The 288358-nt window shown below is 40.7% G+C and overlaps 11 protein-coding genes and 2 long non-coding RNA genes across 24 annotated transcripts in view; 6 read left to right on the top strand and 7 right to left on the bottom strand.

The window, feature by feature from the left end:
- Positions 1-15735, bottom strand: part of nrbp2b (nuclear receptor binding protein 2b) — a 34785-nt gene extending 19050 nt beyond the window's left edge. For both annotated transcript variants that reach the window (XM_038730620.1, XM_038730622.1), the window contains exon 1: positions 15118-15735. In XM_038730620.1, the coding sequence (XP_038586548.1) occupies positions 15118-15237 (120 nt within the window). In that variant the 5' untranslated portion in view covers positions 15238-15735. The remainder of the gene's footprint in view (positions 1-15117) is intronic.
- A 201-nt stretch (positions 15736-15936) lies between these two features.
- LOC119911719 lies at positions 15937-20616 on the top strand. Its single transcript, XR_005446004.1, has 3 exons — positions 15937-16958; positions 17090-17208; positions 20462-20616. It is a non-coding gene; the product is annotated as an uncharacterized LOC119911719 (long non-coding RNA).
- A 3997-nt stretch (positions 20617-24613) lies between these two features.
- On the bottom strand, positions 24614-25864 carry LOC119911641 (mannose-specific lectin-like). Its single transcript, XM_038730591.1, has 3 exons — positions 25747-25864; positions 25126-25219; positions 24614-24994 (listed from the first exon to the last, which is right to left on the bottom strand). The coding sequence occupies exons 2-3, from the start codon at positions 25213-25215 to the stop codon at positions 24734-24736; spliced, it is 351 nt and encodes a 116-aa protein (XP_038586519.1). The 5' UTR covers positions 25216-25219; positions 25747-25864; the 3' UTR covers positions 24614-24733.
- Positions 25865-44180: 18316 nt separating this feature from the next.
- On the bottom strand, positions 44181-90987 carry slc4a2b (solute carrier family 4 member 2b). Of its 2 annotated transcripts, XM_038730548.1 has the most exons (24): positions 90960-90987; positions 81658-81736; positions 76007-76178; positions 65704-65857; positions 65318-65547; positions 63371-63495; positions 62154-62374; positions 59454-59590; positions 57382-57562; positions 57150-57285; positions 56651-56852; positions 56447-56555; positions 56126-56310; positions 55078-55294; positions 54783-54989; positions 54518-54666; positions 52988-53182; positions 51723-51941; positions 51003-51092; positions 50614-50780; positions 48510-48763; positions 48237-48406; positions 47037-47210; positions 44181-46364 (listed from the first exon to the last, which is right to left on the bottom strand). In XM_038730548.1, the coding sequence occupies exons 3-24, from the start codon at positions 76064-76066 to the stop codon at positions 46284-46286; spliced, it is 3663 nt and encodes a 1220-aa protein (XP_038586476.1). In that variant the 5' UTR covers positions 76067-76178; positions 81658-81736; positions 90960-90987; the 3' UTR covers positions 44181-46283. The 2 variants fall into 2 exon arrangements, with proteins under 2 accessions (XP_038586476.1, XP_038586486.1); XM_038730558.1 differs by lacking the exons at positions 76007-76178; positions 81658-81736; positions 90960-90987 and adding an exon at positions 72654-72910.
- Positions 90988-96771: 5784 nt separating this feature from the next.
- si:ch73-173p19.1 lies at positions 96772-105230 on the top strand. Its single transcript, XM_038730511.1, has 17 exons — positions 96772-96929; positions 97880-97986; positions 98112-98251; positions 98742-98902; positions 98994-99152; positions 99253-99703; positions 100542-100643; positions 101357-101447; positions 102122-102345; positions 102447-102689; positions 102815-102913; positions 103136-103329; positions 103426-103600; positions 103681-103837; positions 103978-104131; positions 104302-104413; positions 104533-105230. Exons 1-17 carry the CDS (start codon positions 96909-96911, stop codon positions 104706-104708), a joined length of 2766 nt encoding a protein of 921 aa, XP_038586439.1. The 5' UTR covers positions 96772-96908; the 3' UTR covers positions 104709-105230.
- Positions 105231-106366: 1136 nt separating this feature from the next.
- abcf2b (ATP-binding cassette, sub-family F (GCN20), member 2b) lies at positions 106367-113309 on the bottom strand. Its single transcript, XM_038730536.1, has 15 exons — positions 113177-113309; positions 112194-112335; positions 111777-111989; positions 111423-111605; positions 111062-111233; positions 110661-110756; positions 110476-110578; positions 110163-110258; positions 109073-109192; positions 108848-108937; positions 108651-108761; positions 108499-108561; positions 107371-107499; positions 107064-107267; positions 106367-106984 (listed from the first exon to the last, which is right to left on the bottom strand). The coding sequence occupies exons 2-15, from the start codon at positions 112321-112323 to the stop codon at positions 106868-106870; spliced, it is 1827 nt and encodes a 608-aa protein (XP_038586464.1). The 5' UTR covers positions 112324-112335; positions 113177-113309; the 3' UTR covers positions 106367-106867.
- A 76-nt stretch (positions 113310-113385) lies between these two features.
- chpf2 (chondroitin polymerizing factor 2) lies at positions 113386-118978 on the top strand. The gene is made up of 5 exons (XM_038730524.1): positions 113386-113484; positions 113602-114896; positions 115771-116335; positions 116480-116662; positions 117114-118978. Exons 2-5 carry the CDS (start codon positions 114628-114630, stop codon positions 118386-118388), a joined length of 2292 nt encoding a protein of 763 aa, XP_038586452.1. The 5' UTR covers positions 113386-113484; positions 113602-114627; the 3' UTR covers positions 118389-118978.
- Positions 118979-120866: 1888 nt separating this feature from the next.
- LOC119899817 lies at positions 120867-122409 on the top strand. The gene is made up of 2 exons (XR_005443920.1): positions 120867-121555; positions 121947-122409. It is a non-coding gene; the product is annotated as an uncharacterized LOC119899817 (long non-coding RNA).
- A 3568-nt stretch (positions 122410-125977) lies between these two features.
- Positions 125978-174055, bottom strand: smarcd3b (SWI/SNF related, matrix associated, actin dependent regulator of chromatin, subfamily d, member 3b). Of its 7 annotated transcripts, none has more exons than XM_038730470.1 (14): positions 173858-174055; positions 150314-150525; positions 146557-146646; positions 140318-140360; positions 138080-138202; positions 137632-137757; positions 136865-136960; positions 133454-133555; positions 133018-133179; positions 132705-132802; positions 131851-131986; positions 129731-129853; positions 128768-128869; positions 125978-128655 (listed from the first exon to the last, which is right to left on the bottom strand). In XM_038730470.1, exons 1-14 carry the CDS (start codon positions 173867-173869, stop codon positions 128602-128604), a joined length of 1479 nt encoding a protein of 492 aa, XP_038586398.1. In that variant the 5' UTR covers positions 173870-174055; the 3' UTR covers positions 125978-128601. The 7 variants fall into 7 exon arrangements, with proteins under 7 accessions (XP_038586398.1, XP_038586391.1, XP_038586383.1 ...); XM_038730463.1 differs by lacking the exon at positions 173858-174055 and adding an exon at positions 160286-160837 and having other exon boundaries at positions 137632-137754; XM_038730455.1 differs by lacking the exon at positions 173858-174055 and adding an exon at positions 160286-160836.
- Positions 174056-174847: 792 nt separating this feature from the next.
- On the bottom strand, positions 174848-188048 carry nfx1 (nuclear transcription factor, X-box binding 1). 2 transcript variants are annotated; one of them, XM_038730440.1, is made up of 24 exons: positions 187984-188048; positions 187776-187854; positions 186015-186932; positions 185500-185661; positions 185112-185189; positions 184820-184925; positions 183521-183592; positions 183267-183406; positions 183059-183158; positions 182733-182950; positions 181844-181941; positions 181730-181760; positions 181546-181628; positions 180776-180884; positions 180458-180577; positions 180301-180380; positions 179975-180205; positions 179393-179466; positions 179207-179308; positions 178727-178864; positions 178483-178549; positions 176516-176661; positions 176306-176410; positions 174848-176116 (listed from the first exon to the last, which is right to left on the bottom strand). In XM_038730440.1, the coding sequence occupies exons 2-24, from the start codon at positions 187792-187794 to the stop codon at positions 176041-176043; spliced, it is 3273 nt and encodes a 1090-aa protein (XP_038586368.1). In that variant the 5' UTR covers positions 187795-187854; positions 187984-188048; the 3' UTR covers positions 174848-176040. The 2 variants fall into 2 exon arrangements, with proteins under 2 accessions (XP_038586368.1, XP_038586374.1); XM_038730446.1 differs by having other exon boundaries at positions 187950-187996.
- Positions 188049-190288: 2240 nt separating this feature from the next.
- asap1b (ArfGAP with SH3 domain, ankyrin repeat and PH domain 1b) lies at positions 190289-250303 on the top strand. 3 transcript variants are annotated; one of them, XM_038730423.1, is made up of 29 exons: positions 190289-191002; positions 211405-211477; positions 215058-215203; positions 217760-217834; positions 218287-218336; positions 218496-218625; positions 223151-223236; positions 225337-225412; positions 226509-226595; positions 227254-227262; positions 227548-227648; positions 227803-227872; positions 230598-230685; positions 230951-230999; positions 233394-233560; positions 235862-235995; positions 236245-236336; positions 236420-236606; positions 238704-238789; positions 239552-239667; positions 239749-239816; positions 240378-240485; positions 241852-242080; positions 244295-244363; positions 246871-246949; positions 247049-247113; positions 247192-247739; positions 248717-248839; positions 248970-250303. In XM_038730423.1, the coding sequence occupies exons 1-29, from the start codon at positions 190877-190879 to the stop codon at positions 249042-249044; spliced, it is 3312 nt and encodes a 1103-aa protein (XP_038586351.1). In that variant the 5' UTR covers positions 190289-190876; the 3' UTR covers positions 249045-250303. The 3 variants fall into 3 exon arrangements, with proteins under 3 accessions (XP_038586351.1, XP_038586336.1, XP_038586343.1); XM_038730408.1 differs by lacking the exon at positions 244295-244363 and adding an exon at positions 244985-245146 and having other exon boundaries at positions 190290-191002; XM_038730415.1 differs by lacking the exons at positions 227254-227262; positions 244295-244363 and adding an exon at positions 244985-245146 and having other exon boundaries at positions 190290-191002.
- Positions 250304-251203: 900 nt separating this feature from the next.
- On the bottom strand, positions 251204-253439 carry si:dkey-37o8.1 (uncharacterized protein LOC407641 homolog). Its single transcript, XM_038730435.1, has 7 exons — positions 253222-253439; positions 252956-253135; positions 252588-252884; positions 252364-252514; positions 251905-252161; positions 251587-251821; positions 251204-251500 (listed from the first exon to the last, which is right to left on the bottom strand). The coding sequence occupies exons 1-7, from the start codon at positions 253363-253365 to the stop codon at positions 251391-251393; spliced, it is 1374 nt and encodes a 457-aa protein (XP_038586363.1). The 5' UTR covers positions 253366-253439; the 3' UTR covers positions 251204-251390.
- A 3293-nt stretch (positions 253440-256732) lies between these two features.
- On the top strand, positions 256733-288067 carry fam49bb (family with sequence similarity 49 member Bb). The gene is made up of 12 exons (XM_038730399.1): positions 256733-257054; positions 264955-265042; positions 274425-274507; positions 275617-275738; positions 276585-276690; positions 280580-280719; positions 282212-282289; positions 285114-285230; positions 285316-285395; positions 285491-285617; positions 285697-285767; positions 287284-288067. The coding sequence occupies exons 3-12, from the start codon at positions 274435-274437 to the stop codon at positions 287345-287347; spliced, it is 978 nt and encodes a 325-aa protein (XP_038586327.1). The 5' UTR covers positions 256733-257054; positions 264955-265042; positions 274425-274434; the 3' UTR covers positions 287348-288067.
- Positions 288068-288358: the final 291 nt, after the last annotated feature.

Here is a 288358-nt window from a genome sequence, read left to right as displayed (position 1 = left end):
TGTTGATGTGACTAATATTCCTAACACAAACCACTTGTTTAAAAACATTTTGTCTACTTCCGAGTTAATACCGGAGTGATCAGATGTGCTGCAACAGTCTGACCCTCACAGTAAGATTTTTTTCTCACCATTTTACCTACAGCAGCATCAACATGCAGGAAAATTCATTCACCAACATCCTTACCTAACCTTGCAGCAATTACCCTGATGCACTAATGTTACAGCTCCGGTAGAGGTGGATTCATGCCGAGTCATAATTGTAGAAATGAATCATGAACAGCTCTCCACTCCTCACGGACTGATGTATTGTACAGCTGTTTACCATACTCACAATTCATGTCACATTCACAGTGAGGTAAAACTGCCTTTTTCCTCCCTGACTGGCTTATAAAACCACTTACAAACTTCTGAATGGCGTCTCCTTTCCAGCTGTTTTGAACAGAAAGATGCTCTTTAAATGTTGGCCCAGTCACAGTAATGGGCCTTGCAGACTCACTGACTCTGACTCAAGCCCAGGATGGATCCGGATTTTCGCACGTTGAAAACAGCAAGCTATTGAGGGCTCTGCTGTGGATTTAGTCAGCTCTTCAAGCAAGTCTGTGGTCAGTGGTGAAAAGTAACTGAGCGCATTTACTCAAGTACTACACAATACAATGAGAATAATTTTGAGGTGCTTATACAGTACTTCAGTAAGTTCCCAGCAACTTTATACTTGTACTCTACTTTATTTCAGGAGGTAAATATTGTAACAAATTAATCTAACAGTAACAGCTACCACTTACTTACATAACTAGTACCTTTTATATACTACTGTACGTTTGACCACTTGGGGGCAGAGATGCAGGCTATATGCACAACATTGACATTTCACCACCTTACACAAAGTTGCTTTGGTGAATGTGTTAGCAAAGAGTTGTTTGTTTTGTGTTTCTGGACACTTCTAACCTCAGTATTGACTGTCCTTCAAGCTACAAACTCCTGAGAGAACTACATAATTTTTAGCTGATAAATGTCCCGCTTTGTTTAAAATACAAAAGTTGATAACTTTTGTATGTCTGCGGTTTGGTGCGGGCAGTTAGTGTACAGTTGGTTCATCAGAGCTTTTTGGTTGAAAACAGCTGCATGTTGCATTGGAAAACCCTGGTGAGAGCATTAAGAGTGAACCAAAACTGCAGAAATTGCAGGCTGTCAGACCAAAATAACGAGCTTGAAAGATACTGAAACACTTCATGGTGTTCAGGAAGAACTGCAAAGTCGGGTGATAATTATCTGCAAGTTCATCACTACTTGTAACCTCTTTCATGTTACACAGTAATTTGATCCATTGTTAATATAAAAAACTAAATATTGATTATAGTAGCTTACAGTAAGATTTGGAATTCAGGACTTTAACTTGAGTTGAGAATTTTTACATTGTAGTACTAGGCCTACTACTTTTGCTTAAACGAAGTATCTGAATACTTTTTCCACCACTGCAAGCAACACTGACAGGGGAAGTCCAAAATGGTCCAAAAACAATCTTCTTAATTCAAACACCGTCACAACACTGGCACCAACAACTTACAAAGAGAAGAGAAGGTTTACAAAACTAGGATGTATTTTGCAATTGTTCATTTTTTTCACGTAAGGTCCACTTCTTGGAATAGTAGCAGCGGATCTAAATAGACTGCCAAAAAGGGGTGTGTGTGTGTGTGTGTGTGTGTGTGTGTTTGCTTGCTTTGACATGAAACTGCTCCCCTTCCTGTTTCTTTAAAAACATGTGCAATCGACGGAGTTCTTGGAAAAGCTTAACTGGGTCTGTGAGTATTTAAGTTCTCCATAAAGTGGGCTAATTTCTGCCCACTGGATTACCCAATTCATGCTTGTAAATTCACACACACTGCTTGCTTCATTGCTACTACAAAGCAAATATGTTATGTGAGCTCCACCGACCACACCCCCTCCTCTTCTGCATCTCCAGCAGTGGTTACTGCAGTACAGCTTTCCAGCGAGCAAAAGGGGTGACTCAGGGTAAAACTCGAAAGACCTGCCAAACAGTGCAAAGGCTTATTCAGTATTTGCCACAGTAGCTAACAGCAGTTAAAAGCTTGGTTTGAGCGCAGAAGCAATATACATGTTGGGACTGACATTTGCTCGTAACACTCCCATTACTGGAGGTAGGAGGAAGAAAACAACATTGTCAAGCAGAAGAAACCACTTAAGATGGGTGTGAGAATGCAGTAAAGTAGAAGTTTCTCCCTTGCAGCTGTTGTTGCATTTATGGGCCTCAATTAGTCAAGTTGACGATATTGAGCCTGTTAAGAAGGCCCCATGTGGAGAAACAGTCGTGGCTAAGGGAAAGTAGATATGAATATGATGACGGGGCGCAAAGAGTTGTGTTTATCATGTGGCGTTTATCTTCCAGTGGATTAACCCGAGCTGGCTCCTCAGCACGTGTTCAAACAAAAACCCATTGGCAAGCCCAACAGGAGTGTCTCTGAAAGCAACACCGGGGGGGTGGGGGGGTGGGGGGGGGGGGGGGGGGGGGTTATGTAAGCCTCACCTTTCTGTTCACAGTTTCTGCACAACACATCAAGCGCTACAATGTGTGCTGTCATCACCAGACAGGCTTTTACAAACGCAGTAGTCTTAAGCTGGCCATCAGACGAAATATTTTTTACTTTGGATGTTTCTTCACTCATTCAACTGTTCTATTACACGCCATTTTCAGTTTTGAATTAATTTAAAAACAGCTGTATGCTCCTACATTTTCCTATGTAATGAATTATAAGAGGCTTCCTCCACTCCTATGATGTAATACTGGTGGCAACAGTTGCTAGTTTGTTTTCATTAGAAAACATTCAGAGTTTTGAAGGTGGGACTAAAAGTGGGAATGTCATCTTGCCAGAAACAATGGCAAAAAGTAAAATAACCACAAAATTGACAACCAGCTTGCATAAGAGTGACATAGCTGCACAGGTTGTTTTAAGTAGACTTATAGAAATAACTTACCATTTCTTTGATCAACATGATTAACATAAACTGCATAAACACAACAGCGCTGATCATCACTGTGCAGTGCAGGGTGGGGGCTTTTATTCACTGGCTCCATATTTAATTCATCAGGCATCTTCCTGATTGATGGCTGCTGGGATGCACTTCTAATTCAACTGCGCCTCCTGCATCAGAGTAACCTACTTTACTTTCAGCCACCTGAGCTGCATCAACAATACAGACACATTCAAATTCTGAATGCAAATTAGATCGAGTGTGCTACACAGGGACAATAGCAGATTTATGAGAAAGTGGAAGTCTGATTTCCACCTCTGAAGCACAATATGTTAATTCAGCTCAGGAGAAGAGCTGTTGATTCCGCATCTTCATTTTCATCAATTGACAGATTACCACCCAAACTGAGTGCCGCATTTTGTTTAAACAAGTGTAGAAGTTGCTGCAGTTTCCTTACAGTCATCTTCTTTTTAGGGACTGTACAAAAATTATTAGGAGGGAGGGAGTTTCAGAAAAGAGGCAAGGTTATGATTTTTTTTTCTTTTTGCTGAAGGAAGAGAAGTCAAACCTTTGTGGAAAGTGAGAAAGAGTCTTTAGTTTATTCCTCTATTCTACAGCAGCTGAAGTAAAATGTGTCAACAAATGTAAATGTGCCATATGAAGTGACAGTGTCAGCTCTTTGTACAAAAGAAAATAATGGCTGGAGTAGCCAATATAATTTTGTTATGTTTACTATATTTTTGGCACTTGCCAATTCCACTTCTATTGTGCAATTTAGGGGCTATATAAAAATTATTATTCACAGGCACACACAAACATTAAGGTTTAAATTGCAGTACACCATCTTAAATTCTTTGTACGCTTTAACTTATTAATGGAAAAAACCTGAATCAATTCAATGTTGTTATATTACTTTTTGATATTGTGGGTGCTATCAGGGGGGCTACTTTCCCAACCTAACAATGTTTGAACAGTCCCTTAGTGTACGGATCTAGAGTAGGAGGAGGTCATGACTTACAAATAAAAAGAGCAAAGATAGAAATAGAGATATCACATAATACAATGAATGAATCAAGATTGTTTTTAAATAAAATCAATATTCAATTTTTACAAGAAAGAGATGAGATTACAAGTGCAGCTGCAAAACATCATGCCAAGAACTTACAAACAGCCATGAGATACATTTAAGTGCTTAGCTTGACTATATAACAAATAAATAAATGCCAGACTCTTATAATAATATGTTCCCTACACATTTAAAGCTTAAATATAAATCTATGCAATCTTCCTCCTCAAGGCACATTCCGTCCTTTTTTTATATATATTTGACATACACAAAGATATTCATTTTTTTATTACAAAGGTCAGGATACTGGCAGTTGGTGTTGAAGATCAGAGGAATGAATCAACACTTTGAAACCTGCACACACAGAGTTTTCATATCAGCCGGTCAACAAAGTGAAGAAAGCTCCCTTTGAAGCTGTGAAAAGCATGTGCATATGAAACTTCAAGTAGTTTCACTCCTTTATTGAAAGCTAAAACACAGAGGTGTGGTTGTGAATAGGCTTTACACATGTTTTTTGGTCAAAGTCACATTTAAAGCTGGGGCAGATGTGAGGCGCTGTAGGACCTTGGCCTTAGAGCAGGGGGAGGGTGAAACAATGACATTCAATAACAACAGCAACCCGACCATAACTGCACCTGTCTTAACAGTCTCTTTGCTCTGAACAACAACCCTTTTAAATCAGGAGGCCTTTAGACATTACGGGAATCAGTCAGCACTTAGTGTGGACAGTGGATGAAGAGCTTTTATATAAGGCTTCACATTACAATACCTGAAAGGAACAAGACTGTGAATTTATTATTATAACCTAATGTCTGTGCACCAGAATCACATGCAAAGTTCTGCATGAGCACAGGAATAATCCCTTGGTTTTGTTTCCACTGTTACACGTGAGAGATTGATTTATATTTTGATATTACAGGGCACTTATGGAAAAACAGACTGAAATGATAAAACTGTACATAAAAGATATATATCATTTTATACAGTCTGTTGTTGAAACTATTAAGCTTGTTGCACCTGTGGCCAAATCTTATTGGGATGTGGATGTGGGAAGAAGGGTTTTTTGGAGGTTGGGATGAAACGTGGTACGACATACAAAGCAACTGTGTTATCCAGGGGATTTTCTTTCAAAAAATTTCAGTGTATTTCCATCACAATAACAAAATCACACTTTTTTTAAAAAATACCTTACTTTGAGAAAAATAAAGCAGGAAATTCTACAAAAACAATTTTTCCATTTCACAAAAGAAGTTCTGTTATTTTAACACAAGCAGCCAAAAGAAAATAATGATTTAAATCAGGACAATCAAATTTTGATGTCAGCTTTCAGGGTTTGTGATGGATTGACAACTTTCCGAAATACGATTTTCTTTGTATCTGGCAAAGAAAACCAGTTGTTAGGTATTTCTGCTGAAACCAAATTACTCGGTTATATAAGTATATATTTTACACTTTTCTCTTAGCCTACTTCATTATTATGTTTTTTTAATAATAATATCCATCACTTCCCAGAATGTGTTTCCATCTTGGGTACGCTCCCTCATCACCCTGCTGTGGTTTCGATTCTGGATCATGGACTGTTGATGCTACGGTCTGTTTATTTTTATTTTTTCTACAATGGATTTCATTCTCTGGGACTTTCTGTACAATCGTCAGTTTATGTGATCAAGCTCCACTGTTGCTGTTCTGGAAATATCTTGATGCCACGTCACACTGTTAACATTTGGCCAGTTACCCAAAGAATGGGCAAGAAATTCACCAACACACCACAAAAGAAAAGATTTGTTAAATGCAGCAGGAGTCTTTTTAAGTGTAATGTTTATCCAGCAGTGTATTTCATTTAACTGCTAATAAATGTTTTCACACTAGACACCGATAAATGAACTACTAACACTATGCAGTTTGAATTATGCATATCCAAAAGGTGCGGTTAAGACTTGTCCTTCTGTTTGATGAATGCCAAAATCATCTCTTCTCATAAACAATGAAGTTTGTTCTACATTTAAACAATCATTTCCAAAGGAAGACTCTAGGACGCTGCTGTCTTTCAAAGATCTTGCAGACATGCTTGAGTAGGTGCAAGGCATTCCTCAGAGACGTAGATGTCATGTGACGTGAACTGCTATGACAGCTCCGTGAAAGCCTGCAGCCATTCCTAGAGGATTCCTTTTCATGCCAGTTTCTTCGTCGAACTGGCAGAAAATCCAGGGTAGCTCCATTTCACACAGCTGGAGTAGCAAACGCTGACAACTACCTCTCTGTATATCCCATCAGATCTGATGACCCCAAGAGACCTCACTGGCCAACCCGCCCACATTTCCTAACTACGTGAGAGGATCCCTGAAGATCACTGACCCAGCAACTTCTTTAGCTACAGATCACAACATGAAAACGTTCTGAGGCCAAAAAGCTGAGGTATAAATGCATTAACAGAGCTTGATGTGAGGCCTGTTCATGCTGGAGCCTAATAGGTTCAACGCCATCTGTTCTGTTGTTTACTGTGATGCAGCTCACACTGCAGCTCACACTGCAGCTCAGAGCGCATATGGGCACAATGTGTTGTAGTGGACCTGACACACAGCAGACCTATTCTTAGGGAAGATTTTTTTGAATTTTGCATGTTCATGCAGGGCCAGTCAACAGCAGCTTAAAGAAAAATCAAAACAATCTGAACATACTCTACTGGCTTTGTAACTATTTCACAACATGACTAGTTCTTCAGTGTTCTTGTCTTAACTGTCCAAACATGACATTTTAAGCACAGCAACAATGGAGTTATAGCAAAAAAGTCATATCAGATATGGAACATGGGTAAATGTCAGGATCTGATGTCCTAAAAGCAAGAGCTTCTTTCAAGAATGACAAGATAAAGATACAAGATAAAGAGGGAGGTAGACAACATTCTCCACTGACAATAGCGGCAATAAAAGAAATAATACATTTTATTTAATGGCGCCTTTCACAGCACTCAGTTACCTGATATCATACGTTGAATGTATTTTCTTTGTCATGAAACATTTGCAAAGCCAATTTCTTTTTTAAATAACTTGAACTCTGAATTGTACATTGTTTACAACAGTGCCTGCTAGTTTTCTTCTTTGTCACTGAACTGCCACCACAGCTATTTGGGCAGCACTTTGTTGAAACTTTTGCTATTCTTTGTGCCAAGTGGGAGATAAATTCCTAATCTCACCAACTGGACCGCATCTGGTCCATACAACTCAGCTGTTTGTATTTATGATCTGTCTAATATGATGTAAGGAACGAGGGAGCAAATTAAGTATTTCGAGGACACAAATGACTACATTGAGGGAATGCAATAAGCATGTGACGCACATAATTTAAAGGGCCATAAACTAATAATCTGTGGGAATGATTGATCTTTTTGGCTCTGCAGACAGAGGACACATTGTCTTGAGAAAGAGGAACTACACAGGTTTTCTCAATTTACTAATCTTGCTAATACAAGATTCTGCCTACAGCCTACTCCTTCCACCCCCACCCGCTCCCCTGTTCACCTGCAACAACATTTAGATGTCAGCTGTAGCTACAGCACTTGAAATTAACTGCAGGAATGCACTCAATATCACAAGCTGATGATAGCAGTGTATGTATATCTGAGGGTGGACATTTTTTTTAAGATATTAGCGGGCTGGAGGTTAGTAATACCTTCCTTATCTAGATGCAGACCAATGAGTAAACAGCACCTAAATTCCTCATGCAGGTGCTATGCAAGTGCCGATAGATGCTGTGAACTGGTGACATAGCTGTATGTTTACTTCAGAAAGTGTTCAGCCTTTCGCGAGCATAAAAAGCAGTATCTCTGTTCTTTGCTCAAAAGCACAGAAGGAAGCAATTAGCTCATGTGAACATCAGTGTGACACCATTAATTTTACACACCCCCGCTGACTGAGAGCTGTGTGGTGAAACTTAATGACAGCTGTAAAGTGCACAGGAAAAAATCTGGTTAGAAAAAGTATCTGATCAACTGCGTCAGAGATACCCCAGGCTATAAAATACAGTGTGTCATCACAAAGAAGGTAAATTACACAGTGTCATTAAACCGTACATTGTTTACCTCATTGCGGAGCTGCAGGTTTATCCCCACACATACGTGCAAGTTCAACTGGATTAACCTACAATAGCAGCCCTCAAAGATGAAATTATACTTCACTCTCAGTCTGTACTGCTACAAACATGCAGATATGCCCTTATATTACAAGCTAGACTTATAATTTAACACAGGGTTGTATAACAAGATGATTTTGTCAGATGATGCTATTGCGATGCTGTTTGTGGTTTATAATTCATTTTAGGAGAACACATTTTTTAAATTTCATACTTCAGTAATGGCAATTCTTTTAGTGAGTCAATTTTTGGAGCAGGATCTCGATCTACAGCAGCAGCTAAGTAGTGTTAAATGCTAACATCTGCATGCTAACGGTGACAATGCTGATGTTTAGCAGGAATAATATTAACCAAGTTTAGCATCTTAATTTAGAATGTTGCTAATTAGCACTAAACACAAAGTACAGCTGAGGATGAAGCTGTACATTTTGCAGATATTTGGTCACAAACTAAATATTGGATAAAAACAATTCTAGCCCACTGATGGTGCTTAGTGAGTCAGGTGAGTTATTACAAGTCATCCCATGGGGTGCATTAATGTGTGAATACAATTTAATAGCGATCCATCCAGTAGTTATTGACATTTCAATCAAAATATCATTAGGATTCATCCTCTGGGAATCTTGAATTACAGAGCGACATTGCTATCCCTAGAGACAAACCGCTAGCATGGCTACAAATAACCAAAAATCAATGGACTCATCAGCACAATTCATCATTTCTGTATTCTAGGAATGAATGTGTGTCTTAGTAAAGCCTTAAGCCAGGAGTAAAAGGCAGGGAGGCTTGCTGTTGGCAGAGCGGCCGTGTCAACAGGTGGATCAAAGCTGACTCTCCCTGCTCTGTGGTTCCCCTCTAGCGAAATCTGAGTGGATGTCATTCCTCATACGGCAGCTGTCAAACCAGCAAACATGCATGTACAGCTGTATTGCTGCGGGACTGGACTGTCATTAGGGGGATCCCCTCAGGACAGGCAGCGCTTACTTCAAGCCGCAACTTGTCATGGGCTTATGAGGGACAATGCTCTGTGCCGAGGGTTTGTTTGCTCAGTTTAATGGCTCATCTTTACGGCCTCAAGCATGGAAGACATCCAAAAGCTACTGGAGGTTTACTGCACGACATACATCACGGACATTGTGAAGTGATGATTTTTGGTCGTCTTTCATTTGAATGTAATAAAATGATCCCAACATGTGTGGCTGGCCTTTTTGTAATTTTAATACCTTTTGGTTTTAGAGTTTTACACAGACAAAACTTATAAATAAAGACATCACTTTGGGTTTTGGTAACCTTAAATGGATATTCTCCACTAGTTTTCATCACTTTATAGCCTAAACAAGTGTCAAAAAATAATCTATAGATTTATCAGTTATGAAAATAGTCATTAGTTGCAGCATTAACACTCCACAAAATATACTTGCAACATAACTATATCTGACTTTTTGGTTACACTGCTGTGGTTGGTTCAAATTAAATTTCTTACATTTGTCCAATAAGATCAAATTTCATTCTGGCGATAAGATACAGCACTTCAAAGAAAACAAGCTAACTTGCACACTTGTTAAAAGGAGTTAGAGTAACACATAATGTGCCTTTGTGCCTTTGCCTATAGTTTCTCAATCCTGACACATGAACGTGAGCACTAACACATGTACAGGATTTCGGTTAACACACAAATGCAGAAAACAGCATCTGCCCATCACGTCTTGCCCCGACCCAGGCTGCCTCATTTTCATCTCTCTGTGAGCAGATGGGAGGCAGGTCTTTGAAATAGAAGATGGAGCAAATACTGGGATGCTGCTGGTGCACCACAGTGTGGGGGTGGATTCACTTCAGGAGGTCTGCCATGCTGCAATATTAAGCCAAGATCACAGGAGTGCCGGTGATAATCTTCTGTCCTGTGATAAAAAGAGCCCAGTGTGACAGGTCAACGTGGATTGTGTCCATGTTGGAGGTAACGCCCACTGAGCTGTCATGACTGAAAACTCCTGATTTCAGACACTGTGGGCTGTAGTCAGTAGCTGTGGGCCACAACTTGAGCCTCCTTTTTTACAAAATATATATATATATATATATATATATATATATATATATATATATATATATATATATATATATATATATATATATATATATATATATATATATATATATATATATATATATATATATCTCATAATATTTGTTCACATTTTGGTAAATTGGCACCATAAAAAGTCACAACTCTCCAAATCCACAATCGATTTGATTTTCAACTTTAAGATCTTTTCAAATTTAAGCTTTTTATTTTTTTTTTAGCACTGACGGCTATGCCATTGTTAGACTATCGAGTCTTGATTTGTAAAGAACAACAGATCATTTGTTTTATGCCCCGACAACTGTTTGTTCTGTTATTTCTAATCCTGCCAAGATGTCCTGCCATATTTGTAGTGTTGCCTCAGGTGGCGTATGTTACCTGTGTGTGGCCTAGCCTACAAACTGTAGTTCGACATAACTCAGGGGGAAGGGAAAATGCTGCAATACCGTGGACTTTAGGGAAGAAGGAGGATTTTCCTCCTCTGTTGCTCATTTCAAATCGATAAACAATCTATAATCGAAACTGTGACTCGACTACAAATTTGCTTTGAGCAGGTCCTGGTTGCAGTGTACACATGAATGTACAGACAACTACCACTGGTCTACTTTGATACTGAAGACAACTTCTCAGGCAAGTTCTGGCGTTATAAGAGCGTTGTTTTCTATGATTTCTAAGCGGATATATGGATGTTTATTCGCGATGGACACAAGAAATAAGAACATCCTCAGAAAGTGTGCATCACAGTGAATGTAAAAATATGTCCACCATGTAAGTGTTTTCAGATTTGACGGCTCTGAGAAGGAGTATGAATTTTGATGCAAATTTGGTGAATTGGGCGCTAAGCGTTTTAAAGCACCATAAAGGCATCCATGAGTTTTGTGTTACAGCCACTGCTGCAGCTCAAACTGCTGATGATGTTAATAAGTGGGCCAAATCAGCAGGTCAAACTCCAATAACTAACTTCCCAACATGCACCTGTCCCTTTCACCTCGCACAGTATCCAGTGTCTGACCTCTGCACATGGTGTGCAATATTTCTTCATGGAACGATTAGTACAATTTCCCCACTCTGGAGAGGCAGAGATGACTCAATCAGACGTTACGTGCCACCAGTCACAAAGCATGAACTTGTAAATCATGTGGCTGCTGACATGAAGACTTCCTAGTTAGTAATGTTGACAAAGACAGCAGCAGGATTATCTTTCAACACTACATCATCCACTAATTTTAATTTATTGGAAATAAAATAACGTGTTAGACCACCAACTTCAGTTTTCAGAATAAATTTCTTGTGTCCTCTCGTGGTGTAACTTTTCGCATAAATATCTGAGCCAGGAAAGTTTTTCACCAACAAGCTACAAGCCTTTACAGTTGTTGTTCCCCAGCTCACACAGTTTTGCACACCGCTCGGCCCCTCAGAAAAATCAATACTCTGTGTGTTGAGTCAAGAGGGATGGACTGACTTTGAAGGCAATACGTTCATCCAGTTTAAAAACAAAAAAACATTCCTGACTGCGGTTCTGCTGAGAAAACAAGGCAACAATACCATGTGCTGACAATGTCACTGTGTTTATTTGAATGCCTGAGCTGAATAACAGATATGAATGCGTGCATTCTCAACTTTCACCCACTGACACATTTACTGAGTGTTGATGTGCGTTTTAAGCCTGACGCTCAGACACACCCATGCCTGATGGAGAGAGCAGGGAGCCAGCAAACACAGACGAATCATAACAAACAGGTTTGCATAGAAATATCTCAACGTTTTCATTTAGCTACTGTACTTCAACAAGGCTATGATTTTTTACCTGTTGGAGCACTAACAGCCAACAGTTACTGGCTCCGCTGGTCCCCGCAGAGATAACGTCACATGGTTTCATTTTGTCTATGATATTCCGGATCAAACCTGTATCAACACTGAAACTTGGCAACTGAAGCAAAATGTTTTGCTTCTTTGTTCCATCATTAAAAAAACAAACAATAACAATAAAAATACTCCTACTCAATCACATGTGCACAATCACCAGGTGAGCTACGCCGTGGTGAGCATTTAAGTAAAAGCATGAGGCATTATGCTTGGAAATGATGGGCTTTAAGTGGTGTGACTAAGTGCAGTTCTGAAAGCATCATCAAAATCATGGTGATATAGACACAACGTTATCATTAATCAGCTTTTGATGCACTTTTATGATGATGATGATGATGATGATAAGCTCACATTGCTATGATTAATTTATGAATCAATGTCAATCAGCCAAAGATCAACCTACAATAATTATAGAATTAATAACAGCTGATGAATTGTCATTTATGTCAGAACAATGCTAAAACATTTTCTGGTTGCAGCTTCTCAATTGTGAGAGATTGCAGCCTTTCTTAGTTTTATGTTACTGTAAAATTAGTATTTTGGGGGTTTTGGACTGTTCTTCAATTCGATAACTTCACACTGGGTCTTTATGACAGACATTTTTCACAGTTTTCTGACATTTTATAGACTTACAAATATTTTCTTTAATTTATAAGGCAGAAATGCTAACATTTTGCTAGTTACAGGTTCACAGATGTCCGGATTTGGTGCTTTTTTTCTGCTTTATGTCATAAAGGGCATACCCTAGATTTCTAGATGGACAAAATTTAAAGAAGCAACCTTGTGGTTCGGGGGCCATCTGTGGCACTTTTCTGACATTTAGCGGGCAAACAGTTACCCAAATGACAGGCGCCCTACATATCTGTTATGTATTTTACTTCCCATATTCAAGCTTCCAAGCATTTTGTGATTCAAAACAAACAAACTTAGTTTTTAAAGTGTCTGTAAAATGAGTTTAAATCAGAAATTTGCTGATTACCATACATTTTTTTTTCATTACATATGCTGATATCTATAGCTATTGATATTCTGATATGGATTTTTACTACTGTTATTTCATTTTATATACCGGCTCTAACTGATGCTCTCAGTGGAAGGGAAAGAGGCAGCCCAGAAAACACACTGATAATCAATGGGTGGAAAAACCCCAGGGTGGGGTAATGTGTGTGTGTATGTGTGTGTGTGTGTCATTTCCAACATGAATGATACTCAATGGCACATAAAGTGCAGTGTGGTGAGGTGGTCGCGGCGTCAGAGGAGGCAACATGTGTTCGAGAGATAACTTTCAAGTTAAATTCTCAGTCTTATCTGCAGGACACGAGGCAACGCCCGCTTTTTTACAATTGCTGAAATATTTAGATAATCCTAACTGAAGTTTTTAGGGGAGATTTTTTGTAAATGCCTTCTATTCCTCACATGGAGCATGTGGACAGGCTTCAGCCACTACTGGTGAAGTGAACACACCAGCTGGAAAAGTCACTGTGCTGCGTTTTATGTCTTTGAACAAACATGTGATGATTTATGGGAGGGAAAGCTTCGAACAAGGCCACTGGGTTCTTTACTGTGATGCTAATGTATTCTGGATAATCCAACTACTGCTGATCCTCACATGATAAAGTGGCAAAGTCATAAATAAAGCTGCAGATCTGGATAAACAGGGGGCGTGTAGCACTCAATAATATTAAAAGCAGAATGAATTACTACAAACTTATTGAAGTTTATAAATAACAGTTAACAATAATATTCTGCAAATCAGCCCCTTGCCAAGTAATCTGAACCTGCTCCTGACACAGACAGAAGAATTTGCAATTTTTCGTGGCATGTCCGCCTCAGAATCGACGATAGAGGGGATCATATGTTGTACAGATTGTCAAATGTCTCTGCTATATAAATAAAATTAGAGCTGAAACTATTTGTTGATAATAGGCCACATTAGTCATTTAATTTAATTTAGTCATTTAAGTAATTTAAGTCAAGTAATCTTTAACTCAAAAATACCAAACATTCCTGGGTTCCAGCTTCTAAATTGTGAGGATTTGCTGCTTTTCTTTGTCTTAAGTGGTAATAAACTGAATAATTTGGAGGTTTTGGGCTATTAGTCAGATGAAAAACTATTTTAAAGAAGTCGCCTTCATCTTGCTGATAATGCTTCTGCATTTTTACTGACATTTTATACCAAATGATTAATAAAATAATAAAGAAACAAACAGGGAGAATATCAATAATTAAAAGGATTAATAGTTGATTTGTTACAACTATTAATTGTTTTTTTATTAACAATTAATGTGTTGCTTGTTTTCTTGATTAACTGATCATCAGATCTTTTTCGACATCCGGAAAAGTGACTCAATCGATTATCAAAATGGTTGCCGATTACTAATTGTTTCAGCTCTTTGGTTCCATAAATAAAATTGACTTTATATTTGATGAATGTTAATGATTGTCCTTTATATTTAATTACGCAACAATTCTCATGCTTGCTCGCTCTCTCTGTCTCACACATACACACGTATGCATTAATGATACAACATAAAATATAAGCTTCAATCTCGGATATAAAGAGAAGGAGGCAGACTTGTTATACACGCTCACATGTGTTAGTGTGATTTGCAACCCTGGATTAAAAGTCAGAGAGTGCAGCCTATCATAAGCTCCAGGGTCCCGGGTTCATTGTGCAGATCCTGAGCAGAAATCCTCCAGTCAGAGACCTGAGAATAAAGTGGTGGGGTGAAAACTACGCTATTCCTTTTACTGAAACCCTCTGAAACAGACTTCTACGCAGATCAGGATCATGTCACTGTGTTAGATTTATGGCGGGATGGTGCAAAACACCATGGGGGCAATAACAGGCTGCCTCGGCCTGGATCTAGAATTGCATAACAGAGGATGCAATATGATCAGATAGGGCACACAGACTGATTTATTTCCTGATCAAAGAGCAGACTGCTAGCAATTTAAGGAAAAGCGCCCACACACAGACAAACAGACCAACCTGCTCTTTCCGTTTCTGCCAGCGGCCGCACGGGCTCTCCTCCAAGATTTCACTCTCATCCTCGCTCTCCTCTTCCTTCCCCTCCGAGCCTGATTTCCTCTCCGGGACGGACATCGTCATTTTAACGCTGTATATTTCCAGATTTCCAGCCCGAAGACCTTCTCCAGCTCCCCGCCTCCTTCCTCCTGAACTGTCTTTTGTGTTGTGGAGGAGACGTGCGGTAGCGCAGAGACGCTCCGCCGCTTGTCTGCGCAGTGAAGAAACCCCCTGACGACACCAGCCGCTCTCAGACCCCTAGAAGCTCAAAACATCTTGCAGGGGAAAAAATGTTATTGCTTAAGCCAGGCACTCCTTGGTCCTTTACATAAAAACCAGCAGTGCACGCACTGCACGGTCGCTGGACGAACTGAACAGGGTGGGAAAATATCTCCCAGACTTCATGCGCCCTGTTGGCTGCATGCAAAACAGCTTGCGAAATTCTGTTTATCCCTCTATTCACAGTGAAGCATCGCGGATCGGTGGAGAGCAATCATTCCACTGCGTTCATTGCTCGGGTCAGATATCTGTTTTTAGCTGCAGAGAGTCCATTTTTGGGCAATCTTCCATACGCGTCGTTGTAGGTGTTGCTGGATCTGAAGCCGTGAGCTCCTACAAGGCACGGTGCGCAGAGGGAGTGTATTACCGTAAAGTCAATAGAATGCGCGCACAATAGGCTATATTTATGTAGGCACAGCTTGTCTGGAAGCTGTAGCTAGCACAAAAGTGTGCGGAACCTGAAAAGGACGACGACCCCCTCAATCTGGAGAAGTCAAACGGTTAAATGGAGCACAGCTTTAAAGAAGAGGGGCACATTTGTAAAATTACTCTAATAGATTCAGATTTAAAGTTTACTTGGTTCTAACATCTTTCTAGTCGGTGCAGGGTTATTTTTGCATTAGTTTTATAGGTATTTGAGTGCATTGGCAAAATATATTTTTCACATAAGGGCATAGAATTTAGTAAGGACAGCATGTCCCTACCAATATCAAGCAACTACTGTCAATTATTTTGATCAACAAATGTAAATATGTTGTCAGTCAGTGTCTAGTCAATGTATTTGGTACACAAACAGTTAACAGCCAGCCGCAAATTAATGAGAGAAAAACATAAACCAAAAGGCAGAAGTGTAGTTCAGAGTTAAAGGGGGAAAAAATTGTAATGGGAGATTTAGAGAATTAAGACTTAGATTAGAAAAATCTGAAAAAAGTAGAGCAATAACGTAGGCTAATGCACAGCAGAGTGTGGGGCAGGCAGAGTTTGTTAAAATATTATGACTGTTCACGACATGTGAGAGAACATAGATATGTGGGACATATTTAGAATATGCAGAAAACCTGTTGAAATACAGGAGCTATTAAAGGCTATATAAATGAATGCATTTTATTGTTGACATAAATAGGTGCCACATGCACATTTAAAGAGGTTACTTACTGAGAGCTTTACTGCATTATATTTTTATATCTTGAATTGCCACCTGCTGCTTGAATTATGTGTTTCTCTTTACATAAATAAAGACATTTCCACCATAGACTGATACAGAAAAGGCAGAAACAGGTGCAGAACAATTCAACAGAATTCAAGAAATGAAGTGATTAATGCTGGAAATGTTCTGAGACCACCAGCTAAAGGGTCCTCTCCAATGTTGAAACCAAACCTACACCCTTGTTTGTATAGAAATGTTAATATAATCCACTCTGCAGTGATGTGTTTTTCTATGTGTCTGCAGGAAATATATCTTTAATATGGGGGGGGAACAACCACCATGACCACCAATATTGTCATATCACATCTTGTGAGAAAAGGTTGCCTTGTTTACTCCTTACAGAATAAAACAACATGCTGTAGCAGTACAGTACAGATTTATTGGTAGCCACACTGAATTTGACAAATGATCTAATTTATTGCTTTTCATTTTTTTAAATGGTTAAAACAGGAGTCCTACTGAGGGGCTTGCGGGAGATGTGATTATTGATGCAGGAAGAAGTGGACTTTGAGACCACTCAGGCCATTAAATCTACACCATGCCCTCTTTCCACGAAACACTCCCTGCAGGTGACACAAAGTATTGGCTAATTCTGTCTCTTAGCTTCAACAGAAGGGTTTCTTGATCTACTCACTGGTGCAAGCTATAGTGCACCCTCTCTCCTCCAGCATAAGATCTTCTTTCTTGTAAAAAGTTGTGCAGGCACAAACATGCAATATGCTCACTGCCTTGTCTGGATGCAGGCAGATAGTTGTTCTAAAAACCCTGAAGTGATTTGCAAATATTCAAAAGGCGTTTTCCACTTGGCGTTGCTGTGGAAAGTTGGTAACTGTAGAGTCTTTGACTCATGTTCAGATTTCGATAGGGATAAGGCTTCATGGGGGAGATGAGTGAATAGGCTTTGTCACAAATGAGTATAGGACATCATAACATCAGTGCTGGATGGTGTGTCATCAAGGAGGACATTAGAGTACACACCGACTTTCAGGTCTGATTGTGTAAATACGCCAGCATCTGACACTCTGCCCTGGGGTCCTGTATTTGCATATACAAAATTATTACTTGCGTCAACCACAACCATATGTACGAAGGGAAACCTGCTTTTGAAATTCCTTTTGCACTTAATAAATGCTTTTACTCTTGGCAGGAGGTTGAATGAAAATGTGTTTCCTGTGAAAGTTTGAAAACTGCCACCTGTCAACAAAGCAGTGATCTTCCAGTCAGGCTCAGCCATTTGGTGTCTGTGAACCACAAGTGAGCTAAAGACATGGAAAACAATGCCTTATATACTGCATTTATTTCAACATTAAGATGAATAAACATGCAGCTAAAAATTATTTCATGATGAAGAAATGTGTTTTCTCATGCTGCATAAACTGCTATGTTGAGATAAAGTGATTCCAAGGCTGAGAATGGACGAAACTGTAACGTGTAATGAGACAAATCAAGATTGTATTTAGTATTAAAAAAGCACAAAGTGAGGAGTTCAATGGACACAAGATGTAGTGTGCACTCATAACCACAATCATGTCACCTTCTTCCTAACCATTTTGTGTACACTATTCACTTTGTTTTTGTGATTACACATTTTATACCTTATTGGAAAAGTTGTCCGTAATGATAAAACATATTTTACAATAATTAGTTATGCCAACAAATATGTAATGCCTTAAGGCAGAATATATACAACAGAATAAAACAGAATAAATTCAAACAGTCATGTAATATTAGGTGGGATGTCATTGTTGGCCTGACTAGTAGACATTTGTCCATGATGTAATTCAAATCTTCAGTGAAGTCAAAAAAGGTGCAATTACACGAATTTAATCCAATTGTAAGCATAATTCTTATTTAGGCCTGTTGTGCTTCCAAAAATGTTCATATACAATGTGACATATACAATAAATAGAGTACTATTATTTATATATATATTTGACCATTAATGCAATATAGGACATTCAGCCCCACAATATGTCGTACTAGCACCAGAATCTCAGACCAAAACAAACATGCGCCTCGTTTAACCATTTTAGATGACACATAAAAGACATCTAAAATATTCACAAAAATTTTGGTTACTTCAGAATCAGAATCAGATTTATTGCCAGGTACATTTTCACATACGAGGAATTTGCCTTGGTATACTTGTGCTTAACAGTACACATAAATATAAATATAGAAATAGAAAAATAGAAAAAGTAAAGAGATCAAAAATGTACTGTCTCCTTGGACTGGATTATACGTCATCATATTTCTCCTAGTAACATAGCACCCCTTCTTTCCAATAATACTGTTATGCATGGGCTTTTTCCCCAAAAAATAATCCACTCTCATTGGGTTTCCACCACAAACTCTTTATTACTGCCTCAATGTGTTATTTCATGATTAGTGAATCAATTGGAAATGTCATAATACTGTCTCATTATTTCTAGGATCTGTACACCCTATATATTATTGCATATCTCCAGGCCCTACTTCCAAGTGTGATTAAAATCCCACCCCCTGAAGCTAAAACCGGCAACAGTACTGCCTGTCTATAGCTTCCTTTTGATAGTATAATTCTCGTCTGCCATCTAGTGGTTCTGGTTCTGGAGCAAAAGCTGTAACACAAGACATGTAGGAAGACAATTTGTAGATCGAAATGTCTTTACTTCATAATATTTGCATTTGATGCTTGTTTGAGATGGATATCAGTCTGGGTTTTCTATATATTTCATACTCAACTCCATCATCCGCATGTTTTATGCCTCTTCATTCACATACCCTCACAATCAGCACCTCAGTGGAAATAGTGTCAGATCTGCACTGGTTTACAGTTCACTTGTAATCACAGATCTATACAATAATCCCCCTCTTGTTCTATGTTTAGCTCACAGTGCTCACAGAGAGGCTGTGAGTGAGATCCTGTTCTGCCAATTCCACTCACTGTTAATGAGATTTACTCTTGGCACAGTGAGCAGAGCAAACAATGGCGCTGTCTAGACAAGCAACGTCTAGGGCACAAAATTTCAGCTTCAGAAATGCCGGCCATAACAAGGGCAGGGAGAGCACCACCATACTAATGAGTAGTCAACATCAAAAACAACTGCTGCCCCTTTCACAAGCACAGTTTTAGCACAATGTGTGCAAATAAGGAGCAGATCTGACACAAACGATTGATTGATCACGTTTTATTATGGCAGTTTTGTCTCTCCATACCAGGAAGGAAAAAAATATTTCACATAGGTGAACACTAAGATGGTCTTTTTTCTAGCTTTCTTGATGCAATAATTATAAAGCCTGATGCAGTTTTTTAGGCCAGTAGGTCATCATATGTTGCAATCCTCCTCCGAGAGTAGATTAGACATAAAAAGAAGAGGTATTAGAATCTTATTGAAAATCAATTTTGAATCCTTTATTTGGGTTAATATAGTTAAAGTTCACATGATGGCAGGCATGCTAAAAAATTACAACAGAATTTAGATTATGGGCTCTTTGTGATGTGGAGGAAAATTACACTGATATTGGCTTTTAAATCAGAAAATGTATATACATTTTGAAATTTTGCTAGCAGAATTTCAGCATGGAGGGAAGCATAGTTAAATATTTAAAGAAAAAGATTTTACATCTGTGACCATGTGACAGGTATGTGCATTCAAGGTGAAGCGACAACAGTAGGATTAGTCTGACATCTTGTGGTCTCTTGGTGCAGTTGCACCAATTTCTTTCATTTCAACTCCTTGGCACAATAAATGGTAAATCAATTAATTTAGACTGGTAGACTTGAAATTATATCCTGGTTGTTTTATAATATACACAGACAAACTTTTGAATAACTTTCAGAGACAGAAGACCAGGAAGGCACCAGGACCAGACGGAGTGTCAGCCTCCTGCTTGAAACTCTGTAGTGACCAGCTGGCCCCCTATCTTCACACAGATCTCCAATAGATCACTGGAGGTGTGTGAAGTTCCCTCCTGCTTCAAACGCTCCACAATCATCCTGGTCTCCAAGAAACCCTCCATCATATGCAAGGATCCTGTTCGTGGACTTCACCTAGGCGTTCAACACCATCAATCCGGACATCCTCCACTGCTGCCCCAGTTAGCACTCCTGCCCCTCAGGGGTGTGTGCTCTCCCCACTGCTCTTCTCTCTCTACACCAACGACTGCAGCTCAAGAGACCCATATGTCAATCTCCTGAGCTTCATAGATGACACACTGGTCATCAGCCCAGTCCGGGATGTTGTTGATCAGCTGGCTCTCTGGTGTGGTCACAACAACCTGGGGCTTAACACGCTCAAAACTGTGGAGATGACCGTGGACTTTATGAGGAGCCCCTCATCTCTATCCTCCATCACCATACTCAACAGCCCCGTGTCTCCTGTGGAAACCTTCAGGTTTCTGGGATCCACAATCTCCCAGGATGTAAAGTGGGTGCACAACACAGACACCATCACCAAAAAGGCCCAGCAGAGAATGTACTTCCGACCTACTTCTACACAGCCAGTATTCAGTCTGTTCTCTGCATGCCCATCACTGTCTGGTTTGGATCTGCCACCAAACAGGAGAGGAACAGACTACAACGGACAGTCAGGACTACAGAAAAGATCATCGTGCCAACCTGCCCTCTGTTCAGGACTTGTCCAGAGCCAGCAAACAGGCAGGAAACTCCACTGCAGATCCGTCCCACCCTGGACACAACCTGTCCCAGCTTCTGCCCTCTGGTACAGAGCAAAATAACCAGACACTCTAATTAACAGTTGACTCCAGACACACAGTGTCAGCAACAATCCCTGTCTAATAATCCTGTGACTTTAACATCTACATGCATATTTACTACTTACTATTTATTCCTAGTTGTAGAAATGAAGTAGCTATCTATTTTATAGTACTGTATCATAATAATAATAATATAATAATCTTTATTTGTAGAGTTCAAAAAAGTGTAAAGACAATAATACCCAAAAGACAATAATACAAAAACAATAAAAGATAAAAGCAAGAAAACATTGAAAAGACTAAAACACACGTTTAAGATAAATATAAAATTAGTAAAATAGAATAAAATAAAAGGGATAAAATAAAGTCAAATAAGATCGGGAAAAGCTCTCCTATAAAAGTATGTTTTAAGAAGGGACTTACAAGAGTTCACTGACTCAGCTGACCTGATTTCCTCAGGCAGGCTGTTCCAGAGCCTTGGGGCCCTGACAGCAAACGCTCTGTCCCCTTTAGTTTTCAGTCGAGACTCTGGAACAGACAACAGACCTCTGCCCGAGGATCTCAAGGTACGTGCTGGTGCGTATGGGACTAAAAGGTCTGAAATGTAACAAGGCGAGAGGCCATGAAGAGCTTTAAAAGTGATCAATAGAATTTTAAAGTCAATTCTAAAACATACTGTGAGCCAGTGTAATGAAGCTAAAATAGGAGTAATGTGGTCATATTTCTTCGTTCTGGTTAAAAGCCTGGCAGCTGAGTTCTGGACGGTCTGGAGTCGATCAGTAGATTTTTGGGTTAAACCGGTGAAAAGGCTGTTGCAATAATCCAGGCGTGATGAGATGAAGGCGTGTAAAATGGTCTCGGTGTCCCTAAAAGTTAACATAGATCGAATTTTTGCTATATTTCTAAGTTGATAAAAACATGATTGAACAAGCTTTGTGGTGTGCTGCTCGAAATTTAAATTACTATCAAACCAAACACCAAGGTTCTTTGCCACAGGCTTAATGTGATTTACTAGGGAACCAGCAGATGGCAGTATTTGATTTGCCATCTGCTGGGACCCAATGACCAAGATTTGAGTTTTGTCTGAGTTCAGCTGGAGGAAATTATTTGACATCCATTTTTTAACTTCACAAAGGCAGTCGGTAAGTGAACTCAGCATTCCAGGGTCTGTGGATCTGACGGGCAAGTATATTTGTGTGTCATCAGCATAAATATGAAAAGAAATACGTTATGTTTATGGATAATATGTCGAAGGGGAAGCTGATACAAGGAAAACAAAATGGGTCCTAAGACCGACCCCTGAGGCACACCATATTTAACTGGACAGAACAAAGAGACATAGTTGTTTACAGACACGCAAAACTTCCTATTTGACAGGTAGGATGAAAACCATTCTAGGGCAGTACCAGAGATCCCCACCCAGTGCCTCAGTCTGTCTAACACGATTCATATCCTCCTACCTCATGTACATTATATTACCTGTCTCTACAAATATTTATTTATTCCAGCATCCTTTGCACTCTGCTCCATTACACTATTGTCTCTACAAATATTGTTGTTTTGTTTATGTGTATGTGTGTAATGTACACTGCAGTTTGTGTGTTCTCGTTTAGCTTGTTGTCCTGTTTGTTTATGCTTGTTCTGTATGTACACTGAGAGCTAATATATGTAAGAATGGAGTCATATTCCTCTTATGTGTACACATACCTGGCCATTAAAAGTGATTCTGATTCTGAACACCAGAAATGTCCATACTCTTCAAACATCCATAGATTGTTACGCTACTTCTAGATGCATGCAGAGTATTAACCTTCATTCTCAAGTCCATTAGTCTCTCAGAGTGTCAGCAATTCTTTATTTGATAAAGCAGTTAATTTACAAGCTGACTGATTCAACCCAATACAAATCAAACAGTACGTAACAATGAATATATTATTTAACCATTGAAAAATCACTTTATAATTTGAAGTTAGTTTGAAAACTGTAAAGAGCCTTCCTTGGATGACCTGCTGAGAGATGAACATGAGTGTTTATAACATTGAGATGGTTGGAGATCAGTGTATTCAGATAAAGCAGGCACACTGCAGAGGCAGGTAAAACATTTCCACTGTGTACGTCTGGGTCTGGCTGTAAAAATGTAAATATGCTGCAGATACAGTAAGTAGCCTAAATTGCACAGCAAAGACTTGATTATAAATTTGATAAGCAAACAAATTTAGTTAAATTTTCTAATCTGCTCGGTGTACATGTTAGTTCAAATGACGAGAAGAAGAACACCTATGTATGTGACTGTATGTTTCTTTTGCATAAAGAATAAATGAATGTCTGTCTCTACAGCAGCAACACCGACACTAAACTTCTGACCCGAAGAGAAACTCACCAAACCCTTTCCAGCAATCCGGTCAGCTAAAATGTCTAACGGAGGCTCTGCCAAAACAGTTTTTCTGTTTAAAAAGTATCTTTGTTTATCAGAAAGTTTCTAAGTTCATATTGTTTGTTAAGGAGCTAAGAGTAAGAGCTATATTTAAGCATAAAATCACTAAAGTCACTTTACTTATTTATTCTTTTTGTATTTCCACCTCTGCACATAGTTAGTCTCACATACCTTCATTTAGAAACTTCATATAACTTTGAAATTACATGTTTGGGTTTTTTTTGAACATGTGGGTTTTAAGACACAAAATACAATTTTGAAACTGATTTCAGTCTCCCAGTTATCAGTTTTCACAAACAAATTATACATCAAAGTGTTTCCACAAACATTTTTACTATCAAAATATTGATATACAAGAGAGAGTTACACTTTTGATCCTTTACTGACTAGGAGTGTCCTTCACTTTTAACTTTTGACAAAATTTCTTTAAACACTTTGTTCAGCTACTCCTCTTCCACTCACACTGTAAAAATCTTAATGGCAGTTGCTACTATACTGTGCTAAGCTAGGCTAGTTAACCATTTAGCCAAACTAGAGAGTGCCTGGGGGAAAAGTATATTTAGCTTTAGCTAGTGCAAGCAGTAGCTACCTAGCTTCACTTGATATACAGTAGGTGTCTTGTTTTAGCCTTGTAGTTGATTCACATGAAGAACTGCAGTTTGATTTTAGCCTTGTTTTGTTGTAACTGTATTATAGCCTAAATGCTGTACTAATTAAAATTATACATTTCTACTTCACATATCATTTTATAGGCTATATGGCAAATTAGATGTCAAAAAGTTCTGGTTTCAACTAAATACTGACTGAAAATGTTTTTACAGTACAATAAGAGGAAAAACACATACTATTAAATTGGCTTTTATTTGATTCCAGATTACACAGCAGGCAGGTTTACTGTAATTCACTCTTACATCCAAAGATGACTTGAACTTTCATTGCATTCAATTTTAAAAGACTTGTCATCATTTAATGCCGTGGTTCATAGCAGAGCTCCAAAGTTCGTCAGAGCCCTTGTACACCAGCAGTTTGCCGTCATCGCTCAGGTGAAGACGGCAGGGGTTGTCACCACCGACATGTGAGTTTGTCTGCCACCTGGGTTGGTTATTCTTGTTGTACATGACCAGGTTGCAGTCATCCTGCATGCACAGGCGGGAAACATCTGATCCGTAAGTGTCTGAAGCCCACACAGGCTTCCAGCCATAGATGACAAAGTTACCATCATCCTGCAGGAACAAACAGAGACATTTGGCTGTTATCAAAAATGTTTCCAAAAAAATTAACCTCTTTTAAAAAGGTAAAACACTTTAATTTTTTTTTTAAAAACTCTGGAATGCAAAATATCAGGTTTACTCACCTGGAAGATAGCCTTCCACTGCTTGTTGTTGGATATCAGGTAGTCTCCCTTGTGGAGCTCATTGTTTTTGGACAAGTAGTTTTTGCTCATGATTCTGAAATGAACATGCAAACAGCAGGCTAAAATCCCCAAAATACATTGACACCACATGTTTTTAACATTTCTCTTGTGCTCCATCAGTAATCTGTTAATCTCGGGGGTACCAAACATGCAATCTGAGCGCAACGCCAAAGGGACAGGGTCGTTCGGCATGACACTCACAGCGCATACTCAACCGTGGTGACGGTGGTCCGTCACGGCCACCTATTTATTTTTCATTTTACTGGCCTATTTAAAATAGGTAATATATGATATTATTGTGGAATCGCAGCCCATCTTTGCCCTGCTCCTGCTCCCTCTCTCTCTTACTCTCTCAAACACATCGGATTGAACACAGTGACCCGTCTGTGAATAGCAGATATTCATTCATAGGAGAAATGGGTTGTGTTCTAGCAAAATGATTCAGCTGTGTATTTGTTAAAATGTAACTGCAATTATTTAAAGTTTGGTTAAATCCTGCAAATTAAACTACCCTTGCACAGTAATGCATGATTTAAGAATACAGAAGAGTAGAGCACTTACAGGCTTGAATGTCTCACTCCAGTCAGTCTGGGAGCAGAAGTGAAGGAGGTGATGTTCAGACCTCTTCACTCCGTCTTTATATCATCTGAGGAAGGAGTGGCAAAGGAATTACCAATGAGATGTCTTAGAAAGCAGTCGGAGTTTACTGTTGATATTTGACAGCCTGGCAGTTTTTCAACCTCACTAATCACATATTCAGTGCCAGATTGGTGTCTCATGGACCAAAAGGGTTTTGTAGTACACTATAGTTTCTAGTTATCTTTAGTTTTTGTGATTTTGTTCCTCATGTTGATTCCTAGCCTGTAACTAACTGTCTTTCCCATTTGCTTGAGTATCATCCCTCATCTCATATTCCCTTGTCTGCCTGATAATGCCCAAGGTAACTCCAGCCTGCCCACGCCACACACCCTCAACAGTCTTTCCAGCCTTTGCCTTTCCACCATTGCCACTCTGTTCCTGCCATCTAACTTCTCCTCATCTCTCCACCTCCATTAACCCACAATAAATCTTCCACCTTATAAGAGTAAGTAATAGAAGTATTCATTTAACTTTATTTTATCATTGAGCCTGTAGTTTGCAGTGGTGTTGAACTGGACTACATTATATTAAAATGTGCTTCTGATATTTTGCTTCCCTCACTTTTATAAATGGGAGGGCAAAAACTAATTTTAATATAATGTAGTCCAGTACAACACCACCACTATTATGACCCCAGTAAGTAGTGTTTTAGCTTGTATCAGCTAATTTGTAGAGTGTACAGCCTGTGACTTTAGTGTTGTGGTTCAATCTGCTTCTCTCTCCTGTTTGTCCCGCGTAGTCTCCGGGTTGTTCAACGCTATAGTGGAGAACCTTTGGTTACTGTGGGAAACACTGCTGTCTCCTTTGTTCTGTGGTTATATAGGGACTTTGGGTGTGTTTGTGTTTAGGGGTATGTTGGGGAGAGGGTGTCTCACCTCGGCTCTCTATGACCATTTTCAGGGTTTTTTGTTGTTGTTATTTAAATGGTCATGATTTACGTAGGATTAATGCAATTGTTTCCACTCCAACAGTACCTGTGCCTAATCCATATACTGCAATGTCTGTTCTGTCACCACAACACCAGTGGTTTACATGTATGGACTTGGCCAACGCATTCTTCTGTCTGCCACTGGCTGACCATCTTAGAGATATTTTCTCTTTTACCTTCCAGGGTACTCAGCCACAGGGTTTCATACTTTCTCCTGGTCTATTTAACCAGTTTTTGAAACAGCAGCTATCAGATCTTGAGCTCCCTGGCGGAGTAGTTTTGATACAGTATGTAGGTGACATATTATTGACTGCTCCAGACTCTGATTCCTGCCTGACTGCGACTCATTCTGTGCTCTCTAGGCTCTACGCTTGTGGTTTTAAAGTCTCCAGATCCAAATTGCAGTATTGTAGACAGCAAGTTTCATTTCTGGGAAGAATTATTTCCTGACAAGGTACAGGGATGTCACCCTCATACCTGTCATCTATTTTTCACCATCCCTAACCCCTCATTGTGAAAGACATGTTGTCTTTCCTAGGCTTGACAGGGTACAGCAGGCAGTTTGTGGCATCATATGGTGAATTAACTTACCCTCTTAGGGCCCTTGTTAATGAGCAAGGCATGAGAAATCTCTCTGCCCGGTTGAATTGGACCACTGAAGTCAAAGCCAGCTTTATTGCTTTGAAACAGGCCCTAACGAGTACTGCTGCCCTGGCAATACCTGACTACCAGTTACCATTTTTCTTGGATGTTTCTGAAAAATCACACAGTAAATGGGGTGCTTTTTCAGAAAAAAGGGGGAGGTAGACAGGTGCTGAAGTATGCCAGCATAACTCTAGATCCTACTGAAGACAGGCATTCTCCGTGCACAAGACATGCAGCAGGAGTGGCAAAAATTTTGCAGAAAACAACACACACAGTGATGGGTCATCCAGTGACAGTACTTACAACACACAGCATTGCAGCATTTGTTAGTTCAACAGCATTCACCATGACGTCACTCAGGCAAATTAGGCTGGAGAAGATTTTAACAGCACCCAACATAACATTTACACATGAAGGCATCAACATGACAAACAACATGGGAGTGGGAGAACCACACAGATGTGAGGAAAGAGTGCAGAAAGATGTGAAGGTCAGAGAAGATTTGCAAGCAACTCCGTTGAAAGACCCAGAGGAAACACTGTTCACAGACGGGTGTTGCTACAGGCATCCTACAGAGGAACTGAAAGCAGCGTATGCAGTGCGAGACAGAGCAATTCAGGTGGAGTTGAGTCAGTGGATCAGATCAGGGTTCTTAACAGGAGCTAAAACATCCATCAAACATGAGAAGGATGTTAAGAGACTTGCGGAAGTGCTAATGAAGCCGACAGCACTAGCCGTCATGAAGTGTAAAGGTCATGATAGGACAGATAGCACCATAGCCAAGGGAAATCAGGCAGCAGATGAGGCAGCTAAAAGAACAGCAGGCTATACTACCAGTTACATGATGATGCAAGCAGAGAAAACTGTGTACGACTTGCTACCTTCGTGTGATGTAAATATGTTAATAATTGAACAGCAGAAAGCGTCTCCACAGGAATGGACCGTGTGGAAGGCGCAGTGATTGGTGAGAATGGGATGTGGAGGTTTCCGGATGGGAGACCAGTGTTACCGCCAGGACTGATAGCTTCTATGCTACAGGAAGCACACGGGTTGACGCATTGTGGAAAAGCACCAATGCAAAGACATTTAACCAACTGGTGGCACCCATTTCTACCAGCTATGATTGAGAACCATATCAGAGAGTGTCACATATGTACTGGATACAATGTTCTACCAACAATAAAACCGCTTGAGGGTAAATTTCCCTTACCAAAAATGCCAGGGAAAGAAATTATTATTGACTACACAGGGTGGAAAGGGTGAATGGGTACAGGTATCTGTTGGTAGCAGTGGATGCATACACTGGCTGGCCAGAAGCAGTACCTGCAAACTCCCAGGTCTCTCTTGTAAAAGAGATTCTGAATCTCAATGGGACTTCCTGGTTAAATAAAGATTAAAAACAAAAAAATAAAAAATAACAAAATAAGTCAGAGGATGTAAGAACAGTGGTGAATTAATCAGTACATTCCAATGCATGGATTTCCAAAGACAGTAAGGTCAGACAATGGCACACATTTCAAAAACAAAGACCTGCAGGCTGTGGAGAAAGCATTAGGCCTGAAACATGCATTTGGTACAGTGTATCATCCTCAATCCCAAGGGAAAGTGGAAAGGATGAATCAAAACATCAAAGCAAAAATTGGTAAAGTGTGTGCACAAACTAAACTGAGCTGGGTAGAAGCTCTTCCAATGGTCCTAATGTCCATCTGCACAATTAACTCAATGACAGGGTTTACTCCTTATGAGTTTACGACAGGACAACAGTTCCCGGGACCGGGAGCTGGACTGCTCACTGAGGAAGCAGGTGAAAGCCCAGTAAGGTATAAACCTTGTTATGATCAACTAACAGCATTGGTGTCAGCTTTCTCCAGCAGCAAATCGTGTGTCGGACGAAGGGACATCGCCATCCACGGAGTGGGTTTTACTGAAGGTGATCAAGCAGAAGTGGTCTGAGCCAAGGTGGACAGGACCCTACAAGGTGACAGAGAGGCCTTTGCATGCAGTGAAGCTGCATGGGAAAGGAGAAACCTGGTACCATTGGAGCCAGTGTGCAGAAACAGATCCTCCCGCTAGGACCCTCGAACAAATAAGAGAGACTCAATGAACTTAGAGACATATTGAACTCACTTTTATTCATTTCCTTTGATTCATTTTTTGATTTATTACCTTTAACGCAGCGGAAGAGGTTCTGGTGAGTAGGTGAGCGAGGTATAAGTACTCTCCTGGAAAAAGTTTTGCCAGGATACATATGAGAGGACAGTCCCCGAACTCTTGAAGGATTTAGCTTGCTTTTACTTATACCTTTGATTCATTTATTTTGTGTACCTGTTTTTATTTTTATTATAATCTTGTGTGATATTGTTTTTCAGAATGATGTACATCCCAGACAACGGGCTCTTCCAAAGGGGATGGTTTTTGTGTATTGTTTTATTAATTGTATGTATGATTGTGGTACCAATATTCTGGTGAGAGGACGGTCTGAGAGGCAGGGGTACCAAACAACCAGCAGACCATGTGAGTATGATTGCGTGTGTGGGATTGTGTGGTTGTTGTTGTATTCCTTGCATCAGGTCCCTCTGTGAGCGAACAATTGTTGCAGCTGTGGAGAAAGAGAATGCTCCTCTCCCTAACAAGTGGTCCAGGCAAAGGTGATGGCATGGCTGGGAGAGGGAAACGAAGAAGAGGAGTCCCCAGTGTAACTATGGGCTGACAGTTGTTGATTGGTCTCATTTTCATGAGACTAAAAGGGGGACTTGAGAGATTATGATTGTTTGATTTTTGTATTACTCAGGGTAACCACTAGTATTGTTTTCTTATATTTATCTCTGATGTATTTTATAGGTAGATGTTTATATGTTGGTTTATCATTTATTAAACTAGACCTGATGTGTGTGTGTTTTTGAAGAGGTGCAGAAACAGGGGGTCTCTGCATGGACAAGCAAGGAGACTTGAACAATGGGTGAGGGGTGGTTTGGAATGTGGTACAAAAGATCTTTTCTCCAAGATATCTCATTTCAGGAACTACGCTCGTAATCTGCCCAGCAACAGCATGGTGATTCGTGGAGTCAGATGACAAACATTGGGGTCAGAGGACGTGGGCCAATCATGGACTGACCTACACTTTGAAAGAACATGCAGGACCAAGGACTACACATAGTTTAAAAAGGGTAATTTAAAGTCACAGTCCAACAGTTCACACTGAAGTCAATGCGAAGATGCAAATTCCTATGAATTAGCTCCTTGGTCCTGCGTGTTCTTTAATGAAGCAATAGGAGAATGCGTTTTTGGTCAAAGTTAATCAGTTTTATTACAAGTAAATGAATAAAGCTTACAGAGCTCTGGGTTTTGAGTCTTCCTTTCCCTGACAACCAACAAGCTGGGTCAGTTCATGAAGTCTGACTCTCTATCTCTCCCTGACCCAGTATACATCGTCAAGTCATAAAACAAAAGTGTAGGTCAGTGCATGATTGTGTGACCCCAGTGTTTTGTCATTAAACTCCACGAATCACCATGCTGTTGCTGGGCAGATTACGAGCATAGTCCCTAATTTCCCCTCTATACCTTCAGAACAGGGGTGGGAAACCATGCTTTCATTTGTTCCTTATCACAGAGGAATAATTTCAAAGCTGTGTGACATTATCTTAGCTTTTAGCAACCGCTCTAATGGTAAACTTAAGTGTATATGAAAACGGAACTGGGAATACAAATACATGAGGACTCCTGGGAACAAGCCATAGAGAGGATACGATCTACCACCTCTTGTGCTCGTCTTGGAATTATTCAATTTAAGGTCTTATATAGGGTACATTTCTCCAAGTCTAGACTATCTGAATTGTATCCGGATGTGGACAATAAATGTGATAAATGCCATGGCTCTCCCTGTCACCTTAGCCACATGTTTTTTCTTTGCCCTGATCTGAAAAGTTTCTGGGCAGATTATTTTACTATTATGTCCTCTGTTTTCCCTTCTGATTGCTATATTTGGGATCTTTGACCCCTCACTTGTACTTAAACCTACACAAAAGGAAATTATAGCTTTCACATCCTAACTAGCAAGACATCCCTTATTGCTACATTGGAAGTCGGCCAAATATCCTTATATCTCCCGGTGGCTCAAAGATGTCATTTTCTGGAACTTGAGAAAATTAAATATGCGTTAATGTACAGTCAAATTTTTCCACAAATGGCAACCCTTTATTTCCTATTTCACTAACTTAGAGGTACTACCCAATTGAATGTGTGCCTGTTATTGTTTTAGCAGGGGTTCTTGTGTCTGTTGTGTGTCCAGAAGTGATTTTTAAATTTTTTTTTTATCCAAGTCAGTTTTGGTATGAATAAAATCCTACATGATGAACAGGAAACTCCTGGAGTGTGAACCCTCTATTTTTGCGATATATAACTGGTTGGGGGACTATCTGGATCTGTTAAACACGGAGAGCTGCAGCCCTTCTTGAAGACTTCGATAAAGGCCTGAGTGGCTACTAGATCCAGTAAGTAACTACTACATATGAGCCCAGCTGCAAAATACCAAGATTATGTACCTGTTATGGAACTTAAATTAAAACAGATAGAGCCAACTTTCACATCCTTCTGGCCTCAACAAAATTTGTGATAAAACTTTTCCTCTCATCAGAGTACAAGATGCAACTCTGCTCCCTCCCAAGTAGAATACAGTAGTTTATGAAGAATGTTGGTCTTTAACAAGTCTAAACACAACCCAATGGATGACTCTCAATGCACTTTGGCAGAGATTTCAGCATATACAAAGGTTAGATACACCCCTGAAACTGACACTTTTTTCACCACAGCAATTATCAGATCTGATGGTGCAAACATCCCAGCATCTGACACTCTTGGTTACTATACTGTATGTGCGTACACAAACTGTTTTGCGATAAGTATGATTGAAAACCTGTTTTTGTAAATTAAAACTGCCGACTTGTCAACAAAGTCTTGGAAGTGGTCTTATATAACTTATATATACATAGCAACAATGTTTAAAAGTGTTAACAAAATGTCATGTTCCTAATATAGAACTGAAAATATTTGTTTTCACATGCTGCATAAACTACCATGCTAATATATGTGATTCCCAGGCTGAGAATGGACAAAACTGGAACGTGTAATGAGAAAAATCAATATTGTGTTTTGCATTAAAAAAGGGAGGAGTTCAATAGTTACAAGATTTAGTGTCCACTCATAACCACAAGCGTGCCACCTTATTCCTAACGACACAATTCATTTTATTTTTGTGAATTATATACCTTATTGGAAAAACTGACCGTAATGAAAACATATTTTACAATAATCAGTTACAACAAACATTTAATGCCTTAAGGCAGAATAAATACAACAGATGAAATTCAGACCATCACGTAATATCAGGAGTAATGTCACGTATATACACCAGTTAGCCACATCATCCTGTGTGCACAGACAACATCTGCTCCGTAAGTCTCTGAAGCCCACACAGACTTCCAGTCAGAGATGACAAAGTTACCATCATCCTACAGGAAGAAATGGAGACATTTTGCTTTTATCAAAATTGTTTCCCAATAAAGGCTCTCTCAAAAAAGCTGGTAAATAATGTATGCATTTTTGGGCTTCTTGAATGCAGAAAATAAGGGTGGACGATATAGCCAAAAATTTTATCACGACAAAAAGTTTCATATCTTTTGATATCAATAATTATCAAGTATCAAATCATTATTTCTTTCAAGTGAAAGTTGAAGAAACCTGATTTGGTTTAAACTCTTCTTTATGATCAACACTTGAGGCCAAACAGTGAATCACTTCACAAATCTGAGGTAGAGCATTCACAACAATTAAAATATTATATATTTAAAATATTTTTCAGTAAAATTAAGCAAAAGCTTTATTCAGTTTTTTTTACTCAACAAAATAAAAATCTCAATAAAAAAATAAATCCCAATTGGTTTATCACTCAAGTGAATAAAATCAAAAATTTATTGAATATTTATTGATTATTTGTTATATTGTTATTGAAAAAAGTATATCGCGATAATTATTGTTATTGTTTTATTGTCCAGCCCTAGCAGAAAATCAGGTTTACTCACCTGGAAGATAGCCTTCCACTGCTTGTTGTAGGATATCAGGTAGTCTCCTCTGTGGACCTCATTGTAGTCTTCTGGTAGTCTTGTGCTTTCTCGTCCCTCTCCTCTCTCCTCCTATCACTTCCTGCAGGTTTTCTGGCTCTGGAGCTGTGGAGTCTGGATCTGTGGCTGCGGGTCACATGCTGCCCTGTATTCCTGCTCGACACCCTCTGCTGCAACTACTATTGTTACTAGTCCTATTGTTATTATAATCATTAACATTACGACTGTTACCATTAACACTACTATAAATATCTGTACCATTTTTCATTTAGTCTATAGCAACATCACCTTTACTGTCTGTACCTCTGTGTGTATATTGTGTAGGCTGCCTTCTCTCTCTCTCTCTCTCTCTCTCACCCCAACCGGTCGAGGCAGATGGCCGCCCACCCTGAGCCATGGTTCAGCTCAAGGTTTCTGCCTCTTAAAAGGAAGTTTTTCCTTGCCTCTGTCGTCTAGTGCTTGCTCTTGGTGGGAACTGTTGGGCTTCTGTAAATAGCATCACAGAGTACGGTCTAGACCTGCTCTTTTATGAAAAGCGCTGTGAGATAACTGTTGTTGTGATTTGGCGCTATATAAATAAAATTGAATTGAATTGAATTGTTTTTGGATGATTTGCCAAAAAAATTTGGCCAGCACCACAGAAACTTTGCTGGCCAGTTCCCCAGAGATTTATTGAATTACCCTCCCAGGGACTCAACTGATTAGAGCTCCAGAGACTTTGCTATCCATCTAACCAGAGATTCAGCTGATTAACACCCAAAGACTATGTTATTCTGTACCACCAGTCCTGACTGGTTCTCATCAGCGGCCTGACCAACACTCGTTCCTGGTTTTCCATTGGCAGTCCAGCCAAATCCTGCTCCTTGTATACAGGCAGCAGCCCAACATTTCCTTTCCCTGCTGAGATGCAAATAACTTCAAAATCACTTGAGCCAGAACTCCATCAGTCCAGTGGACATTGACTACATCTGGCTTCGCCCTTCTCCCAATAGCGACAGCTCTTAGAGGGCGAAGCCTATACGAAGTAGAACTTTGGTTACTTATTGTAACCCCAGATTCTATGAGTATAGGCATAGCCCTCTAAGCTGCGGGCCCGACCGGTCCCACCATTGTTGGTTGAAGAAAAAAAGCTGACCTTTGGGGGCCGATTTCTGGTCTCGCCAGTATTATATACCCAATTTGCAGACCTGATAGAGGCCCGTTTTTTAACCTGAATATGAGCATAATACTACCTCTTTAAAAGTGAGATACACCCCCGAAACTGACAGTTACTTTTCTCACCATATCAACTTTCAGATCTGATTGTGTAAACATTCCAGCAACTGACACTGGGTTCCTGGATGTGCATACACAAACTTACTGTTTGCTTAAACCTCAGTCATTAAGTAAGATGGAAAACCTGTTTTTTTGGTTGCAATACATGCTTCCACTCTTGGCAGGAAGTTAAATTAAAATATTTAATTAGTTTCCTGTCCACTGCACCCAGGCTATATGGAATCTGCCTCTTGTCAACAAAGTCTTTGGGATTGGTTTTCCACTGCAGCAACATTCTGTCCCTGCTAATATGGCACTGGTAAATGTGTTTTTTTTGTGTGTGTAATACAAGCCAGTTATTCTAATTTAACATGTTGTTTAATAGTCTAGTATACTGAAATGTTCAATTATGTTTCTTAGCATTGCCAGTAGGGGCAGGATAAGCTGTGACATATGTCAGAAAGCCACATTAGAAGAAGCTGCAGTCGTTAGATGTAGCCATGGTCGGATTTAAGTGTGTGTTCTCGGTGCCGCATTACGAACAGCTTGTGTATGTTTTGCCAGTACTGCCGGTGAAGAAATAAAAATGAACGTTCAAAGGTCAAAGTCACCGTCATCCTGCAGGCAGAAAAAGAGGAAGAATGTGCATTTCCACAAAAACACTTGTGCTTTTACTTTTGCATTTACTTTTACACAGATAGATGTATCATACATCCTGATATGTGTCTTAAGAGCAGAATTGTTATGAGTAATTCACCTGGAAAACAGCTGTCCACTCCCCGTTGTTGGACATCAGGTAGTCGCCCCTGCGGAGCTCATCATTTCTGGATAAGTAGTTTCTGCTCATAATTCTGCGACAAGAATAAAGTATGTGATGTATCCATCTAATTAGATCACGGACCCCCATTTGATAAGGTTTTGTCCTAGTGCTCCGATCTGATAGAAATTTTACTTTTAGAATCACGATCAGCTTTATTGCCAAGCAGGTTAACTATGAATTTTCTTTGGTGACATATATATATAAAGTAAAATAGTAATTGCGTTGTTAATGAATGCAATTATAGTGAAAATAAACAATTCCTCTTTTTGCTGGGGACCCCCTGGAACCCCCTGAAGGACCCCTGGTCCTGGTCCTATCACTTTGATAACCACTGCTATACAGGCCACATTTACATAGCACAGAAATGAACGCTGCTTACATTGTGCAGAGAACTACAAAGTAATGAGCTAATGAGGCAACACCTCCATTAATATACGGCATTATACAGTGATTAAACATTTAAAACACACAGGGATATGAGACAGGCATTAACAAACGTTTGGCAACTAGGCCTACTATGCTTCGTCATTGAAGAAACTACAACACACGAGCAGCAGTGTCGGATGAGATTACCATACAAAATGTAAACTAACAACAAATAACAGCTTTACTTAGTACTGGTTGTTTTCACGCACACAGTCTTGAAACGAGAGGGAAAGAAATGGTGCACAGCAAACACTATTTAAATATGTATGATGGCTCATTAGCCTCCCTTTATCCACAAGCACTCCCTTCTAGGCAGGTTATTTAAATCTTATTACTGCAAACTTTCAGTTTTATCCTTTTATCCCATCAGTGACCAGCCTTTCAGGGAGATGTGATTGGACACAGAGTCATCACCAAAAGGGAAACAATGTTCTAGTAGCATCGGTTTAAATAAAATAAAAATAAAAATCACAGTTACAAGACACAAAATTACACAAATCACTCATGAAGTAGGCTATAATTAACTATAACTCTATAATTACCTATTCATTCAAACTAAATAGCCTACATAAATAGAAGTAAGAAATTCAGCCTATGTCTCTCCAACTATATCTGTGCAAATGGGTGTATTTTAATTGCAGTGGGAATAACTTCCTGTAGGATTTTATCACTGATGTTTATCAGTCTCTGACTGAAGACTTTTTTTTTATAAAGTAAAAAGTATCTCACAGGCTCTCACACCCCTGTGTCTAACCAAATAGATATTCGAAGAAGACATCAGTCATGAGAATATTACAGTAATAACTGCAACTTAACCAATTTTAACCGATGGATTTGTGTGATGCTAAATAGTATTTTTTGGTTTTATTATTGTTGGTTGCATATCCGTGTACTGAAATCCCCACCGCACATATACTGTCAACACGCCCACCCATCCCATGCAGAAGGTAAACACTGAATGAAAGTGAAAGGGTTTGTCGGGTGTAGAATCTGGTTCTCTAACAAGTCTAAACACAACACAGATACATGCTAACATGTTTTTTTCTTTCTTTATTACACAGTATTACATCTGGAATGCAGTGACTTTACGAGCAAAGAAGGAACAAATTTCTCACAGCAGATACAAGCTTAAAGTGAGGTTGAATCACCAGCATCTGATGAGATCAATATTGTAGGCAAACAACAGACAGACACTTTGAATGTGGAGATTTGCTGTTTTTGTATTTTCATACAATAAGTGACGCCTGGACGAGAAACTGTTGGCATATCAAAGTTACCTTGCTCTAGTGAAATACAAATGCTACAGGTTAAATACTGATTCTTTGGCTACATGTTATGAATCGTGTTATTTTTGCTACACATTTTTATTTTGTTTTAGCCAGTAGACACAGCCAACAGTGTAGGAGCTCCACTATTGTAACTCATTTTCTTGCAGTGGTCCGTCCTGATTATGCTCATTTCCTGAAAAAAGAGTAAACAGGCATCATTTGTGTACAGGAAGCAACACAGACTACACAGATGTTCCCATAATTTCTAATAGATCTGACTCATCTCCAGTAGATCAGGCTTCATTCACCTCACCAAACTGCAGTTTTACCTTCATCAGGGTGGAGGTTGTTTTAGGTTTCCAAGTGAGTGATTTCATGAACCTCAAAGGGTGTCAATTATTTGTTCCATATGGTAAAGCATATGTTGAGAGATGTTAGACAAAGAACGGCAGAAACATAAAAGTAAAGATCTACCCAGTTGCATTAGGGAAAATAAATAATCCAGACTCCTTCCTTAAATATGTAAGAATTGAGAAATTATGTTTGTGAAAGAAAGGAGAGGTTTTAGAGAATCTGCTCCTTATGAGGCATTTCTACATTGGGTTTCTAAACTTTAAACCTGAGATGGTTAAAGAAAGGAAAAATAAAAAAAAGGACAACTGGAAGTTTAGATAAGGGAAGGATGTGTTAAAAGACTACTAATTTGAGTACCAATTTGACACTGTCGGGCTCTTGTTGCAGAATTTAAATCATAGGATCCAAATTGATGCAGAAATATTTTCTTTTTCATTCTTCCTTGTCAAAAGCTAGTGGGATTCGGGTGTGTTATGCCTGTAGCTAAAGTAGCCTCGAATCATTAACCTCAAGCAGAGTGGAGCAGCAGCTACAGAGGTCTGGTAAGCTGCATTCTTTCTAACTCCACACCCAGATTACTTTCATTTTCAAACTTGTAGCCTTAAGCCACAAGCTCCTGGAGACTCCCTAAGAGCTGTAAACAGACTTTGATGTGCAGAATGATTCTGAAACAGTTATAGGCTAATTTGTACATATTAAAAGGTGCAAAAGATTTGAGTATAGAAAAACTTATTTTTTAAAGTATTTGAAAAATGTGGTTGAAAGCACATGGGACAGAATCTCAGACGACCCCACCCTGATGAAGGCAAGATAGCCACAAACATTTTGGCGAGGGAATAAAGCATGGTACACTGGAGAAGAGTTATATGTTGTATGTATTATATGATGTTTTAATTTAGATTTTCTAACAAACACAGCATGACATTAGAACATTTAGAAAGATTTAACACACACAAAAAACAACTCATAGGGGGCTATGGTATATATCCTAAAAGCTGAAAAGCTCCAGTGTTTAGTGCAGAAATATTCTCCCTACACAGGCAGGCAATAACAAGACAGGACATGAGCAAGAATACCTGTGTGAGTCTTGGTTTCTGGATACAGTGAACGTATGGCTTGGGACTTGATTCTATCTGGTCACCTGCTGTTTTGTAGCAAACTGCACAGTCCATCAGTGGCTGTGAAAACATAAAAAAACATGAGGAGGCTGTTGATTTTTTGAATACTGTACATATGTATTTGAAATGAATGCTTCTCCTTTTGAGATTTTCTCACTCTGTCGTTCCTGAAAGGGCATCTCTGAGGGTCTGACTCGTTTGTTCCTTTGGGACACTTGGTGGGTTTTAGGTAAAAGTGGTGGTAGAGGTATCTCACACCAAATCCAGACTGCAACAGAGCAAATGCAGTATATGAGACACAAAGCACTCCTCCTTTCTAGTCAGCACTGATTCATTTTCAAATGTTTAAGCTAAATTAAAGTAAGTAAGTAAAAGTAGCAACATTACTGTGTAAAAATACACTCTTACAAGTGCAAATCATACAAATAGCAGATTTTGGTGGACTGTTGCGGTGAAATAAGTGAAAGTTTGCTTAGCCTACTTATTACAACAGATCCCACTTCTCATGCTCAATCCCCATTGGCTCACAGAACTAGGGCCTCAGGAGGGAGGTCTGCAGTTAGATCCATCTCAAAATATCAGACCTTATACTTGACAAAGTACAGTGGAAAGCCACTCAAAGCCAGAGATCCTACTTGTAACCTTGGGGCAAATCCATGTACCTTGACTTCATGAGGAAGCAATTTGTTTTTAATCCTCAGCTCCCACAATATTATATTATCTGTTATCAGACAAATATGAGCTGATATCTAAAGAAACTACTTCAACAATGGAAACCAGGCTTCACGCCAGACAAGATAAACTCTTATAGGAAGAAACATTGTGACTTATTATTGTTGGATATCTGCAATATATCAATATATAATCGTTAATATAATCACGTGAGAGCTGAGGAGTAAAAACATATTGCTGATTTGCTGCCAATTTACACAAGTTTGATTGGAGGACGGTGGGACTCTTTTTCTCTGACCTGAACACTGATTTTAACATTCCAGCAAAGACAAAGAAAAATGGTGAAATTTGAAGATTAAAAGTGCACTTGATTCAAAGCAGATGTGGAAACAAGTACGAGCCAGAAGTCCATGAAGGCAGAGTGAGAGTGCCAAATTCTTAATGCAGATCCAGATGAAAACAGGGCGAATCTAAAGCAGAACTTCAGTCATTTTTTTTACTTATTACAAAACATTTGCTTAAAATCTGCTATGTCATTACTCTCCATATTCACTGTAGCTGCTACGAATGTTTCTCATGAACAATGCAATTATAAACCAAACAAGCCTGATATAGAAGTGTAATAAACAGAGATATCCAACTTTGTTATTGAGGCCAAGATAAGATAACTTAAATATAAAACCATAAACTCCAGGTTTACCTCGATTTCTGACTTCTGCAGACTTTTCAGGAAGAGAAAATGGTGGTGCACCCCGGCATGGGAGTTGAGATTCTGTAACGCCAGATCCACTCCCTTCTTGTAGTTATCGGGCAGCTCATTGTAAGGGTCCTGAGCCTCGGTAGAGCACAGCACAGCTCCAGCAAAAACCAGCAACAGCAACCCAGCAGCCATCTTCCTCAGAGTGTGTTAGGATATCAGCTTGACTCAGAGGGTGAACACGCTCTTCCCCCTACGGGATCAATACTCACATCCAAAACAAGTCCTATTATGGCTGTATGAGTAAGGAAGGAAACTAAGCACACTCACCATCAACAAGCTTCCAGCACCGGCTGTTTACTTATTATCCCCAAGTTCCCAAAAGACCCAGCTATCTTAACAAACACATTCCCAATGGGGAGTTTCCTCAGAAGAGACTGCTTGCCAGAAGTGGAATTACTGTCATATCCCTAAACATTATTAAAGCGAAGCCCTTGGATTAGTAATCCAAGTCCTGGAAATGGGCCCAGCATGCCATGAAATACCTTTGGCCGCACTACAAATAAAAAAGGTCAGCAGTGATTAGTAGGTGAATGAACTCTTTTGGCTTCATTAGCTCTGTTGTTGTTGCATTAACAGGAAACTGGGTCACTTACAGGAAATGGGTGGTTTCTTTCAATACAGCTGATAGGGTCGGTTAAAAAACTCTTAACTCCCAAATGAAACTGACTGCACATTAATTCACACACAATCAGGGTTCTTTTGACCACCAAACCAAACAACTTCAACACTTGTTTATCCATATAAGCCAGTGGAAGTATTAAGATAAGATAAACAAAAGCATCAATACTACAGTGTTAAAATACAGTACTCCACTACAAGTAAAAGTCCTGCATTCAGAATCCTATGTAAAAGTACACAAGTATTATGAGCAAAATGCACTTTGAGTATTAAAAGTAAATGTACCCTATGCGATGACGTGATATACTGTATAAAATACATTATTAGATTGTTAAATGATTTGTTTTTTTACTGTTGATGTCTGTCAGTGGAGCTAGTTTTACCTACTTTGTATACAGTTTAGTAGTTTACCAGTAAAGAGTTAAAGTTTACCAGTGATTCCCAGCTTAAGGGTTGGATCCCCCACAAAGGATCACAGGATGGATCTGAGGTGTCATGAGATGATTACTTGGGAAAGACAAAAAAGGTTGGGAAGCACCAGTTTAATCTATTACAATGATTTTAGAAGTGTATCATAGTTTTTTGATGGAAAAACCTAATCTGAAAAGTAGCTAATGATTGTATCTGTTCACTGTGTATCTACTAGTTTGAGGCAGTTGTGCTTAAACACAACTTGATATAGGAATGCAGCAAGTTCAGGACACACCACAAAATCACCACAACACCACAGCTCTCAGGATCTTTCTTTAGTGAATTTGTCTGCAATGATACACATGTGACAGGGACTCATCACAGGGTGACACAATTACAATGGTTATGTATGAGCGCGCGCGCACACACACACACACACACACACACACACACACACACACACACATCCTTAGAGAAGTAACAAAATAGCACAAATTCGTTCTCTGTAAAAACCATAAAGAAAACTACATCTCCCATAATGCCACGGGTCGTGCTGCGCGACTCCATTGAGGTGGTGGGACCTCGAATATAACGTTGTCACGCTAAGTTAAAATACTTCAAAACGCATTATAGTACAAACTTTTTCTTATAACACTATAAGACACTGCTCTTCCAGAACATAGTTGTAGTACCACATATTAGCAACTGGATTTGCTTTTATTAGCAAAACGATCTGTTAACATACAATGTCTCTTTCAGCTTTAAACGCAGACTGAAAGGGAGCCTCTCGTGCGCATACATAACCACATAACAACAGGGGGGGGCATCACCGATCACATAGTCAAAATGTTGACAGGAAAAATAAAATATACAGTGAATATACCCTCTGAACACAACTGCAAACAATCCCACAACATGTTAAGATTGATTCAATGTAATCATTGAAAACACTGAACACAATTATACCACTTTTACAAATGTGACTCTTCTTTGCATTCTCCCAAGATTCTTATGTTAGGGCTGAAATAAATAACGTTTGCTGAAATAACAATTTACAACATTACTGGAATATTCACCATGTGACTGCATTACAAACTTAAACTATAAGTTAACAAAGGGCCCCTCTATAAGAAGGGCTAAAATATATTTTTATTATGCTCACATTGGTTGATATTGTACTTTAGTGGTGCAAAGCTCAAAACAAATTTGCAATTAGTCTAATTAATCTTATCAACTGAAACCTGGACCTGTTTTTTAGGGCCTGAGGCCCCAGGAGAGCTACCCACTTTGCCTGGTTGGTAATCCAGCCTTAGTGCTACGTTTAAGTCCAAAAGCCAGAGTGATTGTGGCTTTTTTAAACTCATGTTTATCATTCATGTTATGTGGAGAAAGCATTTTTTTGCTTTTCTTGGAAGAGTGAAAAGATGAGGTCATTGCCTTGGAAATGGGAAGTTGTAAAGTAATGAGAGACGCATTGTTGGTTCTGGACTTTTTACGGGATTCATTAACAATCCCAAGCCTTATCCTTTTAAATACTGACCTTAGACAAATTAGGACCAAGTAGCCCATTCATACCAATTGCATACTCACTCTGGGAAAACAAAGAAACTTTTGATTGTTAACAAATTAAACTTTATTGATCATTTTGCATAAATTACTGAAGATTTGACTAAAATTTCTCACTCAAATGTAATAAAAACATATGAGGTTGTGTACACATTAACAACAATGTAGGAGTCTGCTTTTAGTTAAAAAAAACAACAGAAACTAAATCAATCACCCAAGTATTCACTCTGTTCCTCTTGATGCCAGAAGAGTTGGAGCTCCGCTACTGTAACCCATGGTGTTGCAGTGCTCTACTCTCCCCGCCTTCATCTCCTGTTATTCAGAAAGAAGAAGTTAAATGGAGTGCAGTGTGTTTTTTGTTTTTCTGGATGAAATCATTAACAAACGTAAAACCTTCCAGTAAACAGACTAACCTCTGTAAGAGCTGGTTTGTGGACACAGTTAACATACGGTTTGGGCTCCTGTTCAATTTCTCCTCGAAATGTTTTGTAACAGACTGCACAGTCTATCAGCGGCTGCATGAATGCACACAAACAAAACAGCACAGACAAGTTAGAACAGGCATTCGCCCTGGCGTTCAACATTTGAGTTCAGTAACTTGAAAACAGCCTAAACTTACTCTGTCATTTCTGAACTGACACGCTGTGGAGTCAACGGTTCCTTTTTGACACTTGGTGGCTTTAACGTAGAAGCGGTGGTAGAAGAAGCTCACATCAAAGCCAGCCTGAAGAGAAAGAGAAGTAGTTAGCTCTGACCCTATAGGAGTTTTCCTACCACATTCTTTGCTGATTAAAGCTTTTCCTGACATTTTGACTCACACAGAAAACCACTCAATGAGCCACAGCACAACAAAAGATAAACACTGACTGTAAAGAGCAGACTTACTGTACATTACCTCAATGTCTGACTTTATGATACTTCTGAGGAAGAGAAAGTGGTGCTGGAGCCCATCATGAGAGTTGAGCTTCTCCAGGGTTAGATCAACTCCTTTTTTGTAGCTTTCAGGGAGATTTTTGTAAGCCTGCTGTGCATTAGAGGAAAAGAACAAGGCTCCAACGCTGAATAGCAATACTAATAAAGCAGCCATCTTTCTCTTTGTGTCTGCAACAATGCGGGTGTGGGGATAGAGCAACGTACCACCCACTGTGTTGTTTTCCTCACTCAGAAAAGAACATCCAGCCCTCTTTTTCCTGGGAGAACAGAGTCTGGAAACACACCCCATCACTTCACATGCAGATTTCAACATAAGTTCAGTGCACCGCAACTTAGAAAACACTTTCACCAGTTAGTTTACAGAAGTTTAGTCCAGGCATGTTCATCCCTTGACATTTTATTCATTTCCTTTTGTCTTTTTGCATGCGTTGTCTCTTACATTCATAGAAAACACGACGGAACAGCAGTCAGGATAAATAGAAAATAACTTTTATTCGTCATCAATATTTCAACCATTAATGTACAAGGGGACATCAGCAATTGCCTCTAGGACTTTGTATTGCATTTGAAATGGAACAATATATCATGTCAGCATTTCACGACTTTGACAGATACTTTGGCATACACAGTCTACCTTCATCCACAGCCACAATGAGCAAACATAAAACTGACGCTACTGCCTACTTCTCATTGACATCCCCTTTATTGTCCATGGCCGTGACGCAGCTAAATGTGTGTGTGATGTTACAAAACAAAAAAGATTCTGTGACATACTCCAAATAAGTTTTTAACAGCAGCAATAATGCCTCATATTGCAACAGATAAATAATGGAGAGATGTTTGATTTATGAGCGTCTCCAAAGTGCAAACTATTGTAACACGTGTCGGCCATACACAACACAACAGACACTTCATGGTCCCACAGGCACTTGAGATTTTGTGCGCCTTTGTGACATCAAACAGGCACAATATCCCAACTACAGTCAGGCTGAGATGGGACAGTTCAGACGGAAAAGTAGTGTCTGAAATACACACTTGAGAGTAACAGAGGACTGAAAATTTAAGTTATTTGACACAGTCAAAGCTTTGACCAATCCATGTCACACTGATACAACATGACACAAAACAAAAAGAAAATACATTAATATATATTTTTAAAAGCCTTCCCTCTCAGTAATGCATGAATATTGAGATTGTCTACACAGTTTGTGTGGAAATTTGGTCAACCGAGTTCATATGAGAATGAACGAAATGTTTAAACAATTAGTCGCTGCTAAAAAAAAAAGAAGCAAAATTATGATAAAACAAGGAATGATATACTTTGAAATTATGTTAATTTAGACTGAAACTTACTTCAAGGAACAACAACAATGTTAGGAGACGTGAGATGACTAAACTGCAGCTTATTTGTTCTGATCATAAAACTATTTACACGAGACATTTGGCACTTCCAATCCAATAAATTACAGTGATCCCCATAAATCAACCAGAGACATCAAAACAAACTCAACATTAGTGCATTAGTGCCCTAAACATGTGCATTAGAGTATATTTATTACACCACTGTGCTAATTTTCTACTAAAAAAATGTGTTATGGTAACAAGCAAGATGTCATGGCATTAGTGTAATGAGAAATTGCATTTTCATTTACTGTTTTTTCTTTTGGTGAATCATCAAAGTCCTGCGAGATCTCCCTCTGCTGGTGATCTTAATCCATTGCAGGTACAGAATTTGACATAAAAGCCTAACTGGCATCAGCGTTTACGTAGCGAGTACCAAAAAAAAAGTATGGTAAAAGATCAATCACAGATAGTTATTAAAGAAGCAAACTAAAGCATACACTGATATTTAAGGGATTTAAGGGGAGGCTCAGGAGATAAAATGATTACATAAAATATAGTCATTGGTATCTAAAAAAAGTGCTACGAGCTTCGGGAGGCGGGTAAAGTGATCATCTGTCTAAAATAAGACAGAATGAGGTAAAAAAAAAAAAAAAAAAACACCTCTCAGTATAACTTTATTTCTTTCATAAGGCGCTTGGTGAACTTAAAACTAACTAGAAAAGCAATAACTCAGCATGTTAATATAAAATAATAAATCCCATGTATCCTCCACATATTCAATGTGAATCAGAGCAACCTTTCAGTCTTGCAAATCTATCTACTGAAATCGTGTTTAATTTTGAGCTCGAGATCGCATCATTTGATTTGGAATCTCTCGTCCCCTGAAACATACATATATATATATATGTTTTTAAAAGTGTTTTATCTGTGAACACAAGCTACCGACTGGTTGATCTCCTCAGTTGGACTTCATTCTTTGTGCCACAAAGCGCTGTTAACGGACAGAAAAGCCCACAGCAATCTTATAAAAAGCTACTTAAATAGTTAAAATTTGACCAAAGTGACAACAAACCAGACCCCCGACATACTGTACGTTTATATCTCAGTGATAATAAACAATGCTGCGGCATCAACTTGTTTGAAGAACTCATTGGTTGGTAGAGTGACTGACAGATTTTGGTGTCTGCTATGAGGAGTTACGTGGCAACACAAAGACTTGTTGCAGGTTACACCGGCATCTGCATCTCAGAGTACTCATCATGACACTCGCGCTCGTCAAACTTCGGCTCTACGTCGTCCGCATCCAGCTGGAGGAGGGAGAAGAGATTTATTGGATTTTATTTTGGAACATTTATTAATTTAATTTAACATGGTAGTAGCATTAGAAATATTTAAATATGTTCACATGTTTTTTATATATAAATAAATAAGTACACAAATAAAATGAATAATTATCAAACTGGGGTTTGCAACATAAACTAATAAAATAACAATCAAATAATCTCATTTATCTCTTTATTCCTTTGCTATAACCTATATCACCTAAATATTCCTCTAACTCTTATTAGACTTTATAATATAAAAGTAAAGAAAAGGGGTGGTGATGGCGCAGTGGATAAGACACATGCCTTTGGTGAGAGAGACCCGTGTCAAATCCACTGTGAAACACCAATGTGTCCCTGAGCAAGACATTTAACCCCGAGTTGCTCCAGAGATGTGTGACCTCTGACATCTATAGCAATAGTAAGTTTAAATTTATACATTTTAAAAAAGGATTAATTTTTGTTGCAAATGTACAACAATTTAAAAGTCAGTCAGTCACGCGGGTACAGATTTTGTGAAGCAAATTAGTAATTCAGAATTTAAAGAATATTGCCTTTTATAGTAATCTTCTGTTTCCTAAATACATTTATGACATGATGTTGGTAAGGATGCAGGTGTGGAAAGCAGCACATTGCACCCTCCAGTGGTTAACTTACACATGCAATCTCTCTGACATTAAAGATGCGGCGCAGCAGGAAAATCTTCACAGGGATGGTGAGGAGGAGGACGAAGGGGAAAGCCAGCGACGCCTGAGTCGACATGACAGCCCACAGGACTGCCAAACACACTAGCTGGATGCAGGTGAACAGATGCATACGCAGCGTACGGACCTGGAGGAAACAGAGATTGTTTACAAAAACTCTCACCAGCACTAGTGTGAGAGCGGATAAAACTCAATGATAAAAGCATCACTGTGGACATCTTGTAGTGCCGTTTTGTGGTTCACATTATATACAGTTAAGACTGCTTAAAGGTCCAATGTGTGGTATTCAGGAGGATCTACTGACATAAATGCAATATAATGTACAACTATGTGGTGTATAAAGACCTTACATATTGAACTGTTATGTTTTTATTACCTTAGAATGAGTCATTTCTATCTACATACACCGCGGGTCCTCTTACATGGAAGTCGCCATGTTTCTACAGTAGCCCAAAAGGACAAACTGCTCTACAGAGCGCGTTTCATCATTATGTTGAATGCATACGAAGTAGTAGTAGTAGTCTGGTTTATTAGAAGTAAGAAGAGAAGTGGAATTTGGACAAATGGGGGATGTATTACTTAGCACAAGAGCCGACAGAGTGTGTCGGCCACCGTAGCTTCTCCTGTGCGCTTGCAAAGGGAGGGGTGAGCGGTGACTGGGTCGTTGGGTACAATTTGCAACCCTCACCACTAGATGCCACTAAAACTTACATACAGGACCTTCTAGCACTGAAACGAGTAAACAATTAGTCATTCAATAATCGTTCAAGTCACTTATATTCCAAACATTTACAGGTTCCTGGTTTTTCTCAATATTTTAAAACATTTTTCATAACATTTTATTGACTAAACATTTGACAGATGAATCAATCCTTAAAATATTAGTTGCATCATTATTCTTTCATATGTTTTATTCCTAAATGTGAAAATTATTATTTTTGTACTTTAAACATAATTTAATATATATTTTATCTAAAAATGGTGAAAAGAGCCCCTGCAACCCTTTATCTTATAATTTATCATGTAAATAGAAGAATTATCTAAAGTGATTTTTATCATCATGCCATTATTATTTCTTGAACCTGAAACTTCATCATTTTATGTAAAAACACGTGTCTTCTCAGCCTAAAGGACAAAATAGCACTCCTCTTACCTTGCGTACGTAGGAGTGATCGGGGTGATACTTTGGTGGCATAAGCAGCAGCATCATCCGCTCTGTCAGCTGGATGCCATTCAGGGACATCACACCCATGTAGAGGAAGATACCAAACAGCACTGCCAGGGGGATCTGACGCAGCAGGTCACCTATCACGATGGACATACCTGGGGAGAGGAAGTAATGCAAAAATATATGCTAAATATTTTTACAGGAGGTTAAAAGTTAGGACAAAGGTGACACACTCAGATTTCAATGTCTGAGACTCACCAACCAAGACGGCCACCAGGAGCCCGGTGACCCTCTGCTCCTTCACCTCCTGGATGCGAGGCTTGTCTCCGGGGGCGACGGCTTTGCTCATGACAGTTAGGGCGTTGACGTGGGTCACCGAGCGAACGGTCGCGGCGGCCATCCACGGCAGGCCGAACAGAGCCGAGCTGCCGCCCAGCACCACAATCAGCAGCAGGTCCAGATGGAAACCAGAACCTTTCACCAGCATCCGCTCCTTCTTACTCACAATGAGCCTGCAGGGAGACGTAAACGACAGGGTTTGGATCGTCAGCTTCTAATTCACAGGATAAGTTTGTTGATGTGTTCATAGCAGGCGGCTGCGTTGCAATTGTGTTTTTTTCTTTTACTTTGATTTATTCAGTGTCTTCTGACGGAGCATAAACACTGTTTTACAATCATCATTTCTTTAATACGGAAGCCCTAAGCTGCCATCCATTCAAATATTTTTTTACTCCGTTTTCCCGTGATAACAGGATAATGTTCTCGTGATCTCGAGATAACAAAACAGTAGTTTAACACAGTGGTTTAATGGTAATTTCAGTCCGATTGTCTGTGTGAGTGTTTAGCTTAGTTGGTAGAGCACAGCGCTCATACTCTTGGAGTTTTCATAATCCTCTTCAACAAAGTTCTTATGAAGAGACTGTTTCACATGCCCACAATAAATCACATGCTGAACTATGTGCATCCCTGCAATTGGTCCAAATCCATCAGCCTTTTCATTTCCCCATCATTCCCAGGCAGAGGAAATTCCTGTGCTTCTCATTCAGGGGAATCCATTTAATATTACACATTTCCTGAGGTCTATAAGGGAACCTTTGAGATAGCCGTCGGGAAATGTGTGATTTGATTCCCCTGAATCTCTTAATAACAACTTTGCTAAAGAGGATAATAACAAAAAAAACACACAAAAGAAGAAAAAAAAAAAGTCACTGAGAGCTGGAGTCAAACACACAATCCTTGGGTTATGAGTCCTGTGCTCTACCAACTGAACTAACCAGTCCCACTTTGAGTAGTCTGAAATTATCCAAAAGAAACGCACCAGCCGACCCCTGTATTCAGCTATGGTTTGTTGTCTCGAGATCACGAGAAAATTTTCCCGTTATCACAGGAAAACAATGTTTGAATGGATGTCCGCTCAGGGCTTCTGTACTTTAACAGTCTTCTTCTACATTAATATTGTATACAATGCAATTTAGAAATATAAATACTGCAGTCTAGTGGCCCACCGATATGGGTTTTTCAGTGGCTGATACTGATATTTAGAGAGCAGGGCCGATATAAAATGCTGATATCAAAACAAAGACAATGAATATATAATTCCATTTTTCAATGCAGAATACAATCTAAATATGTTATCTTAGCCAAAAACATGTTGTTTAAGATTTTTTATGAATTTATGAAATAGAAAAATACATTGGGTTAGATTTCAGAACGTTACTGGTGAGTGGGGCTCAGTTTGTCAGAAGTGGAGTCATTCAACTGCATTATTCTCCATAGTATAACAACATATATATACACAACATATATATTTAATGCTATACCGATTTACCGGCTGACCAATTAATTGGTCTTATCACTACTGCAGTTGTGAGCAATACTGAAGCAGATATTTATACATATTTTTGCAATGGCAATAATTTGATTATAATTTATTTACTTCATTTACTTCAACATCATACAGAGGTGGGTGACATGGGGCTGTGGATATGATGCCGACCATTGTTTTCTTTACAATAAAAATGTTATGTAGTTCAGAAACTGTAACGTTAATTAATTAAATGTCCTTTAATGCATTCACTATTTTACTGCCTGTTTTTGTATGAGAGGTGCTGTATAAACAAAGTGTACTTTAATTACTATTTTTAAATTATTTGGAAACTGCAACATTATCATGTGTAAAACTATAAATACAACTTTAAGATCCTGTTATCAGTTTCATGTTGTTCAGCAGAGATTAGCTACGTTTGACGAATGATATTTTAGCATAAATCAAAACAAACTGACTCTTCAAATGTCGTCATGGGACACAACTATTTTATAATGTGGAGAAATTCTGAGGACATTCCTGCTTGTTGCGACTCACGTGGTGATTTGAGTCTCCATGAAGATGAGGATGAAAACCAGCAGAGCGGGAAAACAGCAGGCAAACATCATCCAGATGGGGAAGTCACCCTTCGTACCCAGTGGACTGATTATCCAGCCACGTTTGTCAGGATTCGTCACAGAGAAACCATTAGGAACACTCAGTTTCTGGAAAGAGGACAAAGACAGGAATGAGCATGGCAGCAAAGAGGAAGAATATCATGATCGTCTGTTTTATAAATATTTGCCATTAATTCAAACAAGAACATTAAGCAATAAAGGCGACGGACATGTAATGTCTGTATGTTGCGTGTACAGAATAGATCCACAACAGAAAATCACATTTACATAAGATGGAGAGCAAGATAAGTGTTGGTATTTGAGACTTACCTGCGTGTATGTGTCCTTTATACTGTAATCCACCAGGACCATGATGAGGATGGCAATCGGTACGCCAAAATCTCCTATAATCCTGCGAAACTGAACCCCACAAGATGTAAAAGTTTGAGCACAACTAGCAATTTATGTTGAATCCAAGAATGATAAGCAGTGTAGTCTGTATTACAGATTATATTCTGGCTGGACATGGATATTGTCTTTTTCTTATTTTATGAAAACAAATGAGAGTATTTCAAGACTGAAAGCTCATTCTTGGTCTTGAAAATAGTACACAAGCGTCCATTTAGTGGCCAAAAATCTCAGTCAGTCTCACCACATCCAATGTTTCCGATTCCCAGTCTTTAAAGGAACAGTTTAACATTTTGGAAAATATGAAACTACTCTATCTACTCTATAGCAGCTGTTTAGCTTAGCTTAGCACAAAGACCGGAAACAGAAGCTCTCTCAATCTGTAACAAAATCTGCATAACATCTCATTGAAAGCTCAGTATTTAAACGCCTTATATGTTGTTTTTACTTTGTTCTTTAGACTGCAAGGTGTAATGGCTCAACTGAGTTTGTCCTCATATTTCATTGTACTTTGACACTTAAGAGGTTTGGATGCAACAATTCACTGATCTATGATACATGATGATAGAGGCTTAAATCAATATGGGGTTAACATTTATGGGCTTAATGTCGCAGGACTGATTTTTTTTTAAAGCTCCTCACCCTTCCAGGGAAGAACGCACTGTTCTTGAACTTGCGCAGGTAGAAAGCAATGAAAAATGTTCCGGCCATTAGAACCAGAGAGAGCAGTGCAGTGTTGGGCTGGCCTTGGACCGTCACTGTCACAGGCTGGGTGCTGTTGCTTGGCACGAGGGTGTTATTTTCCGGTGAGGCAGTGCTGTTGTCGAGGGAGCAACTTTTCAGTGGGTGCTCCTTGAAAATCTGCCCGATGACACAGAGGGTTCAAATTAATGTAATATTTCACTTCAGAACATACAGACAGACAGACAGACAGACAGGAACCAATTAAATGAAAATGCTGAATAAACAAGTAGAGAAACATATCTAATGCAGATGCTTCCGTGCACCTGGACTTTTGATCAACATGTAAGACATTGCTCTTCACCACCATCTCCACGAGACCAAATGATATAATATAAAATCTATTTAGTGATGTCTGTTGACTGTCTCTGATACTGCATGACCTTTTGTTATCTCTGTTGTTCTCAGGTCTCTCTTGCAAAAGAGACCTCAATCTCAATGAGATGACCTGATTAAATAAAGGTTGTATATTTAAATGAGGGAATATCTTGTTGGCATGGAGCGTTGAAGCTGTACTGAAGGCTCGTGGAGGTCTGACTCCATACTGACTTGGGGTGGTGATGGTGCATAGATAAGACGGTTGCCTTTGGTGTGGGAGACCTGGGTTCGATTCCCACTGTGAGACATCCACCATCGTGTCCCTGAGCAAGACACTTAACCCCTAGTTGCTCCAGAGGTGTGCGACCTCTGACATGTATAGCAATTGTAAGTCACTTTGGATAAAAGCGTCAGCTAAAATGAATAAATGTACTGAGACACTTCATGTTGGTTTTTCCTAATTTGTCACCCATCTGTATGTATGCACACACATACACCCACCTTCCTAAGAGGGATTATCATTTAGCACTCTTTTAGGTAGCACAACCACACTTTCTGGAAAATTAGATTTTCCTGAAGTCAGACGCCTTTCAAGTCTGTGCCATAAAACTCATAAAAATAGCAAACTTTCCAAAATAAGCCTGGAGAAAAGTTAAACTTTTAATCCATTTAACTTTCAAGGCCAATCAATCAGAAAAGATTTCATGTACACTCGCACTTGCTTCAACTGAGGTTTGAATACAGTCCAAGCATTAGTCTGTTCAGTTTAGTGTCTGCAACGTGAACCCCCAGCATGCCAACAAAAACTTTTTGTAAGCAGGACTTGTTATTTCAGGTCTCGGACGTACTCTGATGAGCTTGATGAAGGTCTCGCAGATGAAGATGAGGGAGATGAGGAAGGAGAAGATCTCCTGGGTGAAGCGGGAGACGAAGCGGACCAGGAAGCTTCCCTCGAAGGCCACTGTGACGATCACGATGATGATGAGCCAAAACCCGATCCAGACGCGGCCCGTCAGGTACTCCATGTCGTTTGCTTTGCAGAACTGTGAGGACACAGAGCCAAGAAACCACTGAGACACTTTCACACTGGATGCAACATTTGCGTGTATACCCCTTTAAGACCAGGTTTGCTTGCTTCTCCCATTGATGGGACGATATCGTTTTCAAGACACATGGTTGATGAAATGCATTGCGATTTGCTGAAATACATGAATTCAAGGTGAAATTGCAAAACAAAAAAAGTTTCTAAAGCTTCAGACAGTGACAATGGCTGACGACTTGAGCGAGGGGAGCGATATTGATGTTGAGGATGAAAACAACAATGAATTAAGACGATTCAGACCCAGATTATGAATTGACTGCGGACACACTAACGTCAGCCAAGGCTCAGTGGGCAAGAGACATGTGAGGAGGAGGAGGAGGAGGACCTTTCTGTAGGTAAGTAGGATGATAATAATAAACTTTATTTAATAGAAATTTTCTTATAGTTATTAAGTGCTTTGCAGAAAGAAAAAGGAGGCAATGACAAAAAAGAATAAGGTCAAATACATGGGAATAAAAACAGTAAAAACATATCAAACATTTCCAAAGACAAATGACTGGCTGGTAAACAACAAGCACATTTACCAACATTTTCAGGATGACGGCATCCAGTGACTGTACACAGAAGCTGTGTATACAGTGCCCAATGCTCTACCAAAGTTTGAACAGTTTCAATTATTTTATGAGAGATTTCTGTAGTTTTTGTTTTGTGTGTGCTCTGCTTACTGGTTTGAAGAGGGAGGTCTCAGTTGAAAATCAGGATTTAGCTATGTTCGAATCATAATGTAGTTGGGGTCTAACAGTGGAGTTGTTTGCTCTTGTCGGCAGGTCACCGTCAATCAAATCTGATCAAAACACATCTGCATATTTGAGTGTTGACTTCATTTTTGGAATAAAAACTAATCACCTAACTTGGCAAAAAAAACAAATAAGTGTTGTGTTGAACTATTACATTACATAAGTCATAACAACATAAACGTTGATTGTTGGTTAGTCTGATGGGCATATTTATGTGGTGAAGCTCAGGAGGGACTTGTCACGGGTATTGATTGGTGTTCCAAGTAGCCATTAGTGGTGAAACCCCCCCAAACAAACTCAATACCTTTCAGAATACCTAAAAATCAACTATGTCATGTTGCTCTTGTTACTGGTGTAAATGGGACAAATACTGTAAGACATTTATAAAACACTTAAACATGATTTTTATTTCATAGTGACTTAAACAACGTTCATAAAATTAGAACCTCTAAAGTATTGATAAACTACAATTTTAAATTGTAGTCATTGTCCAGAGACACTTGTCAGTAGTTAGTGAGTTGGTTTACTATTTAACTTACACTGTAAAAGGCTTCTTCAAATACCAGAATGGGTCCAGAGAAGCCCACAACGAGTAGCGGCTGTGCTCCGAGCAAGCAGAAGATCACACCCTGCACTGATGTCGACACAATCAGCTCAGAAACACCAATCAGACCGTCCGTCTTCTCACCTAGCAACAGGCAGACACAACAAATTAACCAACAAGATTTAAGGATTCGTCAATAGATTCTCGTCACATGTGTCAAATGTTGTTACTCGACTCTTGCTTTGCCATGTGCAACTCACCCAGTAGACCACCGAATGTTATGGCTGGAGAGAGAGCAGCAAAGTAGATAAAGATGACGGCAGCCATGCACTGACTGTTCAGGGCATCCTTGAAGTCACTGAGGTACTTTGGGTAACGGCGCCGGACGTCTCGAATCAGCCCACCAAAGGGGCGTCCGGTGCGCTCTAAAGGGTCGTCTGACTTTTTCAAGGGTGTGAGGAGGGCCTCTGTGTGAAGGGAGGGAGCAGGTTATTAATCACAATAACAGTAAGTCATGACAGCAACTGAAAGACTACAGATATTAGAGATGTTCACCTTTTTCTTCAAAGCTCTTAGGCTCACTGGTCAACAGTTTGATCCCTTGCTCCTCTCTCTTACGCAGCATCTCCCTCTGAAAACGAGCGACAGAGCGCAGCAGCTCATCCCCTCCCATCTCTGAAGGTGGCAGCACAATGCTGCAGTCCAGGAAGCTATTGATGGCGTTCAGCAGGTCCTGCCTGTCGTCTGCCAGGTAGGCTGCCTCGTGGAATTGCTGGATTAATGATATAAAAATTCTTTTTTTTATTATTATTAATTTTGGGGCTATTTGGGGCTGTTTTTTTTAGATCAGCTGAAGAGAGATAGTAAAGGGGGGAGAGACAGAGCAGATGACATGCAGAAAAGGGCTCAATAAAATAAACAATGGACCTGCTCTATATTTCTCCTCTTAAATATACACAGTTTGTTTGCCAGTTTGCCAGTTTATGTGGCAAGCATTCATTTTATTTCTTATCTGGTCACAAACTGTCCGATCAAAGGACATTTGATACTTCCAGGAGAACAGAAAGGGAACGTGAAAAAAGGACAGAAATTGTTGGAGCAGTGAGACTCTCCTTCATATTTCATGGGAATGCTCTGAGATCAAGTTTTATGGGAAAATATACTGAATTATATGCATGAAACATAAGCAATATATAACATATATAACAATTAGACTGAGTTATAATATGCCATAATTTAAACATCGGTTAACTTTGTTCTTTGTCATACTAATATCATATGAGTTAACAACAACCAGTAAAACTGAAAATGATAAGGGAATATGCAAAAATACATCTGAATGAAACATATTTAATTTATTTAATCTACATAGTTAACTCCATTATTTTGTGTTGGTTTTAGGATTGTATGCATAAAATTACAGCTGTAGAATGATGAATTGTAATCCAGTTACATTACGGAAAAATAAATATTACTGCTTATTCTCAACAATAGGGTGTGTTAGCTTGATTATTTAATTTGATTATTATGTAGGTTAAATCTTGTAACCATGATATGCGATTTGGGTTTTTTACTTAAATAATGACGTTTACACCTTGCTCACCTTGTCAGACATGAGTGTGGAGATGGAGCGTCCTATCTGATGATAGTCCATGCTGGTGGTGGGGGGTCCCAGCAGAACGAAGAGAAACCTGACTGGCACGGGGACCTCGAGCACGGACTCCAGCTCCACCGCCTCCTGCAACCGCACAAACGCCATGGTGGGCTGCTCCAGGAAGTCCACACAGCCTGGAAGACAGCGGGACAAAACAGTCAACATACAGACAGCACTACACACAAAGTGAGTTTTAATTAATATTAGGATAATTTCATATTTTAGGTTAAGTGCGTGTGCTTTTCAAGGCTTTAGTAGGAGATAACTTACCCACAAGGACAACAGTGGCCTCAGCATTTTCAGGGATCTTCTCCAACAGCTTGAGCTCGTGTTTGGATTTGGACCGATGCATACCGGACACAACGGTCAGCTCCTTCTGCTGCAAATGGAAAGCAAGACAAGAAGCAAAATCAGGATAATGAAGAGCCCTTGCCACTGGGACTTTTCTGCCAAACACTTCATCATCCGACTTACCTGTACATCATTCTTCTCCATGTCGATGTGTGCGTCTACGTCCACCGTGGTGTGGATGGAGCCCATGAGCGGGTCAGTCACTGATGGTTCTGGCTGATGGGTGTGGTTGGCACTGTGGTGATGCGTTATCAGGCTGCCCAGGCTGGCTGCGGAGATGTTCCTGGGGAAAGGGCTACTGTGCTCCTTCTCATCGCTCGGGTGACTAGGGGAGGCAGGGAGAGGCAGAGAGAGGGTGAGCAGGAGGAAGAGAGGCAGTGACCAGGCATGAAGCCACCTAAGTAGCAGGATACGTGCAGCAGCAGTGAGCGAAAAGACACTTTCATAGCAGATCATGCTTATACCAGAAGGTAATATCATGGTAAAACTTTGCCTCATAAACTTAAAGGGGACCCTGGCAGATTCTTGTATCTATCAATGTAGCTCAGATTCTCTCAATAGGTGACTTAATATCCTCTTAAAGAGAAACGCTCGTTTGTTTCAGTCTGGTGCTGCAAGTCACCTGTGTTTCAGCAGCAAGGCCCTCAGGACATTGGCTCTGTCCTCAGCTTTGATCTGGTCAGAAATGATCATCTGCTCCACCACCTGGTGAGCGATGCCAGGCAGGGTCTTCTGGTCCAGGTCCAGCAGCACCGCACCTGCGGACACACCCACACTGAGCTCTTTGAACTGCACCACTGACTTTTAGGCTTAAAAAAGAAAAGCCCACTATTAAATCGGTTTCTGCCTCTTACCGTGTGAGATGGTCTTTCGGAGCTCCAGCAAGCTGCGGAAAGACAGCGAGGCCACGTGAGGTTTCCCCCATCGGTCGGTCTCCTCCTCTACGTCCTCCTCAAACTTGATCCACCGAGCAGTCTCCTTCCACTGCATCTCCTGGTTCTTGTCCACGGTCAGCTCATTCAGCTCCACAAAGACCTGGAAACAACGTCGCACAGATACACATGCAGACGCAGGTAAGATTTGGTAGAGAACATCCATCAATTCAACACAAAACGATGTGCACGTTCAGCATGTGCCAAATATTCAACTTAACAGACAAAGCCCTTTGTATTTAGCTATGTGCTACACTGAAAGACTGCAGAGCATTTTGCAACAGAAAACAGACTCCATGCTTACTGGGGTACCAAGTGATTTATGTAAATTCACTCACACAGAAGAGAACTCTTGTCCATGTTATTACCCTATGTTAGTTGTTCAACTTAAAAAGCTGCATAAAAACATATAAAAAACAGCCAATGACATCTTTACAACGTATTACTAAAAAGTTTCAGAACCCGCTGTGCATCTCTCAGCATCACATATCTGTTAACAGGTTAATAATTGAACACCATGCTGGTCAGTCACAATCCTCTGTGAAGACCGAAAAACAGGCTGGGAAACACTCCCTTTATTGATCATCCTGTGCCAACAATACACCTGCTGCATGCCTGTGAATTCACGCTCACACAGGTCAAACCTGACTCTGGCCGGTCACCCAGCCTCACCTTCTGGTACCGAGCCATTTGACCGGAGTCCGTGTCCAGCAGGATGCCGCGTGGCCGCGAGGCAGAGCGGTACACAACCACCGGTAACGGCTGGAGGAGCGAGACGGTGCAGGAGAGGACTCAAACACTGATACCACTGACCGCGGCACAAAGGACGGGACCCTCACTCTTACACACATACCCACAGGTAACTCTCCCTCATTACACACTCCTGATAGACACCTGTTGTTTACCTGAACTCTGAGCTACGTATGAGAATGTGTGTGTGTGTGTGTGTGTGTGTTAATAAAACATAGTTCACTCTCTCTCTCAGGAGCGCCAGGCGTCTGGTTACCTAAGCTCCTCTCCCCCCGCTTTTTTCCTTTCCGTGTGTGAAAGGAAAGAACTTGTTCATTCATTTTTAATTGTCTCCTTCCCTCCCTGTGCCATCCATCCACAAAGGAGATAGGGCAGTTCTGAATTTGAGAGAGGAGAAAAATCCTGGGAAAATCGTTTCCCAGGATTTGCTATGATTAATGGTCAGTCTTGGGGCAATTAAGAAAAGTAGAAAATAATGATTAAAACTTGCAGCGGAATTTCTTTGCACTCATTAGTCTCATAAGCATCAACTAGGCTCTAGGAAATTGTGGATTTCTGACATTTGATAGGCTAAAGGGTTAATTCATGATTCAAACAATCGTCAGTTGGAGCCCTAGTTTTCATATTTCTTAAAATCCTGCGAATGTTTGCTTGTTGTCGTTGCTGCTGGAAAGGAGCATTTGTAACCTGATTTCATAATTTATCCAAAACATTATATGAAAGTACTGTGACTTTTATCAAGACTCTTTATTATTTCTTAAACCGGTAACTTACAGTAAAATTTTTTTAAAGTATTTTCTGACATTTTGTAGTGTTTAATCCGTGCATTGCGAAAACAGTTGACCAATTAATTAAGTATGAAAATATTCATTAGTTGTCTCCCTGGTTTTCAATTTTGATGATGAGTCAACTCTTATTTACTTTAGGATAAATGGATTGTGTCATATATATATATATATATATATATATATATATATATATATATATATATATATATATATATATATATATATATATATATATATATATATATATATATATATATATATATATATATATATATATATATATAGTGAATCCACCAGAAATCAAATGTACACATTTTCCAAAAGAAATTCTGGTACTGATGAGGCTTCAAAACACCTGGGAACAAACGTCATCACACTTGGCATGGCATTAATTGCTGCGTGTCCCGCTTTAATGTTAGAGAGGACGGATGACAAGCGAGTCCTGTGACGTCTCACCTCATGCGGGGTTCGGTCCTGCTTACGGCTGCGAGTGGTCGGCTCTTTGTGGTCCTTGCCAGTGTGCACCACTTGTCCCTTGGTGCTCTTTCTGACCAGGTGTCTGCGCACGCCTGGAACATCTTCGAAACGATGACCTGGTGGAAAAGAAGGGTGAGTGGATGTGTTAAAAGAATAAAATCTAGAGAAGAGACCAATGGGAAATTACTTCAGACTCCCTTAAAGGTTAATTCTAACCAACAATAAACAGCTAATCAAACTCAAAAAACGAAATGATATCCAAGTAATTTAACTGGAAATGAAATTCCAGCCCAGTCTTCTTTTGTGCTTCTGAAGCCCCCAGCATGCACACGCTGACCTTGCACCCCAAGTTCAAATCTCAGCCCACCAAGTCACAGAGGGCCAGGCCACTTTGCTTTTGTTCCTGTGTTCCCTCAGCGGGGAGTAGAGTTACTCAGACTGGCAGCACTACAGGCACTGAAAAGGACGTGGAGAGAGATGCCTGATGGCACAGATACAACACCACATTGCGAGTAGCAATTGAGTTCAGAGATCAACGTACCGACTGGCTAAAACTCAATCAGAGCGCATAATAGTCAAATGCTAAGCTAAATTTCTGTAATGCTTAAAACTACGACACGCTTCTGAACTACTCTTCCTGAAGCCACATCAAATTACATTAAAATTTACGATCTTACAATAGGAAAATAGAAAATCTTAGAAATAACTGAGAGACTCTTCAAGAATAACAATCCTTACCTTTAACAGAGTTCCTATGTCCTATAAAACAAACAGTGAGGCTTTTAAGGTTCTTCATCAATGTTTCTCATCTAAAAACCAGGCAGTCATTGTAATTTTTCCACAAATCTATGAGATTTTCTGTTCACTCTAGCTTTACTTGTACAATGTCTTGAATTTCTATTGAGGGTCTGATGTCTGAGTGAAGTTTGGGGCAGACCCTGGGATAACATGAAGCCTGACTGGCATGCAGCTCTTGAAGGAAGAGGAGGATTTGTGGTGGGCGTAGGGTTAGTGCTGGCACGACTGGCTGACTACGTGACCCGCTCGCCGCTCGAGCTGCAGTGCGCGACTTGCGCAAGTTTTGACAAATCAGAAAAAGTAGCCATTTCTTGACCAGCGCCTGACCCCGGCAGGAGAGCTGAAACAATCAGAATGCATCAGTGAGCAGAGGTGTTAATTCGCTCAGGTCGGACAAAAGGGGAGGGACACTGATCTAATAATTCCTATTGTTGAGCAGCAGCCAGGGACAGAGACACTTTCCCAGGATGATTTACGATGGCGGGAAGCAGATAAAAGAAGACACAGAGAGTAACTGGTGATGAACCTGCTGGGAGGCTCGACTCCGCGTCACTAAGCCCCATAATGACCAAATATCTGGACAAAATCAAGCCCATTCCTCCATCCACATCCTCTTTATTTTGCCTTCGAGTCCACTTAACTTTTCCTCTTGTTTCATTCCACTAATGATTAAAGGTTGTGAACTGTGGTCCAGGTTTCACAATTAGCCACCGTGTTGGCTCGGGCCTCAGTCCAGGGGCCTCAGCTGACAGCGGGAAAGGCTAATTTAATAATGTAGGCCTGTCTGCTACACTCTCTGATATGCTGCTGCTCTCTGCTGAGGGGTTGGCTCCTAGACGTAAATCTTCCCGGCCCCGAACACAACCCCACACTGGGACAGGGGCGTCACAGGGCAGCGGGAAGCCGACTGCGAGGTAGTCGAGGTGGCCCCACCCCCACCCGCCCTCTGTTCCTGGAGAAATCTAAGCATCAACATGATGTCTATTCACACAAAAATTCAGAGGTAATTATATTTATAATAATTATGCTGGAAAAACTTTGACAATGTCGGGGCTTGGGAAAATCTCTGGAAGAAATAACAAGAAATGACAGATACCTAGAAAATGTTTTCTGCTGCAGTAAAAAAAGCAATGACTTGCACATGGTTGCAAATTGATCCACCTACAGTAGATAAACGGCTTAAATCAATGAGATCCTTAAGATGGGCACAAACTCATCTTTATTTCCAGATGGATAAACTGGATGATTTCTGCAATAATTGATTTTTTGACAACTTGGGGGCAGCAGTATCAAGCAGTAAACACATATTACCACTATACAAAGTGGACATGATGAATGTGTTAGAAATTAATCGTCTGTTTACACATACGGCGCAACATTATCATCAGTGTTTGTGTCCACCTGATGAATAAGTCTAATATTCTCGTTTTAGCTCTGTTTTGGTCTCCACCAACTAAAGAGGTAATAGGGAAATATCTGTCTCTCCAGCTAAACGCTCCACATAGCTATGTTCACAAGCTGGTCTCTAACTGCCAATTGGCGCTGAGCACGTAGTGTACAGTGGGCAAAGCTGAGGAGAAAGGCGAGAGTGAGCCAAAATGGTAGTCAGCTGACAGTAAAACCAAAACAATGACGGAGAGATGCTAAAGCTGAGGTTATTATTTTCTGTGGGTTCATCACTACAAACGACTCCTTACACATAGAAGTATTCATTTGATCCATTGTTTATATAAAAACTTATTATACTCTAAGAAAAAAAAGGGGAAAAATGTCTTCACAGAACACTCAATTAAACAATTATAATCCAAAGCAAATACACACAGATATACAATGCTACTTAACTGTTTCCTTTTTCTAGAGTGAGAGTTAATCTATACTCACTCTTGATGCCGTCCAGGTCAGCCGAGGCCAGCGTCTGAGCCTCGCTCTCGTCAGTAGGGATGCGCTCGTATTTGGCCTGCTCGGCACCCGTCATGTTGCCTGTGCGCCGGCGCTCTTGCAGGTCGTAGCTGCGGCCGGCGGAGGACACACGGGTGAGTGGTATGTGTTCAGGTGGCACTGACTGCGGAGCGGGGCTTGAAGCGTCAGATGAGGCCGGCTTACTAGATAAAAGCAGAAAAAGTTGTAGCTCAGAAATCACCAAGTGACAGAGGATATTTTTAATTTATTGAAATGTTTAACATGTGAAGGTCAAAACACACAGATTTAACATTTTTCTAACCAATGTTTTGCCACTGAACCGCATACATTTCTACTCTACTGCTCTCCTTAATTTCTTTTTTCCACTTTATTTACTTATCATCTTTTGATTTATATATATTAGTCCCTTCTAATGTATAGCGCCTTTCTAGTCTTTTCGACCACTCAAAGCGCTTTTACACTACATCTGCATTCACCATTCACACACATTCATTCACTGAGCCTAAGTGCTCAAACAGAAACTAACATTCACACACATTCATATGCTGGTGGAACAACCAGGGCCACAGCTGCTCCTAATATAATACGCTTCTATGAAAAACTTAAAAATGCACTTAAATGCACAAAAAACTACATAGATATAGCGAGAACATTAATGAAAACAGAGAACATAATAAACTCACCGTCCTTTAAATGTCAGTTGTCCACAGCATTTCAAGACTGTGAAAAACTCAATTATCTTCCCTTATATAGGATTTTTTAATAAAAATTAGGTTGCCCTCCGATCGAAAACAAGCAAAAGGTGTATACGCAGCTTTATCCCTGTCCAGATCAGACCCTCATGAAGTGGAGAAGTAAATGTCATAGGGGAGCTTAGGGCTGCTGAGGTGTGTTGTATCGTCTATAGCGACAGGTGATATATGGGTCTCTGAGGAGAGGATAACTCAAGTCCATCAGATCAGGCCCAGCAGGCCCACTGGATGCCTGAGACATGGAAACGTACAGTGTGTACCTCACTGGCCAATCAAACGTGTGCCTGAGCAGTTTCACCCAATAACAGTGTCTGTGAGAACACTTCACCAAGAGGCAAAAACACACATTGTGCAAACATCACAGCAGGTAAAGGGTGATTATAAAAGTCTCTCATGTCCCTTTTCCAGGAATCAGACTTGACTCACTCTGAGGAAGAGTCATCTTCAGTATCCGCCCCCTCCGCAGACTTTGCTACGATAACCAGCTCACGGGCTGAGGAAACGCTCTCTCTTCCACGTTTGGCTGCGTGGTCGTCATCCGAAACAAAGAACTGTGGAGGGAATACAGAGTGTGAGAGCACGGTGTACTGTAAAAACAGACAAATCAAACAGCTTCAGATAAAAACAGTGGAGAAACAAGGTGCAAGAGCCACGAGCACATTAGTCCATTATCTGAAGGACATTTTATCTGATTAAGACTTCACAGTCCTAAGCAATGGATGGACACAGTAAAAAATACGTGTGACGGGAAAGCTGATGTTTTCTTTAAGGAATCCAGATATTTGGAGAAATGGATCACCTTCACTATCTGGATCTAAATGTATGGACAATATACACTGTGTGCCCCATTTGGTTCAAGCTCTTTGTTGAGGTTCGATTTCTTCTTTTCATTTGTAAAATATATTTAAACTGCTTCAAATAAAAAGTGACCACAAAAAATAAAAACAGTGAAAGCTGAAGCCAAAGAGAAACAGTTCAGTTGAAGCAACCAATTCACGTCATATTCTACTAATGCTGCAGCATTTTTATTTTGTCTGTCTATCTGTGCTCTTCTCTTCTTTCTCTGGAGTCTGTGGGCATTACCTCCAATCACACACCTGAACCCAGATACCCATCAAGCTTCATACAAGCGGACAAACTACACAGCCAGTCCCTGCTGGATCGTGCAGTCTACTTCGTATGTCTTGGTTTTGTGTTCCAGCTCTAAACTTGACCACTGTTTCACTTTGTCGAGTCGTCCAGCCTCACTCGGCAAAGCTCTCACCGGACTAAACCAGCTCAAACTCCAGCTTCCCCCCTCTGGTCAGACTTGCTCCGCCTCACTTCTGGATTCAAGCCCAGAACCCCTTTTGCTCCACTCATCTGCCTGATTTCACCTGTTCAACAACTCAGTTTTGACGTGAAATCACGTTAACTTTACCTGCTCTGTTTCCAGTCTGGGTTCCTACCAGAGTTCTGCAATGGTCTTGTTTTGTGAATTATCAAAATAACATCCAGTCATGAAACCCACTGATGAATGATTAAGGCCATACTGAAAAATTCATAGAGGAAAATATGGTAATGCTCCAACAGTGAGTGAGCAGGTTGGGTATCTATGGCCATTTGTACGGCAGCACATTCCTGAACGCTCATTCATCCACATCCTCATGATGACAATGATTAAAACCAAGTTATAAAAGCAAGCAAGGCTGCAGCCTGAGCAACGCATCAGACAGCGTTTTTTATCTGGTACAGACCAATAACATAGCGATTGAGTTATTATGGTGTGTTGAATAAATATAATTACAGTACATAATGCATAAAACATGTTAAGAACAATACATTTATAGTGCTATTTTTAAAATACCTTGCCTCCTTCCCTATAAATGTTTGTCTTAATGCCTTGAAGCTAGGGGCGGATGTGGCTAAGGAGGTGGAGCAGGTTGATTAATTTAATAATCAATTAATCAACACAAAAATGCCACCAAAAAACATTTGAGTGTTTTCAGCTTCTCAATTTTTCTCTTTTTTTTTTTTCTTTTTTTTTAACATTACAAGAAACTGGATATTTTTGGGTTTTGGACTGTTGGTGGGACAACAGAAAAATTGAGGAGAACATTTTTTTCACTATTATCAGACGTTTTACAGGCGAAATGATTAATCGAGACGATTAACTGAAACTTGTTACTTGCACTTCTAGTTTTTGTATAAACTAATATATAAACAATATATGCCCAGAAGAAATACTGTCCGATATATGATTAGTAGATTAGTAGTATTATTAGAGTATTCCCACTCCCAAACAGTGTCAACAGATCAAAACTCGCATATGAAATCGACTACCAGTGCTTTTCCGCTTACTCATAAATTCACTTATGAAAGGGGTATGATTACCTCCACATCTCTGACTCTCTCAGGCTCAGATGGAGCAGAAGTTGTCTCAGTCACCTCCTCCTCCTCCTCCTCCTCCTCATCCTCCCCCTCCTCTATGGGGCCACTGCTGGGAACATGGCTGCTTTTGTGATCTTTGTCCTTTTTCCTTTTCTTGCTGCCCTTCTTCCTGCGTCCCTCGGGGGGCAGTTTGGACAGAGGTCGGTGGATGTGGTGAGAGGAGTGACGGTGGTCTGGGGAGAAAACACACACATAAATACACAAACATGAGCTACTTCCATGTTAAAGTAAAAGGTTTATTTACATATGACAAAGTGTCAGCTGAGACACTCTCCAGCTTGCTGAATGTCAAAATGCAGTGATCAACAGGGAGACCACCGTATGCTTACACTCAATGTCCTCCTCATGGTAGTTGTGGTGCTGTTCATCGGGTATTACAGCAGCTGGGCTGAGGATCTGCTGGAAGCGCTGGACGCCCAAGGCTTTGTTCAGGTCCACATCCTCCTCCTCTTGGTGATGTGATGAGGCAGCAGGGACCTCTGGCTGTAGCACAAACAACAGATGAACAATGAAAGAAAAATCTTTCAATTCATCTGAATTTTGAATCCGAGATAGAGTTTTCTATATTAATAGATAAATAATACAAATAATAAACAAATAATAAAATAAACAAATAATAAATAAGACATTAGGGAAATAAATACATGATATGAATAAATTCAGACAAATACTAAAACCATATGTGTGACCATAGTTCATAATTGTTTTAATCTGTAAGGTGTCCTTGAGTGCTATGAAAGGCACCCACAAATAAAATGTATTATTATTATTATTACTACTCAAAACCTGCTTAATGTAGTATGGATTTGGGATACTTTCACTTAAACCAACACTAGAGGGAGTTCTGGTTCTGCAAATAAAATAGGAAACAACAGACATGTGCATTGATCAGTTACTCTTTTTCCACGCTGTGGTATGACAGGGATCATGTGGGTGATAAGAGATCTGTTTTCTTGCAGCAGGATGCTGCGCCCTGCTGCGTGCCGCTCCGCCGGTGGGATGTTGTGATAAGGATTGGCTGGAGCGACACAGCAAGTGGATGTACTCTGGCAAACAGAATCGCGCTGTAGCCACTTCAAGGCAGAGTAAATGTTGCCATGACTACTGCGCACATCCTGCGGCAAAACTCAGGGGCCACAAGTCATCTGATGCTCCCACAAATGGTTCTCAGGACACCCAACATGCCAATCACATATTAAGTTTTCTCCAGTGCTGCGGGGAGTAACAGAACGCACGTGATGATATACAATTACTCTTCTCCCTCCTGCAGCTCCTGCTTAGTTTTGTGTCAAACACACAGCAGACTGCTAAAAGAGTACACAACTGCACTGTAATATTCAAAATTACAGTTGCAGAAAATAAGTATATTTACTCAAGCTCTGTACTTAAGTAAAGTACATACACCTAAAAAAAAAACATATGTGGGTATTTCTATTTTAGGGTACTTTATTGTTGTACTACACTTTAGAGGGCAATAGTGTATTTTTTCATTCATCTGACAGCTATAATTACTAGTTAGTTTTTTAATGTTAAGAGAGAGAGAAAAAAAGGACACATTTAATAAGTTTGTAAAATCCAAACCCATTTTGGCTTGTGTCCCCTTGTGTTTCAGATATCTGTGAGACATTTCCTCTCTCAATTTCTCAGATGTCCAAAGAAGGTTAAAGTCAAGGGCAACTGGACTTGGTTGCCCAGAGAGGTCAAATTATCCTCTACGAAAATCTCCTGAAAAATTAGTAGAAATGTGTTTATTTGAATGTTCTTTCTCACAAATAATCTCAGAACCAACCAAACATGATTTATCACGTGGACTTTTGGAGGGGTCCTGACCCCTAGGTTGAGAACCACTGAACTACCTAACTGTACATAAAACAGTTCAAACTAGCTCCACCTCAGCCATCAGTCACATGGGCAATTTTTCTGCAGAACGAGTACTTTTGATACTTTCAATCATTTTGTATTTTCTGTTTATTTAACCGCCACGTATGAGTAAGAAAATGGCTTAAGCTAACATTTCAGACTGTTGACATTCTGTGACAGTTATTTTCTTTGCCCCACTCTGACAAAAATATACTTAAGCCAGTGATTATTTTAAAGCATATTACTCCAGTGATGATGAAATAAATCCGTGTCATGATCATTTTATGTTTTAAGTCAAGTGCTTCAGTAAAAATACTGATTCTCCAGTTCAGGTTGACACAGTGTTTAAATTAATCTGCGTCACAGCAGTCCTTTTGAGTTTGAGGACCAATATTTTTCTGATCAGGCATCTGACAAATACGGTCTATTATTATAATTATTAAAATCTAAACACAGTAATGAAGTGGAAATAAGACACATTTTAACATATGCCATTGTTCTCGTTATTCTAATGTGCTTTATGTGTCTCTTTTTCAGGGGGATGACTGAATAAAACATTGAATTATTAGTGAGACATTGGATAAATTAATTGATATATTAAGTGAGTAATAAAAAAAAATCTTTAAAATAATCAAAACATTTGCCTCAGATTAATCGATTTCGAAAAAACAACTATATAGGTGCAGTGAAAACAACACATCACATACAGAACGAAGAAAACTCTGCTCATCCCAAAGTTATCGTACTCGGAAAAACTGATTCTAATGACTCACATAACTGAGTTTTACTCCAACCTGTTTTTACATGCCACACACAGGTGACAGAAGCATAAAGCCCTGCAACGAACTGTGGACTAGCTGAGACATGGGTGTACAAGTAGACATAGGTCACACATTCAATATTGACGCAAGGTTCAATTCCTCATATAGTTTTTTTCCCCTGACAGATCAACAAATGACTGCAAAAAAAAACAAAGGGAGTGATCGTTATTCGTTCAACTCCGTGACCTCCAGAGCAAACTGCCAAAGACAATTCGTCACTTTAAAGCAGCATTAACACTGACACTTTAGTTTAGCATTTCTTTCAATGGCGATTAAATGAAAGAGAATGGAAGTCCACATTGAGTCAAAGATAATAAATTGAAGGAGCATGAAAACAGTTTCATTAAAACGTGTTTAAAATTAAAAGGTGAACCTTCCTGTAATTGGTATCACCCCACGTAAACACTTCAGTATTTAATTAGATGTCCGATCCAAAAGCCTTCAGCACACGTATCCCATCCATATGTTTGCTGCTACACTATCCGGCAGTTTGTTTTCACAGAGTTCTCATTCATATCATGGTTTCACAGTGAATCCCCAGAGGTGGGAGAGATGTGTGAGGGATTCTCAAAGAGGTGAGAGAAATGTCCACAACCAAAACCATGTGCAAAAACAAGCCGAAGAGAGCCGAGTAAAAACAAAACTGACCAGACAATGAAGAAAACTTTGAGTAAGAGCAACATTTTTTTGACTTCAATAAGAAGTTTCAGTGACTTACCTCGCTCATGGCAACGTGGGCTTAATCGCAATCAGCGTGGCAAAAAGTGTCACTGCTATGGTGCCCTCCCACTATGAAACACTGGAGCTCCGACCCTCAACACCTCTATTAAGAAGTGCAGGCAGGAGATATCCCTTTCCCCATGCTTATCAAAGCCTCGTGATCGCCCTAATCAGAGTCCTATCGTCCAACCTGCCACCTTCACCAGTCTGCCTATTGTGCCAGGGCAGAATAAACAAGACTCTCGCTTTGAGGACAAATGCTGCCTGAAAGGACAAGCCGTGTTTGAACAGGCAGGAACAAAACCTCACGTTGACATTCATCTCCACATTTGAACTTTGCCACAGGAAGCCTAAATATTGACCAAAGTGGTCTTGTTAATGCATCTTGAAGGGATATATAAGGATCTAAACATCTTAAACTTTTCATAGGATGCACTTTTAATGGCTAATATTGTAACAGGCTGGAATGAAAGGTGATTAAAATGTTAATTTTTTGCCAGGATCGTAAAACCACTAATCATTGAAAAAACATTTGCGGTTGATTATTTGACCGCTGAAGAAGAACACTAGATAGCTGAATTACAGCAATTCATTAACCAGATGTAAACAGTTGTGTATAGACCTTTTTCAGAACCAATTCCACCATCATTAGTCAGTTCAATTTCAAATCTTTAAGCTGAAACGCATCAGTGCTTGTATCAGCAATCACAAAGATCCCAATATTAGACAAGCCAGGAAGCAAATCCATTGCATTAATCACAAGAAAGCAAAAATTTACTACTGTGTATTTGAAATTTTAAACCTTATAACCTATAATGTATGCTAGGCAGGAGAAATATTACTAAGATAAAAGATTGTGCTGGATATATATACAAAAAAACAAACAATAAAAGTAATGAAATCTTTGACTTTTTACTTAAAATGTATTGAAATTGGTGCCAAATAAGAGTTAGAGGGATAGTTTAGGTATTCTGAAGTGAGGTTGTATGAGGTATTAATCCATAGTCAGTGTATTACCTACAGTAGACGGCGGTCAGTGCGCCACCAGTTTGGAAAAGCAGACAGGATTCTGGCAGGGAAACAGAGCAATGCTCCGCTGTGGACGGGGGCAGCAAAAAACATATTGGCTCAGAGTTATAGCGACACAGCCCGGAGAAACACAGGCCCCCACCAACTTTAGAGATATTCAGTTTGATTTCAGTCTGATCTCCCAACTTTCTAACCCAAAAAATGTCTGTACCAAATTTCATGGCAATCCATCCTAGTGGTTCTCAAACTGGAGTGCGGGTCCTACAGGGGGGGCAAGCAAGGCGGTTTTTATTTCAATAAAAACCTGTGTTGTTAATGATCAATAAAAATGAAATCGCCTTTTGCTGCAGTCGGAGTGTTTGAACTTTTTTTGGCTTCTAAAAGGGGGCGTGACAGAAAAAGTTTGAGAACCGCTCCTATACTTGTTGAGAATTTTCAGTTTATTTCAAAGTGGTAAAACGTTTTTAACACGAATGACTCAAACTAGGCAATAGAAATATCAGCCATGATAGTCTGCAGAAAAAAATAAATCACAAATATAATGTCATGTTCTTGCCTTTTAGCTTAAATGTAGTGAGAATAAAATATTAGCTAGTAAATGAGTTAATCTTGTAAAGAACTATAGTTCAGAAGTTTTAAAAAGTCTTGTGCATGTGCAGTGGCTGTGTTGTATAACGAGATGGACACTGGACAGTGTGTGGAGGCTGCAGGGGAGATTATCTATGTTATGAGGTAGGCTCAAATCCCACACAGTCAGCACTTGGAGGGGAAAGGGGGGAGAAAGGCCGCGGATGCTGCAGTGATCATGTCCTCCAATGTGGCTGATGAGTCACTGCATTCCTACATGTCTTTACATAAGTCTGCGAGGAGATTCAAGTGCACAATTTGCTCTGAGTGTCTGATTATTCTGCAAAAGCATTTGATTTATTACCCAGTTTTGTCCACAGCCAACTGTGATTTTTTTCTATTATGCAAGCATTGATTTTTACAACCTTCCTCTTAGATCATACATTAAAAAGGCATGTTTGCACGGCTTGTATATTATATACAAATGTATAAGTCATATACTGTGAATTTTATCAAGCGATCCTTCAATCAGTCTGAGTCTGGAAAAAATATCTCAGATTCTTTGTTTTTGCTTCCTGTCTGGTGATACCATTTGATTATATTTGTATTGGGAACAGGGCTTTTATCAGCCATGAGCATTGTCATTTCATGTTATACAAACAGGGTTTTCAGTAGCCAAACATGGACAGATCATTTGCCTGACAGTCTATGATAACTCTGAATCCGTTGAGGGGGATTCTGCAGAGGTTGCCAGATGCACGTCACAGGAAGTGTGAGGTTAGGAAAGTGATAAACACAAGATAGGTAGGAGGTGGTGGTGTGTGAACCACACTGACACTTCTATCTGAGGTCTCACTTCCGGACAGCGACTGTCTCACCAAGTGTCCCTGATACTGTTGCACTATTATGTCAAAGTTCACTCTTATATGGATGAAGACATGATGACAGCAATGTCTGGCTACATGTCATGGTGTATACCAGTGGTTCCCAACCTAGGGGTCAAGACCCGCCCAAAAGGATTGCAAGAAAACTATGCGACAAAGGAGAATCAAAATTATATTTACATAGAGTGGATCGTTTTACACTTTCAGGCACCAAAAATGTCAACTGAAACTATTTGGTTGGACTGTCCAAGATACAGCCTTATTTTAAAGGAATAGTTTTGGGAAATACAGCTTTTCGTATTCCTACTGAGAGTCAACGAGAAGATCAATACCACTTTCATGTACGAAGCTACAGCCAGCAGCCAACTAGCTTAGCTTAACATGGAAATGGGGAAACTGCTATCCTGGCTCTGCCCAAACTAAGGTAATAAAATCTGCCTACCATCATCACTAAATAACAACTTCTATCTTGTTTAATATGCGCAAAAAGCAGCATGTAAACTCTATGCTAAGCTAAGATGGGCACTGGTTGTAGCTTCATATTTAACAGAGATACATGCTAATGGTACGAATCTTCTCATCGAATGTTCAACAAGAAAGCAAATTTAAGGTGAGTTTGTTTCCCAAAATGTTGAACCATAAAGTAATAGTTTGAAATCTCTTGGACAAACGCGGCAAGCTCCCTTGATGACTTTTGTCATCACCGTGAGGTTGTCAGTGTAGATTTAAGGACTCCTGTCCTGCTGATGCTTTTACACTTCAGATTTTTTACAAAATTAAACAAACTATTAATTCATGCACTTTAGAGATGCTGGCAGGTGGATTTTCTTACCTCTGGACAAAGCCAGGCAGGCTGATTTTCCCGTTTCCAGTCTTTATGCTAAGCTAAGCCAACAGGATCTAATCTGCAGCTTCATTTTTACCGAACAGAGTGGTATCAATATTCTAATCTAACTCTCAGCAATAAAGTGTGAAACTATTCATATAAAGGGGACATAACCCAAATGGAAAGCAATGGTCTAGACAGTTGTGCAGGATGCAGTAGTTATAACGCCCCGGATGGCACTATATAGGTGACTATCTGTAACTAGTGACACATTAAGATTAAGATCAGGTAGTAATTAATACTAAATGCATCTCAAAATCACAAGAACGAGAGTGAACATTAACCAGATGTGGAGTTCATGTAGAGGTTAAATGTATCTGAAGAACCAAAGTCAGGCTATATACACACATATATGTATAGGTTTAGAAAAGATCTATTTGCACTATTGGATAACGTGTAATGACTGACTGGGAATGATAACAACAAGCCTAAATATCAGAAACAGAGAGCAAAGCATGCCTTGGAGCCACGTCCTACGGTGAGTCCTCTACGGTCGAACTAAACAAACTCACCTTAAATGAATACAGATAGTCCATCAAATAACCAACAGGTGTGTTGCTGTTGCGGCCTAAAATACAGCAAGATAGCTATATTTGCTTTTCCAATGTCAAAAGTAAAAGTCGACGGCCACGTTTATGAAGACAACCGCTTTCCAATTTTAGTCAGTCCTCGTCACTTGACCTGGGCAGATTTTCAGAGTATGGAGAAGACATTACTCAGTTTCACAACGTTGGCTCTTAAAAATCCTAACAGATTTTTCTGAACTCTCCCTGATCACACAAACACACATTGTTAGGGAGATAATAATTAACTTGGTTGAGTCAGAGCCAAGAGAACAACCAATAACTGGGAAGCACTGCCATTCAGCAAACATTTTTTTCTCTTTAGTGAGCTTCCCTATCACCAGGCTACCTGCTTATTCTAGTCATTTTCTAGTCCACAACTGCAGTAAGTTTTATGGCGGTTGACTATCTTTCTTGCTATAAATGGCAATAAAGACATGCAGCTTCTAAACAGAATGTCTTCAAGGATGTCGATCAACACGTTCGCCAAGAAAATTCAGTTCAAGATGTCCAACGTTAAAAAGGGCCTCTGAGCATCATAATCTGCAAGGGAATAGGTGTGGTAAACATGATAAAAATTGTATTGGCCACTGTAATAAAAATGGGCCTCATGCAAGAACAACTCGTACAATTTGTTCTTTAGTGGCTTGTTTCCCAAATTTCTCATATTTTGAATTTACGAATGGTCTGGACCTGACGTGGGAGTTTGAAAATCCTATATAAATTACATTTCAAAATTATGTTAATATTATCCTGTTTGACTGCAATTTGAATCATAATATAATTCAAAATGTATTCATATAGCCGTCAGTCAACTAAATAACATTATACAATATCAATATGAACATCTCAAACTGCAAAATGACTTACTGACTAATTGAAGGTTAATTTGTCACTGACTATATTAAGGTCAGCTTGCAGTGTAATCTTTTGGATGCCTTAGCGTGTTAGGCCCTTGAAAGAGAGTGACAGCGTGCGGATATATTGGCAGAAGCAGATGAGTGGTGGTTGTTGCAGTTGAGATTACAATGGGCTGTGCCTCTGCACATGTGAAACTCCACAGACAGACACACAGATCCAGCCCTGTTCCCTTAATTCCACTTTTGACGCTGTTAAAAATGATAACACTTTCCTTTATGGATCTACAGAAGCAGGAGTTCAATCTCCGAACTCATAAAGTTCTTCTTTTTACTGTAGCCTTCCATGGTATTATTGGGGCTTGACTGGCGCCAATTTACTATTCTCATGAACACACGCCCAGTCGAGCACAGGAGGTATCCATCAGGTGAGAGTTAAGATAAGATTATGAAAATGTTCTTGCATGAGGCCCGATGTTTGTGCAATTTATACAAATACAGGGTATCCAAAATAAAAACATTTTGGTGTAATTATAGACAATAGGCTTTCTTGCAAAACCTCACACATAGCTTATATAAAAAAGACAAGTGTTCAAGTGGCAAAGTACATTAATGGACTATGAGGAACTTCAAATGTTGTAGTAATCTCTTTTGGGAAAATAAACCTCCCCCCCCATCAGACCTTTGTTTACTTGTGCCTTGATGATAAACATGAATCATTTGGTAATCAGTCCTGCATGAAAAAGGTGTGTCATGACATCACCAGTCACAGCTATAATTATTTAGATTTTTCCCCTGACAAGGTGTGTAGGTAGGTGAAAGGTGAAGGAGTTTTGTGGTCATGGTTGAGATGTTCCCTCTTGTACTATTTGTTCTAATTGGACTGAAATGTAAATGTAATGTAATTTATTCCTCACAGTTTTAATGAGATGTAAAGGTAATAAATCAAAAAATAATTCAAATTGTTAAAGAAAATATGAGAAGTAGTTAAATTCACAGCCTCTCGGTCTCTGCACATGTTTCATGGATCAGTAGTTAACTTCCACCTCCTAAATACTCTAGTATACATTCTGTGTCTGAACAAGTGGGGTTGGATTTCAAATTTGGACAGCACTTGTGTCGTTTATGTCTGGCCCTATCCCTTTCCAGTTTGCATGCAGGTAGAGGCTGAAGCAGTCAGCATGGTCACACAATTGTGCAACACTGGAAAAGGAAGCAGCTGACACAAAAATGCAAAGCCAAGGGAAAGCAAGCATTTCCTTCATTGGTGTGAAGAAGAAAGGAGATCTCAGGCTGCCAGCTGAACTCGCACATGAGCATGTCTCAAGTACCATTTGAACAAGTGTGCTCTTTAAGTCTCAATAGTTATGTCTCAAAAGTACAATAAAAAGGTAAACCTCATCAGAAGTCTGTCAGAGGTGGCCTCTATGACTTGTAACTGAAAGGAAAATCTTTACTCCCACTGCCCTAAAATCATCACTACTTCCACTCACCTACAGATTAAACTTACAACACAGTAAACTCTCATCAATGTGGGCTGTTAAGAGCCATTCTGGGAAATAGAGAAATTCTTAACTCAAATAAAAGAACATGTGAAAGGTTGAGAAAGACGGGTAAATCAGTAAGATGCAATCCCTATAATTCAACAATCAAACATGATTCCTGGAATTCATTAACCATCACAAACTCTTGATATCTAACAATGAGACTAATCATGGGCTGGACTTTTCCTTTAAGCCTGTGATATTTTCTGCTACAGCAGCATCTTAATCATCTGAATAGAACCTCTTGAGTTGAGGAATGCAGTTTTCTTTGGCTGCTGACCAGCTGCCCCACGGGCAGCATGTTTATCGCATCAATCCCACCAGCAGGCATGTAATTAAGTTTTTCTAATATTATTTTTGTGTTTCCAACACTGGCAACCCATCGACTTCAAGAAAAGAGGAAGGAAACGGCTTCAGCTGTGGAGCCGTTGACTTCGCCACCCTAATGAAAAGGGAAATACAGCAGGAGTAGCTCTCTGTGCAGATCTTAAGTGTTTTTGAACTATTCTGAACATTTTTATTTTTGCAGTCATAAGTACTGTATGTTGCCAGTAGGATGTGACTAGATTTGTACACACATAGCTCTGGAGGGATCACCACAGTCCAAAATACACACTCTGATGCCAGAGAGGACTGAGAGTGCTGATGCAGCCTAAATCGAGCACATAGAGAGTATGAACTGAAGTAGAGGCATGTCTGGGGAAAAACAGCTACAGTCTCCAACAAGACAGACCATAAACTGCACATTGTGAGAGTCATCTCCTCCTGAATAACATTCAACCTGGTTTGTCACCAGGGTCACCAACTCTGCCTCACGTGTTTCATCATGTGGCCGACTACGCTGGAGCTCGACCTGAGAAGGCAGACTGAGGATTTTCTGTATGCGGTCGTGCGCACTTACACTGTGAATAACCGATGCCACGGCATCTGTAATCTGGTTGGGAGCGCTGGGGTTGCTCATGGCTCCGTGGTGGAGTTGCTGCTTGAGAGGCTCTGGAAAGCTGGTTTGGATCGGTGCGGCTTTAGCCCTTCTCTTTCTCACTGGGACTCAGACAGCTTTTGGGCAGCATAACCTGGAGACAGAAACAGATCCTGGGGTTAGTCAACACAAAGCTGGAGATTTACAACATGAGGCAAACAAGGCACTGAAATACTGTAGCTGTGGGCCAGTAATCCCTCAACATGAAGAGTAGTCAGAAAGTATAATGTCAGTGGTGTGTTTTTTATTGTTTGTGGCTTTACTACAGGACATTAGATCTAAAATGAAATACTGAATATGAAGCTGAGGTCATCCATATTGGATGAGCAGTTCAGGACTTGAAGCCCTTTTAATATTTTGTCCTTCAATTTTAGTTATTGACTGTCTAAGTCAGTCTGACCTATTTCCAACTGATCGTTATCTTATGTTGCCCAATAACTTTGTCTCCTAAAATTGTAACAAGACAACTTTTCAGCCATACTAGCAGCTTTGTGAGGCTGCAGTGCTTTGAACTAAACATACTCACAATCCCACTGCTAACATGCTAATGCTAAGCAGGTATATATGTTTACCATGTTAGCTGGTTATCGTGCTAAAATTTGTTGATTAGCACTACACACAAAGTAAAGCTGCAAGAGTTTGATGTAATGGTAGCATCCCTTGAGCTTTACCGCTGGCATGACTAAAAATGGCAACGATCCCTACGCAGTTTATGTGATGTGGACTTAAATACCTTTTTATATACAGTCTATGGTAAATACCCTAAAAATAAAGCAAAGAGTCAGAACTTTGAGTTAATTAAGTGCAAAGCCAACAAAATACAAAGCAACATGCATACTATGGTCGAAGGACAACAGTTTCAGGATTTCCTGGAAGCCCCTTAAGTACCTTAAGGTCCCAGACCCACTCAAACACAAATGCCTAAAGTGAATAGTGTATATATTTTATATGTTACCTTAATCTAATATACATTGAATTACCTGTTATGTTCTATGTTCTTTTATGTGTGTAGCATGAAGGGACTACAAACTTTCATTTCATTGTACAATCTTGTGTTGTATAATGATAAATATATTCAGCACGCCCTCACCACAAAAACTGCTGTATATGTCGACTGCAGCTTCTATATTTACGTTTATTGTTAGGCCGCAAATTCTAGTGGCTGCATGAATTACGACAGGAACAAAGGAGGAAGTCAGGTGGCGTAGCATAAAGAGCAAGAAAGTCCATAAAAAGGTGGATGAATGGGTCAAGGAAACACAGGACTTTCACCCAGGAGACAGGGGTTTGAGTCTCGTGTGAAACAAAGTCAGCATTGACTTAGAGTTAAATAACGTACGTATTTCAACTCAAACCCTGATCTGTTCCTAAACCTAACCAAGTGGTTTTGTTGTCTAAACCTAACCAAGCTGCGACTGTTTCACAACGTTCACCACGTTTTTAACGTCATGTGACTTATGTAACGCACAGTACGCCTGTAGCTGGTACTTTCCATGGTCATATGTGTCATTTTGGGAGTCATTGGCAATCGACTTATTCTATCATTAAGGTATCAGGACGTGTTAAATAAATTAGCTCGATCCTTGTTGTGGAAACAGATATGTAACATTATACTTGAGGAATAATGTGAGAAGTACAAACTAACATGCTTTTACAAAACCACGTCTTTTTTTAAATTTCTATGATTGTTGATTTCAAACCATACGGCGATTCCTCACCGCCATTCAAGTTCATTACCATTATAGTCAGATAAGGGCCAGATTACACACTGCTACTGTGCAGGGGACCCTTTGATAAGCGGCGGCACCTGCCTCAGCTAAACTCCACCTCTGTCACTCTGGAGTCTCCGTTGTGCGACATACAGGAATTCACAAACAACCAGCGGAGCTTTGCAGATATAAGATAGAAGTATAAAATGTTAACGAAGATGTACTACAAGAGGACAATTAAGTATAGAAGTAACATGCTGTCTTAGAGAAATGTCATTTATGTAGAAATATGGATCTTGTTAAAGATAAATTGAGTAGTCAGTCAACAGAAAATTATCATTTCCATAATTAACTGATCGTTTCAGTCATTTCTTTTTTTAAAAGTGCCAAAAATTCATAGGTTCTGGCTTCTCAAATGTGAATACATGCTGTTTTTCTTTATTCTCTATGATTATTAAAAAAAAGAAATTGGTGGGTTTCAGACTGTTAGACTGTCAGCCAAACCAGATATCAGAATTTTGTAGACGGAACGAATCATGGATCAGTCAAGAAAAAAGTCACTTGCAGCTCTGGTCCTTGATATAATTAAGCTGCAAAGATCAGCTGACAAATGCAAAATAGAGTGTAGAAATTGGTCCATTTGTCCAAATGACACTAAGGATTTATTGCTAAACATGATATATTTGAATTTAGTTGAATCAAACAACAAGACAATTTTACAATTGTTAAATGTCCTAGACAAATCTTAGTTTCCAGAAATCATGTCCTGCCAAAGTCAGCCTGGCTCTCTGACATCAGCTATCAAGGAAACGATAAGCCTCCCTGATGCCTGAGCACAGTCATATCAGTGACCTTGTTGTCGGCGAGGGATTTATGAGGTACAGCTGTTTTATGTTCATTAAAGCACAATCTTTGACGAGATTAAATGCAAAGTATTTAGGAGTGGGACAGCGTGAACCTGCATTTAAATGTGGATTGAACAAAGATATCACCTGCCGCCAAAGACACCTAAAACTGAGCAGACTACACAATATTTTGACATTGTTTGCTTTGCCACAATGGCAATCACTGCATCAAATGATAATTACATACTAGGCAGCTGTCCTATATAGCAAGTTTAAATGTTAATGAAGTGTTTCAATCTGTGCAGTAATGGCAATAAAGGAGTCTATTGGAGTCAGCCTGGCTGTGTTTGAAGATTACTTTCTCAGTAAACCTAGAACCCACCACTGTGGAAGAGGCAGGGCTGGCTACACAGGGATAAAGTTACAGGGATCTGAGAAAAAGGCATGGGAACCAGCTTATCTACCTCAGGCCATGTCTGTAATAATACTAATAACAATAATGACCAGAAGAAGAAAACAATAATACCAACTGCAACTGTCTTGGTGAGCAAGCCGATTAAAAAACATAACAAAAAACATGGTCTTCAAGTATCTAAATGTTTTTTGTCTTCAATCAGATCCAATCAGAGGACTGATTAGAAAGGAACTGGTTGTCCCTTATGCAATAATTGAAATGACCAAAAAGGACATGGACCAATGCTGACAGTGAAAGAGGAAGTGGGGAAAAGATGCACTGTGTTTCTCCTGGAGGAAGTTCATGTCTTCCCAGAGTCATCCAGAAGCCCAGTACGTCACAAACTGTTCCTAAAAAAAAAAGACGACGAAGAGCATGGAATATTTTTGGGCTTGAAATCTTTTCCATGCAAGACTTCGTCACAGCCTCAAAACGTGTGCATGACACTAAAAGCAGAGACTAAAATCAAGATCACATGTGTGAAGGTGCTACCTCTGGTTCCTGAAAGTCATCTACAGAATGTAAAAACTAATTATAGCGTACTTTCCGTTTCATGTGAATCTAGCATATGAGCCATATGATCTAAGATAAAACTCCTCCGTATAGGTCAAAATTAATCACATTGTTTATTTTGCCAACTTGACAGCGGATAGGGAGTAACCTGCTTTTCACAGTTTCTGAAGTATTGTTGTAATGATTTTGAGGAAATAACATTTCCTTTGATGTTATCTACAGGCAACCTGCATCAGGGCATCTAAACAGATATAGCTTGAAATGTATCTGGAAATCACCAAAATACTGACATTTGCGTCACACCTTTAGAGGAAGATGATAACTCAAGACCATGAGTTTGGCATTTTTATGTCCTTATTAAGATAGGGTGTGAGTTTGGAGGTGACTCATCTCTCTCACTGAGAATAAACACACCTTACAAAGATGCTGTAAATTTCCAGTATTTATAAATATGCCCTGCTCACCTCTGAAATATTTTCTCCTGAAAAGAGCATTTTCCTCTTTTATTAGGAATATGAAAAGGCACATTAGACACCCTTTGGGGAAAAGGACCATAAAAAGTGAGGAACAAAAGTCGTTAGCCTGGCATTCTCAGCTGGGGTATTTTTTTTTTTCGAGCTTTTTAAAAAAAAAAAACAAAAAAAACAGGAACCATAAGTTACAGAAGTATGGGAGAGCTCCATATTAGGAGCATAGAGAAGAGATGAAATAGCACAATATGCCCACGACCATCTCAAAAATGTATGGGAAGCAACTGTCAAAGAGTTTTTCACCCTAAGCAAAGATTTATATTTCAATAAATGCCAATTTCATTCGTCAACATCTTTCACTGTGATCTCATGTGAACTTTGGGGATGAAGACAGACAAAAGGTTAAAATGTCTTTGCTATGCCTTCTCTTAATTACTTTAAGGGAAGGGAGTGAGACATTCAAAAGGTTACAGCCAGACGCAAACTCACGACACAAGCCCACATGCGTCTTAACCCAGTGATCTGTCAGGACACTCTGGTTTCAATCCGCAGCTTGGCACGTGAGTGTCGACCGCAGACTGCCGGCTCATCTATAACTCTATCAAAAAGGGGCATAATTAAAGAACAGTTCAATAAAATACACAAACTGCCAATAAAAATGCCTGTCCAGAAATAGAAGCTTGATCACAATGTCTAAACCTCAACCAACCCACAGGGCTGTACTTATAAAAGCAGGACAATGGCAGGGAGGAAAGAAGTGGTTTACGGTTTCATTAGAGAACTGGGTTTACAAAACAACAAGACGGTGTTTGAGATTCATTTCTGAAGAAACAACACGTTTTTTTTCCCCTGAAAGACTGATTATGATAGCTCCAAGTGACGTTAAGAGATGTCGTGGCCTTAGTGTTTTATCTAACACAATACCATGCTGTGACATAAAGTTAACGGAATCAGGATTATTATCGCCTGTTTAAGACACATGCAAGATCTGTTGCAGGAAAAAATGTGTCTGATGAAAAGAAATGTCCAAAGAAATAAGAATGGTTGAGAATTTTTTTTTTTTTTTAGCTGTGAATGGTCAATTCTGGTTGGACCACAGCATTTAGAGAGCCGTCACTTCCCAAAACATGTCCTTTAAAGCCTCTAATTTAGGATTTATAAGAGCATAAAAGAATGTGTGTGCTACTAAGACTCAAGTGGGCTGAAAGAAGCTTGTCAGAGGACTTTTTTTCTGCTATGTAACCTGTGGAACAGCGGTATTTGTTTGAAGTCGTTATGGTTGCAGAACGTGGCTCAAGCCTGAGTCAGCTCAACTTTCCCCTGAAGTCACCTGGATATTTAAAAAGTCTGACACTAACAGGAACACTGTTCTTAAGTTAGAATAGACTCGACCTGACAAACGGCGGCTCTGGTCACCTAATTGAGGACTAACCCATATACTGAACTGTATACAGTGAATTAAAGAGACAATGAATTAAACAGACATACAATAAGGATTAGAAAGCCACATCTTTACAAATAAGACAACCTGAAAACATGACAACTGGTCAAGAAATACAAAGAGATCCCTGATCGTACATACCTTTGTGTGCTTACAACAGAGAAGCCACCGCAGACATTGTAGTGTAATTCTGAACTCCGCTGTGAAGAGACACCCGGGACTGGTCAGAGTGCAGGACAAAAACAAACAGAGGGAGAAGAGAGAGATTGGGAGACAAAAGGAACGAGAGTTAGAGACGTGGAGCGTGAGCCTCGGCCAGTCATGTGCGGTCAAGCCTCCCGTTGAGCAGAGTTCTCTCTCAGACCAACAGGCACAAACTGATAGCAGCAGCCTTCCTCCTCAGGATTATGTTTCCTCCTCTAGCCTGCTGACAAGTAGCCATGTGACTCTCCAGGACCCATTCAACACTGAGTCAGAGGCTGCTGTTCAGACACACACATCTATCTGTGCCAGATACACACACACGAACATAAACACACTCAAACTCAAACTTAAGGTGAATTTCAACCTGTGTCTAACAGACCATAACAGTGGTTCTGTACGTTTTAGACCAACCTGTTTGGCGTGTTATGCCTCAGAAACAAATCAACATCTACTTTGCAACACCTTGTCAGTGGCTGTAAAAGTCTACTGGTTGTAGCAGTTCAACAAAAGTGTGATTTTTTTTTCTCTCACATTAAATCAATTTGTATAGTCCTTAAGACTAGGATTGAATAAAATAAGTTATGTTGTCCAAAGTAATTAGGATACATCGTCTGGGAAAACAAGCATTAAAATACCATAAAGAAAAAAGGTGGTTTGGAATTTAGGTGGTTGTAACAATGAGCCATAAGATGCCTCTAATGACAAGGGGATTACACAGAAGGCTTCACATGTGGCAATACTGTACCTACTCTGAAAAAGGTCTATTACAATCTCTTTCTTAATCTGCAGGCGTGACATGTTCATGTTGCGACAACAGGTGACGTCCTGGTAAAAAAGAAAAGGCTTTTGACCTTAAGAGTCAAGTGTGACGTGACAGGTTGTGCCACAAAGGCCTGGTTTACCACACATGCACGTACACAAATACATGACATCTTTTATTCTAAATCATACAGATGGCAAGACAGGGCGTGAGTCATGTACCGGTTTTCTTTAAAACATTGAGTAACTTGACTTTCTAAAAAAAGGCCTTTGCAACTTTATCAGGAAGCTTCTGAGCATCTGTAACATGATGATATGTAATCGATATTCTGAAATAAGCAATGCCAACGACTGCAGGCGTTGCGTATATCTCAGGGCTGGGCAATGAAACAATAATGATAATTATTGCTATTGGTATTGTATATACACTGCTCAAAAAAATAAAGGGAACACTTAAACAACACAATGTAACTCCTAGTCAATCACACTCCTGTGAAATCAAACTGTCCACTTAGGAAGCAACACTGATTGACAACCAATTTCACATGCTGTTGTGCAAATGGAATAGACAACAGGTGGAAATTATAGGCAATTAGCAAGACACCCCCAATAAAGGAGTGGTTCTGCAGGTGGTGACCACAGACCACTTCTCAGTTCCTATGCTTCCTGGCTGATGTTTTGGTCACGTCTGAACGCTGGCGGTGCTTTCACTCTAGTGGTAGCATGAGACGGAGTCTACAACCCACACAAGGCCCTGGGTTCCTCCTAATGCAAGACAATGCTAGACCTCGTGTGGCTGGACTGTGTCAGCATTTCCTGCAAGAGGAAGGCATTGATGCTATGGACTGGCCCGCCCGTTCCCCAGATCTGAATCCAATTGAGCACATCTGGGACATCATGTCTCGCTCCTTCCACCAACGCCACGTTGCACCACAGACTGTCCAGAAGTTGGCGGATGCTTTAGTCCAGGTCTGGGAGGAGATCCCTCAGGAGGCCACCTCATCAGGAGCATGCCCAGGCGTTGTAGGGAGGTCATACAGGCACATGGAGGCCACACACACTACTGAGCCTCGTTTTGACTTGTTTTAAGGACATTACATCAAAAGTTGGATCAGCTTGTAGTGTGGTTTTCAACTTTGATTTTGAGTGTGACTCCAAATCCAGACCTTCATGGGTTGATAAATTTGATTTCCATTAATAATTTGTGTGATTTTGTTGTCAGCACATGTACAGAAAGGAGTATTTAATGACATTATTTCATTAATTCAGCCCTAGGATGTGTTATTTTAGTGTTCCCTTTATTTTTTTTGAGCAGTGTAATTTTCCTCAAAAACAATATAACAAATGTTCAATAAATGTTCCAAAACTTTTTTTTTATGTAATGCATTTGAATCAGAAACCACTTTGCACTTACATTATCGATTAAGATATTTATTTTGTTGAGGAAAAAAGGACGGAAAACAGATTTGACTTCATTTTACTCACGCGCATTTATTGAAAAATTTTTTTTAATTTTATCACAATTGTTTTGAATGTTCTACCTCAGATTTGTTAAGTGATCCACTGTTTGGCAAGTGTTAAGGTGAGAATAAAGAATATAAAGAATAGTTTAAAACCACAATTAACCATCTGGTTTCTTCAACTTTCACTCACTTGAAAGAAAATGATTTGACATTCATTGTGATAATTATCGATATTGAATGATATACATTTTATTTTAATCGTGATAACAATTTTGGCCATATCACCCAGCCCTAGTATATCTTTTGCAATAAAGTTTGCAATAAAACTAGTACACATCAACTGCATGTTTTTGGGCATGTTTATAGATTTCCACAGGATGTTTATTCATTAGTGAATGTGTGTGCAAAAAATGAATGGGAAAGTAATGACATGTCGCCAAATATGTCTTTAATTATGACTCTTCTTAATACAATGGATGCTGAAATGCACTGCATCTTTAGCATGTCAATCTGGTTTAATAATTCTTATTGAAGTTCACCTCGACTATTTGCTTGTGCTGGTAGAATATATCAGTTGTAAAAAAAAACAAACAAAAAAAAACATTTTCCTTCAAATACACCCTGGCATGCTACAGGTTCTTAGTGTGTTTGGCAATGGAAAAACAAAACTTGTCATGTCATGGAGGAATCAACACTATTACACAATTAATCCCACCTAAAGTCAGAAAAGCCTCCAGATTAATTGTGTTTTGCAGCGAACAAAGAACAGTCCTGTGATCTAAACAAGTTGCTTACCCGTTCGCCAAATAATCAAGTGCTGCATTCCACATCAGCTTATATGAGCCTTAGGACTAAAGAAACACCCAATCTCAGGAGGAGCCTGAGTGTGTGTGTGTGTGTGAGATATAATAATTGTTTGTCCCCAGGGATGTGTGCTCACTGTGCAGTCACATGCATGTCTTGCGGAGGAAAAGAAACATTTAAAGCCACAAGCAGCTAAAATTGAAGTCCACTTCAAAGTCTGGGGCTTTCCTCAATCCCAGCAGTGTGCTGATAATAGCATTATCCACTGTGGTCAACTATATAAAGAGGTGTGACTTCATACATGCAAGGTCGGTTGACAACTTTTTCTTAACCATGAGCAACACACGACATGCTTATTTCACCACACATCACCTGAACAGATTGGAAACACTGTCCTCATTCTTGCTGCTTTGTGAGATTTTAAATTCATTTGTTCAGCCAGTCTTAAGGTATTTGGGGCTAAGAAAGCAGTCTGTACTACATCCAAACCATCTTGTGTACATTTTCCAAACACCTTGTCTCTGCTGAAAGAAATAATAAAAAAGAAAGTTTTCACAAAAACATCCCGCCATCAATTTCCCTAGCTTTCACATATGGCAAATATATAAACACTACTCAGAAACTCTCCCTCCAGCTTCCTGTTATTCTTCTCTCCCTTCAAGTCTAAAACAAACCTGCCATAATCCTAAAAGTGACAGATAGCCACCCTGTTTATGTGGATTTAGCGGTGGTGTATGTTGATAGCTGTTGCCTCCGTGTGTTTTAGCCTGAAATAGCTCAGCAGTTTAGAAATCACCCATTCAACTCCTCTTTCAGCGTCTCTACCTCCCTGCTCTGCTCTTCACACCCCAGTGGCCACACTAACTTCATGCAGGGTTTGGCGGGGTCCAGCACTTCAGCATGGCTGTGCTAAGTTATGTGCACTCAGACACAGGAACACTTGTAGTCTCACACGGTCCAACAGCTGCACTCAGGCGATGCGTGCCCATCTTTATTTCTCGCTCTTTGTCCCGTCAGGGCAGCAGAGGCAGCACCTGTCTTTGGGGTGAAGAGGGATTGAAGAGGCAACTAAATCCCCACATCTTACATAATGCCTGCCCACTGTCCACTGCTCCAGAAAAGAAAAAGCAATCACTGCTCAAGCATTTTTATATCTTAAAGACGAGGATCATCTGCAACATTCTTACTGCTACAGACAGAAAAAGTGAAACAAAGTTCAGAGTATCAAGCTATGTCAAGGAGTTAATGTGAAACGTTTGAGAGGGAGACAGAATATTTAGAACAGCTATATAACATGCAAGTCACTGAAAAGCTCATGTAACATATCACCCATAACATCACTGGATCTAAAGTTCCTCACATGGATTTATTCTTTATTCCTTTTTATTTTTAAGCTTGAGGCTTAAGGCTTACATCCAAAAGTGTCCCCTCCCCTAAAAACCCTGGCGAGACATTAAATCATAACTTTCATGACAGCAGTAAACTTATTACTGTTTAAAAGTAAATCCTGACTCATCATCAGCTGGCTTATCAGAGATATACGAATATCATTGTATTTTGGAGACCTGAAAATAGAGGTTTTCATGGATTTCTGACACTTGATTTTGTTTAAAATGATTTTTGTGAAACTGAGATTTTTGTAAATAGTATTTATAATAATTTAATAACTGATCATATTTAATAGTATGGTTTCAGGGGCAAAAATCTTTACCTTTTTAATACATGTTTGTGTACAAAAGAAATGTAAGTCAAAATCTCTCCACTGGATTTTTTGAAACCTAACTGATTTTCTAGCCAAACAGCAAATTGAACATAACACTGACATATTTCCTTAAAAAGCTGTTACAGTGAACGTGTTAGCAAACAGGAGCTAACAGATGTGTTTCCAATGTTGACTCTTATTTTAGTTCCTGAGGGCTGCTAAATGCTCCACTATGTTCACCAGCTAGTCGCTAACTTTGTCATGTGGGGCAGCTGAAAAGATTAAGATATTAATATGATCAGTCTCAAATTTCCCATATCACAGAACAAGTACAATCACATTTTTTCCATTTATGTGCATGCTATGCATAAATTAAATAGTCAAAACGTGCTTTTTACTCAGTGTTTCCCACAGGATTTGGAGAGACTATGGGGGGTGGGTCTGAGGCACGAGAGGGTCCTGTAAAGTAAATTACATGTGTCCATTTATTTTTAATGGACACGTGTTTACAATATGTTTTATACTTTCTGTGAATATAATCCAATTAATCTTATTTCCATCCAGTATAGACACCTTATTTTTAAAACCGGACGTTTTCACATATGTATCCTCGCGCTAAATTCATCAGGTCGGACCCAATTTGATAAATAATGTTGTATGTGGTTCTCGTATCATGAAGACTACACAGCCTCTCTTCAGCACTCTCAACACTTGTCTTTGTAAAGAGAGAAAATGACAGGATAAAGTCGCTAACCTGCCTGTCAGCTCGCTCTAGATTTACCATAAAGGCTTTAATACGTGTGCACTCCAAATGCAGGTGCGGCTAGCTTAATCGCCTTCTCACAAACGAGTGACAGAAACACTCAAAGCTGGTCAGACCATTTGTTGCCTTTTCTAAGAAGTCAGACACAGATGGAGTGGATGTGCTAGGAGACAATTCAGCAGAACAGTGCCTGCAAACTGCGTCTTTTCCGGACACTTGCCGACATGTCAACGTAATTGTTCGGTAAAATTTCTTTGGTCTTTTGACGTACGGAACACTGAAAGTGCTTTATTTGCTATTTCCGGCCAATTCATTTCGGTGGCCGAACATTTGGTGCATCCCTAGAATTAAACATCTTTTCCAAGGGAAAACTATATAAAAATGGACACACTGCACATGCTTTACACTGCAAAATGGACAAAAAAGAAGATTTAGTGACTGGTTTTTCAACTTCCTCTGGACAGTAAGACCTTGTTTTCATCACCAGAGAGTGATCCTGTCCAGCTCCAGTGGTGTTAGGGTGTGGCACCTGTCAAAAACTTGCCTCCAGGGCTGCTCAGGTTGCACCAGCTGCCCACAAGCTAAAGCCTTGTTCCCACAGAAACACCGTAATTGGAAAGCTTTGACCTGGTGCACTTTGTAATAACTGTATTTATCCTCTTGAGACTGGGACGGGAATAAAATATCACCCCCCCCGCCCCCGAGCTCCCAGAATCAAAACAAAAGGCCTACAATCTCATACTACGGTCAAACACAAATCAGCCATTTATCCATTTCCTAGAAAACATCGTAATGTGATTATGTTTGTGTGGCAGACAACACAACTTTAAAATCTCTGCTAGTAAAGACTGAGAAATGGCATGAGAATTTAAAAAAACTTTCCCTCATGGGAAAGGATGATAACAGTGAAGGAAGAGGTGGCAAGGATGCCTGACCTTGTCTTATGTAGTTAAGTGTATAATTAGATGCACCAAAGAGGCTGCAAAAGACAGACAGCTTAATGGGGTTTAATGTGACAGGATGGTAGCCCAAACTATGCATGTTCCAGGGTGAGCTGCCAAAGTGATTAATGATAATTAAATGCAACTTAGCTGGCTAGAGCAGAGCAACAGCCAAGCAAGCAAACTGATTTGTAGACAACGATGGGACTCCAAAATGTCCAACAGTAAATCGGCCTAAAACAACAGTGTTTAGTTTAGTTTAAGACAGATTGGGCTTGATGTGTTTGTGGACAAATTGCTGGGTTTGTTTATCTGCAGAGGGGAAGGTAAAATAAACAAGAGCCCTAAGGCCATGGTAAAAAAAATAACAAAAATCCGCCTCTTCTCCTTCCTTGTCTTCTGCATGACCAAGCAATTCATGACAGGAATGTGGGAACGCTCACCTCAACTGTTTGTTCCTTATTTGTTTTTACCCTCCAGAAAAAAAACCCCACAGGCTACTGTTGTCACAAATCAATTTACAATAAGACTGTTTGACAGTTTCCACTGAGGCGAAGGAAAACAAATAAAAGCCGAGAGTGAGACGGATCTATCAGATGTGTTCAAGCGACACGCAGGATTATATGACAAAAGGAAGCTGAACCGCTCTGGAATTTGAGAGTGCAGAAGATCGAACAGGGTCAGATTCACCCAGACAAACATTTCAGATTCCTCTAGCCTATTGAATGAGTCCTGTTTGAGTTTTGTAAGACAAAGATGTCATCAAACGGAGGTTTGATTTACTTAGAATCAATAATCTCTAGGAAAAGACTTTTGTCCTGTGTCAAAGTAAAATATCTCAAATAACCTGCAGTGTGCATGGAGATGATATTAGTGAGTCAGCAGATGAGACATCCTTCCTCCATCCTGCCAGAGGGCATGTCCTGAGCTCTATCAGCCATGTGACAGAAACAACCCTGGGACTGTGTTTCCCAATCTGGGGTGCAGGGACCTGGAGGGGTCCTGGAGGAGGTTTGAAATGGGTCCTAACAGAAGGGATTTAATTTGTTATAAGTTACAACTAGTACTGAAGGGACCCAACGATTAATCAACTGATTAAAGATTCCAGTTTTGACAACAGATTAGGGCGTGTATCACAAACTGTTTTCTGTCCATCCCCCTTTGGAAATTGGAAAAAAATCCACAATGTATAAAGTGATTGCATTTGGTAACAAAAAAGGAGCCATGGTGAATATTTCTGTTGTGCAAAAGCAAGCTGACTTTGGCCCAAACTGTGTTATTTCAAAACAACAAATACACAAAGTATCTACTGCTTTACTGACAGTGAACTCCGGAGGAACAGAGGCTCTTTCATATTGTGGATTTGATTTGACATGTTTCCTTTATGAGTGTCCCAGAATCAGATTCACACTGCCTGCCTTTTTCAAAGCAGACATTTTTGACTTGTCACAGCAGGGGGAAAAAAGAACAGGTGGAGCTAATAACACAAAGGATGGCTCAGTTCCAGTTATGTTTCAATGCAGCAATTACTCATAATTTCACCTGCGTTTGCCAAGTCTGAAGGTCTGCACATGGCCCCACCCCCAGTCTGGGAACCACTCCATTAGGGCCAATGTTTGCCAAAACCCAACTCCCCCAAAACAAACGCCAAAATATTTGCTGGTTACAGTTTCATGAATTAGATCAGTTATATGCATTTCTGTTTAATCTCATTATAAATGTAATACTTTTTGCCACTTTAATAGCAACTTCTTCTGGCTTTTGTAAGATGTTAAAACCATTTGTTATGTTTTATAGCATACTTCCTCATTAGTGTGTCCTACTCCACTTTTGTCTCCAAAGCTATGGTACAATAGATGCACAAAACAAAAAAACTCAGATATAGGTCAAAAGGATGAAACCTGGGGGTTCTTGTCGGGAATCCATGGGTTATATAAAATAAGTGCTGAAACAATTAGTCCATTCATCAATTACAATTAGTTAACTTAATTAATTAAATAAATAAATTGTTATTAAGCTAAAAATAATAAGCAATACTGCTTCTCAAAAGTGAGGATTTGCTATTTGTCTCTGATTTATATCATTGTAAATTGAATATTATTGGGTTTTGGACTGTTGGTTGAATAAAACAAGCAATCTGAAGTTGCCTTGACCTTCAGGCATCATTAAGAAAACTGTTTTACTGTTAATGAAAACTGTTGCAATCCTATTGTCACTATCCATACACTTCATATTTATATTAAAACTTTCCACTGACGGATCTTTCAAATTAGAGAAACAAGACACGCCATGCTGCTGTTGCACCACTAAGCAATGAATGAATGAATGAATGAATCTTCTGCCTTATTCAGTTATTTGAAAAGAAACAAGGACTCGTCTCAGCCAACTCCTCACTATGCTCATGAACATATTTTTCACACTGAGGCTGCTGTCAGGAGGAGTGACCGCTAGGGATGAGGAACTCCTCTGACATGATCGTTTACTTCCCTCCAGTCAGTGAAGACGTTTAAACCACAACACAACTGTAAGTCCGGGCACATTTACACACACCTTTGTTACCTGCTTAACACGCCGGGCAACAAAGCGAAGTGGTCCACCGGCAGTAGCGGACACTTCCAGTGCATGTGTGGCAGTAACGTTAACTGGCTGTCAATGCCGCCTCTCTTCACGGGAAAAATGAGTCAACGGTAAAGACCGGTTCATGACTTTGGAGATAACGGTAGTTCAAACCACAAAAAACTCGTTTTCATAAAGCGAAATCTTTGTGAAGCTTACAACCACACACATACTGGGTCTTGTTTACTCACCGGGTACCTGGCGCTCACCTCAAACTCTCTCTGAATCACTCGCTCAACCGGTGGCAAATTGCTAAAATAAAAAACACTTTCACTTCCGGTAGATCACTCAAATTAATAGCCTTCGCGAAGAGCATAGGCAATCGCGTGCATTTACCACGGCAGGGAAAAAATAGAGTATTATACTTGTGGATGAGCTCGTAATAAAAACAATATACTAAAACATCACATTGCAGCATGATACAAGAATTTACTTTTTTCAAATGCTGTCGAATGTCTTTATTTTGAAGCCAACACAAATTTACTTCCTGTTTTAGCCTTTAATTTTTGGCAGCTTGTCGCCATTTTCTCCAGACAGAACTTGCTGCGCCTGCGTGGATGATTCATGTGTCTGTGGCCTGAGGGAGGGCGTCGTTCCGTTATGATGCTCATGACCTCCAACAATAGAAAAACATTAAATATCAACTAAAGGTTTTCAGGTTGTGAAAACGCGATCATGCATACATTGAAATGCATAATGAGGATTAATTTACAGTAGCAAGTAGGTATTAAAATGTGGGACATATCCCATCATCTGCATCATCATCAGATTAAATCTAAGTTAAATGAAAATGGTCAATAATTTATTAACAAAGCATCCAAAAACGACACATTTAGCACCTGCCATGAAGCTTTTTTTTTGTATTACATGATCTTCAGGTGGATGTTGCTCAATTGTTGTTGTTAAAAATGAATAAACTTTCCATTGCATTTACTAACTCCTGTTTTTAAAGTCAAGAACGAGTTTTAACAATTATTAATAGTCTCATTACTGCTCTTTTACCAATTATGAGCTAACCAAAGCAGTCAACTGCAGGAGCTTCCTAGTAAAGTTTCAGCTTGTATCAGCTGCTTTGTGGAAATTGGAAGCCTTAGGTAGGGCCTGCCACATTACCTGGCTTCGGCCTATGTCTTGAACCTAATGTGAGCAGCAGGTGCTGATGTTAGCTGGCACTGGACTATGATTTATTTATTATGTTATGTAAAATATAAGAAATGTTTCTTAAATGCAAATTGTCTTGTAAAAATCTGTAGGCATGAAACTCAGTGTCCAAATCCAGTTTAAAGACATTTTTTCCAGTGTTGTGGTTATATGGCGCAACAAATTTTCCCAATGTTCTATTGTTCAGTTTTTCCCCTGTTCCTTGTTGACAGAAGTGGCAGAAGTCTTCAGCCACTACAGCCCATCTGCTTCATGGTTCAACGTGTTGTGCATTCAGGGCATATTAAAAGATTCAGAGATGCTCATCTGCATTCCTCAGTTGTAATGAGTAGTTGTTTGAGTTACTGCCTTTCCATCAGCTCGCACCGGTCTGGCCATTCTCTGACATCAAGAAGGCGTTTAACAGAGAAGTGCCGCTCACTTGATATTTTCTCTTTTTCGGACATTTCTCTGTAAACCATGCCTCATAGAAAGTCACTTGAATCACCTGTCTCCCCCATTCTGGTGCTTGGTTTGAACATCAGCAGGTCGTCTTAACCATGTATTCATGCTTAAATGCATTGTGTTTCATGGCTGAAGTGGTGGTCCAGCCCTTGTTCACGGTTCCTGCCTGCTGCTAATGATCTCTGTCTGTTTTTGTTTGCCTTCTTGCTCCCTCTTTGGATTTATTTGGACAGCCTTTGCTGACTGACTGTTGCCGAGCCTGTTTTTCAACAAAGACCATGAGGGAAACTGCCTTTTTACCTTATCTGCTCTCCTTCAGTGTCCTGCATTTTGTTCCCACAACTTGGATCAAAACTGACACGCAGGCCTAAATAGCTACATACTCAAGGTACAAGATTTAGGGTTGAACAACAAGATTAAGTTGTAGTTCTCTTAATGCTACTCACAGAAAACAAAGTTTTATACAGTAGAGGGGGAGATCAATAAGTCATAGTGCTGAGGATGAATTAAAGAGGCTAACAGCCTGAGGGAAAAAGCTAGTGGTATGACAGCTGATATTTCCAGACGTCAGCAGGGTGAACAGGCTGTGGGTAATCTTTAGTATCCTTTCAGCTCTGCGTAGGCACCTTGTAACACCCTCAATCTAGTTCCCAATTGACCAGTGTATAAACTGGGCAACAATAAGACACTGTACAAATCATAGCCTTCAAATTTATTTGTATAAGAGACATGCAAAGGGTTAAAACAAGACTGAGGCTAAGATAGATAAAAAGAGAGTTCAAATGGGGGAAACTTAGTTAAACGGAAGTGCAGTTCGTCGTAGCTGGGTGTGCTCAACTTCATCTTCCTGTGTGGGCGAAGCGAATCACAACAGGAACGGGTCCGCTGTTGGTCACAGGCTGGTCGGTTGTAGCCTCACTGCTTGGGCCTCTGGTAACTCTACTAAGTAGCAGCGGCTCTACACTGGCAGCTCCCCAGACCACGACCCAGCCGTGTACCACACTCTTGTAAAGAGTCAGCAGCCTCAGCACACCCGCACACCGGAGACAAACAGAAGACCCTGAACAACATCAATTTATAAACCATCCCATACAGACACTACCACCAGCCCACATAACAAGAGCTACCCCCAGGGAAAAAGACAGTCAAAATCACTCTGTACCTGCACACAGGAGACAAACAGAAGACTCTTGAGCCTAGTGTGTGGCTGGTTAAATAGTTTGCTAATGGATGTCATGCCCAAGCACACCTGTCTGCCATTAGTCCATACCCATGCAATTAACCCAAGTGCAAAACCACTCCCACCAAATGCACACTCACTCTAAGTGCTCACCCCTCACACTACCACTGCACTCAAAATTGGCTGATACAGGTCTACCCCGTTACAACCTTACCTCACTCATATCACTGATGCTTGGGAGATGGGTACCACTGATCTTCTCAGCAGAGCCCTCCGGTCCTGGGCCGTGCACCTCCTATGCCACTTGGTGATGTTTCCAGTCAGGATGCTTCCTATTGCTCTTCTGTAAAAGCTGACAAGAACTTGGACATTTGTTAATGTCTTATGTTTCCTCAAGTTTTACAGCTGCTTTTGTTACCAGATTGGAGATGTGAGATGACCGTGTCAGGTTACGCTGATTCCCAGGAACCCTGAACTGTTCACCTGCTTCACCTCAGCTCATCTGATGTAGAGTGTTGTGTGTGTCTTTGCCTCATTAGCAAATACATTTTTTTACTCCATTAATTTGGTTGAAATATACGAACAATCAAAACAGCAAGCTTCTTAATTTCACACCTTCATTTAAAAAAAGTAGTTTTAATTTATATGCTTATAGTGTGAGTATTTTGTAACATCTACTGTAGGGGAGAGTGGGGTGATTTGAGCCTGTGGAGAAGTTGAGCCACCCCTTGTTTCTTGGCAGCCATAGACAAAACTGGTCATGTGACCACACATTTTTGAAGAGTAATCCATTTACCTCACCCTGTGATGGAGAGAGGCCCATGGAATAAGTGATAAGCACATTTAAGAATCTAAACTGCTGGATGACACAAGTTTGTTACAATGGCAGCGATGGGCTAATTTGAGCCAAAAGACCTGGGGGAAGTTGAGCCAGATATCTTCTGTAATTTTACATTGCATTCTTATGCATCATCAAAATGATGTGACATTATGTATTTTAGACCAGAAACCATCATGTCATGCTTCTATAAATGTAAGACAGACATGCTTCAACTCCTATTGTGGGTTTGGACAGAGTAGTGGGACAGGTACAGAATGGGAAGTCCATTCATCAGGTGGCACAAAACATGACGATCAACAGGATGACTTTAAAGTGATACATTGATATGAAACAACTAGGAGACATAGCTGCAATGTTTTACTATCTAAGTGCAATTGAATGTTGGGACCTGGCGTTTGAGTTTGCATGATGAAATGACATTTATGTAACCGACCCCCATATGGCTCAACTTACCCCTCATATGGGGCAAGTTGAGCCAAGAGTCAACTTTTTTTTGGAAAGCCATATTTTGAAAACAGTTTATTTTAGATCTAAATTGATTATTCCCAGGGATGCACCACATCCTGAAATATATGTACATATTTTAGTTGGAGACATTGCTGTCATGTCCTCACTTCAAAAACACATCAAATAAAAAACTGGCTCAACTCACCTCGCTCGCCACAGGAAACATTGACAGAATAAAACTGGTCTGTCAGAATATGCTGTTAGTCAAGTATGTGGTTTATTTACTTGTTCAGATAGGACTACTTGTCTTATTCTATTGTGAAGCCGACCAATTGTACTCTGTTCAGTAGCAAACGTTATCTCACTATAATTACTTTTTTTATCACACATTTATCACTAACAGTATCGCAGACAATCCCTGTAGTGCCTTTTATGATCTGGTGTTGAAAAAGGCTCATTCAAAGGCAACTAACTAAACTATTCTCTAGTTAGATTCCCACATGCATTTAACTAACTTTTTAAAGTCATATTTAGAATCATAATAATGCCACTCGGCAAGAAGCTATCATTTCATCATGGTTTGTATCTTTCTTCAGTTTCTCATATATTATCGAGGCCAGTGGTTCTCAAACCTTTTCACATGAAGGACCCCTAAACTAATAAAAATTAGACCGTGGACCCCCATCTGATAATATTTTGGCTTTTACAAGTTTTATTCCAGAAAGTGTATGAAACCCATGACCCAAGTCACACATTCTCTCACTGTGTTACTTCTGGATAGAATTATGACAATAATCTATTAATATAAGTATAGTGAAAATAAATTATTCCCCTTTTTTTCTGGGGTCCCCCTGGAGCCCCCTCAAGGGCCCCTGGGGGTCCCCAGACCCCAGTGAGAACCACTGATCTAGGTCTACTCTGTCTACCTTATTTTTCAGGTGTATGTAGAACAGTGGTGAACAGTAACCAAGTAAATTAACTCAAGTACCGGTTAGAGGTATTTGTACTTTTTCTACTACAGTGTAGTTGTGAGTTACTTTACAAAGTAAGAATTTTACATACAAAACATATGAAGAGTTTAAAAAATATGATGTTTCCAACATGTCAAGTACAGCTGGTACATTCCTTGATGTTCATCATTTTTCATGTAAAAACATTTCATTGGTGCAGCTTCACAAAGGAAGTGAAGATAATAGTTACATAGTTAAACCTCAACCAACTATAACAGTAAAATCCTGCTTTTACATTAATTCACAAGTAATAACAATCTCATGATATAACAGTATAACAGTCACAACTGGGGACATTTTTCATTCTGCATTTACTTTAATTACTTTAAGTACATTTTCCTGTTACTAAAGCAACATTTTTAATGCAGTACTTTTACTTGTAACAGAGTATTTTGACAGTGAGATAACTTTTACTTAAGGAAAGTATCTGAATACTTCATCCACTACAGATGTAGAATGACAATGTTGTCTGGGCCAACACATTTCTATGCAGCAAGGTCACACCAATATGAACAGAGTGACCCCTACTGGTGGCTTGCCGCTACTGAACCCAGGAGTTGCACCTGTTAAATATAATAATTTCCCCACACATCTTTTCTTTCTTTCTATCTTTCTTTATATATACTATATATGTGGTTTAATGTTGCGATAATCTATCTTAGCCGCTGTCTTGGGGTGCTCATTTTATTTTCACTTACCTGTCAGGCAGTATTTATTACTAAACTAAACAAATTCAATCTTTCCAGATGACATGGACATGTTTAGTCAGACATGATAAAGGTTATCTTTAGGGCGGCTGTTTTGGTTTCGGTCTGTCAATCATTGAGAGGTAGCTTGTGTTTGTTCGCCGCTGCCTCAGTGGATAAACCCTCCGGCTCTCCGCAGTGTTGATAGGCCGGTTTCTTGTTGATATTCTGTCAATCAACAGTGGGAGTGGGAGAAGTCAGTGTGGCTAGCATAGCAGTCTGCGCAGCAGACCCTAACCAGGAAGTCTACAAAGTTGCTAATTAACACTAGTTTCAATTTGATTTTCCTGAATTAACGTTGAAACATCGGCATGAGTTCTGATTCTCCTCCGGTAAGCTGCAAATTACCGAGCTGTGTTTGACATGACACTGTAATGCACACAATTATTAGCTTGCTAGCTGCTTTAGCTTTAGCGTCGCCATCGTTCTCCCTCAGCTAAATGTTAGCCGCTATGCTAACGTTGTTTGTTGACAGCCCTGTACCACAGTCATAACAACTTACCTAGCGTTAGCTGTAGGTTAGCCTGATATCTGTTTGTACGTTTCACTGAATTAATGCGTTCACCCCATAGACTGTATGGTTTCACCCTGACAGACGCCAGACAACTGCTGACAACTTTGTGAACTAACTGTAAACATTAACTCAGAATTGGAGAGTTTAAACGCGAAACCGCAGGTCGGCCCCTGTCAGACAGACAAAGAAAAATAAATATGTAGCTAGTCCACGCTAAAACATAGTTAATTCTATTGGTAGATAATATGCATATGAATTAATGTTAAAGGAAAAAACTAAATGTTCTCACCAGCCCTTACAAATTATTAGGGACATAGTTATTAACATTTCTACGATTATAACCCAGGTGACTTGATGTTGTCAAACATTAATAAAACAGAGCTAAGTTATAACATAATAGTAACACATTTAAAATGTTGTATTAATGTATAGACAGATGTAAAAGGCTTAATAGATATTGACTTAATATTTTTGCGGCCATGCATCTCAGTTAATGCAACTGTAGCTAGATAGGTTGATAGAGTACTGTTATATGATATGTTATATGATAATAAAAATAAAACACCTAGATAATTAATTGATTGATTAATTGGATAGTGGTATTGGCGTCCCCACAAACATTACATGGCAGATCAAACATCCAACGTCATCATAAAGAATAACTCTGGGTTAGTTCACCTAATTGAAAACTTACGGTAAGGGAAAAATAACCACACAGGTGTTTTGGTCAGTCCTTGTTTACATGCCTTTTTGATACCTGTTTTGCAGACTATTGGGGAGTTATTCCTCATCCTCAGTGAGATGGGTTTCACAGAGGATCAGATCCAGGCAGCTGTACAGGCAGGCCATTTTTCTGTGCCAGATGCAGCCGAGTGGTGAGTTGTCCCAGCCCTTTTCTTAAAATAGTTAACATTCATTAAAGGCTAATAATTTCCCTTAAGTTCCTAAAAGACCACTTCTTTCAGTAAATTACTTTTGTGTCCTTCTCTCATGTTGACAGGCTCTTACAAGGTCAGTATCCACGGCACAGGTTGGTCAAGCATTCATCACAGCCAGCTGAGACAGCATTTTCTGCTTTCAACCCACCCAAAGTGACAGCGAGCACCTCAGAGACACATACATCTCCTTCTGACAGCAGAGGTAAGCTGTAAGCTCTAAGACTATGTTTTCTTTTATTGGTGGGGTATGCAATTCTGTAGAAATTCTAACACCTGGACAAATACCATGATGTAGAGCAAACAACGTCACAGCAAGTAATGTAAACTAAAGTTAGCTAACTTGTAGAGAGGACGAGACGATCCCAGAGCCAGCACAGCAGCTCCAGACAGCGATACTCAACTCTCCTGCTACTATAGCTAACATCACAACAGCATGTCTTGGCAAACTAGACAGTTAGCTGAATGTAGTGGGCAGAGCCTCGGCCGATGAAAGCAGACGATTGGCTTTCTAGCGGAAGGGGCGGGATAACCGCCATCTTTGGCATTACAGGCTTTCCGTGTGGGATTGTATTAAGGATTCTTAAAGTGGGGTCTCTGTAAATACTTCTTTGTATTCACGTCATGTTTCAATAAGACTGAAAGAAATAGTTTAGTACGCAAAAATAATTTGTTGTTGTTATTTACTTCAACAGTGTCCCCTTCGTTGGTGCTGAGACCATCACAGTCATCAGCCCAGTCCCCAGAACCACTACCAGTCGAGTCCCGCATCAAACAGGACAAGAGTGACTTTGAAGAACAGCAAAGACAGCGTTGTGCTCAGGAGGTCCGAGCAGAGAGAAGACAAAAGAAACAGGTCAGCAGTGCTAAAAAAAAAGAAGCCAAGAATCCGATGATAATCTCAGAACAGAAAAGAACATCTTGTCTTATGTGTGTTGCTCTGCCAGGAGCGCGAGTTGGTGTTAAAGCGGATAGCTGAGGATCGGAGGAGCCTGCAGGAGAAGATCCAGACCAGTGCCGCCGCAGAGACGTCTCCACCCAGTGTTCAAGAGCAGAAGCTTGGAGGAAACATTAAGACTAATCTGGATAACAACTGCACCCTCATGGTGAGGCTATGAAGAATTGAAATGTCCGTGTGTGCATGAAGTAGGTGCTGTCAAACAGAACAGAATTGCAGTTGTTCAAACCTCGTGTTTTTTGCTGCAGATTCGGCTGCCATCCGGTGAGTCCATGCGTGAGCGCTTCCCAGCTGATGCTCCTCTGCGCAGCGTCGTGGAGCACATCACGGGACGTCACCCCTCCCTACCTTCCTTTTCCCTCCTCCAGGGTTTTCCACGGAAACGCTTTGGGGAGGCAGAGCTTGCTTGTTCACTGCGCTCACTTGGTCTCACGCCCAACGCTTCACTGTGTATTCAGACCACTCCTCCAGAGACACCTCAGGATCCACCGAGTCCCGCAGATCCACCAACAGTGGGACAGAATGAGCCACCTCCAAGTGCTGGGACTCCTCCTGTGCCACATATCCCTGTCCTTGAGCGGGCGGGAGGGCAGGAGCTTGTTCTACCCCCTCCCCTACCCAACCAGCTGTGGGAAGAGGCAGTGAATTATGCAGGGATACCTGGAGGTCCTTCACCGTCTTGGCCATCTCACTTCTGGGGTAAGTATTACATGCTTGGCTGTTATACCTTGCTTATGTTTATTTATCAAATTGTTTGTTGTGAACAGTTATATTACTGTAGTAGCCTATGCAATTTATTTAGAGTTGCAAAGTGGAAGTAGTTTTCCCAATCTGAATTCATTTAAAATGTTTTTTTAATGTTATTCAACATGCGAACATTGGAGTCTACTGGATGATGTTACAATCCTATAGGTTTATGTCATGACCAGTTTTAATTATTTCATCTTTAGTTCTAATACGTCGTGTTTTCACGCTCCGACTACCTCAAATACTTTGAGACCCATGAGCCTCAGCTGCTTTTACCAGGGAGGAGAAGAGGCCAGTCAGAGGCATGAACCAGAACACTTCTTTGTTGCAATTGGCAACATAACACAGCAAATTAATTCAAATTAATTAATTCAATTAATTCAAAATTGATCCAGAATCAGAAAGTGAAGTCATTTGAGGTGCAGATTGTGTTTTCAGTATAATCTTTGGCTTTCATTCGCCGTTAGCGGCACAGCTTACAGAATTTTAAGCTCAGTGATTGGATGTTTGTTGCCGAAATGCACACTGGGAGTTATAGTTAACTTCTCACCATAGGTTTTTATATTTTAGTTTTTTCTTTACCACATATTTCTTTAAGTAACTTATAATTCAACCGGTGAGAGATCACCTCTCATTGTCTTTGCAGAAAATTAGTGGGATTTTTACTTCTGAAATAGCTCCTCCCACTTTGCCACTGTATAGGCTCTGTTGTTTCAACAAACCACTATGTTGAACATTATTCAAAAGAGCTGTTTAGTCATTAGATGACATTCCTGGTGCTTTTCAACAGGGCGGGGAAATAGGTTGGTACCTGGTGATGCCGAGGGAGCTGCTGACATAGAGGTTGATGAGGAACAAGAAGGAGAGGAAGAACCACCTCATATGCTTAACGGTACTGCTCTGTGTGTCTGGGGTTGTTGCAGACACCTCATCCCTCCCTTGACCTACATTTTACTTGCTTTCACCCCTCTCTCCTCCACTTTTCCTGCCTCAACGTGTCTCCATTAGTCATCCATGTAGAACTTTTTGTTCTTCTGTGCCAGAAACAGATGTTCAGCTGTTTGGCGTAACTTTCATTCAGTATCTTACTGTATGTTGCATAAGTTTCCTAATTTACAGAACATACTGCCCTAGTAAATGTGTCTGTAAGAAAGATTTGGATTAGGAAATACGTAGGTGAATGCCCTATTTCTGTCAAACGTGTCAGAACTGCTGAGCCCCGCCAGTGAGAACTGAAGTTCTTACAGCCACACAACCAATCGTATTTAGTCTTTCAGACCATGTGGTTGTGGTATATCATATTATTCTGAATGTGTGCCAGACTAGAGAGTGAACAGAGCTCAATACCAGTAGAAGCTAGAGGAGAATCAAAGACCCAGAAGAAAAGATGTTGATAAGAGGTGTGACAAAAGTTTTTATTTCACTGTAAAGACAGTAGGACTAGATAAATGCTCAAGAATGGAGGGGTGTTATATTAACAGTACTGCAACTTACACTGTATATAAATATAGGCTGGTTTTGGTTGTCAATGACTGCTTTGATTTTTGTAGTAATATTAGAATATATCCTTATGGATTACAATTGTGACTTGTGTAATTTTCACAGGAATGCCAAGGCTGCCTTTCTTTCCGGAGAATAGGTTCCGTGGAGAATGTGAGCCCAGGCACCATTGGCCAGAGCAAGGCAACCGACTCAGGTGGGTGTCTAGACAGACTGGCTCTAATACAATGTGAGAACTGTATGATGATACAACTTTATATATCACAGTTGCAGTATTTTCCACTGGACCTTTCTACAGGGTTTTACAGCTAGTTATAATGAATCATTCTGAAGGTGGGCAGGGCAGACTTTCACTATGGTTTAAAGTCTATTATATTATAAATGGAGCTGAAATCAATTAATCATTTACGACAGAAAATTATCTACATTTTTCAAGCAAAAATGCTAAACATTTGCTTATTCCAGCTTCTGAAATGTGAGGATCTGCTGGTTTTCTCAGTTTTATACAATTGTAAATTGAATATTTTTGGGGGTTTGTCTGCTGTAAATAGAAAACAATCACTCTGAGAAACTGCGGTGGGCGTTTTTTGTTGCAATAACGTATCGAATTATATTGTTATCCCAATTAATGCAATTAATACTCAGTACCAGGAGTGACCAGCTTAATTAAGATTTATTGTTATAAATCTAACCATTTATGCAGAGGGGGGTTGGCTGAGTTTAAATGTTCTCTTCCAGCAGTTAGTCATTATTAAACTGGCAGGCAGGGAAGGCTTATTGATTGCATTCTTGAAGCAACCACGAAGTATTTTACATTTACATGAAAGGTACAGTATGGCTGTAAAGGACACTTGTGTTTGTGTTTTTCAGGGAGGCTCCAGAAGAGCACCCAGCAGAGCCTGAGGATGCGGGAGGCCGGGTGGCGCCTGGTGCTGCAGGACTGGCTGCAGTGGAGCGTCTTCAAAGAGCTGCACAGCAAGAAGACCCCCGTGCCTCCCAGGGACAACCATCACCCCCTAAAAGACCCTTCAGGGCACCCAGCGTGCCGTCCCTATGTGCCTTGGCCACCCGCGCAACTGTCCACCTTATGACTGGTAAGAGACTGTGTAGAATATAAAGAAGACTCGCTGATGATGTCTCATTGCTTTGTTTACTCACTGCAGCCATTCTTGGCCCCATGTCTCTACTCTCTTAGCTCCCAGCATGCAGTACAGCAGCAGTCTGGCGTGCCTCACCCCGGAGCTTGCAGAGCTTCTGCTCAACCACATGTCCCGTGAGAGGCTCCTACGTCCACGCACGCTGGAGCTGTTCTTCGGCTGCCCATTGCAAAAGTTTGTCCTAAACTGCTACCCTTACTCCACCAATGAGCTCCTGCGGCAGTTACGGGCCTTCACAGCGCTGAAGCATCTGAGTCTGGTCAACTCACCGCTCATCACTGGTATAGGATTTTATTCCAGGATGATTTCTAGGCTTTTCCTACTTTTTTCTCGTGTTTACTTCTGCAGCATGTTTGGATAACATCTGTGGTATTTCATTTTAATCTCCTGAACTTGTTTTGTCTAGACTCTGGGCTGTCAATCCTTTCCAGCCTGGTCAAACTCCAGTATCTCAACCTGGCCTCCTGTAGCAAACTGACTGACTCCTGTCTGCAGCATATCACAGGTTAGGCTGTCTACAAACCGTCTTGCAAACAAGGCTCAGGCTGTTACTGGGGGGCAGGGATAACAGGTATTATATATTATGTAACACCACTTTATAGGCAATTACGTGCAAGAACGCCAGATGCCAACATAAGCCGCTCTGTGTTAAGTACTTGTTTTTAGTTTTCAATGGGTTTTAAAGATTTTTGTAACGTATTATTTCCCTTCTATCGGTGTCCACAAGGTTTAAAGAGCCTATGTTTCCTGTCTCTGGACCACACCAAAGTAACCGATGCTGGGATGGTGCTGTATCTCAATTCAGCTCCATCATGCCTCTCTCAGCTCAGCCTGAACCAGACGGCGGTGACTGAAGCCACACTGGTAGTCTTGCCCACCTGTGTGCCACAATTGCGGCTCCTCAGCATCAAGCAGACTAAGGTACTTCAGCACTACACACATCTGGCATGTTTTTAACAATTTAGCATTTTGTTATTTTCTCCTGACTTTCTCTTCGTCTTGATGTTGCTCTGCCAGGTCAGAGATGTGTCAGCTTTGGCAGACCTGTCCAACCTGCAGACTCTAAACCTGGATGGCACAGGTGTGACAGAAAGCTCTCTTGAGCACCTCGCCACCCACCCTGCCCTGTCTTCCCTCAGTTTGGCGGGAATCCCTGTAGCGGATGGCAATCAAGCCCTGCAGATCATCTCAGGTTTGTGGAATGCTCAAAAATGAGCAGACATCAAACATAATGGTCCAAACTCTTTAGAGTGGTTTCTACTTTCCTTCCAGGTCTGAAGTTGACTCAGCTGACCCTCCCTGGACGCCACTGTGTGACAGACAGTGGGTTGACATTTCTCTCCAGACTGTCTCTGCTCTTTGAGCTGGACCTGACCGACTACACACAAGTCACAGATGAGGGAGTCAGCCAGCTCTCCACCATGGCCAGGTCAGTCCCATACTGTGTTATACAGTACAAAAAACTAAGTGTTTTTTGTACTGTACAATACATACAGGTCTTAATAACAGTTGTTTCTGTATGATTAAAACAGGGATATTGACTGGAGCATTGTGTGTACTCTTGTGTAGGTTGAAGAAGCTGTCACTTAGCAACACTCAGGTGACAGATGCTGGGCTTCCCTCTCTGCGCAGCCTGCAGGAGCTGCAGGAGCTCTGTTTGGACCGAACAGCTGTCACCAGCCGAGGAGTGGCCGAACTCATCACCTGTTTGCCGCACCTGCAGGTGATTTTAGTGGTGACATTTGTGTATTTGTTCATCCGTCAGTTGCCTAGCACAAGCTTATTTTCAGATTTGGTAGAGTAAAAAATGCAAACCTCCGCCTGTGTTGTTGATAAAGGTTTAAAGGATATTTTGCTGATGTTAACACCCCTCCCCTCCCTCGTGTTTTTTAGGTGTTGGGGTTAGCCAGCACTCAGGTGGGAGACACAGTAGTGAGGAGAGGTCTGATCCGCTGCAATCAGCTCATTAAGCTTAATCTCAGCCGCACACGGATCACAGACCATGGTACGGTCAAACTATAAAATCACTGCCCCTTTCTTCATCTTACTCGACCATAACTGACAAATGTAATCTTCTCTTGCTTGGGTGAACAATCTCTATGCATTTTTACATGTTTTCCTCAGGTCTAAAGTTCATGAAAAACATGCATCTGGCTCAGGTGAATATGGATGGCACCGGCGTAACTCTGATGGGTATTGCGAGCCTCCTGTCTTTCACCAACATCAGCAGCATTCGCGCCAGTAACACTCGCACCATTCCCCCCGATGAAGTCTCAGATGAGGAGTGGGAAACCCAGTGAGCCTTCATACCTTCGGTTGGTCCACACATACTGTACCTGAGTGCGACTCTGACTGCCGTGGCACCCTTTTAACCCCTGAAACATGCTGCCGTCAGGATACTCCAAAAAACGGCATAACTGAAACACTTCTCCTATTTGCACAGTTTCAACTGCAGCTAGTGCAGCCACTAATCTGTCAATCATGCACGCTACTAAGTTGAAACCTTAAACGGGAGCCTTGTGTTTAAAAACTTGGCCATTGATAACGTTTACGTATATGTAATCAATCTATATTTACTTGCATACACTGCAGCCCTTTTGTCTCCAACAGACAAACGCTACAGATTTAAAGCTTTATGTGCAGCCTTATAGGTTGAAGATATCGGTGTTTCTCCTGGTTGGCACTTTTTCAGCCGACTGGCAGGAGCATGTTAAATGTTGGAAATGTAACATGACACAGCGTGTATTTACAGACTGTAACGACTAACAGACGGATATATGTAGAAATTAAATGAAAACCTGAGAAGTGTCATTTCAAGGAAATCTGGTTGACATTTTATTGGAGGATATGAAAGCAGATGGTTTAAAACGGACATTGAATCTTGAGCTGTATTCATGTCATGTTGGACTTATTAGCAGAATTAATTGAGTTCACGTCAACCTCCTGATGGTTATTAGAATTATGTTTTTCTTTCTTAGGCTGAATATTTGGCACTGTTGATGGTAGCATTTATACATGCAGCAAACACTACTGTAGATATCAGCTGTTCCAACATGATAAAAATAGTTTCAGTTTATTCTAACAGTCATTTCTGCTAAGGACACAATGTCAGCTCCTGTTAGTTTATGATTGGCTTTAAACCCATAAAAATTAAACGAATGCACTTGTTGCTTCTGTATGGCAGGGTATTGTTGCCACCCTGACAAAATAACTGTCACAACATTTAATTGAGCAATTTCTCAGTTATTACTACAGTGTGTTTAGATCCATTGATGATGAGGACCTGGGTATGCATGGAGATATATAAATATTTCTTGTTTTGTTATAAACACACCAGTTTGTCAAAACAAGAAGTGTTTGCTAATCAGACAAGTCAGTACATGACATGAAACGTTTAATGAGAAGTTTTATCATAATGGAGGGGGGGGGGGGGGGAAATTGAGCTAACATTGAAAATGTGGTATGTTTGTTGCATACTGCTGCATTATCAGTATTCCGGTTTGACATGAACACTTTACTGTTGAGCTGAGAGCTCATAATGAAGGTTTTCTAACTTGTGATGTCACTTGTATACCAATTTACAGCAAACCACAAGTCACCAAAAAAAAAGCTTTTTAAATGCATCTTAGAGATGCACTGGATTCAGTTTTTTTTTTGGTCACTAGTTATGCCAAGAAATGCCAATATAATATCTTTTGGACAGCCTAGTTACTTCGTTACATGGAGGAGAGGGTGAGCAGGATACATACAGTGTAGTGGCTGTAATAAGAGGTAGGATCTATGCAGCCATGGGGCACAGAACCCAGAATCCAAAGCGAGTTCATTAATCATTTCAAGTTTTGTCCTCTTGTTTACAGAGATGTAAAATAGTTTATTTTCCCTAACAGCTTTTGATTTTTGGATATGAGCGTTGTATTCATCAAATTTAACATGAATAAAAGTCTTCTCAATCTAAATGTGCTGTTTTTATGTTCTGTTTATTCAGACAAACCTTTATTGCATTACATTGTTAAATAAGGCAGAACTGCTCTTTTACACAGGGAAAAAAAAAAAAGTCAACTTTTAAATATCATAAAATATGACCTAAAAGCTGCTGTATACATGTGGGGATAAAACAGAACATTTGGAAAAATAAAACTTTTCTATGAAGACAGCACAACGGAATGCGTTCCAAAATGCACCGAGACGCTTCAGGTGAATCAGCCAATCAAAGTGCAGCCTGAGGTGAAGGGGGGGGGGGGATGGGAGGAGTCAGCACGGTGTGGCACTGTCAAACCGAGATGGAAATACAGTAAATGTACAAGAGACGTGTCCGATAAGATGCATAAGAGATTGTTTCAGTTCTACTTGGAACATTTCCCGCAATGCAAATCCTGTTCACCCCCCCCTCAGGAGCACGCAGGTCAAATCCATGATGCAAGATAAAGGAGTGGCTCAGAGCGTGATGTTTTTTTTTTTTTTAGATGTCATGCGCTTGCTTTTCAATCTTTGATTTCAAGTGCTCCTTGTATGCCAGGATGTCCCGGTTCCACTTTGTGATGGTTTGATTCTCACACACCCAGATCTCCTGAGCCACCTGGAGAAAAAGGACATGGTCAAGTAAAAACCCAAGTCTGGGTTACGGTGCCATTTCCAACCAAATGTTTAACACATACCTGTTGAATCAGCCTGAAGTCGTGGCTAACTAGCATCATTCCGCCGTCAAACTCATTGACGGCGTCTGCCAATGCGTCAATAGTCTCAATATCCAGGTGATTGGTGGGCTCGTCAAGGAACAACATGTGAGGGTTCTGCCAGGCCAGCCAGGCAAAACACACCCGGCACTTCTGACCATCTGACAAGTTCCTGATCGGACTGACCTGGGAGGCGTTTCAGGTGTAAATTTAGAGACTGTTGCAGATCAAGACACAAACTTTGCACCTTCCCCACTTGTATTATCTGGGAGGAGTAGCCCAATCCTACCTGCTGTTTTCCTGTCAGCCCATAGCGGCCAATGATCTTCCTCATCTCCTCTTTTTCTTTGATCTCAGGGAAACACTTCATCATGTACTCCAAAGGAGACAGGTCCAGCTCCAGCTGCTCTGTCAGATGCTGTAACATAAGCAGATATGTAGACATTTTATAAAACATACACCAACCGATATGGGATTTTTAAGTCCAATACGGATTTCGATTTTTGAAGATTTAAGTCTGATATATTGGCCAATTTTCTTGTTATGTTGAGACAATACCAAAACACCATGACATAATGCAGTATAAAAAGAAACATTAGAAATAGTACAGCAAAATATATCAAAGTTTTGATAAAGAATAAAATGTATAAAACTACAGAACACATTTTTAAATTATAGGACTATTACTAATGAACAGTAAATAGTGTACATATTGTGGGGGCCAGCAAAACAATATATATAGTACTACTAAAAATACCATATCCACTGATAAACATGGCATTAGCTTTGTGGCAAATTTACCAACGGGCAGCATTGTGCTTAATTAGAAGTAATAAATTAGATAAAATGACAGGACTGATCACTTGAACTGCCCTACTGTTTCAGATATACATCTGCAATCACGTCTGTCGGCAGCATAGCCTCCAACACCCAACTACCGTAACATTAAACACACTGCTGTGAACCTGGAGAGGGCAGTGAAAAACGGGAGGGTTAGCAAGTCTGGTCTCCGAAGAGAATTGATTTGGGCTGTTTTTATATCTCAGTCATGTAATTGACGTGACAAAAGACCAACTCACTGGGAACACGGAGTGTGAGAGCTACCAGGAGCTACTCTTCGTAGCTCTGGTAGACTTCGGTCAGCTGATGTTTTGTTCTGTGGTGCTGCAGCGTTTTGAACAGAAGAGCGCTGGTGGGCAAACTATGCAACACTCATAACATGAGGGAAGGATCTGACCTTCCGTTTCTCTTTTTTAATAGTTATATATCGGCCAATAATATCCGCAAAACAATAAATCGGTCGGGCTCTAAATACACTCTACATGGAAGGTCTGTCATAGCATCGTTTCTTTTTAAGCACACTCATGTTCTGGTTGTTTAAGGGCACTCATAATTTAAAAGAGGCTCGGTGTTTTACCTGGTGATATCTGCCGATCTTCACGTGAGAATGTTTACGGATCATGCCATCTGTGGGTAGCAGCTGGGAAGAAAAAATAAAAATAAGGACATGAATACTCTGAAGACAACTGCAGGTTGTTGTGGCATAATGGGGAAGTGAACTGTACCTACCTCTCCCATCAGCAGCTTCAATAGTGTGGATTTCCCTGCTCCATTGGGCCCCACCAGAGCCACTCTTGTATCCAGGTCAATACCAAACTCCAGGTTTTTATATATGTGTGGCTATGGGAAACATTAACAGATGAGTGAGGATGAATCTGTATTTCAGTGAACAAAGTTGTCTTTGCTGCAGTAATAACTATACTCACTGTGTTGTCACTGTACTTGAAGCTCACGTTCTGAACCATGATAACAGGGGGAGGAATCTTCCCACAGGGAGGAAAATAAAATGACAGAGTCTATGGGAGACAGAAGTAGGTAATTGTAACACATGCGCCATTGGCCAAAATTCCTCACCGGATCAAAAGTCTGCAAACCACTTAGTTACTAGAACAACATTTCAATGACATCAGAAACCAACATCATTACAGTACCTTGTCATTCACAACTTTTTCAGTCAAGCCTGAAGCCACCATCTTCTGCAGAGTCTTCTCTTTGCTCTGTGCCTGTCGTGCCAGCTTTGCAGAGCCGTGACCAAACCTGGCTATGTAATTCTAGAGGAGAAACAGTGAGAACAAGTTTTGATCCAGCTAATCCAATACCATAATGAATGTTTGTAAAGGTTTTACAGTTCCACCTCCAGGAAACTGTTTAGCAAAGGTCGCTAGTTACCCAAATCCCGATCAATTTAGTTGGTGACAGCCAACACAAGTGCCACAGTAATTAGAACAGCTTTGCTGTGTAAAATAGCACCTCTACCCCCCTCTTTCCCCACCAAAGTTAGTTATAAAGTCATAAAAATTAATTAATGATCTTATCGGAAGTGGAGTTTGTTTTATTGTGGAAGTGAGTCACTGTGCATTAAAACTAGGGCTGAACGATTGTGGGGGGGGGGGGGGGGGGAGACTAGGCAGGAAGTCAGACAGAACGGCAGAGAGAATCCGTTCGATTTTCAAAATAAGACACCCATTGGAAAATCTAAATAACTCAGCAAAAATCAGACGGGCAAAACGCTCTTATTCTTAAATGCTCCATGTGGATATGTAACCTGCACAGAGCAGAATGGGCTCACAGAGAGCAGTTTTCCGTAGTTGAAGCACACAAAATGACAAATTAACAACGTGTGTAAATGCTCCCCTGCTGAAACACTTTGTGAGTTGACGCCGGACAAAACCGTGGCACAGCTGCCGCCTGTGCGCCATTATTACACGTTTTCCTCCAGTTTCGTTGTTGTAAAATGTACACGCCCTCTGCCCGCTCTGATTGGTGAGTTGGACCGTAACAGGATGACAACGGAATGAATTTGCAACTGCATGACTGTTTTAACCTTGCCGTGTTCACGATTAGCTAATTGCGTTCTTTTAAATCGCAATTTTAATTTGAAAACAATTAATCGTTCAGCCCCAATTAAAATACATCAGTTTGGCTCGTGAAACACTCATCTAGAGGGGGTGACATTTTTTTCTGCGCAGGGCCTAGACATGGACTCTTTAAAACATTCACCATGTAGTGTCTCTGTTTTACCTTCATGTGTGTTATCTGGTCCTGTTCCCAGTTGAAGCGCTTCATTTGGTTCTCTTCCAACTCCTCTCTGGTCTTCACATACTGGTCATAGTTACCCTTGAAGCAAAAATAGATTTGCATGGTCATCCAACAGGGCGGCACACAGACACATAATTAGTAACATCCTACCCCCAATTTCCTTATTAGTAACATCCTACCCCCAATTTCCTTATTTAGCATTATGAGTCCATTTAAGATACGTTTAAAGACCTTCCAAGGGATGCTAAGGCAGTTTTCCTTTCAGGCACCAGGAGTGGTGTCAACGTGTTCTTACCGTGTAGTATTTCAGTTTCCTCTGATGCAGGTGGATGATGTTGGTGCACACACCATTCAGGAAGTCTTGAGAGTGTGAGATGAGTACAAGGATTCGCTTGAACCTGTCAACACCAAGCAGGACGAGCAACATGCATCAACTGTTTTGGACTCTTTAAAAGCGATGAAGTGGGGGACTGAACTTACGACTTGAGCTCCTCCTCTAACCACACACAGGCATCCAGATCCAAGTGGTTAGTGGGCTCATCCAGCAACAGCATGAAGGGCTTGATGAACAGGGCTCTGGGCAAACAGGATAGTAACAAATTTTACACACTTTTTTTTTTTTTTTTTTAAACAGGAAACTTTGTTTTAACAATTTCATACACCATTACTCGTGTACCCTTTTGTGTGTTACTTCCACAGTTTGACTTACAAAATGTCTGACAGCAAAACAAAATTTCACCAATTTGAATTGGTAGTATTACGGTACTCAAAATGCAGACTAAAGTGTGCACAAAGTTTTAGTCACACTTTCATATGTGGATGCTGCAAGAAGCATCAAATCATCTCCCTGAATGGTGTAATACTAAGCACTTTGCCTTTACCTGGCCAGAGCAACACGCATCCTCCATCCTCCACTGAAGTCCTTCAGTTTCTTTTGCTGCATAGCAGCAGTGAAACCCAAACCGTGGAGGATTCGAGAGGCTCGCACCTCTGCCTTATCTGCATCCAGCTCCTCCAGACGCTCATACAGCTCCATAAGCTTCTCACACTCGGCTATACAGGGTAAAGAGAAAGGCAATTACTATTCATTTCAATCAGCTGAGCTACAGAATACCTATGAGAGACTCCACTCAAACTAGGTGTGCCGTCTCTCAACTGTTTTGCCTCCGACAATAAGTTTCCCCATCTAGAGTTGCAGTTATACAAATTAAATGCATTTCTCATTGTACACGTGTAACTCACAGTCCTCATGAGCAAGTCTCTCTGCCTCCTTCTCCAGCATAATCCTCTGTTCATCCACCTCCATGACACACTGCAGTGCTGTCTTGTCGCTGGGGGCCATCTCCCGGGTCAAGTGGTAAATATCGATGTGCTCTGGAATAGGAATCTCACGATGCCCGATGGCTGACAACAGCATGGATTTTCCTGGCAGAGAAAAGTAGATAAGAAAATTACATTTCTTCCCGATCATCATAGGTGCAGTTAAATGTTTTTAGTATGTCCAAGTAGCCAAAACTGCAAAGGCGGGGAAAGGTATCAGGTACCAGGAAGTATACAGTCCACTGACAGTAATATCATGCTCCAGGAGACTTTTACCTGTGCCGTTAAGGCCAATGAGCCCATAGCGTCTGCCTGAGTTGAGCTCCAGGCTGGTGTCTGCAAGAAGCTCTTGGCCATGGAAGGTGAGCGACAGGCTGCTAATGTGGACATCAGTGCTGTTGGGATGTGAGGCCAGAACGCCTGTCACTGCCCGTGCCTCTGTTTTTGCTAGCTCAAATTCATCCAGCTCCTTTGTCAAACTGGCAATACCTGTAAAAAATTGAGAAAATAAATCCTCTTAACTATTCTTCTCATATTAAGCTATACATGTACTGATTTGGCAAAATGGCAAGTTCAAGTGTAGTATGAAGTAAGAAAAAGTCAAGCCAATGGCAGAACTGATCTCAGGAACGATACACACCTAGTAAATCACAACCAAGCCTATAACATATGTTGAAAGATCAGTCCTCTCACCATTGCTCTCAGCTCCGTTGAGCTGGGTCTCTGGTTGTTCACCCTCCTCTTCAGTCTTTTTGGTACGCTGGCGGGCTTTAGCGGCCTCCTTCTTCTTTGCTGCCTTCTTCTTGGCTAAGTCGGATGGCATGGTTGTGCAAGGCTATTCAACAACAAAAAAAAATAATATAAAAAAAAGGTGGAATAATTGGGACATACAGATTAATAACCTCATTCTTTAATAATACCATGTTATGTAAGGAACATCATGACCATGCCCAAATTCCCAGGTGTTCTTTTCATTTCGGGAGTACTTTTAAATTATACCAGTGAAATATTATCAGAGTATCAATCCGGGTAGAAGTGGCTAATCGCTTACGAGTTGAACAAACGCCAATTCACAGTAGAGACAAACATGTGACGGTAAGTGAACTCACGGCGTAACTTCAATTTTCGTTTGATTTCAAAGAGGGACTACCGTTATCAGAAAAGGCCTAACATGGTCAAAGATTTGGGCCTTAAGAGCGCTGATGATGATGATGGTGGTGGTGGTAATGCTAACGAAGACCGCATTTCGGTCCCTTCCCGTCCCACCTGCTTGCACGTTGTGCTCAGTCTTAACATTACAACGCTTGATAGCCCAGCTGTTGCTAACGATAACCATTAGCTGATGCCGCTGATATTAACGGCGGATTTGCCACTTTAAAGTAAACTAGCCGACGACAGTCCCCAAACAGTTGCGTTAGCTGATTAAGACAGAATGTCACACAAAGAAGGATCATCACATCCATTTTTATAAACTAGCCGCTGACTGCGTTAGCTCTGTGGCTAAGCTAACAACTGACAGGCCTGAGCCGCTAACTTGACGAAAGGCCCAACTAGCTAGAAAAAGGTCTGACGGCGGTTAAAGAGTGTTTTTTCAAGCCTATATTTATTTGAACAGAGCCCTATATATGTTATCCATGTCAGCCATAGTTGTCAGGCACTGTAAACGTCGCTCTTACCTGGATAACGAAGTACTGGTCTCAGGAGCACACCGACGTCTCGTGTCCACTTTTCGCCGGGTGGATGTAGCCGAGCACCAAACCGCCAGACGGACCATATATGGTCAAAGAGGGCGGTGAGCATGGATGTACCCTCCCCTTGTCGTGGGACTGCAGTAAAAATGTCCCTTTGGTAGCAGATTTAATTTATAAATAAGTGAAATAAGGTAGTTAATACCTGGGACTAAGTATACAGAGGATACGTTGGTAAACCAAACAATAAAATGTGTCAGCCTGCTGTGATGGAGAGATCGTCTGAGATACTATAGGTGTCTAAAAGCTCCTTTTTTTCATCATCACAAAGATTCATACCGTGACACGGGGCCACATTAATCATATGTTCATAAAAATACGGTATTGTCTTGTTTTGGTCTTTGGTTTTCCAGAGGCATACAGGTCCCTTGAGTCAGTCAAAGGTGATGCAGCAGCAGCGGACGCTCAGTCAGGGATGAGGAGGGTAAAACCGACCCAAGAGAGGACGTTAGTTTTTACCCTCTGCGTGTGTGGCACTAAATTTTTTGAGGAAGTCAAGAAACTGGAGAAAATGGACGACATGTGCTTGGCTATGCCGGATGGTTTTTTTCCTGCTGTATCAACGATAAAAAATGGGATGTATTACGGCTTCATGTCAGTGTTGGTGGAGACGGACTGAGGAGCGACATTATCTGCACTAAAACAACGGACGCGATGCTAGCATGCTAGCTTGCTCTTTGATGTTTGTACCTCTTGAACGTTGACGTTGCTGTTCAGGTTATAATTTCCGATTTGCGATCAAAACTTTTGGATCCTCTTGCTTCGATTTTTTTTAGAAACTACTGACTGACTAGGTTGAGGTTAACTCAAACGGTGTTGCTACAATAGTTAGCTGACGTTAGAAGTGTCTTTTAGCGTTATAGCTAGCCAAAATTAGTTAAGCTAATTAACATAGCATTAGCCCAAAATGCAATGGTTACACAGTTAACGTTAACATGACAGTGAGCAACACAGTTACAGCAGTTAAGTGGTTTTAAGATATTTGCAGGTATTTGTTTTTTGGGCCGACTAGTTTGTACATTGGCACGTTTACAGTTTGGGCATGTTCAGTTGTGGAGTAAGAGATAAAACAACATTTATTACATTTTCAAAATCTGTAAGTTGTTACCTACGAGGTAAAATTCAAATATAATATTTGCCTGATAGGTTGATTAGAAACTTTACTACTAACATACTACCTCACCGGATGGGACTGAGGATAGACATTATGTGACATTTAAGGCAATTTTCGTTCTGCCAACAAATTGACTTCCCGTAATTTCCCCTTTTGTTTTGGCGTTAAAATGTGTTAAGTTAAGGCAGGAAAGCTCTTCAAATGCTCCGCAGCAAGTAAATTTTTCCAGGACAGCTTCATCAAGTGTAGCTCATATCTGCCAGACATGCGTCTCTCCTCCTTTTTGGCCGTGTTCAGGCCTGCTTTACCCCTTCTCCTCGGCCTGTCCCTGGGGTGCAGTCTGAGCCTTTTGATGGTGTCCTGGACACAAGGGGACACCGATGAATCCTGTGGAGATGAACTGGGCAATGGGAGGCATTACATGGGCCGAGGAGATGCCCAGAGAGACTCCAGAGATGGAGCTGGAGATGACTTCCAGCCACGTATCGTGCCCTATCACAAGGACCCTAACAAGTCACACAAGAAAGTCCTCAGGTGAGTGTGTAAGACATGTATTTGTCATGTTGCCAGATGCCAAAACACTACAATAATGTGCACAGCTATGCTCTACAAAGAATTGTGTTAAAAGTCTGCCTCTGTGTTATAAAAGGGGCTTTTTTGCAAAACCTACACATGTAGCCATTGACTTTTTATTCTACAAATTTAAAGACAGATTTGTTAAAGAAGCACTACATCAAAATGTCTTTTTATCTTCCAGATTTTGTTTTAAGAAACAAAACAAAGAGGATTTACATTTGTTAATTTTCTATTAAGTAGGCTTACATTTAAATCTCCCCTGCAATAATCTTAATGCACTGACTGGAATATACGGTGTAGGTGGCCTATAGATTAGGGATTACATCAATCTAATCTCTTTGTACAGATATACAGTGGCTCAGATGTAGAGAGCAGATATGTTGATCCACATATTTCATCCTCCTTTTCATGTCTTATTTCAAATCCTACAACTGATTATTGGATGGAATTTGCCTTATAATAGCTTTAGAACTTCATGTAAATGAATTTGCATCTGTTGACGTCTATATTTCTTATTCCCCTTAGGGTTAGAGTCCCTACGTGTTAAAGGGTTAGAGTCCCCTTAGGAATAGAGTAATAAGTAAATAAAAGGATAGAGTGGGAGATGGGGAATAAAAGAAGAAAAATAATCAAAGGTGACGGACCTGCCTGTTTTTTATTTTCTATTTAACTCTTTTAAAACTTCGAATTACCTTGTTGTTGAAATGTGCTATAAAAATAAACTTGCCTTGCCTTGTGATGGAAACAGATTGACTGTTTACCTGTTCATCTTTCATTCTGTTTTTGTTTTTATGTCCTGTATTAATTTGTCTTTGCTCGTCCACCTCTCCAGAACTCGGTATATTCACACTGAACTGGGCATCAGAGAGCGACTGCTGGTGGGTGTCCTGACCTCTCGGGCGACCCTCAGCACGCTGGCCGTGGCCGTGAATCGCACAGTTGCCCACCACTTCCACCGCACCTTTTTCTTCACAGGCCTGCGCAGCCCTAAGGTGCCTCACGGCATGACTGTGGTTGCCCATGGTGATGACCGTCCAGTGTGGTTGATGTACGAGACAGTGCGTCACCTCCACCAGCACTACGGCTCAGACTATGACTGGTTCCTCTTAGCCCAGGATGACACTTACATGCAAGCAGATCGTCTGTCAGAGCTGGTGGGTCACCTCAGTGCAGGTCAGGACCTGTATATGGGCAGGGCGGAGGAGTTCATTGGCGGAGAGGAGAAGGCACGCTACTGCCACGGGGGCTACGGCTACCTGCTGTCCCGCAGTCTGCTGGCCCGTCTGCATCCCCACCTTGATACCTGCCGTAATGACATCCTCAGTGTGAGACCTGATGAGTGGCTGGGCCGCTGCATTATTGACTACCTGGGTCTCAGTTGTGTGGAGATGCACCAGGTAAAAAAAAAAAAAATAGACACCAATAGAAATGTGCATGGAAATTATAGGAGTAGTTTTATTAATGTCCATTTGAAACAATCTTATTGCCAGAATATCCACATTAACATTTCTCCTCTTTGTCAATGTTTGTGTGGTTCACAGGAGATGACATATCGTTACTTTGAGCTCGGGAAAAACGCAGATCCAGAGCGTGAAGACAGTGAACAGTTTATAAATGCCTTCACCGTCCATCCTATATCAGAACCAAATCTCATGTATCGCCTACACAAACGCTTCAGTCAGATTGAGCTGGAACAGACTTACCTACAGATTCAACAGCTGCAGGTTTGTCATACTTTACTCTGCTTTCTCTCTACTATAAACACTTCTTCAGGTTTGTTTGTGTAACTCTTATCTGATTGGACTGCATCGGTGGGCTGCTTTGGCGTTGAGTTCCCTGTGGACGTATACTGTTCCCCCTCAGCACAAACACTTTTTGAGCCAAAGCAGATATTTCTGACCAATACAATATTTAAACGTGTCAGGAAGCCAAGACAAGAGTGTTTTGTTGAGGCATGAAATGTTACATTCCAGCGTCATCGTCTTGTGAATATGATCTGCCTGAGAAGCCTCATTATATAATTTAAGTAGCTGCTAATGATAGTTCATTAGCACTGTTTTGAAGATACCCTACACCACAGAGCAATCAAATATGTCATGAAGGCAAATGTTTACACAGTATGCTGCTTTTTAGCTTTTATTTGGCATTTGACAGATTTTTGTGTGTACTCACCAGATGCAGATCAACAACCTGAGTGACCTGACACCAGAGGGTAAGGCTGGAGTCACATGGCCTATTGGAATCAACCCTCCCTTCAAGCCGAGAACCCGTTTTGAGGTTATAAACTGGGAGTACTTCACTGAAGAGCACATTTACTCGTGCATTGACAGTTCCCCCAAGTGTGAGATGAGAGGGGCTGACCGCGCGGATGTAAATGCAGTTCTGGAGATTGCGGTGGAGCGTCTAAATGAGCGCTACCAGCCCCAGCTACGCTTCCGCAAGCGCCGTCTTCTTAACGGTTACCGGCGCTTTGATCCCACGCGTGGTATGGAGTATGTGCTGGAGCTCGCGCTGGAGGCCTACACCCAGAAAGGGCACAGTCAAGTCATTGCTAAACGGGTTAACTTGTTGCGACCTCTAAGTGCAGTTGAGATTATCCCCATGCCCTATGTGACAGAGGCAACACGGGTGCAGGTCATCCTGCCTGTCACTGCCCAGGATCAGGACTATGTTGGTAACTTCCTCGATATGTACGTGATGAACACTTTGGACACCCATGACAATGTTTTACTCACGTTCCTGTTCATCTATGATCCCTTTGATGCACAGCGAGTGAGCCAGACTGATGTGTTCGCCGGCATTAAGGCCATGATTGGGGAGGTGGAGAAGCGCTACGGAGACGTGAAGATCCCCTGGATCAGCGTGAAGACGGAGGTGCCCTCGCAAGTCAAGCTGATGGACATCATCTCTAAGAAGCACCCAGTGGACACGCTGTTTTTCCTGGCCAGTGTGTGGACAGAGATCAACGCCGAGTTCCTGAATCGCTGCAGAATGAACGCCATCAGCAACTGGCAGGTCTTCTACCCCATCCACTTCCAAGAGTACAGTCCTGCTGTTGTCTACCGCGACCAGCAGCCCTCTGCCGCCTCCTCCTCTTTTTCTTCTGAGTCACTGCGAGACGGCCGTTTTGACCGCCACGTTTTCGACGAGGCTTGCTTTTACAATGCGGACTACATGACGGCGCGGACCAAGATGGCTGCCGATATCTTGGACAACGAGGAGCTGCTGGAAAGCATGGACGTGTATGACATATTTGTCCGTTACTCGGGCCTGCACGTGTTCAGAGCCGTAGAGCCGGCGCTGATCCAGAAATACGTGCGGCGAGCGTGCAACCCGCGTTTCAGTGAGGATATCTACCACCGCTGTGTCCTCAGCAACCTGCAGGGTCTGGGGTCACGCTCACATCTAGCCATGGCTCTTTTTGAGCAAGAGCAGGCCAACAGCACCTAGAAGTCTGGACTTCTTCAGAGTGTCAGGGCATCAAACGTACTGCCTGGACTCAAGGACGCTCACGCAGAATAATGTGAATTTTAATATGGCACTTCTGTGATCCATACACTGAAATTCTCACCTCTTTGCATTTGGCAGAAAGAGGTCAGGATCAGCCAAAAGAACGGCATAAATGGGTGCTGATGCATACGTTTCTAGTTGTGTCCTCCTGCTGAAACTCTCTCTGCTCTTTATTTATGAGTACTTCTGACTTATGAGACAATAACTTTGAATCTGTCTAGACGAATTATGAGTCAAGGAGGTGTCTTCTCACAACTACCTGAACGTGGACTACTTGTATTCTTGAAACTGCCGTAATCTCACAGGAGCCGAGCAACAACGCTTACGCTCCAGACATAGGAGGTTGCGTCTTGAAATAATAAATGAACAACGGTTCATTGTTAATGATAAATTGAGAAAAAAACTTGAGCCATAGGTCTTCCTTAGTGGAGATGATTAAAATACTTCCGCAAACAAGCTGAAGCCATTGGCTGCCTTTTCTTTAAGATGTGTTGTTTTTCTAAGGTATTAAAGAGTGATATGTATGCTCAGAGTTGTTTCTTCATTGCTACTGTTCAGAGTAAAAACACTTGTTTCAGTCTCATTAGACAAAAAGACAACTGCTCACAGGATCTGTGTGCAGCATGCTTGAACAGTTACTCCTGGGGGTGTCTGTTATCTGCTTGGCAGAGCTGAAGAAAAGGCAGTATGGCAGAAAATGCGTGCTCATATTCAGCGCGATACTTCTTGTAGTCTTTCCAGTTTGCTTGAGACCTTTACTGCAGGGCCTGGGGGCAGTGAACAGTTTGTTCTGAAGCAGCCTGCCCCGCCTCGCCTCCTCACATTAAGTCAGTAATTCTCCACCCCGGCCCGGGCCTCCCTGGGTTTTGGTGAGTATTCTGTACACACGTCTTTCTGGGAGAGAAGTGAACCCAGTGCCCAAAGGGAGGGTCGTGTCATTCCTAGCCAAGGTCCGCCATGGCGTTGGTGGTTAACCTTCACAGCGAGATGGTTGAACAAGCTGAATGGCTTACTTCACGCAGCCTCCTCTCCCTACCTCCCTCCTCGAATGCACTGAGGCCCCCTAACCTCCCCTACCCACAAAACTTCTCCATGTAGAGGAGTTGTCGGCTCGGGAGAATATTGGAGCAGCAGAGAGAAAGAGGCTCTTTCTGAGGTGGGAGCGGGGCTGCAGTCGGCGTTACAGCACTGCTGCATTACACCGGGGAAAGGGCTCCACCTGTTTCCTTGTGGTGAGGTCAGCGAACAATAAAATGCCTGTCTACCACCTCTGAACGCCTCGCTCATGCTAAAGGCTTAACCCACTCATGAGCTTGAGCACAAAATCAACACTTTACTGATGCAGAGTATGACAGTGTTCTTTTAGTGAAGGGTAATTTAGCAGGGCTGCACAATTATTTACACAATTGCATTTTCAGATCCCTGCGACTAACAGCAGAAATTTGGAATATGGCGGAATAAAACCCTTCATTTGCTGTTATTTATAGACTGAAGATCTGCTGTGGCTGAAAATAGTACAGATGTGGATATCAAAGGGTGCGTTTGAGTCATTTCACCCTCTAAATGTTAAGAATAATACCTATGTATTAAAGTAACAACATATATTAAATCAGTTTGACATTTACCTATAATTACAGAGTCCAGATAGGTCAGTCTCTCTGAGACCACAGGTACCTGTTATTACAGGCAGGTTAGACGTGTTGATGTTGATCAAGTCAGCTCATAGTAAAGAATGGCCTATTGATTAGCTAGCAAACTTTGCATTTATCCTTTAGATCTACAGCAGGCAAACGTTTTAGCAAACAAAACCCCTCTCCACTGTATTTTAACATTTCTATGATATTTCATATTTTTCTGACTCATTTCCTTACAATTTAGATTTTTTTGACGTTACATGTTTTTGAATAGCTTAATTTTGTGCTCAAAGTTGCCAAAGTTGATTATTTCCTCAGTCAAACGTCATTCTCCAAACAGAAACACTGTCACGCCTCGTTAAGTCAGAGCATCAAACCGATAAACATCGTTGTGAGCTAGCTTACCAATTTGTCATATATTTTATTTTTTAGTTTCCTCCTCTTGGTTTAGTGTGCTGTTTAGTTTCATAATGGCATCTGTGTGTGCGGTGTTTGTAATCAGGTGTTGGACATCTTGGGTTGGAGGACAGATGAAAATGCATGCACCTCCAAGTACTGCTTTTAAACGCAATAATATTCTTTGTGGGGTCCATCAATGGTGTTAAATGATTCTAAGTATATATTTTATGAACGTTTAGAGTCTTTAATATTTTAATACACTAGAAGTACCGGTCCTTGACATTCAGTAAATATATGTGGTGATAACGCCGTTTGATCAGTGAGCTCAGCAAAGTGTCTGAAAAGGACCTAAAGAGGTGGATGCATAATTCAGAAGATCAAATTTTGTAGGCTACCTGCCGAGATTTGCATCCACCTCTTTTCTCAGCATAAGTGCATGCAGTTCTCGGCAGGCAGGCAGAATTCGGCACAACACCTGGTTTCACCGATGCATCGGCGGAGGAAATGGTATCAGAAGTCTGAAGCTGAGGAGCGATGCTGTCAGCGTTGCTGAAACGGTGAGTTGTGCACTGTGAAATGTTTCAAATGATTTATTCACACTAGCGAACTGACGTTAGTTGACGTAGTAAAACGTTTATTAATTAACATGAGCGTTCTCTGTGTGTGAGTGACTATTGCATCCTTATTAATTCATTCATTCATTCATTCATTTCAAGCCACAAGTGTGTGGTACCAATGCTTGCAATATGGAGGTCCTGAGAGCTCAACATACTGAAACTTAAGAAGACACATGATACATACATATTATTAAACACCACTCAGACAGAGAAGGTCGATCTCATGGCAGGGCCGGTGGTTGTTCCATTTAGGTTGGCTTTTGTTGTAATTACATTTTCTTCTTTACAGAAAGGAAGGATCTGGATCTGTGGAGGCCAGCCATTATTTAACATCTGTACTCAACTGCAGCTTCTTTCACTGTAACTGAGATGTGATGGTGAACCACGTTCAGAAACATCCATGAACACAGCACGCTGGAACCAGTCTGTTTTGAAACAGCCATTTTGGAGATTAAGAGTAAAAACACATCTTACAAATTACAAAAAACATTACTAGCTTCATTAGGATATAATTTATTGTAGGGCTGTTTCACTGGACTGCAATAGTTTTAGCTTGGTGTACCTTATTAACAGAAACTAGTACTTAATGTTCAAGGATATTCTGTGCAATCAAAAGCTAATGGCACTTTTTAATCACAAGGTGGCAGCTTTGCCTCAACACTTAACACAATACAAAAGTTCTATATGTTGTCTTTTCTTCTGTTTTTTTTCACACATGAACAACTTGTGAACTGCATGATCTGCCTTTTGTACAAGTGTCTCTCAGTAGTTCTGCATTTCAACCCCGATGGTAGAAAGGTTGCTGTGATGGTGTGTTACATTATAAACATGTTTTTTTCTTTCCCCAGCATGTAGCATCAGCCTTCATGGAGTCCACTGCACCTGCCCCGCTTAGCAGATCGGCCAAAAGATCCTGATGGATGGATGAGGCAGTCAGCCTTTGTTGGTTAACAGTTTAACATGGGACATAAATGTGAAACCAGCACAGAAGTCTTGGTTCGCGGTTTTCAGGTTAAGATATTTATTAATGAAGGCAAAGCCAGATCAGTCCTACAATTAATATTATCCTCGGCCAAAGACATACTCACTAATTTGTCTACTAAAAAACATCTCTAAAAGAGATTTAGATGAAATCTGGTAAACAAATATGTCTCAGCCAACGCTTGAGGTGTGACTTTTGTTGTTCTCAACATTGCAAGATAGTATTTTGTTTTGTCACTGTACTGTAAAGAATGGTCGCTGTGTATTTTCATGTGGAGCCAGTAGATGTTAATTAAAATATTTTCTATTAATAAAATCTTGAGAATTGTACAGCTTTGGTTTGCTCTTGAGTCTTTTCTAGTTTAAAATGGGGCAATTTTTTCATTTTTAACGTACACATTTGGTACATCCACATCCATATTTTTATTTATAATAAAATTTATCACATTTTATGTGGTTGCAGTCATATATAAAATGTGATAAATTTTATTATCAGCCAAATGAGGCTGTATAAAATGTGTAAATACCCCATTCTTCAGGACACAATACATAAAGGTAAGGACTTATAAATATAATGTTAGGCCCAGCAACCTGCCTGGAAGCTGTATGGTATGCTTGGTAAAATAGGGACACAATATCTACAGCTAAAGCTGATGAAAATATCATTATTGTCAGTGTGATATGATATATATGTAGTGGTGATGTTCATATAGACATTGTTCTGTTTCTTATAGCTTACATAAACAGAAATAACTCAGTTACAACTAAGTTTTAATCTCTCCAGTTTACTATTTATCCTCTTAGTAAAGTTCATAACAAGTCTACTTAAAATGCAGAAGTATACAGTTTGATAACAGCTGATACTCGCACATTAGTTTCTATACATGGGTACGTAATACTCCTGCCAGTACAGTGTGCTAAACTTTACAGTGTAGTGATGTTAACACTGCATGTGTTTAGAGAAAACAGCCGCAGTGTCCGGTTGCTATGGTAATTGTTTACGTCCGACTATAAACCGTCCCTCTATCTTCTGTTTGAGAAAGAACCTTAACCAAAAACGGCCTGAAAAAAACTCCACAACATGCAGCTAGACGATCCTCATCTGCTTTAAAGCTGCTGTAAGGTGTACAAAGATGACAAGATCGAGTGAAAATAGATCAAGTAACTCAGTGGTGGAGGAAATATCCAGACCTTTTGAGTAAGAGTACTAATACAACACTGTTAACATACTCTGTTACAAGTAGCTGAAAGTCCTGCATTGAAAATGTTACTTAAATTAATTAAATAAAAATATATAGGAATAATCAGGATTGGAGCTCTTTTTATTCACTGATTGATTGAGTGATTGATTATTGATAAGTAGTGATACATGTAGTGTAATTTCTATCAAGATAGATGCCTACATACATACAAAGATCTTAATGTAAAGTAACTAGTAGGCCTAACTAAAGCTGTCAAATAATTGTAGTGAAGTAAAAGGTACAATATAAATAAGTAAAATGGCGGGATGTCTTCTTTTATCATGTGCTTCCTTAGTGTCAGTGTAAAACTCATATGGAAAAGAAAAGTTCACATGTTCACTGGAGAATTACTCATCAATAATATAAATTTGTGATCACTGCAACAGTTCATGCAGCATTACTTATGAATTCATACCACATATGAAATATATAGCTCTAATTTAAAGCCCTCCTTTTAGTTTTGTCGCATTACTTGATTTATAAATTCAACCCAGTTCACTTTGTGATAAACGTAAAAAGTATCTTTTATAATCTTTAGATGTGAAAACAAGAGGCACTTGAATTGTAATATGATTATTATCTAATCTAATATCTTGCCTTAATCCCAGTGACAGTTACTTTATATGTACTACCACTGATTCCTAGAAAAAACAGATATAATTGGATATAACCCAGTTATATATATATATATATATATCAGTGGTTATGTTCTTGGTCGTTTGTCAGAAACATCACATATTGAAGGAAAGAGTATGAAACTCACATCCTGACGTTTATTTTAAATTATATCTTATGAGGCATGTTACCGGCATTTTTAGCCTTCACAACCAAAATAAATTAAAGTCCAGATTGGGCATGCCACAGATGAACCTCCTTCTCCATCAAACCCTCAGCCTTGCTCATTTAATTTCAGGCCCTGTGACTGTGCACTGTAAAGGACACAATGGGCAAATTAAAGCCTTCATCGAGTCCTTTAGCTTGTATGCCAGCCAGATTTCTCAAAGCGATGCAAACAGCGTTGGTCCCACTATTTCATTGATTGCAAATAGGTCTCTGTCCACTGGCTGTTTACTCCTGCCTTAAGCACACAGAAATTCACCCACTTCTTAAGAAACCTTGGCCTTGCAGATTAAAAGCATTTGAGACCCATTTCTAAATTCCTTTCAAACGTTTTAGAGAACACTGTTTTCTTACAGTTGATTTCTTTTATGAATACTTTTTAATTTATACTTTTGGCAAATTTCCATTAGGTTTCCGTGCATGTCACAGCACCGTATCCGCTCTCTTCAAAGTGACTTACATCTGATGTTGGTGATTACTCGATTTTAATTCTTGATTTGAGCTTTGCATGACACTATTAATCACTCCATCTTACTTTGAATGGTGGATTGGCGTCAGGGAAACTGCTTTAAAATGGTTTAGATGCTATTTATCAAACAGGACTTTTTCAGTAGTCATGGGTAAAGTCTCCTCTTCAGCGGCCGCTTTGACCCGTGGTGTTCACCAAGGCTCCATCCTTGGCCCCTTGTTGTTCTGTATGTTACCGCTGGACATATCATAAAGACAGACAAAATTCAGTACCATTGTTACGCAGATGACACACAGATGTATGCCCCACTAAAAACCAGTGAAGAAGAATTTGATCCTAATCTTTTATCCTGTTAGAAATAAAGTGCTGGTGTCCCAAAATCTTTTTTAGCTAAACAAAAACAAATCGGAAATAATTATCTTTGGTCCCCTAAAGTCCATCCCTATTTCACAGAATCATCTTGGATCCCTGTCTTCAAATATCTAACCTGTAGCCAGAAACCTGGGTGTGACATTTGACAATGATCATCTAAGGAACATCTCAAAGATCAGATCTTTTCTCTACTGACCTGATCTGAGAAGGTCATTCATGCTGTTATTTCAACTCGATTAGATTATTGTAACTTCAGCTGGTACAAAATGCAGCTGCTCTGCTTTTAACAGATACTAGAAGACAAGATCATATCAGCCCTGTTTCAGCCTCTCTTCGCTGGTTACTTTATTTTGATTACTTTTAAAGCACTTCATAAGCCAGGCCGCAGCCTCAGATCTTCAGGCAGGGCTCGTCTGGCTGTCCCTTAGTCCCTGCTCAAGACTAAAGGTGACTGGGCTTTTGCAGTCAGGGCCCCTCGGCTCTGGAACTCCCTGCCCGAGGATCAGAGTCAGTGACGTATTTTTAAATCACTTCTCAAAACTCATCTTTTCAAAAAAGCCATTTATTAATTCAAGCACATCTTTTGAATGCAAACATCTCTTATTCTGTTGTATTATTATTGTTATGCATTGATGTGGGATTCATTTAATTTTATTGCCAGATTGTTTTTTGCCTTAGCCCTGGAATGTTTAATCCTGGTTCAACCATGTGAAGCACTTAGCTTCTAAAAAAAAACGCAGTATAAATTAAATTTATTATTATTATTTCCCTGTAAAACATTTAGATGTAGCTTTAAAAGGCTGAGCCTGACACAATATGTAAATTTCTGTAGCAAAGCACAAAAAATCCAATGACATCATTTACCTACAAAGGGAACCTGTGGTTTAAGTAAAGTTTCTATTATGTGGATATAAAGGCGCCTACACATCGACATGTCGGGATCATAAAGGTGAAAAAAAGACACTTTAAGATATCATGGCATTTACAAACTTTGGCAAGCGCTTCTTTATTTACATCCAGACTGTCTCGCAAATGTCACAGCTGTTTTCCCTTTTTTCTTTTCTTTTTTTTGTAGAATAACCTTACCAATCTTAACCGATATACAGCATTATGTATACTATTACCTTCCTGTTGGTGACGCTCTGACAACAGTGTAAACAGAGAAAGAGCAGATCCCACTCTTTAGAAACACATGCAGGAAGTGGGACAAACATGTCAACAGTATGTTCAGAAACAGGAGACACAGTCGTCCCTTAACGTTTTGTCAGATAATCTGATACTGTGGTGCTCAAAGCTGAAGTCACCCAGGAGTTGCAGCTTTTAGTTTCCTCCACAAGAGGGTGCTAGTGAATCAGTGACAGTATGACAACAAAGTGAATGTCCCCTCCATAAAAAGACAAATCACTCCAGGTCAGACACATGACTAAGATACTACCAATGACTACTGTGTCTCCTCTAATGAGTGCAGTTAATATAACTTAGTAACAAAAACACAGTTCAGAAAAATCACACCTACAATTAGTTGCTGGTAGGGCTTATCATTTTTGGCAAAAAAGTTTCCAGAAGGCATTTCAACAAGTCTTTCGCTTGTCACACAGACTGCTATGCCAGCTTTTTATATTTACACACGGTCTCAGATGTATTAATTAACGTCCATGGAGCATGCATAGGTCATCGTTAAATCATCCAATCACTTCTTGTGTATGCTGGGATAATAAAAAGAGAGTCTCACCCATGACGGAGAGAGTCCCGACAAAGGAATTACAGCACAATGCAAAGAAACCCACAAAAAAAGTTTCCAGCTAGAAACTGACTGCTGAGAGAAAAAAATCCTCCATCTGACATTACAACATATACATACAGGTCAAGTGTCATTTAAAAAAATAAATGGTAAAATGAGATCGGTGCAAATTATTACCATGTGTTACAGCTACTGAGGTTGAAAGCAAGGGAAGTCTTTGTTTGTCGCAGCTTCTAGCTCCCACGATAGTTACGGGATGGACCTAAAATAAACCACCCCAACCGAAGATAGTACACAGAGGAACACTAACATTCCTGCCCTACTAATTCAAAACTCATGGAGCTCCCATTACTGCACCATGTAACTCACCCCCCCGCTGCCCTCCCCAAATCCCCCCAAAACAAACACACACAGATAGTCTGCCGTATACTATACAGTTGGCCCCAGTTGGGGAAAAAAACAAAACATATTTACATTCACATCTCTAGAAAAGAAAAAAACTAAATTTTTCTTCTTCATGTAACATAAAAGTGTAGAAATGGACAACATTCTCCAGATCTGGGCTTACGTTTTACCAGGTTATGGGTTTGTTTACAAAAATGTGAGTCCTAATTAGCTACAAAATGCAAACATTTGGGAGTAAATTCTCTCTGAAACTACATAAATTGTTCAGATTTGTTTTTCCAATTTCTGTTAAACCCAGGTGAGGATCTGTTTTGCCCATTCCTATTTCAGTGATCGTGTTCTCTTCTTGTTGCAACCTTTGGTAACACCTTCAGGACACTAACTGGCAAACTACTACACAAGGAAGAGGCAGTGAGCGACTTTGACAAAACAAATCAGTCGACAAGTCCCAACATGCACAGGCCTATTAGTAATTTTTCTATGATTAAGGGAAGAAAAAAAACAATTATTCTGATGATCAATACTTGTTTCTCTTACGTTAAAACACTATTCTTGCTATAAATAGACACAGAGCTGTTAATGTGATAATACTTTAGTTCAGTTGACTAATACTGTTGTAGGAATTAGTGTAAAAAGAAAACAGTTTACTGGCGAACGAGGCTAAAACGAGACACATGGGAGGTTTTCCAATGAATTCACTCAAACCTGAACATGAATGAAATCCAGTGCGCAGGTTTATAGAGAACATCGATTCCCTGCAACCCAGTGTGTCACACTGTAATCTTGTCTTTGCTGGTGTAATTAATCAATTTATCTTTCAGAAAAACAAATTAAAATAACAGACACAATCACACCCCCCCTACAAAAAAAAAAAAAAAAAAAAACAGTTCCAAAAACATTAAATATGAAGACTCATCCACAGCACTGGGTTACGTTTCTGTCGGACACAGAGTCAAACTCTTCGAGATGAGAATCCAAAAACACAGCTGTGTGTGTGTGTGTGTGTGTGTGTGTGAGCAGCCGGCTCAGTTTGTCTTGACGTATTTGTGACATATTTACAAAGCGGAAAGTGGAGGACGAAGAGGAAGTTTTGTTTGTTAGGCGGTGAAGCTGAGGATGCCTGCGGTCTGAGGGCGTGACCTCTGACTGGGGGGAATACATGCGGTTACTGATGATGTCCTCACAGCCCTGCCCAAATCGAACACGCAGTGTGCGTTGAGATTTGGGCTTCCGTACGAGCACGTCACTGCTGTCGTGAGGAAAAAAAACCTCCTTCTCTAATTTTCAAAACCTCTGAAATTGCATCGTCATCACTGTTTTGTTTTTTTAATTACAGACATTTTTAGAGTTATACTGTTTCACCAGACTACAGAGATGGTCTCACACACACATCCAAACACACATACGCACACACAGCTCTGTAATCAGATGCAGAGGTTCAGGAGGGCCTTGGTTTAGGTGTTGCGCACAGCTAAGGCCTGTTCCAGCTCCTGTCTCCTCTGCTGGATCTGATGAGGAAAGAGGAGAAGAAAAAAAAGGTGAATATTTCACGTGAGCATCCCGAAGGCAGAGCGTTGTTGTCAGATGAGTGTAGAAGATAATTAGATGCTGTCTCCTCACCTTGCAGTAGAAATAGCGGCTGACGGCCTCCTGGGACCAGGGCTCGTGGTAAAACGCCGCCCTCCTCTCCTCTTCCGGGTTCCCCACTACGTCTGTCATTAACTACAGACAATAAGCAGTTACAGTCATTAAAGCTGCCATTTATTTCAGAAGCATGTTTTTGTTATATTTGTTGAAATTCTCTTTAGATCCTGACAGCAATCAATAAATCAAATGCTCTGACACAAAAATGAAACATATCTGTGGCTTTTGCAGAACTACAACACGTTCGGCCAATCATTTCATTCGGCGTGACTGAAACAGACCTGCCTGTCTACCTGGTCTACACCGCCCGTGCACTCACTGCACATGAAAATGTGCCGGGAGTGGCCTGAAGGGAGGAGGTGGGATTTTTTCAGTAGGATACTTTCAAGATCTAGCTATCTCTTGCTAGTTTCTCCATCATTACCTACCCCATCTTTAATTATAGGCCTAAATAATAACTATCGTTAATATTGGTTGAAGATTATCTTCAACCGAGTCCAGTTGCCCTTGATTTTAACCTTCCTTGGATATTGTTAATATTATATGTGATGAATGTGCAGCTGCTGTGTGATATGGGTGGATACAGTTTGAGATTCTTTTTTGTTTTTTAATAAACTAAATATTGCATGTAATTTGCAGCAGGCAGTATTTCAAACCAAAATTCCCTCTTGACCAACACACTGTAGCTTCTAGGACCTAGCGTTTTTTTTAATGTATTGTTAATTGAATGAAAAGCCCGACTTTGTGTTTCTTTAATTGTTACTATAAAAGTGTCGTTGTTGGTTTCAAAAGTGGTTTATTTGGTTTTACATTCATGTATAACCCTTCTGCATTTTATTTTCTGCCCAAACATCCAGAACATAAAGCGAGTTATTTCAATGTAACTTAAAGTTATGAAAGGTAGCGACGTCTGCGCGCATATAAATTGTAGTATCAAACCTTAAGGTCTCGGCTCTGGGATTTGAGCCAGTCCTGGATGTAGCCCTTGGGATCTCTAGAGAAACTGAGCATGAAGTCCCTCTGGATCTTCAGCTGGTTGATGGACTCGATGGTCTCATGGATCTGAAAGAGGTAACAGTAACATTACTATACATCAAGGACAAAGCAGAAACCTCAACCTCATCTGAACAATCCGTGTATCCTGAAAACAATATCCATTCCATACATGAGAAAACAAAAACTAGTAATTTTGATTCTGTATCATCTCTCAGAACTCAAATATTCAAACCTCTCACACTTATATACAGTTCATCATAAAGTGACGGGTTTATAGATGTAAACTTTAACGGTAAAAAAAGGTGAAGACTGAAGCGGTGAATTTAGTGACTCGTTAAAAACGTGACGTGGTTTTAAGTGTGCAAAGCCTTCTTTTTCAAATAGCATGGTGATCTTCTCAAAAGTGTAGGAGAAAGAGTGTATCACACAGAAACAGGTATCATGCAAATGTAAAATGGCAATAAACTGACATGAACAAACATTAACGTGCTGAAAAGCAGTTCTGTGAATTCTGTTGAATTAAATAGTCATGGTAGGGACATGTCCCCACCAATGTCCAGCGACTACTGAATTGTGCCTGGCAATAATTTTCATTACATCTTTTTTTAGTATAGCCACTGTTGTCTCTCAGTGTCTAGTCAATTTATTTGTTACAACGGTAAACGGTCAGTAGCAAATTAGCGAGAGAATAACATCATCCTAAAGGCGGAACTGTAGTCTGTCAACTATGACAGCCACTGTTGTAATAATTCAGGAATAAGGTCATAACAGAATAGGTCGCTTCGAGTCGTATGTGCATGTGGCAGTATTTCCTGGCAGTGTCCAGTTATTTAGGCTTGTAAAATGTTTAGACTGCACTGCAGACTCCTTTGACCGGCAGCTTTGTGTTGCTGCGTCGCCCCTCGCTCAGAGACACCTTTGCTCTGTTTGGGACTGTCTCTCTGCTCCAGGATGCTTCCCACTGAAGCAGCTATGAGCTGCACTTTATCGGAGGTACTGAAGTTGACATTTGTGTGGATTTGTTGTGAGATTTATGCCCGATCAGAAGTGTCGGGTTTGAACCTCCTATGAAGAGTGGCACACTTGTCTCAACCTAACATAGAGACAGTTCTGTATCATATCAGCAGAGCAATTTTTTTAATTCTGACCTTTTTTATCGTAATATCAAGACTTTTATCTTGACACGTCAGAGAACAAAGATACGTGTTTGAAAGTGCAGAAAGTTTTGAACATGAGCAAAAACCTTGCTGAAACACAGGAGCTATTAAAGTCCAGGGTTTTATAAATTAAGTTCAGTTCAGTTCGTTAATTGTCATTCAACCATGTAAACATGAAGGAACTAAATTCATGTTTTACACGGTTGAATGACCACCATAAAACATGAACTTCGTTCCTTAAAATTAATTAATTTATCAATGAAGTGAAGTTTCCACATTTAAAGTTACTTCCCCAAACAAAAGACACAAAGAGGAGGGAACACTAAATCATGCCTGCGCATGTGCTGACTCAGCAGGGATGTTATTACATGAGAAAAGTTGATCTACAGAAGAAACATATCTCAAAGCAAAAATTGAGAGAGAGCCTTACTGCGTTATATTCTGTTATAGTTTTACATGCCACCTGAATTTTGTGTTACCCTTTTCATAAAGAAAGACATTTACACCATAAGTTGGTGCAGAAAATTTCACCAGAATGCAGGAAATTTTCTGTGGGTGGACCCCCAGTCCGCTTAATATGTGGTCTCCAATGTTGATGAAACCTACGCCCAGCGATACTTGTTTTAAGTGTATGTTTTTGGTCCCACCCATCCTTCCTGCTCACCCACAGCCACCTGCTCTTGACAAAAATGTCAGTTTAAAAAGTAAAATGTGAATAAATGAGTCCCACGTTTAACAGTGGGGCGTGAAATCCACTGCAAGCAAACTACTCCTGTTAAAAAATACATGCAGTAAAACTGGCTGTTTCCATGAGGCAGCTCACGTATCACCTCAGTGTGATGAACAGCATCAAAGGTAAAGCAGAATCAATCCAGAATTTGTATTCTGTGACGCTGGAGGTCTCACCTTGTTGTCGAGCGAGGCGATTTCCTGCTGGTTGGCGGTGGAGAGGAGGAAGCTGCTCATCTGGCTCTTCAGGGGATCTTCCACCTCCACGTCAATGTCGTAGCAGGCCGTCTTCTTCTGGTCGTTGGGATCCACGCTGACAGGGAGCAAAACGTTTATTTATGCACAAGTGAGAAAATCATCACAGAACCTCAAGAAATCATCTGCAGGATTACTGAATCCATGAAATACTTCTGTTCCTTAATTAGATGTTCTTTTCGTTTTTATTTTCTTTGTGTAGTGAATAATCCGTCGGTCTGTGTTACAACTCTACAAAAAGTATTGACTGTACAGTCAACTGCTGCCACCTATTGTTTATGAGGTCAGTGGCCACCACTGGCGGTGCAGTAGTAAGTTTATTGATTTGATTAAATTTTATTTCTTATTTAAAATGATTTTATTTACTTAGTGATAAAGTTATTTAAAAATGAAAGAAACCACTACTTTAAAACTATTTAGAAAAAGCTTGAAGAGGAAACAAAGAAAGGTTTTATAGCTATTTTCATAAAATGTCTTTTTAGATTTTTTACAGGTGCGGGGAAAAACGGTCTCCCCCATTCATAATAAAAATACATTGTGGCACAAAAACGGCATAAGGAAACCATGTGCAAAACATAAAATAGAAACTCTTCTTCCTATTTTTATCATCATTTTAATTACAAGGACTGCCTGGTAAATAAGGCAAGGCAAGTTTATTTGTATTGCACATTTCAACATCAAGGCAATTCAAAATGCTTTACATAAAACATAAAAGCAACAAAGGGAAATTGAAAACAACACACTAAAGCTCTATGTACAGTAAAACATGAAGCTACCTGATAACATGGTTGATGACGATGGGATCGGGGGGTAGGAGGAGGTTGGTGAGGCGCTGAGGAATCTCAGAGAACTTCAGCCGAGGGCAGTCAAATATCTGTAGAGGAGGGGAGACATAACGTTTAAAAGTTTAAAGCTTTAAACATTTTACTTCCTTTAAATGTTCAAATATATGTATATTTAAAAAATGTATGGTGGTTCATTTTTCTTAAGTTTGACTGAAATGGAAGCAGCTCACGTTGTCCGAGTGATATATTATCCTGATATTTGTGCAACAGCAGTGTGATTTATGGCATATAGAGAGTCCCGAACCTGTTGGAAGTACTTGTCACAGTTGATGTACTCCTTGTCATGGGAGTCCTGCAGCTTGTTGGTCTTGACGTACTGCCAGAGGGCCTGGATGATGCAGGAGCGGGTCTGAGTGTGAATGCCAAGCAGGCGAGCCAGGCGAGGGTCCAGCTTAAACTGGGGAGGCTGTGGAGATGATATAACCGCAGCACAAACATTTTTTTTTTTTTTACAAACGCCCACCTCAGAGCTTTTACATCATCACATCTGACATCTTTATCTTCAGTCTTAAATGCACTCTGATGTTTCTGTGGACTGGCGGTTATCAGTGATGTCAGGCCTGCAGGTCGTCGCTACAGCAGCTGATTTCATGGCGTGGATTAGTCACAGAGTTGTAACAGAGGAGAGTCTATTTCTGGACAGAGTTGTGAGCTGTTGTGAGATTGTGTGGCCCCCCCACCTGGTAATCCAGCATCAGCAGCAGAGTGCAGCGCACGCTCACGTCTCCCGGCCTCTTCACCTGGAAGCCGTCCGTCTCCTGGGTGGTGGGCGTGCGGTGCCACTGAAAGTGCAAACCACCAAAAGCTGACTACACACCCCAAACTGAGCCGGTGTATTCAGAGTGAACAGTGAGAAACACTATATTAATCATAATCACTAATTAATTCCTGCTTTAAAGGCTCTGACAACCTTCTTCTTAATATGTGCGGTGGGATCTAACATGAACACACAGGTATAACAGTTTTGGTTATTTTACATGAGAGGTTACTTTTTTGTTTTTTTCTCTGGCTTTCTTGCAAACCACACCCACACAGTCCTGACGAAGCAGATTACATTTCTTTAGCTAGTGGCGTGGATCATAATTACTTTGTCGTTCCCTGACTTCCCCTCTATCGCCACTAGAGGTTCACGTTTGTGGTTTTGAGTGGATTATCTCAACAGCTATTGAAGTGATTGCTGTGAAATTTGGTACAGACATTCATGTATAAGTCAGGATTCATTGTTATAACTTTGGCGATCTCTTTGCATTTCCTCTAGCAATCCAATATTTTCAATTCAATATTTTGCTTTGTGTGCAAAAACGGATTACATTTCTTCAGCTGTACATTGTGTTTAGCTGAAATTAGCATACTCTAGCATGCTAACACGGTAAATATTATACCTGTTAAACAGCAGCATTTTAGCATTGTCATTGTGAGCATGTTAGCGTGCTGGTGTTTGCCTTGCTGATAATAATGAACACATAAATATACTGTATATATAAGAGGATGTTTCTTCCTGGACTTTACTGTGATTGTTACAAAATATTTAATGTTATAGAGATTTGAAACCTATTTTTCAGAGGTTTTCAGACAATTTGAAGCTGGAGATTTGGCACACTTAACAAATGCGCAAAAAAAAGAGCAAACAAAGAAATCACTTGAGTGCAGCTGTATCTAGCAGCCTTGATCTTGGCCCAGAGTGCCAAGTTTGGGTTTTTGGTGAGAGGGAACATTTCTACTCAGTGGCCATGCTCCGTGTGCTGAGAAACCAAGATAGCAAAAGGTTAACCGTGTGGCTGTGTAGCTGCATGTTATCACACTATCAGTAGAGACTTGACTTGAAATAACAGAAAAGCTAAATATCAGCCCGGCCAAATACAACTATTTCCATAAGATTGTGTGTTTTAGTCTTTGTATTTACAGATATCAGAGCCTCCTCTGTATTTAACCACAGATGAAATGCTATTTCCATTTCCATTTTATCTTAACTGACACTGAACAGAAAAAGCACTTTAAACAGCGTCTTCAGTACAGTTGATTGCAGTGACTTGGCATGCAATACAGAGTAATGTTTCCCTCTACCCAATGTCTGATTCAGAACAGATACTGATTGTACCTCAAGGTAGAGAAAAAAATTCTTTTGATGGAAAATCATTCAAAGCGAGGCACCTGAGTGCCTTGCTAAAACACCCTCTTTAAAAGGAGGAACCTTGAGAAGTCATAATTTTCACTCTGAAACACTTAAAGTGTTTTTTAAAATACATTTTTCTGAAGATACGACATGAAGGGCAGCTAAAGATTGTTTTTTAATATGTAAGCACTTGTTTTTGCTCCAGCTCTCACGCCTGCATTTTAAAACAACCTTATAATATTAAAAATAAACAACCCTCTCCTTTATGTTGTAATACAAAATCAATTTATTAAAAAGGAGAGTGGGCAGTCCAGTCTCTCCATCTGTTTTATTTTCTATTCATCCAATGGGGATGTACAAAGGAGCAGGTTAGTTGGGGTGACTGTAGCTCAAGACACCACAAAATAGCAATTTTCAGTGAAAGTCTTACCTCTGCATAATGAAGAGGCCGTCACTGACCCTGACTGCAAGGCCGAACAGTCACTGATTGGTACAGCATACAAAAGCTATTTATTACTAATGGATGTGAGCTCAAATTAAAGCACTCATTTTTGAAGTGACAAGTTGTTTCCAGTATTTATACTATGCTAAGCTAGCTTCACATTTAACCGACAGACGTGAGAGTGACATTGATCTTTTCATTATGTCTTGGCAGGACAGTGGACAGGACACTTTTTGCTGTTTTGTGCTCCAACTCTTTGGATTTGAAATTAAACAATGATTATCGGGGTAAAGTGCTGAGCTTCAGCTTTAATGGACATTTTTCACAGCAGACTTGTCATGGAAAGAACTGCACAGGTGATGCTAATTTCATTAACACCTGTTATCCACCCACACTGCTTTTCTTAAAGCGGCTATAAAGGATATTATATGTAAGAATGTATCAAATGACAAACAGTGGGTCAATGTGAAAGGGGTCTATCACCTGAATCTGCAGCTTCCCTCGGCTTTAGGGACCTTTATTCCAAGTTTCAGATTTTTGTTTAAATGTCTGGCTCACAAATGTCAGACAGACACCGTTAGTGACTAGCTGGTGAACATAATGGAGCATTTAGCAGCTAAAGAGGCAGATATTTCCCTCAGGGGTTGATAGAGACCAGAAACAGAAGCTAAAAGAGGGTTAATATGGACTGGCTGTGGTCAGACAGGGCAGATGTTTTCACTTCTGGTCACAAATTCACATGTGAAATCATGAGGCTCCAGCCAGTTTGAGAGACGGGTAGGATTGACCTTTCATTCAGCAATTATTGTTTTTTTTTATGTCCTTGTTTTATAACCGGAAAGAGAAATTATACAAGCAGCAAGTAAAGCGATGCCTGGCTCCGGTGAGTGCAAGGACAGTGAAGGAGAGAAACAGTGTTTGTTGAGAAGCTTTATAATTTAAAATTCTATAGATTGCATTTGCAGTTTATGCCTTTAACACTACCAACGCTAGGGTCATTCCCTCCTGCCACACGATGTGAGTAAATTTCATCTCTCCGCTGTCAATCCATTTGCTGACTATAGCTACCTTCCTCCATGAAGACGGAAGACGCAAAACAAACCATTTAGAATCACCTTTCAAGACTACAAGGTTGTGTTTTAATTAGTCAAAAGACATATTATTGGTTGAGTATTCCTTTAAAGGTCGATCTCAGCGTTTTACCCTCATATTCATGGTTTCATTTCAAATCCACTGAAAAAGTGTGTTACTGTCCAAGTACCTCCATACTTACAGACTGTACTGTATTACGTACCTAGCATCTTAGCATGTTTGTTATTTGCCACTAAAAGTGTAAAATTAAATTCATGGGTTTACACTGACATTTGAAGGTGTTGTTTATCCATGTGCTTCCTGACATTCATGTCAGGTAGTACTAAACACTAAAAAGTCTGTAAGATCAGATAATGGTTTGATCAGATGGTGAGTGTGTTTTTAAAGTTCTTAAATCAGCCTGTTCCTCTGTGCACAGTGTGCAGCAGCCATGTTTGAACCGACCTCAACCAGGTGGTTGTCAGGACCGTAGAGGTCTTTGTCCAGCTCGATCACCAGGCTCTTAAAAAACGAAGAGAACTTCTTCTTCTGCTTCCCTGGCTGTGAAACAGACAGAGAGAGAGAGAGGTGGTCAGTTAAAGTCTAAAATGAGTCACGTACGCACATTTAACATGCAAATGCAAACACATGTCGCCATATCTTTGCTTATAGCAGCGTTACTCATCAAAAACCCACAAGAGACAAAGTGAGATCAGAAAGACAGTGAAACATTCTCATGGTCCACTTCCTTTGAGCTCAACCAGAAATATTTGTGGTTTGTGAAACCTAAAAGCTTCTTACCGCTGTGAAATGACGGCCTTGCCACGGACTGCTGAGAACATTAGAGCTTTTTGCAAGGAAAGCTTGCAGCGCAAAACTAATGTAAGATCATTCTCCTTTTTATGCTGCATTTACAGTCTCCCTCTAAACAACTCTTCACAACATCAGTCAATCATTTTGAGTTCTGAGCCAGCAGATACTTTTCTGGCACTGCTGGCCAAAAATGACCCAGAGCTGCACAAGATCTCAGTTTTCTTTTCTTTTTTTTTTAAGAAGACAAGCAACTATTTTACTCACAATGAATTCATCCGGCAGAGATGACATAACACTACACCCTGCAGGGGCTCAGCGCCACACAAACTGGGCTTTTTACAAGTTATTTCACTTTTAAAGTGACTACAGCATGCAAGTCAGAGTGGGTGCACTGTGTATTTTTGATGAACAAAACTCACGTCATCCAGCAACTTCCCCTCTACTCGCAGTTCCCATGATGCAATGCTGCCATCTGAGTCATCAGCATCGGGTCTGGCAGGGTTGAAGGTGTTGGATATGTAAAGCCTCAGTTTACGCTTTTGCTGCTGACACAAGGGCACATTAAAATAGCACAGTTTAAACGGACACGTCCCAAAATCTTAAACTGCAATCCTGCAGATGCTCTGTCCGAACTGATCAGCTTAATATAACAGCAGAATTTAAACAATGCTTCAGTGTAATAAGAATCAAGGAGTCTTCTGTCTTGAAAAGGGACTTGTTATGTGTTTTAAGATGAAACAAAACTAAAAAAGGTGAGAAATAATTACTTCAAACAACATTTTTGTCCTTCCAGAAATGAATAATCGGCATTTTAGAGAGACATCAGGGCACACCGGCTGCTAACTAGTCACGTTTTCTTGTCCTTACCTTCATGGGTCTCTTCAGTGCTTCCTGGATGTCCACACGTTTGCGCATGATGGTCTGGTCCAGTTTGCGCTCAAACGCCAGCAGATCCATGTAGGCCTGAGACTCGGGGACCAGCTCACGGATCTGCTCAGAAGGGAGACAATCCAACATCAAAATCTTTAGATTACATCAACTGCAACATTTCACCCACACAAGATCAAGAAGTCAGATTTCCTTCACTCTCTGCTCTCTGAATATCATTAAAGGCTCAAGCAGATTAGCAACATACAGTAACATACAGTTTCCTTTCAAGGTATGGTATAATACATAGAAAAAGAGGAAAGGAATAGTTCAAATTGTTGTGAAAAATACTTATTCACTTATTTCTTGCCGAGAGTTAGATGAGAAGAAGACTCTCATATCTGTAAACTACAGCCAGCAGCTGGTTAGCTTAGTTTGGCATAAAGACTGGAAACGGGGAAACAGATAGCCTGACTCTGTTCATAGGTAACAAAATCCAACTAACAGCACCTCTAAAGCTCACTAATTAATTAACATTTTAATTAAGGGGATTATGTGCCCGACTATTTCTTTGTCCTGGAGTTTGGACAGAGCCAGTCTAGCTGTTTCAACAAGTTCCCAGTCTTAATGCCAAGCTAAGATAACCAGCTGCTAGCAGTAGCTCCATATTGATCACATGTGATTGTGGTATTGATATTCTCATCTAGCTAAGAAAGCAAATAAGCAAATTTCCCCAAATGTCAAACTATTCTTTTAATTTCTCCTTTAAGAACCTTTAAGTTTGAAAAAAAAAAAAACTCACACTTGTCCCTGGTCTTCATTGACACTGAGTGAAATAATCAAACCCAAGACAAGTATTTCTATGGCTGCACCTTTCAAATCAAATGGAAATGTTCTCAGCCTCGTCTTGTGCATCATTTTACACCCCATATTTCCCCAAACTTCAGCCTGACATATTTGCAAGTTTTTAGAAAGTTTGGGATCTCTACTATAATTTGAAATAAAGTTTGATAAAGTTTGGCTGCACAGCATGAGTTTGTGCTGACTGAACCACCAGTTCTACTCCAGACAGGGACTTATGTTTGCATGCCGTTCCCTATCTCTCACCCCAAAAATATATATAAAAAATGGAGGGGTTTAATAATTAACTCTTGGCTCCTTCTGGAACTAAACATTTCAAGTTTGAGGAGACTAAAGACACTTAATACCTTGTCATCCCATAAACAAATAAAAAAGGAGCAAAAACCAGTAATAGATAATGTTTGCTTTATATGAGACTTAAGGTTTCTTCAAAAGCTTTTTCATTCTTTAACTTGTAGGAAGCTGACATGAATAGAAAAGTCCCTTTGCTGCTGCCCAGTCAACCACTAATACGGTGGTCCACACGATCCTGGGGACCCTTTGGGGATCAAAATGAGATGCAGAGTGTGCAGCCAACCAGCCAGGATTCAGACATTACCATACCGATGAAAGTCCTCAGAGCATCAGGGGCTGCTGCTTACTTACCAAACTGTGCACACACAGTCCTACAGTTCGCTCCTTCTCCTCCCTCCCTCGTCTTTCCCCTTTCATTTTTCTTTCTAAATGGCTGCCTTCATTGTTCCCTCTCATTCCTTCTCTATCTCCATCTCACTGCCTTTCTGATGTGGCAAGCAGACGGAGGAGTGTGGCAGACATTCCCTGTCCCTGACTCATTATTGTGGAGTGGCGCCCCAGCCATGCCTACTGCTATCTCTGCGTCTGGGTTATGTTAGGGGATAAGACCTGAGCTAAGACGCTCACAGTCTCCAGACCTCAATAGTCTCAGTGTAAAAGCCTTCTGTGTGCTGGCCAGGACTTGGCGAGGTGATGGCGTGGCACAGGGCCGAAAACTAAGACCGCGGGATGAAAATCACAACCTCAGTCGGCACAGACTCACCTGTGGAAACGCGGTGATTCAGCCGCCTCTTTTCGGTTCCACTTGTGGTTTTTCCCGCTGGCTATTCCAATTTAAATCAATGTGCCACCATCCAAATAACAGAATGAACCCCTGAAGAAAAACCCCTAAAACCACCTGATCGCTCCCCCTCATCCTCTCTATTCTCATTTGGAAATTACACATAATCATATGGCCCTCTGCGCCTTCCAAAGAACCCCTGACATCAAACAACGACCAGGGGTTTTCTGTTCTGCACACAAAAGATAATAACACACACAGAAAAAAAACACAGCAACAAAGGTAAAAATATGCAGCCTCACCCTTTGCGGAAGAATCTTGTCTGCCATTTTCCTTCTCTTAGCACTAGAGAGAGGGAGAGAAAGACAGAGAGAAAGAGGAAAAAGAGAGCATGTTACTATGGTGACTGATAGCGTAGCACCCAGGCCATCTGCTAAAATGCTGGGCCATATCCAGCACCCCAGCATCCCAGCTGTGTGTGCGTGAGTGTGTGTGCGCTCTTGTGTTTGTGTGAAATGCAGCCGTCCACCTGGAGAGTGAGAGCCTCCCAACAGCCAAAAAAGCGTCACATCACACATCTCTTGCCTGACATGTATTCGCTGCACACACACACACACACACACACACACACACACACACACACACACACACACACACACACACACACACACACACACACACACACTCTGCACTCTGGGGTCGTTGCAGCAGCTCTCGGGTGGTGACATGATGTGTGTTCAAGAGCTCTTGGGAATGCAGAGTCTTCGAGATTAGGAGAATGTATATATGTGTGTGTGTGGATATTTTCATTCATGAATTCCTGGCATTTCCTGCTTTGAGAGAACAACATTTGTTTGCCAATACCATGAATTTTTTTTTATCTTATACTTACCAAGGAGAGACCAAGAACAATAAGACAATCTGTGCCAGGTTGGTGCCTTTGTCAGAACTTACTCACTAGCTGACACTGATTAAAAAAACAACACTACAGCTTCCTTCTCTATTCCTTAATTATTCAGTCTGTGGACACACTACACTGCAAAAAGAGCAATTCAAAAACAGTCAGCATAACTTATTTTAGGATCATATCTTGCCTTGTGCGCGTTACATCCTCTCTGGAAAGCTCCGAGATGTGTAAAAAAAACAAAGGTGTTATTGTCTTATTTCAAAGATTTCAGATTCTTCTCTATGGTCCTGTTTTAGGTTACACTCTTCAATTTAGCTAAATTAAAAAACAAAGTACTTTGTTTGGAATATGTCAAATGTCACTGCTTTTATCAAGTTTGTTTGCTGAGATTTATATGAGAAGATTGATACCACTATCCCATCTGTCCGCTATATAAAAGGCAACAGCCAGCAGGATGTTAGATAAGCTTAGCATAAGGACCAGAAACAGTGGGAAACAGCTAGCCTCGCTGTGTCTGAAAGTAACAAAATACACCTTCCATCATTGCTAAAGCTCATTAATTAACACCTAATATCTTCTTTGTTTAGCTACAAACACTGAAGTGTTAAAATGTAGTGGTTTTACAGGGGGTTGGTTAGCGCTCCCAAGCCAAAAAATAGTCTGGCACATACAGTAACACCCTGTAAAACCATAACTTGTAATTTTTACACTTTTTGAACAGATTTAACATACAATATATAACTTGATAAGAAGTTAACTTTAGACTGCCGAAAGGAGGATTTTGTTATCTTCCAACAGAGCCCAGCTAGCTGTTTCCCCGTGTTTCCAGTCTTTGTGCTATGCTAGACTAACTGGCCACATATTTTAACATCCAGGCACGATAGTGTATTTGATCTTCTCGTGTGACTCTTTGTGACAAAGTGAATAAGCACCTTTCCCAAAAACGTTTCCTTTAAAGGGTAGCTAGTCTTTCTATGCTAGTTTAAAATCTTACCTGACTTTTTGTTTGATATGGAGGACTGAGTCTGACATAAAGGGAAATAAATATAGAAATGAATAAATGCTGAATAAATAAGCATCCGATTAAATGCACAAAAAAACACGGTAAATAAATGTAGGCAGTAATTAAATTATACAATGAAACATAAATGTATATATCTCTTTTAATTAGCTTCTTTATTTACTTACCTTTGTAATAATTACCTTATTTATTTATTGTCCATTATAATCTTCAACTTTATTTATTAAGTACTTCTTTTTTATTTATTTATTTATGTGTGTTTTAATATTTTTGTCTGTATTATTCTTTCTTTGCATTTCTACCCTGTTTATTTCCACAATGGTTATATATTTCTGCCTGCTCTTTTTACATTTCTCTATGCATTTCTGCCTTATTATGCAAATGAGGAGGGGCTGTGTCTCAAGGGGTCAACTTCTCCCCTATTGGTGGACCAGTCAGATGACAGAGGTCGACTCTAAGTGCACACATCAACAAGCTTTCTTACATAGTCAGATGGCTTCCTTCAGTGAACTGAGGTGTTTAGCTACTCTATTTGAAGACAATACTACCAGCCATGTCTTCCTTCTTTTTTTGTTTGGATGCTCTGACACAGAACTGCGGGAAAGTGAGCTGTGTGGTTGTTTGTGAGAACCACATGGTCAGCTAGCCGCAGCTAATCTGTAGTGCACTCGTATTTGAGCATTTACGGTAAATGTTCTGACACTTTTCAGCTCCTTGCTTTCCTACTATCAGCTGCTGTTTCAACAAAGACGGCATTCAGGGTTAAATTCAACCGCGGTGTTGTGTCGGGAGATGCAGTGACTTAACCAGCGGTGAGTAAGAAATACTATGAATAATACATGTAATTTGTTAAGCTATAAGGAGAGGAAAAGTCCTTGCCGCTAGGCTAATTATAGTAGTGTAGTGTTAAATGCCATATAGGCTAACGTTAAAGCTCAAGCTAGTAATGATGACTAACAAATCAACTAATCTTGACAGTTATTATGCTTATTAAGCTGAATTTATGCTTCTGTTAAATGTGATTGCAATTAAGCCATGTTTTATGTGTGTTAATGGAGTCAATTTAAAGTTAACTTTACTGCACTTAATTAAACATTAAAATGAATGTAGGCTTGTTACTGTTCTTCTTCTTTATCTTCCACAGAAGACAGAGGAGGCAGCATGTGGTGAACATAAGCATATTCATCAGAGGACAAGAAGAAAGGAAGAAGAAGGAGGAGAAGGAGAGAAAATACCCCCCCCCCCAAAAAAAAAACAAAAAAACAATTCCTTTTATATTTCCCCTTACATGCCTTGTTGTTTATGTTTATGTGTAGGTACAGTGGAAGAATGGGAGAACAGCACATATCTCGTTACTGTGTGACTGTAGAGCATGGGAGAACAGGGGGTACTTTTAATACAGCCCACACCCCTAATATTACTGTGTAACTACAGGATAACAAGTGGAGAACATTCAAGATTATGAGAACATTTAAGATTAAGAGAACTGTCTGCATAGTTTATTCATCTTGTGCAATTTGTAAAGAATGAAAATAAATAGGCCTACTAGGCTTCTCTCTACTTTGACATTTAAAATTAGCTGTGTTTGATCCACCTTCATACACGTGAACTTACTACATTACTGTATAACTTGAGAAAGGTAAATTGTTTTCTGCTCCAGCCTGCCTACATGAAAAAACTTTTTACGGTCACTATTGTGGATTAAATGGGCACAGCTGCTGCAGTGCAGGATGAACGAAGAATAGATCAGTTTCTCAACTTATTATTCTAAATCATGCAATGAAGTAGAAGAAATACATAATAAATCCTGGGACAAAATCCTCACAATTGACCCTTCCCTAAGCCACGCCCCCCTTAGTTACTGTTGAAAAAGCGATCTCAGAAAGAAGAGAGTTTTGCAATTGCATTGTGCATTTGAAGTTTGTATTCAGGCTGTCAAACAGATGTGAAAAAATAAAGACAGAAGCCAAAGCCTACCGATCACAGAGTAAAAGTGAACCACCAATTACAGTATTATTGACTATTGAGAAAGAAGACAACGATATTAAGGATCAACACTTCTCCTGTACAGCTCGGTAAGTCTCTGTTCACTATTACAATCATTACAAAGCAGAACAGTTGGGTTATATAACGTTAAATTCAGTAGTAAGTTAGCTAGCGTTAGCTAACTAACATTACATTAGAAACAATAGACAGCCAATATTTTTGTGGATTTGTTTTAGGTTTTGGAAAGTGAATAATTCATACTTCTCCCTTCAACCTCTCTGGGTAGTGACTGTAACTATTAAAAGTGTCCCAGGAACTGTGTCTGACCATATCTTACAGCAAAAAAAGCAAGAAAACGACGGAGTCAATGGAGCGCAGCCATGAAAGTGTCGGATCTCAGTTCGAGCGAGGACTACACTGCGCTGTGATTGGCCAGCTGCGTATTCAGATGATGTCATTGTTTATTGTCAACTGTTCAGTTCTGTTTTCCTGCACTGTAACCAGTAGGTACCTAGAATTTTAAGTTTAATACTTGCATATTGCAAACCAAAAGGAGAGAACATAATCAAACAGTTGTTGCCACTGCTCTTTATTCTGGATTAACTGTATCTGGAAAAAAAAAAATTGACCACTGAATCATATGATTGTGAGTCAGTTTAGTTTTCATTAATGCTAAAGTAGTTGCCTTTACATCCAAAGGTGTCTTTGAGGGCGAACTGATAAATGGTAACCAATCTGTTAATGATCACTGTGGAATGTTGTGGAACTCCAGGATGTAGCTGTCCACACATACTGTACAGTATGTAGCCTAATGAACAATCCTTGTGTTACAGCTGACTTGGGCAGTGAAATGTTTAACTTTTTAATTCATGTGGTCCTAGTTTTCCACAACTCAAATCAGAATTTAAGGAGAAATGTGTTTTATAGCACCTCAAGAAGACTTCCTGTCAGAAAGGAAGGCATTTCAATGTACAACTGCAGTACTTCAATCTAAGTAAAGTAATTTCTCTAACATTTTAGTGTTATTTCACTTTTAATAGGCACATGTAAAAAATTTTATACTTCCTGTGTATATAATCCAATTAATCTTATTTTCATACTGTGTATATGTTGTGTTAACACCTTATTTTGAAAACCGGACGTGACGTGTGTGTCTTAATAATTTCACAGAGTCCGACGTAATTTGATAAATTATGTTGTATGTGGTGCAGTGGTTAGCACTATCGCCTCACAGCAAGAAGGTTATGGGTTCGAACCCCGGTTGCCCCGGCCTTTCTGTGTGGAGTTTGCATGTTCTCCCCGTGTCGCGTGGGTTCTCTCCGGGTGCTCCGGCTTCCTCCAACCATCCAAAGACATGCAGACATGTCTCTAAATTGTCCTTAGGTACATACGAAAAGAAAGGAAGACATGGCTGATAGAATTGTCCTCAGATAGAGTTGCTAATCACTTCAATTAAAATACTAAAGGAAGACATCTCTTGTGACTGTGTGGGGAGAAAGAATTGTTGATCTGCCTGATCCACCAATAGGCGATAAGATGACCCTGTGACACACAGCCCCTCCTCATTTGCATAATGAGGCAGAAATGCAAGAGAAATGTAAAAAGGACAGGCAGAAATATATAACCATTGTGGAAATAAACAGGGTATAAATGCAAAGGAAGAATAAAACATAAAAAACACATACAAAAATAAATACATAAAACAAAAGTAATTAATAAAGTTTAAGATTATAACGGACAACAAATAAATAAGGTAATTATTACAGGTAAATAAATAAGGAAGCTAATTAAAAGAGATATATACATTTATGTCTCATTGTATAATTTAATTACTGCCTACATTTATTTATTTACTGTATTTTTTGTGCATTTTATCAGATGATTATTTATTTATTGAGCATTTATTTATTTCTATATTTATTTCCCTTTATGTCAGAATCAGTCCTCCACAGTTTGATACCAGGTGTGGACGATATGGATAAAACCTTTAGGCCATTTTATATCGTGATATCTATATATATTATGATTAAAGTTTAAATGGTCTTTACATTTTATGGAAAGAGAAAGATTTCTGGTCTGAATTTTTGTTTTTGACTAATCAAGGTGCATGTTGGTTAATAACATTGCCAGCAATGACCTAGAGCTATTACAGAGATAGATAACATGGTATAAACAACTTTACATTTCTATTGAAAGGGATTTTTTTGCAGTGTAGAGAAATGTCCTATCACAGAGCACTGCATTGGTCTGTGAAGCAGTATGTTACATCAGCATGCCAAATACTGAAACAAGCCTGCTGCAAGGAGAATTGAAAGATCCGGGGGTGCATTGCAAAGGAAAACACAAACCTGCATCACAACAATCCGCCATTTTAAACTGTTTTTAAGAGGGTTTTTAGATTGAATTCTTCTCCATTTTTCTGTTCTATCTGGAAAAAAAAACTGTTCCCATCATGCCATGCTCCAGTCCAAAGCATGCACCACTACATTTTAGGGGTCAACTTCTAGGCCCGTACGTATGGTTGGCCAAAACAACTCATTCAGGGAGTGCTGGGCTCAGGTGAAAGGCTAAATAGGCCAGAGTCATCAAACGTAAGAAAACGGACATGCAGCAGAATAAACTCCTACTTTGATCCGAGCGTGGGATCTGATTGGGGCTCTCTCATGTCCATCTGCCTCGCCGGCATCTCATTGGCTCCGGGGAATCCGACTGGCTTCCTAAGAATTGGTGAGGATTCGAAGGTTGTCCGATTAGAGTTGTGGCGAGACACACACTCAGTGGCAGCAAGTACGTTGTCAGAGGGGAAACACCTGGTGGTTCTGGCTGTTTGTATGTGTGTTAAGTTCAAGGGTCTGTTAGTAGGCGCAAACTCTAAAACTCAGACAAGGGCAGGCACAGGGATGGGCGTGTAACTGTGTCCATGCATGCACAAAGTGCAGCAGAGGAGGACCCGGGAGTCGTCCTGCTCATCTGAGGGACACGCTCATTCAACAAAGTTTCTCCGTGAACCAAAACAATCATGCTTCACACACACAGACAGACAATACACCGACAACGGACACGCTGTGAACTTGTGTAAAAGGGAAAGGAGAAAACACGCAGTGTGCCAGTTTAGCTCTTTTGTTCGGCTCTGAATTGCAAATATGAACGTTCCATTGATGAAGTAATGTCCAGTGGGCTCTCAGGTGCAGATGAAGACAACATGCTTGCTATTTTTCACTTTTTCGCTTATTTCCCCAAACCAAATCTTTCTAAGCCTTATAAAGCCAAAAAAACAGCTCCTCACCAGATAATTCTGCTCCGGTCCAGCACTTTAAACCTGTTTCTTTATCACATGAAGCTACCAATGTTCCTAAGCAACCCTACGGTACAAAGGCCAAAATTAACAGCAAAAACCAAGGATCAGAGGTTCATATAAAAGATCAGGGCTTTATAAATAATGCTCCCCTCATGGGAAATAAAAGATGCATGTTTTAGGCCATGTTCAAGGTGACGGCCAACACAGAAAATCTTTGTTAAGAATGTTGTTTGATTACACACTGTCAGAACAGCTTCTTTATATTACATTACAACAGAGCTGCAATGATTAACCAATTAGTTGTTAACTATTAAATTAATCACCAACTATCGTCAAAAAAGATTCCAGTTTCTTACATATGAATTTTTTCTGGTTTCTTTACTCCTCTATGATAGTAAACTGAATATCTTTAGGTTGTGGACAAAACAAGACATTTGAGGACGTCATTTTCACCATTTTATAGACCAAACAACTAATTGATTGATTGATTGAGAAAATAGGATAATAGATTAATCCACAATTAAAATAATCATTAGTTGCAGCCCTACATTACAATCTGCTGTGTGTTTGTTGTTCCCAGATTAAAAAATGTGAAATCACAGAACAGTTTTGCAGAGAGTGTTAGTGGGAAAGCCCCAAGTAATTTCATGTAACTTAAGAAGTGTTTTACCCTCAGCCTTTGTGATGCAACGGCACACCGTGATGAAACACATAGGATAGGAACTACAATAATAAGTCATTGCTTGGTATAAAAACAATCCAAAATTTAGGTTGTATAAAAATGCAATGAGAAAAGCCAGTCAGGGCACAAGAAAACTTTTTTTCCACATGGCATCATCTTTGCCAGTGAGTATGATAATAAGCATCTGAAATGTTATACTCAGGATGATGCTGAAATATGTTGACAGATTTTTGTCACAGAAACTTTTAACGCACACATAAGATAAATCCAACCAGACAACGTTGCTTTAATATGCTTTTTACGAACCATTGTTTCCAGTACTCCCTGCTACAAGACACACTTACCACAGAGGTAAAAGCCTTTTATCTTATTGTGTTTTGGGGTGATAAAAATGTTTTCTGTCTCCTAAAAATTACTTTTATATACAACTAATTTCCAATAGCAAATACATTTTCTATTAACATAATGAGAAACCGTTGGTAATAAATGTATTTTCCTGGTGGGGTAACCACATGTGGGACCTTGGTCTCTAGTGTCAAAGTCCTGTGCCCACCACCCACACTGACCATCTGCCTACGAATTATCTGAGGTATATAAACGTTGCGCTAACTTCCACACACAAAATGTTTCCGCACAAAACATATAAAGTAGTAGTATATAAACACATTTTCTAGTACACAGAGTTTTCCTAACACTATGCAAAGCAAACCCGAATTAAATCCTATTTTAGTAGCAGCTTTGCGTAGAACGCCATTTGTTCTGCAGAGCGAGTGGGACCATAAGGTCTCAATGACACTGCAAACACAGGTGGCACGCCCTCGGCCGGCAGCCGTGTGGGGTCTGAGCTGGATGGAGTAGAGCGGGAGCATCAACTTGTTTGCCAGAGGACACACACTCTCGCAAAGCAGCAGCGAGCCAGAGAGACACCTGGTCAGGTCACCCTGGACCATCGATCAGACCCTCCACAGCCAGCCGGGCCGCTCTGGGGGTTGTGGCCCCGACGCCGGACAACACTTCCACTGACCTGTTCCACAAGCCTGCTTAATTGTAAGTGGATCAATCGTGCTGCAGATACTGAGAGAATGAAACCGAGAGAGATAGCGGTCCACTGAGTGCGCATATCGATCTCCTTTCTAATGACCATACCTGCTGCACACTTGTCTCCTAATAGACATCTGGCCGGGATACTGATGTTCAGATCTTTTGTACATGGTAGTCCAATAGCAGACATCAGATAGTATAACAATAAGCCAATGCACAAAAGTACTAGAGCCTGAACACCTGCAGACAGCAGTGTGGACACCACGTAGACATGACCATGGGGCAAACTAGACGACAAAGACACATAAAGAGTGAACAGGGGGAGAAACATTCGGTAGTGGCAGCACAGAGCAGTGATTAAGGTCAAAACTGTGGCGCAGTGGAAAATGAACAAAAGCTGAAATGACAGCTGAACAGAGACACACAAAGGTCATGGTTTCACTTCTAATCAATACGATCTGATTATGAAGATCAGGCTTTTAGGAGATGACGGTATGGAAGTGGCTTTCGGTGTACCTATGTCCTGTGTTGCTGTAACTTGTGATGATTTTTTGTTATTCATTCATTATATTTACTTATTCATCAACAATCATTTAAATTCTATATTAAAAAAGGGAGAAATGCTCATCATTACTTCCAATGGCTCAAGGTGACGTCTTCAAGTAGCTTTTTTTGTCCAATCAAGGTATTCAATTTACATTTATATAAAATAGAGGAAAGCAGGAAATACTCAAATTTGAGAAGTTGGAACAAGCAAATATTTTATTAGCCATGTAGCATGCTGCTAAGGATGGTTATGTTGGTCTTAGGTCCAGTCTGAAATATCTCAACTATTGGAGCAACTATTGGATGGTTAATGATTCATCTAGCGCCATCATCAGGTTTGTCAATTTCATGTGACATAAATGTCATTCCAATCACCTCGAGCTGTACTTTGTGTTCAGTGCTAATTAGCAAATGTTAGCACTTCATCATTGTACCTGCTAAACATCAGCATGTTCATCATTGTAAGCATGTTAGCAGCTTCACATAGCCGAAAACTGTGAGTTTAATCTGGAATTATGTGATCAGAAAATAAGACCACAAAGAATCTGACCAAGAATTTTATTGCTTTTTGATTGGTGCCCAAAAATACTGTTGTTCGATGCCCAGCTCTTACTACATTGCCTACAAATGATTCATGGCCATTTCCATGTTTGGTTCTGAAGATCGATGCCAATAGGAGAACTTCAAAGTGTTACCACAGCCGTTGTGGTCTACGTGATCTCAACCATTACACACAACAGCAGACATGTAAGGAGTTGCTATATGTAAGCCATGCAGTATGTAGATACAGTTGGAGGTCGGCTGGATTCAGACTCACTTTCTGGTCCTGTTCTGGACGGCCTGCTGCTGCTGTTGCTGCTGCTGCTGCTGCTGGACCTGCTGGGAGGGGGCAGGCCTCTTACGACTGGGCTCCATCACCGGGGAGGGCAGGCCGGGCCGCACCGCCGGGCTCCCTCCATACGGGGGGCCGGGGGGGCCCATTGGAGCTCCCTGGTGGGGCATCCTCGCTCCAGATGGCATGCCAGGACGCTGGGCAGAGGAAGCAGGAGAAAAGACAGGTCACATATATGTAGAAAACATTCTCCGCTGTGTTTTCTGATTAATTATAATCACAAATTAGCGCTTCTAAAAATACAACAAAGGAAACATTAGATCAATCGGTAATTTTATGCATTTCCTTCTGACTGATTCAAGGTGGACTAAGGCGAAGTTTTTTGTAAACACACTGATCCTATCTGACAAAATCATTGTGTAGAGCTGCAACAAAGAGTGTCACATCACCTCCTAATCCGGGCCTCACAGATTTTTCCTATAAAAATAAAATTCTGGTGTCCATTCTGGTGACAGATTAAATTTTTCTCGGGAACTAACAGAATGAAATTGGAATCTCATTGCTTTTGTAACCTTTGGTAAACTTTCAGTAATCAAACAAAAGCTAAGCTGGTAAACATGAACACCCATTAAGCAATTTTGTGACGTCAATTTTGTGGTTTTCTGTGTTTTGAATCTTTTCCATCAGCCATGAAATAAATGGTCTAGTAAAGCTTTAAAAAGTGCCATCCAATATGGGATTTGCTTTTTGTTACATAGTCACATTACATACCAACATGAAACATGGAGCATGTTCTTTTGAACCCTAAAATGTGTGAGTGAAATCATCTGCCAGTGGTGCGAGATACAGATACCATCATTTCAGCTAAAATTATGTGAAAAATAATCTCATGCCTCATTTGTCTTGTTTAAAAGCGACTGTACCGAGAACACGCAGCACTGTTTTGTCTCTCTCTTATTTTCTCTCTTTTTCTTTTGTCTGATTTAAACAAAAACATCTGAAAAATAGACTAAATGAAGATTTTATTGCAGTGTGCAAACTCACTCACTCACTCTCTCTCACAGACACAAACACACACACACACACACACATCTCCCTTAACAATGCAAACAGTGTCAGAGTCCACAGTCCCACACTCCCCGTCTTGATGCCTGGGAACAACTGGGGGACTCTCACCTGTGCTTGTCACTCCAGTGGCAGCAGCTGCCTCCCGCCTCAATTTATTGTCTGTAACCACACTGGGGTTTGTGTGATAGAAAGAAGTTCTTTGACTCCTCTGAACCAGAGCACAGACCGCCTACTGAATGTAAAGAACCCCACCAGAAGGTAAAACACATCTACAGATAATAACCAGTCGTCTAATTACAATAATATATAATATTCAGACATGTTACTTAAATAAAAGTAGCAAGACTGCAGCATAAAAATACTTCCAGAAGTATGAATGTAAGAGAATGGCTCCTGTCAGTATTATAATTTCATATTATAGTATTGGATCATTATTCCTAATTTACAGTGGTAGCACTTTAATGTAATGGCTTGATCAAGAGCGAGCTGATTTTAACTAATTTACATATGGATTACCAAACTACTCCCAACCCCCCAAGGACACAAACGCTCCTGAATTATTTCTTTATCTTGAGGCTTTGTCTTGAAGAAGAGCCATCTTTCCAAAGACAGAGTGAAATGAAAAAGACATTGTTCAACTTCTGATCCTGTGTCTATATGCTAAATATGTGTAAAACAATGCTTATTTTCTCTTCCTGTAAAACGTAAAAATATTTTTGATGACTCAACTTAAAGGTCCTATCCAACATGATAGGGAGTGACAAGCGAACTGTCATTTACAACCACACAGATCCCTATCTGGACATGCAAAAAAGTGGTCCTGGCTGTCAAAGAAGGTTACCACATATGTGCCTGTTTATAATTACTCGTGTGTTGTTGTCTGTTCTCATCTCAGGGCGTCAAATACTGACGCTTTCAGAAAGGCTGACAAAGCGTTATTTGATGCAAAAGGTACCCCTCAGTGTCCATATGAGACGCTCCCGGGCGCGTCCGTATGAGATGCCCTGTCTAGACCCGAAACTATGTTAGTATACAAGGCATTGACAGCTTCCCGATGCCCTTTACCCTAACTATCACAGTGGTGTGTGCCTAAACCTAAGCAGAGACGTTTTATAGAGGAGAAATGCCACTCAATCACATCCTGAATACAACTCTATGGGGAAAGCCCGTAACTGCAAAGATGGCGGTTATCCCGCCCCTCCTGCTAGAAAGCAAATTGTCTGCTTTTAACAGCAGAAGTGGGAAACATATTTCAGCCAATTGTGTGGTTCCACTGATATTAGGGTCTGTTTTACTTAGAGTGCGCATGCGTGGTAGTAGTGACGCATGCATAGTCAACGCGTTCTCATCTCAGTGCGTTATTACATTAAGGTGTAATTATTTTACGCTAAAGGTACCCTTCAGCGTCGGCACCGCTTTCTACGTCGCAGCAACACAAAGGAGGCAAACCCTACCCACCTAGCCCTGTAGGGTTAGCCGGTCGACATGCATAATGTCCGTGACTTAGGTTTAGGCACCAACATTTCTGAGTGTTATGGTAAGGATAGTCCGAAATAGCTGCCCAGAGGCATTGCCAAGATGGCTGCCGAGTGGCATGACCTATAATGACTTTGAGCTAATGGCCCATTTATACTATATCCTGCGTAGGGTCTACGTGCGTACCTATGCCGTAGGCTACGCACGTAGCCATTCATTTATAGTTGGGCATCGGTGTGTCTGTCATTCTGCAATTACACCCCAAACGCTAGTCGCGGTAGCGCTACAGCGTCCACTGCGTTGACTTTTGCCTGGCGAGCCGGCTAACTTCTGGTTTAGCCCTCCGCTAACGTGAATTACGTGCGGCTGGTATAGCCGTTTCCTATGTTTTCGACCGAGTGGATCACATTCTGATCAAATAAGAAATGAAACAAGTCATTTCGCTGGGGTTATGCCGGTCAAATATATTGATCCACCGTGTTACAGCTGCTGTTTTGGCCGCTAGTAAAAGTTACTTCAAAGCACAGGCACTTCCTGTCGGCTTGGAGGCATTGCGAGGCTACCCAGTCGACCAATCACAGTGCTCACTGTCCGCGTCGCCTCGACGTACGGTTACATTTTTGAGGAGGAGCACGTCAGGCAATTGTATGCAGGTCGACCAGCTAACCCTACAGCTGTGCTAGCAGCTAGGGTTAGCCTCCTTTGTGTTGCTACATTTTCATATTGTTGTCATAGTTAGAAATTAAAAATGTACTGTTGAATAAGGTTTTTCATATCTTAAGTATATTCCTATTACATCATAGTGAACAGTTTCATCTCCAGTGATTAAGAGACATTTTTGTTGTCTTTATTTGAAAGATATGGTTGGATCATTTTGAACAGGCAGATTTGCTGTAACCTTTTTTGACTGACAGAACCACTTCTGCGCATGTGCAGAATGGATCCAGCAGGCAGTACAGATTTGGCACTTACAAATACCACTGATTCCACTTCTCTTCTTAACCTCTCGTAACAAAACCTCGTCAACAAACACAAACCAATAGCTCAGAACAGCGTGCAATCAGTCGCTCTTTCTTCTAAATCCAACTGTGAGATAAATATAGTAATAATCACGTCACAATCTACGGGACTGTCACCACTCAAAGAAAGCTAATGTAGTCACCTGTGATTAATGTTACTTTTTGACTGAAAAAAAACTTTCTGTGCGCGCTGTTATACCTCAGTTATCACGATGTAGACATTTTACACATTGTCCAAAGACATAAAATTCAAATGATTTTGATGTATATCCCCCAGCCCTGGTGGGTATTATGCTTACATGCTGCATGTTTTAAATAATTTTGCCTTTAATCAAATTATAACAAAGCTAATGGGAAACCATGGAGAAAAAAGTGAGGGTGGGGAGTCTCATTAAGGGGCCCATGTCTTCCTTTGCCCTGGGGCTGCTTAGCAGGTTCATCCGGCCCTGACTGTTGTTGTTTGATTTTATCTATGACAAATACAAATTTCATAAACTCATCAAAGAATTTGTATATAAAGTCTGCATAGTACCTATAGCTTTCAGATAAATGCAGAGAAGTAAAAAGTATAAAGTTGCATATAACGGAAGAACTACAGTAGAGTGCAAGTACTTCAAACTATACTTACATAAAGTACTTGGGCACCTTGAGTAAAAGTACTTAGCTCATTCCACCACTGAAATGCACTGAGCACAAATTGATACAGAAATGGTGATGATTTTTCAGTAAATATCAAACTATAAATATAAAGGACAGACAACTTAACCAAACTGTTGAGTCTACTTTTCCTTCTACCTCTCTATTATTCAAAAGAACATCTAAAACTTGTCGTTTTGTGCAGCCACGACTTTGTAGAAGACCCAAATGTTCAACAATCACCTTGCAAAAAAAAGAAGTCACAGAAACTGCCAGCTACATTTTTTAACACAATGGGTAAATGTTGTCGAGAGAGAGAGAGAGAGGGCAACTGAAGGAGACAAACCACGACCGCACAGGAAAAACCCCAGGAACCAAACAAAGAGGAAGGTGATAGGGCCCAGTAAGAAACTAATAACAAAACTGCATCCAAATGTAAATGCATGTGTTCACGAGGAGATTTCATTACTCAAAACAGATTATGACAGCATACGGCTGACGTATTATGTGCCCTTTGAAATGGTGACCAGGCAGAGATCCTGTGATAAGAAGCCCGAGCACACGTTGCTGTCACTCTGGCAGGGAGTTTGGTCGGCGAGGGGGGGAGGGGATGTTGGGGGTAAGAGCAACTGAGAAGGGTCTCCAAACAGGAGAGGATAACAGGCAACATATGGTCGGGGCCTCCTGCTCGAACATTGTCACCTTGTGGAGCCATATGAGACCCCTTCTTTTTCTCTCTGCTTCCTACCGAAGCTGGACAATAAAACCCAAACAGGCGTGGACTAGACTTCCAGCAGCCAGACAGAGACTTCTGTTACAAGCATTTGTCTGGAGAATCTGAGCCTTTCAGATAACAGATACAGAAAACCATAGCTGGATAAAGTCTAAGATGAATTTCCCTTAAATACACACACACACACACACACACACACACATACATACAATGAGCGGTACTCTATAATCTGACCTGCTGAACTGACTCCAACACTCTGCCCGGAGCTCTGCCAGCCAGCCAGCCAGCCAGCAATCGAATCTGCCATGTGGATGGATATCTGAGAAGTGTGCTGGCATCTCTGGAGGGATTCGAAGAGGCCAAACTTAACCCACACTCTACTAAACATATGAATCTGTGGGTTGCAACATGGACGGTCCCTTTAAGGGAGTCGATCGGAGCCCTGGAATCTATTAAAAACTGAAGATGAGGTTAAGATAATTTTCTTTTCATTATAGATTTATCATTTAGTGTATCAAGTGTCAGAAAAGAGGTAAAAATGTCAAACGTTAGACGCAAAGACACAAGTTAACGTATTCAAAATTCTTGTTTTATAAGATATTTAGTTTCATTAATTCATCCTTAATTTTGTGTTATTGTGTGGTGTTTTAAATGTAAAAATATAATTCATATATATGGGTGATAACTATCATGATGATTTGAACAATGTTTTGTTACTAAAATGAGTAATAGAAGGTTTTACATGTCAACAGTTTTGCTTGATGTGAAGCATTACACAGCGGAGCACAGTTTATTGCATTCGAAAATCGATTTCATTATTTTACATGCATGTATTTGCTTATTGATTAGAGATTAAACCATTTGGCTGCTCGCGAATTAGCTGATTGACAGAAAATTAATGGGCAGCTCTTTTTAATAAATGATCAATAGTTGAAGTCAATTTACAAGCAAGAAACATCAATCATCGTCTGGTTTCAGCTATATAACATGAGAATTTGCTGTTTTTCTTCGTTTTTTTGTTTGTTTTGTTTTTTATATTTTCAATTAATAAATTTAGCAGACACAGTTGTCCAAAGCGATGTATAAATAAGGTGCAATCCAAGCCACAGTAGATCAAGAAAAAGTCTTTGATATACTGAAGTAGTTTCTCTGATTAGATAGTAATCTGAATATCTCAGTTTTAGACTGAGACAGGCATTTGAGGACGTCACCTTCGGCTCTGGGACCTTGTCGTCCTGGAACTGGAACCCAGTTTCAGGGATTTAATATCAATTTGGTCAAAGTTTAACCAATTTTGCTGATATGAATATCTGAAATAAATTCGCCGTGCCCTAATTGAGATTAGCCTGTTAGCTGATGCTAAAAAACATAAAAGATGCTATAAAAAAAATTAAAAAGACATGTTCTGTGATAGAGGATCTCAACCATCTACTACTATCAAATAAAGAGTGATGGGTTTCTCTTGTAGCGTCTAATCAGGTAGTTCTTCTTTTATGTGGTGAAATTTTGAGATATCCAGTAGAGGCAAATGGAATCTCATTTGTGATGCTCAAAACACACATAAAATTACATTTAATGAGATTCAACAACAGCTTCTCTTTCCCCAAACAAAAAACAGCCTCCCTATTATTCTGGATCCAAAGAACACATTTTGGACAGTTTTCACAGAGACTATTTATTTGGTAAAAAGTAATTTCAATGAGAACTGATCATGGCAAGGTCTGTGGATTATCCAGAGCAACTGGGACATGGTGTTTTCAAAAGACAAGTGTGGCTGTTGAATTTTTATTAAATTTCACTTTCATGCTTTGAGCAACACAGACGAAATTTCTTTCATTTCCATTGTACTGGGATGGAGGCAAAAAACTCTATTTCACACTCCGTGCAAATAAAAACGAAAACTATCCGCATGGATAGATACCACTAGGTGAACGCACATTTTAAGTTAGGAATTTAGTTTTAATGACAAAGTGGATTTGGGAGTAAAGGTGGCGTTTATGTTCAAAGGTCGCATCTCTTGCTCTCACACAAGCGGACTCTGAATTTACACATGACAAAGCTACAGTGTGTCGTATTATGCTCTGGCTTATCGTGTTTCCCACGCAGAGTGCTAGAAGGTTTTTTGAGCCAGAAAAGTAATACAACGGGGGGGGGGGTAGGAGGTAAGGCAGATAGAAAGAGGAAGAGACCTCAGCCAGGCCTTCAGCCCACCCATCAGTCCTAGAGCCAGACCTCGGCCAAACACACTCCCCCACAACACATACACTGCTGCTGGGAGGCGGGAACACTACGACCTTCGGTACCCACAACAATGTTTGCATATAGCGCACTTCTTTATATTCTTGTGTGAGTAAATGTGTCTGTACACGTGAGTGTATAAAAGCTTGCCGAAGTGAGGAAACGTCATCCATTGCCACAAGCTAATAAACTCTGCCGAATTGTCCCCATATCCCGTGGTATAAATATTTCTCCATTCTGCAGTACACACAACGAGGAACCTGCCGCAACTATTATAAGAAGACTTTTCCGTCTTAAAATGTAGGGGAGAGAAAGAGGAGAGAGGCGGGGGAGAGGCAGGCATGAGAGAAAATAAGCAGAGGGAAATATTTGGCTTGGAGCGGCCAGAGCCTCATCAAGGTTAATTGGTCTGCTGAGAGGACACACTCATCTGGATCATCAATCACCTGGTCCATTGTTTCCTAAAGTCTGCCTCTGTGCGCAGGGCTTCAGCGCCAAAGCCCCTGTAATGACCGCTCCTGTCAGAGAGACAATACCTCATCTTGTTTCAGTGTATAAATCTACCTGGTGTCAGCATGCCCCACGCCAGCACTGATTAAAACTGAACTTAGTCAAGCTGTGATTTTAAGACATAAAAAGGATTTGACTAACAAATACCACCAAGTCTTTTTGACCTTCTCGATGTACTTGAGAATTAGGAAGTGATGGCAAGTTTCAGGATCTGTGCAAAGGTGAAATTTAGTTCAGCGGAAAGTTAAAACCACATCCAGAATGAGACAGTGTCTATGATGCAGGTATTAGGCCATTAGTCATTACTTTATCAATTAATTGTTGGGTCAATAAAATGTCTGAAAACCAAATCCTTTCATTCAATTAACAGCCTGAAAACATTCAGTTAAGTTTCAGAAAACTAATGAAGTTTTGTCATTTTTGCTTAAAAAAGAACTAACTGATAAACAAATCGTTTCAGCTCTATCAAACTTCTATCCATCCTTGAGATGATTTTAAGGGGTCTGCAATTGATTTTTGTGGGCAGAAAAATCTCTACACTTCTCTGCATTTTTCTAGTGAAATACTGTGTACTTATAATAGAAAGAGATAGCACTGATAATCAACCACAGCGTCCCTGGTTCAAGCCCGATCGTTCCCCATCTGTCTGTCCCCTCACTTCCTGTCATCTCTCCACTGTCAATTCTCTGCTAAAGGCATAAAAAAACAATATATACATGTATTCAAATGAAACAATCACACATAAAATCGTTCTTCAAATGGAAAAATAAATCGAAAGTCTTTTTGACCTTCTCTATGTACTTGAGGATTAGGAAGTTCAGTATCTCCAAAATGAGATGGACATTTATGATTAAATAATACTTTTCAAATTAAGGGCAAGATTTATCCAAATGGTCGCCAGATGATTAACAGGGTAGGAGATAGTAAAAGAGATTCAGCCGCACATAAGCCTGATTTTTTTTGGTCTTTTCTGTAACCTGTAACTGTATTTCCTCGTCATATCTCTTCTGTCAGTTCTCTAATAAAATGCCCCCTAAATACTTCAAAAATAATGACCCATTATTTTTACAATCCATTAATCACTTTCAGGCAACACTTTCTCTGTTTCCAGCTTTTCAAATTCAAGGATTCACTGATTTTCTTAGTCATTTATCAAAAAGAAAAAGCATTGGGTTTTGGATTTTTGGGTTGCACAAAAAAAGAAAAAAACATTTGAAAATTTCACCTTGAGCTTTGGGAAGTTGTGATGAGTATTTTTTCATGATATTTGAACACTGTAAATGATTAAGCAAAAAAAAAAAGAAGAATTGTCAAACATTTTGTTATTTTCAGCCGTAAAGATATTTGTATTTAAATGAAAACACTGACTTGTGATGAGGGGTCACAAGTAGAAACATCGTATTTATGGATTATGGAAGCAGTGTTTGGGAATCACTAAATAACGTGTGCATTTACACACCCGAGTCAATGTCTGCTAGAACTTTCAACAGGAAAGTGTCTCTGACCAAGACTTTTACATCACCCTCACCCCTCTAATTCATTTAGTTCATTGCCAAAACAAACTACAACCATGTTCTGTTACTAATGCAAAGTATGAGGCTTATGGTAATAGTTGCTTAACCTCAAACCACAAGCAACACTTGACTTGACATTTCATGCTAGCTTCACATGAATGGACTGATTGTTCTGCATGATTTCCAGGATTGGCCGTCTGCCTCGGCTCCGTCTACACTACTACGTCCGTTTGTCTCGTGACCTTACAGGTTCAAATCCTTCCACCAACCAACAGCACGCTGCCTAGAAGGCTACTCTGACTGTGTTGTTGTGAGTCGACTTGTCATTTCCCCCCTCTTGTCTGTGACTCCTAGGGAAGCATTCAGTGTGCTGCTCTGTTAGCCAAAGGGGGGAGCTGGCTGCTTTCTGCTGCTGCTGCTGCTGCTTAGCTTCTATTCCTACAATTATCCTTTTTTTGTCTTAAGAAATCCTCCGCTCCACATCCTTCTACAGCTCAGCTCCATCCATCCATTTCTGCTCCACTTCTTGTTCTCTCAAGCCATCTCCTAACAGGCTGGGATCCAGGGGGTGGGGGGCTGGAAATAACCTTCACATGGGCAGCTTTACCCAGCTATCTCACACACACAGACCGCTGCTGCTGCCGCCGCTGCTGCTGCTGCGCCGACTCACGCACAAACACACACACACACACACACACACACACACACAGATGCATGCCAGAGCCCAGCTCCCTTCACGGGAATGACGGACAGCGCCACTCACCACTCCATGGACCAGGAACTCAAACAGTTTGCTCTTGGTGGCTTTCCTGGCTCCCCCCGCCGTCTCCTCCGTAGCCATTTGCTCAGTCCCCTCCGTTCACCCTGCTATGTCTCCCCTCTCCTTCTTTTGTCTTTCCCTCTCCCTTCACCCAGCCTCCTGTTCCCCTCCCCTGCTCCACTTTCCTTCTCTTTGTGCTCTCCTTTTCAGCACTGCCTGTCCCTGACTCTCCTTCTCGCTCTGTCTCTCTCTCTTCCCTCCCTCCGACTCTATTTTGAATGTGCAGCAGCCCTGCTGAGTCTCTCACTGTGTCTAGCTCACTTTTTAGTTGAGCTGCCTTTCAGGAGCCCAGCACGTCTCTTGGAGGTGGGGGGGGCTGGGAGGGGGTCTGGCAGGGAGGTTTCAGCCAGCCCACCCTGCCGTTCCCCCGCACAGCTGTTGCATTCCATTGGTAGATAAGGGCATGCGGCGCAGCGAGGCTGCCGTTTGGTCTAAACGAGGGCTGGGGAGGTTTGAATCAGTTAGCCATTCCTCTGCTGCAGCTTCCCCCTGGTGACCGACCCAGAGGCCACGGTCAGCACACACAGAGCTCCGAGTCCTGGGCTCATTCTCAAAAAAAAAAGGACATTGGTCTCTTAAAGGGACCACGCTGCATATCATTAACACATGTGTACACACAGAAACTGCCAGATATGATGGAGTCATGACGTGGTGATGATGAGGAGAAGGAGGGGATGGTGGTGTTAATTTCTCAGTTGAAAAGCAAAACAACTGAGTCAGGGGGAAGTATATTTGACAGGTTTGCCTCTCTCACAATAGTCGAGCTAATGTGCTCTAAAGCCATTTCACAAAAGAAAACGGCCACGTCAAGAGCACCTTCATTTGTGTGTGTGTTTCCGTGTGGGGCCTTTTGTCAGAGTGCATTCACAGGTTAGTAGTACCCCCCCCCCCCCCTCCCCACTCGCCTCATTAGCTCTACCTTTCACCCAGTAGTCCAGAGGCTACATTCAGGCTGTGACTACAGTGTGACGGCTGGTCTGCACAGCAAGGTGACTGTGTCACTTCACACGTGTAATTAGGCCTCTGTCGTGCTCCCTTCTCAAAATGCAGAAAACTGAAAGCCCCCCAAAAAGAGGGTGAAAACAACACAACCTCCCTTGATGGACAGATGGATGTCCAGAAGACTTACAGAGGCATAGCAGAAGTTATAATACATACGATATGTTTAGACTGTGACGCCATCTCACACTCCAATTACACACAAGCCCGAGCTTCGCCTGTCGCCACACAGGTCATTACTCTGACTAAAACCACGCCAAGCTGAAGATTATAACTCTTTCATGTCTCCCTCTGCTTCAGCCCCTCTATATTTCTCTCCCTCCCTTCTTTCTTCCAGCCGTCAGATCATGGGGAGTGAAATATTTATGAGGTTATTTGAATGACAAAGGAGGTGAAGTGGGGCAGATTCAAAGGGGGCTTGGCTTGTGACACACGAAGGCAAATTGTCACTATGCGTTTCCTCTTCCTCTGTTCTGCCGGTGTGGAAACATCAGGCAAGTGTCAAACCAGGTGTCAGAGTAGAAAGGAAATTACCCTCAGTAGATTTAACAGTTGATAGAAAGCTTTGACGCAAAGCAGCACAAAATCTGTCATTCAAGTATCACTATATTCTGACGATAAACGATAGGAAAAAGGGGTGTCGCTTCAATTCTGCTCCACACTGAGAGAAAGCTCTGCGGTTATTGAGTGGACAGCTGATTAGTGGGTCTAGGACCTCTAGGCGAGACCTTGTGGAGGATGCACTATCCCTCAGCAATTTCTAAAAGCACCCAAGCTGCTTTTTATGGGTGCATATTATCCAGTACACGAGACGTAAAGACACCATCACAGTTAATGAAAGTTAGGATTAAGGAGCAGCAGGAAGAGAAGCAATTCAGGATCATAATATATGACCTTCACCCCCCCTTGATAATTAGAATCGACTTATTGATAGGCAAAAGCTGGCCCTCCCATGTGTTGCTGACGGCTTGTAGTGTTGGTTTGCTTGGTGGCGACACCTGCTGTTGACATGAGTGCACTGCTGATGTCATTAATCCTGTCTGGGAGGCTTTGAGGAATTTAAGGAACCCAAACCTCCTCAGCAAAATCTCACTCTCTGCTGTCTCAATCCGTCTGCATCCTCCCTGCAGTCACATACTGCAACAGTATCTGTCCACATTGACGCTATGCATTAGATTAACCTTGTATTACGTAACACATGACGCATGCTCTACATATATTAATCGCACAGGCACACAAGGTGTGCGTCTCAGTTTCCTGCAAGGTCAGGAGCCCAACCTTATCAAGCTTATCCATGCAGAATCTGAGATTGTGCCGATCCCCAGTCTCTCCAGCAACGGCACGTGGGTTCAACGATAACAAAGAGATCCAGCAGCTCGGTCGTTGCAAAGGGGAGCCTTGAGTGCAGGAGTACCCCCTGCCGGACCCCCACCATCTCCCTCACCAAAGCCAGTCAGTCTCACCAAATGGTAATGTCCCAGTGTGTAGCAGACAGGGGGTAGAGGGGGGGTTACAGGGGGTAAGGGAGCAGCAGTAGTATTATTGATGACCAACAGAGGGAGCAAACAGCCAGTAAGGGGAGTGCCGACTGAGGGATCCATGTTCAGGGCCACTATGGATGAACATAGGGCATCATGTAGCGTAAAAGCATAAAAATGCAAAATATTTTTTTGCAGGACTCCAATCACTGTGCAACTGATTACATTTTCTACAAATCTTTTTTTAATCCTCATCACTTTTATTCTTCACTTCCTTATTTGGCAACAAGAGGGAGACAAATAACTCCTACTTAAAGTCGTGTTTCATGATGGCTGCATCATTATCAACTGCATAGCGTTGGATCCCAACCAAGTAACCAACTAAAATATGAAAAAAGATGTAATGTATAAAATACTGGATAATTTCACCTCTTCAAACCTCAGTAAAAACTTCAGAAGTAAGGCTGCAAATAACGGTTATTATTATTATCGTTTCATCCTCTGGTCTATAAAATAGTAAGTGTCAGATTAATCAAGAAACCCACGGTGACATCTTCAACTTACATATGTGTATGTATACACCTAAAATATATATTTTATTGCCATCAGACTCCACAACGCCACAGCGCCCAATGTCTCCTATCTCCGCTGACAGACTTTATCCTGATTCTATTTTGACTGTATTTGATTCTACTTTTAAGGTATTTTGTTCTTCTTTTTACATTCCTGTGCTGCTGTGCCAACTTGAATTTAACCTAGAACATCTTATCTTATCGTATATTATAAGATTGTCTAAGTGTTGTCTAAGATTGTGTAAGTATTGTCTGGCATTTTTGCTTGTAACAGTGACTTAAACGATTCATCGATCAAATTATCCAAATAATAGCTAATTAGTTTGCTGTTGATCAACTAAACAATTACTCTACTAATCATTGCACCTCTACTGTGAAGGTAGAACTGTGACGAGGGGCACAGGTATTTCTCGTTTGCATTATTCTAAATGAGCAATAATCAAAGTTAAAGTTCAGGGAAAAAATCATCCATGGTGTTATTTATTATGTTAATAAATCAACAACTGTCATCAGTTTGATTCAAATGTTGCTGAACTCTGATTGGTTCAAGGAAGTACGTGACATCACCTGTTCCCAACTGAGCCCCGTCCACTTTAAACCACTGAGAAAAGCGAGGACGAAAGTAGAAACACAAAATTCGCTTGTGAAATAACCCAAACTGAAATCTTGTGTTAATAAAGTACAGAATCGATGAGAAAACAGGCTGTGAAGCACAGTCATAGTACATGAAAAGATGTGCTGCATTCAATCAGAGGTCTTAAACAGGTTGTCAATTACCTGTAAATCAATCAGGCAGTCGAATATTTCATTCGCTTTTTTAGACACATGAAGTTCAATATTGGTGAGAGAAGCTGGGTGTTATTTGATTGCTTTTCTCAGTTTAGCCGATGACGACGTGCTACAACAATAGGCTGAGCAGAAAGCAAGAAAGGGAGGAAAAGAAATCCATACAATTGACGGTTTTGCCCTCTTTTTCTGCAAAACTCCAAACAATTAGCCCCGCAGAGAAAGAAGGAGAGAAAGAGCAAGAGCGTACAAAGAATAAAAATGTATACCGGTGCGGATTTACAACGTACAGTTCCCAGTGGCAACGTTTACATACCAGAAACCACGAACCTGCCCTCGTCAACATTATTGTCACAGACAGATGGGGTGCACTAGGGGGAATATGGACTTTACTAAGGGCACGGAGTAAAGTCTGATTCCCTCCCGCTGCTGGGCCCCTCTCTTTTTCTCTTTCTTCAGTTTAAGAGCTGCACACAAAACCCAGCTCAAGCCGCTTAAAGGCCAGAGCTCTCGGAAAGCTACTCAATGGCCATCAGCCACCATCAAAGGGAATGTAGAAAAGCACGCAGACCTGCACCTTCACTGAGGGGGATTAAGGAGCGGAGAAGTACATTTCAGGGCCGGTTTCTTGCAGCCAGGCATGTGTAATGAAGAGGAACCTGCGGAGAGAGAGAGAGAGGTCTCCCATGGTGGCTGAAAACAATAGGGCATCTGCTGATATTTCGTGATCAAAGTAATTTGGTACAATATACTGCGAGGAAACAGACGAATGAGGTTTCACAAAGCGGCGGCGCTAACCTAAGAAGCTGCAGATACGGAGTTTAGGGTCGACCTTGGATTTCAAGGCTTGTTTGCAGACAAAGCATCTTTTTCCAGACGGCGTTTAGGGTTCAGCTCCTTGGCTTCTCCCGTCGCCATAAAAAGAGGAGGCGTTGTTGGAGCAGATGAAAAGACCGAGCCATAGTAATGAGCAGAGTTACCCCTCCAGCAACGAGAGACACACCGGGCCTGAAGCGTTACCTGCTTCGGGGCATTTCCTGTTTGCTGTAGCCATGACAACGAGAGAATCTGCCTTGCGCCCAAAGCTAACAGCGAATCGGGTGAGAGCAACACCGACTGCAGTGACTTCAAAACTGGAGCAGCAGCTGGTGAACTCAGCAAGGAACTATTTCAGAGCTTAAAAAAGTTATTTATTTTTTTTTGGCATTAAAGACTTCAGCTCGCTGTGTTAGTCAGCACTGAGGTCACCTGGGTCATTTGCTGACACAAATACACTGTGATTAACAGACACTTTCCATGAATAAACCCGACCCAACTACCACGGGATGAAAACTAAAACTGGCAGAATAATTCCTCCACTAAAAACTCCCTCTCCCCTCCCCTCTCTCTCGCTCTTCTTTCCTCCTCTGCACCCAAGCTAAGTATTAGCCCTGATCTTTCAGCACCACTCTGCCCATGCGGGATGGGAGAGAGAGCCGACAGAACGAGGGCAGCATCGGTGTGCGCAGGACCGTATCGAGACCACTTCCAAATCCAAGAGATGAAAATCAGACCCAGAGAGGAGGAGGCATGCCGAGGAGGTGGCCTGAAAAAAGCTACAGAATTAAATTACTTTGTTTTCATGTCGAAAAGTAGATCCACTCCACCACAAGACACCGTCCGTGTACACACATATTGTATTAACCCCAGTTTGTGCCTCTTATGTATTCCTATTACACAAGAGTCACAGAGCCAAGCGTTTTTATTTTCCTAAAAAAGAATGAATGCTTAAAAAAACTCAGAAGATGTTTATCAACACTTACTGCTAACACTCTTTCCCTAATCCAGGTAGCTTGAAATACAATATGTCCTTGCTGCTTTTGCAAAACAAAGGCAAGACATTAACACGATATAAAACATTAATTAAAACATTTAAAATTGTGGTTTATGCAGTACAAACTGAGAGCTGATCAAAGACGTGTTGATTCTGGCTCCCATTTTCTTATGGATTAGGAAACTGGTTAAAAAACTGTGCAACAGACAGAACATTTTTCCATCCAGATGGTTAGAAGAGTCTTTAAGGGAGAGGATTTTAGAAATACCTTCAGAACAGTGGTACGTGTATCGCCGGGTATTTATTTTGAATTGGATGATTAGCTCTGTGACTCGAACACAAAGGTAATACATGTGAGTCACAAATTAGTGTACTGTAAAATTGCATGTGTTACGTTCAGCTACATTACCTTTGTAGCACTAGGCAAGTTAAATGGAGAAAAAAGCTCTGTGTGTTGTGTGATTAAGTTGAGACTGTTTTATGTCGTATATGTACAAGGAGACTAAATTCTTTGTTTTTGCCATGTAGTGTTTTTGGTGTCTTTAATGTCCATGTGGTCTGGGAATTTGTAGGTGGGTGACACAATAAACAACAACAACTTATTATACTCCATATATGTCACCTCGTTGGTGACAACTTCCAGGAGCCATTGTAGCTCATCGCAGTCACTGAACAAAATTATAACCACTTTCTTCAGTTCCCTTAAACAACTTCACACACACCGGTTACGTGTGGTATAAAGGACGATACAAAACCAAATAAAAATCCTACTTTCATTTTCATAATTAACCACACAAATTTTCATATTCCTCAATCCCACGGTACCTGTAAAGGTTGAATTTCTGATCTTCCTTTTGTATATATCTCTTTGATTTTTTAAGTGTCAATAAACAATTAGCCCATTAATCAATTAGTAAATCAACAAAAAATCAATGGAGGAGGAATGTGAGGATTTGCTGCTTTTCTTTGTCCTGTTTGATAGAACATTTGTAATCTTTAGGTTTTGGCTTGACGATCAGATAAAACAAGCAATCTAAAGACTTGGGGAAATTGTGTTGGCCGTTTTTCACTATTTTCTGCCTGATCAATTCAGAAAATAATCTGCAGGTGGCGTGATAATGAAAATAACTGTCTGTGTAAGGCCTGATCCAGATTAGAAAAGAAAAATAATACTGTTGTTGTGCACATTTTTATAAATTATTAAAAGCTTTTCCAACTGAAAGGGAAGGTGCATTTATTTGAGCCAGCTGTGACGTCAACATAAACACGAATACAACATTGCTGCATGTGTTATATTGGGTTATATTGAGTCTCTCCAACAGAGTCTGGTGCAGTATTGAGCGTTAACATCTAAATGGGTCAACCAGTTGCTTGGTGAACTGCAGCACCATTAGGACCCAGACAGTTTGTCAAGCGCAAAATCTCATTAGACAGCTAACTCTACATTATGAACGAGAGGAATATGCAACTGGAAGAAAAAAACAACACAGCTAGTGTGCTTTAGGTAAAATAACAGTTATTAAAAAAACAGAATAGAATCTGCTGGTGGGCAGAGAGGGCGACATGTAAATTCGGTTACAAAGCGCTCGACTTAAAACCACAATCTATAATCTCACTATGGAAATGACACAGGGGAGGTTCAGAGGGCTGAGTGAAAGTGGTGTTTTTAGATTGGAAATTGTATAAAATTTATCTTTTAGTATTGTGGCTGTAAGTACACTGTACATCTGTGTAAAATACAGGATAGTATTCCATTTGTTGCATCGTGTCACAGTCTAATGGTGCATTGCTTTACTGCAGTATTATACTGTAATGGTAGTAATGGAAAGACATGATACTAAAATCTCATAATAATTAGTAAGGCTGCAACTAATGATATGATGATAACTAATGATAATATGATAAATAATGCAGGTCTTTTTTAATGGATTTATATATATTATATTGGAAAAATGGCCATCACAGTTTCCCAGAGCTAAAGAGCTTCAGGTCGCTTGTTTTGTACTGTCCAAAACTTAAAGAAATTTAATTTAATATCATAAAGGATAAAGAAAAGCAGCAAATCTTCACATTTCAGAAGCTGGAACCAGCATTTCTTTTTGCTTGAAAATTGAAATCTATTACTCAGTTATCAAAATTGTTGCAGATTAATTTACTGTCGATCGACCATTCATTTCATCACTTCAGCGCCAATATTTAGGGAAATAAGTCGTTTTTTCTGTAAGCTCATTTGTTTCCTAACAAACAGCCCAGAGAGCCGCCAGCACATTCCTCACCAGCCAAAAAAGGAAGTGCTCCATTGTCCATTTATCCCTGCAAACAACACAAAACACAAAGCTAGGGAACGTTTAATTGAGCGACCTGCTATTTAGGAAGCCAAATGTGTACAACTTCCAGTTGTGTCTGATCAATCTCACAGAAGCAGTGTGCAAAAATAAAGATTGACAAACCCATGAGAAACTCTAGAGCTGAAACCGTACACTCAGAGAAACATTGATTGACCTTGATGAGTCTCACAAACTAAATTATAAACATGACTGAACAGAGACAGAGGTGTATGTGAGTGTATATGTGTGTGTGTTGGGGGGTTCCTGTGCGGCTTTCCTTAAAAAGCCAGGTCAAGCATTCAGCAGACTGTAAAAGGAACTGAGCCTCTGATCCTCTATCAGACCTCAGGAGCTGTGACGGCACCTTGCATACTAATGGGACTGTTCTCCTTTTCTTTATACTGAAGGGAATATCTGTGCCAGCAGCTGGGTCAGGGAAGACTGCGGTTTGAAATTTAGCTATTTTAGTTTTTTTAATAGAGACAGCAAGCCTTTACCGCCGACAAGGGTCAACCACTTCTACGGCAAATGATAAGCTGAAAAAGCATCTCGGTAATTAAGCCATAGTTAATCAGGAAATAACTAAGTATAGAGCATGCCAGAAGCTTCTTATACAGAATATAAACTGAACAGAGGAAAAAGCAGAAGAGAGGTAGTCATTTCTGCACTGCTACAGGGGAATTTAATGTAAATTCTATCAGTGAAAAAGTCTCTACACACAGGAAAAACGAATGGAATGACTTCTGAGGGACTAAATCTATGGAAAACAAACAGGCAGCAATTTTCTGAAGTAAGAGTGGTTATGCAATAGTCTTTGTTGACTAATTGCACTCAAAAGCCTGTGTTTTTTTTTGTTTTTTTTTGTTTATAGGAGAGCATCAAACTGAAGTACATGTGATGGGGCTCTTTGAAATAAGCAAGCAGCTGAGTCACCAAGTCCTCCATAACAGCACATGAACACATGAAACCAGAGCAGGGGAGATACAGAGATAGAGAGGCTGAAATATGTCCAATGAATTCAGTGACAACACATTTACAAAGAGAAAAAACAAAACATGTTGAATGTTAGAAGTTTTCAGCTTCTCTAAGCTTGCACTCATCCACACTGTGGGAGCAACAATGACATGATGTAAGCATAAAACCACCGTGGGCCAGACTTTTTCTTAGTCACTGTGCCCAACCAGGCTAGCTACTTCCCCTTGTTTCCTGCCTTTGTGTTAAAGTGATCATATTATGCTCATTTTCAGGTTCCTAGTTTCATTTAGGTTTACATGATTTAATTTTAAATTTAAAAAAAATACCATATTTTTGTCATACTGCCCACTGCTGCAGCACCTCTTTTCACCTATTGTTTTAGCTATCGAGTGAAGCATCTCACTTATATTTGATCTTTGTTCCTATTAAAGGTCTACTAGCCAATCAGAAACGGAGTAGGGCGGGTCCTGACAAGCAAGGTAATGTAAGCCAAGACGCCGATTCAGCCAGTAACTGTGACTCTGGTTCAGCCCTAGGCTACATGTTCGAGCCCGAGAACAAGCCGAACCAGCTTTGCAACCTAGACTAGAGCAAGACGTTTTTGAGTTGTAAGTTATTAATCTGTAACAAATTGTAACGTTTTAACTGTGCACTGTCTCTACATTACAGTAACAACTTCATGTGTATTGACTGCCTGAAGGGTATCTAGCATTTGGTAGGGAGGGTGGGGGTGAGGGGAGGTAGCAGGCGGACATCTTGTCACTGTGTGTGCTGCAGCTGAGTGTGTTTCTCCACCAGTGTTTTTGAGGGCGTGCTACACCAGCCGCTAGGCAAGTATTATGACACATGTTGCATAGTGACACAGATAGGTTACGGAAGTAAAGGCTGGACTACAATAAGGGTAAGGGTAACTCCCTTTGGAGTGGCTTTTTCACTTTGCAAACCTATGACATGCACAATATATATGTGTATATATATAACACAATAAAGAAAAGGGAAAAAGCCAAAAAACACCATATGACCTCTTTAAGATAGCTAAGCTAACTGGTTGCTAGCTGTAGCTTCATAGTTAGCATACAGACATTAAGAGTGGCATCATGGCTGGCTTTTTAGACTGGTTACAGAGAATCCACTAAACTCTTTATGAATTTGTTTGACATTTTGGGGAAAACACCTTTTTAGCTTTCTTGCCCAGAGTTAAATGAGAAGATCAAGAGCACTTTCTTGTCTGCATGATAAATATAAATCTACAGCTAGCAGCCGGTTATCTTAACTTAGCTTAAAGACTAGAATGAGGTGGAAACAGCTAGCTTGGCTCTGTCCAAGGTAACAAAATCCACCTACCAGCACCTCTAAAGCTCATTAATAAGATGTTATATCTTGTTGCATCTATCTGTAGTTATGTGCAATATCATTTCTTGGTCACTGCGCCCAGTTGGGATGGGGATCGTTAATTTTTATTGATACTGATACCATTTTTGAGACTGCTTAACGATCCAAGTCTCTATCGATATTATTTGTTGATGGTTATTTGGTAACACCAGACCCAAGGTATAAGGAAAATATTCAACGTGCGATAACATTGTTATATATTGCGACATATGACTTGCGATAAATAAACAAATATTGAAGTGTGCTTATTAACTTTTGGTTTTAAAATTATTATAGGATTAGAATTTAATATTTTAAAACAACTAAATACTGTTTCTAGAGCAGCAATATTAATGTTTACAACAGCAAAATCACTATATACAGTCAGTATGTGACATCACAATGAAAGAATGAAGAATGATAGATATCAGTCCCTCCTCTTCTTCCTCCTCCTCTCTGCTGTTTTTCACTGCCTGCAGGTAACGTTACCTGGTCGAAGGAGGAGCGGCTGGTTTGTCTCAGCCAGCAGCTCAGTTTACAACAATGTGCCAGTTTTTAAGACTACAGACCAGTCTATGCTCCAGACAGACAGCTTTCTATTGTAGCTTGTTTGTAACATTTGGCTAATGCCAAGCTAACGTTTGCTGTGCAGTCATAAAACAAACAGGATGAGAGACTGAGGACAGAGCAGTTTAAATGAACCATTTCTACATGTTTACTAGGGGTGGGAGAAATGCGGACGTGGAAGACTCTGACTTGATTAACAAATTTTAAAAAACTGATTATAAAATGTTAACTGGTAACGTGATGTTGACGGAACGCAAAAGGTTGAATTCGCAGAAGTGCAGCGAGACCAGTGTTCACCCTGTATTTTGGCACACCTCCACTGCGGAATGAACAAGCTCCTTACTTAAATGTCACATAATCATTAATATCAATGCGCAAGTAAGGATTTTAACTCACACACTGGGCGTAACATACTGGGAGTATGTTGACACTCAACGCTTGGCGATCTCCCTGTGTATCCTGTGTGTGAGGCTGAGAGACTGAGAGAGGGCGAACGCAGAACATGACGGTGAAAGTTAGCGGAGAAAAGTATTAGCAGTAAGTTTCAGTCAGGTAGCAAACATGCAGTGTACGTCACAGTGTGACGTCTGTAGTTTAACCAAATGCTGGAAAAGTGAAGGCTGTTAGCGCTAGCTGTCCAGCGCATTTTTTGGCTGTTATGTAATGTTAGCTAAATTAGTAATGAAGTAATATTAATTAGCTCAGCTGTATGTCATTAATAACTTACTTGTCAAGGGTTGAGAACATCAGGTACTTAGCTTATACTAAACTAGTGTACAGCTCTGACCTGTACACATACTATACATCCTGATAATTTATATTTCAGTTTTCAGAGGAGTCTGACAACTGGTTGTTTAAGAAATGAAGGACCATGGGGATGAGGTTAATGAAGTGAATTAGGGATGCAAACTAGTCCTTTTAAGCTAATTAGAAGATGTTTCTTTTGGATTTTAAATTATCCAGAGATCCCGTATAGAAAAAAATTATGCATCAAGATACATCAATAATCGTTTTATAATCGCATTGCAGTCGTCTAAATCGTAATCGAATCGAATCGTGAGGTGCCCAGAGATTCACACCCCTACACACAGGAGCTAACTTAACTTCACCGTCTCCACAGAGAGGGATCGGCGTCTCTTTCTGCTGGCCGCTGTGTGTAGCAGCCGACAGAGAGCAGGCAGAGGCTGCAGCCCGATGTTAAACAGCCCGTTTAATACCGCGTTTCTGTGCCATCACTAAAAAGTTTTATTATCGCGTTTCAAGTTAAATCAAATCTTTATGCTAAGCTAACTGGCTGCTAGATGTAGCTTAGCAGACATCAGAGTAGTATCGTGGCTGGCTTTTTGAACTGGTTATAGAGTCTATACTTCATATATAGAGAATCCACTAAACTCTTTAAGCTTCTAAGAGTTAGATCAGAAGATTAATAGCACTCTCATGTCTGTATGCTACTGAAGCTACAGCTAGCAACCAGTTAGCTTAACTTAGGTGGGAAAAGCTAGCCTGACAGGGCAGATTTACCAAGAAACAATATGCCATATAACCATATAGAAACATAATGTGTTGGTTTTTGTACAGATTTTGTACAAATGATATAATGTGAGATTTAGCTAGAGGTTAGCTAGCCTAGCTTTTCCTGTCTTTATGCTAAGGTTAGCTAACTGTAGCTTTTAATAAACATTTGAAGGATCAATCTTCTCATCAGACTGGATAGATAGTTGATAAAATGTCAAATTATTACTTTTTTTGGTTGAGTTTAGTGTCTTTAGTGGACTTTAAGGGTCAAAAAGCAGACAGCCTAGAATAGCCTGGACTATAAAAAATGAGATTTTCCTTTGGATCAGCAGAAGTAACGTTAGATCTGTTTTTTTAACAGTTCACCCCAAATTCCTCTCCTGCTGCTGTGCTGCACTCACAGCCTGCCTGAAGATTAACACGGCGAAACTTTCCCCGCAAGAATCCAAAACACTCTCGCAGACTTGTGGGGGCACTAACAGCCCTGCATGAAGCCCCATTATATTACTGTGTAAGGGGGAGGAGGGGGAGTAGGAGGAGGGTGACGGAGATTGAATTAAAGGCATGCGTAAAGAGGTAAGAGGATGGTCGGCGGGGCTTCACCGTGCATCCCCCTTCTGTTTTTACTCCTCAAGTGTCTGTTTCCCACACGAGTCAAGGTTAACAAGCCGCGCGGGTGTCTGCGTCGGCTGGAAAACGGGGAGGGGTGGGAGGTGGAGGTGGAGGGGTGAGGTGCTGCAACTATACAGTGTGATGATGCAGACACTGTAGCCTACAGTCCTCTTAAATATTCCCAACCAGATCCCACTCCCTGCTGAATAATCTCTAATACAATGTGCACCATGCGACTGCACGCATCGGAAAAAGCCTAAATACACCACGAGGTGGAAATTAGTATTTTTTTTAGATGCACAATAATTTACAGCTAGACGAGCGAGGGGGGGGGGGGGGACTCCGGTGCGCACTAATCCGGATAAAGGGAGAAAAAACATTAAGACTAGTTTTAATAATGGTGGATGCGGATACAGAGCAGCGCAGGACTCAGCGAGGCAAAGTGATGTGGAATAAAACAAATGTGCTAATGTATCACAAGGTAGCATAAGCATCCATACCTTTCTCTCCATCACTATGCGCCTTTTTTTAGGCTACTCAAAACCAGCCACTGTAGGATGTGTCTCTGTAGAGGTGTCCGGTCCGGCGCGGCGCGTCCCTTCACTCCTCAACTTCCTCGCGGCGTTCAGACAGCAGTGTCTCTCTCTATCACTTCCCCATTACCGGACAGCTAGGCGACTTATTAGCACTGGCCTGTGAGACGCCGAGCCGGGGATGGAGCCAGAGCCAGGATTGGTGAAGCCTTGTTCGGGAGGGAGCAGGAGCGCAGGCGCGGTCTCTGCTGGAGAGTCGATATAATGAAAAATCACCAGTGGCAGGGAGTGTCATCAAATTATGCTCTCTGGCGGGGGTTTTTGTGTTGAGGGGGCTTGCTGTCCGATGGAATACTGAACAAAGGGAGTGTGAAATGATGAGTGCAGGTTATTCTCCGTTTGGCAAAGGTTTTAATGATATGTGCACAGCAAGAACAAAGACCGGCCTCAGTGATGCGCCAAATAAAACCTGTTCACTACAGCACATTATGTTAAGGCACCCTTTATAAAGGGGTTGTAAGTTTTAACTATAAACCCTTTAATAACTTACCGATGCTTTATAGATGCTAACCGGCATATAAGCCATTATTAAGAACTTTTGGTTGCCATATTGTGAAAAATCCCCTTGGTCACTTACCTTCTGTAATTCTATCAAATATATTAACAGATTACCAACATTTACAACGTTTAAACAATATAATTGGGCAAAAAAGTTTAATCCAATTCTTGCGTTATAGGCCGTCAATATACACAATACACAACCTAACAACCCAAATTCGGTTGTTTTTCTGATCAATAAAGCTGTATGATCAGATTGACAAAATTATTTTAAGGGGAATATGAAATTATTACAATATACTGACACCAAGACACAATTAAACATGTTGCGGGAATGTCTTTATCAACATTTAAAGGCTTTTTATTTTTATTTTTTAAAAGAGGCAAATGTGAGAAACATACTTTTTTACTTTCCTTTATTTTAACCACAATAAAAGGAAAGCAAATTAATTTAGGATGTATAGCTTGAGGAATTTTAAACATGTCACTTAGATGAAATAAACAAACCACAATTTTCTTGGAGGAGGTTTAAAAACTGCACGAAAAGGGTTCCTTTACGTTAACATCTCTTGAAATCAGCCCATCATGTCTGAGTAGTGAACTGTTGCTCATGGTTTAATAAAAAGGAAGAAAGTGCTCATACACACACTGCACATCTGGAAGTGTCAAGTCCGTGCAGAACAGTCATTTTAGCATATTTGTGACTCAAATCTGAGTCAGCATCTAAACTCTTGAAACCTCTCTGGCTGCAGGGGTGAGGCTGAAACAACCCATCAGCAAGAAAACAGATTGAAAACTGTCAAGCTGACTGATATCCACCCGGTTCAGGTGTCCTTGAACGAGACCTGAATCCCTATCAGGTCCAGAGGTTCTGAAACAGACCTCAAAATTCCTTTTTTCCCCTCTTTTTATTTTATTATTATTATTATTTTTAACTGAGGAATAGGTTTCAGAAAGGGCAGCACAACATCTGGGTCATAGCCATGTTTCAAATAATGCTTTCTTTCCGCAGTGCAGCTCGCTCCTACCCTCCCACAAACTCAATCAGCAGAGGTTTACTACCGAAGCCTTGGCTCCACACCAGCAGGAAAAACAAAAGATATCCCGTGGATGAAACATTTTTGCTGGCACACTGTTTGACAATATTAAACTAGTGAGCTCAAATCTGAAGAAGCATCTTCTGTTGAGTTATGAGCTATGCTATGAAGAGCGACTGGTTATTGAAGCTGGCGCTTTCAATTCATATCAACAATTGTGTCTTTTCAATAAGGAAGACTTCACTTTTTATTAAGTCAGGTTCAATTAGCGACTTGTTGTATACAAAGGAGAGAAAGAAAACAATCAGGAGCTTTTCAAAATGATGCATCTTCAGAATCTGTGTAAGGTTTGATCGACTTTAATATCTAAATTCAATGAGAACTCAATTAAATTCCTCCTCCTTGGTATACCAAGTGTTCCCAGGAGGCAAACACGTCTTAAGAGATATTTCCAAACATAATTTCATTTGATTTTGAAGCCAGAGGAATTCTTATTGATCTTCAATGAACTGGCTTTTTGGCAGATGTAGACTGATGTTTCCTCTTTGCCTCATTTTAGTCCTGGACGTCAAAATAATCTATCACAGGCTCTTCCTTCACCACCTTTGACCAGGGGCCCCCACCGGCGGGCCTAGGAGGAGAAGAATCGAGACAAAGACGAGTGAAAAGCTGTAAAATCCAAAACAAGAATAATAAAACAGCCAGATACCATAAAAAGATGATGATTCAAGGATGTTTAAGGACACTTGGCTATTTTGGGGATCAAATTTGTGACCCTCTCGTTACAGAACAGTCTCTTTAACCACAGAGGAAGCCTTACTTGCTGCTGTGCTGTTTGATATGAGCGATGGGAGGAGGGGCCCTCACAGCCGTCTCTCGCTCTATCAGTGATGTGAGCGTCGAGTTCGGACAGGCCGACTTCCCCCTGAGAAGGAGCGAACACCTCCAATTAACACTTTTATCTGTCATGAGGGCGTCCAGGCTGCGTGCATTTGCAAACATGCATGTTTCTGTCTGAAAGAAGTCTTACTTTTGGGCGGTGATGACCACGTTGCGTTTGGGCTCGTTGTCGTAGCTCACGCTCTCCACGGCATAGACCTCGGCCAGCTCGTGGATGATCTTACGGTGTTCTCTGTTCATGGGCGCGAAACGGTGGCTCCTCTTTAACTGTTTTCCCTGCAGACATCAGTAATTTATGTCCATTAGGCATTAATACTGAGAAGCAATTATAATAACAACACAATTATAATAACAATTATAAGCAATTATAACAAAAAAAAAACATCTCTTACAGCCTCTGCATTGGCATATTTTGTTTCATATAACTCAACTACATCATTTATTTCTCAATAACTTGGGAGGTCACTGGAAACAACAACATTGCTTCCTTTTAAGCGGCCACAAGCCAGAATTGTTGGGATTGACCGTTTTAATGACTTTCAATTCCAGCTTTGAAGTTTGTATTTTGCCCTTTCCTGTTTCTACACGACAATGTCTCTATGCACAAAGGCAGGTCCTTAAAGAACTGGTGTTCCCAGTCTAGCGTGGAAGAACTTGACTGGCCTGCACAGAGCTCTGACCTCCACCCCATCCAACACCTTTGGGATGAATTTTAATACGCCGACTGTCAGCTTGGCCTTTTCACCCCACATCAGAGCATGACCTCTTGTTTTCCCAGAGGGGTGGAGGCTGTTAGAGCAGCAGATTGATGCCCGTAGTTTTGATGGAAGTTGTTTAATAAACACATATGGGTGTTAAAAAGTATTACAGTAACATTTTGACAGAGTTGGTTGTGGGAAATTAGAAGCCCACACATGAAGGCCAAACGTACAACGACAATGAAGTCAGTAAGTGCAGCACATTCTAGACGAGAGAAAGTAAGCAGACACTGCGGCAGAAAAGCTTTGCCCCCATGACTCATTGTTCCAAAAAGAGATTCAACGGGTGATAAACAATCCTTTACATTTGGCAAAGAAACGAAAGCAACAGTGACCTTGACGGTTATCACTGAAAGCTTCAATGCATCGGACTAAGCTGAAAAAAAAGGAACATGGAGGCAATTTTTCTAACTGTCCCATGAGCTACCTACTAATTTAGTCTGGCTTAGAAACAGTGACTTAAGAGGCTTCCTGTTGGAAATCTACAAGCAAACACAGCTGGTTCCATCTTGGACTTCCACTGGAGAATTGACCAAGCTCAAAAATAGCTAATATGCATACATATATAGAGCTGGGTCAGAAAATTACTAAACTGACACATGTTCCAAGCAGCCCGTGCAAGTGTTTATAACAGGGGCTGAATAATAACGATGTAGACACTGAGGAACAGTAATAGATCATAAATTAACTTTGTTCTGAATACAGAAGTCATTAAACTGAGGCAAGGCATTGTTAAAATAGATGGTAATGTTTTTATTCTGTCTTTCTGGCACCAACAAAAATGGGATTCATCTAAACTCCATGGTAAGAATAACTGTTATAGAAAATGATGCAGCACCTCCTTTAAACAGCAAATACGAACTGCTGCCCTCCGGTACGTGGTACTGGGTGCTGCTGCTTTACACAATGTGTACAGTTTATGGCTGTATTTTTGTGCTTCTTGTTGTGCTATGAGCTCAACTCGACTTAGGCTTTGCTTTACTTGATGGAGCACCTGCTGTTCCAACTCTGACTCACAGTGTTGTATGTGAACTCACAGCCGAGGACGTGCAAAGAATTTCTTTGGGACAATAAAGGTCTCATCATTGACCAGGTATTGGTGATGTTGCATTAACTTAAGTACATAACTGACAGCTGGCTAAAAGGTTGCCATTATATAAATGCAAAATCAGCAAAGATGCTTCAGTATTGAAATGTTGAGCACAGGAGGTTCGATCATTTTATCATTGTTACCCAGGAGCAGTGGGCTCCCAATACCAGCCACCAGAGGGAGCAGCACACCACACCCAGACTGTCAGGATGGCCATACTGGTACAAGGAATTCATTGTTTCATCTCACCTTATTTGCAAGTTCAACAAGATTCTTGATCTCCTCTTCTATCTCTGTGACAAATTTCAGGTCTTTTCTGAAAGAGAGGAAGAGCAGAGAGGCGTGTGGAGGGCTTTTAGTGTGTTGTGTTTGTTGCCTGCCGCACAGTCCACATTAACTAGCTGGTAAAATAAAAAAATAAATGGCCAGTAATAGATGTGGTAAAAACACCCAAAAGTGTCAAGAAAAAAAAAAAATTAAATTAAGTACAGACCTGGCATCCTCTTTGAGGCTGTCGCTGTACACAGAGGTGGAGCGGACACCGAAGGGGTCAGAAGATGAGTCTATCTGCAACGCCTCCGCCAAACGCCTGTTTCTCTCCAAAGTAGCGCACTCTTGGTCACATTCAAGCCTGAGAAAACAAACATACAGGCAGATTTTACATCAAATCAGTTGAACGCTGATTCACACCGCATATTATTCAACTTGCTGCATTGAAGTGACGCATATAAGACGGATAGTTCTGGACCTCAGTTCTGAGTGGTGGCTGCTGCATCCATTGGATTGATTAATTTAAATATGAATGCATAGTCATCATTCATCGTGAACAGGAATTCCATTTCCATGCACAACAACATTTAAATAATGTTTCATTATTGATTTAAAGTAGCTGCATCCTGGCAACACCTCTTAACTGTGCTAAAATCAGTGCAAAGAAGGAACAGGACATCCTGAGCTTCCTCCATGACTCTACCTGGTCTGTTTCAGCTCCTTCTTAGTGAGGTACGGGCCGATGTCCATAGAGTCACCGAGCTGCATGTCAGACAGTTTACTGGCCATGGCGATGGCTGCATACCTGCAGTACAGAGATTGAAGGACGTTTCAGGACCACTTCATCTTCAAAATCCAAATAGCTGAATACAGAAACAGTTTAACTGACCTCTGATATGAACTGGCTGCTTCACTGCAGACCACCGTTTCCTTTCTTCGACCACAATCACACTGTACAGCTACCTGTGAGAAGCATAAGGAATTAGACTCCAATACTAGTGTAACACACACACAAGGGACTAAGCTTTAGTCTGGTGCAGAAAGTTCTTTTTAGGTGGACACATTTTGTAAAGTTTGATGGTCTTCATGGGAGGAATCCCCACAGCTGTGAAAGGTCTTTTGTTTGTTTGTGGAGCTCTTGAGATTGGAGGACTGCCACTGAAACACTACTATCTCATCCAAGTTAACCATTTATGACAGTTACACACAGCATATTACAGCAGATTTCATCAACTGCAGGTAGCCCAAAATGAACAGAAAGAAAACACAGCCTGACTGCTGAACGTAACCTTCAAATATTAGGAAATGTGACACATTTATTGACTGAAAAACATTTTTCATTAGGGTAATAAGTTATTACACTGAGGAGACGCTGATGTAACCAGATGTAACAGAGACCATCTGCACAATCTTTGTAAGCCGGATTTCAGCTAGTGGAACTCCAGCTGCTCTCACTGGCAGTGTGTTGTACCTTGGCAGTGCAGGTGGTGCGTGGGCAGCTGCCGCCTTTATGACAGGGAGCGGCGCACGGGTGGCCGCAGTCTGAACGAGGCAGCGTGCAGGGCTGCTGGCAGCTGCCGTCTCCCAAACACTCGCCCCTGTGGCAGATCCGTCTGCAGCGGTGCATTTCGCATGGCAGCGTGTTATTACATGTCAGCCCACAGGAAATGTCTTGCAGATGACACGGGATGTTGCTGCGTTGCTGTGGGCCCGAAGAAAAGAGTGTCGCTAAAATTAATACATAAATAAATAAATAGAAAACAAGTTATGTATAATTGTGAGCTCAGGGGAAGTTACCTCATGCTTTCCCATGCACCATTTCTGAGTAAGGTATGTGCAAGGTGGACACTTCTCTTCACTGTGGCAGTTGTGAAACACTAAATGAGAGAGAAATGTTAGGAGAACATTCTCGTTTATAGTTTCTAACTGCAGCATGACCACTGTTTTATCTCACCTGGGTGGTCGCACTCGTGTCTTCTTGTACACATGTTTTTGCACTCTGGTGGCTTTGTGCCGCAGGGGATGGGCGGGTACAAGACAGTGAGCCCGCAGTGACACGTCAGCTCATCGAAACCTAGAAAAAGGAATCATGACAGCACATGGGGTATCAACTGTGTGCCAGCATCAATGGCAAACATAATGCCACAGAGAAATAAAAACAACCCCAAGATGATGTAAAAAACTCAAATTAGGTTTGTTTTTTTTGGAATGGCAGAATAACAATTTGGTAAATACAGCGGGTTAGACCGGAGAAGATAACTGCACGACTTACTGGACTGCCAGCAGGGCTCACAGTTTCCACGGTGACAAGGCTCCTGGCAGCGGTGGAGGCCACAGTTGAGCTTGTAGCCACAGATCAGGGGACACCTGTGCTCCGTAGTCTGGAGGGACAGACAGAAAAGTGTGACACCACCTCCTCATATATATATATATATATATATATATATATATATATATATATATATATATATATATATATATATATATATATATATATATATATATATATATATATATACACACATACACATACATACACACACAGTCCCAACAACCTTTTATTACTACTCTTGATTAGTTACAAGAACTTGAATTAAATATATAAAAACCTTTTTAACCACCTCCCTAAAAACTCACAAGTTGGGAAGCGCTAACGTCGTTCCACAGCAGGCACACTGACAAGGCTGCCTGCACATGTGTCTGCAGACAGATTTTGTTCATCGGCCTCATGAGTGCAGGTATTGGCCGATAATCTATCACTATGTTGGAGTATTATGTAGCTGATACTATAGGACGTCAGATGGTCATTGTCTAGATTCTTTGTGTCTTGTAAAGTAAAGCACCAAAGTTCTTTTTGTTCGCCACACATTCAGAGCAGCATTTCCTTCATTCCATTAAATGAAGTATCACAAGTCAAAATGTTGCAGACATTACAACGCCAGCATTGTCTCCGCTCTTTTGCCACATCAATTAGTTTAATTCTATGTAGCGTTTGAGCAGCACAAACTACACAACACTGACACGGAGTGACTGAATGCTCACCACACAACACAGCTCGCCACACTTGTGTCGGCCACAGGAGCGTTTCTTGTTGCAGCGCTTCTCACAAGTGAAAACAAGCTCATCTGGGACAGAAAGAGTGAGAAGTGAAACACCAGACACCGTAGGTAGGTAGGTGGTGATCTCACATTTGTTTAATTTTCATCTGAATTTACTTAAATCTCACCCTCTTTTTGAATTGTTGCACATGGGACTTCCTGAAAAACAAAAAGGTCTGTTTTAACTCTTTGGTATTAAAAAAAGAACTGGAGACAAATGCTCTGCTGGTGTTTCCGCCGACCTTAGTCTTGGAGCCACATCTGCATCTGACAGTAGAGGTCAGGGAGCAGGGCCCGCAGCTACCCTCGTGGCACAAGTTCTCACACAGATGGATGGTGTCTGAAATAACACAAGCTCATTCATTCAGCCCAGACACACTGTGAGAACAATGCCTGCAACATAACGTACATTCTGTCTGAGCACACAAAATAAAAACAGTTTCATTGTGTCAGGATTGAAAACAGACGGAAAATGGTGGAGGACAGATAAAATAGATGCTACACAATGAAACATGTCTTCAGAAATTGTTTGCTTAAAAAGTTAAGCACCGGATTACAACATGTAAGAGAAAACAAGACATTCGGGAGTCATGCCGAACATCAGAAACACAATTATTCTTTGATACAGTAACACAAGCAGGATATGCAAGCAAATACTTACCTAATTATACCTAATTTGAATTTGGACAGATATGCCTGACATCATGATGTTAGATGGTTTCTCTTTGAATTCTCCAAGTCTTTCTTTACCATTTTGAATGCTTGGTGGATTTAAATAAGCAAAACTGAGAAGATTAGATCCTACTCATTCAAAATCATGTCATTAACATGTCATTTTATTGAACAAAGACCTGAAGAAGGTAGTTTTAAACTTGATGGATCCAAATACTCTGGGTTTTTGAGGGGTTTTGCTTTCAAAAATGTTCCACATTGAAAAAAGACCTGTTGATGTTTCATATTCTAAACCAGGTCAGTTTTAAATCTTGTGTGAGAACAGCTTCACCTCCACTTCACTCAAACGGTTACATTATCTTAAGAGAGAAAGGATTTGAGCTTTAGCAGGTTGTCAGACTCAGAGTCTGACACAATCCTGTATTTTTATAGCAAAGACATCTATCCCTCCTTCCTTACCACTGGAGCCACAGGCCAGGGGTTTGTTGCAGGTCTTCCCGCAGGAGGGGATGGGATCAGAGCAGCTTCGCCGTTCAGAGTAGCCCAGCTCTAGGAGTTTGGCCAGTGGTGTCTGACTACAGGGGCACGTCTTCACCAGGCTCAGGGAGCGAGGGCACGGCTGGCACGGACCACAGTGGCACACCTGCTGGCACCGGTGAGCTTCACAGTTTAACATCCTGAACAGAAGAAAGTGAGCGTCAGGCAGTGGTGGGACGTTTACCTGGTTTAACAGATTTATTATGAATGGATGATGGACGTCATTAGTACAGCGCGTTCAGACTTACTTCCCACATATTTTTTGACAGGAGAAATGCCCTGAACCGTCAAAAGCTTCTTTATCTGTGCCACACAGGACTTTACGAGCCGTAACGCTACAGTAGCACACTAAAGAAAATAAAAACACACAAAATATATTTATATATAATCAGCTGATTCTTAGAGAAAATTCCACTGCAGGAGAATTGTTTTATGTGCAATCAAAGTGAGACTCACTCTGCTGAACTTGCAGCTGGCAGGGTTGACACGCCCCACCGTGGCACACCTGGGCACAGTTGTGTTCAGCACAATTGAGTAAGGCGCCACACACCTTGTCACACTGGAGCACCGCACCCTGGCCACAGCGCATTGGTTGGCTGCAAAGATATGGTTCCGTCAATATCATGGTGTCAAAACATACATCCACAATGTCCAGGCGCACGCACGCACGCACACACACACGGAGAGATGCAAACATGATTAAAATGTACCTGGTCTTCCCACAGATACAGGATTTTGTCACAAAGGCAGGACATTGTGGACAAGGTCCTGGGTGACATAAGCTGAAGAGACACACAGAGAGTTTTGTTTAACACACATTCTCTTTTGGAGAATTTTGTATTGATGACATTCAGAGACAATATTAAAACTAGAATACAGCCCAGCGGTTGTACAGTCCAGTTTAAGTTTATGTCTGGCCAGACTCATAATATATGTAGTGAATGCGTGGAAGGAATTAAAAAAGTTATCACTATATTGATGATGCATATGATGCGAGTAAATATACATTGTTGAACTGATTAATGAAGGTTTGTCATAGATGTGTTGGTTAAACGGGAACATGTCTGCTTGATTACGATTAGTTCGACGAGCTCCAATACGCTGTTTGCGGTCACGTGATTCCGATGACCCTCGAAGTTTAAAATGAGGCAGGAAGTGAAAGGCTGAATGGACGAGATGGAGGAAGGCCCCTACTGTGCTAGTTATTGTGTACGCATTGTGTCGTCCAAGTCAACATGTGGGTGAAATTTGGTACCGCCCAATTCTTAAATTATGACTAAAACCCCATTTTGCGGTTACAATGCCCATTGAATCAAAAGTGTCAGCTGTTCAGTGTCTGACCAACTCGGAAATATGATTACAATCTCTCCTTCTGTTCCTAAATTATTGGCTGAGTTCGAAATGGTTAAAAAGGGTGTCTCAGGAGGTTTCTAACAGCACAGCGAGGCATCGAGTGCTGTTTGAAATAGATCGAATGATTTTTCCTGTATCGTAGGATGCCTTCAAAACTGCCCCTGTAACAGTCCGTTTTGAAGGCAGCATTGGTGCCGACTCAATGCTTGCCTATTACCCATAAATCTGTGCGTAGCAGCAGTGGATCGTGAAAAATGGGCAAGATGGCGAACAAACAAGCTGAAATTTGTTAACAAATCTAAGTTTTTTGTAATTTTTTCTTTTAGATTTTTGAAAGGTTAACGAGAACTAAACACTTAACTATGATATTAGCCTGTGACTGTAAACAACCAAGTTTGTTTAGTATGATTTCTGAGGCGTCTGATAGCCATTTTCCTTTTCAATAGCTAGCTAGCTAGCTGATGCTAGTGACTGACAGCCAGAAGAGACGCAAGACGGCGTGCTGACGTCACACGTTGCCGTAAATGCTGCCCTGAGGGGGGGCTGTTCAAAACTAATGTTCATAGAGATGCCTTCACTCGAAAGTGATGCCTTCCGTAGAACCTGTCTATTACGGTAGCGAGGCAGCGAGTTTCCCTGTGATTTTCAAGGCTCACATGTTACAGGGATGGTTGCAGTCCACTCCGCTCCTTTTCTTCCCACACATGTCACCACAGCTGTGGGGAATCTCACTGCGCTGCCACTCTGGGTTTGTCACTTTACCTGCCAATCAAATGTGGAACAAAAAACAAAACAGTAATGACCTTGTTTCGCTCACTTTTGTGACATACTTGATAGGTTACAGGAATCTTAACCAGATCAAATTCTACATTAAATGACCTAACCTTACGACATCTACATTCCTATTCATAATGTATATTTAACTGGATGAATGAAACGGTCACTCACCACAGAAGCAGGTGTAGGAGGTTGGCTGTTTCAGTGCAACATTCTGGCAGGCTGGACAACGCCAACCTTCACCTGAATCTAAAAAACACATTTGTTTTAGTATAAATAAATGATTTTAGATAAGGAGAATAGAAGATGTTATAACTGGCCTCAAACTGCAATGTAACACTAGTAACTCTTGACTGTTGTTAACTGCAGCAGGAAATTCAAAGCCTGTGATTTTTTGTTAATGGGGCCACAGTGACTGTCTATTGTCCATCTACACAACAGTATTATGCATTACAGTGTGTTATGCTGAGGGGTCCTGTTGTTTTGTGAGTGGGTCAGTGCTGCTTAAACTGGTCAAAGACTGGACAGCAAACATCCACATGCTGTTTAAAGGTTGTACCATCTGCCTGAGAAGCCGGGGATCGAGCCCATTTCTTGACACAGTTCAGGTGGAAGACGTGGAAACAGTTCTGGCAGCTCCACACTGGGGCCATGACCCGGATGACGTCACAGCAAACCATGCACTCGTACTTCTCCTCAGACAGCTGTTCAATCAGACACCCTGTGATTCAGACAAATAATCCACAAATAACTTTTTTAATCTTAAGAACGCTTCTTCAGAGAATAATGACGCCCTGACTGACCCAGTTCAAAACCACAGAATACTAGCAAATGTTTCTAGAGATACCAAATACATCCTTTGGGCACTATCAGGAAGTGGTAGGTGCCATGTATGTAAAGCCTCCAAACTAGGTAGGTTAGGTAGATACAAACACCTGCCAAATGATGCGGAATGTCTACTGTGGCTGGTACATTTATATAGACACGCTGTTATATTAAACATATAGTGACAGAGATTTTTTCTTACTTTCACTAACTCTTTGGTCTGTATTTTCAAGGAAGTTACAGTCTAACCTGTCTGTGTCTCTTTGCTCTCTGGCATCTTGTCCCAGCCCTTCTGTCCTGGCCTGTGGTTTTGTGTTCTTCTTCCCCCTCTGGCCTGAAGGGGTACGTGTCGTCCTGATCCTCGACCAGCTTTAAAGGGAGGATCCTGAGATGATCTGCCATGACCAGAGTCATCTTGGACACTGCCCGCCCTCTCTGAGCCCAGCTCCTCTTGGGGCGGGGGCTTGGGCGGTTTGATTGGTCCTTGCCGTCGCTTTGCCTCGCTGTGTTTCCTCTGATGATCGTCGTGTTGAAAGTCTGGACCTGTCCTGCTCCTCTGAGTTCTTTCCCTGTTGTCGAAATGGGGGTTTTCTCCTTTTGACCTCTGGCCCCCTGCTGTAGTGTTGTCCTCCTTTAACTGAGGACCCTTTTCATTTTGTTGTCCTCTCCTCTGCTCCTGGCTAAACTTCCTGGGTTTTTTAGCCCGGGCATCCTGTTCTTCATTGGTTTGCTCCAAATTCCTGCTCACGTCTTCTCTTCGCCAGTTGGGTCCATTAGGTCCATCCATGGAATGTGCCCCTGAGTAACCAACCCCCACACCTCTGTTGTTACCACTGTACGAGCCACAGTCACCTCCGGCCCTTTGCCACCAGGGACCAGAGCCACCAAAATTCCCATTTACACTTCTATTCCCCTCTCTCCTCCCTCTACCTCGCCTTCTGGCTCCATCCTCTCCTTGGTAGGGAAGATGCTGATGCAATGCATATTTTGAATTATCATGGCTAAGCGAGGGGTTAAAGCCCTGCTGAAAGTGTCCATATTGTTGGGAAGGATCGTAACTATTACTACTCAGGTTTCTGTCATTGTTGTGTCTGGGGCGGCCCCTTCTGGATTTGTGCTGATATGGTTTTTGATGCGACACCTCATCTGGATTGAGGTCAGGTGGGTCTGCAAGCAGAAAAGGCAATGACTTGGTAACTTTAATTATTCACCTTTCAATGACTGTGTCTTTAATCAGTCTATGATTGATATGATATGAACAATCAAAAAACTTACATAATCTAGTATGACCAACCCAACACCTCAAAAACACACAATAATGTTATTTCTTTACTAATGGTATGGGAGGAGAAGAGTAATAAACCCGAAAACAGTGTTGTTTTTGAAAGGACTACTAAATTACCAACATTATGAAAGTATTATTAGCAATTATTAAAATGTGGATATAAGTTTTAATGTAGTTATTAAGCATTTTTCTGTCGATTTACTTAACGTAAAGTTACTGCTTTGGAAACAACTCATTAAGATTATATAATGTTAGCCCGCAGTAATAATATAGCTATTATGTCCAAACACACTGGAGCTACTAGGATCCAACAGGCTAGCTGTATGTTTATTAGCTTATGCTACTTTATCTCAGGTTCAGTGTTGGCTTTCAAAGTTCACTGGTGTCACATGTAACGTTAGGCACGTCAGCTACGAATAGCCTGATCACACTGAAATGCAAGGCCAACGTTAGCAACCTTTAGCGAGCCAAAATCCTGTTATGTTCCTGTTTGATAAATATAAAATCAGCTGCTAAGTCAGCTCGCTAGTGTTAGCTGAGACGTCACGCTAGCTAACGTTAGCTATGCAACAAAACTAGCCAACTTACTACAGTGTGTAAAACGTTAGCAGGTTTAAGTGGGAAGTATAGCGTTACAGACTAATTCAGCTACATTTTGACAGAAAGAACAGGCACACGCTCACTGCACTGATTAAGAAGCTGACTAATTACAGTGTGTTAGATACCTGAGGAGCCCTCAGCCATTCAGTTACCGGTTCACTCCGGTGGTTGCTTCTCCTACGCCACAAGTTTGAGGACAACCGTCTGTTTTGTGACAAATGACAAGCGTATCCTTGTAGTCAGCGACAAAATCCACTTTATCAACTGTGTTGTGGTTGTCAAAACTTAGACGAACTCACTTAAAAACAGCAACAACCCCCTCCTTCAACTCACCGTGCCGAGACTTACGTTAGCTTAGCGCTAACACAAGCGACGTTAGCCAAAGATCCGAACTTCCGGTCTGTTTTTACAAAATAAAATGCATAATTATTACAAGTGAGCACAATTGAAATTATTTAACCTTGCAGAACATTAGTTTTCCCCTACAGAACCCACATCTGATAACATTATAGTTTTAAAACTATAGTTTGGACCGTCACGGTCAAACTAACAGGTATAACAATTATTAGTTATTAATAATTTGCAGAGCACAAAATTCCTGGTTATAAACATGCATATGAAGTAATATTATAGATAAACACAAGGTGGCGCTGCGTGTTTGGCTTAAGACACGAAGAAAACAGAGGCTTGTCTGATTGAGAGGGGGAATCAAATTATTAGATTGTCAACCTGTGCAACATACATATACATATGTCGACTTTTTCACTTTAAAAAGTGGACACAAAACCAACAGGCTGTAGTACATAATGTGATTTATCAAGTCTCTGAGATATCTAACTTTGAGATAAACAACCTAACAATGTCAAACATGAAGTCCTCACACATCTGAGCAACTTTAACTGGTTGAGAGGAGGTTGAGAATAACGCTCATTGTCTCGTAATTTTGTAGATATTATGGAAGACAGCTGTGAAGTTGAAATAAACATCTGTTTGTTTTATTATACATATAAATAACCTATAGTATTACATGTGGTGTGTGGCTGTTTGGCTGCAAACCAGATGACATTTTAAATACATTAAAATTAATTTATTCAAGAGGTCGATTAGCTTAGCAACATATTTCAGAGATCCATTGCAAATCTATATTTATTAATATACTTATAACGTTATATAAATCTGTTGATAAACTCATACAATGTTTCTTTGGACACATATGGCATTTAAATTAACAGTAAATTCCTTCAAAAACCTATTTTAAAAGGTCACCATCCCCCCTCCCAAGTGACAGTCAGCTGAGCTAAAGTGAAATAAACTCATCTGACAGTAGGGGACACTAGTGCAAACTCACTACAACCAACTGTTCTGTTTTATCAGCCTGGTGAAATAAAATAAATGCACAATGATGATTCATTTGCTTAGACTAACTTTTGACCAAACTCAAATCGAGGCTGTCTGGACGCCACCAACATTTACAAATACCATTTAAGAACCATAGACTTTATAAAAACATGAAAACATAAGACATAATTTGGTTATATAGTTTTTAAGGCAGCGATTCTCACAGTTTTGTGTCGTTACGTTAAAAACTAAAAGGCCTAACGAACGATTTCAAAAATTTCAGAATAAAATAAACTTTACGTTGGACTGTGTTGCTTTTCAAGAAAGTTGGGTCCAACTGACAACATTTAGCTGGGCTCCAATTCTTCTAATGGTACCAAGGGCTTTAAATAGCCTGCTAAGTGTCGCTTCAAGTAAAAAACCCCCCTGAAACGTCAATGTTTTTTTCTGTGCACCGTTGTTTTCTGTTGCGGGCCTACAGCTGAACGGGATTCTCCCATTGACCGTATTCTCAGGCATGCGCACAGTCGCTCCTCGGCCCCGTCAACCAGGCGAGGTGGGTGGGAGAGAGTTGCGTCAAGTTGCCAACAAAAAACCGGAAAGTGGGTCAGTATTTTTTCAAAATTAAATATCTATCTATCTATGTAAATGATATGATAATGATTTGAACACCAAAAGATGCATATCGTGTCCTAAAGTTTTGTTTTTAACTTAAAATCCACTCTATTCACATTTTTAATTGCTATTATACTACAATTAATCTACCTTTGAAACTCATAGTAAACCAGTGCCTTAAAATGCGGTTCCACATATCTTGTCCCTCAGTCTAAAATGCTAAACTCTTCCCTTATTTGTGGAGTCATATGGGTTCACTTGCCATTTTACCACAGCATCTTGAGTAATAACAAAATGTGACAGCATATAAAGTGTCAATATAATACAATTTATATAACAAAAGATGTATTGCCAAGTTGTTTTTACAAGATATTTGTTTTGGTGACTAGTTGCTCAACAACAATAAACATAAACCCATATAAATATAAAAATATCTAAAAAAAATATGAGATTGACAGAATATGCAACATATGGAACTGCACAGTAATATAAATAAATATAAATAATATGTGACACAGGACATTCAAATAAGTTATTCACTTACTCCCTCTAATTTCTTTAAACATTAATAATTAAAATCATTCATTTCGGTATGAACAAAAAACAAAGTCGTCCCTAGGTTTTATTTTGACATCCGTGACCGGAAATCACGTATTTGCTCCCAGCTAGCTTGACCCTAGCTCTGAGAAGCTCGAGCGCGGCCGAGCAGGAGAGAGTGGCAGTGAACGTGTCTGCGGCAGCGTTTAGCGTTAAAAAACATAAACTACGGCTGAAGAAAAGAGGACCAAACCCCGCTGCAGTTGGAGACGACTTCGGCAGACCACGGACTATGATCAGTTTTAAACAGAGGCTGCTAACGGTGCGCTGTTTTGACGACAAGCGGCTTACTGCACATCTGTAGCGCGTAATGAGGGCATCCGCTATTCTCTACGGTGGTTTTTCCTCCGAGGTTTAGTTAGACGCAGAGTGACACTATTTATAAAAGCGTCGCTTTTAGACATCCTTTCAAGGGATAGTCACAGCCTGCATACATTTAGTTAATTCCCTCCTCCCATGGCCCCTGGGGAACAGTGAAGTCATTTGAGAAGTCACCGGAGAAGACGACACGTCTTGATCATCTCGACAGTTTAGCACAGTTTTGTGAGGAAAATCTGCTTTCCCTTCCATCTGCACCAGACTCCCCCCGCTTTCTCTCTGTTTTTAACTCGTACATGGTTTTGTTTTTCTGAGCATTCATCGCCAACCCTCCTGTGGGTATTTTCCCCGTTAAAGGATGCCGGATCAAATATCGGTGTCCGAGTTTCTCTCGGAGACAACAGAGGATTATAATTCCCCGACGACATCCAGCTTCACCACCCGACTGCAGAGCTGCAGGAACACCGTGAATGTGCTGGAGGAGGTAAGGCCACGGTGTCAGCCCGCCTGCAAGCTGCACGTAGGATGGAGGGATGGATGGATTGAAGATGCCTGATTAAACAACACAACCAAATACACTAGATTATATAGACTATATATATTTTAAATCTTGAATGAAAATGCAACCATTTGTAAATTTATACACAGCCGAGTCTACATGCAATCAACCCTAAATTTAATTGGCGATATTTGACTGCATTTCAAGAGGCACAAATGCGTACTTATGCTGCACATCCTCCCCCTCAGAAAATAAAATTACTGCACCTGTTGAGCTGCAGTTGCTTTAAAAGTGCATTTTTTGACTTAGTCTAGTTCAATTCCTAATTCAAAAACGGACATTTCCCCTCCTATACACATAGTGGATGCAGAGCTGGTGCTGTGTAGGTTAACTCTCATGAGGTCTTTTTTGCCAGATATGTAAAGTAACAATGGAGGGGGTGGATGGCTTTGGTGTAAGAGTGTAGGGAATAGGAGGATGTGCACTCAGGCCTGCAGCTCTCTGTGTCCACTATTACATAACTCGTAACTTCAGAGCATGCTGCCAGGCTCTAGCAATGTGTGTGTGAGACACTGGCCGTCAAACCTGGATTTAGCTTTCAGGGTTATTAACCGCTCTCACATAGATTTCTTCTCAAAGGTGAAATACTGCACAGAAACACACAAATAAGTCACAGCCTATGATGCTGTGTCACCTTTGATCATGTATGGGGGAGTGTAATCAGACCAGGCTGGTGGGTTGCTATGTGTGTGTCTGTCATCCACCTCCCTACCCTGCTTTGGCATCCTTCCTACTATGGTTAAATGGAGCGTCAAACCAGGGGAGCGCACACCTTCACTGTTGCCTGTTAATGCCAGGACGTGACCTCATTTCCCACTTTAAAACACATTTAGCTGCAGACGTGAATGTCTTCACTCACAGTATTTAGTGTAATCTGTCACGTAAAAAGCAGAAACATTATGACTAAATGGGTTTTATTTGTGATTAAATAACATGTAAACATTAGGATGAGCGGGAGAGCAACCAGAGACGGTTTGTTTAAAGGATAAAACGCAGGCCTCTCTTCAACATCTACTACAGTCTGCTATCCATCCCTTCTAACCTCAAGCCTTTACAGCATATTATAACACAATGATAGAAAATCTGACGTGTTTATCCTCAACCCTGAGCACACTTTGTGTCTGCTGACTGTTACAAGGAAAAGGCTCTCGCATCATGAATCACCTCTCTGGCTCTGTGCCTCTGAACCCAGAGAGACTGCAGCAGCACAAACGAAAAACATCTGTTAGAAAGGGCCGCCATGTGCGCTGGGCTTCAGTAGCCGCTCTGGAATTTTTTTTTTTCTTGCACAGATCACGTGACAAGGAAGACCATTATACTGGCACCAGAGAGCAACCAACACGCTCTTCAGTGTTTAAACAAAGGGCAAGATGCCCCTGACACATTTAGGATGCACCCATCAGGCGGCAGCCGACAGCCAGTCTAAAGCCAGGAATACTGTTAGATCAGTGCCTGTTTTGTAAAATTAGCTGCCCTGTTTGGTCCCTGCGTAAGACATGTAAGCACTCACTTGCATCATATACCCAACAGAGCTGCTGTGGGGAAGTAAAACTGCTGCAGGCTTCACTTTGCCTGAAGAGGACTTTGTTTAAAACATCCCGAGTTCCCATCCTCAAATCTAAAGCTCCCTTTTTTTACTCCTTCCCTCCAAGTCGTTTCCTCTCTGTGTTACAAGGTAAATTATGCAAAGGTACGGCTTGAATATTTAATGCCGTAACCTGAGGGGGTGAGTCGACCCGCAGGGGGGTAGGCTTCTGTAGTCTTCTGGAGGGGGTGTTTCAGCATCATATCGTCTTAATTCAGCACCACGCATCAATTATTGATCCGTGCATAATGACACAAAAGTATTTATGACTCACGAGCCTCCACCCTGGAACTTTTATCCCCCTGTGGCGGCAGCAGAGCAAACAGAGATGCTTACTGTGTTTACTCGTGGATCAGTGCAGCAATATGGAAAACAATGAGCGGCGGCGAGATGGTGGGATAGAGTCTTAAAAATAACCTCTCTGGCTCACTGTCTTGACGGCTTGAGACACAGGAGATGGGGGCTTTGTGTTTGTGTGTGCGTGGGCGGCAGACGGGAAGCTGGTGTGGTGTGTCTGGATTTTATTTTGGTGCCGTTTTCGGTGCTAAGCAGTCACTGTTGTGGTGCTTTGTTTTCACTGCATTTCCCAGAAGGCAGCGTTGGATTTTCTGTTGGTGAAGTTGGAGTCGCTGTAGGTGGTAATTACTTTTTTTCCAGAGGCTCAAGCTGCAACTAATGAGTATTTTCATTATTGATTGTTGTGAACAGCAGTAAATGCCCTCCCATATTCCAGGAACACAAAGTCTTAGAAATATTTATTCAGTATAACACTGATATGAATCAACACAATTATGTTTTTGATCTGGTGGACATCTTAACAGCTAAAAAACACATTGCCATATTATGTTGTTTGTTAGTTCATGCTCATAACGCAGTTGCACATTTTGGTTACCAAGGGGTAAAATCCAGAGGGTCATTAAAACCAAAAAGCGTTGCCCGGTTATTGACATGCCAACAATGAAAGGTTATTGGGATTCATTGAAGCCATGGCGCACATCACCAGCCCGACTGACAACTTTGACAGCTTCACAGACACAGCTGGAACAGTTTGCAAAATAATACAGGCTCACAGGGACTCGAGCACGATAAAACCTCAAAAACAGGAAGAGTTTAGTACTTTTTGACTTCCAAGGCCGAGTAGGGGTTTTGGATGACACATCTGTTTTTATTGTCTCTGGTTACCTGGCAAACAAGTCATGATATTAACCCAAATAAATCCAAACAAGTAATAATAATTTCTCTGTTTTACAATCAACATATGATTTTGGCAGTGGGAGACGGCAACTCCTGCTTTCTTCTAACAATTCGAGAAATACACCCATATGGTACACAGTTTGGGTTGTCTTCTATGAACAATATTTATTGTTTTGTATATTTGCTGTTGCCCAAGTCTCTATTCTTTGTTGTTTTTTGCAGTAGTGAAATATTTGTGATCTTGTTTTCTAGGAAATTTTCACTGAGGTTGCTGATACAACTGCCTCAGCAACACAGTCAAGTAGAGCTGTATGCTACGGTCGTAAAATTGATTAGTCGATAGATAGAACATTAATGGGCAACTATCTTGACACTCACTTAATTACGTATGTTATTATTTAAGCTAAACTACCAGCCAGTCTCTGGTTCTTTAAAACAAAGATCTGCTGCTTTGCTCTGTTATTATTAGTTTACAGTGATGTAAACTGAATATTTGTGTGTTCTGGACTGTTGGTCGGACAAAACAAGACATCTGAAGTCTCAACTTGGACTCTTGGAACCTGTTTTTTACTGACACGATCAGACTAGGCCATAACGATTTAATTGTTAGGAAAACAATCCGCAGCTTAATTGATAATGAAAATAATAGTTGCAGAGCTACGATAAATATATCAAAGTCTTTATAAAAACACAAAGTTATCTTAAGATCGGCTCGCCTGAAAGCCTTAATGTAGACTCAAACAAAAATGTGCAATATGTCAGCGACTGTCGGGGTGGTATTGACATAACTGCAGATATAACACAACATAACTCGTAAGTACCTGGATCTTTCCTCCCGAAGAAGAGCAAACACAATAACTCAACTATAATTATGAAGCAGAGAACAGCAAATCTGACATTTTGTATGAAAATGTCAGTGGTTATTACTCCAAGACTCTCCTGCTGTCTGAGATTCTCTCTGATATGAGTTAAAATTAGCAGCAGGCACTTGTTGTTCCCCCGTGGGGGATGTATTGTCTCCCTCTCTACCCCACAGATGGTACTTTGCGTCATTGGGTTTGCTTTCCTAAACCACAGAGAGCCACAGCAGCGATACAAGGGAAACCCTCACTGCATTGGCATTCCTTTGAGCATGCCTCTCGCGCCGCATCACATGGGCTGCGGCAGAAAAATGTTGACTTTTCACAGTCACTCTGTTCGTGCATGGCTGGCCTTGACCTAATAGGCCGAGGCCTTTTATATCTTTGACTTTTATATAACAACCTTTTCATTCGCAGCATTTTAAGCTTGAGATAGATGCTGTCCTGTTTTATTCCAAACCACTGCGTATTTATGTTGGAATGAGAGTCATCGCCTAAAGTCGTCATAGAGTAATTACAAAATTGCACAAGATCTAGTCCCATAACTGTTGCCAGGAAAGGACTTAGCATTCCTCTCATTCTTTTAAATAGCTCTACTGTTTATTTCTGTCAATTTACATGAGTTAGTGTCCCTCCAATAAAATTTTTGATGTCTCATTTTGGAAGAAACGCCTGTCCTGTGGAGATTGTGACCACTGGTGAAGCTGGAGAGCAAGATAACCAAGAAGAAGTACAAGACAAAAGGAACAAATGTTTTTCAGAAATCAGTCTCTTGTTCACAGTTGGCCGAATCCTCCATTATTTTCACTCACTCTTTTACTCACCCGCTCAGGCAACAGCCAAACAGAGCAAATACGCCGGAGCTGCAGTTAACCTGCCGTATTTTCTTTTCAGATTCGCTGATGTTTTTATTTTGTCCAACAGTCAACAGTCCAAAACGCTAACAACATTCAGTCACATAAGACGAATAAAAGGCAGCAAATCTTCACATTTCAGAAGCTGGAAGCGGGAACATTCTGGTATAATTATGAGACAAAATACTATTTAAATAGTTTCAGGTGAATTTTCTGTCAATTCACTAATTGTCTAATGTTTTTACACCATTTCTTATTTACATAGCCCTCAGCAAATGAAACAATACCTGATACTCTTTATAAGTTATCAAACAGTGGAAGTTAGAGGATGTTTCTGCCAAAATGTGGGTATATTATATAAATAAAGCCCAGAATAGCTCAGAAACATGAATTAGAAAACCAAGTTGTAATTTCAGACACACAAAATGCGACATTTAGCAAAGTCCTTGTTGTCTTCACTTATCAATATGACAGGATAAAGAAAAGGCAGAAGTGCGTAGGAAACACCTTCAGCATTTTTGTAAAGCCTTAGGGATGCACACAATGGGTTGTGGTGGAAAATACTGTAGATGAACAACAAGGCCGCATGTGTAGGGCTCAACAATCAAGATTGCCTGGGGCAAGTCAAATGCGACGTTGGGCGAGTAAATCTAGCAACTCACTTGTGTGTACTATGGTAAAGACAGACTGTTTATTAATTATCATAGCTTCAAGTTATTTGTCCATGAGGCCTTATCCTAGACGACACGTGGTCATGTGAGGCTTCAGCCTCGTCACATGTAACATCCAGTCCACCAACAGGGAGTCTGTTGTAACAACGTTTACTCAGATAACAGATAATCCTTTCTTTCTTTCCTCACATATGTGGTCACGGAGCTTAGAGGATGAGTTGGCTGGTTCTGTATCTGGAAGCTACTTGAAAGCCACATTAAACCACAGTTTCATTTTCATTTTCATTTGTCATAGTGTTAACAAACACAGAAGAGCCTTGAGTACTTTTAGAGGGTTAAAAAAAATACTTTTATTGTTATATTCTTCTGTATTGTTGGTTAAAATTTTAATAATATTATTGTCATACATACTATAAGTAGATAAGATAGATCTTGGTATTATTTTGACGAACATTTTAATCTGTTTTTTATTTTAATCGCCATGTCCTTATTTGGCTCTATGTTTTTGGACCGAAGCGATGAATAATTCAAAGGACGGGACAGGTTTTTCCTCATTCTTGGCTTTACATAACAAAACTGAAAGCTGGCTATTTAAGGCTATTCCATTCTGAAACATGTGCAAGTGAGGAGCCACAGCTGTGTCAGATTCAATTATTAATGAAGTTATGGCTTTTTATTCATTATTTGTCCCTTGTGTCACCAAACCCAGTGAATCATATGGCGTGAGAGAATGGGAGCATTTTTCGTCCCCTGGCACCGTTACTCACATGACATGTTGTTCCAGTTAAACTTCACTGTAAAAAAGAAAAGTGTTAAAGTTATCTTGTTGATGGAGTTTGAATCTCAGGTTTTTATTTCACCCTTTTGACTTTTGCTTTCTCACCTGTCGGCAATAAAGTAGGAACACTGACATGTTTTTGTAGAGACTGTTGCTTTAAGTTCAGGCTCAAGCACTTTTTTAAATGCTTACTGTAGTCAGAAGGGCAGAAAACCTCACAACTTGAGTTGTTCCTCAACATGAAATTCTCTGCCTCGGAGCGTTCATGTCATCAATGGAGCTATTATACAGGGGTCAAGTGACACTGATTGACCACGCAAGTTGAAAGTGGAGGAAAGAGAAAAGGCAAAAAGGGTGAAAAGAAGATAAAATGGCAGTTTACTTTGGGGAGAGTTTCAGTTTGAAAACAACTACACTGCTGCATTTTGGCTGCTTAGACGTACTAGCAAAGGATTAACTGTAATGCAATAGTGCAGGCTATTAGCTTTATTTAGCACGCCGCGAGCCCTGCTAGCTTAACTACTAGGGCCGCAACTAACAGTTATTTTCATTATCGATTAATCTGTCGGTCAATTTCTTGATTATTCAGAAAATGGTGAATAATGTCGATCGGCATTTCCCAGAGCCCGAGATGACATCTAAAACCAAAAGCTGTTCAGTTTACAGTCATAGAGGAGTAAAGAAACCAAAACATTTTCACATTTTAGAAGGTGGACTTTGGCCTTTTTCTTTCTCAAAAAATGACCTAAACAGTTGGCGATTTATTTAATAGTCTACGTGATTAATCGACTAATCGTTGCAGCTCTATTGACTATTGTCGACAGATTGCAAAGAAGTGGAAAATCCTCTGTTATTCTTACTTGGAAGAATTAACGCATTATTTCAGAATGGTTACCCCCGTTACTAGCCATGTAGTCGCATCACATGAATGTGAATTAGGCCTAAATTAGCCGTTAGTCGTTATTGTGTTACACATTGTTAGAGGTTTGCTAACAAGTGAAACAAGATATTATTTGTTATAATATAATATAAATTAATTGTTTTAGTGTTAATGAAGGATTTTTTTTAGACGTAGTTGCCAGCGATGGCGGCTTTGCTGCCATTTTCAGTTTGACATATTCTGTATTTACTTTCACCAGTTGGGAGATATAGTAGTGTAGCTCTCAGAAATTCCCAACATGGATGAGGCATAAGTGACAGCTGCAGTGCCGTACTGGTTTGTTGTTTTGTAAAATTAGTTTTTATTTATATTTGAGTCTGTGGGCGGTCATGTGCTTTTGACATTGCATTATGAAATGGGATTTGAGAAATTGCAGTTTGATTTTTATTTGTTGGGCTTCATTGTGGTTGGATTATGGAAGGTATGTAGACTAAAGTGGTAAATTACAACACATCATTACAAAATGTCTCCAGTTACAGATTGATGATACAAATAAATAAAAGAGCATCCTCTATAAATACTAACAAGCCACCTCCAAGCCATTTTCTGATTAGTTCTGTCTCCCACAGCGGGAGGTGAGACTCTGTTGTGTTGCTTGTTTGCCGTCTGTGGCTGAAATCTGATAATCGGTCTGTGAGCCACAGCTGTTGGCCTACCTTCCTGCCACAGCTGCACCGCATATATCATCAAGGGCTATTAGCCGGCAGCGGATTAGCCGTGGACCAGACTCTGCTCTGGCACTCTGATCCCCCCTGCTCTTGCCCAGATTTAGGCAAGGAAGAGTGGGTCAATGTTCACATCTGTCTGCAGCCTTCCTCACACGGATAGACTGTGTTAAAGTCTCCCTCCGTCGGCAGCCATTTTAATCCCTGATGGAGAAATTCAGGGCAGCGACCAAGTTTCCATATGTTTGGAAGAATTTCCGTAGAAATTAGTAGTCATCAATAGTCTATCAATTATTTTCATAATCAAGTATTCTAATGACTGATTTTTAAGACATTAAGCAGGCCTGGTCTCCTTTTAAATGAACAGTTACTGCTTTCCTCGTACAAAGAATTGCAAAACTGGTAGGCCACAGCTAGATATTGATCCTTCTACTTACAATTTTATTAGCCATGCTGGCTACCAATGTGGCTTCAGGGATGGAAATATCAGTCAGTTTGTCTGCCACATTAGTTCAGACTGAAATATCCCAACAACTACTGGATGGATTGCCATGAAATGTGGCTCAGACATTCTTGTCCGCTTTAGGGTGAACTGTAGTAACTTTTCCTTTCCTTTTCCTTCCCCATCATCAGGTCAAAACATCAGTTTGTTCAGTACTTTGGTTTATACCCGCAAAACTAACGACATTCCCATCAGCCTCAGCTGCACTTTGTGTTTCGTGCTAAGTAGAAAGAGTTAGCATGCTAACAAGGCAAACTAAGGTGGTGAATATGGTAAAAATTGTACCTGCTGAATATCAGCATTGTTAGCACATTAGCATTTAGCTTAAAGCAACCGTGGGCCTCACAGAGCTGCTAGCATGACAGCCTTACTGAGGTTTAGATGAAATATTATCACCATTAATCACATTCAGATATAGCCACATTATCAGTGCCAACAAAAATATGACTTTTGACAATATTATCCAGCCAGAGTGTTTTAGTGCAGATTGAAGAGACGCCAACGTTGCTTTTTTCCTTTTTTGGTTTGTAGTTCAGCTGCAACAAAACAACCAAATATCCTCTTCATCCTCCTCTGTTCATCTTTTATGTCGCTTCGTCTCTCTTCTTCCATGATTTATATCGGAGCCGTGGTAACATTGTTGTCGAGGTCTGCAGAACCAGGAGACAGCGTTGGCCTATGACGGCTGGCTGTCTTGTTGTGGCCTGAGGGATAAACAACAGTGCATCTCTGTCTGTGAGCTTTCATGGTGTTCGGCCCTGGACCGTTTCTGTGTGTGTACCGGAGCAAAACAATTGATAAAGCTTTTCAATGTCGCATTTGAACACTACCTTTCCCAGAACTGCCAAGTGCCTGCTGAGGTCATTCAAGCACAGAGCAAAGGCGGTGACGGACCTTCAATACAAGTTGTTTACACCTTTTCTAATGCCATTTAATGTCAGTGAAAAGAGTTACATCACTTCCTTCTCTTCACATTATGACAGCACCCGCCAAAGCTCCTGTCACCACTCTCTGAACGTGGTCTAATCCAAGTGGAAATGTGCATTAACAACGGTTAAAGCTTTTGTTGGACGCCGCAGTAAAGGCTTATTTTCTGTTCCTCTGTGTGTCCAGTTGCTCAAATATCTGAACGTCCAAATGGCCTGTGGGAGTGGATACACCTGTGGTTTTGGAATGGCTGCTCTCTCACCCGGCAGAGTCCCATAAAGTGTGAAATTCGAGACTCGTCTGCAGAAAAACTTCAAGGAATGCTGTAAAGCTCTCTGCGGAGCCTTCGCCTGTGACTTTGACCAAGGGCTCATGACCGAGCAGCGTGCAGGAACGTTACTAAAATAATGTTACTTCTGATTGTGCATGTTTATCAGGGGAGCACATTCTTTGGCGGCGTGCCCTGAAGATTTACAACGTGGACGGCTGGTTAGTAGGAAGCAGGGCTGGCGGGTTTATCAGCTGATCAATGAAAAGCAAAAGATTAGAGATAAAAGCTTGGAGTAGTTTATTTTAGTCTTTTTTTGATCGACCTACATAGTGCTAGTTTGTTACACAAGACAGGTCCTGGTCTTTTGCCAGCTCTTCTAGTGTAGTATTTCTACCTTAATGTGTTATAAAAAGTATTTAATGTTGACATAATAAGCCAGATTTTCTCTCACAGTTTGATCTGTATTGAAACAGCTTAACCACACGTTTGTTAATGATTAAGAATGACACTGAAAACACACCATAAGGTCCACTCAGTAGTTTAAGGTAAACAGTGTTTATTTTTATTATAAATTAATTCCTCTGTTAATTGTTTGGTCCATTAGTTGCCAGAAAATTGTCGAAAAATACCCGTCACTATTACCCAAATACCAAGTTGACATATTGAAATGTCCCGTTTTGTCAGACCAACAATACCAAAGCCAAAAGATATTTAGTTCAATTTAGTTATATCATGGAAGACTAAGAAAAAACATAAAAAAATACACACCTGAGCAACTGGAAACAGTAAATGTTTGACATTTAAGCTTAACAGAAATCACTTTAAAGCCAAATGTAAAGTTAATTTCCTGTTTGATAAAACAAAAACAACAGTCTTTCTCTGCAGTTGGCGTTACGTATTTGTCATGGAAATATAAATGCTTAAAATTAATGTTAATTCAAAAATCATCTTTTTTGGTTAACAATGAATTTCAACTTTTAAGCCAGCGTAGACAAGACATTACATTTATTTATTTATCTGACACTTTTATCCAAAGCAACTTACAATTGCTATACATGTCAGAGGTCGCACGCCTCTGGAGCAACTAGGGGTTAAGTGTCTTGCTCAGGGACACATTGGTGGATGTCTCACGGTGGGGAATTAAACCCGGGTCTCTCACACCAAAGCAGTGCGTCTTATTCATTGCGCCATCACCACCCATGGACGTTACTAAAGAGCTAAAAAATCTGAACATGTGACAACTCATCTGCCGATGAAGACCATGTGATATACGATCGAAAGCTCCAGAACAGCTACTAAATGGACATTGTGCTTTTTATTTTTGATCTTTTCAGTCTGAACTAAGACCAGGAATGCTTTGTGAGTCTTGAATCCTCATCATACAGTTGTGCGAGTGCAAAGACTTTTGGTTTCTTATCTGAAGCACCATCATTGATAGTTTTTTTACCAGGCGGAGGGGTTTCTCATTTTTGAGGTTTGTGGGCAAATAAACTTCCCCCCTGGTTCACTTTATGAACTGGAAGTTAAAAGAAAAGCCTGCCGATGATGTGAGACTGACACGTGACGGTGAATGTATCTGTGTTTCCAGAGATACGATGCACCTGCTTGCCTGTCACTCTTTGATATTGATATCAGCCTGAAATAATTCGTCAGCTGATTCCAATAGATGATCCAACAAAAATTAATCGATTCTTATCTTGATAAGCGATCGTCTTAGTAATGTAATAACACTAACCACTTCCTGGTTTAGTTTGCTGTGTCAGGCATTTGTCATTATATCTAAAAACACTTAGTCAGCTAATTGTTTAGTCAATGCACAGAAAGTAAATTTGGCATTTATTTTGATAACTTATTGATTTAAGTTAAAAAAAGGCCTAACATTCCCAATTTCCAGCTTCTCGATTGTGAAGATTTGCTGCATTTCTCATCTTGTGTCACTGTAAACTGAGTCCCTTTGGGTTTTGGACCATCGATCGGACAAAACAAGTGATTGAAGGTGGCATTTTTTGGGCCAAACGAATGATCATTTAAACAAGAAAATGCTCTCCAGGTGATAATGAAAGTAATAGTTGTAGACCTGTCTGTCATTTTTAGGCATTTTAAGGACTACATGATTAATCAAAGCCATAATAGTAAAACGTGTTATAGTTGCTGCTGAATAGAAAGTGGTTTTGTCTGTTTCATCTTTGTCAGTAAACAACTTTTGTTGCTGTTTGTCTTCTCACTGCAATGAAAAGCTGTAGAAAAAGGGATGCTAGCTGTAATTTTTTAATCATCAGCTGCAAGTTCCTCCCACTATTCTCCTGTTGACGGCTGTTAATAGCAGCTGCTTCACATGGATAATGGCTTCCTGACTGGTAAACACAATACAGATTAATGTACGCTGCTTGCTTGATGTTAGGTGAGTCTAATGCAGCCGTGCGTGGGTGTGATTGTGAAAACACGCACATTGCTCCGAACAAGTGGCGGGCTGCTGAGTGAGGGCGAGCGTCGCAGAGGGAAGCCGCCAAATGATGTGTGAATGTAACACTTTTGACTTTTCACAGGCTGCACGCATGCTTGTCAGCTCTCCCTCGTACTCCCTGGAGATCTGCAGCTAAGAGCCGGCATCCTCGCACCACAGCAAGTTGGCTTCACCGACTGCGTGGCCTCAACCAAACTCACCACAGAAAGCACACAGATGAGCAGCTTTCTCTCTGAGAGTAGGATGCTAATAGCAGGACTAAAAGCAGCAAAAAATAATGGTGAAATCTCTTGTATTGACTTCTCTTAATGGATAGTAAGATTGATAGGTCAAGATTAGTTTAATAGATACAAGTATGCAAGCTAATTAGAGCAGATATCCAACATAAACTGCCAGGAAAGCGGGGTGGTAGCATGCTTTAGCTCATAAATAACACACTGTTCATATCACTGTCGTGGTGAGGAGCTGTGACAATCTGTGACTTTGGTGTTTTTAGCAGCTGTTAGTTTAATTTCATTACAAAATGAAACTCTGCCTACAGAGTTTTACATTAAGTGTTTTAGTAGACTGCTCAAAAAAACAATAAGGGAACACTTAATCATCCTAGTATAACATCATGTCAGTTAGACTTCAGGGATGTCACTGATCAGTTAGTTCGCATAAGCAATTTTGAATCAATGTCACTTGTTTTGGGGCGATAGAAAGTGACAACAGGTGCGCTGGAGAGGCAACAGCAAGACAACCACCAAAAAGGAAATGGCTTTGCAGGCAGTGAACACAGACAATTGCTCTCTCCTTAACCGTCCCGACTGACTGTTCTCTAGTTTTGTGTGTTTTTTGTGTTCTAGTGTCCTTGTTACTACAGGTAGAAAATGGCGGTGCCTGCAGCCCACTCAGGTTGCACAGGTAGTCCAGCTCCTCCAAGATGGCACATCCATATGTGCCGTAGCAAGAAGGTTTGCTGTGTCTCCCAGCGCAGTCTCAAGAGCTCGGAGGAGATACCAGGAGACAGGCCATTACACGAGGAGTGCTGGACAGGGGCATAAATCCAGCACCAAGACCAGTATCTGCTCCTTTGTGCGAGGTGGAGCACTGTCAGGGACCAGGGACAAAATGACCTCCAGCGGGCTACCGGTGTGCGTGTTTCTGACCAAACTGTCAGACTCCATGAGGGTGACATGATGGCCCGACGTCCTCTAGTGGGATCTGTGCTCCCAGCCCAGCAGCAACGTGCAGCTCGATCAGAATTGGCAGGTCTGCCATTGGCTCTCTGTTCTCTTAACAGATGAGAGCTGGTTCACACTGAGCACGTGTGACAGAGTCTGGAGAGGTCATGGTGAACGTTGTGCTGCCTGCAACATCATCCAGCATGGATGGTGGCAGGTCAGTGATAGTGATCCTTGGAGGGTAGCACATACCAAACACACTACTGAGTCACATTGTGAGTTCCCGTGATGAAAGTCATGGATCAGCCTGTGATTTCATTTTTATAACTTTATAATTTTTCAGTGTGATTTTGAATCCAGCACTCAGTCTGTTGGTGATTTTGGTTTCCATTGACTGTTATGTCATTTTGTTCCCAACAAATTAAACAATGTACAGTAAAGATTTTGAACTTCAAACTATTTCCTTCATTGGGATCTGATGTGCGATTTAAGTGTACCCTTGATGTTTTTTGAGCAGTGTATTATCGCATGGTGGTCCAGTTGAGAGCAGCGTCCGTTGAAATTTCATTGCGGTTTGAACTTCCTTGTGGGACATTCAAGTGCTAATGGGAGGTTGCCACAAATGGGTATTGAGAGGCTGCAGAAAGGCAAGGCATCCACGAGCTTCATCCCCAAAGTAAAGACAGGCATAATTTGCTATGATGCGTGATCTTTTTGTTGATTTTCAAGGTAAAATAATGTTTGTACTTACTGTTAAATCAAGTGAATTTTAATACTAAAGGCTCCCTGAAGTTGGAAGTGTATCTATAGACATGATATGGTCTGGAAAATGCTCTGCTGTATGTATGCATGATATGTAGTTAAGCTAAGGGGTTAAAACATGTAAAACCAGTGGTTTGGCCCTCTTAGAACTGCTTTATCATTTTCTGTTTTGGCCTTTGGATTTCTAAATTACTGCTATTGATCAAGAAGCCTGGGAACCCCCTGTAGAAATATGATCTTGGTTAGGGCTAAACTTCTTCTGATTTTATTTTTTTTTGTGAACAAATATTTTATTGAGTCAACAGTAAAACACATTTTACAGAAGCAACATGTGACAAGCAACATAATACACAAAACCTCCTTCCCAAGAAGTCTTTTAGTGTCTCTGCCATGGTACGCCATGCGCTTTGAGCGCTGCTCTAAGCTGGAGGTAGAAAAAAATGGATGTACCCGGTAGATTAAAATCGTTCTTGAGGTCTAGAAATGAACACAGTCCGTTTAGGCTGAAAACATCCCCTAAAAGGTGAATGCCCCCCCCCCCCCCCCCCCCTTCCTATTGGGGGAATGTGATTGGCCGACATGGTGATAGATTTTAGTGATCCTCGTTCACTTCTTAAAACCTAAAAACCCTGACTCTCATCTTGATCCTTGTCAATTTTATTTGCCATTTCCGTCACACTACGTCAGTCATGTGGTCGTCCTGATACTCTTTAACCAAAACCAAAACCACTGGCAGTATTTCACTCTCTAGAGTACCGTGTGTGTGTGTGTGTGTGAGTGAGAAATAGGCTAATAGACCTCAGCTGCTTGTGGAAATGTTTCATCCTCTCATTTTTCCCATTCCACTCGGAGAGCTGAAGGCCTCTCCTGCTGCAGGCCCAGAGAAAGGGATGTGCATTTGTTTCCTGCCAATGAAAACGGCTCCCCACCCTTCCTGCTTGAGTCATGCCACATAGACTCGACAGACAGACAGACAGACGAACAGACTGATGCCCTCCATGACTTCTTCATTTACTAGTTTTCAGTCACTTTGTCTCTAAAAATGCCACTTCAGAAGTTTGTTAGCCCCGTGTTCTGGCTTTGGGGAAGTCCTTTTGATAATTATGCCCTTTCCTGTTTTCTTCTTCTAGGAAATAATTTGCATATTAGCTATACTGAGAACTTGTGTGTGCCAATCTCGGGTGCCGGGTGAAGAGTAAAATCTGCCACAGTGGCACAGTTGAGTCCCAGTGTGCTGCTGACAAACACAGAGCTGGCCGGTTAGTCAGAGCAGCTTCCCTCAATCTCCACGGTGAAGAATGTTGAGTCGACGCGTGACACGGACAGATCACATCTCCTCGGTAACCGCGAGCCAAATGCCGAGGTGGAGGAGAAGAGCGAGGTTCAAGGACCTGGGGAGGATGAGTTCAAGGAGGAAATGGGAAAGACGACTAATGTGCCATGAAAGCGACAGAGCAGGAATCTGAAGCGCGGATCAGCTAATCAAGCCAACCCACACTGCCAGAAAGCGTGTTGTTTTTATTCCTCAGCTGTCAGCGGAGAGCAGTCGGTGTCATTAGACGAAGTGCTGCCGACACAGGACAGGACACTGTCAAGCCTGGCCGCTTCCTGCTTCCTGTCAATGGACGGCTGCAAGGGAAGCGGCAGGGCTGCTGAGGGAGGATAAGGCCTCGGGCAGGAAGCGTGAAGCTGAGACGGCCCACAGTCAGTCATGCCCAGTCACTTCCACTGCCAATTTCCTCCGAGGCTCTGACCTCCTGGGCATGACTGAGTGTGTTTGTGGCAGGAAGTCATCCCCCACTTACCCCACTGGTCACATCACTTTAAGGGTCCTTTTTGGGGGTTATTTTGGTTTCAACTATAAAATAATAAAGCTGCAACTAACATTTTTCATTCCAGCCTTTGATTGCAGCATTTTTTTTTAACGGTATTTGTTGTTGATAAAGTAGTTTGTGTGGCTGCCAGCTGCTCAAAACCTGCTTCAATTCCTCAGAAAGAAACCCCCAGTCATACATTTTTTTTTTATTACAATTTTCTGTTAGTTTCTGTATCACACATGCATGTTAAAAAACATTTAATAGTAAATAACAACCATTTGTTCTTTGAATTAGAGTTACAATGATTAGTCTATCAACAGAAAAATAAGCAAGTTTTAATAATAGATTGGTTGTTTAAATTCTTTTTTGAATAAAAAATAAAAATGTATACATGTACAGTAAGTTTAGTCTTTTGTATGAAATTAAACTGTTTGTTGTACAAAACATGCTGCTTAAATGTGTTAACTTGGACTTTAAATAGGTGTTTTATTTAATAAACTAAATGATTCATCAGTAAACAAAGAAAAAATATAGTTGATGATGAAAATTATAATTAGATCCACCCCAAGTGTGAGTTCTGTGATCAAAATGCAGACGTGTGTTTATGTTCCCAGAATGTGATCAAATGTGAGATGGATCGATGTTTTAGGTATCTGCCCTATCAATAATCTAAATAATACTCGTATACTAGTATTAGGAGCCATTCATCAACCCAGCAGAAGCACTAAAATATTAGTTACTTGGCTCATAATAGAAATTATTGAAATGGTCTTTGCTTATACAAGTGAATAAAACATCTATAATATTTATTTCAAGAAAAAAAAATTCCGCCTCCTCATTTGTAAGATTAGATATTTTCTGAACTTTCAAGGATGTTCACGTCTGACCTTGGTGGTCACCAAATCTGTTCTCGCTGCGGCACCACGCTTGGCCTCCTCTAAGTCGGCCCTTGACCTCTGGCTCCGTCTCTGACAGACCTCCACTTAAAAGCATTCTGACACGGACACGTTGACTTTCTCAGCACAAATGGTTCTTCAGGATAGATATTTCTCAAGGGAGTGACACACGGTCACAAAATGTACTTTTATTGTTTGCTTGATTTTCTCAGCGGCACTGAATAAATCCTCCATATTCATCACTTGCTGTTTGGTTGGAGAGATGAGCGACCGCAGATGTTTTGGCGTGTTTGGTCACACATGCTAATCCTCCTGGGTTGAGTGAGAGCTTGCCATTGGTTGCTGGCAGATAAAAACAATCCTTTGACTATATTCAATAGTTGTCGGCCTTTTGGAGAGCAGAGTTTGGATGCATTCTTGGCTGTTGCCAAGGGTTTGCAAAGACTTTGTGCCAAGACGGCGCTATTTCATTGATTCTTTTCCCCCTTTAAAAGCTGAGAAATAACAACTCTAAAAAACCATCTCTCCAAGTTACATTAGTCACACTTACCACTGAAAAAGTGTTGGCCAGTGTGTAAACATTTATTGTTTATCCTCCCTAACATGAAATAAATGTCTGAAGTCTTGTTATCTAAAACGTGGGAAAGCTTTTTCTTAATCAGATTTTGACTTGGTAATGTATGGAAGTGTGGACAGGCTAACCAAAGTCTATATTTAAAGAAAGTGCATCGGTTAAAATTTATTCATGTTACAACTGAATGTTTAATTACGCGCACAGAGTGGATTATGGGTGACCCTCGGGTGGTGGTGCCAGCTGCTCTCAACATGAGCGCCACAAAAGTCAGTCTGCATTCTCAGCCTCCGTTTCGTGCTCTTCATCCTAATCAGCAGGCAAAACTTCACTGTCTGAATAATCACACATTTAATGTACTTTGGAGGCGTTAAACTGCTGACTGACTCGAACTGAGTGACGAGGGCCGGGTTTGGTGTGTTGCAAAGAGGCGATTAGAGACGAAATACAGCTTGTTAGTAAATATGTCTCTGCCAATATGTGACTTTTGCTGTATAACATACCACGTCAAATCGTTTAGATGGAGTCTGCTGGAGTCACTGTCATAAGAAAATGATTTTCTTGATTAAACAATTAATTGTTTAGTGTTTGAAATAAGGAAACATGTCTGCCACAGTTACCATGATGTCAAAAATTATGTTGTGTTGTCTGAAACCCGAAGATGTTCACTTTACGATAAAAAAACACAGAAAAGCGGCATATCAGATAACACTAAGCACTCATGTTGTCAGTGAACAGGGGTCACAGTGTAAGGAACCTCAAGTTTGGGTGAGGCTTTTTCATCATTTAAGTATGTTCCTTTAATGATTTTCATTATAGTAATCAAGATAATATCATATACAGAGACAATATTGGCCAAGATTACGGTACTGTAACATTTTCATAATGGTACAAGACTGGGCCACTGTTAAGCCACACAGACACAGGGCTAAATAATGAGGCAGCGTGGGGAGGTACTGGGCAGCAGAGTCTGTTCCCATCTGCAGGGGGATCAAAGGGCTCGGCCCCGGCTGAAAGGGCCCTGCGGCGGCAAACTGCTGCTGCCATAATTGGGGAAGAGCTATGTAAAACTGTCCAGGGGAGGCAGAGGATGGCTTAATTATGTTGTGAAATTTAATTAGGCCGCTGTTGTGTGTGCCTCTGCTCTTAACTGTCTGACCTTGATATAATGGTGTTTTTACATTTATCTGACACTTTTATCCAAAGCAACTTACAATTGCTATATATGTCAGAGGTCGCACACCTCCTGTCTTGCTCAGGGACACAATGGTGGATTCCTCACAGTGGGAATCGAACCCAGGTCTCCCACACCAAAGGCAAGCATCTTATCTATGCGCCATCACCACCACAGATGCAGGTGTTTGTCATCTACAACGAATGAATGTTATGAGTCATGGTTCCATTCCCTCTGGTTAAGATGGGCAGGATGTAAAATGATTGCACCGTCAGAAGAAATTATTGTAATAACTGCCAATACTGGCTCACATGTAATTAAGGTGTGTTTGTGTTGCTTGTGCCCACTTTTTCTGACCTCCTCTGTCTCCCCATTTGTCTCAGCTTTACCTGCAGCAAATTAAATTATAATAGACAGATGGCGTTCAGTATGACAGGTGATTTTCAGTCTCAAGGTTGTTTGGCTCACAGCAGGAATAAATGCTGCTCAACATTAGCATTGCTTTTAACTGCCTTCTCATGAAACTCGCATATTCTCCCAACAAAAAAAACATTTTCCTTTCTTTTTATCACACTGTGATTGCAGATAGTAATCTGGGAAGTGACTGGTAAATTATGCCAGAAACTTAATTACTGAGAAGGTGCTGTGTTGCAATACTCCAGGGATTAATTACTAGAAAAAACATATATCTTAGGCAGATTGCAATGGTGGTCCTATTGAATGAGGTTCTGTATTGATACCAGCATGATGCATGCGAGTAAAAACCTATTGATCTCTGTTCGCTGTAGTAAACGGATGTGGGGACATTGGGATACGGTTTTATTTTTCACCCCACGATCATTTCCAGTAAGTGAATTTTGTGAAGTGGTTTATGACATCAGAATGGCCTTAGATTATTAGACATTTCTTAACCATTTATTTCTTATTTTAGAGATGTTTTGATGTGGTAACACTGGTACATGTGGTATATAAATCTCCATTTTGCTTTAAATGGGGTTTTTACAATAACCAACCATGTAATCAAGTGGCTGAATGTAATCAGACACAATCAGATATCTATTTAAGTTTTTATTTTATCACCAACATATAAGAGTAGAGTCTCTCCAAGAAAGGATAGAGGCGTTGTTGCACTTTAGGTTTTTGTTCAGATAAGAGATTTATATCTGCTGATGACAAATGTTTCCCATATAATATTATAATTCTGAAATTTATTTATGTTGTTTTTTAAATAAAAGCAAGGCTATAAAGTAAAAAATGCACACTGTGCTATGAAGAGAGATGCTATACCGATAATTGTAAATGAGAACAAAATAGTACTAGAATGAAAAAGAAAGGCAACAAGTTATTTAAAGATTATTACTGAGAGAAGAAAAGAAATGAATATAAAATTAAAAAGGCTTTAAAAAGCGACATATATCCCTTTGAATGAAATGTGCTTGTGTTTAGGTTTAATCAGGCCACAAATGCAGCATGCAAGATGTGTTTGAATGTGGTTTCACTTGATGTAGTTGATATTTTCCCTGGCAGCAAGTGAGCTGAGCAATAAGGAGTTTTTCTGATATGTGGATGATGTTTATGATGATGAATTTTCCTTGTGTGAAGCTGTTTTTTATGGGGGGTGGTGGCGATGCATTAGGCCTTGTAGGATTTTCTCTCAATATAGATATGTATTATCGTTAAACGAGCAACCACTAGTGCCATGATCTATAGCATCTGTAAAGTGTTTTTTTTCTATTGGTCATTATTTTAACTCCCTGGTGCTTTGGATGATGAACTCTGAGCATTAATCTCTGAAATTGCAAGGAAGTGAGACTCACTGTAACTCACTGTAACAATATTTCAATGGCAGCATTCATTTTTCTAGCATTTAAATGTTTCATTGTGAATCATTGTGATAATAAATAGCCTAACAGTGATAAAATTATTAGTTTTGCTTATTAGAGAGCACAAAGGCTTTGCTACCAGCAGTCAGCAGTGTTGAAATAATGATTTATGCCACATTCAGGTCAAGCACTGTATTGTGAGCACTCTGCCTACATTAGCTTCATAGAGTATTCATGCTTTGAACGACTGGGCAAATGCGGTTGTACACTGAATTCTTCAAGTTTGCTGGAGCATTAAAACTAAGGATTTGGAATGATCTTCTCTGTCTTTTGATGTGCATGTTTCCAGTATGCTCTTAAAGGATGAAACCATTTCAAAAACTACTCCCCTCCTCCTCTTCTCTCAGGCGCTGGACCAGGACCGAACCTCCCTGCAGAAGGTGAAGAAATCAGTGAAGGCCATCTACAGTTCAGGACAAGGTAAGTCTGGCTGTTTCTAAATATATCCTGCCTGACTGCGCTTTAGCTGATGGTTGGGTACGTGTTGTACGTTCCAAAAATAAATAAAACCCAAGAAGAAAGTCCAGGATTTCTAAAATATCTTTAATAAAAATGAGGATTGCTTTTTTGTGCGTCTGGAACAGTGCCTTATGAGGGACAGATGGTGTTTTGTGTGTGTTTCTGCCTGAAACACACAAAACAGAAACCAACACCTGAGTTTGTTTTGCTCGTTGCTGTGACATGGATCCTCAGTAATTTTCCACTGAATGCTTTTGAGAGCAGCCTCCTCCCTGTAAATTGACAGTTTCAGATGTTTGTTAAAAAAAAAAGTTTGTTTGTGCTCCACAGAAACGACAGTTTACCTTAATCTCATTGTGACTCTGTAGATGAGAGAGTCTCAAAACAACTGAAACAACTCGAGTGTCTAATAAACAATAGTTAGTTAACATTGGCTAGGTCTAGTTATAGTGAGACAAACGCCGCATGTGATCTAAAAATAGAAATAAGAGTGGGATGTTTGTGCATCTTGTGAATGTAATGAATAGTTAGACTCAAGGCCGTAGCCAGGATTTTAGAAACACAGAGGTCATGAGTCCTTCCAACACACGCCCCTCCAACACACACGCCCCTCCAGAAACTTAATTCAGTTACAGTCCTTCAGATTTCAGTCCTGGTTGATTTGGCGCCACCTTTGGTTACTGACGTTAACAGCCACTGTAGTTTAGTGTTGTTCTTTATTAGAAATAGAGCAACTGGTATATGTTTACAGTGCAGCCAAACAAACTCACGTTGTTTTAATCAGTCAATAGTTGGCCATTTCCCATCATGCTTGATTAATCGTGATTTGATTTCATGTTTCACTCAACAGTTGGAGGTGTCACCTGCAGTTCTTCATTTTACAGCTCACTGTGGCTTGCCCCATTCCTCCCTGATATTTTTAAAACTGACAAACAAAAATACCACCTTTTATTTAAAGCTACAGCAGTAGGAAATGTTGGATTTGCATTTGCAGTAACGTGGCACAGCTCCAATATGGTGTAAAGAGAACGGACTGTGAACAGTGAGGCCGATAGCAATGAGAAAAAACTACAAACAGTGGCTGCATCATTTCCTGTGAATCCCTAATGCGTAGGAAGGCGGTTTGAATGGCGGACCCCTCCACCACAAATAAAGCTAACTAGAGCTGCAACGATTAATCAATTAGTTGTTAACTATTGAATTAATCGCTAACTATTTTGATAATTGAATAATCCGTTTGGGTCACCAGAAAAATGATCTGATTCCAGCTTCTTAAATGTAAATATTAGTCTGGTTTCTTTACTCCTCTTTGACGGTAAAGTGAATATATTTGGGTTGTGGACAAAACAAGATATTTGAAGATGTCATCTTGGGCTTTGGGAAACCTTGATTGACATTTTTGACACTTTATAGATTAAACAACTAGCAGCCCTAAAGCCAACAATATAGATAGAGATGATTACTAAATGTTAATACAGTAAATGGCTGTTGCATACCATACCATAAATAATACGAGAAATAGACTTGATTGAGTAGGAAAATACGGAATCCTTTATATATTTACTTTTTTGTTGTCCTAAAAATACCCACCATATGTATACCATACAGGTTTTTGAATTGTATTGTGTAAACTCGTCCCAGGTTGCTAAAACCCCCAAATTCCCAGAATAAGTACATGAAAAGACAGAAAAATACAACAAAATACAGAGGACACAACCTCATTGTCCTCACAGCCCTGTATGGACTGTAATTTAGTTTCCAGTATGACACAAGTTCAAAATGGCGGTTGCAAGAAGAAGCTCTACAGGGTGCCCGTCTTACCTCCCTCTCAAATTTGGCAACAGTGTCACTCACCGTCCAGCTCCTCTCCATGTCTCACTTAATGACAAGGACAGATGAATGCTGCTTTTTGACTGTCGGCTCCCGCAGAGTTTCACAGAACTGAAGAACCACACATGATGACTTACTGTTGTCGAAGTGTTTAAAACGAAACAGCACTGATCAAAAGTCACAAGTTAAGGTCATGTGTCTGTTATTGTATCACTTGTGTTTCTGCACTGATGAAGGAACTTTCCATTGTAGGATCTGTTGACTATTTTCACATCTGTGTTATTATGAACGCCACTAGCAGAAGATTTACAAACGTGTTTGGTCCAGGTGCTTTTCATCTGGTGCTGTTGAGAATAAAGAATGGTGCATTTTCTTCACTTTTCTCTTAAATTTATATTCTTGTTGTATAAATAATCTGACAGCATTGGTAAGCCTATGTTTTGGACCTCCTTGTTAGATTTATAAAGATCTGTGTGAAGCAGCTTCACCACTAAACTATATGTATGTGAAATTCTCAGTCACCCAGTTCATAGCATATACAGAGGTGCCAAGTCGAGGCAACTGGGAATGTAGATTCCTTGAGGATGTTTTACTTCTAATCTAAAAAAGCTTATTCCGTTTTGACTGATGTGCGGGGAGTCCCGGGCATTTAAAAGGGCGCTCTATTGATTTAGCATAGCACTCCTATAACTTTGTTAGACTGTGCAGTTTATAAAAAAGGAACAAAACTGATGCAGCAGAACCGGAGATGTCGTCTTTTTTATGACACAAATTCTTCCTCCTGTCAAAACCTGGCGCCTACAATCCCCACAATGCAACTCAACCGCCAACAGCTCAGTCAGAGATTCTGGTGTGTCATGCTAGTAGCGGCTAATGTAGCCTTGAGCCGCTAGCTTCAAGCAGAGACAAGGAGCGGGCTGCAGAGGTCTGATAACCTCATTTCTTTCTAACTCCACACCCCTTGATTTATTTGAATTTTTAATCTTGTAGTCTTCTTTATCTGTATCAGATTTCAGCTTTATACTACCCCCTTTAACCTCTGTAGGATCTTTCACACACTGAGAACTGTTGAGGTCAAAGTTGGATTACAAGCCACGAACAAAAGAAATGTATTTGATTGTAATTTGCAACTGCGATTGCTGGGACTCTGTGGCGTATCAGAAATAACGCCAGCTACACTTGTCCCTTAGTTTCTGTACCAATACTAGTACAGTACTTCTTTTTGATACCATACTTTGATAAAAATAAATTAAATTAATAAATTAATTAATTAATTAATTTAATTAATAGTAAGCAAGTCCTTAAAAAGAATTAAGTCTATGGTCTCAACACAAGCAGCTTTTCATGAGCTCTGCCCAAATAAAACTGTATGAAGCTGGCAAAATATGATGTAAAACATTCACCATCTGATCAAAGAAGAAGTTAACAAGAATACAAATCTAAATGGACATTTAATGCCAACCTTTAGTTCTTGGCAGTTTATGATTTTCAGAGCTACAAACACATTTTGGTTGAAATTAAAAAGTACTGAGGTTCAGTACCAACCATGAGGAGTCTCTTTGAGTAAATGTGTTGAGAGCTTTAATTGTCTCACTACCTTTGTACCTTTGTTGCACCTGCAGCAGGTCGTTGCAAAGACTGCAGGCCACTTCCAGTCCTCTACACATGCTAATCATGTGCTAATCATGACTCTTTTCTGTTTCCAACACAGACCACGTCCAGAATGAAGAGAACTATGCCCAGGCCCTGGACAAATTTGGCAGCAACTTCATCAGCCGGGACAACCCCGACCTGGGAACCGCCTTCGTCAAGTTCTCCTCCCTCACCAAGGAGCTGTCTGCCCTACTGAAGAACCTGGTGAGTTCAACACTCAAACACTAAAATTAAGCGTTTGTGTGTGTGTGAGCTCTTGTCCTCACATGGAGAGAAAAAGGGAAAATTCCCGCAAGCGATCTTATTTTTTCCCCGTCTTCACTTCTATAAGTGGTTTAGGATTTGGGTTTAAGGGTAAGATTAGGATTACATTAGGTGAAGGGTTGACGTTCGGCATGTAGTGGAGAGGGTCAAGAGTTTATTGATGAATGTAGTCAGTAAAAGTCTTCACAAATGATAGAGGTGTGTGTATCAACAGGTTCCAGCTGAATAAGACGTGTTCATCAATCTCTACTCTTTTGCAAAACTGTATATAAAATTTGCCCACACAGTCAGAACCACCATCACAGTCGGACAGTATAGCTGACTGCTGCTATATCTACCTCCCTGTATTTTTTTTCTCCCAGTCGAGTCTCTTATCTGCCCGCCGTGGATTTCCCCTGACGTTTCAGTTGAATAATGTGTCCTGTTTGAATCCTCTGTGAGTGATTGTTGTTGGAAGAAGAGCCAGTCCCCGCTCTCTTCCTGTGTGGCTGACGGCGAGATTAGACGCCATAAATACACTTGGCAGCACCAGGAACAACTCTGCGTGTGTGTGTGTGTCCATTTCGGAAACCTTTTTAAATCACCCACCTGTCGTCGCTACCTGCATAAACGGGAAAGTGAAGTTATCTCTGCTCATTCCTCTTTTTTTTCCCTCTCTTGACTCTTGCCTTTTCCATTTTAAGAATTTTATTGAGTGAGTTTTTTAGACTACAATAACTGCGCCTCGAGAGCTGCTGGTATGTGCGTGCACTACAAATGAGAATTGATGAACGGTGCTTGCCCTAGATTACATACATGTGTTATCGGCTTAAACGTAACGGATTTTATAGACACATTTTGATCAGCTTGATGTCAGCTTTTCTGCGTCTCTCTCTGTGTTTATTTGCTTTTTAGAGAATTGTATACATACAGCAGAGAAGGCAAAAGACACAGTTTCCAGGATGTGCTGTTAGAGCACACCGGCAGACAGCCAGTAGAAGATTGATTCTGACGTTAGCCATATACAAGACAGGCACTTAAGAAGCACATTAGCTCCCATTAAGCGTTGTTTACTTCCTTGACCGCTGCTGTGTGTCTGTGTGGACTTGGCTAAGAACAACAGGGTCTTAAATGCTTAGTACTGTTGTAAATGACCTTGCTGATCCTAATGGTTAGAGTTGCTGAGCATAACTGTGGCAACCCGAGCTGTTGGCAGTGTCAAACATTTGCTAATTCTTCAACAGACTAACCTGCACTTGTGCTGTTTCTGGCAGCACTTTTGCTATTATGTTGTTGATTTCTTGAGTCAGCAGCGGCATGAATGTGTTAAAAAATTGCACTATAGGTTGTTTTTCTGATCATCAATTAATCTCATAAATAGACAGAAACCGTGGGTTAGTTCGTCTTCCAGTACTTCACCACAGCTTCCCTTCTTTGTCTGTGTTACTCGGACCCTTTCGTTCACTCTGAAGACGTAATTCTTTAAAGCTGCACTAATAAATAAATATTTTTATATTAACACCGGATCAAATAACCATGTGTAATATGTAGTTGTATTAACTAACCCACAGAGAATTATCACCTGACTTTGCAGTTCCCCTCACCCTTATGGACCGTTTTAGTGTCTTGTAGCTCATTGTTTTGGTTTAACAGGCCTCAACTTTTTGATTCACTCTCACTGCTGTCACTAGCATTGTTTCCAGCAGCAGCAGGCAGCTGTTTTCAGCATGAAAACGCTCTGTTAAAAGCACCGAAATGCAGCAGAAAATGTTAGAAACTAGCTGGGGAACTTAGTGGTGCATCTAGCAGCTAAAGAGCCCTCAGGAGATGGTGGACACCTAAAACATAGCTAAAAAAAAAGAGCAGTGAATAATTGGCCGTACATTTATTAGGTGGCCAGAAATAAGACTCTGAAATAATGTTAATGTTGCTCTTCATTTGTTAGATCTTTAAAGAGGCAACCATTTGCTAACAAGTTTGCCAACAACTTTATAAGGTGATAAGTGTTTACAGCTTGTTTCACTGGCCCCAAGTGGTCAGAAATATCAGTTAATGGTGCTTTAAAAAGGTCACAAATATATAGTTCATATAATACTTTATTTTTCTTTTCTTTGTTTAAACCTGGGCACTTTAGTTTTTAGCAAAGTTACTCAAACAACACTATTTTCAGCGGCAGATAAATACACATTTGGTGCTCTAGTGAGAATTTACGGAAACAGTATTGTGAATTGACTAAAAATAAAGTGCCTGTGTTCATTGAAATTCAGGATCATGTCCCCCAATGCAACGATGAGGATCAATGCTCTGTTTTTAATAGTTTTTTTGGACAACAGTGGGGCTCTGTGACACAGAGGAATGATTTATATCCAGCAGACAATACTTGTTTGTAAGATCAGTTCATTGTCGGTTTTTGTTTTTCTTTGCACTGTGTGTTACAATATGTTCGCCATGTTTTCTCACGAGCTACATTATATCTCTGACTGTTCTTCCTCCTCCTCTATGTGTGTCCTCTTACAGCTCCAGAGCCTCAGCCACAATGTGATCTTCACTCTGGACTCGCTGCTGAAGGGCGATTTGAAAGGCGTGAAAGGGGTAAGATTTACTGAAAAACAGTTTCTCTTCCTGAAACTTTTCTCTCCCACTCGCCACTTCCCGCGCCCTCTCCAGGGGCGACTTCTCAGCAACGGGACGGAGAAAATAGATGCCTCATCAGCACATCTCTCAACTTCTGTGTATGTTGAGTGTAAGCGAGAAGGGGCCAGAGAGACGGAGTCTCTATGTGCAAAAGATCACACTGTAAATCTTGCAGAAGAACTGCCTTTTGTGTAGTGCTTGAGGTGAGTGGCGAGTAACTGGGTCATGAACCCTTGATGTTTGGGGTACAAGGGCGGGCGTGGTCGCTTGCTGGCCGTCACGGGCATAAATCGTGAGCGGAGTGAGGCATTTGCTGGAACTCTGGTAGCGATCCAGCTCTGAACATACCTCCATACCTGGGGTGACCTCTTTTGTAGTTTGCTGATGCTTGTCCCCTTGTGTTTCTGCAGGACATCAAGAAGCCCTTTGACAAAGCATGGAAAGACTACGAGGCCAAGTTGTAAGTCAACTATTTAAAGTGTGCTGTCGTAATACCGTATATTTGCATCATGTAACTCATTACAGGGCACTGAACAATGGATCATAATGTGCAGCGATATTGTTTGGACCGTAGAAGAGAAACGCATCCATTCAGTAACTGTCCTCTTCTCTGCGTCAGCACAAAGATCGAGAAAGAGAAGCGAGAGCACGCCAAGCAACACGGCATGATCCGCACGGAGATCACCGGGGCTGAAATCGCAGAGGAGATGGAGAAGGAACGGCGTCTCTTTCAGCTCCAGATGTGTGAGGTAGGTTGTAAAATGACGCTGTAGGACATTTTTGGTTGGCAGTAATCAAGCATCAGATAGCCTAGCAGTTAGCCAGGTCCTGTGACGGGCAGGTCAAAGGTTAAATCCACGCAAAAACGGCATCCTGGTATTAATCTTTTTGTGCTGTTGTCTGATTCTAAATCACCAGGGATTGTAAAAATTACCTTCACATGTTGTTGTGTTAGGTTGTGGTGCGACAACACAGCCTCCTATTTCATTTCAATATGACAAGGGCTATGGAAAAAAGCGCCCATATCTTTGTCCAGTAAAAGCGTTGAACGCGGCTCAACCTTTTGCGTAAACGCAGCAGAATGTGATCCGACATTGCCCACATGGAATACTGTACACGCAAGCGCACATTTCCTCGTAGATTACTTTTCCTTTTTGTAACTATTCTGGAGTGTTTTGTTGACAGTAGAGAGGTGACAAGAAATAAGGGATATCAAAGAGACATTGCAATTCATGGTCAGCACCAGGGCGCCATGGGTAGATTGCAATAAAACCATCTTAAATGCGGTTATCTTCCAGATTTGTGAAATGTTGTGTTTTCATACTATAAATAACTGTTTAGTATTTTAGCGCCTGATAAGGCTTCAAACTCAAAGGTCTGTCATCCAAACTGGCCTCCCTGGATCGTATTTTGTCTTCCTATTCGTACCTGTAGCAACACTTTTTGGTTTGAATACTCAAAAGCCTGCAGTGTGGAAAGTCTTCTCTACCAGCTGCATTTAAACCAGATTTGAAGCTTGAGTGGGCTTTTTTCTCTCAGATGATTTGAATAATTTATAGAATAGCTTTAACACTCATGCAGCTCCACATGTAGGGATTACAGCAGCCGCACAAGACACAGCTGTACCTACATTAGTTCATGAACAAGGTATGTATTGCTCTGGTCTCTGGCTACCTGCCTCAACACTAGACTGAATCTGGTTGTTACAGTGATCGTATGTCAGTGGATAAGATTTAGACTCGAGTAACAATCAAACGATTTGCCTTTTAATTTAAGTGTTTTCAGATGTTCCTCTGGTTCTGTAAACTTATTTCCTTTTAAGCATGTTCGTGACACAGTTTGAATTATCTTTGGTATTAATGCTCAAGGACTGTACTTAAGGAAATCTTGACAGCTTGAATTAAGTGTAAAACAAATGTGAGCTCTTTGTGTGCCCAAGAGAATCAGAACAAACTGTTAGAGCTCTTCTTTGCCAAAAGCCTATGCAGTGGTGGGTGGTGACGCCTACGCCTTGTTCACTGTTTTATCCTGTCAGGATTTTTTTACTCAAATTACATAATGGACCAATGGCTATTGCACTGCTGCTTGTTGTGTGAATTATTCACAACAAAACTTCTGCAAGCTGCAATCCTTATGTGCCCTGCCATGCCGATCTGCCCTCTTCTCACGGTGACTCAGAGGTGTTTCCTTGCCCACATGTTCAGACGTCTTACTCTAGACTACAAACCAGGTGTGGCTTAATTAAGTCAGGGTTTTTGGGCTTTATTTGTTTATATTTTGGCAAAATGGCACCATTAAAAGTCTGCTCATGTAGCTAGTAGTTGTTCATGTTTGTGGTGTTTCCATAGATGCACAGACAACTATCACTAGCCCCATTTAATACTAAAGAAAACGTTTATGTAGTTTAATAGGAACTTTTTTTCTGGTTTGTTTGCGATGGCGTTAATGATCCTCATAAAGTATAAGGCCCACTGAATCTAAGAATATATGTATCATGTTCACACTAAAACTAACTTCCTGTTGTTTTTAGAAAAACCAGCAGGAACCTTTCACCCCCACAGTATCTCTCTCACAGTTTGAAAACCCTCCTGGTATAGTTTCAATAAAACGTTGGCTCAGTTTCTTTATTGGAAACATTAAACAAAATCAAATCTTTTAAGCAAGTCAATTTCCTTTTTCAGCAGTACATTTTAAACATTAAAGTATGAACCTGCACTTGAATCAGTTTTATCTCTTCATGATCTCTTCATTTCAGAACACCTACTCAACAGTCACTTCATTATCCATTTTGGTAGCCCGCCTCCAGTTGATGCAAGATGCCAAAAAACAAGTTGTAGCTCCCACATTACATTACCACTGGCTTCCTCTGTCCTTCCTGTCTCAAGTCCAGATTTCATTTTAAATTTCTAATCATTTGCAGAGCTTTGCATGTTCGTGCTGACTTTACACTATGATGCTGATCTGTTGTGTCCTTGCAGGACTGCATGAGTCCTCTGAATATTGCCTGCTGGGCGTTCCGAGGAAAGATTTCAAACAAAGGGCCCTTGTGGTTTTGGCCTCTTGTTACTGAACCAGCCTCGCTATAAATAATAGTTAGATGACGCTCTGATTTAAAGAATTTGCTTAAAAGCATTACCGAGCTCTGTTAAGAGAAGAAAATTGACTTGTTTCTATATGATGTCATAGTTTCAGGCCAAGTAAAGTTCAATGTTCAGGCCAAAAATAATGAGTTAAATCACAGCTGCAGATGTTTTATGTAGTTGAATCGAGTCATTGCTATTGATTCTCATAGCTGGCAAACCACTTCAGATAGGGGTTGTTAAATCTTAATTATTGTACATTATATTGTGCCAAATGACAAGCTAAATCAACCATCATTTTGCCTTACCGTATGCCTTGCTCGCTGTGCCTTTTTCAAATCGTTGGTTGAATATGGCCGTTATAGCTATCAATAAAGAGGACTGCTTTATGGCATTATTGGACTTTTGCATCAATGTGATAAAGGACCTTTATTTAGCTGGGTTAGACATTCCTATCTAGTTATTTTATGCAAAAGCAGTTATGCATTTGATTTTCTAGAAAATGTACTATACTAAGATTTAAAAGCTGAAACAATTACTGTGGTCAATTAATTGATATGACAGTGTTCAACTGTTTTGGTAATATTTTTTGCCAAAACATATCAGAAGTTCTCTGGTCAGTGCTTTTCGTATGGGAGGATTTGCTGCTTTTCTTTGCCATTAATTGCAGTAAAGTTCATATCTTTGGGTTCTGGGGTTTTGGGCAGACAAAAAAGTATTCTGAAGATGTCATCCTGTGCTCTGAGAAATTGTTAACAGGTATCTTTCAGTATTTTTTGACATTTCTTAGATTATATATCGAACCATCAAAAATACCATTTGCAGACTAATCGTTATTGGCAATTATTGTCAGTTGCACCTTGATAAAATAAACGTGATCGATATCGCAATGTAAAAATTACATATACTATTATAGAGAATTTGGTCCAAATCACCCACATCTGCTGAAAATTGGATATTTACTTTTTATGTGAAGCATTTGTTTAATCTGACTTTAATTTGTGTTAATATGTAATCGACAAATGTATGTCACTTCATTACATTTTCAAGATGTAAGTGTATAAGGTGCTCGCCTGATAAAAAGAAGAGAGAATAATCACAAACATCAGAGATTTTCTAAATCAACAGTCATCACGGCTTGAAATACCAGCGTTGCGGCTGCTGTTGTGTTTGCTGCAGTCAGTGGTACAATCTGTTCATCCCACTTAACCTCATTTCTCTCTTTGTGCGTGCTCTCTCTTGCTCTCACGCTCCCTCCCTCTCTCTCTCTCCGTGTTACTCAATCACCAGATTACAGGATGCTCTCACTCTCTCGCCCCTTTTCATCCTACGCTGTCACTGTGAAGGAGTGTGGAAAGGCAGGGCTCAGCAGGCTGCATTATGTTCTGCTCAGACACGGCAGCAGTGCGAGCGATGCCGCTCATTCACACAAAAGAGCCCGAACACGCACATGCAACGACGCCACACAGGGCTCAGACAAAATGTGGATAAGCTCCCATCCAGGGGGCACTGACAGACAGACAAAGGGGACAGCACATGCATGCATACACACATATATGCACACACACATGCGCTCATGCGCATTCTAACATATGTGCCTCCACACACGTGATGTAAGGAGCAAATTAAAACTGGATGTTGCCGTCCAGAGAGCTTGTGTGTATGTGATAGATTAAATTTTGCTGTGGAGCTGAAAGTGGTCTTTAGCCTTGACTCTTTGTAAATCTCTGAGGATTGGCATACTAAGGGATTATTTTAGATTAAGATTATTTTATATTCATTTGTTTGGCGGGAAGTGATGCCTGAACACTTCTCGTTTGTGTTGAATCCTACAATGCTCTTCCTCTGGACGCCGTTTTTTTTGTAATGCTAAAATATTCCACATCATTCTTTTGAAATTTTATTTAGATCAAGGCAGAGGGATGGTATTGTCTTGTACTAGAAGTGGGTTTACCAGTCGGGCCCTACTCCTACAGTGTCAAGGCAGTCTTGGCTCGTACATCAAAGCCTTCATAAAGCGTGTGTGCACTCAGATGCGATTATCATAATGCAAAGTGTTCTATGTGTCTGTGGCATTGCAGAAGTCTTTATTCTCACTCTCTGCCACATTATACCTCATTAAACCAAAAAATCCTTTAAACACACCCTGAATTTCAACTCCTGGCTGAACTCTGCACCTCCTTTTGCTTTGCAGTACCTGATCAAAGTAAATGAGATCAAGACCAAGAAAGGAGTGGATCTCCTCCAGAACCTGATTAAGTATTACCACGCACAGTGCAAGTAAGTACCACCTTAATCCCTCTGAACCCAAATGTGTGAAACTCCCCCTGTTGTGTGCATCACACCCACTGAGAAATGTATTTCAGAACACAGCAAAGAAAAAGCGTTGCGTCTCTCTCCCTCGTTGCACGTCAATTTTCTATTTCCTGTATTATTCACAGATCTTGGGGGCGCGCAGTTGTGTATGTATGTGTAGTTGTGTGTGTGTGTGTGTGTGTGTGTGTGTGTGTGTGTGTGTATGTGTGTGTATATATATATATATATATATATATATATACACATTTCATTAAAATGCACAGGTCATCATATAGATATGTTCTGACAGCTTTGGGGTTTGGTGGGTAAATAAGTGGCCGCTCTCCGTGCCAGAACCGCAGCTCACTACATCGAGTGATAGAATGACAAATTTTCTCTCAGCGTTGCTAGGTCCTGTCACAACACTAGTACAAAACACTAGACCTCCCCGTTAATCAGTTCAACCTGGGCTTTGATGGATAGAAAAGCTGCAGTGCTGATGGATTAGAAGCATAAAAGCAATCGAAGGAGAGACGAGGGAAGTGTGACCGCTCGCAGGCTGAAAGAAGAAAACTATTTGTGTTAATTTTTACCATCTGAACCACTTTATTCAACAAATTAAGGGCTGTATTTAAAGGGAAATGTGTGTCATTCCTATGCTTATGCATATTTGCCATGGCATAATTTTACTTATCCAGGGAAACCTGGACTCATGCAAGAACGGCATTGATCATGACAAGATGTTTTTATAACCAGTAGTCATAATGGTTACTATGAGTAAAAGTAATTCTGAATACATTAATTAGTATCAGTGGTGGAATGTAACTTTTACCGTACTGTATTTTAGTATTACGGGTACTTTACTTGAGTGCTAATTTATGCTAATTTTCATACTAATTTATACTTTTACTCGACTATATTTCAGAGATACTGCACTTTTTACTGCACTACAATTATTTTATAGTATTAGATAATAGTTACTTTACAAATGAATTTTTAGAGGCTATAAAATATGATGCTTTGTCATAAATTAAACTACTGTACTGTAATATGTAATATATCCACGTAGAGCGAGGAGGAGACAGTCCCAGAGCCAGCACACCAGCTCCAAACAGTGATACTCAAAACTCTCCTCCTACTTTAGCTAACATCACAGCAAAAGCGTGTCTTGGCCAAGTAAGATGAATGTCTGTGGGCAACACACAAATCATGGCTGGAATAGTGTTGTGGGGTGCGGGCCACTTTGTCCCCCTCATTTACAGAACCTGTTTTTAGTCATTTTGAGGTTTGAACTGTTGGTTGGACAAAGAAAAAAAAAATCATTGTGAAGGTGTCACTATTTTCTGAAATGTTACAAACCAATCAATTTAAGCAGTTACTCAAGAAAATAATCAGGAGAATAAATCCATAGTTATTTGTAGCCTCAATCAGCTTGCCCTCAAACAACTACGACAGTAAAATGCTACTTTGACATGAATGCATCATTAATGATAATCTAATTATTAAACAGTATAAAAGTCAGTTTCTTTACCTGCGGCATGAACACATTATACATTCTGACATTTGGTAAATCTATCAGCACTTGTGACGTGTAGAGCTAGATGGGAATCCTCGATGAACAGATTAAAGAAAACAAGCAGAGGGGAGATTTGCCAGAGAAAGTAATGAAGGGAGAGATGTATTCCAAGAAGAAGAGAGTGCTGGACAGGGGGGTGGAGAGAGGGAGGTCATTAGTGGTGATTTGCTGCTGTAGCGCTGCATCGAGGTGTGTACTGGCTTCAGATCTGTAATGGATTTCAGGATGTGCTAACCACCTCTGCAAATCTTCTGCGGACACGACCAGCAACTCTTTCTGTGCCAAGAGTCAAAGGCGCCAGAGCAAGCCGAGCTATACATTAAACATAAACTGCACCAATCTCTCCCCTCTCTCTCTCTCTGTGACCTTCACAGCATTCAAAAGGGGCAAAGTGTTACACCTGACCTTTGCAAAGTAGTAATTCCCATAAATGGAACAACTTGTCTCTCATATTTATTCCAATGCATGTTAATGTCTGTGGGATTCTCATGTACCTTTTTGTTCCCCAGTTTCTTCCAGGATGGCTTGAAGACAGCGGATAAGCTGAAGCAGTACATCGAGAAGCTGGCAGCTGATCTGTACAATGTAAATACTCACATCTTTACCGTTTCATCTGTTCTTGTGCTTTTATATTGGCTTTAAAGCTTGTCTTTTGCACACCTGTGCATGATTTTTTTTCTTCCTGAATTAAATAAATAAAGTTGATTTGACCAATTAAACTTACCTCCACAAAGCTAGTAAGGTCCACATACTTAGCGTTTACCCCGAATCTCATGCATCTCTTTGCTCATAATGATGCGATGAAAGCTCTGCCAAAAGCTAGTAGGTGGACAATGAGGTTTTTTTTTTTGTTGTTGTTAAAATTACTGTTTCCAAGGCCAAGATAGAAGTTGTACCCTTAAAACATGAGCCCTAAAAGTGTCTAAGTGTCAAACGAGGGGTCTGCTCTGCTCAGAATAGCACATTTAGCACACCAACACAGCAGACTTTTGAAAAAATACATGAGCCTTCACTGACTGCTCAGCACCATTTCTTATTTACAGTTTCTCCTGAAGCAGCAGTTTTATCATAATAACATAATGCTCCTGCAGTTGTTATGAGAGATGGCAGCACATCTGCAGGAACAGTCATGATTCAGAATCTCCTAGAAAAATCATATATATATGAAAGACAATGTGAAAGACATCATTGCGTATTCAAAGTGACGCCTGGGAAAGTAGATGTCAGACAAAAGATCCTCACACTGTACTGACCGCTCCCAATACATTTTATCTAGCAGAACAACGCTCCCATCTAACAGAGATCGTCTTTAGGCATTCACGTGACTAAACCTGACACCTGGCAGCTGGCAGTACAGTGTTTGGATCTTTTTTGGATCTTCTGTTTTTTTCTGACCCAGCACCTTGTTAAAGTTTTTTTGGGACGTGCGTTCTTGTAAATTTGGACATTAGTGTGAGAGATGTATAAGTATTTTCTCAGAGGGACAATGAGCATAGATTAAGTACATTTTCAGAAAAGAAAGTAATAGGAAGGTTGCCAATTTATATTGAATGGCGCAGTTGATTTCAGATATTTATATGAGTTTTTATTAGTGCAATAAACGGCTGCATGGATACACAAGTGGTAATCTCTCAGTTCTGCTGGTGCATCTTTTCCTCAACGTTGCATTTGTACTCCTCAGATCAAACAAACTCAGGATGAGGAGAAGAAGCAGCTGACTGCCCTGCGGGATCTGATCAAGTCCTCCCTCCAGCTGGACCAGAAGGAGGTAGGCAGGTCACCCCCGGACACACCAGGCCAAATATAAACTTGTAGCAGGTGTAATTCTTACGAGGCCAGCCCTAACTCAGCCATATCGGGCTAAACACAGCAAAGGCAGACCTGATTCACTCCGACCAGCCATATTGGTCCTGGTGCCACACAGATATGTTGTTAGGAACTGATGATTTGACGCTCCTTTTTTACCACACACCCCCTTTCACTCTGGCCACTACCAGGTTTGGAGCTTGTCTCCTGCAGCACAGAGCGAGTGCCCAGTGCTGTACCATGCTGGTAGCCAGTGTGTGGTAGGCTTTGCTGGTGACCAGTGTTGTGCCTCACTGGCTGCTCAGTGGAGAGCCACTCACTGCCCGACTTAGCACCACATCACACACACACACACACTTAATAAAGCACTGTCAGTCTCAGTCCGCTGTTCTGCATGCCACAATCCATACAGTCTTTCACATTTAATTCACAGATTCTGTAGCTTCTCTTGTTAATAACACCCACGGTGAGCACTACATTTAGAAAGTAAGCACACGAGATTGTGGTTTTTGTCGGCCCCACGGGGCAGGCGACGCACTCACCGCCTGCATCTGAGCTCGATCTTTCACACCTCTCCCCTCTATCTCCTCCCTACTGCCTTCTGCTTGTCTGGAATCAAGTCTAGAAGAGTAAGTGCTGGTGCATGTTGAGCATGCTGGCATCTGTCTGTTCTGCTTGACGGTAGAGTGGTTTAGAGGCGTTGCAGAGCATGCCTTGTACATTTAATATTTCTGTTAGCACTCTCACTTTGGTTTTGAGAAGAGACTCTTTGTACTGTACTTTGTTGGGGGATCAGTTTGTGTTGTGGTTGGCGATGTGTTGCATGTCTTTCAGCAGCTCCTCTGTAAACACTGTGTGTTAAAGGTTGCTATTTTGTGTTTGCTTGTGTGCATGTATGGTGTGGGTTTGCACAGGACTCGCAGAGCAAGCAGGGTGGTTACAGCATGCACCAGCTGCAGGGAAACAAGGAGTTTGGCAGTGAGAAGAAAGGCTACCTGCTGAAGAAGAGTGATGGGTAAGCTGCAAACACGGCCTGTATTTGAAAACGCTGCAGAGCACCGTTCATGTTGCATTAAAATTTTCAAAGTGCACACACAGAAGAAAGACATGACAACTTCTTTCCTAATGTGCCACAACGACCCCCTCCCCCCCCACACACACTTTTACAGGCTGAGGAAGGTGTGGCAGAGGAGGCAGTGCTCAGTGAAGGGGGGCATGCTCACCATCTCTCATGCCACAGTGAGTACAAGACACTTATACACACCATATGAACTCCCTGACCCCCATGTGTGACTGGATCAAAGGGAGAACATCATGCAGGGAGGTTGTGTTGGGGTTTATCAATCTGGAGGCTGGTGGGGTTGGATTGACATAGATGGGTTGCCATGGCAATCGCCACTCGCCCCCCCCCCCCCCCCCCCCCCCCCGCTGTGCTGTTGGGTGACTCATCACAGAGCAAGTGTGAGCTGTTACTGTATGTATGCAGGCATGTCTGTGGCGGCTCCACTCTTCTGCAGCTGCAGGAGCCGCTGTGCAGCGTGACGTTTTTCTTCTTCTCAGGGATCTAAAAACTGAATTTAAAGCTATTAAATTTAATTTACTTAAAACCTGCAACTGAGCCTCAAATAAAGAGAACTACTGGCTCAGCACAATCAGAAAGTTTAGCTAATTGGCAGAAGCAGTGGCAGGTGTTTGGATTTACAAGGTTTTTAAAAATGCAATTCTGTGTATTTTGGCTACATTAACCTGATTATCACTGTGCTTTGGCTAAGTGAAGGAAGGAACAAGTTAACGCCTTCTTATATAGGGAAGGTCATCTGCTTGATAACAAGCAATGGTGCTATAAATATAATTCAAACTACGATGACTTGATTCATATCATCGTGGATCAAAAAGCAAAGGTTTTGTGATAGCTGCTTGATAAAGATAAATCTTCAACAGCTCATGTGAATAATTGAACCCCAGCAATAAATAAATAGAAGACAGATTTGGTTAAATAACACATAAATCTATCTAAAAATGTTTAATATTGAGCAATAGTAAACAAACAAATAAATTTACATTGAATAGAACAGGACAACTTTAGGAAGATTATATCTCATACGAAGATTATACGATTTTTTAAGGATTATTCACTAGCCAAAGCTGGTTATATCACAGGACCCTTCCCTGACGAGTTAAATTTTTGGTTTGCAGACCTGAGGAGGATCTTTGTCAGGTTAAGTTGTTGCTAGTTTAATAAATAAAGTGCTCTGGTTCGGTAGCCTCAGACCGTGCAGGATCTTTATTTAATTTTTATCTCATTATTTGTCCTATAAGTCAAACTCTAAAAATATCTTAAAACTTAAATTATAATCTAGACAGTAAATTGTATGTTTAAAGACCCAGTTTGGATTTCTAACCTCATAGACAGAACGTATTCACATTGGTACATACAGATTGTGATTTAAACAGACTCTCTTGTATTCATGTGAATGTTAATATTTAAGGTCCTGTTTTATTAAGCCTTTGTTAGCCTGGTGAAGTTGGCCCTCAGGAGGTTTTCTTACCAACAGACACAGTCGTTCCAGCTGGATGAGCCATGGCAGGGAGGATAAGCTCTGGCTGTGATATTATTTTAATGGTTACACCTTTGCTGTTTTTATAGTTTTAGAGTGTGAGCATGCTTTGAAGCTTCCTCTACCTCATATAGGATAACATAATTTCTGTCTGCTACAAGAAGCTCGGGGCAAGTGGTTGTCTCAGAAAGTATATGAAAGGTTTCCTTTTGTTCTTTTGAGCAATGAAGGGACTCAATCTCTAACCTCTCTGTATAGTTGTTCACTGAGTGGAGCGTATAATCATCCTCTGTCTGGAGGCGGTTTACCACCACTCCATGTTCTTTTTCCTTCAGCCCTTGTGGCAGCTGAACTCTAGGTGACTCTAGTTGACATGGCGGGATGCCAGCAGGCCAGCCGAGCTCCAAAGCTCATCACAGCCTGTTAGCATTTCATTAGCACGTGCCCCGGCCCCTCCTCTGCCCGGACGCTGGCACTGGCAGGAGACAATGCTCAGTGTACATGTGCCAACTGGTGCCATTATTATAGTACATAGCCCAGCCGCTCTGTGTCACACAGTTTTGTAGCTTTAATTATGTGAATATTCAAATTCAGGCAGCAGTGTTGAATAATAAACACTTACAGGAAGTTAATCTACAATCATTTTGGTGTAAACCATTTGGTTTCTACTTTTCAGATATGAGGAATTTCTGTGTTTTCTATAATTGTAAATAGAATATGTTGGTGTTTTGTTCTGTTGGTTGAAACATTTTCAACTTGGGCGGACGCGTATTTTGTGTGTCCCAGAATTTGTGCTTTTGCATTGACATTGATCGTGGCGAGCGAAATTTGCATCACGTTTGGTCTGAACCCACCCCAAGACTCTACAGGATTACAAATTGGAAACTGTATCACGCTGAAATAAAATAACAGGACTGATTTAACTGATTTTATATTAGTTATTAGACAACAAGACTAAGGGCCCTTATTTTCTCTGCGGCACAACAACCAGCGCTCCGACCACTTGATATTCTCCTGACCTTGAATCTCTGTGTGGTATTTTGGTGCCCAGAGACAGATGGAAATGTCTTTAGTTTTGCAGGAATTTGGTTATAAAGTATGGGACAAATAAAAATGTTGACGTGATGAAGACGCTAATGAAATGTTGTTTAGTTGAAAATCTTTTGGTTTTGGACTGCTGCTGGGACATCCAAAGCAATTTAAAGACATCATCTTTGGCCCTGAGAAATTGTTATGGGCACTTTTTTCATGTACATGTCTCATATGTAATAACTAATGTATAGAGTCCCGTGTGTGTGTGTGTGTGTGTGTGTGTGTGTGTGTGTGTGTGTAATATAGTGAATTGTTGTGTTTGTGAATTTCCTGAGCGGCCACCATTGTCATCCTCAATCTGTTTGTGCTTACAGTCCAATAGGCAGCCGGTCAAACTCAACCTGCTCACCTGCCAGGTCAAGCCGAGTGGTGAAGACAGGAAGTGCTTTGACCTCATTTCCCGTAAGTTTCACATACTGTACATTTCACTAAATGCCAGAGCGGCTTAATTATATACTGTTTGTATATAATATAGTATGGGAATTTCTGCCTCTTACAAACATCAAGGAAAACAAATCTATGGAGGCACAGCATTTTTAGACAGCTTGTCCAACAGGTGTCACACAGACAGGTGATATCTGAACAGTTTTTTTGCATGCTGTCGGTTGCTTTTAATATTCTAAAATGCAAGAGGGATTTGCTTACTTAACGCTTCCGTATTCCACAGATAACCGGACATATCATTTCCAGGCTGAAGATGAACAGGAGTTTGTCATGTAAGTACTTCTGTTGCTCTATAAAACACTAAAAAGAGCATTTATTTTTATTTCTTAAGGTTGAGAAGTTTACCTGTAGCGCTATAAACTAACATAACCTGATCATCTTTACATAATTCCTGAGAAGGAGACAGGTGTGATCACAAACTCGCCTCATGGTTTCTATTAATGGCAGGCTGGTCAGTGGCTGCTCTTTGCTGTCACTGTCAAATTTAAAGACAGAAAGTGTCAGAGAGACTGTTGAGAGTGGGTGCAACGAGTTCTCCAGCAATTCAGGTCACTGTAACCTCACACTGTTTGTTTCACATGCAGTGACACCAATGTATGTTTGTACGCAGACACATAATATTAGAACAGTAGCAATTTAATTTGGTTATTGTGTCTGCAAATGAAAAATATGGATAGCTATTTGGCTAAGCAACAAGCTAGCATAGGTAGCTAGCTTGTTGTGCTGTAAGTACATTCCACTGCAGTTAGCAAAAAAGCTAATCCACGGGGCTAAATTCTGAGTTACTTCAGGTCAGACTTGAATACAAGCGTTTGAAAACATTTATGTTAAATTTAAGTTTATTTGGAAAGATGTCCATTTCCCCCAAATACGTTAGAAAAGGTCTGTACACTGCTCCTCATCTCTGGCTAACGGCTCTACTAGCATAGCACACCTGAATCGCTTACTGAAATGAGAGTGGTTGCATTGCATTATGGGTAATGTAGGCACCAGGTTTTCACAAGGAACAAAAATGTGTGAAATAAAAAAAAAAAGACAATGTCGCTGGTTCTGCAGCATCGATTTTAATCCATTTTTTAAAAACTTTTTTTAATTTTGTGTCTTTTTGAGTTGATGGAAATGTTCCCATTGTTGAATGAATACCAGATGTAGGGGACTTTACCAAGTTAAATATATGCAATGCTAAAATATCAAGCTAATTTTGACATTGCTTCTTTTAGAAATGGTTCTAAGGTTTGTTCTTTCTTTAAATTCTCAAGAGTCAAAATAATGGACATTAAAAAGCCCTTTGTTGCATCTCAGTGCTTTGAAACACTCAAAGAATCGGATCAAAACAAAACTGAATGTAATCTTACAGAATTTTCTTAAGCTGGCTAGACTAAAACATCCTTTGATTTGAGGCACTTGTGTTCTGAGCTGGCGTGTATTCGCTGTCGTTGGTTCAGTGCTGTTTCTCCATGTACATGTAGTCCTTTGGGATGCAGCTTGCTCACTGCCTCTTCTGTCACACACCTCCAACTGCTGCAGCAGTAGCAGCAGCGTCTTCATGGGATTTTCCATAAAAGATTTAGTTTTCCAAGCGTCACATGCTTTGTGTAATCACGCTAGGCTAGGAGCATATTATAGTGAATAATATAAGTAAACACAAAAACACTTTGGCTCAGCATCTGTGCACCATCTGTAGATTAAAATACCTTGTTTTATCACACATAACAGATAAACAGACAATCTAACACGTTGGTTTATGTGCCTACTCCTTGTCTGCCCTCTGCCTTTGCAGGCAGGGTTGAGTGAAAATGACAGAGGAAGTGCTGTGTGTGTGTGTGTGAGGGCCAGTTTAGTGGGTAAAGCGCAGGAGCAGATTGTGCCGTGTAGTAAACTGCAAGAGGCCATGTTTGAAAGGCAGCTACAGAGTTTCCTGTTTGCGTGAATTTTGATGACCACAGAGTTGTGTGGGGGTGTGTGTGGTTTCATGTACATATATCTGTGTGTGTTTTACCTTTTTAAATCTGCAAGAACAAAAATACTTTCTCAGGAAACAGAAAGGAAAGGAGTTGAAGTAATATGGATGTTATCGTTTCAGTAGTTATAGAAAGAAGTTCTCCATACATCTTTTGGGCAGTTTAAGTTTATTGCCTCAAAAGTTTTGCCTAGCAGTCTTTTAATGTGTGTAAGGAAAAATAAATCTCTCTTTGGACCATTTATACAGACAGCAGACTTTTGTCCTTTCCAGTCAAAATGATATAAAGTGATCATAGGTATTGGGTTCATGGAAATCTCTCATAACAATAATTAACTTTTTTTGAGATTTGTTCTTTAGCCGAAATGATTAGTCGTTTGCCAGGAAAAAAAAAAGGCAAATATTTTTTAATTTCAAGAAAAACAGATAAATAACAAACATTCCCCCAGTCCCAGCTTTTCAAGGATGATTCTTATCATTTTAAACTGTACATCTCTGGGTTTTGCACTGTTATTTTTCTGACATTTAATTAACTGAATTGAGAAAATAATCCTCAGATTAGGGAGGTCGTAGCTATTGTTTTTTCATTACTTTATATCTGGTGTTTTTTTATGTCGTAAAATATCCGTGCTTTAAAAATGCATTATAAATAACATTTCTTATTATTTATATCACCAGTAATGATGCATTTCCCTTTGTTGTGCAGTTGGATCTCGGTACTGACCAACAGTAAGGAGGAGGCGTTGAACATGGCGTTTCGTGGCGAGCAGAGCAGCGGAGGCGAGGACGGTTTAGAGGATCTGACTAAAGCCATCATAGAAGATGTGCTGCGCATGCCAGGCAACGAAGTCTGCTGCGACTGCGGAGCTGCAGGTGTGTACCACTGCTGTTGGTGTGTCCAGAGAGGCTCCAGTGTATATATATATATCCTCTTCCTGTTTTGTGCTTAGTCAACTCTCACCTTGATATGGGAAAAGACAAACACCTTTGCTTCAGCATTTTCTGATTTAACTGTGGGCAAATGTTTTATTGAAAGCCAATCTTGATTTCTTTTCAATGTCTCAGCTGCCCTGCACTCAGTGTCCTTCAGTTAGATGGTAACTAAACAAGCTACGCTGCAAATCCCCCTGCAGCCTTCAAAAGAACAATGTGTGTGTGTGTGTGTGTGTGTGTGTGTGTGCGCGCGCGCGCGCGTGTTTGTGCATGTGCATTGTTCGCATTCAGGACACAACTCGATCCTGATCCTCCCCCGCATTAGGAACCAAAGACTCAGCATTCAGGAGACATTCAGGCCCTCTGACACTTAACACACACTTAAACACACACACACACACACTGACTCTCCTCTGTCAACACAAACACACACAGAGCACATCATTGAACTGACGGGAGGACTTTATGCTCCAAGGAAGAAAAAAAACATTTCTACGCTTTGAGAAACAACACCATTACATCACGTTGTTACATAAGTCACACACGCTCGGTCGACCCCTGCAATCTGCAGAGAGGGGAGGTAATTTGTCATGTCTATACTCCAGGTTTCAGTAGTAACTCCAGATGTGGTTTATAGATTTGAGGCTTTTCCCTGACTGGGTTTCCTTCCCTCAACGTACAAAATTAGCATCACAGTTGAAAGGTCACCTCTTCGTTCCCTCTGGTCTGAGTAGAAGGAAGACAGCTCCATCTTACTTGATATTCTCAAAGGATCTCCATCTATAAGACGCAGCTTTACCATTAAGCAGCTATAGAGGTCACCGCGCATCAAGTCACCATGTTTAACATGCACTCTGTGACCTATCACCAGCTCGCATCTGTTCATTGTGTTGTGAAAATGTGTGTCTGTGTATGACTCATTGGTTTTTGTGCTGCCTCCGACATTTCCACCGGTGCCTGCCTGGTGTTCACACATCAGATTCAGACAGAACAGCATCCCCGGACTCGCAGCATCCGTGAACGCACAGCCAAGCTGTTTGTTAAAAGCTTGCTAAAATCTCCCCGGATGCATCAGAACATCAGAGGGCGCTGCTAGCTCTGCTACATCTCAGCGTACTTGTGCCGTTTGCTTTGCAGTAGGTTATGCAATGGCCTCTGTCTCCCTCCTGCAGTATGATGTGACTGTGGTCACTGTTCGTGCCTACCGACAGTCCTCTAGTGGTCTTCGTTGATTTATAAATAAAATCAATAAATAAACTTTGGTTTAAGCATCTACTTCATTTAATATCAAGGTCCACTTATAAAAACGCACCCGTCTCATCTGCTGAAATCATGTTTTTATCAGGTGACTTCATTTTGTCATGATGCAGGATTACATCCTGAGTAGGTGCAGCCACAAATGTATAAAATGTTTGACCTGACGAAGCTCCATCTGGGATCGAAACACTGTCCACTTAGTTAATGTGTGGTTTGTGAGTCAGTGTTGCGGATGTTACTCTTATTCACCGATGACGTAAGATTACAAAATGGAGCTGCAGCAGAAATTAAATGCCACAGCCGCTTATAGAGGCCATAAATCTGTCCTGTTTGCTCAAATGAAAATCTGGTGTGGGATTTGTATACGCCTCTGTCTACTGTGGAGGGGCAAATTGTTATTTGATAAAACATAATCTATCCATGGAGAACAAAAAAATTGTTTCTGCTGATAAACCTTGCATTTCCGAACCTGTTTTGTTTCATTCCCACAGAAAACCGACCAGGTTTAGAAATCTCGTTAGGATACACACAGCACAGTTATAAAGGTGTTTTATAGCAGAAACTCTTTCAGCTATCTTTAAACATTGGTGTCAGTGGTTGTGGTGTTAGTCCCTCACAAGAGTAAGAGTAATAGCTTCTGCTAGGACTCAACATTTTTCTCCAAAGTTTTACAATCACACAGGAATAAATCAACTGTGGAGATGCCAAAAAAACAATTTCTCTACTGACAGAACCTTTAAAGGACTAAAATACACACCGCACAAAACCGATTTTCAGTAATTGTCAGGACTGATGCTTTTTACTGCTGAAAAATCTCTTTTCAAACTACTACTACTTTAGTTGATAGTGACAGTAGAGATTGGGACGACATATGTTTAGTTAAGGCTTCAATTTGGAGCATATGTCCAAATTATAATAGTTTTACTGGACCTACACCATCTTGCCCATCCACTCGTACCATTAACACAAATTTTGTATTTATAGATCCTAAGTGGCTGTCCACCAACCTGGGGATCCTGACCTGCATCGAATGCTCCGGCATCCACCGAGAGATGGGCGTCCACATCTCCCGCATCCAGTCCATGGAGCTTGACAAGCTAGGGACCTCAGAGCTCTTGGTGAGTCAGAGAAACCGAGTGAATAAATAGCTATTCTGAGGCAGCAGTGCACGCCCTTCACTATTTTCATCACTGGTGAAATATTAGAAATAATGAAAGAGTAGTTGAAACACATGAGGGAGCAGAATTTGATCGCTAAAGCAGCAGCGGAGACACATGTGCTCATCTGTCTCTGAGAACACGCGAATGCTGTTCTGCTTGTCAACATTATTGTGATCTGAAGCTGGCTTTTTGTTCTTCCTCCCACAGCTGGCCAAGAATGTAGGGAACAGTAGTTTCAATGAGATAATGGAGGGAAACTTGTCTTCCCCTTCACCAAAGCCCACTCCATCCAGTGACATGTGAGTACTCTCTGAGCAAAACGCTGAAAACTAGATTTGTTTAGTATCCAAACAGCTGACTGGGTTCCTCTTCTCCTCCACAGGACGGTGAGGAAAGAGTTCATCAACGCTAAATATGTGGACCACAAGTATGCGAGGAAGACGTGCACGTCTGCGGCAGCTAAAATGATCGAGCTGTTAGAGGCGGTTCAGTCCAGGGATCTGCTGTCCCTCATTCAGGTCTACGCAGAGGGGGTGGAACTTATGGAGCCGCTCCCAGAGCTGGGGCAGGTGAGTCCTCTAAATGTTCACCCAAAACAAAAAAAACACATTTACACACTCACCACTAGTGGTATCTAGTCATGCAGATCATTTTGGTTTTATTTGTTTATTAATCGTTTCTGAGATTTCTGCCTTCTTTCCAAATTAACAACAAACTTGTTGGCAAACCGTTGTTTATTTACACATCCAGCAGTCAGCGGAGCAGCATTACAATTCATTTGGAGTCGTGTTTCTGTCAGCCTGATGACTGATAAAGCCGAAGTGAGCTGCAGATAATTCTCTGTAGGTTCATTATTATTATAAAAAAATTGATTATAGCCGCTTTAGATTTAGTTTTCATGGGAACTACTTGTGTAATGAAAACTGTTGACAGTGAGGTCTGGGAATCTTAACCTAACTAGAGCCCAAATTACTTGTCAATTAATCAATTAATCAATTCGTCAGTCCGATTTGTCAAAAAGTGATCAGCATATTTCAGCACAAATACCAAAGATTTGCTGCTTCCAGGTTCTCATATTATGAAATTTAAGTTAACTCTGGTGGGTAACTGAATATTTTCGGGTTTTGAACTGTTGATTCGACAAAACAAGCAGTTTGAATAAGTGAGTTTGGGTTTTGGGTAATTATGCTGCGTAATAATCGATTAATTAATAAAATAATTAGCGGATTGATGGATAATTGTTAGAAAAATATTTGTTAGTTGTAGCCCTAATCGTAAATATCCATTTCATTGTTTCTAGATGTAGATATTCTATTGAATATTTAAAATGTGAACTTTAAATGCTTTTGGCAGCATGAATGAGATTTTGTTCACCTCCATGCTTTAAGAGTGGCAGCATTCATGTTTAAAAGGAGAAAGGGTAAAATTCTCGGTACATAAAGCCTGAACCATCTGCATGCCTTGATACCACTAGGGGCACATTGTGTTTGGTGTTTTGGGTGAACTGGCCCTTTAAAATGTTTGTATTTGTAACTTGATTTGGGGGCTCATTTGACTAAGATGCGTATGATGTCAAATCAACATTGTTGGTTAGTATGTTACCTGCAATCTTTGCACACCTCCCATAACCTCCTCCTACATGACTGGTGAATTCCTATCACGCACCCTGATGTCATATTAGACTAGAAGTATCCCTCTCAGAGCTCTAGCATCTTACTGCAGTGGTTCATCCTCATGTGAGGTTTACACCCAGCAGGACGACCAACGCTGACACATTTCTACCAGCTGGTGAATTATTTGGCGAGTTAAAGTGGGTGTAACAGTTGGAAAATATTGAGTCATCCGGATAACTTCTCCAGCAGGTGGTGTCACACGGCAACCTCCACCACATCGCAGGGCATCGTCTTCATATTCACCCAGATGACGACATCCGTGGCAGCATAATTCATGTTTTATTCTGCGGCTCAGCGTGTTCTCTCGCTGCTTCGTCGCCTTTTGCACTGCTGGTTTAGGGCACAAATGAAAGTTAAATAACAAGCGGTAGATGGTGAAGATGCTGCACCGTAAACAACACGGGTGATTAGACTTAATCTGACATAAATGGGTCAAGGTTTTATAACACAGACATGTTCTCTAATGAAAAAAAAGTGTACAGTGCAGCAGCAGAATAAAAGAGGATATAATCTGGTGACAGAGGGAGCTGTTGCTGTCTTCGCTGTGAAGTCTGACTCACCGATATCTGATCTGCTGTTGTCAGTACATCTGAATGGCTGCAGACAGCGCAGTGACATCCCCTCTCCAAGCCTACACAGCACAACAGGGATGCGTGACTAAATACAGCCTTTAGTCTACCCTATAGATGCCAAGATGCCACAAAAATACAGCACATATATTCCCCACTTCCATCTTTTATCCCCACCTTTAATGTTGCATCTCAAGAAAACCACATCCAGATCTTGTTTTAATTCACAGAGACAGAGGAAATTACTGCGCGACTCAAATGCTAAAATGGAAAAATCTTGGCTGAAATATTATTTTTAGGAGCCATTTTGTTTACTGCAGCTTGTTTTAATGCTGAAAGAGACACAGAGAGGGAGAGAATACAGAATGGATGCTGCCCAAGATTGTCTCACTGTGTCTTTGCTGTGTTTGATGGCCCCCTGCAGGAAGCTGGAGAGACAGCACTGCACTACTCTGTACGGACTGCTGACCAGACCTCGCTGCACTTAGTGGACTTCCTGGTGCAGAACAGGTAAAAAAAAAATAAAAAAGTAATTTTCATTACAAAGTTAGAAAAGCAATTTTTAAGTGTGTGAATTTGCTTTGGCTTTTCATGCGAGTCAAACAGCTGTCAAAATGTCTTTAAACACATGAGCGGTTATGTAGTATACAACAGTTTTGTAGAAACACTCAGTATCACATTTGATCTGTCTGTCTGCTGTGAGTCTTCCCTGCTCTGTGCTTCAGTCTGTAGGAAAGCAATGGAAGTGCAGAGGAAAGCTTAGCGCCGCACCGCTCAGATCAGATTCCCACAAGGCAAACAGAAATGGGTCAAGCACTTGTTCTCTGCCTTAATTTATTCCTCTCTTCTTTTTTCAATTGTTTACCCACCACTGCTTCAACTGCACACAGCCTCCGCAAAACAAGTGGGATCCTCTCATTAATTAATAGCTGTGCTCATGCGGTATCATGCATAGCCCTCATTATTTTAAAATTGTCCTCTTGCCCGTTCTGGCAGCTACAAGAGATCTAAAAGGGAGTATTTACCTGCTGTAACAGTGTAGTTGGTGTAGCACAGTAATAGTCAGGTATTATTTTTATTTTTATCTCATTACCCAGATCTAAATGTTGCTGTTCTTATGACTGAGTTAATGACTCACTTCTGCCTTTTAAGGAAAAGACATTTCTGGGTTTTAAAGCCCACAACATCCCACAACTTTGGCAATAACACACTGACCTGCAGCTGCAGGACTGGCTTGTGACCTGTGTCCTGACTATGTGTGTTTTCTCCCAGCGGTAACCTGGATAAGCAGACGGAGTGGGGGAACACGGCCCTGCATTACTGCTGCATGTACGAGAAACCCGAGTGCCTCAAGTTACTCCTGAGGGGCAAGCCGGCTACCGATATCAGTGAGTCACATCCTCTCGTTTAAGTCATCTGTACGCACGTATCGGACTCTAACTGTTGATTGTCCTTCCCGCTCCCTTCAGCCAATCAGAACGGAGAGACGGCGCTGGATGTTGCCAGGCGACTGAGGAACATTCAGTGTGAGGAGGCAGTAAGTACAGGAGCGCCCAGCTGGTGATTTTGAACATCGCAGAGGAATTTAATGGTCTAAAAAAAAATGACTGTATCCCAAACAAACACGTGCAGCTAATTGGACAAATTAAACAAAAGGTTGTGGAGCATAAATTGTGTCTGATTAAACGTGTTGATCAGTTATTGGGCAGATTAATCAGAACACTAGATGGCAGTGAAAGGTCTGTCTCCAGCCTCAGGCAACATTGACAGCAGAGTGGAAATAATTGTTGACATACAGTAAGTTCATTATTAACGCTGAGATGACCAAGCAGACAAAAACATCTATTTTAAATGGAGTTAAAATCTCTAATAAACAAATATATCAGCAAATTTAATAGGTACTTGCTCATACCCAGAAAAGAATAATGACTGAGTTTATGTTGGTTTATTAGCAGCCAATTTTGATGTAACTTCTTTACCTTGCTGCTGTTTTCCATTTGATTGATAATGGTTTGTATTGGTGAAGGATAGTAGCTATTTATCGTGTGTATTTTCCATGGTATTTTCATGTGTTGCTGATGTGTGTGTGTGTGTCAAGCTTGTGCAGGCTGCAGAGGGGAAGTTCAACCCTCACATCCATGTGGAGTACGAGTGGAGCCTCAGACTGGAGGAGATGGACGAGAGCGACGACGACCTCGACGATAAGGTTCGAGCTGCGCATTCCCCTTCTTTTCATTACACCTTATACCATGCAATTGAAACTAATATTGGAAAACTGCTGTCAGTCTGGTGTTCAGATGTGTGAGTGTTCCTCTAGAGCTCCGTGGTTGGATTCTGTAACGTTATGAACAGTTGCTATAAATGTACCTAATGTCTTTTTGTGTAAATCCATCCATCCATCATCAACTGCTTATCCTGCGGGGTGTTGTGATAAATAAAATAAGAAAAAAAACATTATTATTATCATCATTTTCTTTGCCATCAGCATGTTGCTGTTGTTGACTGTAGAAACTAGCCTAAATTTGGCAACTCCTGACTATAACTGAATTTATTTCTTTATTTTTCTTATTTTCCAAAAGCCTTTGTTTGTTTTCTTGGAAACAGTAAAGAATAACTGAGCAACCGGCCAAAGTAAGATGACATGCTTGCAGATACGTTTCCAACAATTTAAAGCATCAGTCCTGCTTTGATGTGAATTCCACAGAATTAAAATGCTGCTTTCTATATTCACAGTTTTGCACTGACTGACCATCATATATGTAGAGAAATAAATTCATGATAGAGGCAAACATACCAATTTATTTTTACAGTAGCCTCAATTCACCACAGTGAAATGTAGCATAAAGTAGTAAATGAGGTAAGTCAAAGGAAAATGGGTACGATGAAAAATAAACACATCCCAGTGAGCAGTTTTGGTAAAAAATTGTCAGACCTGAAGGTTAAAAGTAAATTTGTTTGAGGATTTTGGACGTTGTCTTTTTTGACTATATTTTAATGTGAAAATAGTAATTGAAATGCTGTTGAATATAATGTTTTTTTATATAACTGAGATGTTTTAAAAATGTTCAGTTTTCAACCATATTTAGTTCTAACCTAAACGTCTAGAAATCTTTTGGCTTGCCATTCACCAAATCTGTGTTTGCAGGATTTTGAACAGACAGCACATCACACACCGTGCAAGAGCATTCAATGGTTTCCTTTAACATTGGAATAGATTGACATTTTGGGGAAAAATTTATGTTTTTCTTGCCAAGAGTTAGATGAGATTAATACCACTCTCTTATAAAGCTGTAGCCGGTTAGCTAAGTTTAGCATAAATAAGAGAAAAGGGCTGAAACAGCTAGCCCAACTAGGTAACAAAATTTGTGTATCAGCACCTCTAAAACTATTTTAATTATTTTGTTTAATATGTACAAAAACCAGCAGACTCTATGAGAGTAGTATTGATGTTGAACTATTCCTTTGAAGCATCTGCATGTCAGGTCTGATGCCAGCTCTGCATAATCAGAGAGCAGCGACTTATTCCTAGACTGATGTCGGCTCTGTCTCAGCTGTCTTGTGTCGCTCTCCAGCCCAGTCCCATCAAGAAGGACCGCTCCCCGAGGCCTCAGAGCTTCTGCCACTCCTCCAGCCTCTCCCCGCACGACAAGCTCTCCCTGCCGGGCTTCATTAGCCAAAGGGACAAACAGCAGCGTCTGTCCTACAGCGCCTTCACCAACCAGATGTACAGCGCCTCCACCGACCTCACCTCCTCCCCCGTGGCTGACGGGCCGCCGCTGCCACCTAGGAACCAGGGCAAAGGTCAGACCTGCCTGCTCCAAGTGCTTTTGAGCCTGCATCCATTTTCGGACAACATCCACCCTTTAAACAATCTGTAGCTTATAACTATGACAGTCTGTAAATTTGGGAGATTATGTTCTGCTAATATCTCTTTTGCAAATGTCAGCCTGTAATGCAAATGGTTGTCTCTATGCTTTACTGTGTCTTTACTGTGTCATTACTGTAGAAGGAAGATAGTCTGTGAAACTGAAACTTTATTATGTCTGTTAATGTTTGATTATATCCAGGACAGGATTGGGTGCAGAGAAATGCTTCGTAATTACTTTTCTGGAAAGTTTTTTCTTTGCACTGTCAGACACACACACACACACACACACACACACACACACACACACACACCCTGCGCGGGAATGCAGATAAGTTAAGAGGGCGTGATGCAAGTGTCATTAAGATGGCTTACACAGTAAACCTTAAGGAAAACATGGCTGCAGGAGAGGGCAGGGCAGCAATGGTTAGTCAGACGTGTGAAAGGGAAGCTGGATACACACTTCATCATTAGCTGAGACACAATTTACGCACGGTAAACTGCGGGTGTGCTGTCTCTGCAGTATTAGAGAATTAAAAATAACAGTCCTCCCTCTGTGGAGGGGTTTAAAACACTTCAGTCACACCTTTTAGTACATGGTTGAAAACACCGTAAAAGCTTACACTGCAAAACATCCATCTCAACAAGTCATTTTAATCCATTATTGAGCTTTTAAATCTTATTTTTGTTAAAGTTTCACTTGTTTCTAGTGCAAATTAACATGTTTAATTAACCTTCTGTTAAGTTACTGTTGCTACACCTGTCAAGCACTCTGTCCTCCTGCACATATACAGTTCATAATGATAACGTGGCAGATTAAACACCAAAAACTGTGGTCATTTTCAAAACAAGAACCCTTCAAAAGGATCTTAAATATACACGAGAGCTATATACTTGATAAAATGTTAAAAGACGGAGGCTAAAGCTGCATATCTCAGGAAAACAGTCAATGTAATAGACATGGAAATAATGAAACTGCATTGTTCTTGTGCAGTGTCAAGATTTATTTTCATTATCGATTCATCTGTCGATTAGTTGTCTGGTTCATAAAATGTCAGAAAAGGTGAAAAATGTTGATCAATGTTTCCCAAAGCCCAAGAATCTGTCCTAAAAACGATCAATCAGTTATCAAAATTGCTGGCGATTAATTTTATAGTTGAAAACTAATGAATTAATCGACTAATTGTTGCAGCTCTATACAATACAATATATGACATATGTAATAAATATTACAAATAAAAGTATAAGTTAATAACACTAATAATAAGACATTGCCTCTAGCACAGTGGATGGGCTCGTCCTGAATGAATCTTGTAGTTAGCTTATGCTAATTGACTTAGACATTAGAGCACTCTTTAATCAATTTATTTACAATTTCTTTCTTGTATTTTTAGCTTTGGAAAGATTAAAAAAGACACGACCCAAAAAACTCTTATCTTGCTCTTATTAATTAGAGAAATGCAAAGCTTGACAGGCCTTCTGTGCCTAGTGACAGTAGAAAAACTGTGATTGGACAGTTGCTATCTAGGCGAGATATTTAGCAAACAGTCATTTAGCTCTTGTTGAGCGCAGGACCTCTTCCAGGAACCTTTCAAACAACTCAGAAACCTAACCTGCCTTTCTAGTGGGGAAACCAGGGTCTAAATTTAGTTCCTGACCCACAAAAAGTCCTTGAGTTTTGTTCCTGGAGCGCTTTTTGTTCCTGGGACTTGAAAATGGTCTACTGATATTCTTGAATGATATCAGGAGTAAGTGTTTTTATTTCACTTCATGTTTCATTCATAATTAACAAAGCACTGGAAACAAGTGGAGTTTTGAGATTTGATTTATGCAAAAATAAGATTAAAAGCCTGAATGAGAGGCTAAATGATATACATACATATAGAATTACATGCTAACTCTTCAGAGGCTCCAGATTAGCAGCGCTCTCTCTCAGTGGTTGCTGAAGAGCTCGCCCTTGGGGGGGGGGCCAGCTCCGCACCATTTTCCCTCTTTATTTATTTATTTTTGCTTTTCTTGATAAGATTTCATCTTGTTATTTTCTAGTGTGTGGGAGCAGCTCCTTTTAAGACTGACATACTGTAGATTCTCTCCCACACTCCTCATCTCGCTCTCTTTTCTTTCTCTTTTTTGTTTCTCTATTCTTTCAGCTCCACACTTGGCATTCCTTGGCTCTCATTCGCACTACGCCACACTGGCTGGCACTCGACCATACATCAGTGAATATCCCGTTTTTATGTTCTCCCCTTTACTCGGCTGTGTGCCCCATATACAGTTATCCCTCAGTTGTTTCTTCCTTTACAGCTCACACTCACAGGAGGGTGGTGTGTTTTTTAAATTAACAATGGGACCATGTAGGCAAACTGAGTTTATCATTTCTTGCCTACATGAATTTTTATCTTGCTGGAATCAGGTCCCACCATCCTTGAGCTGTAAATTCTTAACCACAGCTGATTCATCTCTGGCTGAGCTCTCTATTAGCTGCTTTCACCCTACTTTCCTATATATTATATATATACTAGTGAGTGCTTTGGAGTCCCAGTAGACACATTCAGGCATATTCATAAACAAATCCACTGCGTAGACGAATCGAAAATTTACCCAAATCATGATTTTTGCATTCCCTTCCAGACATTTTTGTGTTCTATATTTGTTATACTTGCATTAACGTGTCTCCTCATTTTGTCCTTCAAAACTTTCTTCCTGGCGGAGAAAAACACACCCTTTCCTATATTTTCAGCTCCTCCTCTCCTTTACATTCTCTGGGTTTTGGGGGTTAACAGAATGACTCTTTTTGGGGGGCCTCATCACCTCATGTGTTTTATGTATCGCTCCTCCAGCTCCTCCCCCATCTGGCCCTTCCTCTGCACTCACACCAGGAGGCAGCTCCACCCTGTCCAAGAAGAGGCCTCCGCCCCCACCTCCTGGACACAAACGCACCCTGTCTGACCCACCCAGCCCGCTCTCTCACAGTCCACACAGTAAAGGGGGCTTGACTGGGGGTGAGACTCAAACACACGTGTAAACAGTAGGGCTGGTTTCCCTCGGGCACGGCTCCAGCCTCAAGCTTGGATATTATGATGTCCAAAATCACGGGGTTATTTTAAAAAACATATTTAGAGATTTTGACAAGATAATCTTAACTCAAGGTGCACTTTCTAGCTTCTTCCAAGCACAACTAACTGTGTTGAACTCTCCAAGGTGGGTTAAAATCAAGGGCAACTGGACCTGGTTAAAGATACTCAAAGACGCTTCTTCAATTCTCGCCCTTGATTTTAACCTTCCTTGGATAACTATGATCTGGGTGATAGAGAACCTTCACAGACATGAGCTGAGCTCCATTTGCTGACAAAGAATGAGCTCTTTCTGCAGAGAAACCGTGTAAGAGGACCTTGAGTTAAAACTATTGTAGCAAATGTTGTATGAAAGGTTAAGAATGCATTTACATGCTCAAAAGATTTCTTAGGGGTTGGAGTTGTACAGACTAGTGGATGCCTTTTAATGTCTCTTTAGAAGGTTTGTTGAATGGTATTCAAAGCCTGGCTCAATAAGTGGATATGTGTGTAGGGCTGCAGCTAACAGTTATTTTTATTATGGATTAATTTGATCTAAAAAAAGACACATTTTCAGTTATCTAAAGTCCAAGGTGACAATTTATAGACGTCTGTTGGAAATGATTCAGTATACTTTTACATAACATAAAAGAAGAGCAGCAAATCTGCACACTTCAAAAGCTGGAACCAGAGAATCTGCTTCAAAACATCGAAACGGTCATTTCAGCTCCAGATATGTGTAAATAAAAATATGCAACCAACTTCTCCAATTATGGCTGTTTTACCTAGGCTACTCCTGACAATCTGTACATCTTTAAAATGAGATGATATCAAACTTCCACTCCACATGCTATTTATTTACATGTTTCTAAAATACACAGCCATGCTGGATTAATGTTAATGATATGAAAAACTACTTCTGCATACCATTGCAAGGATTGTTTATGTGCCTGTGAGTATGAAACTCTCAGCTTGACGCTACGTCCAAGTCATATGAAATGGATGCTGAAATAAGAAATCCATCTCGATGGACATCCAAGTAAAAATTGGATGTTACCTTGAATACCATTTAAAAGTCGGAAACTGATGAGTATGGTAACTTCCTGAATGTCCTGAATCAGAAAGGATGCATTTTACTACTTTGAGAAACTACTTATCTAATAAACATTCACAAGTTAAGGTGAGTTCCCCAATAAACTTACTTTCAAACTGCACAAAAAGGCATCCATGAGTTTGTCTTACTCTGGGTTAGTTTAGAAAAAGAGTAGATTAAAAACATTTAGAAGAAAAGTTATCTTGTGACCAGTTGGAGACAAAAGAAGAAAGAAAAACACACCTCATTCATCTTACCTGCAATCTTGTGTCCCTTGTGTGTATAAGGGCGATATTTCTACTGTTGTTCCACTTTTATCATTTGTCCTCTGTGGTGTTTTGTGGAGTCTGTAACACCAAACCGCTAATTACATCATGGCACTTTATTGCACAACCTCAGTTTCCAAATAACACAGGCTCATGGAAAGCTCAGCCAGATGAAGCCTCCCTCATTGTTGGTTTTTTTTTTACCATCACAGCATGTTAATTTATTTCCACATTTATATCAAATTAATCTCTTGGTTAGTGCTCTGTTATGGTGTCAAATAATCTGTTTGTCATCATCAATGTCAATATTTTAGGAAGCGACTCCACCCCTCCTCCTGTCAGCAAGATGTCTCCAGTTTCTAACAAGTTTGAAGGGATTCCTCAGCAGCAAAGGTATCAAAGAAAACCACAGTGAAATTTGAAGCCTAATTGGCCTGAAATTTATTGCATCACTCTGTTTTTATGTACCTTCATCTGAAAATCTTTTCCCAGCACTACTTCGAGCAACACAAAGTCAACACTTGGTCCAAGGGTTCTTCCCAAACTACCTCAAAAAGGTACAGTCCAGTTTTCATCTGAATGTAAGCTGTTTGCATTGAAGGAGTTATTAAGCAACTGTGTGCTGCTCTCTTCAGTGGCATTGCGGAAGATCGACACCATACACCACCCATCTATGGATAAACCCAGCCTTCCTCCAGAGGTTTTCCAGAAGTCCCCGCCGGCAGTCGACACCCCGCAGAAGGTTCCCGTGGCAGACAGGCCTCATCTGGGAGACCTTCCCCCCAAACCGCAGCCGTCTGAACTTCCTCCTAAACCTGGAGAGCTTCCTCCGAAGCCGCAGCTCTCTGACCTCCCTCCTAAACCTCAGCTGGGAGACCTTCCCCCCAAACCCCAGCTCAAAGACCTGCCTCCCAAGCCTCACCTCGCAGACATCCCCCCCAAACCTGGAACGGCCGAGTCCGCTCCCAGGCCCCCTCCTGGAGAGACGGTGCAAAGGCCTCAAACGCAACCTCCACCTCCACCTCAACCTCAACCACAACCTCAGCCACAGCCTCAAGACTCCCCGTCTCCTAATCAGCAAGCAAATATAGGGATTCCCTCCCAACAGGCTGCCGAAGACACCAATGGGACCCCGACAGGAACCGCAGAGACACCGGTGCCCCTCCCGAGGAAGATCAACACGGTATGAACATGCTTTATTTTTTTTGTTTTATCTCGCAACATTTAAAGCTCATCCAGAACTGAGTATAAAAAAATCTTTGCTACTGAACTAGTACTTTGTAGTACAAGTAAATAAACTTGTTTGTTTCAGTGTATTTTTACACACTGATGTGTTCAGATGCATTATAGTCTTTTTCAGCGATTTTTATTAAACTCATGTATAAATATAACTTAGAGCTTGAGCAATACTGATTTTTAGAGGCTGATACCGACCCTGTTCCTAAATAACCCCAGACATGTCTATGACATTTCTGAACTGCATTTTTGTGTTGTATGCTGTTACATTTAACATTTAATATTGGCAGAAAATATTGTCCAGACCAATTAATCAGTCTAGGTCTTCTATAAATATGTTGTTTAAGACCTTTGCATTTACATCATCAGCTCTTTAACATTCAGTTTGTATCATCATCATAATTTTGCTTTTTTTATAGTATAATTTCTCAACCTGGAGGTCACATAGAGAACAGAGACTTAGCACTAAGCTTTTACAGGTGCATCTATATAAATTTGAATATCGTGGAAAAGTTTATTTTCTTCTGTAATTTAATTTAAAAAGTGAAACTTTCATATATCCTGGATTCATACACATAAAGTGAATTTCTTTTTGTTTAATCTTGATGCTCACAGCTTACAGCTCATGGAAATCAAAAGTGCAGTATCTCAAAACTGTTAGAATAAAGAATGTATAATACAGAATTGTCGACCTAATCAACTAATTAACTCAAAACACCTGCAAAGGTTTCCTGAGCCTTTAATGTCTCAGTCTGGCTCTGGTGCTAACAATACACTTGATTTTCTAATTGTTTTAGATGCACCTGTATGTGATTTTCCTGCATTTTTTGGTTGCTTGATGTTTTTTTTATAGGTCTCCTTTTTAAATAAATATTTCTGGACTTGGATTACTAAACCAAATTTTTTTGCTTTTTTTGTGTCTAGGGGAAGAGCAAATGCCGCCGGGTGAAGACGATCTATGACTGTCAGGCTGACAATGATGACGAGCTGACTTTTGTTGAAGGAGAGGTGATCATAGTTACAGGAGAAGAGGACCAGGAGTGGTGGGTGAGTCCAGCTTCACTACGACACTCTGCAGCTCTCTACCTTCCTGATCCATCTCAAATGCACAAAAACACTGGCTAACACTGACTGCTACATGATGCTCCTTTTCTTACTTTACCCTTTATACTTCCAGATCGGGCACGTTGAAGGAGAGCCGGAAAGAAAAGGGGTGTTCCCCATGTCTTTTGTGCACATCCTGAGTGACTGACAGCCAGAAAGACTTGCACTACACCTCTCCCTAAATTGGGAGGTCCTGTAAATAGCTATCAAAACACCCCTTGTCACACGACAAGTGTCCTAAAGGAAAAAAAAAAATCTACAAAGAAGAAACCCAAGAAGGCTCATTTAGTCATGGATGCCTCATCCATGCTGTACAAAGAATGTGTGTATTCTTCCCTTAACCAGTATTATCTTAACCCTATAGCACGGCTGTGACAAAGCCACTCTCAAAACCCTAGCACTTACCTGAAGTCTATGTTTATGCTGTTACTGTGTATATATGTATGTAAATATATATATTTGTGTGTGAGTGTATATACATGTTTTATTGTACAAAACATGTACCATTGCTCTCTCTACCTGTCAGATTAAGCATCAGGGGCGGTAGATTTTGAATTTTATCTGTATTAATTTTTCTGGCCCTGAAGTAATTATCAGCTTATATTTCTGGGGAAAAGGACAAACAAGAAATGGAATGTGAAATAGGTCATGTCACTATTTGTGTCTTGCATCCCTGTTTACCACCATAACTGACTGAAGAGGCAGGAGTCTCCCACTGATCTTCCCGAGATGAAAAGAATTTCATTAAATGTACTCCTTGTTCTTGCTTGCTTTGTGTGTACACGTATTGTTTGTTTTACAGTATAGACACCTGCTGCTACTGTGTGGTGGAATATCAAAGCCTGTGGTTCACTGTAGGTCACTAATTTACTCCTTGTTACACTGTTCACTGTATGAATCTTCTGTGTGTGAACTCAACGCCATCTCCACAGTCCTTTGACCTTTTCTGTGCATGGTGTAACAATGACTGGAATTGAGTGGAGTGCTACATTCAAAGACGCTCACCTCAGGGTTTGAAGAGCCACTATTAATCAAGCAGGACTACACTAAAGGGTATCCTGTTGGTAAAGCCACTATTGATGACAAGTGCGGGAAACTCAAGAGGACATCTTAGCAATAACTTGATTTTCTGACAGGCTAGAAATTTCACATTAACCTGTGTAAAATCTCATAAGCTTGACATTTTTTTAAAAAGGTGAGTCATGTAATATCATTCCATGTTACTGGATTCAGTACATTTCCAGGTTTGCTTGTGAGCCAGAGATGTCTTTTAGAAGTGGACTTTGTAAAAGGCCAGAGAGCCAATGTATTTTCACCCAGTCCTCACTGACTTGCAGTTCTTCCCATGTTAAGGAACAAACCCATCAACCCATTGTATCATTAAAAGTGCTGTACTTCATCACTGAACCTGCTGTTTTTCTTTGTAGAAGTTTTGCGATGTGGTTTCCAGATTTCTTTGTACCTCCCCTTGGAATTTCATAAACTGCATTAGAGGGGAAAGTTCATTTCTAAGCAGCTTACTGAAGTTTCTCAAGATACAGGAATTGAGAAAAGATCATGATCAGATCCACTCATGTTTAAAATAACCAAAGCCAAGCACTGGTGGATTGAAACCAGTACATTTACTCAACTGTACACTTGTGTTCAGCTGTACTTGTAACCCTACTTCTGTATTAAATGTTATGCTATTCTACAGGGAAAGATTTTACTTTGTAGTCCACTACATTTTATAGCTCTTAACTTTCAGTTTAAGATTGTCTTGTAAAAAATATGGTCAAGTTAGATTAAAACTAGCCAACAGTAAGCATTTAATAATTCAACTACAACTTTAAAGCACAGCTTATTTTCCTTTTAATCCTGCACATTGCCATTTGTTTACTCAACATTTGAATGCATTACTTGCACTTGTTTAATATGGTATTGCGGCTCAACACCAAATGATTTGAATACTTCCCACCACTGCATAGCAATATAGCTAGCTTAGGCTACAACCAGCAGGCATTAGCTTAGCACTGACAAAATCCAGAACAGGATGTCTAAACCAGACTGTCTTTAACCAAAACAAGTTGGGTTTTTTTAAGTTGGACCCAACAGTTTACAGTCCGAGCTAAGCAAACAGTTGCTAGCTTTGAGTTTACCCTGCTGGATGAGTGGTATGTTCTTGTATTTCACAAAAAAAGGCTGAGTTGCTATAAGGAGGGGACAAACTAAGACACTTGACATGCCTTTTAGTGGTTTAACTTTAAAACCACATCAGATGTATTTATAACTTAATTGCAGTTTAACATTCAAAGTTTCAAGACAAAGTTCTCCCAAATAATTTTTATTTTGTTCTCAACACACTTTAACCAAACTTCAATTTTTCAACTTCTTTTGGATTTAATATGAACAGAGGAATCTTAACTTTTAAACAAATACTTTGTGTCACAACACAAATTGCATCTTACTAAATAAAACTTAAGTCACACCAGAATACTGGTGAACAAAAACAAACTTATTTACACACTTGAGCTTTGTGTGGAGGTTTTGACCCTTTGTCCTTCTCCACAGATTTGATGACACCAACAGCGACTGTCTGCTTCAGGTCTCTTGCTGCAAAGCGACCTGTAAAGCACAACAAAGTTATTGTAAAACAGAAGTCAACATAGGTGAGATTTCCTGTACATTTAGACTCAAGTGGATTGATGTACCTAGAGGAGGGTATGTGAAGAAGCTTTCCACACACATGGGTTTGATGGGAACCAGTTTGACTGTTGCAGCATCTCCAGACATCAGGATCTGCGGATGGTCCTCCAGTTTCTTCCCTGTGCGGCGATCAACCTTCTCCCTCAGCTCAGCAAAGCGGCAGGTCACATGGGCGGTGTGGCAGTCCAGGACTGGAGAGTAGCCAGCTTTGACCCTCCCTGGATGGTTCAGGATGATCACCTAACGGGAAAAAAAAAAGTCACATCAGCACAGAGGGACGAATAAGTTATAATTTTAAATTTAGTGCTACTGAACCTAACAACCTGAGCTTCAAAGCTGCTGACATCTGATGGAGGGTCCTGCTGGGCATTGCCAGCCACATCCCCACGCCGCAGGTTCTTAACAGCCACGTTCTTTATGTTGAAGCCAACATTGTGTCCGGGCAGAGCTGTCTCAAGTCCTTGGTGATGCATCTCAATGGACTTTACCTCAGCAGTGAGCTTGGCGGGGGAGAACATCAGGGTCATGCCTGGTTTGAGGATTCCCGTTTCAATCTTGCCCACTGGCACAGTCCCAATTCCTTTAAGGATGAACAAAGCACTTGAAATATAAGTTTAAAGGCATTTTACCAGCAAACATTACTGTACTTCCCCCAATCAATCCCTCTGCTGCACACATGTACCTAATTTTCTTGATTAGAGCTAGTCAATTGAGTTCACAGGATTGGAAATAGAGTCAGGGCAACTTTAAAATGATATGGCAGTGGTAAAACTATTTCTAACCTCCAATTTTGTAGACATCCTGCAGAGGTAATCGTAGGGGCTTGCTGAGGTTGCGCACTGGTGGGTAAATGGAGTCCAAGACTTCCAGCAGAGTTTTCCCACTTGCATTTCCTTCCCTCCGTCTGGCTTTCCAGCCTTGGAACCAGGGCATCTGTAGAGAAGCTACTTTAGTTCAAGGTGTTGCATGTCCTTAACACAATATTTGAACTATACATTAGTATTACCTTCTGAGTTGCAGTGATCATGTTCTCCCCAGTCCAGCCTGAAATTGGAACAAAAGGCACAGTAGTGGCGTCGTAGCCAATCTTTCTCAGGAAGCCGCTCACGCCTTTTACCACCTCGTCAAAGCGCTTCTGGCTGTAAGGTGGTTCAGTCAGATCCATCTTGTTCACACAGACTATGATCTGCTTGACACCCAGAGTGTAAGCCAGTAGGGCGTGCTCTCTGGTCTGACCAATTCTTGATATGCCAGCCTCATACTCTCCTTTAGCTGCCGAGACCACCAGGAGGGCAACATCAGCCTGAAATATATATTAAAAGTTAAAAACAAACTTAAGCATAAAAAAAAGAGATGTACTTCTATGCTGCTTACCTGTGAAGTCCCTGTTATCATGTTTTTAATGAAGTCACGGTGGCCAGGAGCATCAATGATAGTCATGGTGTATTTTTGAGTGCTAAATTTCAGCAGAGATATATCTATGGTTATTCCTCGTTCCCGCTCAGCTTTCAGCTTGTCCAGCACCCAAGCAAATTTGAAGGAACTTTTCCCCATCTGTAAAATCAAATACATTGTTTTAGAACATGTTTTAACATTTTGAAGTCAAGTGTTTTGTAGTATGTTTCTTTCCACTTCCTCACCTGCGTCGCAGCTTTCTCAAACTTCTCCAGTCTTCTCTGATCAATGCCACCACATTTGTAGACAAGGTGGCCTGTGGTGGTTGACTTGCCGCTGTCAACGTGACCAATAATCACCACATTAACGTGGATCTTCTCTTTTGCCATGGTTGAAAGGGGAGTTTGCTAACCAAACACGTTAACTGTAGGCTTCTGAGATGAAATAACCAAGTTCACTCTTCCAAATTCATCTATCATATGGATCTGAGCTGCAGCTACAGAGTGACTTTATAAGCTCCACCAGGACACATAATTGAAGACAGGTGTGCTACTTAATTGGAGGCTGAGGCCTGTTTGCTGAATGCTTAATTTATATTATTTAGTATAGTAAAGTAGCTTGGACTTCTACAATACTAAATGCTCAAAAGCTATAATAATTACCCACAAATGTTATTTTTTGTGAACAGCAGTAAGGAGGATTAAAGAAATGTTTCATAAATGTGCAGTCACATTCAGTTGCTCTTTAAAGCCTACCACTGTGGATCGCCTAATGATCTCAAATTACAACCAGGTGGCAGTCTTTGAAGAGCCTCAACAAGTAACCTCTCCCTGTATATCAGAGGAACTATTATAATATAACTTCATAACTACTAATATAACTTATATACAAAGCATAAAAGAAAACAACTGACAGGCAATTAAAAAAACTGTCACACTGTGGGCGTGTCTGCTCTGTTTAGTTAGTTCTTAGTCAGTTTGGTTATTTTTAGTCTTTTCTGTTATATTGTCTCTGTTTTGGGTTTCAGTTCTGTCTGTTCTAGTTTATACTGATTGTTCTGCTATAGTCTGTCCTCGTTATTCAGTTTATTATTCATTTTGTCTGTCTATCCTGTTTTAGTTTTGCCTTATTATGTTTAGTGTATTTTCTGCACTTAGATGTGCTTGTGTCTGTTCCCCCAGTAATTCCTCTGCCTGCTTGTCAGCTAAGTACTTTGAGTTCCAGTTAGTGTATGGTCTTGTGTTTTGCATTTTTTAGTATCTGTCTGTTTTCCCCTGCCTGTCTGTCTGTCTGTCTGTCTGCACCACCCTTCAGTCATCTTGGATGTTCCAGTCAACTGCCTGTGAACCTGTTTTGTTTGGATTAAAAAAAACCCTGAACTGGCTCTCTGCTGTGGTGTCTTGCATTTGTGCTCACACTCCTGCTTGCACTCATTCTGAAAACCAAGACAAAAACATTTTTAATGTCAGATACTGTTGATTGTAGATGTTTGAATGTGTTCCTGGCCTATAAAATAGGAAACTGAGGAGCTAAATGAAGATATAACTTGCTTGTGGTGTAGTTAGTGTTGAAATAAGACATAATTTTCTTGCAGGAGAAAGTTCCCTTAATTAAATTTAAAAATGTATTTCTGTACCCACACACTTCTATTCATTCCAAACCATTTCATAACGTAAGATTTAATATGTCCTGAAACCCCATCATATCAGCAAATGAAATGTTGATTTGCACACATATCATGCTGCATAGCAGGTGACATTGTATTGTCCATGAACTCACCTTAATCCTTTTCTGATTTCATGTGAGTTAAAGATTACTTTTAGTATTGCAAGCACGACAGTTTCTGCAGGGGAAAATGTCTCATTTAATCTTCTTACACCAGAAATAAACAAACATACTAGATGAACTTTAAGTCCTCCTTTAAGTGAGGCATTGTAGGTCAGTTCAAAGAGATGGCTGCCAAACAATACAAGTTATTGAAATATTTTATTTCATAAGGCAAAACATGTAGGTTTTTCAATCTTTTGAAAACTAGTGTTCCTATAATGTCATACTCTGCAGATGCAAACTGTGTCTGTCATACTCTGCTAGTATACTCTAAGTATATTTAAAGCTCTGTTATTTAGAAAACTCAAATATACAGTGATTTCAAAGTGCTGACTGCTAGGCAACAAACAAATTTCTCTGATTTGCATTCAACCTAGAATAACCTACTTTTTGTAGGAGTGCTTGTCTCTCTTCTCTTCATTTAAATTTTGGCCCTTTTTATTTTGTTTCTTCTACATCAGGGGTTTTAAAAGTCTGAGACTGTGCACCTTCCCTTAGAGTTAGTCAAAGCTTGCATTATTGTTTGTTTAACTTCAGACTACACCAAATACATAAAAAGAGGTCTGTCCTACGGCAATAACTGTTTCGTTATCTGTGAACTATCTTTTAAACCAAATTACACACATTTTTAAAATTCATATATTACAAATACATTTGATCTACTTTTAATACCTAATGTAATATTTTTTAACATTCACTGGGACAGTTTGCAGAAAAACTCCATTCTTCACCAATGCCACTGTGATGAAGATAATAGAAATGTTCAGATAGTTTCATCAGTTAAAACCGTCATATTTGGTCAATCCAAACAATAAATCTTAAAACAAATAAATAAGTTACAACAAACAGTTGTCTTGTGGTATTTATTAAAGCAAGAAAAAAACAAGGAGCCTACTCAAAAGATTCAGCTGGGTCGTCTACCATCTAGGGGAAGACAAACAAATAAATATATGAGGACAAAATAAAAGGGGTAACTTAACAGAAAAAATAAGCAACAGGATCACACTTAGATTTATATAAAGAATTCCCGCAGAAAAAGAATTGTATGGGCACATTTTCTTTTATTGTTTCTAGATTGAAAGACTCAATGCAAGTTTCTAAATTCTGTTCTTAAAGGTTTGAGGGATGGACGGGACCTTGAGAACTTGTGATATTTCCCTGTTGACAAGCTTAGGAATTTTCTGGAATGAATTTTCTGTGTGGGGCGGTGGTTAGCACTGTCGCCTCACAGCAAGAAGGTTGTGGGTTCAAACCCCGGTGGCCCTGGCCTTTCTGTGTGGAGTTTGCATGTTCTCTCCGGGTACTCCAGCTTCCTCCCACCATCCAAAGACATGCAGTCTAGGTTAATTGGCGACTCTAAATTGTCCTTAGGTGTGAGCGTGAGTGGTTGTTCGTCTATGTGTGGCCCTGCGATGGACTGGCGACCTGCACAGGGTGTACCCCGCCTTGCGCCCGATGTCAGCTGGGATTGGCTCCAGCCCCCCCGCGACCCTGTATGCAGGATAAGCGGTTGACAATGGATGGATGGAATTTTCTGTGGTTTTTTTAATATCATAATAAAGTAGTACATCCTCGGCTTCTAGTGAAACTGAATGGTTGGTCCTCACTCTTTAATTCCTCCAGAATCCTGATGTGTTCTGACATTCAACGAACAGATGTTGGTTTGTCTTTGTTTTTCATCTTTATAAAATTCACATTTATCATCCATAGAGGGTAGATGTTGTGCACAATTTTGAATTGTTTTCAAAGTATTGTTGATCCAGAGTTGTTTAAAGTGACTCTGGGGTCAAAGTGGAGGGTCATGTAGCTCATGAGCGCCGCCTAGAGGTTGTTCAGGGATTAATAGCTTCTTGCTCTAAGACACTAATAAGGTAAAGTTGGAGTGAATAACCGTTGGACGACAACCGCCTACCTAAACCACTTCTAACGGTTAGCTTCAACGGCTAATTAAAGCCGCGGTGAGTTGGTCCGTTAGTAATCCGTTGGTTGGAAGCTGCCTTTGAAACACAGCAGAGGGTCTCCGCTGACCGGGCGGGTCTATCTTCGGTTAGAGAAGGAAGGTGTGTAACTTCCCCCTCCGCGCTCAGAGGTGGGTCAAACCGAACTCCCCTACTCCTTTGACGGCCACAATGACGCTCAGTAACTAACCCGGAAACGGCAACAGCATATCGCTTTTCTTCTCCTTTCAGCCTGTTACCGCTGGCTTCTAGCGTGGTGTCCAGACGTCCTGTGTTTCTCCACGAGCATCAAGGTAAAAAGAGAAAATAACTTACTTTATCTCGCCTTTTTCTTCTGTCTTCTCAACTAGCCGCCGCCACTGTCCACCGGTTGCCATTCAGCCTGGCTTGTTTTGAGTGTTACATTTTTTTTCCTCGGAGGTGAAAATTAATGATGCATCATAAACGTGGCCGGCGAAATCACAACTCCAAATGTATCTTTAAGTTACTGTAAAATTCAAATAGTGAAAAAATATAAATGTATTTGTGTTTTTAGGTTACATCCTCGATGCACCGTTAACTTCCCCTTTTCAGAAAAACGGTAGAAGATTTCTCAAGGTAGACTGGCTAGACTGCTAGCTAGATTTCTCCTTTAATTGGCCAGAGGTATTGAATGTTCATGCTTGACCCATATATTACAAACGCCAGGTTATCAGACGTGTTTGGCCTCGTAATCTACACAGTTTTAAAGTAACAGCGGGGCTTGGGTTAACACTGCTCGCTTATACAGGCAGTACATAATGTAACAGTGAAGCTGCATTAAAGGAAATGCACGTGTACCGACACCTGGGACGTGTTTTAACCTGCTCTGTCTTTGATCGTTTTCATTGTGATCAATGCGTGCACTGTAATGCATCAGTGCATTTGTCACAGGTTTCTAAACTGTGGTGATGACAGCGGTGGAAGAAGTATTCAGGTCATTTACTGTATGAGTGCTGAATTGTATCACAGGATTATTATTGTTGATAAGATCCAAGCAGCAGTTTAATGTCTCTGGTCATGTCATGTTTGTTTAGCAACGTGAGCAACTGTAACAAAAGAAATTCCCCTTGAGGATAAATAAAGTATTTCAGATTGTGATGAAATGTAAATACTGAAGAACATGTGCTTCAGAAGTACAGTAAATGTACAGGGTCCTGGGATCTCCCTAGTAAACCTGTCACTGTTTTTTCATTCAAAGATGGCTCACTGAGCGGAGTTGGTTTAAGTCTTTCTCTTTCTTTATCAGTTGTCTGCATAACTCAACCATAGCATGGAAGTATGTTATTTCCTTTCCGCCCAGTGTCTGTCTCAGCCCTGAAAGTGGAAGTGAAATGTAAAAAAAAAAGTGCTTCTCTGGTTGTGATGCAACGTCTATGTTAAATCTGTCCCCAAAAGTCTCACGGTCTCTGCTGAGGCAAATGATGCTGCATCTTGCTTCTCGGATGCTAGTTTTGCATGCTATGAAGACATGATCCCATGAAAGACAAAGGCTCAGGTGTAATTCAAAAGTCATTACCTTTTTGAAGATGGCATGTTGGATGTCAGCTAGAATTCAGGGATGTATAGTGGGATCTTTATCTCTCCCCTAAATGGTATGCTACAATTTTTTGTGTCAGTAAACCTGGATTTACTACCTGCCAGTGGGTAAACTCAGTTTTGCTGTGCAAAATAACATGCCTCCAGGTTATTTGAGTTGTCATGTTTTGCAATTTCTCTTCTTCATATTAGCCATATCAAATTGAAAGCAGGAACTATCACTGTTCTCTCTATGTAAGAGCATTTTCTAGAATAGATCGACACATTTCTGTTCTCATAGTTTGCATCAGTGTAGACCTGTAAATATGGGCTGGGGAAAAAATGAAAAATACCTGACTTGCCATGGCTGTAGGACTGTGAGACATGGTTCAACTTGTTGTATGTCTCATACTCTTTGTGCAGTGATGTGGACAGATGGGGTAATGGATGGAGTGAGTTCAAAACTCAGTAAATCTACAACTAGCTTATTCTGATAAATGGTGCATGTAAAAGTCACAGCAGCAGTTACAAAGATTGCAAAAGTGAGAGGAAAGACTACTTGCGACAAGTAAGTGAAATCTGGCATTGAGCATTGCGTGTGTGCTGGAAGTTTACCAGTGGGAGTTTTCTTCTCACAACTTTGTGAAACAAGCATGAAATGAGAATATGGTTCGTTTGGCGCAACATATTCCCTCATAAATGCAGGTCCAGGCTTGCAGGCGCAGTTAAGCAGCAACATTGTTGTATAAAGCAAACATTAGAAGCCCTCAAGATTAGGAAAGGATACTTTGTTTTCAGCTTTTACATGTTAATATTTAGTTATAATCTAGCTGTAATCTTGTCATAGTCATACAGCTTTTAATGTTTACATAAGATTGGACTTTTATCAGTGCTTTACATGAGTGTTTACACGGGTGCTTAAATAACAATAGGGACAGAGATGTATTGAATATGATCAAAATAGTCTCTGATGCGAGAGGACTTTCCACATAACTTCTCCAGCAAGTGTATTTCCTAGTTCGTACAACTGTAGACCCTGTAGCTGGGGTGACAACACAAGGGTAGAGTGTAATGGAAGTTAATTTGAATTATTAATCGTTTTTCCAGGAGTCGTCCCAAGGACCTTTAGGGCAGAGCTGCTCAGACATTTTCATGTTGCAGCCTTGCAAACAGACCTACATTTAGAGGATTAGGAAACACAGTAGTGAGAGAAAAACTTATGATTTATGATAGGGTTGAACAATTTTATAAAAATATGTAATTGTGATTATTTTGACAGATATTGCTATTATGAGGTGAGGGGGTGGTTTACATCATTATTCTCATTTTCATTGGAAAACACATTAAAATGAATTAGCACGACACTATTTAATTTAAAATGGTATTTTGACAGAAACTTCTTTGACAGACACACATCACCTTTACCAAATGCTGCATTTCTGGTCATTTTAAAATTGCAATAGGCCATATTGCGATTTCTTTAAAATTTTTAGTAATTGTTCAGTCCTAATTTACAGTAGATATTTTTAGACAGTTTCTGTTGAATAAATTGTTGACTTTATCAGATTATTATTATTATTATTTATTAATATTATTATTAGTTGTGTCCCTGAGCTGCTGGCTTCAGGTTGGGTCACTTAGTAACTGACAGTATGAGGTTCACTCCGGCGGGAAGTGGATCCACTCATACTAAACGTATCGTCTAGTTGAGTCATTGTTGTAATATGTTCAATAATTAACATTAGTTAATTAATTAATGTACCATTGTGTGGTTTTATATTATTGTGACATTTCAGGCAGCGGACATGTGTTTATTTACTGTACAGTGGTAGCCACAAATATTACGCTTCATAATATTAGCTGCGTGACACCTTTTTGCTTCGAAACACTTTACTAGGGGGATGTGGTTAGCTCGGTTGGTAGAGCGTTGAGTCCTTACTGCAGCGGTCCTTTGCTGCATGTCTGCTGAAAAAATAAAATAACAAACTATTGTCTATGGTGGGTGGACACAATAACATGAGAACTTGTGTAATGCAATGCAAGCATCGGAAAAAACAACAGTCAACACCTCTCCGACACAGTCTTGCCTAACCTACGTGTTAAGCTTTACAAGTCTTTTACAGGGCTGTTTGCATCACATTGTCAGTGTTTGCATTATTGTGTCCACCCCCTGTTATCCACATATCACAAGCAGCATGCTAGGTCAGGTGCTGCCGTCTTAGCTTTATGCAGAATAGAGCTGTATTGATCCCTATCACTTGCATAATGCTGTTTGTTCAGTTATATGGATTAACTTCCCCTCAGTGATTTGGCCTGTTCAGCGTTCTGCTCTAAGACCATTATCATGACGTGGCTTAATCCAGGAGAGTTGATGACTTCAGCGTCATTTAATCTCCACCAACAACTTTCTGTTGTAGGTTAAAGATGTTTTTACAGACACTTGACTTACTCATCTGGACAAATTTTATTTAGAGCTGTGGAAATTGAGCCATTTGACAAATAATACAGAAATCAGAGTTTGTCATTGACGTCTCTGTGTTGAGAGTAATCTCATCTGCCTCTTTAGAAAATAATTCTCCCTCTTCCATCACAAACGCATGTCTGCTCTTGTCCATGATGATCATAGTAGAAATGATGGCGTACTTGAGTCACTCCTTCAGGAAAAGCTGACTGTGCACCCCCTTAGAAGTTGGCCCTCCTGTTTCTGCACACGGCTGAATTATTAGAGAGCCGATATCACAATGTCCTTATTTAATTTGCTAATCTGCGGTTTGCTTTTAAATTCGTACCTGGTTGTTATAACTGCATGTGTTTGTGGAGCATGTGAGGAAGCATCTAGTGCTGCTGCACATGTACTGCTCTGTAAACAGATTCATTTAATGGTTTGTTGATTAACACATGCTGACTGTTTTGCTGTTAAATGAGCAGAGAAAGATGGTCTGGAGCCGTGGAGGTTCTGACTGTGTTGGTTTGCGTTTGTAGCCTTTGGCGGCAGCGAGTAATACACTTTTGATGTGTGTCTCTGATGTGTATGAGTCAGTGTGTGTCCCAGTTTCTGATCTGCAGCTTTGGCTGTGCTGGTAGATTCAAGTATTCCTCTCAACTTTCTCACATCCGGCCTGTGATGTTGGCTTATCTGAAGCCCTAAGCATACACATAATGAGAAGCGAGAGGTTTTTTTAAAGTTTTTTTTCCTCTCCATCCAAAGGCCTCACACAGGATGCTTTCATTTGTTGCTCCCTGGATGCAGCAGCAGCATCTTAAGAGTAAATGTGGGGGGGAAGAAGAGTGGACATTGCATAGGATCTCTCAACATAAGGCTATAAATAACGTGGCCCACTCGAAAGGAAAAAGATGCTGTCACATTGTGTGCCCCTACCCCCACACCTTTCACTCAGAAAAAAAACTCCAGGCTGAGGTTTGAGAAGTCTACAGAAGAGACCGTAGAGATCAAGATCTGTCTGAGTTTCCCGTTTGACAACCACTTAACGCAGCTAAAGGATTATTTGATTGTTCTGCTTTGATTTCAAAAACAAATCTGATCATATCACAACATATAAAGAAAAGAAATGGTTTTCTGGTGGTGGTGTTGACGCTGATTTTATTACAGTGTGTTAAAGCAGGCGGGCTTGAGATCCTCATGTGGTTGCCTACATGTCGGTGGACACACAGAGCAGGGGAGTTGCCACAGATGGCAGATCAGCATGCTAGAAATCCATTTTTTTTTGCATGAAACTGTTGCCGCGCTGCCCCCGCACCAAACCTTCATCCTCACGTAGTGTTATAACTGTTTCATAAACCTGTCCTACTTTTTACCCCAACTGTCTGTGCATTCATTAAATCATGTCTAGATTTTCAAAAAATTTACAAAAATATGTCCCATCATGATATACATATGTCACACAGGTCTACTTTATGTAGTTTCATTATTTATGATTGGAATATTTATACATTTTGCTGTGTTTTATTATGATGACATTGCTCTTTTGGTCAAAGCCGTGGAAACCTGGACCACAGGAGGAGAACTTACCCACTAATACCACAAATATGCACTTTTACATTGTGTATATACAGTACAGGGTTCATTATTTGGGGTTTTTATATTTCAGAAAAAATGGGAAGCTATTGGTGTTCATTTTAAATATGGCTATCCAGATCAAATTGACTTATTGCTGGAGATATTAGCATTCTGTTAAACCATTTTTATTACATTGAGGGACTCTTGCTCCCATAATCAGCAGCTCATTTGCATTTTCTCCACAAAAAATGTCTTTCTCTCTCGTTCGTTCTTCTTTTTTAGCTGCGTCCATGATTGGTAGAGGATGAATTCTGCTGAGTGTTTGATCCATTGACTGTCTTCTAGCGCCACCATGAGGTTGACATTTGTGGTTGTGCGTGAAATGTCTCGACAAATATCGGATGGATTGCCATAAAATTTGGTACAGACGTTCATGTTCCCCTCAGGATGAACCGTAAAACCTTTCCAGTAACATCATCAGGTCAAAACTCTGGTTAATGACATTTCTATCAGCCTCAGCTGTCCTTTTATGTTTAACAAGCAAATATTAGCGCACTTACATGTTTAAGAAGGAACATGTTAAGCATAACAAAAAGCTCATGTAATGATATAATGTAAAGATATAATATTAATGAGAAACTTGAATGCAAGGGTCTGGTTGCATGACTGATTGTAATTGCCTGGCATTTTTTAATCCAGCTGAGATGAACGAGCCCCGCCGTTTGCTTTGACATTTCAATTCGAGGATTTCCAGCCCATGTAACCGATCCGTGGAGGTTTTCTTAATGAAATGATTACCGCAGGGGCTCACATGGGCTCGCATGGGCTCGCATGGGCTCTATGGGCTTCAGTAACGCAGTCGATCCCTCGTCAGTCCGCAGCTCTCGCTCGCCAGTATGGAAAGGGGAATAGTCATGGCAGTGAAATGTCACTTGCTTCAGTTCGGTCCTCTTCATACACACACACACACACACACACTCTGAATGTATATTATGCATGTGCGTGACAAATGGACAAGCGCCACATTTACATCCTATTGATTACCTCAGTGGCCTGCTCCGTAGCAAATAGAGCAAATGTTTTACTGTCTGTAGCACTCACAGTTTACAGCAGGCCCACGCATGTTGGCCCACATTTATTTACTATTGAATGTTGACTACGAACTGAAGATGTTAGAGCTAAGATTAAAATGTGTCTTTGCCCGTCTCCTTTTTTAATAGCAAACTTGTTGATGTTACAGCTCTTGTACACAAATCCTTCAAAACCAGCTCTGGTATGTAGCTACTGTACACTTCCCTGGAAGTGCTAAATCAAAACAAGGAAATAAGTCTTTGAAACCACAGGAAGACGGCATTTAGTTCAGGGAAAACTACACTTGAGCAGCGATTGTTTTATTGCCTCTGATCCTGTGGGAATAGAGCACTGTTGGTTCAGTTACGTTGCCGTGTAGTTTTCTTTCAGGATACTTTTAAGGGTATTGAATTTCAGATTTCACAAACCTTAACTTGCTGCCATTACTCATCTTCTCCCATGACTTGGTTCTTATTTAAGCAAATTAACACACACACACACACAGACACAGTGCCACTTCAGGATGATCTCATCATGTGGGTCTTTTCCCACAGCAGCACTGAGGTGATTGTTTCCTATATACAAACCTGACCAGCATAATAATGTTTTGAATAGCACGGTACTGATGTATGTCATTTTCCACCGTCATGTTAATAATTAAAAATGGACAGCAGATGGAAGGCTCAAGTTCAGCCTTTTTTTAGCCCCGCTAGCACAGCAACTTGACTATAGGGTTAGTTGATTGGTCGAGACTGATATATCTCAAAAACTATTGGTTGGATTGCTGTGAAATTTTGTACGGACATTTCATGCTCCACACTGCTGACTTTGGTGATTCCATCACTTTTCCTCTAGCACCACCTGACATTTTGGATAATAACTTTTGATTTGACTTTTCAAGACAAGCCTTCAGTAAATGAAAAGATGTAAACGTGAGCTAAATTAAGTTAATTTGTAGAAATCTACGGGAGGTGGCAGCAAGCCTTGTAGAAAACCAGAAGTGAATCAGAGGAAGTGTTGCACAATAGGAAGTGGTGTGTTTTTTTTTCTTTGTGTGTGCATTTATTTGTTACATGTTGTTACAAAAAAAACTTGTGACGCGGCTTAGGACATAGGAACAGCCCTGTTATTGCATACTTAACATGGTATCTGTAGCCTTTCTGGTCCCTTTTTGTGTGATTTTAGTGAGTTATCACCTAGTTTTAAAAGAAAACTTACTGTAAGAAGGCATCAATGTTATTAATACTCTTGAAGTATTTTATAATGGAGTGGAGATTGCACCTCTGTTGTGGTGTTCAAGTGTAATTTGTTCCACTGAAAATGCACAAAAGAAAGCAGACTTTCAGGTGTTCTTTTTTTTAGGTAAGTGAGAGGAAATGAGTTTGTTATTTTTTTTGTTTGTTTTTTTTTTAGAAATTTGTGTATTTTAGGGCTTCATTTTGCGTAATAATGACATAGGTTGGCTCAAGCTGTCAGCCCTTACATGAGAGCCTAAAATCGCCTTTTTGTCAGACCCTAGATCTTTTACACCTTTGTTGATGTTTTGTTACTGTTGACCTGTGTTTCAGAGGCTGACCTCTGCTGGAGGACTTTCACCCGGGGCCACCTGCCAGGCCAGGCCTCCCTGCTCCTGACAGTCAGACAGCTCCACTGCTTGTAAGTCCTCGTACCAAGTCATACTTATGAGATTGAAGAATTGGCATATTTTATAGGGAAACATTCTCAAAAACAGTCCAAAAGCCGAATGTTTTATTTATTGTAGCCAATGACAAAGAAAAGCAGCAAATCCTCACAACTGAGAGGCTACAACTAAGTAATGTATGGCTTTTGTGTTTGAAGAATGACTTAGAGTTATTGCACAATTAACTTTTATGTCTTAAAGCAATACTCACATCTTTATATGTACGTACATGTGGTTATTGGCCTTTGTTACAATTACTCCTCTCCATACTGGCTGTGAAGAAACCTAACACACTTCCAAAATCTACAGAACGCCTTTTCAAAGAAGCTAATATGAGGCAGTCAAGTGAGCATCTTCCAAAGATATGCAGTACAATAAGAGGGAATAAAAAAAAAAAAAAAAAGGGACTTTTGCACTAAATAGACTATTTTTGGATGATGCACGCTTAATAAGGGTGGCCTTGGTGGACATTTTTATAGGTGCTTGTTTTGTCCATGCAAAAGACGGTACATTTTGTCCCTTATCTCTTGCATTGGAAAGATCTTATAAAGTATGATCAGAAATTAAAGACTTGTAAAAATGCCAACTTATCCTTTTAATTCTCTACAAGTCTACAAGCTGTGTATCTGTATTATAATCGTCAATGCAAAGTTTGACCGTTTCTCATACTGTAGGCTTTTATTCTCCACACCAGATTACCATCTGCAGTTATTTGTTTACATGGACATAACTATATCTGATCCTAATGTCAGTAGACCTCAATACTTGAAAAGCAGGTTGTCGAGAAAAGAAAAATACTCTACATCAGGCTTGTGGTTGTGTGTCTGAATTTCTCCCATTGTTTCAAACCAATTTGGGTTATGGTGCACACTGGAGGAATTTGAATAAAAAGAGGCGTTTCTCTAAATGGTATTTGAGTCAGTAACCTTTCTGTCTTTCCACTGGTGATAATTTCCATGCTAATGTTGGAGGGAAAATTGTCCGACTGTTGTGTCTGTTGTTTAAGTGTTCGAATATATGTTGCTTGAGTTGCGCTTTAACTTCGCACCACATGTATATTTGGTCCACAGCTCAGTAAGTGCAACACTTTCAGTTTTCCTGCACAGTTTAGCCTCCAGCTTGCTGTTGTTGGGTGGAGGGTAAAAAAAGCACACTCACCTAGATAAACTCCTCATGTAATCACCTATGTTAATGAAATTAACAGCATATTTTTGAGTGACCATCCCCTTACCTTATTGAGGTTTAAACATGATTGTGGTGGAACTGTGGTCGCAGCAGCTTGGGTGCTCTGATACACAGTAGACATGTCATTACGTAAGACCGCCTGTGGTGCACCTGTGCCTATTATAGTCTTAATGTGCCGTGCTGTGGGTGTATGTGTAATGCTGGCTCAGGAAATGAAGTGCATTGTGGGCCATAAAAAGGAATTGAGTAATGTAGGTGCTCCCAGCTTCCTGTAGAGCCCCCCCCCCATTGGCAAGAGTGTTTATGTAATTACAGGGCGCAGGGTCACTGCCCAGCATCTGCGCACATGACAAACTGGCAGCTCTTATGTGACTCACCACTTCTTGTTCGTATTTGACGTGTCTTTTGTTTTTATTTAATAGTTTACATTTAGAGGTTACTTTGAGGTCTTGCAGATGACCTAAATGTTCCTCATTTTAGACCAGTATATATAGTTTAACGTGTAGTTTCAGTGCAGCTTTTCACTCGTCTTCCTCGCTCACATTTTCCTTCACCACAAAAGGAACTATTTTTTGTTTTTGCTGTCAGGTTTCTCTTTCTTCACCTCGCCCTGTCTCACTTCCCATCATTTCTCCCCTGCTTGCATGTCTGCCCATCCCCATTGTATTTTCATCCTTCTCTCCTTGGAGATTGTTACCATGACATACTGCTATCATTCGATTGGCTAAGTTCTGGCACTGGAATGCCGTGCGGTTTTGACAACTAAGCCTCAGGTGGTCCATATATGGGTTCACATTCAAGCATTTCCACATGAAAGACCTGTGAGGTGTGTGTGTGTTTGTGTATTGTGTGTGGACTAATGCCAAACTGCAGTGGTGCCCTAGTAAGACTCGGATCCATTCACTAAAATAGCCTGAATGGCAAGCTGTTTTAGTTAGCATGCAGTACACAACCCTGTGGCAGTACAGGGGAGCAGCAGACGTGTTGCATTATAAATGGAGAATGGAGATGAGTTAATGCAGCAGGCCGAAGAGTTTTGTGTGAATATATTCAGGATGGATTAGCCTTGCTAAGCCAGGGGGGAGGTGTGGTGAAGTAACCTGAGGTGAAGCTTTTCTTGGCTGTGCTGTTGCCATGATCATAATTGGGTCAATACTGCCCCCAGCTGGTGAAGCTAGTAATGTTATACTGTGTACCCTGTATATTATACCTATGAATTGTGTGTATTTTACATAAGAATTGTGCACAGAAAATAGGTTACAAAGGTTTTTCTAAGATTTATAGCTCTATAATTAGGGATTCACAACTCACTGATTTGTCTCTTAATAACGGCAAATGTCCCATTATTATACTCAATAAAATATAGCATTTTTGGCCTATTTAATCAAATAAACTACGAGGCATGATAAAGTAGTGTTTTGCTCCACTCTTGACTCAGCATATGGAAGACGCTCCAGCCTCTCTCGGCTCCACCCGCCGAACAGGTCATTTGAGATGATATGTCTGAGTGGGTGTAATATGTAGAGTGGCTTGTTATGTCAGCTAAAAGCTCCCAGCTTCTCCTCCGTTATCTATTATTTATGCCACTGGCGGGCAGACACTGTGTAACTTCCTGCCCAGGTTCCCCTGGAGGAGCATGTCCAGCTGCCATCATTCCCCTGCAGACGCTCGTGTTAGAAAGCCTCAGTGTCTGGCAGATTAGTATGAAACATGGCATTAACATATAGTCTGCAGAAATGTCCCTTTTAATTTTATGTGTTTTACCAGATGAGCGTCTACCCTGAAATGGCTGTATGTGAACACTGGATGGCGCTCTTACATCAGGTGTCAGTGTCAAGGAAGCCTTGAGTTAGAAATAAATTTTTTTTGTTAGTGTTTTCTACCAAAAAATGTGATAGTTCTCTACAAAAATGTTTAAACTGCTGTCACTTCTCATTTGCATTTGTAAATATTAGCGTAAGCATTCCTGGCATGTGATGGAAAAAAGGTTTGGGAGTGGTCTTTCCAAGCATTTAACTTCTTGTGTGTATGACTATTTTCATCCTCCAGATGGCAGTCCTCTCTCACTGGATGAGGATGCTGGTAGTCTTCAATCTGACACTTATCATCCTTCCAAAACCCTCCACTGTGCCCCACCCAAAATCCTGTTAGGGCAATACTGAGCAGGAAAAAATATTGAAGGAGAAACTGTATTTCTTCAATTTAAATCAGTGTTTTGGCTTAACAACCTCTTATGTAAGGCTTGACGCCCCTGAATGCTCAGGAGTGTTGACAGAGTCAGATAAAGAATGCAGTGATGTCGGTGAGTCACAGTTAGGAGGTCAGCTGAGTAATGATGGTTCGGGGCTGCTTTAGCAGAAGAATGGGAGATCTGTGATTGAATGGGTTTGGGAGGCAGATGCCCAGAAGGAGGTGCTGCTTAGACCGACGACAGTGACTCAATATGCCCCCCCCCTTAATGATTTCCTAACACAGCCTAGGAAGGAGTCAGAGGACTCTCAAGGGCAGGGTGGGCTTCCTTCTGGGGTAGATGTTCAGCGGATGGAGAAGACAATCAAAGAGTTGATACAAACATCATGAACTGGTTTTATAGCGGGGACTTTTTTTGGGATGTGGAGCAGCATCTCCACTTGAGATGATCATATAGGTGTTGTGTGGAAGTCTGGCTGCCTTTTTTCCCCCCAGTTAAATAGATTGATCTGAAATTAACATCAATCCAGGCCCTCAGTGTGTGTTTTGGTGTTGTATTGGTGTGACTGAAGAGTGCCGCTGAGAGCCTCTTCATATAGCTTGTTTTCAATGGAGCACGCCTTTTTAGCTGAGTCTTGTGTATGTGCGTGTTGCCATGGTTTCCAACTTTCATCAGGTGCCGTCAAAAGAGAGGGGCTTATTCAAGGCTGAGCCGCTCCCACTTTCATCCTCTGATATGCTTCTCTGGACAGTCTGCCGGTTTCACATGTTACTTTCCATTCATGCTGATTGGGTTCATCACGGCTGCTGTCATTTGATGCAGGAGGCTTTATAGCAGTTGTTTTTAGGGGAGGGAAATATTTTTAGCCGCCTGTGTGGTTGCGGGAGCGAGAGGAGACAGCTGATACTGGATGTCACCTCATCTACCGTCAGTAGTAATGATTCCTCCTGTGAGGTTTGTTTTGATTTGCCAGAATGTGGGTGAGGGGGGGCATTAGCTGATGTTTACGCGGGCGCAACAATACAGAGGCGTGGCTACAAGGTAATCGAGTTCGTCCCCATAAATAAAAAAACAAATGTCGATGAGGAAAAGAGAGGGGGTTCAGCCATGTGACCCATAAGCCATTTGTAGTCAGCTGAGTTGGATTAGCAGGAGATGGTCCGGGGTGAGGAGAAGTCGAATTGGGGGGTGGGGGGACACATGCCAGCCCCATTTGGGAAGTGCTCCCCCATTTTCTGCCTGTCGAGTCGGGGCAGTGTCAGCGAGCTCCGGCGGGTCCAGGTCTGGTCGAGTGGGCTAATGCGATGTGGCGTGTCACCCGGGGAATCTAGGTCAAGTTTAAAGCTGCCTAGCTCTGCTGGCCTCTGCTGCAGTGTGGCGCTTCACAATCCCTCCCCTTACACACACGCAAAAACATTAAGCATGATTCCTTACCTGCGTTGCTTTTTTCACTTAAATGTCATACAGGGACAAAAATGAGATGTGCGTTTTCCCTTCTAGACCCACATAATCCCAGACTGCTAGCCTCTCCCACACCAACCCCCACCCCCACCCCAACCCCAGGCCAGGCAAGCTCCCAGCCTCTCCACGGCAGAGCCCACGTGACGCTCCGCGCCGTGCCTGCGCCTGGTTGGGGAGGGGAGGGCGTTGTTTTTCCTCCCATAGTAAAGCGGCAGGGCACGTGGATCCTCATGCTGCAGCCGAGTAGTGGAATGTCAGCACTATCCCTCCCTTACATTAGCAAGCCATCAGCCCCCGAGCTGTTTTTGTAGGCCGATGCCGCAGTGCTCAGTTTCAGCTGAGCCCTGCTTCTCGGTGTGCTTATTAAAGGGGAGGCACGGAGCTGGGAGACGTTAAAAGGCCGTGCCATCCAGAGGTCAGGCTGCTGCATGGGCGTGGCACTGTTTTGGTGTTTTTACCTAAATAACCTCTGCACCATCTGCAGTCTGGAAATATTTGGGATGCTTATTTATGCCAGTATATATCCAACATTTTAACATTTTATTGATATACCTGTATTTATATCAAAGCAAAATAATGTATCCTCATATTCAGCTGCAATTAGAAATCAATAATTGGTTCATAATTGTAAGTGTATGATTGGATTTTGCATTATTTTTTTCATTTAATAATGATGATAATGCATATTTGCTGAGCTGCAAAAATCAATCACATTAAATCACTAAGTGCTCAGTAGTGGAATTAAATATTTCTCCATCGTCTCCAGTTGACTTTGCTCTCCGACTAATCCGCTGTTTTTGGCGCATTACCTCATCTGTATTAATATATTCATGTGCTTTCAAGTCCTACTACTACTGTACTCACGCCTCACCCGGAGCTCACCTCTGATTGGCTGCTGCAATGTTTTCAATGGCACCAAATTTTTTTTGACTCCATGGATACAGTGAGCTGTTGGGTAGATCAGCTCAGCCAATCGGAGAGCTGCGCGGGCTCCTGCTTGTCAGATTCTGCCCCTAGCCTTAGAAGCAGCCCTCCCTCCCTCGCTGTGAGCACGCGATGGCCCAGTGGGGGGGTTCAAAACAAAAACAAGGCTGTCGTCGGGCTCTCTATGGCGCCCAGGACATGCCAGGACTACAGCCACTGAGGGAAGGGGGGCTTCAATTCCTCAGTCTCTGTCTGATACAGTATCTGTGTACTCTCAGCCAGGACTTCATCCTCTCACTTCTCTCTTACTGTGCTATCACTAAGCAACCAGTTACTCACAGTTTAAAATGCATCTTCAAAGGGATGCTTGTCCTCATAAGACGTCCACATAAGCTGCAAAGTTAGTTAATTAGGTTTATGTAATCCATAAATTGTTCTGAAATTTAAGTGGAAGAGTAAGACACAAACTGTAAAATGTAAACATTTAATCGGCTCTTTTTCTGGTACGCTTGAAGATTCTCTGTTGGACTTTTTGAAATGCAGCCACGCAAATCCCCGTCCTTAAAATGACCTCATTTCAAGCAGCACAGGGGAGCAGCGAGTCCTGGCACCACTGCCGGTCGTCGGCCTCAGCCCTTTGAGCGGCTGAAAGGTGGCAGTAGAGGACCAGAGGAGGATGGGCAGTGCCTGCATCATCCAGCAGGGCGAGGTCAGGGGCAGCTCTCATCCCTCCTGAGGCTGGATCAGGTGTTGCTCCTCGACTGCCACTGAGGCGCCGGTACTGCCACAGTCAGACATTCAGGTCACATTAGCGGAGGGTAATAAGACGAGGCTGAACAAGGCAGGTGGGTCTTTGCAGGTGGTCACTGGGTCGACTGACTGACAGTTTTTTAGGGGGCTTTTAAAGTAAATATAAGGAAAAAATTTATTCCATTTATAGTATAAAAAAAAAATAAAAAAATCGTCCTCGTTGCAAGCTGATGTTGGATAAAATTGTGTAAATATACATTGGTTGTAAATGAAAAACAAAAGTAAAATTGTCACCAAGGGCTGCAACTATAATTTATTTTCATTAGCGACTAATCTGCTTTCTCACTTTTCAATTCATCGGTTAGTCAAGACATCTTTAAATGTCTTGTATTGTACAAAGAACAATCCACACCCAAATATATTCAGTTTACTGTCATAGAAGACCAAGACAACCAGCAAATAATTCACATTTAAGAAACTAAAACCGGACTTTTTTTGGCCCTTCTGCTGAAAAAAGGTACCAATTAATCGTTAAACAAAATAGTTGCCGATGAATCTTTTGTCGATCGATTCATTGTCTCACCCTAGTCAAGTGTGTTGTGACACAAAGTGAACCTGAGGAAACATTAACGTGTCAAAGGCCTTGCTCGCTCCTTTGACAATAACATCTATTAATAGAAATAAAATCCTTGTGTACTTTGTGTAAATTTGTCCATTCATCACTAATAGTTACTCAGTTAAGTAAGGACATGACCCACTGCTAGGTTTTCAAGATGCCTACCCCGCCTCACCCCTCCTGCTGCATCTCATGCATTTTAAAACCACTCCATCTAACCCTCTGCTCGTGACTGCTGAGTGTGTACTTTGCTCTCTCGCAGCACCTCCCTGTCTCCCAGCATTACCTGTAGTGGCGTGATTTACCCTGTCACCGCCTGCCCCCCCCCTCGGTCATTTTGGCTTTTCACCTGTCACTCGTTTCAGCTGACATCTGCCTGTCGAAGTTTAACTTCCACGTCATTGTTTTGCATTAACCCTCCTTCAGAGTACATCCAGTCTGTGTCCACTTCTGTCACCAAGGGTTAAATCTGTGTCCGTCGATGGATCCTGCCGCTGTTTCTCTCTACAAACTGCCACAGATCTCCGGCTTGTCATATGTCTGACCTTTTGCTTTTGAGAAAGGTGGGCTTTGTAAGACTGAAAGGGAAAACCAGATGAGGTGTGCAAGGCTGTCACTTCTCATTGCACAAGTCACAGTGGAGGTGTATGTTGAGTATAGATACACAGTATATATGTGTGTGTGTGTGTGCATTACCAGTACATGTAAAGTACAGTAATATAGCACGGTTGTTGGACCAATTATGCAGCTGCCAGCCGTATAGATCATGCTGTGCAGTACTGAAATCTTGTTAACAACGAACACGAAGTGTGAAAGTTTGACAGGAAGTAGCACACTGTGTTAGTGCAGGTGCTGTGTAGCAGTGGTTTGTAGCTTGCTTAGAAGTCCATGGGATTCACTTACACAGTGCAAAGTGGTTAAGCCCCTACTTTGGTTTTGGTACAGGATCATATCTTCTTCCCACACACTTATCTATTGCTGAAACTGTTGAAATCGATGAATTTCATGTATGAAGCTGAAAAGGTAAATATTGGCGGATTCCAGTCTCTCTAGTGTGAGGATCTGTTGCTTTTCCCTGTCTTTAATAATTTTGTTTTTGTCAGAGAAAACAATCGAAGAGGTCACTGGGCTTCGAAAGTCAAGACAAAAATATTGATAAAATAATGTAGGGCTGCAGCTAACATTCAGGCTGAATCGATCTATTTGCTGATTAGTTTTATTAATAAACAGTTTTGCCTATAAAGTGCTCCAACCTTAAAATTGTGCAAATGTGCAGCTTAAAATTCCTTGTTTTAGTCGACCAGCAGTCTACGACCCGAATAGTAATTTTACTGTCGCATTGGAGAAAGGAAAAACAAATTCTCACATTTGAGAAGCAGAAACCTGAGAACGTTTTGGCAAATGAACGGTGAATCAATGATCAAAATAATTGCTGACTATCGATAATTTCAACTTTATAATCCATAATTTCTTGCGGTGGTACTCTCAACATGAGTCATGGAATGCATATATTTATTACAACATTATATAGACGGCTGTATTTTGTTGCAGTGCCTGGGTCTGTTGCTGTGCCACATACGCTACTGACGCATGTTAAATATTGATGTTGTGTTTCAGCTCCTGTGACAAAGACACTGCATGGCATTTACTGAAGACGTGGTGATTCTGCAGAAATGATAAAGTGAATTTGAAAGTGTCACATACAAGGTGTAATTCACATACAAACAACTGTAACAGGTCCTCTTATGTTTCTGTGTGACTGCTTCCTTTATAAAAGTCTAATTGGACGTGTCCCAGTGCAGCAGACAACTACTGCTTCACGTGTAGATGTGAGCATAGATTATATTTGATTTCCCTGTGGAGGCTCGTGAAATGGATTACTTTGCATACAACTGCCGGTAAATGCGAGCGATTGCTGGGAAGAAACTTAACAAAGCAGAAAAATGCTTGAGTTTTTTATTTTTGGACTTTTTTTGGTTTGACATCTGGTTTGTTAGGAGCCTGGGCACAGGAAACACACACATGGCAAGTTGGGGGGGGGGGGGGGTCCAAGGGGAACGCTAGTGTCTCTGAGCAGTGGGCACATCTGGGGCGCCACTGAGTTCACACGGGCACCAGAGCAGTGAAGCAGAACGGGAGTAAGGTGTCATGGATACTGTCGGGTGTCCACCTGCTCACTTTACCGCTGCATTCTTCTCATTTACTGATTTTCCTCCCTTTTTCTCAACAGGTACCATAACATGGGGAACCTACTGAAAGTTTTGACTTGCACAGATCTGGAACAGGAGCCCAATTTTTTCCTCGATTTTGAAAGTGAGTTTCTTTTTTTTCTTTTTTTAAAAGTAATTGCTCCTTCTGCTGATATCGATCACATGAATATCTTACCATAACATTATCAACTCTTAAAGTAGGGGGTGAAGTCTTTTCACCCCCCTGCTTATCTTTTTCACTATGTTCTTCCCAACGGCAAAAGAACCAAATCCACCAGAAGAGCTTCTGCTACTTTCCATCAACCTGCCTCTTCCACGCTGGAATGTGTGCAGAATATCAATCAGGGCAGAGTAGCAGCAGAGCCCCCTCCTCAAATATGAAGCGCTGAAGTTCAGCTGCCTTGTAGCCTAAGGCCCCTGAACACGGCTTGATCCTGTATTGTTGCATGCTCACACTTGGCAAAGCCAGAAACTCAGTCATACCTTTTAGAGAAAACAATGCCTCATACAGCTCAGCCTGTTTCTAGGTGATTTTTCTATTAAAGAACATCACAAGTGCATATCCAAGAAATACCTTAATGCAACACTTCTCAGTATTGTAAAGTTCTCTCCAAATATATCACATTCTCAGCAATATATTTGCATTTTCAAAATGCTGTTACGCCTTTAAATCAGACTTCAGGGAGGCTCATACCAAATATAAAACTGATGACTTTTAAATTAGAATAAATTATAATACAAAATAAAAAAATGCTGTATGAAGTAAAAAGGCTAAACTGTAGCTGCCGATATGAGCTGTGTGTTAGGTGTTTCTTCTGCAGGAGAGCAGGAGTTTACAGTCATCATACTTGGCAAGGTGTTCTTGCTTCAGGTGGTGGAAAAGGTTCACAATGTTGCCACTTCTCTGAAACCGAACCATCTCTATACCCAGAGTTTTTACAGAGCTACAGGAGTGCGCATAACCTGTCTCATTTGTCTCATCTTGCTCCATTTTGCTCCTCGCAGCCAGGAGAGTGGGTGGCGTCAAAACTAAATGTGAAGCAGTGGAAAGATGGGATTATTTCAGTGAACTGTCATTTACATAATTTAAAGTAGAAATTAAACTTTCTATCATAGTTCCTTGAGCTGTCTTTTCACTGTATGTTATTATGGATTAGATACCAATCAGATTTGCCGTGTTGACCTTGTTGTTGTTGTTGTTGTTTTCTGCAGACGCCCAGCCCACAGATGCAGAGCGGGAGGTGTGGGAGCAGGTGGACGTGGTGCTGAAGGACGCGAAGGGGGTCCTCGATGAACTGCAGGCGTACAAGGGAGCAGGGCAGGAGATCAGAGAGGTAAACCTGATACAAATATCCACCTCCGACTGACAGATCATAGAGCTGCAGAGTCAGGACTGCCTTTTACTGCGTGCAAGGAATGCAACATTAGGTTAAAGGGGGAGTTTAAGGGCTTTATTAAGAGCTCGAGAGGAGTGAAGGTGTTACCTGTAGCTCGATCCGATGTTCTTATGATTTCTTATCAGGTATATTATTGCCTTTGCCTTCTTGACCATCCCACCCTCTAAAAGATAAAATAAAAAGGCTCTTACAGTAGATCATCAATTCTGACTTAAGTGAACGATGGTGGTTTATGAAGAAGGTGGAGTCAAATGCATTCTATTGCCTACAAATAAGCAGGTTATTAAACTGCTCAGGGGCACAGGGTGACAATTTGGACAATCTCCTGTATCTGAAAGAGAAGGACCTTTTCCTTTTTTTTAAGAGTCACGATGTACAGTTCAGGAATAAAAAATTGAACCAAAGATATCATCTTTTTTATTCCTTATCAAAACTGCTGCCTACATTACCCACAATGCAGCTTCACTGCAGACATCACAGATTCTGCTGTGTGATGCTAGTAGCCTCAAGCTGCTAGCCTCAAACAAATAGGAGCAAGCTACAGAAGTCTGGTAACATCAGTTCTTTCTAACTCCACAGATTTTGTTCATTGTAAAACTTAAAGTCTGTGACTCTATATAACTTTTTCACGTATGCAGTAGTACCCCCTAACATCTGTAAACAGATGGATGTGTAAAGTAGATAAGGGTCACCACACACAGTTATGGGCGCCATTAAAAATGTATTAAATTGGGAACCTTCAGAAAATCTTACAAACTTTTATCTATATATCTCTATTTCCAGGCGATCCAGAATCCAAGTGATGAGGCATTACAGGAGCAGGCGTGGGCGGCTGTGGTTCCCTTGGTGGGGAGACTGAAGAAGTTTTATGAGTTCTCCCAGAGATTAGGTGTGTATCGGTCTACAGGAACCTTATTCTCACTCTTATTCTCAGACTGAAGCTCACACTGACACGGTTTTAAGTGAAACAAATCCTAGTGTGAAATAAATAAGTTAATAAAGTCATTAACTTTGGTGCAATTTATAACATTAATATTAAGAACTACCAAAGGATGAAAGCAGATGTGCTTTATGTAAAAGGTCTTTTTATAGTTGTGCCCCACAGACACAACTGCCATACATGACCTTAATTGTTTGCATGTGAATCTGCAATATTGACTGCTGAGCTGCAAAAGTCAACAGACATACGACACGCAAACAACATTCACCCCAGCCTTATATAAACATGCTTTGAGAATCCCCTCAGCCGTGCATTTCTCAACATGCTGCTTGTGCTGCACTGTGCGCTGACCTCTGTGTGGGATGGGGCTATAGGTTGTTTAATTAGCATTGATACAGGGGGAAGGGGGAGTAGGCTTTACTGCAGCCTGATCTTCTTATGACCCTGAGGCTGAAGGGGGAGGGAGGTGAAGCCCGCCATGCCTCGACGCCCTAAACTCCATAATCCCATTGGCGGTGGAGAAGGTAGTCAATGGAAGCAGTGGGCGGCGGCAGCCTGGCGAAGGCTGTTATGTAACGAAGTAGGCCACCTCCCAGCCTCGGCTCCTGCTCTATTTCACTGCCTTGACTTTAGGCTTCAGGGGCCGCTTTGGCCTCGGCCGCCTGCTGTCCTGTCTGAGATGCATGAAGCTGAAAGTCCTTTTACTACAGGGTGGTGGAGCGAGCCGCAGACTACCAAGGATGGAACATGTTATGGGAGGAAGATTATGCATTTAGCTTTGCTTTTGAATGTAAGGGACAAATTTCCCCTGCTCCAGCTGCTTGTTCTTGCATTGACACCCAGAATATGACTTAAATTTAACATTTCTGACAGAACAATATAGATTTTCTTGCTACAAAACAACCTAAAATCCAACGTTTCTATTACTTGTTGTGTACCATCATCAGCCAAAAACCCCTAAGTGTTAATTTTACAGAAATATAAAACATATCATAAGTATCTACAAAATTCTTACATTTGAGACTGGAATGAGTAAATGTTTGACACTTTTGCTTGATGAACGACTTAATTTAATTATTTATGTAAATAGTTTGTAGAGAGTTGAAAAAGTTTGGCCAATTAATTTGCTTAGCCTATGACATGAAGACAGATTTATCCTTCTCAAACTAGTAGTTCTTTCTTTGGCACCAAACCTTTCTGTGAACATTGCTCATAGAAAAATATAAATTCTTCTTCTTAAAATCAGCAGAAACACCCCCCCACCCCAAATAAACATTCATTACATGGCAGTAAAAATGAACAGAGACTTCTGGCATTGAACATTTTAATGTTGTCGACGGAACAATATTCTGGCTTAGAATAATTTTTGATAGATTGTAGGTTTTTTTCTGTTATTGAAAGAAACTGATCTGATCTGGAGTCAGTCTGGTCTGTCTGACATTGTAGTGTCTAGACCAGACTGAAGTCTCTAACCCTCCCCTCTCTGCAAGGAAAGTGCCTATGTGCCCGCGTTTTGCTTGCCCGCTCTGCCATGACCTGATGAGATCAGACATCCCCCCCCCCTCCGCCCCGCCCTGCCCTGCCCCGACTTTTCCCGACATACTAGAGTGGCTCATTTCTGAAGGCCTGAAAGCGGCTCCATCTAAACTTCTGTTTTGACTGGGATGTAGAGGGAGGTGGGGGGGGGAGTGTACTACTAAGGCCATTTTTAATCAGCCGCTTCGCTGCAAATGCTGGCCCAAGCAGATGGAAGTCATTACTGAATGGCAATTTACTGCACTGCACTGACAGCACTCTGTCCGTCTTCTAAAAGTCCCCATACACCGATCTTAAGTAGACTGCTATCTGAATCTGCCCTTTTCTGGGTTATGTGGGCATGCTCATCGTTGTATGTATTCAACAAGAATTGTAAAGGATGCTTAAATACAACTATTAAAGTGCTCATTTGGTGCGACGCAGACTTATTGCATCAGATGTTGAGGTCGTCTGGGTTATGTCATTATTGAAGCCTCTCTTCTGTGTCTAGACTGAAGTCTAAACACCCTCTGCATCTATAAATAAAAATTCCTTCTGGGCTTTAAAGGTTTTCATTTTTTTTAAACAGGGTGAACAAGACATGTTGGTTTAATACTACTACTTTCTTGGGAGCTGTTAACTACATTTCACTTAATCTTTCCCTGCCGGTGCTCCTCATGCATGCTTAATTATCGGTCTGTGGCTATGCTGTGTCAAGCCATGGCACAGGCTTTGTATTTACTTACTGTCAAAACAATGAGTGTAATCCTGCTTCAATGAAATCCCATTCTCCCCCTCCCCCCTATTTCTTGCCAATGAGATAATTAGTCCCATGTCTCATCTGCATCTGAGCAGGAAAGCCTTTTGGCTCCCCAAACCCACTCTCTGCCCCCCACCCCTCCCAAAACTGGCACTGGGCCCTGGGCAGTTTGGGCACCCTCGCTGCCCCATTATCTGTCTCACTGTTCACATATCTAACTCGTATGATGAAAATTAAGAGCTGCCTCGACCACACTACATGTAGAAGAAAGATTCCTCCTCTGTAGCTCTGTTGAGTTTTGCTGTTTTTTCCCTCCTAATAAAGTTTTTTTTGAGGGGGAAGGGGTGTTCCTTTTCTGTATCGAGGGTCATAGAGGGTGTCACACAGCATAAAGATCATTAAGGTCTTTGAGGCAAATGTGTGATTTGGGGATCTATAAATAAAATCGCTCTATCAATAAAAACACACACACACACAGCAGTCTTTAGGAAGCTTCTGTTCTGCCTTGTAAAGTTAAGATTAACTGGTGTGATGCACCATAAGTCCAATACAATGACTACAACATTGACAAATACCAAAATAATTATGCATTAGGGCTGCAACTATTGATAATCTTCATTATCGATTGTTGATTTTTTTTCCTGTTGAACAAATTATCATTCAATCCATAAAACAGCAAAAAGGTCAAAGTCCTATTTCAATTCTCAGAGCTCCAGCAGACGTCTCCAATTTGCCCGTTTTGTCCAATAACTATCTACAACACGAGTCTGTTCAGTTTCCAGTAACGGTCCTCACATTTGTGAAGCTGGACCCAGCAAATGTTTGACATTCGTGCTTCATAAATGACTTCAACGGTTAGGGAGTTATTTAAGGTGTTAATTTAATGTTGTCACTTGATTTATTGACAATTTGTTTCAGCACTTTTCTACATTTTGGCGGATTCATCACTTTTTGCATCTCTCATTTCAAGGTCTGCAACTAACAATTATTATTTTATTATTGATTTAATCTGGCGATCAGACAGTTATGTAATTGTTTGGTCCATAAAATGTCAAGAAATATTCACAAAATGCAAAACACAAGTCAAATATAATGATTTAAAACCAAGAACAACTGCACAATCTACACATTTGAGAAGCTGCAACAGATGATTTACGTGACAACTTTAATTCATCGGTTATTTAAGTTGTTGTTGATTTTAATTTTGTAGAGCTGATCAATTACTCAATCAACTGAAAATGTATCACCAACTATTTTGTTTTAACCAAAAAATAAGTCATTATGTTGTGAATAGCAGCAAATACTCAGTGATGCGTATTTGCTGAATTTTCATCACCTCTCCATGTTACACACAGTATTTCTTCTCTCCTTTCCATCTTTGCATGTTTTGCTGATACTTCAGCTGTTAACTTGGTGCTTGAATGACAAAAAACTGAATGTGAAACATTATTTTTATTTATTTATTTTATTATTTATTCCACAAAAAGGCTAATGGTATTTGTGCTTCAGCCTCTCCAATTGCTACACCTCTAACACAACGAGTATCTCTTATTTCCCTCACAGAGGCGGCGCTGCACAGCCTCCTGAGAGCTCTGACCAGCGAGACGTACAACGACCCCACTCAGCACCTGGAGCGGGAGCAGGCGTTGGCCAGGCAATTTGCAGAGATCCTGCACTTCACACTGCGCTTTGATGAGCTTAAAGTACGACTCTTATTTCTCCAACACATTGTGTCAGTCTCTGCTGTTAAACCCCAAAAAACATGTTTAGATGTTAATATAAACTCTGCACTTTTTTCCTGTGATATAAACCGGACCTCTTAGCCTCCCGAAGAAACTGCTGATGCCCCCAAATGGATTTTTAGCTCTGTGCAATTTTAGACTGCAGCCAGTGAGCACATGATTAGCATTTAATTAGAATCCTGATACTGCTCTGCTGTTTATAATACAGTGGATGTCAGTGGAATAGCTAATAAGGGTCTGCAAATTGTTGTTGTCCTGAGCCAAGTTCTGCATAATGTGGCAGGTTTTTATAAATGATGGAGGGAGGAATCTTCAGTAACTCATCTGGCTTAAATTCAGACACAAATTGCTTATGTGCAACCCAGAAAAACACCAGGAATAAAGCGAGGGTGTCGGTTGAATGCCCATTGTCAAAAACATAATTGTGTGAGCACTCATCTGGTTAGACAGTGGGTGGACTGGTTCCCCTATACCCTCGCTCCTTAGATACAAAAACTTAAAAAAAACAACAACACACAACCGACACCCCCAGGCGATTTGCTGCGACGTCCCAATTAGTGCCCACTACCCAGGCTGGCGAGATAAAAACATGAAGGTAGGGGGTACAAGGTGGCATGCCAGACCTATTCATCAATCTTTCACACCCGTGCACAGGCTTCTGACCTAGTTAAAGTGTCTGTGCGGCTTGCAGCCCCTCCCTGGTGAAGCAGCCTGTCTCTCCTGGTGCACACAGTGGACACAGACTGAGTACCAGTCTATTGTAGCGGGATTAGCATGCTGCCTGTGCAGCTTTGACTGTGACAGGCTCATACAGGAATGAGGATAATTAGCCACATGATGAGCTCTCACTGGTGGTGACGTTTGAAAGGAGCTCTCTGGTTGGCCGGCTTGTTTTTGAGGGGTCAGTTCGGCTTCACGGTGAAACAAGATGATTTATATTTTGTTAGCTGACTCGTGTGGCTTTTATCTGAGTCCGTAAGTTTAAAAACTATCGGACAGTAAGCCTACCCTTGTCCTCTGTCCTCTTTAACCTTGCCTCTTCTTAATGAGACCCTTTATACCTTTTTGTCAGCTTTATAATTGTTGACCCTCTTGTCACAAACTGTGCTGATGCACAGCCCGACTCAAACTGGGGAAAAAAAACAAATTTATCCTGACAGGATGAGCGGGGATGTGGCTGTAAAAGGGGGGGATGAGTGTCAGAGGATTCAAATCCAGTTCAGCAAATAAAATTGTAATTGTATCCATGTTCTTTTTATGTCATTTTCCCCCCAAAGCTACGTTTCTGCCTTGTTAGCTAAAGCATGCTGTCATGATGATGGCTTTTTTGATCCAGAACTGAATGTCCTGCTGCAGGCTGTGCCACCTACAGACATGCAGTGAAGCTCTCGCCCTGTCTCTCATTCTCTGTATTAAGATGCATTTCTCTTGTTTTTATTTTTATTTTTTGCAGATGACAAATCCCGCCATTCAGAATGACTTCAGCTACTATAGGAGAACCTTGAGTCGAATGCGGATCAAAAACGTACCGGTGAGCTCATTCTGTCCCTCTCCTCTCAGGGTGGTGGGGATTCTTTAATTAAAGAAAACACTACTTTGTCAAAGTGCATTAAATCAATGTTTTTATTTTAACAATGGCTCACATGACCACTAAAACAGTATGTTTAACAATGAAGTATACATTTACAGGTAGTCGTCTACCATTGCAAACAAGAGTAGTATAGATTCAGCAGAGATGACTGATGCGTTTCTTTTAATAAGAAAATGTTAATTCAAGTGTTCAAGCAGTCTGTAATTTTGTATTTCTTCAATGTTGCCATGGTGCCAGCCCTGGTCAAATTTAAAAAAAATATGCGTAATCATGATTCGTCTATACTCAGGCCATCAGTTCTCATTATTATCTCAGCACAGTTCAGACTGAGTAAGTAGGAAAGCAGGAATGATTGATGAAGTTTGCAAACTGTTGAAGCCCCCTGGGTGTCAGGAAGAGTGCGGCAGGAAGCGTCTCGCAACATGAAGTCAGAGCCCCACGGGGAGTTTCATGGAGTTTGAAGCACAAAGTGTAGAGCAACAGCGCGTGGCGGCAGAAACTGATCCAAATCAGTATCATGGCCTGAACCCTTTAGAGATGAAACGCCTAATTTAAGGTCAATGTGGAGTCTGTACAGTAAATGATGCACTCTGGGATCTATTAAGACCATTAAACCCCTAACAGAGGTCAGAGTTTCAGATTTTTGCATTTTGCAACAAAGTAGTGTGCATTCACAAATATATTTGTAACTTTTATTTTTTAAGTCCAGTTCCAGTCTATCCCATTATGACAGTGGGAAATAACCGACTGGGGCACTCTGCCCTGGGCCGAGAGAGAAGGGGAAGGTTTTGCATTGTATGTTCAATTGTTAACGACTGCAGCTTTAATTCTGTGATGGCACAAAGAGCTCATGGATAAATAATGATCAGGAAAAGATTTTAAAAAAGTGCATAAGGGGCAGTGAAGTGCTGCACAACTTGCTTTCAGTCACCAGAAATTGATTTCCCCACATGGATCCATGTAGCGCTGATGCCAAAACTATCCAGTCAATGAGTTCCCTACATCAATATGATACAGCTTTAAAAGGCAATAATGTATTTTCTTTATTCCTTAGTGTGCACCAAATAAACCAAACCACTGGTGTATAATCAAACTAAAAGTCAGAGACCTGTCAGTGTACCTTAAACCTCAAATAGATTTTCTTAAGTGCTATAAAAAGGAAGCAGCTCACTCAATACTATCAAAGTGTTATAGGATGTTTCCTGTATTGATTACAGACAGTCGGTTTGGAGATATTAAATTCAAGAACCCATTCACTCTGCTATATCATGCACGTTGCACAGATATACATCTTTATAACGCGGCTTCAAGGGCATCTAAAAGATACTTGGGTGCAGGAAATAGTGAGATTTCAGTGTTCCCGCGTGTGCAGAACGAACTGAAACTGCTCTTAGTTTTGACCGTCTGACAGGAGGTTTTATTCCCCAAACCAGAATGTGCCATTAGGCAAATGGGCCCAGACAAGTTGTCGTTAGGAGCCGTCACTGCTGAAAGACGCTCAGTCTCACACAGCAGCAGCAGCAGCAATTTAGTCACCACTCAGACAACTGAATCATTCAGACGGCAGAGATGAAACACATCTGTCCCTGCGGTACCAAAAAAAAAGTCTTTGAGCTCATGTGTCATCATTTGTTAAAACAGTGAATTGGTTTGAACATTTTGGGCCGATTACTCATATTCTGTCTTATGAAATAAATAAATAAATAAAATAAAGGCAGGACACATTGTTATTATTTAAATATGCAGACAAATTTAGAACAGGCTGTTGAAGAGACACCTTGTTCTTTGTTACCCGCCAGGTGTTTTCAGTCTGAAACTTTAAAAGCAGCAGGATGAGTTAGTCAGCTAGGAAACCAGGAGGAGCAGCAGGGCTCAGCAACAGCACTATTTTCCAGTGTTGACTTTATTTAATGATTAATAATTCACAATCTATTGGAGCCACATGAAAACGTGTTTGATGCCAAATAAAACTTCTAATATTTCAAATGAAAGTAGCTCATTATATATTTTAATAACAGAATTCATCACAGTATAGAGGAGACACCACCAGCTTTGTAAAAACCTTTTGTAGAGCAGTTTAGAGATGTCACTCATCTGTCTCATGGAAGAAAAATATTTTTATTTTTGCAAACATCCACACAGACTCTCAAACTGTTAGTTAAACAAATCTCCTACTTTGCATATCGGGGCTAAATGTTTTTATTAAAGGTCTGCATATGGATTTTATGTGAGGTGAGCAGTCCAGCACAATGATGGCTCAACACACCAACTGAAATAGAAGTCAAAACGTTGTATGTAACACATTCAACAAGACAGCTTTGGTGGTCTGCACCCCGAGTCACATGCTCTATGAAGAATGTGGACCTTTCAATAACGCACGCAAATGCTCAAACTGAAGAAAATATATTCCTACATAAAATAATAGGTGTGACACGGACTGCTTTGGGTTGATTTTCTGTACATTGAGAAGCCCTGTTTCTTTATGTTGTGAACATGTGAACTATATCTGTAAAGGTCAATCAAGGCCCACGTTTTCACTACGAGATGTACAGTTTCACAATGGGACATTTTCTTCCTGCATGCTTCTCACATAGCCTACAAAACTAAACTATTTTAGTCAGTTGAATTTAGGATATTAGTTATATAAGATCCAGATAAGTGTCCAGGGTCTCTGTTAAGTAGCTGATCCTGACTTTTGACCTGAAGAGATGCAAGAAGTAAAGGAACTTAACTATAAAATGTCATTATGTTTAATGAATTTTAGGCGGAGGGTGAGAATGAAGTCAACAATGAGCTGGCCAATCGGATATCTCTGTTCTACGCCGATGCCACGCCCATGCTGAAAACATTAAGTGACGGCACAACAAAGTTTGTATCCGAGGTGAGGCTTTGACGGGAGAAAAGCAGTGGACGCTTGAACAGATACGTGAAAGCAACCACCTCATTCCTTTTTTGTCTTCTCACAGAACAAGAACCTGCCGATCGAGAACACAACGGACTGCTTGAGCACAATGGCGAGTGTGTGTAAAGTCATGTTGGAAACGCCGTGAGTAACTTCCTGCGTTGTTAAGAGCTGCTTCTGTTCTTGCTCTTTATATTCACGTGTCTAACCTCCCCTTCTGACACTTCCTGGCGTTTCAGGGAGTACCGCAGCCGATTCTCCAGTGAGGAGACGGTGTCTTTCTGCCTCCGAGTGATGGTCGGGGTCATCATCCTGTACGACTACGTCCATCCCGTTGGAGCTTTTGCCAAGTCATCCAAAATCGACGTGAGTGCAGCCATGTTCCCTCCTCTGTCCCACTTCACAGCTTGCTGTATAAAGCTAACAACCTGTATCTTGTCCGCAGATGAAAGGCTGCATCAAAGTCCTCAGAGATCAGCCTCCGAACAGCGTCGAAGGCCTTCTCAACGCTCTCAGGTAAGCTCATGTAGAAATCAAATTGTGTTTTTCCCCCTACAGCCCAGCGTGTAATGTGATTATAGCCACAGCCTGGCACTAGCTGTCATTGAAAAGGAGGCGGCTGCTCGTGCTGTGAGCTGAATGATACCGACCTCTCGGTTTATTTCACTTCCCTTCAGTACAGTGACTCATTCTCCGCATAGTCCAGCGGGGATTCGGTCAGCTGTGAGCCCTCTGTGCGAGACTCGAGTTGGCCGTCGAAGCCTCTCCAGAAAGGAAGATTACGTCTGACACCTTGTCCCCTTACAGTCCCCCAAATTTTACCCTGCCTTGCCCAACACTCACAGCTGCTCGAGCTGACGGGGCAGTTTCTGCGCGCTCTCTCTCTCTCTCTCACTCTCTCTCACTCTCTCTCTCTCTCGCTCTCTCTGCTACGCCGGCGCTACCCGGTCTCATGAGGTCACTCTGCAGTTACATCTCTGATCTGACAGAGGATGACAAAATATTGTAGATGTACACAGTGGCCGAAAGTAACTAAATACATGAATTTTAGTACTTTAACTTAAGTTTAATTTGAGGTACTACTTTTCCAATTTATACTACTTTATACTTCTACTTGTAGATTTCAAAGTTGAACGTTTTACTCTCTACTCCATTACGTTTATCTGACAGCTTTAGTTACTAGTTTCTTTTTACAGATTAAGATTTTACATAACAAACATATGATAAGATTATAAATTACATAATTATAGATTTAACCAGTGGTTCCCAAACATTTTTTGGCTGCTTCTAGTTGGAATTGTTAGCAGTCACATCAAAGAGCGATTTCTCATCAGATGGGTTTTATTTAAATAGCAGTTTGAGGCCTATAGAGGTCAAATGATCCAATATTTAAAAAATTAGGGAAAAGTAAAAAAACAACAGGAATACAAATTTGTGTTGCTGAACTTTTCCTCTCCTATTAATCATCTTATGACCCCTCAAATTTATCTTGTGCCCTTAGTTTAGGAACCAACTACCTATTAAGTAGTTAAAACCAACCCCTAGAGCTATATCGATTCATCAATGAATTTATTAGTCAATCAACAGAAAATAAATCATCTATTTTGATATTTGAATAATCAAATTAGCAGTTTAAGCAGCAATGCTTGATATTTTCTGAAGCTTCTTAGATGTGACAGTTTGAAGCTTGTTTTAGCCAAACATGACCGTAAACAAGTGTCACCTTGTGCTCTAGTAAATGATTTTGGCATTTCCTTTTTAATTTTCCTTTAGGAAATAATCAGCAGATTAATCAGTAATCACCTTTACCAGCTTCAACACTAAAATACTACTTACACATTCATGCATCAGTATTTAACAATAAAATAATATATATCAGTTATAGTGGGCATTGTCTGCCAAATGAGTACTTATACTTTTGATACTGATAGGTACATATTTCTTATAATACTGAATACTTCTTCCACCTCTGGATCTGCAGGGAGACGCAGTGCAGCCACTGATTTATTAATTCTTTTTCTCTCACCTGCAGGTACACAACCAAGCATCTGAATGATGAATCAACCAACAAGACTATCAAGAGCATGCTGCAGTAGGACCAAGCTGCTGCTGCTACTGCTTGCCTCACACCCTGCTGGGGGGAGACGCCACTCTCCTGACTGATGTCGGTGCACAGAATGTTTTTGGGTTTTAATTTCTGCTTTTTTTAATTTTATAACGGAAAAAGAGCTACAGCTCCGGCCCTCTTTTATAATGCAAAATGCTACTGCCATTATGAACGTCTTTTTCTGTGCCAAAAAGATGTTGCTGAGATGTAATGTTTTCGATACAAGGCCATTCAACAGTGGCAGCTAATGAAAGCATTATGGATCATCTGGTGTTTTTAAACTTGTTTTTCCCTATATAAGGGACGGGAGTGCTTTGACTTGAAAATTTAAAAGAGAGATATATAGAGAAGTATATATTATTTTTGTTTGATTTGTTATTTAATATTACATCCTCTGCATGATGAAAATGATGTTTCCCTTCTATTTAAAGAAAACTAATGGTTCAGTTAAATTTGTCTGCTCTGCATTATTAAATGTTTTGTTATTGAGATGGTACTTGTCGAAATGAGATTTAAGAGTACTGTTTGTATATTTTTATAGGTTTTAATTTGTGCATATGTCTTTTTCTTTTTGGTTGTGTTGTATTTTTCTTTTGAAAACTTTAAACTGTGATGTGTGCAAAATCAAATTAAATTTTGGAGTCTGTACTGTAAATGGACAGTATGTTGTGGCTGGAGAAATTAAATGGAGAACTTTTGTTTTCTACAATTCGCCTCGTTTCATCTTTTATCTCATATTGTCGTCTCCAGGAGGCTGAGAGAAAGTTTAGTTGCAAAGGTTTGTTGTGAAAAGCAGTGAGCTACATTTTCCCATGCTCAAACCTCAAAACAGGCAGTGAGGTTTAAGATCTCAAAGCCTGATTAAAAAGACACACTCACAGAGGCAGTTTATTTTCTTTGAAATGAGCTGAACTACTGGGAATAGTTTGGTAATCTGCTTGTTTGCTGGTGGTAGATGAAAAGATTGATACCACTCATCTTTGAACGATCAAATATGTAG

Source organism: Micropterus salmoides, unplaced genomic scaffold (assembly GCF_014851395.1).
Source record: "Micropterus salmoides isolate LMB-PRFRI ecotype aquatic unplaced genomic scaffold, ASM1485139v1 Ms_hic_scaffold_1, whole genome shotgun sequence".
NCBI classification, from domain to species: Eukaryota; Metazoa; Chordata; class Actinopteri; order Centrarchiformes; family Centrarchidae; genus Micropterus; species Micropterus salmoides.
This window is presented reverse-complemented; position numbering and strand designations above follow the sequence as displayed.

Coding starts and splice junctions, on each gene's coding strand:
- chpf2 (XM_038730524.1), top strand. CDS start 114,628: ATGCGTCTCTCCTCCTTTTTGGCCGTGTTCAGGCCTGCTTTACCCCTT. Junction 114,897..115,770: donor TCACACAAGAAAGTCCTCAG/GTGAGTGTGTAA, acceptor CCACCTCTCCAG/AACTCGGTATATTCACACTG. Junction 116,663..117,113: donor TACAGATTCAACAGCTGCAG/GTTTGTCATACT, acceptor TGTACTCACCAG/ATGCAGATCAACAACCTGAG.
- smarcd3b (XM_038730455.1), bottom strand. CDS start 160,363: ATGGCTACGGAGGAGACGGCGGGGGGAGCCAGGAAAGCCACCAAGAGC. Junction 133,556..136,864: donor CTGACAACCACCTGGTTGAG/GTCGGTTCAAAC, acceptor TTGCACTTTCAG/TGGCACCGCACGCCCACCAC. Junction 129,854..131,850: donor TCGCCTCGCTCGACAACAAG/GTGAGACCTCCA, acceptor TACCTCTTTCAG/ATCCATGAGACCATCGAGTC.
- asap1b (XM_038730408.1), top strand. CDS start 190,877: ATGCCGGATCAAATATCGGTGTCCGAGTTTCTCTCGGAGACAACAGAG. Junction 236,607..238,703: donor CGCTCCCAGAGCTGGGGCAG/GTGAGTCCTCTA, acceptor GGCCCCCTGCAG/GAAGCTGGAGAGACAGCACT. Junction 248,840..248,969: donor AAGAGGACCAGGAGTGGTGG/GTGAGTCCAGCT, acceptor TTATACTTCCAG/ATCGGGCACGTTGAAGGAGA.
- abcf2b (XM_038730536.1), bottom strand. CDS start 112,323: ATGCCATCCGACTTAGCCAAGAAGAAGGCAGCAAAGAAGAAGGAGGCC. Junction 111,990..112,193: donor CAACGGAGCTGAGAGCAATG/GTGAGAGGACTG, acceptor AATTTTTTACAG/GTATTGCCAGTTTGACAAAG. Junction 108,762..108,847: donor TCAAGTACAGTGACAACACA/GTGAGTATAGTT, acceptor TGTTTCCCATAG/CCACACATATATAAAAACCT.
- LOC119911641 (XM_038730591.1), bottom strand. CDS start 25,215: ATGAGCAAAAACTACTTGTCCAAAAACAATGAGCTCCACAAGGGAGAC. Junction 24,995..25,125: donor AGTGGAAGGCTATCTTCCAG/GTGAGTAAACCT, acceptor TTGTTCCTGCAG/GATGATGGTAACTTTGTCAT.
- si:ch73-173p19.1 (XM_038730511.1), top strand. CDS start 96,909: ATGAGTTCTGATTCTCCTCCG. Junction 96,930..97,879: donor TGAGTTCTGATTCTCCTCCG/GTAAGCTGCAAA, acceptor CCTGTTTTGCAG/ACTATTGGGGAGTTATTCCT. Junction 102,346..102,446: donor AACTGTCCACCTTATGACTG/GTAAGAGACTGT, acceptor CTACTCTCTTAG/CTCCCAGCATGCAGTACAGC.
- nfx1 (XM_038730440.1), bottom strand. Junction 180,381..180,457: donor ACACGAGTGCGACCACCCAG/GTGAGATAAAAC, acceptor TCTCTCATTTAG/TGTTTCACAACTGCCACAGT. Junction 176,411..176,515: donor GTGGTCATCACCGCCCAAAA/GTAAGACTTCTT, acceptor GCTCCTTCTCAG/GGGGAAGTCGGCCTGTCCGA.
- fam49bb (XM_038730399.1), top strand. CDS start 274,435: ATGGGGAACCTACTGAAAGTTTTGACTTGCACAGATCTGGAACAGGAG. Junction 275,739..276,584: donor CAGGGCAGGAGATCAGAGAG/GTAAACCTGATA, acceptor CTCTATTTCCAG/GCGATCCAGAATCCAAGTGA. Junction 285,618..285,696: donor CCAAGTCATCCAAAATCGAC/GTGAGTGCAGCC, acceptor TCTTGTCCGCAG/ATGAAAGGCTGCATCAAAGT.
- si:dkey-37o8.1 (XM_038730435.1), bottom strand. CDS start 253,365: ATGGCAAAAGAGAAGATCCACGTTAATGTGGTGATTATTGGTCACGTT. Junction 252,885..252,955: donor TGATAACAGGGACTTCACAG/GTAAGCAGCATA, acceptor TATATATTTCAG/GCTGATGTTGCCCTCCTGGT. Junction 251,822..251,904: donor TCAGCAGCTTTGAAGCTCAG/GTTGTTAGGTTC, acceptor TTTTCCCGTTAG/GTGATCATCCTGAACCATCC.
- slc4a2b (XM_038730548.1), bottom strand. CDS start 76,066: ATGAGCAACCCCAGCGCTCCCAACCAGATTACAGATGCCGTGGCATCG. Junction 57,286..57,381: donor CCGAAAGACCATCTCACACG/GTAAGAGGCAGA, acceptor GTGTGTCCGCAG/GTGCGGTGCTGCTGGACCTG. Junction 54,990..55,077: donor TAAGAGCTTTGAAGAAAAAG/GTGAACATCTCT, acceptor CCCTTCACACAG/AGGCCCTCCTCACACCCTTG.